We start from the raw sequence: 283,001 nt of genomic DNA on the forward strand, positions 1-283,001 counted from the left end.
CCCGCCTCCCCTCCATCAACGAGTGAGGACATGGACTCAGGTTAAGTCGCTTGGGCAGGCCTAACAGTATAAAGTGACGGAACCAGATTCGGGCCCAGGCCTGCGGGACTCCAAAGCTTGGTGTGCCCCCATCCTCACCCCGTGTCTATCCCCACTGGGGCCTGGGGCAGAGTTAGGGTGCCCACAGCCTTCTCACGGTGACCCCCTTGATCTAAGGAGGAGGTTGGAGGCTTCCATCCTTGCTTCCTACCATGCCCGGGGGCCGGTCCAGTGTCATTTCACGGGGTCCTAGTCTCTCCCTCTCTCAGTGCTACATTAAGAGACTTGTTTAAAGTCCACTCTGCTGGGCTCAAAGCGTGAGCATTTGAACATGGTGTCCTCTGGAAGGACCTATGTTCCTGAAGTCTCGCCGAGCCCTGGTCCCCAGGAAACGGCCCCCCTTCCTGTTCCCTCCCCCCACCTGCCGTTACCTGCTGTTGTTCTGTTCCAAGGCCAAATGCCCCTTGTCCGCAGCCCACTCTGGCTACCTTGCTGGAGGCCACTGTCCCCAGACACCGGGAGGCCCCTCCCATCCCCCCTGCTGACCTGCGTCCTGTCTTTTTTGCTCCATTGGGCATCCCCCTTGTGGGCTCTCCCCGCGCCCCTGCTCTGCCCCTGTGAGCACGGCCAGGACACAGCAGCCATGAGGACCTGACCAGGTTTGCCCGACCTTGTGTCACCCCCTGGGTATCCCCATCCCGTGAAGGTTAGTCAAGGGATGGCTGGAAGCCCAGGTGGGCTGCTCCTGGGCCTGACCTCACAGCCTCAACTGTGCCTCTGGATTGAATGGCTGGGTGACGCAAGGCACGGCCCTGAACTTTGCAAGCCTCTGAAACACCGTTTGTGACCCAGAAGCTTCTGAAATATTAAAATCTCGTTAGCTCCTGAGCTCCTCCAGGGTTGCAGAGTCTATGACTTCCTCTGGTCTCAAAAGTCAATTCTGGATCGTGGCCGTTCACTTCTCTTTGCAGGGTGAGACTGGGCTGGGAGCAGATACCCCTCCTGGTCGCCGCTACCTCCCCTCAGCCCTTGGCTACCGGGTGAGGGGTCTCCAGGCCCTCCCTGAGCCACCCCGGCTGCTCACTCGGCCACAGCACCCTGCACACCGTTCTGGAGCAGCAGGAACTCACACAGTGGGTGCAGCTCTGATCCCCCTGACCCAGGGGACCCTGGGGTCAGCGGACCCAGGCTCCGTGGGCCTTGTCTCTTGCCCAAAGTTCTCTGATTTGGGGGTTTTGCCAGCATTCCACAAATCACTCAAATGAGGTATTCCAGTTACATTCTGCTGTGTAAGAAATTGCCCTGGGGTGCCTGGGTGGCTCAGTGGTTGAGCATCTGCCTTCGGCTCAGGGCGTGATCCTGGGGTCCTGGGATTGAGTCCTATATCGGGCTCCCCGTGAGGAACCTGCTTCTCCCTCTGCCTGTGTCTCTGCCCCTCTCTCTGTGTCTCTCATGAATAAATAAATCTTAAAAAAAAAAAAAAAAAAGATAGGGGATCCCTGGGTGGCTCAGTGGTTTGGCACCTGCCTTTGGCCCAGGGCGTGATCCTGGAGTCCTGGGATCAAGTCCCACGTCGGGCTCCTGGTGCATGGAGCCTGCTTCTCCTTCCTCCTGTGTCTCTGCCTCTCTCTCTCTCTCTCTCTCTCTCTCTCTCTCTCTCACTCTATCTGTCTATCATAAATAAATAAATAAAAATAAATCTTAAAAAAAATATATCATTAACAGTAAATTAAACAAAAAAAGATAGAAAGAAATCACCCTAAATGTAGCAGCCCAGAAAATGTCACCAATCTTTTTATTGTCTCTCATGGCTTCTGTGGGGTCGGGGATTTGGGAAGGGTCCAGCTGAAAGATCCTAACTCAGGATCTCATGTGGCTGCCATCAGACACGCTTCGAGTCGGAGCAGCACGAGCTGAAGGCCTTGGGGACCAACCAGGCATCACTTTCTTGAAGTCTCAGGGGCTCTTCTTACAGTCTCTCTCTCTCTCTCTCTCTCTCTCTCTCTTTCAAGCTGATTTGGGCTTCCTTACAACATGGCAGCCCCACGGTAGTCCAGCTGCTTGTATGTATGGCGGCTGAAGGCTTCACAGCTAATATCCCAGTGACTGAAGTGGAAGCCAGTGAGGGGGATGGTTGGGGGGATAGGGGCTGAGGTAGGTATGCTCTGCAAGGTGAGCTTGAGCACAAGGTGGCCTCCTGGACAAGCCACTTGGCCTCTGGCCTGTCAGCAGCGTCCCGGGTTAGCCGTCACTGGCCGCTCCACTGGGGGTGCGATGGCGTGTGTCCCGTCAGCCCCACCAAGCTCTCTTTCTCCTACTCCCGGGCCCTGCAACACGGCTCCAGCTGTCACCATGGACCTTTTTGTCTTTACTTTTCATTGAAGTGAGCGAGAAAAGTACATACATCGTAAGCGCAGAAGTAAACACTATTCTGGTTTTCAATGCATTTGCTTCATTTTGCCTGTTTTTTAAACTTAAATGGACTCATAGTGTATATTCTTTCTACGCATGCACCCCTCTGTCTGGATTCTTCCACCAACATTACGTCTGTGGGCTTCAGCTGTACCGCTGCATAGGATTCTAGTCCCCACGTGCTCACGGCTGTGAAGTCCCTCGCACGATTGTGGTGCTGTTCATTTATCCATTCTACTCTTTTTTTCTTTTTAAAGATTTTATGTATTTATTCGTGAGAGACACACAGAGAGAGACAGAGAGAGAGAGAGAGAGACAGAGGCAGAAGGAGAGGCAGGCTACTTGTGAGGAGCCCATTGCGAGACTCGATCCCAGAACCCCGGGATTATGGCCTACCCCAAAAGTAGATGCTCAACCACTGAGCCACCCAGGCACCCCTCTACTCTTCTATTTTTGATGGCATCTGCGTCATTTTGCTTCTTGGTTAATACAAAGAGTGCTGCTAAGAACATTCCAGTGCATATTTTCGGTACACAAGTGTACACATCTGTGTTGGGTATAAACACAGGAGCCTGTTGGGAGCAGAGGTAGTCACGTATTTCAGAAAGGTCTCCAAGGATCTGTAAAGATGAATCTTTTCACCTAGAATCCCTCACACTAGCGAGAGAGTGAGCAGAGCTTGCTGGGTCATGCACCAAGGCCAGCCTTCACCTCAACCCTGAGAAGCTTTGGAGAAACCCCAGCTATTGGACTCTCTGCACCTGGGCAGCCTCTGGGCAGACAGGGCTGCCTGCTGCCAGAACCCTACACACTACTGCTTCCTGTGGGCCAAGTCACCCTTTGAGGTGATGGGGGAGTGGATGTTTTGATTACAGGTTAATAATTAACCGTTGTCACGGTGAGGACAGAAGCCACAAGAGAGCAGGACTGGGACGCTCAAAGCTCTGTTTCTCACATCTGCCTAGAGAAATGTGTGTTCATGTGTGTGTATGTTTAGAAGAATGCGTCATAGGGATTGGAGGGTGGGCAGCTTGCAACTGTGGAGGCTGGGTAAGCAGTCTCTGGAAGGCTGTTATCCTTGCAGCTGATGCTGGAGCCTGAAGTCCCCAAGACAGGCAGGGAGGGAGGGAATTGAAGTCCCCAGGACATAAAGGTGGGAGAGAAGTAGACATCAAGAAAGGAGAGGAAGAACAAGTGGAACCATCGAGCGGAGCTGGAGCCCACAAGGATGGATTCAGATGTGCATCAGTTCTGTTGCCTCTGACCTTGGGGTGTGGGTATCCCCCAGCAGTGGCACCCTCCTCATACAGCCAAGTACACACAGCTGCTTTCTTCATTTCCTTTCTTTTCTTAATTGGTTTCTTAATGTCCTTTCCAAATTGGCCATTGGTAGTGGATAGCAACATAACTGTTTTTATGTGTTGATTTTGTGTCCTGCTACTTTGTTGAACTCATTTATTAGTTCTGATAGTTCTGATAGGGTTGTGTGTGTGTGTGTGTGTTTGTGTGTGTGTGTGTGTGAAATCTTTAGGATATCATCTGCAAACAGAGATCATTTTACTTCTTCCTTTCTAATTTGGATGCCCTTTATTTCTTTCTCTTGCCCAAATTTTCTGGACAGAACTTCTAGTACATATGTTGCACAGACATGTAAAGGTGGACATCCTTGCGCTGTTCCTGATGTTAGAGAGAAAGCTTTCAGCCCTCCACCACTGAATATGGTATTTCTGGTGGGTTTTCCATCCGTGGCTTTTATTATGTTGAGGTACTTTCTTTATATTCCTACTTTACTGGGTGTTTTTTATCATGAATGGGTATTGTATTTTATCAAATGGTTTTTCTGCGTTGATTAAGAAGTCATGTGGCTCCCCCACTTTCTTCTGTTGATGTGGTTTATCTCAGTGATCAGTTTTTATATGTCAAACCATCCTTGCATTCTAGCAAGAAATCCCATTTGGCTATGCTTAATTTATTTATTTTTATTATTTTTAAAAATTTTATTTATTTATTCATGAGAGACACACAGAGAGATAGAGACACAGGCAGAGGGAGAAGCAGGTTCCCTGCAAGGGAGCCCTATGCAGGACTTGATCCCAGGACCCCAGGATCCTGAATCATGACCTAAACCAAAGGCAGATGCTCAACCGCTGAGCCACCCAGGCATCTCTGGCCAGGTTTAATTTAGTTTGCTAGTATTTTATTGAGGATTTTTGTATCAATAGTGATGCAGGGATACCTTTTCTTGTAATGTCTTCATCTGGCTTTGCCATCAGGGCAGTGCTAGCCTCATAGAGTGACTTAGGCAGCATTCCCTCTTCATTTTTTTTGGGAAAGGTTTGGGAAGGATTGGTATGCATTATTCTCTAAATATTTGATGGGATTTACCAGGGAAGCCATTAGATCCAGGGAATTTTTTTTTTTTTTTGTCAGATGTTGATTACTGATTCAATCTCCTTACTAGTTTTAGATCTACTCAGCTTTTCTCTTTCTTTGTGATTCAGTCTTGGTAGGCTCCATGTTTCTAGGGATTGCATCTAGGTTGTCTTCTTTGTTTCATTTACAAGTGTTCATAGTACTTTTTATAATCCTTTCTATTTCTATAGGATCAGTAGTAATGTCCCCAGTTTCCTTTCTGATTTTTGTAATTTGAGCTTTCTCTTTTCTGTTTAAGTCATCCTAACTAAAAGTGTGTCTGTTTTGTTGGCATTTTTCAAGAACTTACTTTTGATTTTTAAAAAAATTTCTGATTTTTTCTCTTCTCTATTTCACTTATCTCAGCTCTGATCTTTATTATTTCTTTCTTTCTGCTAGCTTTGGATTTAGTTTGTCCTTCTTCTAGTTCCTTAAGCTGTAAAGTTAGGTTGTTGATTTGAGATTTTCTTTTTTTTTTTTTTAAGGTAAGCATATATAGCTATAAAAGTCCCCCCGACTACTACTTTTGCTGCATCCCACAAATTTTGGTATGTTGCATTTTTTGTGTTCATTTGTCTCTAAGTATTTTCTGATTTCCCTTATTATTTATTCTTTGACTCATTGGTACCTTAAGGCTGTGGTATTTAATTTCCACTACTTCCCGAATTTTCTGGGTTTTCCTATTGTTCTTGATTTCTAAATTCATCCTGTTGTGGTCAGAGAAGATACTTTGTATGATACTTACCTTTTGAAGTCTGTTGACATTTCCTCTGCCATCTGGCATATGGCCCACTCTAGAGAATGTCCTGTGTGCACTTGAGAAGAATGTGGGTTCTGTTGCTGGGCACAATGTTCTGTGATGTTGTTAGATCTACTTGGTTTATTGTGCTGTTCAAGTTCTCTAGCTCCCTATTTATTTTCTTCTATCTATGAGAGTGGGATACTGAAGTCTCTATTAGGGTAGAATAAATATATGTTTTGGGGAGACACAATTCAACCCATAACCCCTCCCTCCAACTATAGCCATGTCAAAATGCTTAAGACCTGCAAATATCTTGTGTGACGTGGTACAAGGGACTTTGTAAGTGTGATTAAATTAAGGGTCTTGAGATTGGAAGATCATCCTGGGTTTATCGGGTACATCCAAAGCAATCACAACAATCCCTATAAATAAGAGAGAGACAGGAGGCTCAGAGTCAGAGAAAGAGATGAGAGGACAGAATTGGAGGTCAGGGGACACCTGGGTGGCTCAGTGATCGAGTGTCTGCCTTTGGCTCAGGTCATAATCCCAATGTCCTGGGATCAAGTCCCGCATTGGGGTCCCTGAAGGGAGTCTGCTTCTCCCTCTTCCTATGTCTCTGTCTCTCTTTGTGTGTCTATCATGAATGCATAATAAAATCTTTAAAAAAAAAATAATCAGAGGTCAGAGTGACACAGGGCACAAGCCAAGATCCAGGGCAAACACTAAAAGCTGGAAAGGCAAGGAAACAGACTCTCCCCTAGAACCTCCAGAAAGAACACAGCCCTGCTGACCCACTGCAGCCTGCTACCTTCCAGAACTCGATGAGAATAAACTTGTGTTGTTTTAAGCCACTACATTTGTGGTGATTTGTCACCACAGCCTGTGGAAGCTGGTACAGTGCCCATAGCACCAAGGGTCTCTTGGGTATGGAACAACCAGAGCCCTGAGGAGGCCCTCCATTCTTGAACCCCAAATGCAGACTCTGAGGGGTTCTCTATGACCTAGGGAAGGTTACTCCCTCTCCTCTGCCCCTCTGTCATCTGTCTGTAAATGAGGGTGTGGAACCACATCCATCATTTCTAGATTCTGTAACTCCCAGACCCTAACATCCTCTTCAGATGGGACCCACAGAGAGTCACCAATTTCCCGTGATAAGAAGGAGGGACATTTACAAAGATAAGCAACTGCCCTCCACTCTCCCATCATCTCATGAACGAGGGGACGTGATCACACACTGCAGCACGAAGGCCGGGACGTCACAGTGGACACTCTCAGCTTTAGGAAAACCTCAGCCCACAGACATAGTTCTCCCTTTGTTGCAGGCCACCGTCTCTCACAGACTGTAGAGCAGGACTTCTAGTCAGGCCTCCTGATGGCATCGCCCAACCAGAGCCAGCTCCTAACTGGCTTTCTCCCGGCTCCAGGAGAGACGTCAGCTTGTTACATCCCCTCGCCTCCATCAGATTCCATCACGCCCTCTGAACTGTGAGATCCAGTCAAGGCCACCAATCTTAAATGGAATCCCATCAAGACCCGTTACCTGGGACACCTGGGTGACTCAGTGGCTGAGCATCTGCCTTTGGCTCAGGTCATGATCTCAGAGTCCTGAGATCGAGTCCCACATCAGGCTCTCTGCAGGGAGTCTTCTTCTCTTTCTGCCTATGTCTCTACCTCTCTCTGTGTGTCTCTCATGAATAAATAAATAAAATGTTTAATAATAAAAAAAAGACCCATTCACCTGAGTGTTGGGGGAGGAAGGGGAGCTGAAGACACAGAGCCTGTATACTTGGCATGTGCTCCCACGCCCTCTGCTAGCCTGAGAATCTGGAAGCACTGCTGTCATCTTCCAGAGTGTAGACTTTTTGTCTCCCCAGGTTCTTTCTTTAAACTCACCTTAATGTGCCCCCTTGATGTCAGAGGCAGGACCTGGTAGCATCACTGGCTGTGCTAAGCCTTCCATCTGCCTTTCAGCTGGGCCCTTTCTGCCCCTATTCTTGATGACTCCATGCTATGTGGTGTCCTCTCAGCTTCCCTCGTGAGGAAAGCTTTTACTGTTTTTTGTCTTTAGTGGGACCCCAGTTTTAGGGCATAGGCTTTGCGACTCTGTTTTGACAACTAGGAAGCTTCCCTCCAGCTGTGTTGTGTGCCCACCAAGAGAAGGCATACAAGTGTCCTCCGGGCAAGGAGATGGTGTGGTGAGAGCCCATGGTGAGAGCCCAGGGTGAGGTGGGGGGAGTTTTGCAAGCTGCTTGTTCAAATGTGGTGACTTGGTGGGAGAATCTACACCACCGGAATTGGAACAACTACCCACCAGGCACCTGGCCCCATTTACAGTGATGGGGCTCCTGTAACCCTGGGCCTTCCTCATTTAGCTCAGCGGGTTTCAGTTCTGGCTCACAATGCAGTTGCCCGCACAATCCTTACCCCCACCCCAAATCAACTACATCTGGGACTAAGCTCTGTGCATGGGTCATTTTTTTTTTTTTTAGATTTTGTTTATTTATTCATGAGAGACACAGAGAGAGAGGCAGAGACACAGGCAGAGGGAGAAGCAGGCTCCACATGGAGAGTCTGATGTGGGGTTCGATCCCAGGAACCCGGGATCATGATCTGAGCCAAAAGCAGATGCTCAACCACTGAGCCACCCAGGTGTCCTGTGCACGGGTCATTTTAGTCCCCCGTGACTTTCATGTGCAAGCAAAGTTGAGAAGCCAGAGCAGAACCTCTCTTCAGAGAGGTTCACCTCCAGTAGACTAGCTGGCTGGGCCACCTCTGACGCTGTTGCTGGTTGCCCCTAGCAGGGCTGGGGTCAGTCTGAGGGGGCAGGGCGGGGCTGCTTCTTCATTAAGAAGGGCTGTTTGGGCAGCCCGGGGGGCTCAGGGGTTTAGCGCCACCTTCAGCCCGGGGCCTGATCCTGGAGACCTGGGATCGAGTCCCATGTCAGGCTCCCTGCATGGAGCCTGCTTCTCCCTCTGCCTGGGTCTCTGCCTCTGTCTCTCTCTCTCTCTCTGTGTGTGTGTGTGTGTGTGTTTGTGTGTGTGTGTGTGTGTGTGTCTTTCATGAATAAATAAATAAAATCTTTAAAAAAAAAAAAAAGAAGAAGAAGAAGAAGAAGGGCTGTTTGTGCTGTGGACCAGACCAGCCGCTGATTCCCAGGCTGGGTATTTACCCAACACTTAACTGGCTCTTTATCGCTTTCAACAGAAAGCACCTCGGGAACTCTGCCGTGGGGCCGAGCATATACCTTTCCAGGTTGCAAACACACCTGTCGATTACCCTCCCTGCTCAAGCGAGCCGCCACTCCCTGTGGGCCTCTGCCCTTGGGTGTGAATTGGGGCTCAGGAGGGGACAGGAAGCCCCTCCAGCTTTGCCCCTGGGGACTGCTCGGGCTGGAATCACCTGGTCTCTCTTCTCAGGAGACACAGTCTGAGAGGCAGAGCTGGGCCTGGAGCCAGGCCCCCTCGGGACACCACACTCCCTCTGAGGTGTGGGCCCCAGGGTCCCTGTCCCCAGGCTCCACCAGGAAGCCCATGGCTGTGACTGAAGTCCCCGAGGGGAAGTATGGACACAAGGAAAGGGTGGAGACCCTGGGGAGCTGGGGCCGGAGGGGGGAAGCTATCCACGTTGGAGGGTAGGGGGGTGCCTACCACGTTGGATATTTTCACCCCTCTTGTTAGCAGAGCCTCCAAGGTCTGAGTGGGGCCAGATCCATGTTCCTCTTTGAAATGACCTGTTTGCGGTGAGGACCTTGCCAAGGAAGTAGAGGCCTGCCCACCAACACGCCGTCAGCAATTCCGGCTCGTGGCTGGAAGAGCCGCAAGATGGAAGGAGCTGGAGTCACCTCGAGTGAGAAGTGAGGAGACCTCTGTTGTCGAGCTATCTTGTGTCCTGGACTGTTTGTTACAGCATCTGGAGCTGTCCTAACCAACACCGTCTCCCCGCACTGTTGGGAAGATGGAACAGATGCAGAAGAGCCTAGCATGGTGCCTGGAACACAGAGAGTGCGGGTACTTACTAGAAGTTACTTTGCTTCTTTCCTAATTAGTATTAACTTTTCCCCAGCACATGGGTAGACGTGGCCTCAGACTTTTCCTAGACTCTGGATTGATGGTTTAGCTCATTTTATAATTATGTTATTAATATGAATGATAATAAAAACGAGTAGAAACATTTTATTATTACTCTAAGCTTAGACTTTGTTACGAACCCGGTTTTTAAGGGGCCACTATTAGATACTTCGCATTCATGGAGCAGTGGCATCCAGAGAGCTTTGGGTTGCAGGTGACAGAAAACCATTTCAAACTGGCTTAAACAAATTAGGCAGTTGATTGATACGTAAATACACCAATAGGAATATAGATGCTTAGAATGTGTCATGCAGGTACGGCTGTATCCAGGCCCCTAGACGATGCTTCAGAGTTGTTTCCCCACCTCTCAGCTCACCTCCCTCCCCCCGCTTTTTTTTTTAAAGATTTTATTTATTTATTCATGAGAGACAGAGAGAGAGAGAGAGAGAGAGAGAGACAGGCAGAGGGAGAAACAGGCTCCATGCAGGGAGCCTGACATGGGACTCTATCCTGGATCTCCAGGATCACGCCCAGGGCTGAAGGCGGTGCTAACCTGCTGAGCCACCCAGGCTGCCCACCTTCCCCCTTTTTTTTGTTACTCTGGGGGAAGGTTCTCACATGAGTGGGCCAGTCCTCTGGCCACACCCCCTCAACTCAGCACCCAGTTCAAAACAAAACTTTTCTTTCCCCAATGCTACAGTTTTGGGGTGGATATTTAAAATTTACATGTCATACATTTGGCTGCAGGAACTGAGGCTCTGCAACTACCATCACGAAGCAGTTTTCCCAAAGTCTCCAGGCCCCTTTCTAAAAACCCAGACCAGAACCATCCTCTTATTTCTGCCCCTTGGGACTATGGGACAGAAAACTAGATCACAAAGGGCACAAGCTGAAGGGACAGGGAAAATTTTAGGCCAGAGAAGGGATGCTTGAGGAGGTCAGGAGAATCGTCTTCGCTCTCTGGAGAAGCAGTGTGTTTCTGTGCCATGTGGTTCTGGAAGGACACAGCTGGACGGACACAAGGAAGCTGGATTTTGCTCAACCCGAAGAAGCACTTTTTGCAAGACAGGGCCCCCCAGCACTGGAAGGGCGGTCACGGGGTAGTAGGTGGTCGTCCGCAGCTGTGAGGCTGCGCAGTTCGAGGGGAGGCTGCAGTCGGAGCCAGGGCCCCGGGGAGGAGTCTGCATCGTGGCTCTGCCATGGATTCCGGAGCTCAGGGTTTCTTTGGTCCCGAGGGGTAACGATAACGCCTTCGTGGAGATCCAATGATAGTAGTTGAGGTGGTGTTTTGCAAACAGGAGCATGTGAAACAAATACGACCACACTCAGTCCAGGAAGCTGCAAGGGCACAGGGCAGCGGGAGCTCAGGGGCAGGTGTGTGTGCATGCAGACTGTGTGTAGGCACACGTTTGGGGCAGAGTCAAGGCCTCAGAGGCCAAGGAGGGATGCTGATGCGGTGCCACTGGCCAGAGCTCTGCAGAGGCCTCAGACCACAGCCTTCAGTTTCCTATGAAATGCCAGGCCTGGCTCCCTGACATCTGGGAGCTCACCCTACAGGGAGTGGAGCCTGAGCAACAGACACAGGACATGAGCAAGCTTATTGATGAAAGAAGGTGTGATCAGTGCTTTGGGGGAAACGTGGAGCACGATCAAGGAGGCTAGTGTGTGCACCGGGTGCCCCATGTTCACAGGCCTCAACGAGAAGCTGGGGGCTTCCAGCAAGAACAGGAAGGATGTGAAAACTCTGAACCCATGCTCCTAAGTGGCGCTGGCACCGCCTGCCCCGCCAGCCTGGCAGCCCTGCTCCCGGCTCTGGGCCTCCCCCAGGTGGCCTGAGCCACTGGGAAGGGCCCCGTGGGGGTGGTGGTGAGGACTCCTCCTACAGGAGAGTCAGGGCTGAAGCTGTGCCAGGAGGAGAGATATCCTTCCCCTGATAGATCCAACTGAGCCATGCTCCTCCAGACAGCCACCGGGTCACTCGAGGTCACCAGGGAAGGGCTGGGTTCTCGGACACGCCAGCAGGCCTGCAGACATCATTTTATCAACGTCTCAGGAAACACAGATCCATGTGCGCGTCCCTCTGGCTACTTCCTGTCGGCTGGGCTCCAGGCCAGACCCTGTCCGCTTTCCTGGGAACATCCTAGAGGGAGGCTGTGGGCTGCAGGGTAGGCAGGAGAGGGTTCTAATCCCCATTTGGCCCTGGGGCTGGGGATTCATCTTTGGGGGCCTTCATTCCTTCACTGGAAATGAGGAAGATGGCAGCTCTTCTTAGGGGGAGGGTCAAACCGGTTGTGACCAAGGTGTGGAGTCGGTGACTGGCTTGTAGGAGCTGCTCAGGGATTCCCAGTGGAAAGGGGGGTGTGGGTTGGAGGCAATGGGCCTTGAGCGGCTCTAAGGGTCTGGAGCACAGCCCCAGGGCTGCCATCCTCCCAGCAGGACCGTTGGGAATGTCCCAGGAGATGATGATGGGACAGGGCTCCTCAGGGAAACAAGGCATTGCTGAACAGCCCTGTTTTGGGATTGAGAATCTTCTAAGGAGCTTCTCAGTAGCTCATTATCCCCAGATATGGCCTTCCTTGTCATCCCAGGATTGTTCCTGAAAGAGCAGGAAAATCATCCCATAACCACTTCCTGGCCTTCCCACCAGGAGCACTTCGTCATGAGGACATGAGTGTGACTTGTGACTTCGGGATCAGTGCTGAGGAGTTTACAGAGTGAAGCCACATCTGCTCTCTCGACTTGCTCTCAGACACCCCATGGGTTATGTCCTTCTGTACCCATTTCATAGATGAGAAGACTGAAGGCCAGAGAGGTCAGGTGCCATCCTCAGGGGTACACAGTCAGCAAATGCTGAGCCTGTGCTCACCCAGGTCTTCTGGAACAGGCTGAGTGCATAGCTGGTGCCCTGACTGTTCTGCTGGGTATCCGTCACTCAGGACCACAATTAAGAGGGCCTTCCCCACCCTCAAAACCACCTTGTTTGAATTCTAAATTATATGATCTGAAATGAAGGCCGTGATGGTTTCTACTATATCCCTGATGATTTCAAGGGGTTTAGTGTAATGGGAGGTCCCACAGCCCACGCTGTGGAACTGGGGGGTGAGAAAGGGGGAGAGGGAGGCTCTTCCCAGAGAGTCAGCTACCCCCTGCCCTCTGTCTAGCCTTTTCCAGCACCAGACGGGCACTTCCTGCCCACTGTCCACCTTTCCACTCTTCCCTCTCCTCCTCCATCCTTCCAGGGCTCCCTGCAGCTCTGGCCACCTGCTCCCCAGGCCATCCGCTCCCCGCGGCTCTCCAGGAGGCCACACTTGGGCACCTCTGCAGATCCCCACTGGGAATTCTCCAGGGATAGCTCTGTCTAAAGATGTGGGTATGGTTCAGTGGATCCTGACTTGTCCCCACCCCTCACCTCTGGGGACCCACCTTCATCCACCTCCATCCCTCACCACTTCATCCACCCCCACCCCTCACCACTGGGGACCCACCTTCATCCACCTTCATCCCTCACACAGGGGATCCATCTTCATCCAGAGGCAGAGCTCCAGGGCCTCCAACCAAGTCAGCCAGACACTGCCAGATGTCACTCCCCTGCTCCTTTCCAGCCACGTCTAACTCATGGTACCCATTGCACCGATGGACCATCAGATGCACGTTCTAGATCCAGGGGGAGCTGGGTAAAGGGGGACGGGAGCCCCTCCACTTGCAGGCCAAGCCTGTTTGGGGTGTAGTGGAGGCTGGGACCCTGTCTGTTGTAGCAGGTACACCCCAAATCTAAAGAGCAGACATGGGAAGGGACCCGTGGAATGCGTGGCTCCTGTCTGAGCGCAGGTAGAGGGCGGACGTGGGTGCGGGTGAGTCACGCGTGGCTCTGGGACGGATTCCCAGGAGTGCCCTGGAAAAGTACAAAGCCATTATTTACAGGGCAGTGTGACGCCAGCTTTTCCTTTGACATCGATTGTCGCCGGGCTGCTGCTGCATACATTTCCGAAATGCCTCCGGTGGGTGACATTTATCAAATCAAGTGCTTTCTAGTTTTATTCCCCAAATACATAGACAATTTTCTTTGTAGATAATGTTGCCAGCCTGCCCGGGCCTGCGCAGTGAATGATCCGATTGTGGGGGGGGGGCGGGGGGCGCGGTATCTCCTGGCAGCAGAGGGAAAGGAGAGCGAGGCCCGGGGTCCGCCGGGGGATATAAGGGCAGGTGCGGCTCGGGGTCCCCCTCCACTCTCTCCTTCCCCACAGCGGGGTGTGGGGGGGTGGGGGTGGGGGCTGCAGGCTCCTGCCCCCCTTGGCCTTGCGCATAGATCTTTGGAGATGGTCGGGCCGCCGCGGCCTTCCTGCAGCCCGAGCCCCGAGCTGCGCACCATGCCAGGCGGCGGCCGCCCTGGGGTAGGGTGTGGTCCATCCCCCACCGCCGAAGGGGCTCCACTGGGGGCCAGCACCGCCCCCCAAGTCCACAACAGCACGAGGAGTGGTCGGCCCTGTGACCCCACCCCAAACTCATGCTCTCCTGCCGCCTGTTCCAGGAAGAGCTGGCCAAAGGGGATGTGGGGAGCCGCTTGCTGCCCTCCTAGGCTCTGGGCACACTCCCTGGGGGCACCCCAGGAACGTGTCCTGCACCCTCCCTACGTGCCAGGCCCTGGGCCAGGCAATCTGTGGCCATCCCGTCTACCCCAAGGGGTAGATCTTGGTCCTCTCCCTTTTTATAGGCAAGAATATTTCCTTGCCCAAGGCCACCCCTCTGGTGTCGGGCACAGCTGGGGCTGCACCCCTTGTCCCCACCCCGTGCTGCGCCCATGACCTTGACGGCTCCATCCGCTCTTCCTCCCCGCATGCAGGGGCTGCCCCGCTGACTGCTCCCTGGGCTGCGCTGCTCGCGGGGCCAACCCTGAACCTCAGGACACGCTGAGGGGCCGTTGGCAGAAGGGCGGGATGGAGGAAGCCAAACTGACTGAGATCCAACCCCCCGACGTCTCCCCCCTGCCCTCCGGGAGGCACCCCTCTTCCCGGGGCCCCCTCTACAGGAAGGGCACAGAGGGGCCGACAGGGTCTCCGGGCCCTCTGGCTCCTGCTCCCGCAGCTGCAGTGTCCTGGGTCATTCTGGGAGAGGCACGAGGCCGGTCCCCAGATGGAAGACGGTTCCTTCAGAGCAGCCTGTAGGCGACAGCGGCAAAGCGCGCCCTCGGTCACGGTGGACGGAGCAGGTGAGGCGATGGAGGCCGGACACGACAGCTGTGCCCACTGCCACCTCCACGGAACGGAGGGCTCCTGCCTCCTGCCTCTGTGTGAGCACAGAGCGGTGACAGCTGCGGCATCTCATCTGTGCGGGTCACCTGCTCCCGCCCTCCTCTGAGGCTCTGGCGGGCTGTAACTTGCCCACTGTGTCCCAGAACTGGTGGGAGAGCATCCAGAAGTTTCACCATCTTGGACACCTGTGGCTGGGTCGGTAAGATGACCCTGTCCCCCCCCCCCCCCCCCCGGCCCTGACATCCTCCCGCTGTGGACGGCATTGACAGCATTGTTTTTTCTAAAGCTCCATCATGGGTCCCGAGCCCGAGAGGCTTGAGTGTCAGTCCCTGCTGTCCCCCCACCACGCGGAGAAGATCAGAGGGCCTGGAGCCCTGGACCAGCAGGAGGCCTGGTGCCAAGCAAGGCGGGAAGGAGCGTGGCTCCTCCGCAGACCCCACAGAGGCCTGGGGACCAGGTCTCTCTACAGCCCCCCACCGAGGAGGCAGTCTGCTGATCGGTAGAACTTGCCTGATGAGACATCTTGGTCCCCTAAAGGAGCTGTCGTCTCTGGGTGGCTCCCAGAAAGGCCCTCCAAGCCCCCCTCCTCTGCAGCCCAGCGCCATGCAGAGTCTTCACGGGAGACCCTTCAGAGGCTGTAAGCTGGGTGTTGGGCTCCCCGTGGCTTCCAGCACACCCCACCCCACCCCAAGGTGCCCAGCCTGCATTTTCAACATCTGTTTTCTCTTTCAAATGGAAGGGGTAAAAATAACAAAGGAAAGGTCCCAGAAGATCTAAAAGGTTTTCAGTGCTGTGAGCACTTAGGCGGCCGGCTGAGCAGTGAGCGCCTGGGAGGACACTTGGGCCCACGAAGTCACAGACAGAATTTTCCATCTCGTCCTCCTCCTGCCGTGGTGTGCATCCCTGTGAGGGGGGCCCTCGGGACAGGGGTGTCCGGGGGGTGATGGCAATGGCCTCCCCCGAGGGAAGAAGCGCTGGGCGAAGCTGTGTCTGGGAGTCTGTCCTCCGGTGCCTGCTTCCATCTTCTTCGGGGCCCTGTTTCCTGCCGGGGGAGCAAGGGGGGTCCCAGCCCAGAGGGGTGGGCACCCCCTGCCTCGACCGTCCCCAGAGTGACCGAAACCCTCCTGTGTGCCAGCTGCCGGAAGCTCGGGGGTCACGGGCAGCTGAACGCTTTTGCAGGGCGAGGTGGTTAAAAGAGGCACAGAGCCCACACTGAGGTGTAGCCCCCTTGGGGACCCCTCAACTCACTCGCAGGCCCTCACGGTGCCCCCTTCACACCCCAGCAGACCAAGAACGGTGCCCACAGCACATTCATTCACATGCACTGAACTTACGTGCTGCAGCAGGAGGTACCCGGGCAGGTGCGTGGGCAGGGCCTGGGGGCTGTGGCAGGTTCCCTGACCTCTCCTGAGCCCCAGGGTCCTCGTGTCACATAAAGCTGGCCACCTCACCCCTCCACCCCCCGGGAAGCCTGTCTGTTCAACCAGAGGTGCCGGGAAAGACAATTACTGCTGCACACACCCTCTTACACACGCATTCACCCACGTACACACACGTTCCCCGGTGCACGCACGCACACACACATTAGAGAATCTACAGCTGGGAAGCACGGGGCTGAGCAGAGGTTGTGCAGGTAAGAGCAAAGTGAGAAAGAAGCTGGGGACCCGGCTCAGCATCTCCCGGGCAGGGTGGGGGTGGCTGGAAGCCTGGAGGGAGAGGCTCGGAGCACCTGCCCTGCCCGGTGAGGCGCTGCCCGGGCCGAGCTGACACTCTGCAGCCACAGGCCTCCCTCTGCACCTGTTTCCCGCAGCGTGTCCCTGTCCCTGAGCCATCCTGGAGTCCCTACCCTCCCGCCGTGTCCAGGTGGAAGTCTCAGATCTGGAGGAAGCGATAGACAAGTTGCTCCCAGCCTCCGGGCCTCCCCACCCCTCAGCACCCCCCACCCCCTGTCTCAGACGAGGCAGTGTTTGAGACACCCGGGGCCTGGGGCGGCCCTTGTAGATGCGGGTCCCTTCCAGGGGGCGCTCAGCCTGACAGCCCCGCCTTCCTGCCCCTTAGATCTCTGAGCGCCATCGTCAAGGCGCGCTGGCAGGTTCCTGCCCCTGGGGGGACCCCGCAGGACCCCTGTACACCACAAATCTCGGGGGGAGGGGCAAAGGGTGTCCCGGGCCAGGAGTGTTTATCAAGAATGGCTGCCTCTTCCTTCTTCAGTGTCTCCCGTAATTAAAAGCCCAGCCCGGTATCTGCAGTTTTCATTTTCCAGAGCTGTGGCCTTGGAGATTAATCATTATTTGCAAACACTGCCTCCTCCTCATGGTCACGGCAGGGCACGAACCACTGCTGCTGGCAATTCGGAAGGAATGAGGTGGAGGCTGCGGGGGCCGGGGGGGTGGGTGGGGCGGGCTGCACGGTGGGCGGAAACCCTGGCCTCTGTCCCCCAGCAGGCTGCCGGCCACGAGCCATCGAGCCATCGAGCCATCGAGCCATCAGCCATCGGGATGGGAGTTGTTCCTCCTCAGGGCCCCTGGCGGTGGGGCGGGGGCGGGGATGGGGGCTAGATCGTAGGTGAGCAAATCCACATCCAAGCCCAAGAGACCAGTGCCCTCAGAGTTCTCCCCCATGGCCAGCCCCTGACCTCCCGGCCGCATGTCTTTGCATCATTCGGGTGGCCTGTTCTTGCGGCAGAGATTTTATAAACCAGGTCAACCCAGGGCACTTCTGACTCAACCTTGTATTTCTAAGAAACACTCATACTCATGTGTAGCGTTTACCAGCCGCAGATCGGCCCCACGCCTGGGCTGCTGAACACACCAACACGGGTCCCCCCCGCCCCCTGGCCCAGCTCAAGCCAGCCGGCATCTGGAGAGAATCAAGGGACTTGCTATTTCTCCCAATTATTAAATGGAGCATTTAGTTTGCTGTGGATGTTGGAGTGTGCGCAGTGACCCCACTCTGCTTTCACTCTTTTTGACGCTGAGTCGTAGGATCCACGGTCAGAGCGGGCTGGATCTTCGCCTGCTCATACAAGCCCCTCTCTGTGCCCGCAGCCCCTACTGTGAGTGCGGAGCTGGAAGCAGAGACGGCTCAGGCCTCTCGCAGCTCTGGGCCCTTCTGAAAAGCAGCCAGGCCAGCGTTCACCAGCCAGGACTCAGCCTGGCATCAGCTGGGCGACTCCTTGCCAGCCGAGAGGCCCCACCCCGTCCCTACCCTAAGTCCTGAGCACCCTCCCCACCATAGAGCCAGGCCACAGATGCCATCTGAAGCACCTGTTGCCTCCCTGCTCCGGCAAGGTGGGTGTTGAGAAAGGGGGAGGCCCCAAGAAGCTGCATCTGACCTTCGCTAAAATTAGGTCCCAAGTCCCAAGGGGCAACTGAAATGAGGATGAAAAATGAGAAATTGAGGGCACTGGAGGATGTTAAAAATATGCATCTATATTAATGGAAGCCATGAAACCAGGGTTCCCATAGGCCGGTGAAGCGCTCGTGTGACCGTCATTATTATAGTAGCAGTCAGAAGGTACAGGGCCAGGGGGGTCCCCGGGGAGCACCTGCTCCTCCATGTCTCTTGTTCTGCAGACAGGAAAGCTGCCCGTGGGGCGCAGGGACGTGCCCGAGGCCACGACCAGAGCCATACCGGGCCAGGCACACACGTGGACCCAGACACCCCTCCAGTGGGAAGGACCCTCGGGCCCTGGTGTGGGACGGAGGGTTGTCTCCTCAGCCCCTCCTGGCTACCCAGGGCTTATCACGGTGCCTGGGATATAAAGGTGCCTAATAAACTTCGCTTATTACTTTCATTATTAATATTGACCAGTGGAGTGGAGTGACGTGAGGACACTGTTTGCAGGAAATGACTTCTCCCCCAGCAGACTGAGTAGGCAGAGAAAAGCAGGGCTGGGCCAGCCGGGGGACTGGGTGGGGAGGTGAGGGAGGCCGAGGGAGTGACGCCGGGGGTCACAGACAGTGGCAGTGCAGCAGTGACAGTGACCTCTCAGTGAGCACCTCCTGGGTGCTGGCGCTGGGCTGGGCTGTCACTCCCGTCCTTCCCTCGGTGCTCACACCGCAGGGTAACCACCTCCAAGCCACAGACAAGAGCCCCCACATTCTCGAGCCCGCCCTGGAGCACCCACCCTGGCTGTCCCCTCCTCAGCCCAGTCCCTGATCTGCAGCCTTCAGAGGGAGCCCCACGTTTTTTGCTCCGGCCAGGCTCCTGCTGCAGCTTTTCACCTCCTGCTTGTCTGCTAAACCCACCCTGAGCAGAGCTCTCTCCCGGGATGTTGCATGGGGCAAAGGCCTTGGTGATCGACAGCCCCCCTGCTTCACCTGGCCCTCTCTGGGCCTCGGATTCTTCATCTACTCTATGAGCCCCAATAACCCTAGATGCCTCTGGCTGGACAACGAGCCCAGGATTGCCTCCCGGCAGATTCTACAGGTCTAGTGCACCCTCCATGCCCCCGTGATGTCCTCTTCTACAGGCTGGGGCCCTGTGGGTTGGAAAGGGGGAAACTTTCCTTGTCCCCAGGAACTAAACACAGAGGCCAGGAGGGGATGGGGTGGAGAAGACCCAAGTAAGCCCCCCACCCAGGACCCCAGCTCCTGTAGGCTCAGACCTCCCTGGAGAGCCTGGCTCTGGGCTGGGGCTTTGGGGAGCAGGGAGGCAGAGGGGAGAAGAATGGAAGATGGGGAGCTCTCTTGCCTCCCTGGGTTCCACCTGACTTGTCTGCACAATCTGGAGGTGTATTGGGGTGATTTTCACTGCAAGCAATAAAACTCAATGCTAACTGACTTACGTGATAAAGTCAATTTGCTATGCTGGTCTCTATTTGAAATATTTCATAATACAAGTACAAACACAAGAATGGATGCCAAAGGGATGAACTGCTTTGTGAATCCATCAAGGAGGTGAAATGGCTCACCTACAGAAAGCCCAGTGATAGTCATTTTCGGGCCTGGTTAGAGGGGTTCTGGCTGTTTCTCTGCAGGTCTCTGGGCTCTGCCCTCTGCATGTATGGGCCCAATGGGGATGCTCCCTGCCACTGGGGTGAATGGAGTTGCAAGCGCTTTCCCACAACCTGCTTTGGGGCCGGGCCCTCATAAGAGCTAGCCCGTGGGCCTCAGACAGTGCCCTGAGCCTGGATGAGGCTGCTTGGAGCTGGGCTGGGCTATAGAATAGGCTAGGAAGCCCAGAAATAACCTGTGCTTGGTGGTCAGGGACCGTACAACAGAGGAGGCAAGAATGTACAATGAAGAAAAGACAGTCTCTTCAATAAATGGTGTTAAAAAAAAAAAAAGAAAGAAAGAAAGACCAGACAGCTCCATGCAAAAGAATGAAACTGGACCGCTTTCCTACACTATACACAAAAATAAACTCAAAATGGATCAAAGACCTAAGTGTGAGACCTGAAACCATAAAGCTCCTAAAAGCAAACAAATGCAGTGATCTCTAGGACACCAACCTTAGCAACATATTTATGGATCTGTCTCCTCAGGCAAGGGAAGCAAAAGCAAAGTAAACTATTGAGACTATACCAAAATAAAAAGCTTTTCACAGGGGCCCCTGGGCGGCTCAGTTGGTTAAGCATCTGCCTTCAGCTCAGGTCATAATCCCGAGGTCCTGGGATCCAGCCCCGCGTCAGGCTCCCTGCTCAATGGGAAGTCTGCTTCTCCTTCTCCCTCTGCCCCTCCCCCCACTTGTGCTCCCACTCACTCTTTGCCAAATAAATAAATAAAATATTAAAAAAAAAAGAAGAAGGAAAAGCTTTTGCCTAGTGAAGGAATCCATCAGCAAAACAAAAAGGCAACCTAGCAAATGCGGGAAGATATTTGCAAATGATATGTCTGATAATAGGTTGATATCCAAAAAATATCAAGAACTTCTACAACTCAACACCAAAAAACCCAAATAATCCAATTAAAAATGGGAAGATGACCTGAATAGATGTTTTTTAAAAGATGTTTTATTTATTTGAGTGAGAGACAGAGCGAGTGAGCATGAGCAGAGGGAGAGGCAGAGGGAGAAGCAGACTACCCGTGAGCAGGGAGCCCGAAGCGGGACTGGATCCCAGGACCCTGAGATCATGACCTAAGCCGAAAGCAGACGCTTCACTGACTGAACCACCCAGGCGCCCTGAATAGAGATTTTTTTCAAAGAAAACACACAGATGGTCCACAGACACATGAAAAGATGCTCAACATCGCTAGTCATTAAGAAAATGAAAATCAAAACCACAATGAGACATCACCACACACCTGTCAGAATGGCTGGTACCAAAAAGATGAGAAGTAGCCAGTGTTGATTAAGAAGTGGAGAAAAAGGAGCCCCTGTACACCATTGATGGGAATGTAAATTGGTGTCTGTCCTCTGCCTAACACCCTCTGGAAGCTTCAGTCACAAAGCAAACCCAACCTCATAACATCCTGTGAGGTGTGGGCCTGGGATGACTCCGCCCCATCCGGCTTCCTCTCCTGTCATCTCAGACACCGGGAGCTGCCACTTCCTCATCCCTCTGCTCTAGCTCTTCCCTCTGACCTGTGAAAGCTGGGTTCTTCCTATCACTCAGGTCGCGATGGCATCTCCGTGAGGAGGCCCCCCTTGACAGGAGGCACAAAGCTAGATAAACAGAAGGTTTGGGGTGATGGGGAAAAATAACAAGGAATGTGTCTATTGGACAGAAATGAACCTGGAGGTCCCATGTACCCCCTCCAGTTATCCCTCCCAAGGTTAACTTCTGATGCAACCATCATGCTTGGCCAGAGCCAAGAAACTCTCATTGTGCAATTCATAGGGCTCGTTGTGAATTTACCATCCACTCACTCACTCACTCACACGTGTGGGCGTGTGTGTAGGTCTATGCAACGGTGTTCCATGCACAGGCTTGTATAGCCACGACTGACATCAAGATACTCAATGGCACCCTCCCAAAAGTCTCCCCACATCAGTCCTTTGTAGTCACACGCATCCTCTCCTCTCCCATCTCAAAAACACAAGTCTGTTTTCCACCTCTGCGAGTATGTTATTTCACGATGGCTGCAGAACCGGAATAATGGGGTATGTGTCCTTTTGAGATTGCCTTTTTTCACCGAGCATGACTTCCTTGAGTTCTGTCTGCATTGCTGTGTATTTCAGTAATTCATTTCTGTGTATTGCTGAAAGGGTATAGCATGGTTTGGTTAACCATAAGCCCTTTGAAGAACGCAAGTGGTGTCCAGCTGGGGGCTCACATGAATAAAGAAGAGTTTCTGAAACATCCCTCCAGGCTATGGTGTGGAGAACTGATTAGAATGGAGAGAAGGAGAAGCGGGGAGAACACTGTGTTCACTGTGGTCCAGGGAAAAGGTGAGGGTGGATTGAACCAGGCCGTTGGTGGCAGAGATGGAAATATAGTTAGATCTACATTGTGCTTGAGGTGGAGTCGATGAGATTTACTGACATGGGGCATCAAGAACAGAGAGGAATCTTATGTTTTTGGCTTAAGGAATAGAGTAGATGGTGGTGCCCAGGGGTTTTCCATTTGTCTGAGTTGGAGGGAGGCATGACAGCCACTTGGAACATTCCAGGCCTGGCCTCTGAGACTCCGATTCTGGAGTCTGTGTGGTGCAGTGAGCCTGAGCTGGATCTTCCAGAGTCTCCCTGCACAGCCTGGACTGGCTACAGACATCTGGGGGGAGTTTTGGGGGCATGGGCCCCAATATGAGAGCCCCAGTTGCAGAGAAGCCTCTGTGCTGGGGTGCTGGGGGCAGGGTTCTTGGAAGGAGATGAGGTCTGGCTGTTTATCCTTAGCAGAGAAGCACGTCACCCTTGATGGCCTGGAGACCTCAGCCCCTGGTGAGGGTGACAGCAGGGAGAGAGGTTATCAGGGACATTCCCCTAAAAGGAACTCAGCTCCAGCACGGCGTATGTTCAGCTTGAACTGAGACATCCCAGGCTTCAAGCCGTGACGATGCTGGCACAGCCTCAGGGCCGGCTTGGGGACATCAGCCCAGCAGGCAGTGAGGGAGGAAACTGTGATGACCCCAGGCCATGGAGAGAGCTGGCCCACTCAGCAGTGACTCCCAGCCCCCCCTCCAAGAAAGGATGCTGCTCTTCTTGAAATGTCAGATCTTCTTAGCACGCTGGGCCCCTGGCCCCTGGGTCACTGGGGACACGGAGGGAAAAGCAAGGAGGCAGAGGTCAGTGGAGGGTGGCATGGCTAGGGTGGCCAGATAAAACAGAAGATGCTCAGTTAAATTTGAATTTCAGATAAACCCCAAATAATTGTTTCATATAGATCCCAAACAATGCATGGACACCTTATATCTTTATTTGCTAAATCTGGCATCCTTATGCACAGGACACCAGCCAGGGCATCTACTGAGTGCCTTTAATGTACTATATACTCTGCTGAGTAGACACTTTCTTTTCTTTCTTTCTTTTTTTTTTTTTTAGATTTTATTTATTCATTAGAGACACACACAGAGAGAGAGAGAGAGAGAGAGAGGCAGAGACACAGGCAGAGGAGAAGCAGGCTCTCTGCGGGGAGCCCGATTCTCCACTCAGTGCCGATCAGGACTGATCCCAGGACCCCAGAATCATGACCTGAGCCGAAGGCAGATACTCAACCACTGAGCCATCCAAGTGCCCCTTAAATAGACACTTTTAACTATGCCCTTTGTTCTGCTACCAAATATTGATGGGGTGCCTATTGTGTCCTGGGACCATTCTAGGGAGAGGTAGGGATTCAGCAGTGAGCAAAGCAGGCATAAACTCTGCACCCTTGGTGCTTGCATTGGAGGGAGGGGGCGAGAAGTAAATAGGCAGATAAAAATAGAATGTCAGATGGCAAAAGGGCTAACTAGAAAAGAAAGCAGATGGTGGAAGAAGGGGGCTCTGCTGCTAACCTCTGTAGGGAAGAAGGACGTCTACTCTGAGCAGAGACAAGCAAGGGGCGAGCGTGCCTGAGGGAGGAGGCGGGAGGAGCAGCATGTGCAAAGGCCCTGAGGAGGGAGAAGTAAAGGCGCGGAGAGGCTGGAGCAGAGTGAGCAGGGGCTGGTGCTGGGAGCACGGGGGGAGCCACCCCCGGAGGGGTTTGGCTCTGAGCGAGATGGGGGCCATCAGAGGCTTTCAGGGGAAGCAGCAGAGCACGGCTGTGCCGTGGGAAGGCTCGCTCCCACCTTGATATTGGATCCCATCCAATCCTCACGGTGGCCCCACACACCCTTTGGGTGGCCAGATGAGGGCGAGTGCTCCCGGGCCCTCGCCTGTCCTCCCTGCCTGCTGAGCTCCCGAAGCCAGTGGGAGCCAGGACTCAGAGGCAGCACCAAGCAGAGGCTGGTCTGAAAGCTGCTTGCTGGGAGGGAGAAACGTCACTGTCCACTGTCGTCCACACCAAGTAGCAGGAGGGGAGGGGCCAGGCAGGCCTGCGGTCACTGCTGTTAAAGTCCTGGCGACAGTGCCCCGTGTAGTCACCAAGGGCCCCTCGGAGAGCAGGCTGGGGCTCCCGAGGCCAGTGTTTCTCCCACATTCGGGCCCAGGTGCAGGACCAGGAGCCCCTGTGGCTTCCAGCCCCAGGAGGGGCCTTGGCGGTTGCTCCTGTGTTCTCACGCAGATATACCCCCACGGATGTTTCCTGAGGGCCTGGCAGGTGCCGAGCACTCTGCTGGATGGCATACAAGAGCATTAAGGAAGGTGACAATCACTGCAAAGCCAAGGTCAGGGCAGGGTAGCTCTTCCCCCCGCCCTAAAGGTGGCATCTAGAACCAGGAAGGAGAGCGTGGATAGAGCTGCAGGGAGAGGCCGTACTGAGCCCTGTGGCGTCTGTCACCTGAGGCGGGGATGCAGGTGGGCATCAGGAGACCTCCATGCCCCGGGGGAGGCATCGGGTGGGTGCCAGGCTGGACGTGAACCTGGCCTCGGGGATGGCAGTCTTCACTCTCATGGGCCACCGGGCTATGAGTGCTCCCAGGAGGGGCAGGGTCACCTTGCAGTGGTCAGCAGAGCCCAGGTCTCCCGGGCTGCTTCCCGCTCCACGCCCAGCACTCCCTCTGTCCGCAGCTGCGTCCCTCTGTTTCCGGTCTTGCGTGGCCTGCCTGTGGTGCTGGCACCCCAGCTGACCCCAGGTGAGCCCCCTTCCCTCCTGTGATGCTGGCACCCCAGCCGACCCCAGGTGAACCCCATTCCCTCCTGTGATCCCGGCACCCCAGCCGACCCCAGGTGAGCCCCCTTACTGCCTATGGCACTCGCGCCCTTAATGGCCTTCAGGTGAACACTGTGGCCTGCTAGGAGCCTTCCTCCTCCCACCCAGGTGCCAGCCCTGAGTTTTGAACCAATTCAGAGAGGTCTACTTTCTGGGCTCTTTCCCGGTCAGCATCCCCAGCGCCTAGACAGCCTGATGACACTCGGCTGGGGGGGGGCCCTCAGTGCCCTCAGGTCGGGGGTGGGCTCCAAGTGGCCTCTTGACCACCCCCTGGCAGCGCTCTCCAAACTTGGCAAAGCCAGCTCTGTGGCTTCCAGGATGGCCTTCCCCTCCCTTATTAGGCAGGGCCGCTGCTACTGCGGTGAGAGGAGTCACAGCCCGGCGGGTGGAGAGCCCTGCAGCCGGGAGCCACCTACTAACAGTCTTAGTGCCGGAGGGGCTGGGGGCACGGAGCAGACCCAGAGAGATGTGGGGAACCACTTGTCTCCCTTGAAAAATTCTCCAGGAAGAAGCTGTTTGCTGGGCTCTGTGTGTGTGTGCGTGTGGGGGGTGTGCATACAGGTATGTGTGGGTGTGTGTGTGCATACGGGCATGTGTGTGTGTGTGTGTGTGTGCATACGGGCATGTGGGGGTGTGTGTGTGTGTGCATACGGGCATGTGGGGGTGTGTGCATATGGGCATGTGGGGGTGTGTGTGTACACAGGCATGTGTGTGTGTGTGCATACGGGCATGTGTGTGTGTGCATATGGGCATGTGTGTGTGTGCATACGGGCATGTGGAGGTATGTTTGTGCATACAGGCATGTGGGTGTATGTGTGCATACAGACATGTGGGGGGCTGTGTGGTTGCGTGCGGTGTGTATGTGCACACGGGCGTGTGTGTGTGTGTGTGTGTATGCACGCACATGTGAATGTTGACCTCCTGGTGGACACTTAGGCCGTGGGGCCCGCAAACACATAAACACAGCTGCAGTCCTGGGGAGCCGGGGCCCGGGCGAGGGGCTGCGCAGGTGGAGAGGTTGGGGCTGTGTGCCCCGCTCCGACTGCTGCCCCAACCCCTCCCCTTCAACATGACCGCCCTGGCAGGGGACACCCAAGTCACACTCTGTGTCTGCCGTGTCCCCGGGGCCCCCCACCTTGCAGCCATTTCTACGCCGCTGGATTTCCTCCCCTTCCTGAGGCAGCAAGAAAAACTGGCAGACAGTGGGCGGCCAAGTGGGACCCAGAGACTGAGCCCAGACTGGCCCTTCCCTCTGTCACTGCCGCAGAGCGTAGAGTCTACTCGGTGACTGTCACCTACTACTCTCCTGCCACGGGTGGGGGTCCTTCCGCCGACCGAGGCCTCTTACTATCAGCCCACTTGACCGATGAGCAAACGGAGGTTGAGCGAGCTAAGGAATCTCTTCAGTGGCGGAGAAGCAGGAGAACTGGGATTCAGTCCAGGGCCGTCTGGCTCTAACTCTGGCTCCCCTCACAGTCCTCCTGACCAGGGGCCCGGGGGAGGTTGGCTTGTGTGGCAGGGGAGGTGGAGGCAGAGCCCTCCACGGGGAGCATGGGCAGGGTTGCAGGAGGAGAGTGTGGGGAGGACAGCGTGGGGAGGACAGTGTGGGGGGCAGCAGGAGGACAGCGTGGGGAGGGCAGCGGGAGGACAGCGTGGGGAGGACAGTGTGGGGAGGGCAGTGGGAGGACAGCGTGGAGAGGACGCGTGGGGAGGACAGCATGGGGAAGAGAGTGTGAGGAGGACAATGTGGAGAGGAGAGCATGGGGAGGACAGTGTGGGGAGGACAGCAAGAGTGCCGTGGGAGGACTGTGAGGAGCTGCTCCGGGCTGGTAGGCCCAGAGGAGTGGGCCCCCCAGGGCACGGAGCCTGGTTGTTGGGTGCAGGGCCCGGTCAGGGCGGTTACGGGGAGGAACAGACCCTTCTGCACATGCGGCTGCATTGTCTTGCTCCTAAGGACAATAACGTACCCTCGTCCTCGCCAGCAGAACGTGTCCCCTGGTGCCTGTGGCTGAGCCAGCACAGCCCCAGCAGGAGGCCACGCTGCAGTCTGGAAGCACGGCCAGCACCCACATCGCGGGACCAGAGCCCACTTGTCCGAGGGAGAGCTGGCCTCCAAGGGCAGAGCCGGCTCCACCATCAGCCTCTGGCCAAAGTCCAAAGCCTCCAGTTTGCCCAGAAACAGGCTCCCCGTCTACAAGGAGGGACGGAGTCTGCCAGGGAAGGGCAGAGAGCACCAGACCTGGGTGGGTGCTGGAAAGGGGGCCTGGGAGGGGAGAGGCTCGCTGCGGGGAGGGCACCCCCAGGTGACCCCTACGGATGGCCTCCTTTCACATGCCTCCGGGGGCCTGGCAGGGCAGCCCCTCTGTGCCTGTGCTCCAGGACGAGGTCTGCAGGTCGTTGAACTTGGCCCACTCTGAGGCAGCCTGGGAAGGCTTGATGCAAGGAGCTCCCTTCATCCTGGGGAGCCCTGGCACAGAAGGGGCGCCCCTCCCAACCGGGGCCCGGGATCCAAGCTTGTCATGTATTCGCTCGGGCTGCCCCGAGGAGGCCGCCACACTCTCCTCCTGCAACCCTGCCCATGCTCCCCGTGGAGGGCTGAAATCTTCATTCAAAAGCTGTCTTCTCTGTGTGGCCCGTTGTGAGGCCCTGGGGGGTGGGTCAGAGCACCAGGAGGCCGGGGCTGAAAGGTGGGCACGGCTCAGTGTGGTCATGGGAGAAGACCGAGTGCTGGTGGAGCTGCTGCACCCCAAATGCAGCTGAGGGGTGGGAGAAGGCAGCTGGTAAGAGGCAATGGGAGGAAAGTTCTGGGCCTGGAGCTGAGGGGATGGAACAGACTCTGCGTCCCCTTGCAGGACATTCCAGAAGCAAGTTAGGACAAAAGAGCCAAGATCCAGCTAAGTCCTGGCAGGAGGACACCTATGGCTTTGCCACGATGGAGACAACTCTGGGCCCTGGGGTGCAGAGGTAAAGTGGGGGGCAGACACCTCAGTCTTCCTGCACCTGTGTCTTAGACCAATATTAGGTTCTCCAGAGAAACAGAAGCAATAGGGTGCATGCATGTGTGCTGCATTTGGGGAACACTCTGTATTCCAAGGTGAGGGTCCCCCCGCCCCCGACCTACTGGAGGGGCTACTTCCTGAATGAATGCAGGGCAGGTTCTGGTAGACGGTTTCTCTGAGAGGCCCGGCCGTGCACGCTGCTGGGCCCCATCTCCTTCCCCAGTGCCCTCCAGCCCCTACCTGGCCAAGGTGGTAAGCACCAGCGGTGGCGCTCCACACCTAGCCTTCCTCTCTCTGCCACTCCAAAGGCCCGAAAGGTAGTGCATTCCTCCTGGAGTTTTGCTTTTCTGATCCTGAGCAACACTTGACAGGGGATGGACTGAGCCAGGCCGTGGGATGGAGAGTGACTTGGGTTGCTGGGAGACATAAATGTCCTAGAGTCTTCCATGGACTTGTCCTCACAGGCCCGGACCTGCAAAACCAAGAACAGACTTGTCAGACTCTCTCAGCAGTGGCCCCAAGCAACAAACAGAAAAACCCCACAAACAGCAGTGACAAGATTAGGTCCAGTGGCACACAATGTAACTGGAGCCTTACTGGAGGCGCATCGCATGGAGACATCGTGGGCTGACACCACAGAGAGGGAAGGGGGGAGCCACAGGAGCTCCTGGGGCCTGAAGGAGGTGTCCCCAACTGTCTGTTGGACGTCGCCAGCCCAGTGGCCAGGTGGGAAGGTTCTAGTACCACCCCACACTGCATGAGCACAGGAAAAACAGGCCCCAACTGCTAAGCTGGTCAGTAATTCGTGCTTCTTAAACGACCTGTGTCGGACTGGACCCAGAGGAGGCGTCCAAGATCACACTCCAGGGAGCGCAGAGTAAGCCCAAAGGCGGGTCTGCTTCCAACTGTGAACTTGCAACAACTGCCTAACAAGGTGGGAACTCACCCCACATGATGACCCAATGTGCTGGAACCCCAGAACCTCTCCAATTGAGGGGAGGCTGAACCACCCGTGGCCTGGGTCTGGACGCAGGGCCAGACTTGGGGAGCCCAGGATGGACCCAGTCGCCACCTCTCTCTGCCCGTGGCCTGAAGGATGGGCCCCAGGCATCCCGCCGAGGTTCCTGCCTGTCTCCTTCGCCGCCCACGAACTCGTCCTGGGTGCCCGCTTGGAGCCCGGGGAGAGGCAGCTGTGGGGAGTCCAGGAGGCGAGTGGATTAAGGATAAGGATGGCCTCCCTGGGCTCAGGCACCCAGGGGACTGGAGGCCAGGGCGGCTGTGTCCCAGGGGCACGAGGGAGGGCCAGTGAGGTGCCTTACAGGGCTGTCTCCCTGGACCCTCACAATAGCATCCGGGAAGGAGGTGGCCTCAAAGCCATTTTACAGAGAAAACAGAATTCGAACCATCTTGCCTGAGGCTGGCATTAAATCTCGGAGCCTGGGCATGGCTGGAGAAATCCCAAGATGCCTTAAGGGCGACAGAGGAACAGGGCATTCCAGAATTCCACCCCGCCCCGTCTGAGTGTGGTGGACACTCTGCCTCAGTTTACTCAACCTCACCTAGGTGCATCTCCTCTGAAACGTCCTGGATAAATCAAAGTTCATTTCCGAGCTGCAGGGCACAGCCTCACCTGCAGAAGGAGGGTTAACGCCCATTTCTCAGGGTCCACCTTGACCACCTGGCACCCAGGGGCGGGGTGCACGGTGTTGGGAGGGGTGTCATTAAAACTTTATTGCTCTGTTAAATTTTCCTGGGAACGCAAAGAGCTTCCACCAGCCGAGAGGCTCGCAATTACAGCTGAATGAATCACCGCCTTTTGAACAGCCCCACATTTCTGCAGAGCTCCGCGCAGCTCTCCCTGTTGGTAAATCGCACCACGCCTCGCTTTCCATGGCTCCCCATCCCCTCTCCCCTTCGCCATCCTCCACCTCCCCTCAAAATTGCCCTTGGACATTTGTGTTGATTTTGTAGTAAAGCCTGGATGAACGACGCTATGCAGGGAACGCAGGCCTTGAATTTATTGATCAAGAGCCGTAGCATCCTAGAAAGCAAATTGGACTGGAATGAGAATCAGGAGACAAGGCTGAGGCCTCCGCCCACCTATTGTGTCCTGGATTTTTCTAGAAAATACCTTTCAACCATCAACTGTAGAATCCTGTGGCTTTTCTGGTTAAAGCAGACAACACTGGACAATTCTTTCTGATTGGACACTTATTATAGAAAACTTAGAAATACTGATTGAGCCCAAGCCTGGTGGCAGGCACAGTGTAGTGCTTTGGAGACAAGGGTGATTTTTAGGCCATGTCATTGTTCTCTGAGAAGCTAAGGACATAGGGAGACAAGAGGTGTCTTAAGAACCGGGAGTCTGGGGTGTCTGCCTTTGGCTCAGGGCATGACCCCGGGGTCCTGGGATCGAGTTCTGCATCGGGCTCCCTGCAGGGAGCCTGCTTCTCCTTCTGCTTGTGTCTCTGCTTCTCTCTGTGTCTCTCATGAATGAATCAATAAAATCTTAAAAAAAAAAAAGAACCAGGAGTCTTCTGGGGCATCTGGGCGGCTCAGCCAGTTAAGCATCCAACTCTTGGTTTGGGCTCAGGTCGTGATCTCAGAGTCATGAGATGGAGCCCCCTGTCTGGCTCTGCACTCAGCATGGACCCTGCTTGAGATTGTCTCTCTCTCTCCTCCTCTGCTCCTCCCTCCCTTCTCTCTCAAATAAATAAATAAATCTTAAAAAAAAAAAAAAAAAAAAAAGGAACCAGAAGGCTTTCAGTTGCCTATGGAAGAAATCTAGACCATTCCAAAAGGAATCATCTTTGGCTTGCATGGCTGGGGAGTGTAGGGGCTGATGCAGGCCTTAAATGATCCTGTCTGGACTCTCTCTGTCTCCTCCACTTCTCTGTTCTGCTTATCTCCACTGCCCTTGGTGCCTCAGCCTTGCACCCTCCTGCTTCAGACGTGGCCCAGACTTAGGAAGAAAGAAGGCTGCTCTCAGCCCTGAGCCAAACCAAAGAGAGGAAAGAACTCTCCCTTTCAGCAAGCATGTGGGCAATCTCCCAAGGAGGGTTGTTCAGTTAGTGTTGGTCCAGAGCAGACGTCTACAAAATTCGGCAGCTGATGTGTTGGCTGGGGGTTAGCCGATCCAGGCTGGGAGCTAGCTGGGGGTTAGCTGGGGGTTAGCTGACCAAGGCTGGGGGTTAGCTGGGGGTTAGCTGACCAAGGCTGGGGGTTAGCTGGGGGTTAGCTGATCCAGGCTGGGCTCTGCTGGGCTCTCTTAGGTTTTTGCATTCAGCTTGCCCCTGAGCTGTGGGCACAGGCCTGCTCCCTGTGTATCTATTCTGGCCTGGCTGAGGGGGCAGCAGGCACCCAGGAAAGCTCTTTTCATGCTGACGGGGAGGGGAAGTGCAAGAGCTTGAGTGGAAACACCTAGGCCTCAAGCCAAGGCTCAGAATTGGCACCTTATCTCTCCCACCCAGTCCCAGGGTGCAGTGGTCTGCATGTGGCCCCCCTTGCCACCCCTGTTCACACTGAAATCCTAACCCTCAAGGCAATGGCGTTAGGAGGTGGGGCCTCTGGGAGGTGCAGAGGTCTTGAAGGTGGAGTGGAAATAATGAGATCAGTGCCCTCATAAAGGAGACCCCGGAGAGCTCCCTTCCATAATCTCTGCGGAGGTACAGAGAAAAGATGACGGTCCAGGAACCAGGAAGCAGGCCCTCACCAGACACCCAAGTCTGCTGTGCCTTCATCTCGGATGTCCCAGCCTCCAGAACGGTGAGAAATAAATTTCTGTTGTTTATAAGCCACCCAGACAGTGGTATTTCTATCACAGCAGCTCAAATGGACCATGGCCAAACCCCAAAGATTAATGTGGGAGGAGAAACTTCAGTGTCATGTAGCTGAAGGTATGGCTATAGGCAAGGTGAAGGGTTGGGGCCAGTCACATCTGGACCACAGTTTTGATTGGCCTGACAGACACACAACATCCCACTGTGATGGGTCAGATCTGGGCCAGGTGCTTTGATAGATGGCACCCCAGGACCACAGCGAAGAGGGCGAGGGCCTTCTGCTCTCCAACTGGACAAGGGTGCTGGGCAGACGGAACCCCACAAACATGCCCTACACGCAGGAAGGCAGGTCATGGCCTCCCCGGGACACAGGGGGCGTGAAGCGGGGCTGCAGAAGCCCTTCTGGAGTGAGGCCCTCAAACTGAGCCTTGAGCATGGGAGGAGGGGTATACAGGCAGGGGACCCGAGCAGCGAGGGGACCTCCATCCAGGGACAGAGCACAGAGCCCAAGCTGGTGCAGGAGGGGCAGCGGTGGGGATGGGGACAGATGGGGAGGCAGGCAGTGCGCAGAGACCGCAGAGGGGCCAGTGCCAGGGGGAGCAGCTGGTAATGTGTCCCTGTGGGGGTTTAAGGAGGGACATGCACGATCCACCCCGGCCTGTGAGAGGTGACCCTGGCAGCAACAGGAGGGTAAATGGGGGTGAGAGGCACTGGGGTAAGGCCTGGAGACAGGAGACTAAAGATGCCGAGACTGGATGAGCAGCGAGGGAGTGAATCCAGAGACATCTGGCACCTGAATAGCCCTGAACCTGCTTCTCTCAATGGGAGATGAGGGAGATGGGGGGTCCAGAGTGATGCCCAGTGCCCCGGGCAGGGAAGTGCTGCTCCTCTAGCAGAGGACCTCACACATCTCAGGAGCTCAACACAGAAATCTTCTCTGTTGCTCAGACAATAGTACGATTGGGGTGGGGGGGGGGCGGGGGCAGCTCTGCTGGGCAGCTAGAGGTGAGCAGAGACCAGAGACCAAGGGGTCTCCCATCTTGCAGACCTACCCTCTTGCCATGTGGCTCCCCGAGGTCACCCTGCAGGCTGCCTCCCCTCCAGCCCACTGGGAGGGAAGAGGAGAGCAGAGGGTGAGTGCAAGAAGGTGGCTGGGCCGGGCCTGAGAGAGCTGAAAATCACATCTGCCCCACTTCCTGGAAGGCCTGACGGACGGACGGACATCTAGACGTGTGTCTAAGTGACCGCACTGGCAGGAGTTGCGCCATGGAAGTGCAAAGAGCACAGGTAGACAATCTGGGGGAGGAAGACCTCTCTGGGAGCTCTGAACGGAGGCTGGAGGAAGGAGCTCCCAAAGGAGCCTGAGTCCAGGGAACACCATCCTTATTCTGGGGGCACTGGGGAGTCACTGCAGATCTTTGAGCAGGAAAGTGACCGATGCAGCCAGCTTCCAAAGGAAGGCCACCCCTGCAGCCCTGCAGGGAAGGGAGGGAGAGGGTCTAGAGCCCTGGGGCCAGCCTCAGTGAGTGTTCTCTGAGCCCATGACACAGGGAGGGCTTTGGTTCTTGTTAATCTTGCATGGAAGCTTATTCCTTTTCTTGAAGCTATTTTTGTTTCCTGATTAAAGCCAAATCCACTGAGAAAATTTTTGTTGAGAGAAAGCTTCAGACATTAGAACTGGGAGAGAGGAGGGTTGGTCTGGACTCGAGCTAATGGACGTTTTCTGTTTTAGGTTCCTTTATAGTTTCTGCAAAATACGTGACTGCTAATGTTTTAGCTTTCAGTGAAAGCAAAGAATAAGGGATTTAAAAAAATCAGGAAATTAATCTGCTTTTTTCTCTAATTGAGACCTAACCTATTTTCCCTTTCATTTTCTTTCCCTCATTTGTCATACACTTCCTTTATTCTATTTTCAGAGTCTCTTGTTTGTGTGTTACAAATCCTTCCTGAAGCCAGGCTCTCCATCCCTACATTTGTGCTTCGTGTCCTCTCCCCTCTGCGTGCGACCTGATTCCGAAGCCTGATGGCTGTCAGGTGCTTCGGTTGGGGGGGGGGGTGCACAGCCTCCAAAGGAGCGTGGCCCCTGCCCTTCCCAGTCCACCAGCACCACCAGTTCCAAAGGCACATGACACCCTCGCGTTTGCCAAAGAGCCCTTGGCATCGTCCTCACCTGATCCCTATTTTGTTACATCTTCTGCCTGTCAACTTGGCCCCTACATTCTTTTTTTTTTTAATTTAAATTAAATGAATTAACATATAACGTTATTGGTTTCAGAGGTAGAGTTCAGTGATTCATCAGTGAATGAATTGCGTATAGCACCCAATGCTCATTACATCAGGTACCCATCACCCAGTTACTCCACCTCCCCTCCAGCGACCCTCAGTTTGTTTCCTAGAGTTTAGAGTCTCTTATGGTGTCTATATACATAGACCACATCTTCTTTATCCATTCATCTGTCGATGGACATCTGGACTCTGTCCATAGTTTGACTATTGTGGACATTGCTGCTATAAACATTGGGGTGCAGGAGCCCCTTCAAATCACTACATTTGTATCTTTGGGGTAAATACAAAGTAGTGCAATTGCTGGGTCATAGGGTAGCTCTATTTTCAACTTTTTGAGGAACCTCCATACTGTTTTCCAGACGGGCTGCACCAGTTCGCATTCCCACCAACAGTGTAAGAGGGCTCCCCTTTCTCCGCATCCTCGCCAACATCTGTGGTTTCCTGCCTTGTTAATTTTAGCCACTCTGACAGGGGTGAGGTGGTGCCTCATAGTGGTTTTGATTTGTATTTCCGTGATGATGAGTGATGTTGAGCATTTTTTCATGTGTCTGTTTGGCCCGTACATTCTTGAGCTCAGCGGTGTCCTGAGTGGGGCTCCCAGGCTCTGGTTTAGTCATGGCTTCTCAGGCTTGAGGATAACTTCACCATGGATAATGTATTCGTCTCCTACAGCTGCAGCGACAAACTACAACAAACTCGGCGGCTTAAAACAATGCATGTTCAAGAGTTATGAGAACACAAGCCACAGACTGGGAGAACATATTTGAGAAAGACATACCTGATAAAGGACTGTTATCCAAAATGTACAAAACCCCTTAAAACTCAACAATAAAGAAAAAGCAACCTGATTTTTAAAAATGGGCCAAAGACCTCATCAAAGACGACATACAGATGGCAAATAAGCAGATGAAAGGATGCTCCGTGTCATATGTCATTGGTGAATCACAAACGAAAACAGCAATGAGATGCCTCTGCACACCTACTAGAACGACCCAAGTCCAGAGCACGGACACCGCCACATGCTGGGGAGGACGGGGAGCAGCAGGGACAACACTCACTCACCGCTGGCGGGAATGCAGAACAGTGGGGCCACTTTGAAAGACAGATGGGTGGTTTCTTACAAAACTAAACATACTCTTATCATATGATCCAGCAGTCATACTCCTTGGTATTTTCCCAAAGGAGTTTAAAACCGATGTCTACACAAACACCTGCACATGGATGTGTATAGCAGCTTTACTCATACTTGCCAATGTTTGGAAGCACCCAAGATGTCCTTCAGTGGGTGATCGGATAGATAAAATGTGTGGTTCATCCAGACCATAGAATATTATTCAGGACTAAAAGGAAATGAGCTGTCAAACCACGACAAGACATGGAGGAAATTTAGATGCACGGTCCTAAGTGAAATATTGCAGTCTGGAAAAGCTATATACTGGTGATTCCAACTACGTGACATTCTGGAAAAGGGGAAACTCGATATAATGAGAAGACCAGTGGTTTGGGGGGGTGGGGTGGGGGGTGTTGTGGGGAGAGGGGAGGAATGAATAGGCAGTGCACAGAAGGTTTTTAGGGCCAGGAAACTACTCTGCATATTATGACAATGGTGGACACATGCCCTTATGCCTTTGTCCAAACTCACAGGACGTATAACACTAAGAATGGAGCTTGATGCCAACTGTGGACTTTGGCTGATACATCTAACGATGTGTCACTCTAGAGTCTTCAACCCTTGACAGATGTCCCACTCTGGTGGGAGATGTTGTTGACAGGGAGGCTCTACGTGTGTGAGGGGAGGAGGTATAGGGAATTTTTTCCTCCTCATTTTGCTATGAACCTAAAACTGCTCTAAAAAATAAAGTATATAAAAAACCAAACACTGTACATTTATTCTTTTACAGTTCTGGAGATCCGAAGTCTGAAGTCAGGCTCACGGAGCTAAAACCAAGGTGCTGGGGTGGGGGGATGACTCCTGGGAAGTCTCTCTCCTTGCCTTTCGGTTCCTGTCCCATGGTTCCTTCCTCCATTGTCAAGGGCAGCAGTGGGGCATCTTCAGATCTTCCTTGTCTGTCTTCGCACCACCTTCTCCTCTGAAAAAAACTTCCTCTGCCTCTGCTTCCTAAGGCCACTTGGCATTGTGTTTGGGGCCCACTCTGATAATCCAGGCTAGTATCCCCATCTTAAGATCTTAGGCACTCCTGCAAAGACCCTTTTTCATGTAAGGTAACATTCACAGGTTCCTGGGTTAGGACATGAATGTCTTTGGGGGCTGTTGCTCAGCTGACCACAGGCAGACAGGAGCCCTGAGCCACACAAAACCCTGACGGGAGGCCAGGCAGTCCAGAGTCCCTCCCTATGGCAAGAACACCCCTGCCCCTGCCCCTGGCCCCCATGCCCCATGCAGTTACTCCCTGGGGTCAGTTTAAGGCCGGACCACATGCAGGCAGGACCTCTCCCAAGGAGGCTGCCCCTGCTCCCCCGACCCAATGCCAGAGGTAGCCTCTGGATGGACCTTTGCTCCTGGGCTTGTCCCCCTGGGTCCCGCAGCCTTCCTGGTGTGCTCACCTCCTCTGGAGGAAGAATTCAGCTCACCGCCTCTGCAGGCATCCCACTCAGATTTGGCTCTTTCCTCCCCACCTCCCCTGAGCTCCTAGGGAGGGGGCCCTAGGGACTCCAGCATTCTGCAGTCTCCCAGGATGGGGGCTTTGCTCTTCAACACAAGCAACAGGCTGCTGGGCAGCCAGCTTGGACCTCACTCTCCAAGGAAAGGGTCCAGGGTAGGATACGCTGACTCCGGACCAAGCTCTGTTTCCCTGAGCAAGTTGCGGGGTCTCCTGGGGCTCAGGGCTCCTTCTGGTACCAGGAGGGGAGCTCTGAGTTCCTCCCAGGGCCACTTCCCAAAGCTCCATGACTGGCCAGCTCTAAACTTGACCAAACACAAGGCAGTGATGAGGTCTTGGCTGTTTTTTGTTTTTAATCCCCCCCCCTTTTTTTTAAGATTTAACTTATTTATTTGAGAGAGAGAAAGAGAGAGCATGCACAAGGGGAGGAGCTGAGGGAGAGGGAGAAGCAGGCTCTGTGCTGAGTGCTGAGTGCGGAGCCTGATGCGGGGCGCAATCCCACGACCTTGAGATCATTACCAGAGCCAAAATCAAGAGTTGAACATTCAACTAACTGAGCCACCCAGGCACTCTGAGGTCTTATTTTTTGTGGTCTTTTTTTAAAAAAAGATTTTATTTATTTATTTGAAAGAGAGAGTGCACAGACCACAGGAGGGGCAGAGGCAGAGGGAGAAGCAGGCACCCCCCTCAGCAGGGAGCCCATCCTGGGGCTCGATCCCAGGACCCTGGGATCATGACCTGAGCCAAAACCAGACTCTGAACTGACTGAGCCACCCAGGCACCGCATCCCCGCTTTGCCCCAAAGTCTTGGTTTTTTAATGACTTAATAAAGTGGCTCTCAAACTTTTCACTCAAGAGCCCCTGGTTGGCAGGGGTTTGGGAATGAGTGGTCTGGAGGGTAAACATCTTAGGGTATCCCAGGGGGCCAGAGATGTTCTTGAAGATTCCCGGTTCTAATCCAAAACATACACAGTCATTTTTCATTCACTTCCATAAAGCATCTATGTTTGTTTTAACATAAAAATTGGGCTTTCCTTCCCAGTCTGTGAGCACAGAATGCTGCGGGAGAACCCAGCTTCTAAGCCCGTGCCCTGTATACCCCCCAGACCCCAGAGCCCACCTTCTAATGCCTTCACACACCAATTTGAAAAGCCTCAGTTTCTCAGATACTGTGTTCTTTGTAAAAGCAAAAACAAACAAAGAACAGAAAAAAGAAAAAAAAAAAAAAGACCTTTATTGACTTAGCCTAAAAAAGTGAGTCATTTAATACGGGGCTTTCAGAAACTGTTCGAGGATTGCGGCCGAAAAATATGTGTCTATGGGGTTCTTTTCTGCATCTTTCACACCTCCTCCCTCCTTCACCCTCCGTACTCAGACCTGCCTGGAATGAGGATGAAGACCCAGACCCACAAGGCAGGCCGCCCCCCTTTCTTTGCTGGGTTCCCAGCAGTTGGGAATGACTGAGGAGGCCGCCCTAATCTCTGGCCTAGCTCCCTTTCAGCTTTCTGGAAGTCCTGTGAGCTTTCTAGAATTTTCTTACTCACAGCTGGCATCTCCACGAGGACACCCCTGAGGAGCTGCCCCAACCCCCCAATCCAATGCCACAGGTAGCCTTGGGATGGTGTTTTGTCCCTGGGGCTTGTTCCCCTGGATCCCGCAACCTCCCTGGTGTGCTCACCTCCTCTGGAGGAAGAATTCAGCTCACCTCCTCTGCAGGCATCCTGCTCCAATTTGGCGAGTATTCCAGAGCATTCCAGCTGCCTTAGCTAAGAGTGCCCAGTGGGCTCCATTTTAAGAAAACCGGAAAATGCACACGAGTCAGTGTGGGCACCACTGGTCTCAGTTCGGATTAAAACGCCACTTGGCAGCTGCATCGCCCTGCGGCTCTGTCCACTGCCCTCCTCCCGGTGTATTTAAAATAGTCCATCCTCAGCTCCTATAGATGCCAAGTGCTGGACGGGTACTGTCCTGGGGGTCCCCGGGGGCACCAGCACCAGCACCAGCACAACTCCCTGTGGCTGTAAGCAGGCAGGGAGCTGTGTCCAGGCTGGATCGGGGCGGCTAGAGCCATTGCCGACCAGAGGACGTCCCAGGGGGCTCCCCTGGGCCTGCATCTTCCCGAGCTGCCTGACTCATGAGGATTTCCAGATGACATGCCTAGTTTTGGGGCTCCCTGCCTGCTGGCACCGTACAGCTTATCTTGCCAGGTGCGGAGTCGCTGCCAAACAGAATTCCCCCCTGCGCAGGATGACACCAGCCTTGCCCCACAACAGCTGCCCTGCGTGCCCACCACCCCCTCGCTCCGCCCTCCATCTGCTCCCAGGAATGGGCCTTTGCGAGCTAGGGTTTCCTTAGCTGCCCGGGGAAAACCTGCCAGTGCCCTTTCTCCAACAGCTGAGGATTGGCTGCACGCCAGGTCTTGGGCTTGGAGGCTATACGCGTGGAAAAGATAGCCTCCCTCCCTCCTTCCCGGTGCCCACAGCCAGGTGGGGAGGCAGGCCCGTGCACAAACAGTGCAACAGCTTGTCCCCGGACCAGTCCACGGGTCCTGGAAGGAAGACCCGAGATCCACCTGGCCTCCCAGGGAGGCGGTGAGCCGAGGCTGGGCCCGACTGCTCCTCCTGCAGCCTGCAGGCTGGCCTCGTCGGGGCTCCGCCTCACCCCTGCCCCCAAGCCTGTCGCAGCTCTGGGCTGACAGGAGCTGGCCCTCGGAGCCGTCTGCAGAGTCCCCCATCAGCGATCATTATAATCCAGTGTCCCTGACTCTAAAAGGCCACCTACTGAAAGTTGCACCTGCGATTACAAAAGAGCGTGGGGGGAGGGACAACCCAAATGTAGCTGGATTAGGATCAGGATTTTAGAAATAGCACCACAGTGGGGGCAGGGGAATGAAGCTCAGAATCAAGGAGATGTGGCGAAGGAAGATGAGGCATGAAGCAAACCATACCACGGAGAATGTAGTACAGCGGTTCTCAAAGTCTGGCCGAGGGGCACCCCTGGGGGGCTCTAAACTGGCCTCAGGGACCTGCAAGTCAAAACTATTCCCGTAAAAAGAGCAAGACATTATTTGCTTTTATTGTTCTTGTTCTCTCCTGAATGTACAGTGGAGTTTAAATGCACAATCCTCTATCAAGCCGAACATTAAAGATTTGCCAAAATGTAAAAAATGACATTTTTCTCACTAAATTGTTTTGTTTTGAAAATATAGGTGCAGGAACCCTGGGTGGCGCAGCGGTTTAGCACCTGCCTTTGGCCCAGGGCGCGATCCTGGAGACCCGGGATCGAATCCCACGTCGGGCTCCCAGTGCATGGAGCCTGCTTCTCCCTCTGCCTGTGTCTCTGCCTCTCTCTCTCTCTCTCTCTGTGTGACTATCATAAATAAATAAAAATTAAAAAAAAAAGAAAATATAGGTGCTTTTTTCATTTAAGATGTTACTATGCTAGCATGTAATGGGCCCATTTTAAAGTGGATCAACAAGAAATTTCCTGAAATTGTTGTTCTAATTCCTAACATAATATCAATAAATATAACTCTACTTCACAAAGCATCTTTTGGGGTCCCCCAATAATTTTTAAGAGCATAGAGGGGCCCTGAGACCATACAGTTTGAGAATGCTAATCTCAAGCTAGCCCCAAAATACAAGCTATTGAGACATGACATGGGGAGGGGGGGGCGGGGCAGGGGAGCTGAGTGGGAACTTAGAGCAGGATACGAGGGCTTGTGGGCTCTGGGCACGTGGTTCATCTCTCTGCCCATCCTTCTCCTCTGCCCGGGATGGTAATTCCACTCTACACTCAGAGGATACGTGTGTGTGTGTGTGTGTGTGTCAGTGAGGGGGGGACATGGCTTCAAGCTGAAATTCTGTGCAAATGACAACTTTATCACCTTTCCCATTGCTCCTTCTGCCTTCCCTGGGGATCAGGAGTACGTATGGCCAACTAGAAGCCCAACTACGGAAGCGGCATAAGCGGTAGACAGGGAGTGGTTTCCTTTTTTCTGTTATACACACACACACACCTCTGTGGGAGGTTGCTCAGGTGCTAGCCTGTTTCTGGCCTCCAAGCTTTGGCAAAGCCAGGTGAGCCAGGTAGCTGGCTCTGAGAGGTGTGGAGGGCAGGTAACGGTACAAGGAGCAGCAGCTGGCCAGTGGAGTGACTTGGGGCATGTCTTTCTTCTTCCATGGCCTCAGTCGGCCAGCTGTGAAATGGGGGGGGGGGTTGAAATCTGCTCTGGGATCTGGAGACTCTATGGCGGGGGGGGGGGGCTTGCCAGGCTTCTACTGACTTGTCCAAGGGGAAGGTGCCCAGGGACCAAGCCCATAGGACTGCCTGGCTCCACCTGGCTGACCGGCCAAGGGTGTCAGCCAGGTCCTGTGAGCCATGCCAGCTGGCCTCTCTGGTGCCAATCCCCTTTCTTGGGCCAGTGCAGGAGCCTTATCAGGGTAGCCTTGCCCAAGACACCCAATCTAGAGCTTGTAGACCTGGCATCTCAGGCTGAGTGGAAAGCATGTGTGTGTGTATGTACACGTTTACTCTCATGCTCTGCCTCTGTTTACGCCAGAAGGATTTCTCTAATTGGCTCTTCCTAGACCTCAGGAAAAGGCAGCGCCAGAGGCCTCCCAACATATCAGCTCCTGCCCCAAAGGGAGGGCTTGTCCCTGAGATGCTGTTGAGGGTGGGGGAAGGGAGGTGCTTTCTTAGAGCCCTGAATGCCAGGCAGGGGGTGTGGGCTATAGGGGTTGTGACCACACTCCCCTACAAGAAAGAGGTTTTGAGGAGTGCCTGAGTGGCTCAGTTGGCTAAGTGCCCGACTCAGTTTCAACTCAGGTCATGATTTCAGGATTGTGAGATTAAATCCCGCATCAGGTTCCTCTGCTCAATGGGGAGTCTGCTTGAAGATTCTCTCCCTCTGTCCCTCTGTGTTCTCTCTCTCATATAAATAAATAAATCTTAAAAATAGAAGTCTGAACCCAAAGAAAACAAAAAACACTAATTCAAAGTGCCCCTAAGTTTATAGCAGCATTACCTACAATAGCCATGATATGGAAGTAGCCCAAGTGTCCATCGACCAATGAATGCATAAAGGAGATGTGGTGTGGAATATTATTCAGCCATAAAAAAAGACCGAAATCTTGTCATTCTTGGCAAGGTTGAGTGCAGCTAGAGAATACAATGCTAAGTGAAACATCAGGCACAGAAAGACAAATGCCATACGATTTCGCTCATATGTGGAATTCAAGAAGCAAAAAAGCAAAGGAAAAATGAGAGTCAAAGCAAGAAACAGACGTTTAGTTATAGAGAACAATCTGATGGTTGCCAGAGGGGAGGTGGGTGGAGGGATGGGGGGAACAGGTGATGGGGATGAAGGCGGGCACTTGCGATGAGGCACCAGGTGATGCGTGGAAGTGTCAGTCACTATCTGTACACCTGAAATTATATAACATTCTTCATTAACTAAGTGGAATTAAAATAAAAACTTGGGGAGAAAAGAGAGGTTTTGAGCATGCCCCTTGCTGTGTTCACCTTTATTCATTTGTGTATTATACACGAGTGTTCCTGTATTAACATATATTACATAAATTATAAAACATTCCCCAAAGAGAAATGTAAAGGGCGAATCAAATCATGCAGAGAAGCTATATTTTCTAACGTGGGTGGTTCCCTACCCCCACCTCAGGGGGGTCTACATTGCGCTTCGGAGACCTTTGGAAGGATCCGTCCTTTTAGGACCCAAGCCTATTCTACTTGTGGACTCAGGCTTTGCCTCCCCCGACCAGGCAGCGTAACCCTTTCCAGACCCATATCCTGGCTGTCCCCTGAGGTTGGCATTTTGCCAGGAACACCCGACCCCTGAAAGAGCCCCCAACCTGGGAGCATTTCAGCCTGTTTGAAGCCCAGAGTCCGGCCCTGATGGTCAGGCTCTGTCCTGCCCCACTTTAGAAGCAGAGGCTGACCAGCTCTGTAGGACTCTGAACCCATTCTGGGAGTGTGTGTACACTCTGTGTGTGTGCGTGCGCGTGTGTGAGCGTGTACCCTCCCTCTGCTTCCTGTAAGGGCTTCCGTTGTGAGGTTTAGCTCGTGAGAAGGATCGCTTATAACCCGCCTTTTCCTTCCCAGATGCTGAAGTCAAACACCCACAGCAGAGCTGGCAAGAGGAGACAAATCGAAGTTTCTTTGGAAGGGCGACGCTGTCACACAGGGCCAGACTCCATATATGCGGCCAGGCCAGGCCAGGCTGACAGCCTCCAGGGAGGCAGCTACACACACACACACACACACACACACACACACACACCCCTCCACCCACCCACCCACCCACCCACGCATGCACGCACACATCCCTCCCTGGGCTGGCAGGGGAGAGACTCACAGGGCCCTGCTTTACTCTTTTCTTCAGACTGTCTGGCCGATTCATATTTTCCTAAAGTCCTAGTGACCTCACCACCTCTTTATCGCGCCTGTGGTTGTGGCTGGGTTAAAATGTTTTTCCAACTTCCTTTTACTCTTTCCAGCTGACTTAACTTTCCACGCTCAAGGCCAAATTACACACCAGTTACTCCCAGTGAGGAGCAGCAGTATTGGTTCATGCCTCGATGCAAGGTGCCGGGTTCTGAGGGGGAACCCCCCCTCCCCAAGCCCTGTTCACAGAGGTGGGAGCTGAAGCCCTGAGAGGGGAGAGGCAGGGCTGGGTGGAGGGGACCCAGGGACCCAGGGACCCGTTCTAAATTAGGAGGGCTTCTGCTTGAGCCCACATTCCATGCTGATGGCCAGGATCCCTCCTTCCCCTCCTAGCCACACAGAGCTCAGCTCCACGCCCCGCCCTGCCCTTGCCCAGGACATATTCCATCTGTCAGGACCTGGTTGGGGCAGCGCCTGCTCTGAAGCCCACTCAGATCTCCCAGGTTGGATTTGCTGCCCTTCCCCCTCTGGTTAGGGTTGACTTCTGTCCCCTTCAAATTCATACCGTGAAGCCCTGAATACCCACCCCAACTATCTCAGAATATGGCTGCATTGGAGACAAGGTCTTTAAAGAGGTAATTAGGGTAAAATGAGGTCATATGAGTGGGCTCTGCTCCAACAAGACCAGTGTCCTTAGCAGAGGTGAGGACAAGAGAACACGCAGCGGGAAGACCGTGTGCGCACGGGGAGAAGGCGGCCCTCTGCAAGCCAAGGAGAGAGGCCTCGGGAGAAGCCTGCCCTGCTGGAGCCTTGACCTCAGACTTCCTGCCTCCTGGACCGTGAGAAAATAAATGTGTGTTGTTTAAGCACACCCCCTTCCCCCAACTGTGGTATTTTGTGGAGGCCCCAGACAAACTAATACCCTCCCTTGGGGTCTTGCACCTCCTGGCTTCCCTCCGCCCCACTCCCGGGAGCACCTGGCTGAAGTACTCCCTCTACCTTGATGTTCCCCTCCCCAGATGGCCACTTCCCTGGCGAATTCAGCTCCTGTGGTTACCTGGATCTTCAGGTGCTCAGGAAACACTTCTTGGAGTGAACTAACCTTTTTTGGGGCCCAAACACACAGCCTTCGTACCGCTCCCTGGTTCACCAAAGGAATAATGGGTGGACCTGGGATCAGAGACTTTCCAACCCTCTCAAGGGCTCCAGGGGCACCAGATGGTACATCTGGGTCTATTCATCTCTTTCTGACGAGGCCCAGAGCGCCTCCAGCTCTCCTTGGCCTGCCCGCGTCCCTGGGCGGCTACAGCTGGCTGTACCTGACCACCTGTCAGTTGATTATGGTCCCAAATCCATTTATGTTAGTTACGCTTATTATTATAATGACATCGTGTAATTCAATATACATAAAATGATAAAGTAGGAATTCAAATCGAGGGTTTTTTTATGAACACTAAATTAAATGCTTTGAAAAAGATTCATTAAGGGCGAGTTGCTTTAAAAAATATTGCTGCTGAATTAAGTTCTGTAGGACAGCCGGTCTCCATGCTGGGCCTCCCTTCTCCCCCTCCACCCGGGGCCGGTTGCCTCTGGGTATTTGCACCTTCTTGGAGCATCCCCCACACTGCGAGACCCCAAGGATACAGTGTCCACAGCACTGCGTGTCTCCCACGGTGGAGTGTAAGGCACTGCGGCGCCTGCCTGACTGTCCTAGGTCATGAGGTAATGAGGTCATGAGGCTGTCAATACCACGAGGACACTCCAGCCTCTTCGGAGAGACCCAGTGGGCCCAGGGCAGGGCCCACACCTACCTCCACCGTGGGAGGGAGCAGGTTTGCAAGCTGACCTGGTAGCCCCAGGCAATTCTTCTCTGGAGGGCAGCCCTGGGCACCAGCTGGGTGCAGCCCCTGGAGAAACCTTGAGCCAACCTGTTCAATTCACCCAGTACCGGGCCACTCAGTACCGGGGTAATTTGTTACGTGGCCAGAGGTAACTGGCACACATAGGGGAGGCCTCTGTGAAAGAATCATAGAAGAACAGTAAACATCTAACTGGAGGGACGCCCGGGTGGCTCAGCGGTTGAGCGTCTGCCTTTGGCCCAGGGAGTGATCCTGGAGTTGGAGGATCGAGTCCCACATCGGGCTCCCTGCATAGAGCCTGCTTCTCCCTCTGCCTGTGTTTCTGCCTCTCTCTGACTCTCTCACGAATAAATAAATAAAATCTTTAAAAAAAATCTAACTGGAGCCTGTATTTCAAAAAATGGTAAGTAGGAGTCAGGAGTATGGTGTGGAGTGCGCTGATGTTAAGAGGGTCTGCTCATGCTCCAACCATGGGACTTCCACTTAGAGAAGCCTTTGCCTCTATGTTGACTGGTGAATATACTTTTGTCAGATTTAAGTTAAAAATAAAAATCTTAGGGGCACCTGGGTGGTTTAGTGGTTGAGCGTCTGCCTTTGGCTCAGGGCATGATCTCAGGGGCCTGGGATCGAGTCCTGCATTGGGCTCCTTGCAGGGAGCCTGCTTCTCCCTCTGCCTGTGTCTCTGCCTCTCTCTCTGTGTCTCTCATGAATAAATAAACACGATCTAAAAAATAAATCAAAAAATAAAAAGATAAACATTTTAGAGGTGCCTGGGTGGCTCAGGCAGTTAAGTGTCCAACTCTTGGTTTCAACTTAGGTCATATCTCAGGGTCTCAAGATCCTGCCCCTAGTTGGCTCCACATGGACTCAGCAGGGAATCTGCTTGGCATTTTCTCTCCTTCTCCCCTTCCCAGGTCCTTTCTCTTTATCTCTCAAATGAATAAATACATCTTTAAAAAAATTTAAAAATACAAGTTTTAAGATATGTTTAAGTTTTTAAAAATCATTTTCCACTTCAGCCAACTTTTTGATGAATTAAAGCGACACCAGCCCCAGAAGCTTGGGACAAGCCCCTGTTTCTGTGGACTTCTGCAAATACAAGTAGCTATCTCTTTGTGCAGTGACCTGAAAGGCTACATGTCAATCAGCCTGGAAACACTTGAATTCTACTTCAAACATCCAATCAGATGCTTTGCACAGAAAGGCCCATAATTAATCCTTTGACCTAATTTGAGTGCAGGTCCCGAACACAAGTAGGCTTGGTGAGGAAGGAGGATTCCTACAGAAAGCTGTTTTCTGCTGGTTCCCTTGTCCCTCCTGCCCTGCTCGCTTGAAGAGTTTCTTCCTCTATGTTTTCATGAACTGAAAGAGGGTTGAGAAAGGGCCTGGCACCTCCGCCAACCACTGGCTTTCTGCTTTCTGCTGGCATCTGCCCCACGCTGCTCCTCCCACACTCAGCCACCTCCTCCTGGCTGCCACCCCCAGCTGTCCCTGCCCCAGGCCCGGGGCCCATGCATCCAGCCACAGGCAGGGCATCTTGTGTGCGCCCACAGCTCTTGCCATGACCTTCTCTCCCTTACCCAACGCTTCACCCCTCTAGAGCCCTCTCCTAGACTGCTGCCGTTGGCCCCGTTTCTGAGCCAGGAGCCTGGGCTTGTCGCCTCTTCTTTTTCCTGCTCACCTCCAGTCACCAACCTTTCTGCTCTCATGGCCCAACGACCCACCAAGAGTAGCTGCCATGGGGATCAGCACCACCGTGATGTGCCAGCCAGGAAGAGGGCCCCCACCAAGAGCTAAATCTGCCGACACCATGACCTTGGACTTCCCAGCCTCTGGTACTGTGAGAGGTAGTTGCCTAAGTGATACCCCCACCCTGCGCTGCGATATGTTGTTCTAGTGGCCCAAGCGGACTACTTCAGAGACCAACCCCAAGGTCTCAAGCTCCATCAGGAAAGAAGTTCAGAGACTGGCCATCCAGTGTGGGGATGAAGGTGATTCCCTCGTATCTGCCCTTCTGTGTGTCTCTCTCACACACAGTGTGGTAATACCACTGTCCCCTGACATCCGTCTCCTGGGTCTGCAGGATAGGGTCAGCATGTGTCTGAGCCCCAGCCCTGTAGAAAGGAAGCAAAGGTCAAAAAGCTGCTTCTTTCTTTGGAAAGCAGAAGCTCAGTGCTACAAGGGTGAGGACACACCAGAAGCAGGCAGTGAAAGGGGAATGCCAAGCCATGATGCAGGATGGACTGTGACCATGCCTGTGCCGACTGCTGCTTCCTCAGCGGGCAGCCAGGAGACACAGCAGGCTGCTCAGCGGGCATCCTGCACCCCCACATGGGAAGAAGGTCCGTGTCTGCCAATTCCAGCTGATCCGGGTCACCCCACGGGGAACACCCATGGTCCAGGGTATGACGGCCTCTGGGAAGTGGATGGCAGGTTCTGCAGGTGCTTCAGCCAAGGTGAGCGTGCACCCGGCAAGGATAGTTGCCCCGAAAGACAGGGAAGCAGCTGGAGGCCCCAGAGCCTCGGAGGACGCAGGTGTTCTGGGCTGAATGGCCCCCCCACTCAGCTCCTCTGTTGAAACCCAACTTCAGAATGGCTCCTCCCAGGAGAATGGGCCTTGATGGGGGTAATCACAGCTAAGTGAGATCATGAGGTTGGTGCCTTGATTGGAGAGGACCGGGTCCTTAAAAGAAGAGACACTGGAGAGCCCTCTGTCTCTCCTCCCTCCCTTTCCTCGAGGACACAGCGGGAAGGCTGTCTCCCTGGAATCCTGGGAGAGCTTCCTCACCCGAAACCAAATCTGCCACCAACTTGATCACGGACTTTCAAGCCCCAAATCTGTGAGAAATAAGTGTGGGCTGCTGAAATCACCCACTCTGTGGTATTTTGTTACGGCAGCCTGTGATATTGTGATTTTTAATAAGGAATAGATATATTTGGTCTTCATTTCTCCCACCCCTCCCCACCCTACTTCCTGGCACAGAGCTCCTAAACCCTAGGAATTTCCTAAGTGGTAAGAGAGATAAAGCCTCTTTCAACCACACCTGAGTTCATGTTGTTGAGGTGACTTTTAGAAAGCCCCTGAGGATGGGGGCTAGTTGCCAGGGAAACCAACCAAACCATTAGAGGCTTGGAACTCTGGGAGGGGATGGGGCTGGAGATTGAGTTCACTCACCAATGGCCAATGATCGAACCAATGATGCCTCTATAATGAAGCCTCCATAAACCCCCCAAAGGATGAGATTCAGAGAGTTCCAGGTTGGGGAACCTGTGGAGGTGCTGGGAGGGTGGTGCGTCTGGAGAGACCACGGGAGCTCCACACCCCTTCCCGCATCCTGGCCCTGGGCATCTCTTCCATCTCGCTGTTCTGAGTTGTATCCTTTTACAACGAACTGGTAATCTAGCAAGTGGACTATTTTTCTGAGTTCCATGAGCGGCTCTAGCAAATTCGTCAGCCATAAGAGAGGGTCATGGGAACTTCCAGCGGCTCGGTCAGAAGTGCAGGTGACAGCCTGAACCTGTGGCTGGTGTCTGAAGGGGGTGGGGGTGGTCTGGTGGAGCTGAGCCCTTAGCCGGGTGGGACCTGCCTCTGTCTCCAGGTAGATAATGCTGGGATTGACTTGTCGGTGCTGTAGAGGTGCTATAGAATTGCTTGATGCGGGGGAAACCCATAGGTCTGGGATTCTGGGATGCACAGTACTCTGTGAGCAGATGGAACCGAGGATTTTTTCTGAGACACAGCCAGGGTTGTGACCAATACCGTGAGCATGGGGTCAAATTCACCTCTGCTTCTTGCACAGTCCCTGACTGGGTGCAGGCCTGAAAGTGTCCAAAGGAGTAGATGAATGAGCTGTGTCCCCGCTCCTCCGTGGGGAGGAGCCCATCCATGTGCAATGAGGGCTCCAAGGCCTTCTCCCTGTGTGTTCTCACCCGGCACATCCCGGGGACAGGAGGGCCTCAGGCCATGACATCAGTTTGTCAGAGGAGCTAGGAAAGGTAGGGAAAAGGTGGGGGGGTTACAGCCCCATGAAGCCAACAGAGCCTTGGGCTGCCCTCCAAGGGCCCCCACATCGCCTCTCTTCATCAGCCGTCCCCCACTAACTCAGCTGTCAGGAGGTGTCACCAAGCATCACCCAGCTAGAAGCCTGTCATCAGCCCAGGCCTGGCTGGCTGATATTCTGGGCCCTTCAGCGAGGCTTCCGTAAGAGCCAGTCTGCGGGGAAAGGTTTGTTCCTCACGGCCAGCTGCTGGACCCCCAATCTCAAGGCCCACTCATGGTCTCTTCCCCCACAAGAAGCTCCTCATCCCCACTCACCCCTCCAAAATGGGCAGCTGGAGGTGTGGCGCCTGTCTTGTCTTTCACCCTTGTCTGTTTTCTCTTTCCACCTTGAAGCCCTATTCTCTCCTTTTTCTTTCACCTCAGACCCTGAGAGCCTAGATCCGCCTCTCTACAAAGGCCAGGATGGCTTAACTTCCAGACACTTCCTGGATATAAGGGAAAATATTTGCATTTTCTCCTGGGTGGTGCATTCAACCCCGAAATGGGTTGGATCCTTTTTATGCAACAAAGAAAATGAAGAGGAAAAAAAAAAATCATAGTTTCCATATCAAACTAGGTTGTACATTTATTTCCTGTCTCACGTCAGCCAGACATTTGTTGTCAGGGCCCTAACAATAAGCTGGGGCTACGAAGGAGAATAAGAGCAGTCCCTGCCCTCAGCTCTCCTTGGGCTGAGGCCGGCATCACAGCACAGGTAGTGCTGGCTGGAAGGTTCCTCTGGGCCCCAGCAGCTCTGGCTGGCCCAGCAGGGGAGGGGCGAGGGCTTCTCTGGCCCTGGGTGGGGGGTGGGGGGTGCCTCATGACCCCCGGCCTTGAAGCGCAGAGGCAGGAGGTGCTTCAGCCTTTCGGGAGGGGCAAGCAGGGCGAGCAGGGAGCCGAGGCCTGTGATGGGTTTGCTTTGTGAGAGCCTGGCACAGATGCCAGGGTGAGTACAAAGCCACATTGTGTCCTCTGGCAGGAGCTAATGGACCCCGTGCAGCCAGCCGAAAACAAGAATGGAGCTGAGGGGGGCTGGCACCGGTGGATGGATGCTTCCACCAGCTCCATTAGCAGCTAAGCAGCCTCCCTCCCCACCCCCCCCACCCGAGATCTGAGTACACCACCCCCCAACACACACACACACACACACACACACACACACACACACACATCCTGCCTGCACGCCTTGCAACCACCACCAGCCCCCCGCCGCCGCCGCAGCAGCCTCAGGACCCAGATCCAGATTGTCCAGGATGAGCACCTTTTCCCACCATCAGTCTGGGTGTCCTGATTCGGGGTTTGGAAAACACAACCACCATTGTGCCCCAAGACCTGGACAGGGAAGCAGGTCACATGGGACCTGTGCAACCTATTTATCTCAACTGCACTAACCTTTGCAAGCTTCCCTCTCACAGAGAACCTTCCAAAAGGTGGACTCCTTTGCTCCCCACAACGCCCATGAGAGGAGGCCTGTGCAGTCAAAGCCGCCTTCTGAAGCCAGAGATGGACGGAAGTGAGGGCTCTGCCTCAGGGCATATGGCAAAAGCAGGAATTTATGTTTGAGTTTGAACTTCAGTGAGGGACCTGCAGGCCGTTGCTTTTCTTTTGCCACCACTGAGCCTGCCCTCTTGTAAGAAGGAAAACTTGCAGGGCGCCTTCCCTGGGCCCTCCGTGGGGACACGGCAGGGCAGGCACCCAGAGGGGCACCAGGGGATACCTAGGGGCTATAGGGAGAGGGTGCACAGTGCTGGGGAGCCACACCTCTGCTCGTGGGGACACAGGGTGCTGGGGAGGAAGGTTCTCAGGGACTCTCGCCGGATGGGCTGCCTGGAGAGGCCACAGCAGGAGCACCTCTGCAGAGGTAAGAGAGCATGGCACCTGCAGACAAGGGACAGGACATCCAGGGCAGAGGTCATGGTCACTTAATTCCTGAATCAGCTCCAGGAGGAATGCTAAGACCCAGTCCCTACTTCCCAGAAATGAGCAAACCCAGACCCAGAGAGGTTGTGCAACATGCCCAAGGCTACCCAGCTGCAAATGGTATGTTGGAAGCTCAAGTCTGGCCCCTGGTTGGGGGCTGGCAGCCCCAGGCCCTAGAAGGCATGAGAGCTCCCTGCTGGCTTGGCAGGAGGAAGTGGCCGGGGTTCTCAGCAGGAAGCCTGCCTCCAGTGCTGAGTCACTCTGGCCCCTGGCTGGTACGGGGGCAGGAGGAAGGGAGCTGCCCAGCAGCCCTGTGGGGCCTGTGCTGCTGTGTACAAGCCAACCCACGCACCCCTGCAGGGCCTCGGGAGGCCCGACCCGGCCTCCACTGCTGCATTTTTACTGGGTGAGGGCTGCTGCATGCGGATGAGGGAGCCCCCACCCCAGCGTGCTCTCAGGATGATGGTGGGGGTATAGCCAAGTCACCGGGTATCACAAAGCCCAGGCCAGGCAGCGCCCTGGCTGCAGGAGAGGTGCCTAGGGACGTGGCATCCAGCTCTGAGACAAATTCTGCGGGGTGAAAGGTGCTCGATAAGTAGGGAATGTGGGGACGGCGTTTCGGGCAGGGAGGGGTGGGGAAGGCTGGCGTGGGCCAGCACAGAAGGAATTCCAGGGTGGGCCTGAGCAGAAGGGCCTGCGGGGGGGGCAAGGGAGAGACGAGGCCGATTCTCTGGCCGCCCGCGCCTGCCGTTGTGGTGGGCCCTGAACCCTCAGCCACTCCACTCTTACCAGGGCTGGGTGGGCTCTCGAGCAAGGAAGGCCGGCAGGGCTCTGGGCAGGATCCGGACTTGGAAACGTCTGCAAATAGTTTCCTGAGCTCAGAAAACAGTCTTGGGTGCGAATCCCCTAGGGGCAGAGGGTTCCTACCTTGTAGGATCTTTCCTGGATGTACAGCTCTGGTGGGGAGTCCCTTCTGGAGAGGCCTGGGACAGGGCCCGGGCCCGGGACAGGGCAGGGAGAGTGCCAGGCCTTCCTGCCTCCCCGCGGGCAGGCCCTGCCCTCCACTTGCCTCTGCTCTCAGCTGGGGCAGTGAGGCCCGGGGCTTCAGCCGGTCCGTGGGCACAGTCCCCTGCTCTCTCTGGGCAGGTGCATTCTCTGATAAACCAGGCCCGTGGGGGCGTCCTGGGAAGGCCGTTGAAGCAGGAACAGCCCCTCGAATGCAAACCGGCAGATCACCTGTCACCAGGGCATTCCGAGCAGAGCCTGGCACCCTTCCCGCTGACCCAGCACAGTCTGCAGCCCTGAAAAGAGAAACAAAATGAGGTGTTCTATTGCCTGCAAAGCTTTTGAGTTCCTTCTCTTGCTGGTGTCTTGTCCACACTCCTACTCGAAGACAGTGATGGGGAGACAGCATCTGCCCTGGGCTTTGGGGCAAAGCAACAGAAGGAGGGCACAGCATCGGGTGGGGAGGACCAGCCGTAGGCTGGGTGGGATCCAGAGCCCCAGTCTCTCAGCTACAACCGTCACTGGCACAGGGAGGGGCCTGGGTACACTCATCCTCTTCCACCTGTGACAGACGTAGGTGGAATATTCCAGACCCAGACTCCCTGGAGCCGCCTCCTGTGAGCCTCTCCACCACATGCCTGAGACGTTCACACTAATATCTCAAAGCTGGGGGTTCTGGTGGCACCTGCTCTGAATCCAGGGACACTGGGCATAGAAGGGGCTGTCTCCTCCCCGAGGCAAAACCCCCCGCTGCCCAGCCAGCCCAGGCCAGGCCGGAAGATATAGCCTGGCAGGGCCCACGATGCCTCTCAGCCTCCATGCAGCTTTCCCTGGGAGCTAAAAGGAACGTAGGTTACTTCTTTGTTTTACTTTCTAGGACGTGGGGAGGGCAGGCAGGGAGACTGGGTTCTCTGGCTCTGTTCTTTCAGCGTGGAAGGGAGGATTGGACAAGAGCGGGTTGGTCTGCGACAGCCTGCCGCTGGCACAGCCTGTATCCAGGCTCTAGGTATAGAAATGAACTTACAAGAAACGTCCTGCCCCCAGGGAGCTCACAGTTTGGTGGTGGAGACAGGCAGATGTTGAGCATGTGACAAAGCCGCGGGACAGACTCCCAGAGGAGCAGGGCAAGCGCAGAGGGAAGGCTTCCCACGGAGCCAGGGTCTGGGCAGGGAGAGGGAGACGCTCGGCTCACGCCCAAATGTGAACGGGCACCGAAGACTCACCAGGACAATTCCATTTTAACGTCATGTTTTGAAAACTCCAAATTGATGTAAAAAAAAAAAAAAAATCCATGGTGAATAAAATGTCAAAAATTTAAACAGAGACCGGCTGCTGCTTTTCGTACGAACCTACGCTATTGAACAATGGAATAAGTGTGTCCAATCCACCCAAGGTCACGGCCATGTCACCTTGTCCCCTGGACAGATTGACAGTGGCAGAAGGACTGAGCCACTCAAGGCTCTCCCCACAGCCATGGCTTCTGAGTGTAGAGCTTCTCTTCCCATAGGCATTCAGAAATGGGAGGAATCGTGATGAGTGTACAGGGGGACACACATCTTCCCTTCAGCCCGAGGCTGTGGTGTGGCTCAGGACTTCTGAGGAGCTTCTGGAGGCTAAATGGGTTTCTGGGTGGAGGGGGTACTGGGAGTGCCTCAGGCAGAGGGCACAGGGCCTGCAAAGGCCTGGGGGCAGGAATGCCATTGCAGGGGACCTGCCAAGAGAATACAGGAAACTGAAATCATTTTTTTTTTTTTTTTTTGGTAACAGCTTTATTGAGATATAATACACAGTATGCAATTCACCCATTTAGGTGCACAATTCAATGGTTTCTGTTGTTCACAGAGTTGTGTACCATCACCACGACCAATTTTAGAACATGGTCATCACCCCAAGAATGAAACCCATCCCCTTTAGCAGTTAGCCTGCATTTCACTCTGATCACTGCCTCCAGCTCTAGGAAGCCAGAAGTTTACTAAGAAAATAAAGTGATTTTTACTTTGGATGTTTGATCTTTGCAGATCCTAAACCTGTCTCAGTGGTATAGATACGGAGTTATGCTGACATTTTGATCTTGCACCTTCATTGGGAGAGCCCTGAGACCTTCCCATGGTCAATTTTCTGGTTTGAAGCTTTCCCTTTTAAGCATGCAACATATTCTTTTATTTAAAGCATTTTGTCATGGAAATCTTCTAAGATATTGTGAAAATGGGCCCAACAGTGATTCCTCTTGTCCCTTAACAACAGGATCCCAAATTTATTTGGAACTGCAAAGACCCCTTTAAGAGCTACACATTTTCCGGCTTCCTTGCTGAGGTGTATGACTGCGTTCTGGCCAATGAGATGTGAGCAGAAGCATTGGTGGCACTTGCCTTCTCTTTAGAAGGAAGGGCTGGCCCTTTTCCCTTTCTTCTTCATTCTGCCTAGACAAAGGATATAAATGCTGGAGCTTTTGCAGCTGTTCTGAGCCATGAGGTGACTTTAAGACCAAAGATCAGGGAAGATGGAGAAAACAAGAAAAGAAGAATGAATTCCTGTCATCTGGGACCATTTTAAGCCCAGACATCCTGTTTCTGGACTACTTAGAAACAAAAAAAAAAAATCAACTTTAAAGTTTTCTTGTACCTCTTTACATTCCATCTTTGCTCCCCCAGATCTCCATACACCCGTCCTGGGCACCACCTATCTGCATTTTGTCTTATGGAACAGTTTTGCCTTGGGTTGCTTCTTCTTCTTCTTCCTCTTTTTTATGATTTTATTTATTTATTTGAGATAGTGAGTGCATGGTGAGGGGGGTGGGTGTAGTAGGGGCAGAGGGAGAGAGAGAAACTGAGCAGGGAGCCCAGTGTGGGGCTTGAGCCCCAAACTCTGGGATCATGATCCGAGCCAAAGGCAGATGCTTAACCAACTGAGCCACTCAGGTGCCCCACCCTGGCTGCTTCTAAACAAGGAAGAACTAAATATCTATTTGCCGAAGCCAATATTTTTGGGATCTTTGTGATTTGCAGCTGATTCTAACATAGAAGTGAACATAGATATATTACACGCAGCCTCAAAAAGAGGCTCCTAAACACATTGTAATATTGTCTTGACCCTTGTTAGAGATCCCATGTCCTAGATTGTTCCCTAGGAAACAGATTTGGAGATGAGATCTTCGAACCAGAGGTTTATTAGGGAGTGCTCTTGGGCACACACCCCTGCAAGAAGGGCCACAGGGTGAGGGCCGCTGCATCAGAGCCTCAGCTGTCCCCACAGGGAGCTCTGAGGCTGAGGGAGACCTTCAGAGATGTCCTGGGCTAGGTCCCCAAGTTGCCAGTCACTGGGTGGGGGCTGACCCTGGGGAGCAAGGAACCTTAGGCCAGGCAGCTCTTTTCACTCAAGGGCAATTTCCAGAGAAGAATCAGCCAAGAGCCACGAGCAGCCATCACTCCCAGCAGCTGAGGGGTGCATGTCTCAGCCCTGATGGGGAATCTGGGAGGCATGTCACGGCAGCCGTGACACCGTGAGTTGTCCTCAGGGGTTCCTTAGCTGTGTGGGAGCAGCCTGTACCTGCCTGCAAGACCTCATGCCATTGATGGGGCAGATGCCTGGCTCTGTCCCTCTGCAGGGACAGCTCTGAGGCTGTCCCTCCTGGCTTCCCTCTGCACAGAGTCCCCTCACACCTGGGAAGCTGTGGTGTCAGATGATTTCTCTCCCTGTCTCTCCAGCTGCCCCCTTGCTGGGCTGTCTCTCCACACATTGACTTTGGCAGTGCCTCCCTGTGTCCTGGCCCTTCCTTATTTTGAGCTGCACATTGATTTCACTGGTCTCTAGTCCAGAGACATGAGGTTTAGCATCCTTCTGAGCTACTGGCATTTCTCCGCTCTGAGAATAGCTCACCGTGTTCCATGATTCTGCCTCATTTTACCTACTAAGGCTGAGAGGCATCTACAGAATTCAGGACCTGGGCTGCATAATGAACTTCCCCTCCATGGCAAGAGCTCTTCCCTTTACTTGGTTTTCAGTGCTGAGTTCCCAAAGTCGGGGTTCCTGGCACTTTGACTTTTAAATTCGCTGGGCACGATCGTAAATTAGAATCCAGACTTCGAGACAGACAAAATGAGGGACAAGAGATACTGTTCGTGTTACTTTTTTTTAAAATGAGAAATATTGTAAAACACAGATAAATATAGAGAATAATATCTCAGACACATACATATCTGCAACAGAGTTTCTATCTGAACAGATTGGCTTCATATTTTTAGAAATACTGCACGTCAGGTACCCTGGATTAGCACTGTACTGTACTGTACTCTCTTTCCCATCTTGCCCTGGGCCAGGGGCAATCACTAACAGGAATCAATGGGCTCCCTTTCAGTCCATTTTGATACTTTTGCTATGTTTGTACACATTTACACAAATGTACTTTGTATTGTTGTAGGTGAACATTAACAGTAACATGCCATTCTGTTTCCGTTCCTTATCTTTTTTTAAAAATCTGATTTTTTTTAAGATCTACCCATGTCGATTCAGACGTATTGAGCTGATTTTACTGCCATTTATAGTAAACCCTCGTATGAATATCCACCTGTTTTGTTCACTCCATCCCCCCCACAAGGCACATTGAGGCTGCTTCTCACTCCTCCTATGTTGTGATGTGTTCTTGCACATGGCTTTTTGGCTTACACACAGAAGTTTTCTTGGGGTGAGTAACCAGAGTGGCTGAAGGGTATTTGTCTCTCCACCTTCACCAGATATTGGCAAATCATTCTCCAAAGCAACCATTGCCACTTATCCTCTCCCCTAGAGCCTCTGAGGGCCCTTACCCCCTATCCTCTCCATTACTCTGTAGCTATTGTGAAGAGTGCTGCTATCAACATTCATGCCCAAGTTTTGGAGTGGAGATGTATTTTCCATCCTCTCCCGTATACACCTCGGGGTAGAACTGTCAGGTCACACTGTAAACTCTAAGTTTAACTTTTGGAAGAATTGCCAAGCTGTTCTTCACAGCCAGCACACTGTTTTATGTTACCACCAGCAATGGATGTGGGTGGGCTCCAGTTTCTCCAAATCTCTGCCGACATTTGTTATTGTTTGTCTTTTGGATTATGACAACTCTGGTGTATGTGAAGTCGTCTCCCGGAGTTTTTGCTTTGTATCTCCCTGGTAACTAATGATGTTGGCCATCTTTACACGTGCCTACTGGCCCTGTGTACATCTTCCTTAGAGAGACGTCTATCCAAATCCTTTTCCACTTTTAAATTGGGTCATTTGTCTTTTTATTGTTGAGTTGTAGGAGTTCATTATATATATGCAATAGAGGTTCCTTATTAGATAGTTTGCAAATATTTTTTCCCTTTCTGTGGATTGTCTTTCATTTTCTTGATGGTGCCCTTTGAAGCACCAAAGTTTTACATTTTGTCGACTTTTCCTTTGATTGCCTGTACACTTGCTGTCATAAGGAGCCGTTGCCTGATCCAAGGTCCCAAAGATTTATGCCTGTGTTTTCTTCTAAGACTTCATAGCTTTAGCTCTTACATTTAGGTCTTTGATCCATTTGGAGTTACTTTTTGTAAGTGGTGTGAGGTAGGGGCCCAACTTCATTCTTCTACAGGTGACCATCTGGGACCACCCAGTTGTTCCAAAATGACTTGTTCGAAAGCCTATGCTTTCTCTCACTGAATTGTTCTTGGCACACTTGTCAAAACGCCAGTTGATTATAAATGTGAGGGTTTATTTCTGGACTTTTAATTTATTCCATTCATCTATATATGTAACCTTATGCAAGTACCACACTCTCCTGATTACTATAGCTTTGTTGTAATGATATAGTTTTCCCAGATGTAAATTATAAAGCATGTTTCGTCTGCCTCAGAAGACTGCGGAGGCCAGTGGTTCTCAAAATGTGGATTCCTGACCAGCAACATGATCATCAGCTGGTAATTTGTTAGAAATGTAAATTCTCAGGCAACACCCCAGATTTTATGAATCATTAACTCTGGGGGTAGGACTTAGCAATCTGTTTTTTTGTGAGCTCTTCAGGGGATTCTGATTTACACTAAAGTTGGGGATCCATTGCTCTATATCTGCACCATCCAGATGACAGCCACTGGTCGCATATGGCTATTAAGCACTTGAATTGCGCTAGTTTGAATTGAGATGTGCTATAAATATAGAACACATACTGAATGTCAAAGACTTAACATGAAAAAAAAAAGAAGGCAAATATCTTATTCATAATTTTTAGAGTGACTACATGTTGAATGACATTTCCTATACATTGAGTTAAAAGAATGTATCATTAAAATTAATTTTGCCTGTGTCTTTTTATGTTTAAAAATGTGCCTGCATATGTGGGTCACATTTTCTTTCTGTTGGAACTTGGACAGTTGGCTAGAAGGTGAAATGAGAGACAAGCAGGGCTGTGGGGGTGTTACTTGCACTCCACATTAGCCGCTGAACTGTTTCAGAGCAGATGCTCACCTACTGCCCTGCTCAGGTCATGTACCGATTTCTCAGGCTCCAGGAGCTCTAGTTCTCAGAAGAGAAGCCATCGGGAGCAGAGCTGGAAAGGCAAGAAGCCTTTTCCGGTTCAGACTGGTTGGAAACAGCGGTCAAAGCCACTGTTTGTGTTTGGCTTTGGGTTTCTTGCTTTAGCAGGAGTGTCAAGCAGCCAAAAAGACTCTTGGCTGCTTCCCTCATGGTTCACCAACATGGAAAAGATGTCAGGCCTGGTGTGCAGCTCCCCAGGTGGGGGGCTTTGGCTTTACATGCGGGGGGCGGGGGGGCCTGGCAAGCTGCTGCTGGGGTGTGCTCCTTTTACACCAGGTAATCGTGCAGGGCACGGACACAGGCCCCCATCGATCCAGTTGCACAAACCAGCAAGGTACCCCTGTCCCAGGGGCTCCAGTCCAACGCACCATGACCACTCCTGGTGGAGCCATGACTTCAAGATCAGCATTCACGGAACCAGGCAGGCAGGCAGGCAGGTACTTCAGCAGGGTACCAGGCCACCATCTGACCTCCTCTTTGCTCTGGTCACCTGAGGCAGTGCTGTCCTGAGGAAACAAGCTCCCGGGATTTAGGTGTCTTATTCAGGTGACATAGCCTGAACGTGTCAGAACTGGGACTAGACCGGGGGTCTCCTGAGATTCACTGGGATGCTTTCCTCTATACATTTGTACTGAGTCAGTCCGTCTTTGATGATGATGCTGACGATGTAAAGGGAAGGTCCTTATCACTTACTGGGTACCGATCGTGCCTTGGGGTCCTTTACACTCATTGCCTCTTCTAGTCCAAGGGAGACACGAATACCCACATTTTATAAATGAGGAAATTGGAACCCTGGGTTAGGACTCAGTTGGGATTGCTGGAGAGAATGTTCTGGATTTGCTAAAGTTGAAGGAGGAAGGAGCAGGAAATGAAGGAGGAAGGAAGTTATTTCCAAGGTCCCGATGGCGGTGACTGCAGGAACAGACCTGCCTCTTGGTCTGCCTGACCCGGAAGCCCCCTCACTGCCCCTGGACCTCAGCAGCAGGTGTGCCTTTGGTGATGCTGAGAGACAGCCCAGCTCCTGAGCCCTTACAGGCAAGCCGGGCTCCCTCCCACCTCACCCCCTTCCCCAGGGAGCAGGGGCAAGTGGAAGAGGCACTGCTCTAGGTACAAAACAAGGTCCTGAAAGACCCTGGTCCTGAGGACTGGATCCGGGGGACCCACCCTTGCAGCTAGAGGCGGGGGCAGCTGGGCAGCTGGGCAGGAAACAGAGGATGAGAAGATATATTGGCATGTCTTAGCTTGTGCTGCCATAACAAAATCCCAAGGCTGAGGGGCTTACCGAAGACATTTATCTCTCACAGCTCCAGAGGCTGGAAGTCCAAGATCAAGGTGTTGGCAGATTCAGAATCCGGGGAGGGCTCCTTTCCCCGCTTGCATATGGCTGCCTTCTCTCTGTGTCCTCACAAGGCCTCTGTGGGCGGAGGGAGAGATCTCATTCCCTCTTCCTCTTCTTACAAAGGTCCCAATCCTATTGGATTAGGGTCCCACCCTTATGACCTCATTAACCTTAATTACTTCTTAAAAGCCTTCTCTCCAAATACAGGTGCTCGGAGTGTGTCAGGGCTTGGGGTATGACTTTTGGAGGGACATGCCTCAGTCCATAGCAGGGGAGTTGCTCACGGCCCACTCCAGTCCCAGCAGCCACACTTCTCCCCTCTGTAGTTGTAAGGACACAAAGGGACAGAATCAAAAAGAGGACCTGGAGACAATGGGCCTTTACTTCCCGAAGCATTCAGGAGCAGGGGTTTGTGAGCTAGAACCATGTTTATTGGAAAGAACCTCCTTAGTAGGATGTGCATTCAAGTTCATCAAAGGACTGTGAATGTTTTTTTTTTAAATAGTATTTTTTAACTATATTTTTAAATTATTTTTACTATTTTTATACTATTTTACCATTATTTTTAACTAGTATTTTTCCAAAGCCTGTATGGGCCCAGCCCAGTGACACTGAATCTGTCTTTTGGACTTGGCTGCCCCTGATGCTAATATGTGTCCTTGGACATTTCCTTTCTCCAAGAGTGTGATCTCATCTGTAAAATGTAGTAATAATCTCAAGAATGTTGGGAATAGCATATGTAAAAGTGCTTCGAGAACAGTAATGTCATAAAACTAAGTCAGATAGTATTAAGAATAGTCAGATTCACTCCTGACTTTTAGTGTTTACAGCCATATAACTGTAAATAGAAGGCACACTGTATATACAGCATGCCACCTGTTAGGTGTTGAACTGTTCCCCCATAAAGATGTTGAGGTCCTAATCTCCAGTACCTGTGAACCTGACCCTATTTGGAAACAGTGTCTTTGCACGTGACCAAGGCCATTAGAATGGGCTCTTGTCCAATAGGACTGGTGCCCTTATTGGGAAGAATTGGAAACAGAGGCAGACACACACAGAGGAAAGGTATTATGAAGGTATGGGGAGAAGACGGCCATCTCTAAGCCACGAAGCACCTGAGCCTACAGGAGCAGGGGACAGGCTCGGGAAAGATTCCCCACCAGGTCCCTCAGAAGGAATCAACCTTGCTGACACATTGATCTCGGATTTCCCAGCTTCCAGAACTCTGAGACAACACGTCTTGGTTTGAGCCAGCCAGCTTGTGGTACTCTGTCGTGGCAGCCCCAGGAACCTAACAGAACACCATACCCCGAATTTGTTTTTTGCTTTGCTCTAGTTCATGAAATTCAAAAGTACTTATCGAGTAACTACTATGTGCCCTTCCTCTGAAAGAATAAAAGGAAGAGGTCAGGTTGTATCTCACCTGAGGGAGACCCTGCTCCTTTAGAAGTTCAGGGAAGGGGGAAAAAAGTTCAGGGAAGGGAAATGCATAGGAGCTGAGAGGTCAGAGCCGGTGAAATCTGAGCGGAGCCCTGAGGGGTAGGTGGGTTCCAGATGGGTGGGAGAGAAGGGCCCAGGCAAAGGCCCCGAGGCCCACTGATAGGCGGGGTCCAGGATGTGCCTCTACCCACCTCTGTACTCCCTGAGATTCCTCTACCTGCCTCGCTCGGGATCTACTGAGCTTTCCCCTCCTCCTTATATTTCAAGACCCAGTGAAACCGTCACCTGCTCTGTGAACCATTCCTGACCCTCTCCCCCATGAGCTGATTTTGCGGCGGGGAGAGGGGGCACGGCGAGCTATAGCGCAGTCCTCGATGACGGTGTTATCATGCCCTATATGGATGTGTGTCTGTTGCCCTGTGACTGGGCTGGGGAGACCCGTGCTCTGAATCTGTGGCAGAGACACTGTGATGTGCTCACCCAAATGACCGTTTCCTCCTGGGCACAGAGGAAGGCTGTGATTGCCGGACCCCTTGCAGCCCGGTGGCACCAGTTCTGGTCATTGACTGCGGACCCATGTGATGTGTGCCTCCTCCAGGCCTGGCTCGCAGTGACCTCCCACCCCCACCCGGAGACCCCCAGCTCGCACTATCCCCTCCCTTGTGGCTGGCTGGGAGTCAAGGGGTTGGGGGAGACCTCAGAAGCCCTGAGGGAAGAATCTCTAGATGGGAGAGATTCTGGTGGAATCTCCAGATGGAAGCGGCTGGAGTTCCTGAACATCGGGAGTGTTCCCCGAGGAGTCTTCCCCGAGCCCTCTGACTTAGCCCTGAACCGCAGCCTGAGTGAGAAGTGGGTCTTACGCGTGACCCCAGCAGCACTAGCCTATGCCAATCAACCCAGTATCTGCAGTCCCCCTGCTGATGGGCCTGGGCTTGACACGTGGCTGGGGGCCTCTCACCTGTAACCCCACCCTCTGCACCGACATACTCAGGGAAACCTGCTCAATGACCCTGGCCCCTGGTCTGCTGAGAAAAAAGGGTGCTGCCCCTGGGTACCAGAGCTGCTCTGTGTGACATCACCACAGCCCCATACCGGTGACGGTGACGGGTGACGCGGGCGCTCACAGTCATTATTGTATTTAATCCCCACAGCAGGGCTGCCTAGGAGACTAACTCCCTCTGGGGTTGCCTTTGCCATTTGCTTGCTGAGAGAGGGGTCTGGGCTCAGACCACCTTGCCAGCCAGCAGAGCTCCCCCTCTCAAGCCACCCACCAGCATTGCTCCCTGCAGCCTCCTGTGTAGTGGGAGTTCACTCACCGTGTTTTTGTGGAGGAGGATTTGCAGGAGGATTTGAGTTTTCCCCTAGAGACGCCAGAAAGACAGTCTGTCTCAGCCTAACACTAACGCCCAGCTCCACATTCAGGGCTGTTTCTGTGGTTACCTTTCTTCGGGGATGTTTGGGGTGGGTGGGTGGTGGTAGTGGTGGGTGTGTGTATATATTTGCTTTTTCCAGGGCCCAGATTTTCAGGAGCTACTGGGGCGAGGGGTTCTGGGAAGCACAGTCCCTCATTCCTTCCCTCAGGGAGGTGCCTTCGGAGGGGGACAGAGGAAGTCTACAGGAAACACAGGTTTGTCTCTCCCTGCCACCCAGGCCGCCTGTGTCTGGGACCAGGATGTCAACCAAGGACCCGCAGCCCGTGAGGGAGGGAAGGGCCCCGGAAGAAGCCTGCTCCGCCGCCTGTGCATTTTATAGGTGGGGAAACCAAGGCCGCGGGAGCCTCAGGGACTTGCTGAAATCGCCCAGAATTGGCAAAGGCAAGCAGAACTGGAACTCAGGCGTCCCTCCTCCCGGTCCTCCGCTCCTTCCCCGAAAGAGGCAGGCGCGGTTGGTAGGGCGTGTCTGCGCAGGGGACTGGCGGTGAGGGTGCCAGAGGGCGCTGGGAGACAGCCTGGGGCGACTCCGGCCTCTTCCCTTTCTGGGCCACCCGGGCCGCACTTCCTGCAGAGGCCGGGGAGGGGGGGCGCGGAGCTGGCCCCTCCCGGTGCCGCCTCCCCGCCTCTCCCACGCCCGCAGGCCAGAGGCCAAGGGTTAGGGAGGCGGCACCGGTGCTCGGCTCCGCTCCGGCCCCGAGATCCGCCCGGGACCGGGACCGGGCTGGGGCCCGGGCGGGGCGGAGGGTGCAGCGGGGAGCAGGCTCGGAAGCCCGCACCCCGGGGCCGGGAGGGGCGTGGCCAGGGCCGGGGGCGCGACCCACGCAGGCAGGTGGGCGGGGCCGAGCCCGGGGGCGGGGCCTGGCGGGGCGGGGCCTGGCGGGGGCGGGGCCGCAGGGAACTCGAGCGCCGGCCCCGCCGCACGCCCCGCCCCCGGCCCCCGCCTCCGGGTCCCGCCTTCGAGTCCCTTCCTTCCCGGCGCTGGCAGGCGGGCCGCGGCGGCTGCAGGCGGCGGACGGGCGGGCCGGCGGACGGGCGGGCGCCTCCACCTCGCTCGCTCCCTCGCCGCCGGCTTCCTTTTGTCTTTCTGGGAGGCGATGAGCGCAGGGCCGGCGCGGAGGCTGCGGGCGCTCGGAGGCCCGCGCTCCTAGCCACCCCTCCCGGCCTCGGCGCGCTCGTCCCGGGCAGCGGCCCGCGCCCGCCCCAGCGCCAGCCGCGCCGAACTTGGGCTCGGGAAGCCGGCGGACCGCGTCCTGCGCCGGAGCAGGTAGGGCTGCGGGGAGTGCGGGCGTGTGCACCGGCGTGAGCTGCGACCCGGCTCTCTGCGTGTGCGCGCGCGCGTGTGTTGGGGTGCCTCTGTCTGCGTCGTGGAGTTGTGGATGACCGCGGACGGTGCTGTGTCCCCGGAATGGCGTGTCCTAGTGGGGATCCGTGTGTACAGTGGGTGTGCACATTTTGGGCTGCGTTTGTGGAATTGTGTGTCGGGGCGCAGTTGCTGGTGTGAGCGGCTGCGCGTGGGGCGCGGGTGGCGGGGTGGGCGTGGGCGGGCCAGCCCTGCCTGCGGAGCCCTCTGGCCCCCGCCGGCCGGCGCAGTGCGGAGCTTCAGGCCACCCCCCCCTCCCCGGATCCCGGGGAGCTAGCGCGGGCCTCTGGGCAGCCTGGGTTCGCCCCGCCGGGGGGCAGGTCCCGCAGCCCACGTGGGTGGCAGGTGCGCTCCCGCCAGGGTAGGGGGCGGCGGCCATCCTCTCCCTGCTCACTAGGCCCAGGGGCGACGGCCGAGCCCTGCTCCGCAGTTAGGAGCCCTGGCCTCGCCGTGACCCGCACTGCGACCTGAGCCAGGCACGCCACCTTCTCTGGTTGAGGTTTGCTTCTCTCCCTCGGGGTCTCTCATGACATTTAAAACGAGAACGCGCTAAAGATAGCGCTTGGCCCAGCGCTTGGCACACAGTAGGTGCGTAAGTTAATTGCATTAGTGTCAAAGAGTGTCTCTTTTTTAATCCTTTTTTCCCCTCTTTATCGTGGGTGGTGCTATTACAGCCCCCTCCCGCGAATGTTGTGTGCCTCCCTCACGGCCCTAACTTAACCGCGAAGCACCGAGATTCGAGAAAGTTTGGGCTGCCGGGTGCGCCGCCAGCTCTGCGCACCTCCCGGGCGGCGCCGCCTCGGGTCTGCAGGAGCGCGCAGCGCCCAGCCGCGAAGGCTCCGGCGCCCGAGCTGGGGGTCCCTCTCCTGGCCAACTGCGGCGGCGGCTGCTGGAATCGGGAGCCTTTTTGTTCAACAAGTGCCTAGTCCCTGGGGCTTGCAGCTCGCGGAGTCTGGCGGCAAGGGCGTGAAAGTGGCGCTCCCCGCAGAGACGGACCTTGGGCTCCCAGGGCATCCCGGCCGCCCGGTCAAGCAGAAGGCATCCCCTCCGCTCCCGGCCAACGCCGATTCCCCCTGGAGGGGGGTGTTTGCCAGAACCGCCAGTCCTGCATTGGGGCCTGGCGCTGGACACCCTCTGACCCTACCCCCACCCATCCAACTGCGGCTCTGTTGGATCAGCCTCGCGCAGAGGAGGCCAAGGGCCAGTGGGATCCTTCCTCCTAGTCAGTCCTACACCTTAATTTTTAAAATATTTAGTTTGAAGCCTACGGCCGTGTAACATTGAACTGCAGTGAATGTGCGCACCCTCTAAGCACGATTCACTCTCAGGGAGAGTCCTGCCAACCGCAGCATATCGCTTGCTCAGACCCAGCGGGGCCAGCTGGCCCTGGCTGCCCTGCTGCCTTCTGCCAAAGCTGGTGATTCCTTCCCTCCCTCGCTGTGGTTTTTTTCTTCCTCTCAGGACCCTTCCCAGTCGGAAACACAAATAACCTTTCACCAAGAGAGCTGTGGACCTCATGGTGCGTGCTGCTCTCAAAATGGAGCATCTGCATGGGATGGGGCTGGGGGCATGGAGATCATCAACTGGGCTGTGCGGAGGCGTGGGATGCATTTCCTGGGATCACCTGCTCCCGGTGGGTGTGCTCAGGGAGCTGGAATCCTTTGCAGGCTTTGATGACACAGGAGCAGAAACCTCTTGCTTGGTCTGTCTTTACCAGCACCTTCTGCTGAGGCCTCAGTGGTAATGGCAGGCCAGGGGATCAGGGGACCTGGATAAGCCAAATTTTCATCCGATTTGGTGTCAGGGCACACTTAGAATGCAAGCTGCTTTTTCTGTTTCATAAGATGATTTTATATCCAAGAGGAGAAAAGGGCTTTTCATCTGAATCCTACTCTCTTTCCCATAATCAGATTGAATAATATTGAAAAAAAAATCAGGCTGGCTTCGTCAGCTCAGAAGACAGATCAAAAGCTGGGGTATTTGTTGTTGTCGTTGTTGTTTTGTATTTTCCTGCTTAAAACCAGCCCTTTGTCTCAAGCAAAGCAGTGTTTTGGCCCTAGATCTATTTCTGTTTCACTTTTGAGAGCGCCTGTAATTACTGAGCTCTTGAGGTTTTATTGGATAATGTGCCAGAGGGAAGGCCCAGGGGCTCTGGCTCTCACTTGCCGTGGGATGTGGTGCGTTGTAGCCTTGCCTGCTCCCTTTGGGTTCCACTTTGATGCTTTTCATAAGGTGGAAAATAGATGTGAATGTGTGATAATAACTTGGGACACCTGGCATTGGGAATCAGATGCCTGGAAGCTCAGACTTGTGGAGACACAACAGGTCAAAACCCCAGAAGAACAGAGATTTGCCCAAACCCTAGCCAGTGATCCATTCATTTCCAATAAGCCTTCTAGAGGGAAACTCTGAGATATAAAGGAGCTTGGACTAATTCCTTCAGAATTTATCTTAATGCCCCTTTCTGGCCACTGGGTTGTGCAGAATTAGAAATACAAGCTGTTGAGTGACAGGAGTGGACTCACCTCTGCATACAGTCCCCATCCAGGCCTCCTCCTTACCGAGCTCTGTCTCTACCTGGAGCTGCTCTGGAGTTTCATCATGGTAAAGCAGTAGTGCTGTCTTTCTGGGCTCAGACCCACTGCCTTTGGGGCTCCACATGCATGGTTCCTAGGGTTGCCTTTTCGCAGAAAATACCCTATTGTGTATTTGTGTGTGAGGCAGTCTGTCTCCCCCTTATGCCTACCGTCCTTCCTTATACTTCTTCTAAGACCTAGTATTGCCACTCATAAGTGGTGAAGTGCCCAGGTCACTTAGGAACCAGTGTTAATCCCTGATACTACCAAGGAGCCCCAGAGTTTATTTGGCACCGGAGAGTAAGCTATTTGGCAGCTGAAATTTTATCTAGATCAGGATCAGGTTTGTGTTAGAATTTAGCATTCCAGCAAGCCTGAAACCAAGCTTGTTTGTTATGGGATAATGCTTCTAATTTGTGAGTCGCTGGCCCAGGCCTGATGGGGGATTATGTGTATTTTGCTAGTTTGTCAGCCCTGGATGTCATTGTATGTGGAGGGAGGGCACTTGTAAACTTTAATCATGCTCTGTCTACTTTGGGATTCACTATCCTCCCACAGTCTCAGTGGGTTTCTTTGGTGTTTTCATGCCCATGTGTAGGGCTGTGCATCTGTGCATCTCACGTGGCTTTTGTTCTCTTCCTTTGGGGTTGAGTTTCTAATCAGGGGACAACAGGTCGTGGTGTATGGAGATAGATGGCTTAGGGGCCATCTTGGTGATTCTTGCTCCATGGGGAAAAATGTTTCTTTCAAATCACTTGGTACCAAACAACAACAACAAAGAATGGAATCTGGTGACATGGGTTTTAATGTAACTTCTGGTAATCGATACAGTTTGACAGGTGAACAATTTCTTAGGCACTGATGAGCAAGGTGCAAGTCTAAAGAATTTTTTTTTTTTTCCATCATCAGGAAAGCACAGTAAATCCTTTAGGAGAGCCCTGCCTTGGCCATGTCCTTTCAAGTATAATTGAATTTCAGAGGCAAAGCTTCATATCTCTGCATTTATGAGGTATGACTAACTGAAGACACTTTCCGAGAGATCTCAGGCTCTCTTCCTGTGGCAGCCCTCCCCTGCCAGCAGCAGGTGGGCAAAGATGCCTTCTTGGGGCTCTTTTCATTTACCTTTATAAGCCAAGCGCACCCCCGACACCTGCTAATCCAGCAGCTGTGTTTTCCGGATATTTGTTGCTTTTCAGCTCTTGAGGTGCAGTTCAGGTTGGCAGGAAGCCAGGAGCCGGGTCGGGGTGCTGGCATCCATCCCACCTGCCTCACTAGATGAGAAGTTTCTGAGGAGCCAGTGATGGGTCTGTGACCCTTGGCTGAGAAACACTTGGGATTGTTAAATTCGTACTCCCTGGAGGAAGCCGCCGTGATTCTGAAGACAGGGAGAAGGCTTTTGGGGGTGCGTGGTTCTCCTCGTGGAAGTCTCCCGAGATTGCCTCAGTACCCGGTGGCCCAGCTGAAATCCGTCCTTGCTGCGTGCCTCTTTTGGCCATGAGGGTGTCCCTTAGGTGCTCTTCTAGTGTTTTCCTTTCAGCTGGGCTCACGCTGTGCGTTGGCGGCCGAGCAAACCTGAGCTCTCCCTACACCCAGACCCATGGCCCTCATCATGCAGGCTCCATGCTACTGCACATCAAAGCAGAGCCCAGAACTTCCTGCCACCCCCAAGCCGGTCCCTCTACCTGTTGTAGTGAATGACTTGCCTCCTCCATCATTACAGCTAGAAATCTCAGGAGTGTTTCTGGGCTCTTGCCCCCCTCTTCCTCTGTCCGTAAATCATGATGCGGTCAGTCCTCTGTTGTCCTGGTTCCTTCTCTCTGTCCCCAGGGCCCCCCTGCAGAGCAGAGCTGTCTCATCCCTTATCCTGGGTCCTGGAGACCCACTTCCAGTCCAGTCATTGCTGTCATCAGGTCCATGCTGAAGACAGATTTTGTCATCTCACTCAGCTCTCTGGCCAACCACCCACTCCGAGTTCATGCTCTTGCTCAGTAAGTGTTCTTCTGAACACCTGCTGTGTGCCTTGCACTGAGCAGAACTCTGAAAGCCCCATACAGGCTTCCTGCCAGAGCTCAGCTTGGGCTGGGGGTTGGGAAGACCTCCAGAGGAGTCCTTAGAGCTTGACAGGGGCTCCAGGGAAGCTCCACCCCCTGGGCAGAGGGGGCATGATGTGGGCTTGGGAGCTAACCTTCCAAGCTGTGCTGGGAGGGGTGCAGGTGTCTGGCGGGTGGGGAGACCGCGAGGGTGAGGGTAGCCGGGTTGCCACAGCACCTGCCTTCTCTCCCACCCAGACTTCTCTATGTGCTAAACTCTTACTCATCCTTGAAAAAAAATTTTTTAACAGCTTTATTGAGATATAATTCATATACTGTGAAGTGTACCCATTTCAAATGTACAATTCAGGAATTTTCAGTAAACTTACAGAATTGTGAAACCGTCACCACAATCCGGTTTTAGAACCTTTGCATTACCCCCAGAAAGCTCCCTCCTGCCCATTTACTGTCACTCTCTGTCCCCGCTCCTACCCCCAGGCCACCAGCCAATGGGCTTTGTGCTTCTAGATTTGCCTTTTCTTCCTGCCTCTCATTTTATAGATACGGCTCCAGGGCCTCTTCCCTGAGGCTTTCCTGGGGTTTTCCAGTAAGAGTTGATTGCTCCCTCAGGCTGATCAAATAGCCTGGGTGGTTGCCCACCTGTGGGATGGCCAGCTCTGTGACGCAGTGACTGTGTCCATCTGGCCCCCTTTCCTCCCCTAGCACAGCGCTGGGTGCCTGGGGTGCACACAGGGCCTGTTGGCTGCGCTCAGTGAAGTTGCTTCCCTCACATTTCTTTTGTCAGCTCCTGAGTATCCAGCAACGAGTTAAAATTTAAAGTACGAGGTGGGGGTGGGGGAGTAATGATGATGTGGGGCGAGAACATGTGAGGCAGAAGAGGTCAAACCCATTATTTTTTAAAAATATTTTATTTATTTATTCATAAGAGACACACAGAGACAGGCAGAGACACAGGCAGAGGGAGAAGCAGGCTCCATGCAGGGAGCCCGATGCGGGACTCGATCCCAGAACTCCCAGATCACAACCTGAGCCAAAGGCAGATGCTCAACCACTGAGGCACCCAGGTGCCCCCAAACCCATTTTTAAAATTTTATCTATTTATTTATTTGTTTATTTATTTATTTATTTAATTTATTTTTAAAGATTTTATTTATTTATGATAGACATAGAGAGAGGCAGAGACATGGGCAGGAGAAGCAGGCTCCATGCCGGGAGCCAGACGTGGGACTCGATCCCGGGTCTCCAGGATCACGCCCTGAGCCAAAGGCAGGCGCTAAACCGCTGAGCCACGCAGGGATCCCCCCAAACCCATTTTTTAAACAAAAAAATCCAGGATGCCCAGAGCACAACAGCTCACCCAAAGCCGTCGGCAAGAAGTAGAGGAACCAAGAATTAAGCCAGGTCACGTTCTCTCCCACCCCCGTTTGGTAGTAAGGATCTGCTCTTCTGGGGCTCTTCCTGGAGTGTTTAGTTTTTCTTGTCATAGCCTCCAAGCCACATAAATTCTGTGGAGGGCACGAGCGGTACGTAGCACATCTTCATTTGCCCCAGTGCTTGGCTCACAGCTGACCAGGTAGGAGTGACTTAAGTATGCGTGGGTGCAGGGTCTCCTGGGAGACAGACGGACAGAAGCCCTGGGAAGGGGGTGCACTTGCCCGGCTTGTACATTTCAGAAGACCTTCTCTTCTTGGGTTATTTTTGTAAAATAAATAGGAAAAAGCAGAGGAGGAGACCCCATTTTACAGATTGCAGATTGAGTCACAGAAATTGCCTATGCAGTGTAGACAGGTAGATCTGGGCCTGGTGTGTGGAGACCAGGTCACAAATGGTTGCTCTCCACTGTATGTTAACTAACAAAATTAAAAAGACAAGCCAAACAAAAAAGAAACACTCCTATAAGAGGCAAAACAAAACAAAACAAAACAGAAAACACAAATAGCCCCTCTCTCCTAGCGAGGCAGAGAACATTCACAGTGGGCAGCAAGAGTGTCTTGTTTCTTTCTGAAGATCAGGGGTGTTGGGGTCCAGCAGCCCTGGTTTGAGTCAGGCTCTGCTCTTGTCACTTATCAGCTGGGTGATGCTCTCTGGGCTCAAGTTTGCTCATGTGCAGGAAGGGGTTCCGGGGCCGCGTTAGACTATCACAGGGAACCTGGACGTAGCGAACCCATGGAGTCTTTGGCTGGTCACATGTGTGGTAAGTGGTGGTGGCCATTGTTGCTATTTAAACGTTCTTGGAGGGACCCCTGGGTGGCTCAGTGGTTTAGTGTCGGGCTCTCTGCAAGGAGCCTGCCTCTCCCTCAGCCTATGTGTGTCTCTCTCTCTGTCACTCATGAATAAATAAATAAATCTTAAGAAAAAATAACGTTCTTGGGTGGCAGTGCCTCCTCTGTCACTAAGGATTTCTTTTCATATTCAGGTTTATTAGGCATCTTTTTGACCCAGACTGTAGTAGCGAAGCGTTTGATGTGAGAGCCTGTGACTGTGTGAAGGCTCCCGGGGGGGAGCTGCTGTGGGCCGCGACTGGGGGCTAAGGAGCCGCCATTTTGGATTGCCCAGCTCATGCCTTCTGAGAAGCCTCTCTGAGGGTCGCCGACACAGCCGAGGTGACCCCAGTTCAGGGGGCTGCACGAAGACATAGAGGTGAAGTCATTCCTCAGACCCAGTGAGGTCCCGACCTCTTGACCCCCTGCCTTCTAGAACACTTGGAAGCATTTCTTGAGTTTGCTTGTGAGCGTGCTCATGTGCCTATGGCTGCCCGGGGACTCTTGGGAACCCCGGCAGAACCACGATTCTGTGCGGCCGTGTGTATGGATCACAGCACTTTTTCCCCCTCCGGCAGCAAAATGCTCAAGTCTCTGCTTCCTTCCTGTGCGTTTATTAGACACTTCCAGAAAACAGAATTGACGACAGCTCCCCACCCCTCCCTGTCACTCCCATCCTTTCTCTTTGCTGTGCTGTAATCCATTTTTGAAGGGAAGTGAGAACCTCTCAAGATCCATCACCTGGGTTTAAAAACAAATCATTCCCAACACCGTACAATTTTCCATATTTACGTGTGGGGCTGGGGGGTCAGTCCTGCCAGAGTGGTGTGCGATGTCTAGAAAAGCCTGTGCCCCAACCATGGGCCCGAGGCAGGGCTGTGGGTGGGCAGGACTGGTGGCTCTCTCTCTCTCTCTCTCTCTCTCTCTCAGCCCTCTCCAAAGCGTGGGGTGGCAGTGGCAGGAATAAGACTTTATTAAAAATCCTCAGTCATGCAGTGCCAATCCCATGCTTGGTGACGCAGCCTGGACAGTCTGGCTCAGCTTCCACGGGTGGGAGATGAAATGTGGTGGCTGCTTTGGCTTCTTTGGGTGTCTTTCTTTTCAGTGAGTGAAGGTAGAAAGAGGCCTCAGACAGATGTTGACGTTTGGCTTTCTTTCATGCTGGACCTTTGGCACTTATGATCCATTCTTATTCTCCGGGGAGTGTTTGTCCCTCTTCTTTCTCTCTGAAGATGGGATGAAAAATTGCTACTTTTATTAGCATATGTTCTTGATAATATGCTATTATCTGCCCTCAAAACAATATGGCCTCAGTGATTGTTTTCAGAGCTAGCTGTAAGGTGACAGCTTATGCATTTGGGAATGATTTTTACTATCACTGGAGGAAGTACGGGAGGCAAGTTGTAGTACAGGTGAAGTCCAGGTTTTCTCGGCCGGGGCCCCCCAAGCAGTGTGAAGATCTCACTGCGGCCCATTGCTCCTTCTCCCTGTGCTTTGTCCTGGGTCACATGCCGGCTTCTGAGTACATCCACATTATCATTTTCACCATCACCACCCCCATCATCACCACCATCACTATCATCCTCCTCCTCATCATAGCTATCCCCATCATCACCACCATTACCTCTATCACCATCTTTGTCCTCCTCCTCATCATCACCACTATCACTGTCATCCTCCTCATCATAGGCATCACCATTATTACCACCATCACCACCATTGCTGTCATCACCATTCTACTCCTCCTCACAATCAACACCATCACTATCATCCTCTTCCTCCTCACCATCATCACCATCACTGTCATCACCACCATCATCATCCTTCTCCTCATAGCCATCAGCATCATTACTACCATCACTATCATCACCATCCTCTTCACCATCACCACTATCACCATCACCACCATCACCATCATTTTCTTCCTCCTCCTCCTCCTCATCACCATCACTATTGTTACTATCACCATCCTCCTCCTTCTCCTCTTCATCACCATCATTACCACCATTACCATCATCACCATTACCATCACCACCACCATCACTGCCATCACCATTGTCATCTTCCTTATCATAATCATAACTATCAACCACCATCATCAGCATCACTGTAATCATCATCACCTTTACCACCACCATCACCACCACCATCCAGTCTCTACCTTTGGTTCACTGCTTCACATAGCCCATTTCTGTTGAATTAAGGGTTCTTTGCTGGCAGGTTGTGGGAGGACACCTACTGTGAGGAGGGTAATGAGGGGGAATTAGTACAAGATGATGGTAGGTATGGAGTGGATGATGGAATGTTACTCTAAAAGAGGCCTTATGAGACTCACTAATCTGGAGTAGTCTTGGAAAATCCCACCCGTGCTAGTTAATTTTATATGTCACTTTGACTTGGCTATGGGATGCCCAGATAACTGGTAAAACTTTATTTCTAGGTGTGTCTATGAGGGTGTTTCTAGAAGGGATTAGCATTTGAATTGATTGATTAAAGAAGACCCCCCACCCCTACCCCACTCCCAACAATGTGTGCAGGCATCATTCAATCCACTGAGGGCCTGAATGGAACAAAAAGGCAGTGGAAGGTGGGATTTACTTTGTCTGCTTGAGTTGGTGTGTCTGTCTTCCGTTGTCCTTGGATGTTAGTGCTCCTAGTTCTCAGGCCTTTAGACTCTAACTGGGACTTACACCATTGGCTGCCTTGATTCTCAGACCTTTGGACTTGGACTCAATAACACCAGCTTTCCTGGGTCTCTGGCTTGCAGATGACAGGTTGTGGGACTTCTCAGCCTCCAAAGTCACATGAGTTAATTCTGATAAGTATCCTCGTATATGAATCTCTTATTGGTTCTGTTTTTCTGGAGAACCTTGACTGATAAACCACCTATTCTGCAGGCCAAGGAGAGAGCCAGTGGTACCTATTCTGTTGAGCTCCCCATTGCCCTTCCAGGGAGGACAAATTTGGCTCCCTATTGTATTCTCCAGGCCCTTTGCTGCCCCTCTTCACCAGTGCTGGCTGGAGCCTGACCTTGCTCGCTGGACACTGTGCTTGTTTGCCTCTCCCAGGACGGTGGGCCTCTTTGCATGTAAGACCTTGTGATTTCTCCTCCGTGGCCCCCCCCATTCCTGGCGCAGAGCCTGGAACAATGGATGTCCAGATGTGTGGCTAAACCACCACTCCCTTCCCTTGACTGTAGGATGGTGGGAGAATTGAAGTATTTATCCTTAACACCTTCGCCAGAGGGACTTGCTTTTGCAGGCCTGAATGTGTGATTGGCAGGTCATTGTTGTTTCCCATGCTCATCACCGAGTGGTGAATGTTTTACCTGTTTGCTAAAATTGCAACATGGTGGTATAGAAGCCATCGAGGCTTTCTGGGCTGACAGAACGATCCCCATCTGATTATCCATGTCTGGCTCTAACTTGGTGTGTGTGTAGTTTTTCTTCTCCAGATCTCAGTTTCCTTATCAGTTGGAGCTCAGGACTGGGTAACCTCTACATTGTCTGTCAGCTCTGTGGGCCAGGAGAAATGTTTAAAAATGTATACTTGAGGGGCTCCTGACTGGCTCCGTCCCTCGAGCATGTAACTCTTGATCTCGGGGTCATGAGTTTGAGCCCCATGTTGGGTGTAGAGATGACTTAAAATAACATCTTAAAAAAAATGTAAACTTGAATTTTAGGACACATCCAACATGAAGCAAAGAGAATTTTCTTAGCTAAACCGACTGCAAAAAAAAAAAAAAAGAGAGAGAAACAGAACATTTTAGAACACACAGATACCTTAGCAACTGCCATCTCAATCTCAAGAGCCGGCACCATAATTCAGAAGAAGCTGAGCGTGTCAAGGAACAAATTTGTGGAGCACCAATGAGAAGGAAGGGGAAGGGTCAGAGATACTGAGGTTGAGGGGGTGAGCTCTGTGTGTTTCATCCACCCCTCCGTCCATTCAGCAGGTTCATATACATGTCCCAGGACCGGTGTTGTATGTGAAAGAAGCTGAGATGAAGAGGATGGGCTCGAGTACAGAGGAGGTGAGTGATGTCAAGGGGAGCACAGAAGGCTGGCAGCCGAGCTAAGTTCTTAGGCTCTGGATCTGGTGCCTGATTTAGAAGCTGTTCACTATCCCTTTGAGAGGACACGCCCAAGGAAAACCAGTGCAGAGGATGCAACCCTCCTCTTTGTCATGGTGCGACTCTCTTCTTTCTGGGAAGCCCACTGATTAGCAAGAAACTGGTGGACTGAACTTTTTATTGTTGTTTTTTAAAAGATTTTATTTATTTGAGAGAAAGAGAGAGAGAAAGAGAGAGCACAAGCAGGAGGGAGGGCAGAGGGAGAAGCAGACTCCCCGCTGAGCACGGAGCCTAATGCAGGATTCCATCCCAGAACCCTGGGATCCTGACCTGAGCCCAAGGCACATGCTTAACCGACTGAGCCACCCAGGCGCCCCTGAACTTTTTGTTTTGACTAACTGTGAGTTAGGGGGAATTAGGGAATATTATAGAAGACAGGGAATTGTGTTATAGACAAAAGTATGTATTAATGCAAACTCCTGAATTAATTGAGTTAATGAATTATTAAGAATTCTTTGAGGGGCGCCTGAGTGGCTCAATCGGTTAAGCATCCAACTCTTGGTTTTGGCTCAGGTCATGATCTCAGGTCGTGAGGTCGAGCCCTGTGTGGGGCTGTGAGTTCAGGGCAGAGTCTGCTTGAGATTCTCTTCTTCTTTCTCTGTCCCTCCCCTGCTCTATAAATAGATAGATAGATAGATAAACAAACAAACAATAAATAAAATCTTAAAAAAGAGTTCTTTGAAATGAACACATTTGTGGTTATAGGCTGGTAGGTTTTTGCTAAAGGGGTTGAAAATGAGCAATTTAAACATTTCTCCTAAATATGTGACTGGGAAGCCAGGTATAGAACTATTTAGACAGTTTCATTCCAGTTATGTTTGGGAGGGGAAAAAAAGTTAGAGAAAACAGATGAGAAGGGCATACACCAAACTTTTAACAGTGGTTGACTCTGATGGGATCATGAGCGGTTTTTCTTTCCTGGTTTCTCATATTTCTCTACATTCTGAATTTTTACCAATGGGTGTGTATTACTCTTGCACTGAGGAAAAAAAAAGGTTTTAAAAGGAACCCCAAGGACACATTCCTCTGATAACCTTGTTTACCTTATTATTTGCTTAGCAAACTTTCTTTTTAATATAGTCAGACTGGCTGGAACCCACAAATTCCATAGTTGTGATGGTTTGGATTAATGGAATTTATCATAATGCATCATTAGAATTTGCTAATTTCATCTAAATTCGATGCTGAGTAACTTTATTAACTAGAATATGAAAAAAAATATTCTGAGCCTTTCTAGAAACTTGCCATTTCAACATGGCAGAGGGTGGAGTTTGTTTATTGTCTAGAATATGTTTTTTCTTTTTTACTTGGCAGACCCTTCACCACTCCCTGTGCTGCTCCTGCCTTGGACCTTGCGTTGACTTGGGTTAATGTTGGGTTGGTGTTGGGTTGGTGTTGGGTTGACTCTTTATTTACTGGCTGAGAAGCAGGATCCTCTCAGTCCTTGTTAGGGCCATGCCTGACTTTTGGTGGTATCCTTCCAGAGGCTTCTTAGGCTGTTATTTTTTTGGAGGTTTGATCTGTCTGAGTCAGCAGTGGAAGAGTATGGAGTTGAGGCCAATCATCAGAGAACTTGGCTGATATGAATAATTAATTTCAGGGTGAATGAGGGAGAGACACTGGTGGCTGGGCTGGCTCTCCAGGCAAATAATACCGCTATATAATGTGAAAAACTAGAGGTTGCCTTTGCTCCTAGCTCAGTGTCTGCGTCTAGTTTCTTGGATTTGAAATTAAAAAAAAAAATCCCATCTTTATAGTCTGCTGTCCATATTTCTGATCTTGAGCAAGAAAATACTTGTCAGCAAAATTCCACACACATCTGGTAAACTATTTCAGGATCTGAACCATAAGGAAACCATGTTAAAAAAAAATTAGGATGGCTACAGTGTTCAGAAATTATTATTTTTGAAAGCTGGGTCCTCAGTTTATTGTAGGATTCGGCACAGAAGCAGGAAGGAAACCCTCCAGTCACTGGAAACAGGTAGGTTACCATGGAGACTGGGTGTGTCCCTGTGGTTTCCTGGGTATCCCAGTTGTCCTGGAGAAGGAATAAGCCTGACTTCTATTTCTGAAATTGTGCGCGTGAACGAAATTTTTCTAAACAAAGGTTGCGTTTTGTGGACTTACACTGGTGATTTCTGACATAATTTTGCCCTCCTTTCTGGTTGCCTAATTATTAATGCTGTGTACCCTACCTTTCCTGCCAGAAACTTGAAAATGCATCAAGAGAACACCTACCTGAAACAATAACCAGAACAAAATCTTTTAATAAAGCTAAGGACTCTCTCTTTAGTGTGAACGATGACTACTCAGTACAATTCGGCAAATTAGTTCAACCCTTTTATATTGTGCGCCAAGCTGGGCTCCAGGCCCTGGGGAATGACAGTGAGTGGGATGTTGGGGGTCCTGCCCCTTGAGCTTATGCTATGGTTTTGACCCATAATAGAACAACATGAAGCCAAGGAGGGGTCCTGGGCCCATCCACTCCTGGCTCACACTGGCAGCTAGTCCCCCATAGCATCAGCAGCTGGAGGCTCGTGGCCGGCATCCCTGGCCTGTCTCTGTCTCTCTTGCCAAATGTTTCTTTGTGGCCACTTCAGCAGAGGAAGTCACGTCCACTCTTTGTCCTCCCTTCTGCAGGTCTGTGTCCCTCCCTTCTGGCAGGGACCTCAAGTGGGCTCGTCACAGCCTGAAGAGGCTACATGTGGGCACGGGGAAGAGCTGGTGGCCACACAGGACATTGGTGATGTTGAGGGCACGGCAGGCTCCAGCCTCTTTGCGTGCCGTGATTTGATCAGTGAGCTTGGTCTTCATGGCCGCAGAGGATGCTGTCATCTGAACAAGAAAACAATCCTCAGGCCCCCAGTGGCCTGGGCTTCGAGGAGACTTCCTGTCTCACCGAGCCACAGAGGGTGACTCCAGACTAGAGATGTTTCTTCTTGTTTTTTGTCTTTTTTTTTTTTTTTTTTAAAGTAGGCTCCACGCCCAGCATGGAGCCCAACGCGGGGCTTGAACCCATAACCCTGAGATCAAGACCTGAGCCGAAATCAATAGTTAGATGCTTAACCGACTGAGCCACCGTAGAGATAGCTGAGCGGCCCTAGAGATGTCTCTTCTTGACACTGGACTGACTTCTGTTCTAATGGAAGTAAACAGACTGTTGTTTTCAAAAAGAAAAAAGGCACCTGTATGGATTTGGTCAGCAGCCACCATCGTCTTCCCCACGCAGGTCCCTTGGGTCTGCTGGAGCACTTCCCAGTTCTTCATCTGAAATGGGAATTATAAAACCTCTCTCCCAGGATTGTTGTAAGAAATAGCCATTAGACTTCTTGTAAACTCTAGAGTGCTGTATTTGTGGAAGGGCTATTGCCATCATCATCATCATCATCGTCGTCATCATTATCATCATTGATCTTTTTATATTCACATCCTGCAGCCCCTGAATACCTGATGGTCTAACAGGACAGGTCTCCTTGCTGGGTCTTTATCCCCACTCCACCCCCACCCCCCATGGAAACTGAATTCTGAGTCTTCTGATCTTTTCTTTTCTCCTAGTCTGGGGTCAACCTGTGGTTCTCCTTTCCCTCCTGTGAGGTGTCAGCCCACAGAAGAGGCCCAGAGAACAGATTGTCCAAGACTCACAAAAGACATGGAAATTTGTACTTGCTCGCTCATCCTCTGGGACTGTCCGATCAGCTCCATCTTTCTGCCTGCCAGGCAGGGGAGTCACCGGCTGAGTGTGTGTCGGGCAGCCTGGAAACTTACTGGTCAGATTAAAAACACTTGTTCAAATACAGACAGTCCAGCGTGGCTCGTATCAGGGTATGTATTTAGCAAGCAGCTCTCCCATAAACCTGCTCCCGGCTTACAGCCAGCTGTGTGGTCACCTTTGTTGGGGACCAAGGGTGAGGGTGGGGGTGAGTGGGGCAAGGACTGGGGGTATAAGACTCTCAGGGATTTTTTTCACTCTGACTTTTGCCTGCTAAGTGGAGCTGGTCCTGGGGTGCAGAGTGCTCCCCGTCTTGGATCTTGGGTCTTGGTTCATGGGGAAAGAAAACACGCACCTTGACTCTCATCGTTCGCATCATTTGAGAAGAGAAACTCTCCTCCCGCAACCTGGCGAGCACCCACACATCCTTCAAGAAGCTAGTGGGGCTTCATGTGCTGGTTGATGCCTTTTCCCTGGCCTGTGCCCTGTGCCCCTGTACTCGACTGTCATTTTATCAGTGTCTTTTAGAGGCAATGACATTAAAAAATAAGTCTGTTTTCCCAGCAGACAGAGTCCCCTGGAGAGTGGGGAGACCAAACACGACCCCATTCATCTCCATTCCCCCTTAAGCTTTGCATTGCGGCTGTAACTGGCCCTTGCCATGGAGGGACAGTCAGTGGAGTTGTCGGTAGTGAGCTCCAGGTGAAGGCCCCCAGGTGAGCCCCCCACACTTGCACCCCTTATTCTTACAGCCCCAGAAACATGCCACCCTCTCCAGCCTGGAACTGCAGCTCACTTAGAATGAAAATAGTAGAAGCCCAGGTAACTGGCACCCCCTAAATGGCCCTTTGCCGCAGGCAGTGAGAATGAGCCCTCATTCATTCATTCAACATGCAGTTACCACGGGTGCCCGCTATATGCCAGGGATGCGAGGCACCAGGGACGTGTCTGTCCACGGCAAAAAGAAATCTCTTGGAACTCACGTATGCTTCCATCGTCGCCACTCCCGCACACCCTGAACTAACACACAGAGCATCCTAATCAGATTTATTTCTTAATGTGACACGAGGATGATCTAAAGGATGAAATTCAACGTGCAAAAGGTCCTCCCGTCTTCTCAGAAAAAAAAGAGAGAGAGAGAGAGAGGATTAAGCCAAAAGGTACTTTCAGAAAGTCAGTGAAGGATTTTTCCAAACAGGAAAATACGAAATTACTAGCTTCCTTCATGCTGCTGTAAGGGTCCCCTGATTTAAAAAAACTCACTCACCCTGTTGTTATTAAGGGTGAAACCAAGACGTTTAGTTATGTAAAAGCCAATTAAAATAAATTAAATGCAAATACGGTGTCATTGTAATGTAAATTCTGAGAACCGGATCAATCAAAGGTTGTGGAAATGCCAAAGTTGTTAAGACTTTGGTTGCCATGACAACAGTGCTCTGTTACGAGTGGTCTGTTCCCCGGGAATTCTTCTGGGCCTGGGCCTGGCTCTGGCAGTGACTGCATCCCTGGGGGCCAGCGCCGAGCTCTCTGGAGGCCGGCCAGGCTACCTGTCTCATGATCTTGGGAAGAAAGCCACTTGCCCCAGGCCTCAGTATCCTCCCCTAGGGGCAGCCACTCGGTGGCTCCCAGTGTCACATAGTCCTGCAGCACCTCTCAGAAGTGACCGCGCTAGTTTTGGGGATTCCGAATTGGCATGCTGGTTTTCTGGCCGCCTTTTGGGGAGAGCCGAGGGAGGGTGGAGGAGCTGCATCCTGGTCCTGCTTTGTCTGTTTGCACTGACCTTGGCTGCGGGTGCCATGTGCCATCCTTTGTCATCTTGGCTACTGGTCAGCGAGAACCTACCTGCTCTGTTGCTCTGTTTTTGGGGTGTGTATGTGGGGGGGGCGGGAGTTGTTGGGATTTGACCCACCAGCCTCTGGGGCTATCATCATGTTTCAGGTGAGGGATTTACAGACATATTGGGGTTCAGAGGGCTCCCTGTTGAAGGTGTCAGGGCCCTAAGGCGGCCGTGTCAGGATTTCCATGGGCTCCTGAGGACCAGGCAGAGAGGGTGCTGTGTCCCAGGGAGGCCCGGAGGGGTCCACACTTCTGGGCCTTTCCCCGTACCTGCTTCTGCAGAGGCTTGCCCAGAGCTGGTCCCAGCCACCCCTCCTTCTCCAGATTCCCACTGACCAGCTCTCTTAATCCCTAACACGGGGCCCAGAGTCACCATGATGTGTTTTTTGGGGTGTCCCTGCAAAGAAGCTTCCTCACATGGTATGTGCTTTTAGGACATCGAGATCCAGAACTGTGAATGCAGATGAAGCCTCTGCTCTCTTTGCTGGGAGGAGGGCCCAGAAGCATCTGCTCGGTGCCACCTGGCCGACTCACCATCCCGGCCCCACGCTCCGGCTCTGCGGCTAATTAGTGCCTCTGTCCAGGTCCTTATGGAATGGGACTTGACGGGGGACAATGGTTGGGAAATGATGTAGCAGCTGGGGATTTTTAAACTCTGTAGGAACTAGGTTGCTGCCCTGACAGTATTTTACCCTCCACAGAACAGTGTGACTGTTCACACCCAAAACAGAGCGACAGTGTGACCGTCCGGTGGAACGGGAGACCCCGGAGAAGGCAGAGGGCGTGAGATCGAGGGCTGCGTGTGTGCCATGGGCCACGATGCGTCCCCTCTGTGCCCTGACCAGAATTCCCCTGGGGGTGACTGCCTGCCAGGTGCCCACGGACCACCTTGGGGGAGCATGACCCCAGAAGGCAGCAGGTGGTGCTGGAGGAGACAGGTGCACTCCTAGCCTGGGGGGGGACAGGGGGGCCTAAAGCTTAAGTAGCCACGTTTTCTTGGAGTTGCTTCTCAAAGTAAATACAGAGGGGATCTCTCTGCCTCACACGGCCACTAGCAGATGCTGCCCTGGCTCCCCTGTAGTCGATGGGGAGGTGGGAGGTTGGTTTTAGAGCACGTCGAAGGAGCCTGGCGTGTCCTCTTCATCATCCTCAGGCTCTGAAAGTAGGTGGTGGGAACCCTGTGGGTGATCCTGCTTTCGTGGACCCTTGACCTTTGAAACTCTTTTCCTTGACCTCCAGAACCTCAGGGAGGGGGTCAGGGGCTGTAGGTGGGACTCTTGGGCCAGGAGCCAGCGAGCTGGGGGTGCGCCGGCCCGTGTGCCTCCACCTCCACCCCAAGGCCCAGCGCTGTCGCCTGTGAGTTAGGCCCTGCCCGCTTTCTGTGACTCGGGGTGGGGGGGTGGGGGGTGAGGCTGGCTTCAAGCCCCTGGTGCCCCACGTGAGGGATCCTCTCTCCTTCTCAGCGGCGGCGCTGATAAATATATGAGACCAGTCGTTTCTCCCTTTGGGGAGAATTGGGGCAGTGTCACTTGACACATATTCCATCTTTTCGAGAACACTTGCCCCTCTTCCTCCTCCCGTGCATTTTGAAGTTGGCTGGTGCTTGCTAACAGATGCTCCGGGCTCTCAGCCTGGGCCGCTGGCCACCGTGTCCTCCCCCAGATCCACCCTGCGTTCCAGCTGGGTTGGACTGTCGCCATCCCGCAAACACACACATCGGTGTGTCCTTCTGGCCTCCAGCTCTTTTGTCTTCCCTTGTCCCTCCCCCACCAAGCTAGCGTGAGCTTTTTGTCCAGGTGGCCAGAGCACATGGGGCTGATCCCTACACTAGCCTGTGGGCCCCATACCTTAGAGGGTGATGGTGCCAGAGCCCCTCTGCTGCAGCGTCCCCAAGGACTGAGCCGAGCCCATCTGGGGCCCGAGCTGGGGCTCATCCTTGCCCCATCCAGCATGTGGAAGGAAGGGCTCCTGTCGCCCGAGTCTACCTGGAATCCCACTTCACTTTCCCATCACTCCTGTGATTTGCAGCCATGGCTAAGAGCTGGAGAGACACCTGGCAGCGTTCTAAATTATGTTAGGATTGCAGTATGAGTGTTTTGTGGATAAGGGTCCTGTCACCCCAAAAGGTATGAAGCAGCTCCCCAGGGGGTATTGTGGGCCTGCTATAGGAGGGACCGCGCCCCTTGCTTTTCTTGATCCCTTGCGATGGCCAGTAGAGGGTTTAGACCTTGGCTCCGTTTCTGGGCCCTGTGAGGGCCCTGAGGCCTCAGTTTCCACACTTGGTGTGTAAATGGTACTGACCTGGAAAGGCTGCCTTGAGGACCAAATGCCCAGGTTTATATTAGGGTGCTCCGTTCCTGCTAGTTTATTCACATCAGGGCTCCGTTGATTTTCTGAAGCACTTTTAAGGCCGGCCCAGAACCAACTTGCCAGTCGTCAGTGGGTGTAAGTACTCTCACCTTCAGACAAACCCTTGATTTTGGCCGAGAGCCTTGTCTGGTTCCGCTAGAGAATGGTTCAGAGCCCGGTTGTACGGGACTGAATTCTCTGGGTGGCATTCTCTGCAGGTGGCGTTAACTGAGCTAATGCCTTACTGTCTATGTATTCACAGGTGGGTAATTTATGGTTGACATCTGACCTGTAACTTCTCATTTCCTGACTGATGTATCAGAAGCTTTGTTCGTGGTGGCCTGTACGACTTAGTGAGTGTGAAAGACAGAAGTTGGGGCCATCTCTGTCCCCAGCTGTTCGTGTACTCCTGGAGCAGCCTGGCCCCCCCGCGCACTTGGCTGTGTGTGTGGGTTCAGGCACTCTCCACGGTAAGCAGGTGATGGCCAGGATCCCTCCTCACAGCGAGGACGCTCAGGCCCAGAGAGGTTAAACGATGCCTCCGAGGGTTCGTGGCTCGATAGTGACCGTATGCACTGGGGCTCGGGTACGTCCGACCCACTGCCTAGCTTGGACCAGGTGCTTGGTTAAATTTGTTGTCCACGATCTGGTTTACTGGCCCACCTGGACGCTCTGTACCCCAGACGTTTGTTCCTGTTGTGGGCTGCGGTGGGGGTGTTGGGGCAGATGATTGAAATGCAGCCTCCTGGCCCCAGCGCACCTCTCCAGCATCAGGGGTGATAGGAGTGAGCCTCCAAATGCCTCTGAGCTGCCCTGGGGCTTTCTGTGCCTCCAGAAGTGAAAAGCCACTGCTCTGGCTTTGGAGAATCCATCCCCTTAAGGGTCTCGTGGCAGGCAGGACCCCCCACCCCGGAAGGCTGACTGTACCCCCTTACATGGTAAAGGGCTTTGCAGTGTGATTAAGATTGGGGATCTTGGGACGCCTGGGTGGCTCATCAGTTGAGCATCTGCCTTTGGCTCAGAGCATGATCCCTGGATTCCAGGATCAAGCCCCACATCGGGCTCCCTGCATGGAGCCTGCTTCTCCCTCTGCCTATGTCTCTGCCTCTCTCTCTGTGTCTCTCATGAATAAATAAATAAAGTCTTTAAAAAAAAATTGGGGATCTTGGCTCAGGGACAGTAGCCCGGATAATCTGGGTGGGCCCAGTGGCGTCACCTGAGCCCTCGAGAGGGAGGAGCCTCCCCCAGCTGCAGTCAGAGTGACGGTGATGTGAGTAAGAACAGGCCACCACGACTGGCTTTGTGGAGGAGGACAGGGCCACCCGCCAAGGATGAGGGCGGCCCTTGGAGGCTGGGAAAGGCAGGGAAGCTGAGTCCCCTGGGAGCCTCCAGAGCAGAGGCAGCCCTGTGGTACCTCCGCCCCAGACCCGTCTCTTCCTCATCACTCCATACTTTCCCTCTGGTGTTAACCCTTCCCATCACCCCTGCCTGCTGGTTCCACCCCTGCCCCCTGGGTCTCACTTCTTGCCCACTGGGTCCTTCCCCTGCCCTCTCGGCCCCACCTCTGCCCCCTGGGTCCCACCCCTGCCCCCTGGGTCTCACCCCTGCCCCCTGGGTCCTATCTCTGCCCCCTGGGTCCCACCCCTACCCCTGGGGTCCCACACCTGCCCCCTGGGTCTCAACCCTGCCCCCAGGTCCCACCACTGCCCCCTTGGCCCCACCCCTGCCCCCTGGGTCCCACCCTGCCCCCTGGGTCCCACCCCTGCCCCCTGAGTCTCACTTCTGCCCCTCGGCCCCACCTCTGACCCCTGGGTCCCACCCCTGCCCCCTGGGTCCCACTCCTGCCCCCTTGGCCTCACCCCTGCCCCCCCCAGGTCCCACCCCAGCCCTCTGGGTCCCACCCCTGCCCATGCCGCCCAAATTCCAGCCACAGGAACTCGGAACTTAAAGATCTCACTGACAAAGTGCATTTGAAGTGGTGCTGGTCCCAACATCTTGGCCTCAGCCTGTCGCCTTTTTTCTGAACAAAGTGGTCCGACTGTGCGGGGGTGCGGCCCTGGCTGTGTCAGGCAGAGCAGGGTTCCAGGAGTCTGGCTCCTTCTCTGTAGCACACACTCTCCTTCTACCTGCACACATAGTCTGCAGCCCTTAGAACATTTCCTGTTATTTAAACCTTGGTCCTTTTGATTTTTTTTCCTTTTAAACTAAACACTTGACTACAATTTTTGTGGTAAGCCACACAGGTTTGCTTTTTCCAAGTGGCCTGGTGATCTCTGTGCGAGGAGGGCCTGCAGAAGGGGGGGGTGGGGGGGTGTCTGGTAGGCCCACTGGGTGGTCCCTGCGTAGACACCCCTGGTGAGGACAAAAGATGATCAGTCTTGAACTTTTGGGTGGATGTTAACTGGGTACAGAATATTCTCGCAGGATATAGTCTTAGTCCTTTGAGGACAGTGGTTGGGAGCATTAGCTTTGGAGAGGTTGGGAGGAGTGGGGTCTTGGGGTCCATGGTGTCCCTTCCTGCCTCTTACTGGTAAGTTCCTTGACCATGTCACTCGCTGGCCGGGGCTTCCACATCACAAAAGTCTTCTCATGGTCCTGGAGGCTCCAATCTGGAGGCCTCCTGAGCATTCTGAGCCCTCTGAGGCCTCTATCCTGGGCTTGTGGACAGCCGCCTCCTGACTGGGTCCTCACACGGTTTCCCTCTGTGTGTGGCTCTGCCCTGACTTCCTTTTTGGGTAAGGACACCTGTCAGATTGGATTAGGTCTTTTTTTTTTTTTTTTTTTTTAAAGATTTTATGTATTCATTCATGAGAGACAGGGAGAGAGAGAGGCAGAGACACAGGCAGAGGGAGAAGCAGGTTCCATGCAGGGAGCCCGATGCGGGACTTGATCCTGGGTCTCCAGGATCACGCCCTGGGCTGAAGGCGGCGCTAAACCGCTGAGCCACCCAGGCTGCCCGGGTTAGGTCATTTTAATCACTTCTGTACAGAACCGGTCTCCAAGCACAGTCACATTCTGAGGTCCCGGGCTTAGGGCGTCCCCATATGAATTTGGGGTGGGGGGATACATACACCTCAGCCCATAGCTGGGTTCCTATTCACATGGGAATTATGGTGCTCACCTAATACGCTTGGTAAGAGATTGGTTTAGATGCTGATGCATTTAAGTGCTTAGCACACTCAAGAGGTGGCAGCCAGCGCTAGCTGTGGAAGATTTGAGGGATTCTTCTGGAGTGCCTCTTGCATGCCAGGGCTGGGTTCTTGCTAGACATTAACTTGCTTAATGCGCCGGTGGTGGCCGTCTGTGCTGTGTGTCTCAAAATGTGGGTCATGACCATCTATCAGAGATTATAGATTCCTGGGGTCCCACTAGGCTTTTGGAGTCAGAAGCCGCTGGGCCAGGGCCTGGGAACCTGCGTTGTGAGCACTCCCGGTCCGCTAACTGCAGTCTGAGAACCGCACTCCGTCCTCGGCCCTCTGGCCTGCTGCCTTGTCATCGTTTTGGTCCAGGCTTGTCCCTCTCCTGTGGCCTCTCCCGTGGGCCGGGCTGTGTCACGTCCCTGGCTGGCTCCATTTCCATCTCACACGCCTGTCTGTTCTCCTGGCTGCAGGGGTGACTTCTCAGAGCCACACGCGGCCTCCCTGCCCTCCTGCCACACGCTTCGAGGACTTGCCAGTAGTCTGCAGAGGGCAGCTCAAGCCCAGGGGACCACCCGGGCTCCTGCCCACCTCCCAGGCTTCGAGAGCCAAGTGCCATCTGCTGAGCCCGGCACTTCTCCTGCCTCCTCGACATCGCGTGTGCCCTTCCTTGCACCCAGCACCCCTCCCTGGCACCCCTCCCCAGCACCACTCCTCCCGCGTTTCCTCCCGCCTGTGTTCTCAAGCTCCGGGCTGGGCCCTCCTTCGTGTCCTTTATGGTCCTGAGCACCATTTCCGAACCTGGAGACACTCAGGAAACGTCTGTTGGCCGAGTGGATACAAGAAGGGATTTGCCGGGTAGGAAATGAACTCCCATCACTTTTTTGAGGCTGCGTCATGGCCAGTGGCCAAGCCGAGACGGACAGCCTGTCTTTTTTTAGGCGTGTTCTTCAGGCCAGGCTGGGCTTGCCTTCCACCGACGTCCCCAGACTTTTGTGAGTTCACAGATTTTGTACCATTTCTGTCTCCTTTGCTCACGGCTCTCGTGTTACCTCCAGCTGCTCCTTCCTCCCCATCTGACGTGTTGCTTCCCATCTCCTGTGAACTTGGAAGTACGCTGCCATCGGTTGCTTAGCCACACTGGCCACATGGTGGTGGCCCCTGACTGAGCTGGCTGCCGGTGTTGGTGAAGCGCCCTTGACAGGACTTGGTGAGTGAGCCCGGTGTCACCTGTTGTCATTTCACCAGGGAGACTCCGTGTCACTTGTCATTTCACAAGGGAGATCTATGTCACTTGTTGTCAATTCACCAGGGAGCCCAGTGTCACCTGTTGTCATTTTAGGAGGGAGCTCTGTGTCACCTGTGTCATCTCAGGAGGTAGCCCTGTGACACCTGTCGTCATTTCACACCCTTGGCTTCTTGCTGTGCTATAACCCGGCGCACACATGGGCCACCGGCCCCGAGCCTCAGCGTGAGTGCTGCTCCAGGCAGGCGTGGGGTCTGGTTGAGCTGTAGGTCACTGCTCTGCACAGCAGCCCCTGGGGATGCAGGAGGGTGGGGGTAGCTGGGGCGGAGTGAGGGGCGAGCAGCTCTACCTGCCTTACTAGCTCAGCCCCCCCAACCCCCCATGCATACATTTTATTTTGAGGTTCTGGGTGAAGTTTCATTTAAAAATCCTTAGCAAAGTGTCTGAAAAAACTAACCCAGGAAGTCTCTAAGGCCTTCCAGTGCTAACCTTCTTTGGCTTATAGAACAAATCCCTTCATAACTGTGGGTGGATTCAGTAGAGGTCACTAAGGTCAGGTAGGCCTGTCCCAGCTGTCCCTAAGAGCTGTCATGGCTGCCCAGAAAGGGCGGGTGAGCATGGCTGAGCGTGGGGCATGGTGGGGGGGCTGGCATTTGTACCGGCCTTGGGCATCCACAGTGTTCCCCCACTGGTCACACTTGGCAGAGGGGGCAGGCAGGGAGCTTGCTCTTGGCCAATGGCTGAGCCTCGGGCCTCAGCCTGATGGGGCTACAGCTTTGGGGAGCAAGGTGACACGTGGGGGTCCACTCCCCAGCTGGTGGGCTGTGGCAGGTGCCGGAGGCTTAGCGCCCTGGGCGTCTGTGGCTGGTCAGCAAGGGCCCCTGGTCATCCTGCCGACCAAGCCTGAGACAGAAATCGCAGCCTGCCAGTGAGCTGCGACGGGCTTTCCAAAGTGTGTTAAGTCTCATAAAGCCTGCTGACCTCAAAAGTTTAGTTCTGAGTGTGGATTTGCCCGGCGGTCGGTGGAGACAGGCAGCCCTACGTGGATTTCCTGTGTCATGCGGTGAGCATCCTGAGTGTGTCCCCCTCCTGGGGCAGATGAGGCCCCTCTGCCGGATGGATGAACGGATGGATGGACAGGAGAGTGGAGGATGGGAGTTCCTTATCTGGTGTCCTTTCCCTTCCTACTTCTGTGGAGGTGACAGAGTGCCATTCTGTGATAGTGACTTGCCCAAGGTCAAAGTTGAGACCGCGCAGGGACTGGAGCCCTGTCCTGTCACCACTTTTCCCCACGCCTCCTCCAGCTGGAGGATTCTCATTGAGCTTGTTGCTCAAGACAGACTAAGGAGTAAGAAAGCATCAAAGGTCGGGGTGGGGAATGCGGTTAGGCCACGGGTGGTCACATGGGGGAGGGTGCAGGCCCCTAACCTGGCCTTCCTAACCTGGCCCAGCTGGGCAGGTGGCAGCCAGGGGGGGCTCTGCGGGAGGGGTTGCGCTGGGCTCCCTCTTACATCAGCCTCCTGGGCTTGTGGATGCAGACAATGGTATTTCTCTTTTTAAAGTCACTTGTTCCCCAGTGATGACAGCCATGTGTGTTCACCGTAGACTAAGGAAGTAGAGAGGGGCATAAACCAGGCGGTCATGGCTAATTGTCGCTGCCCGAGCCTGTGCTCAGGAAGGCGGTTTGGCGGTTCTCCTTTTGACTCCTTGCAAATCTGTGAGCCGTGGGCGTGGGGACAGGGATCCAGCCTGCGCTCGGGGCCCAGGAGCCAGCCCCCGGGTGTCAGCAGCCTCGGGTCTCCAGGCACCGGCAGCAGGGAGCCCTTCCCTCTGGGGTGGGAGGCGGGAGCTGGCCGGGGGCCTGACGTCAGGTGCCACGTCCCCGGGCCACCGCGGCGCAGGGCACCGCCGCCTAGGATGAGCTTCCCGGGCCCAGGGTCCTGTCTTCGCAGGAGGCAGGTGTTTTCTCCCCAAAGCCTCCCCTGCAAGCTGGAATTGCGTTACGCCCCCAGAACTCGTGGGCTCCGTATTCAGCTGTGTCCATTTTGCTTTTGTGCTTGACTTAATCTTTGAAGAAACGATTCATTTTCCTGCACAGAATTCTGCATCCGTTTTGGTAAGATGGGCAAACACAAAAAAACAAAGGGAAAAAAAAAATCCTGCATAAAATTGTAAACCTCCCCCCTCCCCACCCCCCAACCTTGTTAGGGTTCTGTGGTATACCCCCCAGGACGTGCTACTCTCTCCAGAAGGTGTCCATGGTGTCTGCAAACGTAGGCAGGTAGATACAGCGTCCTCTTCAGTCTGTAAAGGAATAGAAGAATGTCCTCTGTGTCCAGATGTTACAGATGTCCTATACAGACATATAATTAAAATTGTATGGATTTTATGTTTTACAGATTGTATTTGTTCATTTCAGAGGGAGAGAGAGAGAGAGCACTAGCAGGGGTTGGGGGGAGAAGCAGACTCCCCACCGAGCAGGGAGCCCGACGTGGGGCTCCACCCCAGGACGCTGGGATCAGGACCTGAGCTGAAGGCAGATGCTTAACCAACTTAACCCACCCCCAAATTGTATGTATTTTAGCAAAATGAGATCATAATTTCATTTCATTCTGACTACTTGTTGTATAAAGACCTGGAAGCATGACGGAGCAGCCAAAGCCCAACCTCTCCTCCTCTCTGCTCGCCCCCCCGCCAGGGCTCCCCTCTGCCCAGGGATTAGGGCTCTGTCCACCCGTGTTTTGTGTTCTTGCCACACGTGCGGTAAGAGCTTTAAACAAACATTCATTTTTAGGTGTTAGATATACTCATCCGTTCTAACTCTACTTATTATTCATACCGTTCCATAGCTTGGCCTTTGACAACATATCCAGCACTGTCTTTGGGGTTAATCATAGTGACACACAGATGTGGTTCGTGGTCTTCTTTTCCCTTTCGTTTGTGAATTGCAGCCTAGAGTTCCATTGTCTCAATAAAGCACACTTCCCCATTTCCCAGGTCATGTACAGTTAGGTTGTTTCTGGGGTTCTTTTTCTTACCATTCTGGAGAAGGCTGTAACGAGCTCTGTATTTTTCTCGAGTGCCTTGGAAGGCAGCGTTGGATGTGGCACCCAGTGACCCCTGCAATCCTCTGTGATCCCCTGCCTTCTGGTGTGGACTGGACTTAGGGATTTGATTCTAAGATGGAAAATAGCAGAGGGTTCCATATCACTTTATTAGGTTATAAAAGAGCTGTGGCTGCTTATGTGGTGGTTCTCTTGCCCTGGAGCAGACCAGCTGCCACACTGTGAGGGCTCCTTGTGGGGAGGCTGCCAACACCCATGTGAGTGGGCCTGGAGACAGAGCTCCACCCCAGCCAAACAGCCCTGGACAGAAACCCGGCTGGACCCACAGGGAAGACTTTCCACCAGAGGCCCCCAGCTATGCTGCAGCCAGATTCTTGCCCGAAGAACCTGTAAAGTAGGGATGTCTGTTTGGGCGCCTGGGTGGCTCAGTTGGTTAAGCATCTGCCTTGGGCTTGGGTCATGATCCCGGGGTCCTGGGATTGAGTCCCATGTGGGCTCCCTGCTCCGTGGGGGGCCTGCTTCTCTCTCTGCCTCTGCCTCCTTCTCTCTCTCTCTTTCTCTGTATCTCATGAATAAATAAAATCTTTAAAAAAAAAACAGGAAAGAAAAGAAATAGGAATGTTTGTTTTAAATATTGCAAAGTTTGGGGGATACTTTGTTACATAGCAGCAACTAGCAAAGTATACTGTGAGAATTCCTGAAGCTGTATAGACTCTAGCAGTGGAATCGCTGGAGCCTGTGTTGGGTTCCTGCTCACTGTTACTGTTTCTATTAAATCAATCTTCACAGTGTTTGTGGCAGTTTATTGTCCCCACTACAAGGATAAGCAAGTTCCTTTCCCCACACCTCTCCAGCACTTGTGTTCTCCGATGTTAGTGTGTTGACTCATTTTTCTGATGGATGTACAACAGTATCTCATGGGCTTTTAATTTGTACATCCCGAGTTCTAGCGAGGTTGAACACTGTTTCAACATATATATATTTTTAAGATTTTATTTATTCATGAGAGACACAGCAAGAGAGCAGAGACATAGGCAGAGGGAGAAGCAGACTCCCTGTAGGGAGCCCGATGTGGGACTTGGTCCCAGAATCCTAGGATCATGATGCTCTGAGCTGAAGGCAGACGCTCAACCACTGAGCCACTCAGTCATTCCTCAACATATTTATTGCCCTTTCTGGTTTCCTCCACTGTGCCTGGCATGTTTGTTTCCTTTGTCCAGTTTCTTTTTTGGGGGTAAATTATCTTTTTCCTATGGATTTGTAGATATTTTTATGTTTTGGAGACTAATCCTTGATCAGTTATACTATTTTATCCTCTGCCTTTTTAAGTTAACAGCATATTGAGAATGTTTTTCTATGCTGGTGAACACATTTTTGGCTATGAGCTATGAACATTTTATTGGCATCATATTGTAGAGATACATATGTATACACAGATACATAATAAGATAGAGTATATTTATATATAAACATATTGTATATAGCACGTATACAACATATATAAACATTGTATATATTGTACAACATATAGTGTGTTATTTGTTAGTACTTGTGTGTATTATGTTATTTAGCTGGTCATTTAGGTTCTTTTCAGTTTTGCATTAATGGGAACATGGGTGTGTATCAGCTAGATTATGCTCTGGTAACAAATGACCCCCTAAATCTTTTGGTTTGCAACAATGTAGGTTTTTTTCTTGCTCAAGTTACATGACCATTGACTCTTGGCTATGGCTCTGCTCTTTGCCCTCATCCCCCTGGGACCCAGACTGACAGAGCAGCCTGTGTGAGATGTTACTGGTCTCACGATGGAGAGAGAAAATGTGGTGGTACAAGGTGATGGTTAAACTTCTCAGAGTGGAAATTGCTTGTACTGCTTGTTGATCCCCCTCAACTAACTTACTTACTTACTTTCTTTCTTTCAAATTTCAGGGAGTTTCAGTGATTCATCACTTACATACAACCCCCGGTGCTCATAACAAGTGCCCTCCTCAATCCCCATCCCCTGTCTAGCCCCAACCCTTCTCCACATCCCTCCAGCAAATCTGTTTGTTCTCTGTTGTTGAGTCTCTTATGGATTGTTTCCCTCTTTCCTTTTTTTCCCCCCTCTTCCCATATATTCAGCTGTTTTCTTTCTTAAATTCCACATGTGAGTGAGATCATAGGTATTTGTCTTTCTCTAACTTATTTCACTTAGCATAATACACTCTAGCTCCATCTGTGTCGTTGCAAATGGTTAGATTTCATTTTTTTGATGGCTGAGTAATATTCCATTGTGTATAAATACACCACAACTTCTTTATCTATTCATCAATTGATGGACATTTGGGCTCTCTCCATAGTTTGGCTACTGTGGATAATGCTGCTCCAAACATACCCTTTTGAATCTGTATCTTTGTATCCTTTGGGTAAATACCTAGTAGTGCAGTTGCTGGATCATAGGATAGCTCTATTCCCTTTCATATTTCACTAGCTAAAGTAAGCCATATGGCAGGGCTTGATGTTAGTGGGCCAAAAAGTATCATCCCCCTGCCCCCCAATCGAGAGGGATGATGATGATTTTGAGTAATGAAGTTTTCCACATGCTGTGATGAACATTTCTATACCCTTTGCCCTCACTAGTTTGTGTAATTATGCCTCAGGATTAATTCTCAGAAGTAGAATTGCTAGGTTAGGAACATTCACATTTGTAAAGCTTTTGCTCTTTATTATGTTAGGTTTTAACTATTACTGCATTCCTGCTGTGAAATTAGAAATAATTATTAGTCCCGATGACTAATTTTTAAGGGAAAAAATACTATTGCTTGGAAATACTCCCCTGCACACACTCCCACCCCCATGACTGTAACAACTTACTTCTCATAGCTGCTTTGTGAGGTTTGGTGGTGCAGGTGTTTCTACAAGTGAGAAGCCTGAGGCTCAGAGAGGTTGAGAAATTTGCCCATGATTGCACAGTAGGTAATGATAAGAGGCTGTGACTTCTGCTCAGTCCTGGACTCTTTCTCTGTTACTCCAGTTTTTGGAGTCTGTAACTAAAATCCCCCAAACCCCATTGTTCCCACACCCCCAGCCCCTGCTCCTGTGTCCATTTCTAGATGTGCCTGGTGGCTGGTTGTGTGGTCCTCAGAGAAGCACCAGGCCCAGGCCCCGTGCTGAGGAAGCCCATCAGAGCCTGCTGTTTGAGGATGAGCCAACCACCACGGTATTGGCTTAATCTGCATTAAGGTATCACTGACCATCTTTGGACTTGGGGAGGGGATTTACTATTTTTAGAAAAATGTAAGGGAGCGTTGTAAATCCTGTTAGTCGGCGGAACTGAAGAGGCATGCTTGTTTATTGAGGAGGATGAGTCTTTCATAGGAATGGCACATTTTAGACTGGTGGGCTGGTTTCTGTGATGGGTGAGGGCTGAAATCTAGGTAATGCTCACAGCAGGGCCAATCTAAATGACAGGATTCCTTTCTTGGCCTCTTGTGGGACCTCAAGGGTCTGCTTGGTCTCTAGACCAGAGGAGAAGCTGATCTAGGAATAGTGCCTTGTGCTCTTGATTGCTTTGAGACTGATATGACATGCTGTTGTCTTTGAGTCAGGTTATTCATTGTCTTTGGGCCTGCAATTTGCTCATCTGTCAGATGTAAAATTTGGGGCACCTGGGTGGCTTGGATGGTTAAGCCTCTGCCTTCGGCTCAGGTCTTGATCCTGGGGATCTGGGATTGAGTCCTGTGTCAGGCTCCCTGTCAGCAGGGAGTCTGCTTCTCCCTCTCCCTCTGCCTCTCCCCCCTTCCCCACTCATACTCTCGCTTTCTCTCAAATGAATAAATAAAAATTCTTTTAAAAAAATGTAAAATTCTTTCCTGCCTCCTTTCCGTGCTTACTGTGGGAGCCTGTGAGATTTCACAGAAGTGCAGTGTGAGCTGTAAATGCCCAGACTATAAATGGATATACCCACTGGGATGGCCAGACCCAAAAGATGGACAATAACAAGTGTCGGTGAAGATGGGGAGAAATTAGAACTCTCATTGGTGGTGGGAGTGTACACTGGAGCACCACTTTGGGGAAACAATCTAGCAGCGTTCCTCAATTAAACATAGAGTTACCATATGACCCACAGCTCCATTCACAGATATGTGCCCAGGAGAATAGAAAGCACATGTCCACACAAAACGTGTACATGGCTGTTCACAGCAGCATTATTCATAACAGTTAATAGTGGAACAATCCAGATGTCCCTCAGCTGGTGAATGGATAAACAAAATGTAGTCTGTCCAGGCAATGGAATGTTAGTGAGCCATAAAAAGGAATGAAGTGCTGCTCATGCTTTGACATGGATGAGCCTGGAAGGCATGATGCGGTGTGGAAGATGCCAAAAGCAAAAGGCCTCATCTCGTATGACTTCATTTATATGAAACATCCAGAATAGGCAAGTCTAAAGCTTGGGAGTGGCTGGCACATGGTTTGGGGCGTTTTAGGCGTGGCGAGAACACTTCGAATTAGACAGTTGGTGATGCTGTGCAACCTTATAGATATGCGAGGAACCATGGAACTGTATCCTTTCAAAACAAAACAGGAAACAATAATGGACAATATTGTGATGAGTTATTGGAATCATACAAGCCTGGATATTAGTTGTGTGATTTTTGTCTTTTTGAGCCTCAGTCTTCCCACTTGTAAAGTGGGGGAGTTGCCACTTTGGGGTGGAGTACGGACTCGGCAGGGTGATGTTTGCATCGCTGGGCACTGGTGGGTGCTCAGTTCTGTGTGGGCAGCAGGTGCATGAAGACCATAAGGCACAGTCTCCACCTACGGAGCACACCCAGGCACTGAGTCAACTTGGTGAGACCTCTTGACACCATGTGCTCAGAGGGTACTGTTCAAAGAGCCCACCCCAGTATGATCTCTCTCCACCCACAATGAAGTTCTGTCCCTGATGAACCCATCTCAAGTTGAAAATGCTGTGAGTCGAAAATGCATTTAATACACCTAACCTACCAAACATCATCACTTAGCCTGGGCTCCCTGAAACACGCGCAGAACACTTCCATTAGTTTATAGTTGGCAAAGTCATTCCACACGGAGCCTATTTTAGTATAAAGGGTTAAACATCTCATGTAGTTATAGAGCCCTGTCCTGAAAGTGAAAAACAGAATGGTTGCGTGGGTGCAGCGTGGCTGTTAGCATTTGCCCTCGTGATCGTGGGCCTAAGTCAGGGTCTGGCTGTGTTCCATAGAGCTTTGATGCCTACCCATGAAGTGGCTGAGGCAGGTGACAGTGGCCGCCCTCCCTCCGTGGGAAAACCAGGGATGCATGGAGATCATAGTAGCCCAGACTGCCTGAAGTGTGGCCCGGATGGTGCAGTGCTCGTGTCGGCTCATTTATTTAATAATAGCAAGGAAGACGAGCTGCTGGTTCTTGAGTACTTACTAGGCAGGCTACTGGGGTCTGAGTGCATTATTTGTACCGTCTCTTTTAATTCTTAAAGCAGCCGGCTGAGACAGCTAGTGATGGATTGGGGATGTGCTTGCCGGGGAACGTGGGGTGTGGGCCTGGAGTGTTGCAGAAAGGGAGGGAACACCGTTCACCATGTGCTGGCATCTGAAGCCAGGTCATGGGTACCCGTCACTCATTATTCGAGTCTCTCTGTTTTGTATGTATTGGAAATTTTTTATAAGAAAAAGTTTAGGGACCCCTGGGTGGCTCAGCGGTTGAGCATCTGCCTTCAGCTCAGGGCGTGATCCTGGGGTCCTGGGATCGAGTCCCGCATCGGGCTCCCTGCAGGGAGCCTGCTTCTCCCTCTGCCTATGTCTCTGCCTCTCTTTCTGTGTCTCTCATGAATAAATAAAATCTTAAAGAAAAAAAAAAGTTTCAAAACCAACATGGTGAGGTAAGATGCCATGATCTTCCTTTTACAGAAGGGGAAATCGAGGTACAGGGTGTGCAACGTTGCACAGCGAGACTCCGCTCTTGTGGATGAAGTGAGGCTTAGCATCCAGGGGGGCGAAGCAGGTCCCCTGGGCCAGTGGTCCTCCTGGGGTTTACCTGAGACCGGTTCTTTCTCCTGCCAGATGCCTGGAGGGTTCCTGCATCCCCAGCCCGGCTGGTACTCTGCTCTCTTTTCCTGTCGTGAGAGATCTAGGCTGGGCACATGTGTGGGAGGGGCCGGAGAGCCCAAATGCCTGAATTCGGGGATTCTTGGTTGTTCTGGACTTCACGATGTCGGGGGTTCATTCACTAGATTATATCAATCTGGGGGAACCCGTGGGCACACGACATCGCTTGGCTTCTCATACTGTGATTTTTCAAAAATATGAGCACTGAAGAGGAGGTGGGTGCGTACCTGCCCTGCCCTCTCCCCCGCCGTTCTCTTCCCCGCAGAGCAGAAGCAAGACATATTCATACCTCGGTGTGAAATTTAGTCCCTCATCTGCTGTGCGGCTTTGGAGAAGTAGCTTAACCTCTCTGAGCCGTTTCTTCTCTTGAACAGAAAGGCTTTTAATGCTTCCTTTACTGATATCTGGAGCTCCTCCGTGTAGGCTTCGAGACTGTTCTGACCACATAAAGAATAGAGCTGTTCTGTCGTAGGGGCCCTGTTGCTAAAAACTGCACAGTCTCGGTAAAGGATAATGTCTTGCAGAAGTTGGCAGAGAAATGTTCTGGTTATTAGCGTCTTTGCTGTTGGATACACCAGAACGCCGCTTACGATAGAAGGGAGGTGAATTGGGAGAGACCAGCTGTAGGTGGGCACGGGATGCCCCTGAAGGGGTGGTGCCCCTTTGGTCCCAGGGAGGCTCCTCTGGGCCTTGGGCTGTTGGAGAAGACACCCTGCTTCCTACACGGCCCCGCACGGGTACGCCTTGCTGTGTCCCCGGCCACCCCGGTGCCTCCCTGTTGACTGTCCTCTGGGTAAGAAAGAGCTTTTATAATCCTGATGATTTTACTAAATTAACCCTCAGCCTTCTGTTCTCTGGGCTTAATCAGCCGTCCCACCCCAAACATCTGTTATAAATTCTAGATGCTGTATTGGAGTCGTAATAAACTGCAAATAAATTACATGTGATGGTCCGCTACACTGTAATGCATCCAGAGGCAGGATTTCAGCAGGGTCATCCTTTAAAAGGCCCGTCCTGGCAGTTTTTCTTACAGTCTCGGTTCACACCCGGGGGTCTAGCTCCATAACCGGAACCGTGGTGGAGACTGAACTACCCGCGTGCCGTCAGGCCCTCTCTGTCGGGCGTGGCTGGGACCGCGGGGTGAGGGCCTACAGGGCTGGGGTCCCGAAGCAGGAACTCCCCGGATACGCTGGCAGCTGCCCACAGGCCCAGAACCCTAAATGGGAGCCGTGAGCTTTGTTCGAATTGGGAAGTGATCCTGTGGCCGCCTGGTTGTGTTGTAACCCCCGAGGGAGGGTGGGGCCGGGTTGGGGCCCCCCTGCTTCCTGACAGATGCCACGGTTTTAGGGGCAGCACCCTCCGGATTGCCCTGGAGAGAATGCAGATATTTCAAAAAGATCCCGAGGTTTGGACTTTAAGGAAGGGGTCCTTCGTTTTTAAGTGGTGCTGTTTGATTTAGACAATGGTAAGATTCAAGATGGAATTTCATTGCCGGCGAGGAAAGCCTGACTCCACACGGATTGAGTGTGGTGGTGGTGGGGGTGTTGGTGGGGGCAGGGGCTGCGCTGCTTCTCCCCAGGGGGCCCACTGCATTCTCCCCAAGGTCAGGCTCCTGCATCCGAGTACAAGGCCGCACAGTTCTGGGCCCCAGGCTAGGGAGATAAAGAGCTACAGCCCCTGGCCTCCAGCCCTATGGGGGGGGGGGGGGGGACATAAATAATACAGCCCACAGGGACAAGTGCCCAGAGAGCTCCAGGAGGGAGTAATTAACCCAGCCTGGGAGGGGCTCGGGAGGCCTCCCAGGGAGACACGCTTGCTGGGTCTTTTAAGGATGCTGGATTTTGGCATAGGAAGAAATTGGGGCAAGTACATTCCAGGCATAAGGAACAGCATGTGCTAAGGCATCTGGGCTGTAAAGAGCCAGATATGTTGAAGCCACTCAGGAAGCTCCTTTCCGTGGCACTCGTTCTCTACTTGAGTTTTGTTTTGTCACTGGTCAAGGAGAAGCACAATCTGTTTCTGGGCTGGGCCGGCTGCCCTCCAGGGGCTGGGCCAGAACGTTCTGGCCCGGCCTGTGATGATTCTGTCTGTCTGTCCTGTGGCCTGAATCCAAGGCTGTGGCGTAAAAGTGGCCATGTTTCTCCCCTCGTCCCCCTTCATCCCCCTCATGGGTGGGCTGATGCTCAAGCCAGGGTGTGGCTGAGCCACACTGCAGAGACGCAGGCTATCTAGATGGCCCACTCCTGACCAGGGTCCCACATGGGAAAGGAGGGAGAAGGAGGAACTGTTTCCTTCTCCCTCCCTAAGGTCATGGTTGAGGATGGCAGGGTTTTAGGACCACAGAGACAGTCATTCCTTTTTATCCCTCTTTGCACCTCCTCCCCCCAATTTGTGCATCCCGCCAAAGACTCTTCTACTCCAAGATGCTCACTGCAGCAACCCACAGAGGCCTGTCACACTCCCTAAAACATAGCACACTCGTTACTTGTCCCCCTGTCCCCTGATCCTTCACTAAGAAGGCCCATCCTCAGAGAGTGGCTCTCTTCTGGAGCAAGACGAATGCAACTTGCTGGTAATTCTCACTAGCATGTGAAGGGCCGATGGCGCCATATCTCCCCCACACGAATGTTTGAATGGTGGGCCGCCAGGCAGGCAGGTGAGCCAGCCTGGCATCTGCCCACGGACTTCCACGTAAACTACTCCTGCTGTTCCCAGGGTGGTTCTTTCTTTTGCTTCTGGATTTGGAGGTTTCTTGAAGTCTGTACCCTTTTCAGGGTGAGAGGTAGCTTGGGCTAGGGGATCTGGTGAACAGGTTTGCAAGCTGCAGCTGCCTTTGAGCGTAGACCCTGGCTTGAGTGAGGCCACCACTGGCTCAGAGTGATCCAGCTGGAAGCATCTAAAACCTAGTTTGAAGGCCAGGACCAAAACACATCCTTAGAGAGGGGCATTCAGATCGGCCTCGGTGGCACATGAGGTCTTGGTGCTGTTCTCCCGTTGGGAGGCGGGGAGAGGAGAGACCAGAGAAGAGAGTAGAAGGGTCAGTCTGCAGTCTCTCGGCATGGCTGGTGCAGGCTGGACGAATGGCCCGTGGCCACACTCTTCCTAAGCAAGTAATTTGAGAGCCAGCCTCTGGCCAGAGAGGCCCGCTGCTCTCCGGCTTATTGAGAACATGAGCGCACCCGCTCTTTGAAGTGCAGAGCCAGCGAGCCCAGGGCCCCGGAGCCCATCTGCACCGAGCCCTGACCTGTTGTTGCTGGGTTTTGTTTTGTTTTTGTTTTTTTTTAAACTAGGTTATTGAGTTGTGAGGGACTGGGGATGAAGGGTCTCTTATTAAAAACTAAACAAGAAACAAAAAAGGCAAAACCAGCCGAGCGGGAGCCTGAGTGCTCCGGTGAACTCCTCGGCCCTGCGGCTTTGATCTTGGAGGGCGGGGAGGACGCGGGCTTTGATGTCGCCCCCTCCGAGGCCGTCACTGAGGCCGTCACCGTGCCGCCGGGAGTGTGCGCCTCCCAGCCGGGGATTAATTATGTAACGGAGCTCAGATCCTGGCCGGCAGCGCCGCGAAGGGGCCCTGGCAGGCTGGGCCCAAGTGCCCCGGGTGCCCCGGGATTAGCCCGCGGCCCGCTGACCTGGGCAGCAGGACGCACGCACATCTGTCAAGCAGGTGCACCGAACGGCCTTTCTTAAATTCTACGGTCATTGTCTTTGTGGAACTGCAGAATGGCTTCTTGGGTATCACCCTTCAGTCCCTGAAATGGAGCCCCGTGCAAAGACATTAAGAACAGGATTGGGGCATCCACGGCCGCTATTATACCATCTGGTGGCTCAGAAATATTTTATAATCAAATGAGTAAGATGGACAGGCATCTGGCTCGCCGTGCGTGCGTGGCTCCCCCCCTTCCCTCTCCTCCTGCGCACTCTCTGCTGGCTTTGGGAAACATTAGAGAAGCCTTTTCCCAGGCCTGAGGACACCGCTTTTTCCACTTTGGCCGTGGGCTGGCCGGTGAACTTGGGCCCCTCTGTGGGCTCTCTCATCCTTGATCTCAGTCCCCTTGTGACGTGGAGGCACTTGTGCCCAGGGCTGTTAAGGGACTCCAGTCAAGGTGAGGTTAATGCGTGTGTCCTACTATGAGGCTGTACGTACTACTTGTGTTAGAAAGGCTTGTAAAAATTGTACACTTGAACTTTTTCTGAATATAAATGTGATATATGCCTGTTCACTGTAGAATATTTAGAAAATAGGGGCGCCTGGTGGCTCAGTCAGTTAAGTGTCTGTCTTTGGCTTGGGTCAGGTCCTGGGATCGAGTCCTGCTTCGGGCTCGCTGCTCAGTGGGGAATCTGTTTCTCCCTCTGCCTCTGTTCTCTCTCTCCCTCGAATAAATAAATAAAATCTTTACAAAAAAGAATATTTAGAAAATAAAGTAGAAAATGAATTCTGTATAATACCCCCTCCCTCCAAAGGGGTGACCACTGAGAACATTTGGCCACATTTGGGATGGTTTCTGTTGTAGCTTGCACACACACACACACACACACACACACACGGTCTGTCTCCTAAACCACAAGGAGTAATTGTGGACACAAATGGAAGTGTGAGTCTGAGTGTATGTCTGAGTGTGTGTGTGTGTGTGCACGTGTAGGGTCCTCGGAGCTCCCTGGGCCAGAGCAGGGCACTGGTGCGGTTCCATTTGTGCCTTTCTCTGAGAGAAAGTGGGGATGCCGGTGGTGCAGAGGGGCGCAGGGGGGCCAAGGCTGGCCTCCCCTGTTCTTTCTCAGCAGTGCTGCGGACGACGTGGTCAGACTCAGCAGAGGCCAGACAGGGAAGGAACCCTCACCCCGGGATTGCCGGTGGGTAGAAGGGGACAGACCCACACGTGCCCATGTGTCTTGTTCAGGACCAGCCTTTGGAGGAAGAGTTCCCTCATCCCCAAATGCTAACTTTGTCTGCCTGGCCCCCCACCACACACCACCCTTTGTGACTTCTATTTTTTTTTTTTTTTTAAGATTTTATTTGTTCATCAGAGACACAGAGACACAGGTAGAGGGAGAAACAGGCTCCTTGCAGGGAGCTCGATGCAGGACTAGATCCCAGGACCCCAGGATCACGCCCTGGCCAAAGGCAGATGCTCAACCACTCAGCCACCCAGGTGCCCCTGACTTTTATTTTTGTGTCAAGAGGCAGATCTATCCTCTTGAGACAGTTAAACAAAACAAACTTCCTTATACCTGCTGAGGTTAAGTCCTGAGCCAGTTGTTGTGAATGATCCTCCTAGAAAGTCCCCCACATTGGGGTAACTGGGCACCTGACCTGTGGGGAGAGCGCTCAGGGTCATCATCAAGCAGAAGTTGGCCCTTGAACAGGACGGGTTTGCGCTGCACAGGAGCGAGTCCACTTGTAGGCGGGGGTTTTTCATAAATACAGCACTGTGTTGTCAAATGGATTTTCTCTTGTGATTTTCTTAATAACATTTTCTTCTCTCTAAGTGGCTTTATTGTAAGAATACGGGATCTAATACATACAGCATATGAAATATGTGTGAATCGACTGCTTATATTATCAGTAGGTTTTCCAGTCAACAGTAGGCAATTAGTAGTCAAGTTTTGGGGCAGGGGAGTCAAAGATTATACACAGATTTTTGACTCTTGTGAGGTGGAGGTCAGCCCTGCACACCCCTGCATTTTGCAAGGGTTGCCTACACTGTATTTCAACTGGATCATATAAAAGTGAGAAGATGACAGTGTATCACTTTCTCTCCTCCTCCCCTTTGTTAGAATATACCTATTAGGCTCCCACCCTTCCCCAATACACCCATAGGCACTGGCCCTGCTCCTCCCTCCACCTTGTCTCTCCTTCCCGTTGGAGACAGGACCACTCTGATATCATTCAATTTTAAGCATTTGTTTTTCTGGTGCTTGAGTGGCTCAGTCGGTTAAGCATCTGCCTTTGGCTCAGATCATGATCCCAGGGTACTGGGATCGAGTTCTGCATTGGGCTCCCTGCTCACAGGGAGTCTACTTCCTATGAGAAGTACCCTTCCTCCCTGCTCATGATCTCTCTCTCGCTCTCTTTCTTTCAAATAAATAAAATCTTTAAAAAAACAAAACAAAAAGCATTTGTTTCTCCCTCTCCGCCACCCCCACCCACCCACCCAGACCATTTTCTAAGACATTTATATCTGCTTGTAAAGTGGAGCAAAGTGTTTTCATCCTCATAGGAACAGAGCACTCCTAGAGAAACCCGAGTATTGCATTGCTGGAATTCACTCTCAGAAGTTTCTAGAACCCCTACCCCTGGGGCTGGCCAGCGGTGGAAGCTGTTTCCAGGAGTTCAGCCTGACACGCAAGCTAGCATCAACGAGAAGGAATGTGTCTGACCACCTGGCTCTGGGGGCTGAGTGGTGGGCCCTCCTCTTTAGGACCCCTTGCTTGGTGTTCTTTGGTTTGGTCTTGTTACTAGCAGCCTACCTCTCAGAGCAATGCCTCCGTGCCAGGCTCAGCTGCATCTGGACCGCAGCGGGCAGGACATCCAGAGAAAGCTTCCTCCCAAGCTGGTAGCTGGTTTGGATCACAATGATTTCATGTTTGGTATAAGATGTGCCTCTTGACACCTGAGAATGCTCCTTCCCCTGAAGCTCCAGCCGCAGGTGTGGATCGAGGGGAGACAGAGGTCGGGGAGGCACACCTTTTAAACGGCCACACCTACCACCCTCTTTTGGAAGCACCTCTTGCTACCTGGGGTTTCTGGATCTGATTTGGGGGTGTCATTCCCAAACTACATCTTTCCTTTCCTTCAAGCCCCGCTTAGACTCTCTGGGTCCTGCTGGTCCTCGTTTCCCTACAGGTTTCAACACAGCTTGGTTATCACCTCTTTCCATAGCACTGGGGCCATTTCTTCGTGTCTCAGGGAGGTTGCGAGTTCCCAGAGGCCCCCTTCCTACCCTTGGGATCCACTGTGTGCCTGGCACAGGACATTGGCCACATCGACTTGCTTTCTGCTACCTAGACCCTTCATTTCTGTGTCCTCGGGGTTCAAACATAAGAGCTGGTAATTATAAGAATGTGGGGCTGTGGGCATGGGGTGGGGTGTGTGTGTATGTGTGTGCAAGCTCCAGCAGCCTCTGCTGTTGGAGAAGCCCCGGGCTGCAAGAGAAGGCCCAGCGTCCTGATAAACAACTCTTAGGTGCACATTCAGTCCATTCCGTTAATAAATATACGGTCAACCTAGCACGGCTCTAGGTTGGTGGTGGTGGAAGTATTTAGGTCCAGGAGATGCACCTCTCGGGCCCCTTATCCTGTGCATAGTGAAGCAGAAACACTGCATTTCTTTCTTTTTCTTTTTCTTTTTCTTTTTCTTTTTCTTTTTCTTTTTCTTTCTTTTCTTTTCTTTTCTTTCCTTTCCTTTTCTTTTCTTTTCTTTTTTTCTTTTTCTTTCTTTCAGATTTTATTCATTCATTTGAGAGAGAGAGAGCGGCAGAGGGAGAGGGAGAAGGAGAATCCTGGAGCAGACTCCACGCTGAGCGAGGAGCCCAACACAGGGCTCAGTCCTGGGACCCCAGGATCATGACTTGAGCTAAAGGCAGTCGCTTCACTGACTGAGCCACCCAGGCACCCCAGAAATGCTGTGTTTCTGTAAAAAATACTCTGAATTCTCATCTCCCAGGAAACCGAGATTTGCCTGCTGTGGTGTTACTTGAACCTTCTTCTGAAAGCAAGCCTGCCTTTCAGCAGATGAACCAAAGGGCTCTGTGAAGGGGCCTGTCTCAGCTTTTGCCAAATTAAGGAGTCTGTTTCAGTGTTAACTAACTCTCAAAGAAAGTGGCAGTGCACTCAAGCCAAGGAGTCTTGATTAGTTTTGTGTTCTGTGTTGTTCCTTTTCCATATTTCTTGTTTACCTTCGTAGTGTAGGGATGCTTCATTGCCTCCAGGGATAATGCTGGCCAGGGCAGTGTGGGATTTCTAGATTCCTTCCCATCGTTAGCAGAAAGTAATAGAATCTGAATCTTAAAAAAGGTATTTTATTGTACATTTTCACTGCTGTAAAAGCAATACGTACTCATTAGAATGTCTTGAGAAGAAACCAAATGGTAAAAAGGAGGTAGGAAAAAAGTGACATCTTGTCACACCTGCCTGGGTAATCACCTTTGCATTTGTGTCCAGAAGAAGCCCTGTTCTGGTGCCATTGATCCCTGCAGTGAGTTGCTTGATTGAAAAAGATTAGTAAAGAGAGGATCATAAAAATAATGCAGACCTCCCTTGAACATTATATTTCAACATAAAACATGCATTCATTCCACCTGTCCCCTGATTTAAGACTGAAGCCTTTCTTGAATTATGGGTCTACTGGAGGATGTCCATATTATCTTTTTGGTATTATTCTTTAATGCCCCCCCACACTTTTTCTGATTCTCAGTTTCTGTTTCTATCAAGTGAAATAGGGACTGAGAACCCACTACTTGCAGATTTTCATACACTGCCTAATATCCAACAGTGATTTTATCCATGCCTAATTTAACAGTGATCTTCTCCAAATATTCAGCATTTGTTTCATAAAAACAATTCTTTTTAACTCCTATTCCAATGGTTTTCATAAAATTTAATTAAGTTATGTAATTACATAAGAACAGCCTATGCTGGCAGGTTTGAGAACAAGCACAGCTAAGTCTTGGTGAACTCAGAGAGCAGCCCACCCCAAGTATCCAGCAGGCCCTGTTTCTTACAGGGAATGCTGAGCATCCCTTAATCCAAGGGCAGTTTAGGGAAAACACCTATGCTCACTTTACACATAGAACATTTTGTGTGATACCTTCTCTTAACTGCTTAAGAGAAGTCTTATAATGTTATCAATTCCAGCCTGAAATTTTTACACTTAAACACATAACAGCTAATGTCATACTTAATGGTGAAATACTACAAGCTTTCTCCCTAAGATCAGGAATGAGATAAAATTGGCCACCATTCCCACTTTAATTCAACATTGTACTGGAAGTTCTAACCATAGATAGCAGTTAGGCAAACAAACAAAAACCAACCGCACAAAAAACCATAAATAAATAAAAGACATCTACATTGGGAAGTAAGAATTAAAACTATTTACAGACAAGGTGATTTTACAAATAGAAGATCCTAAGGAATCCACTAAAAACATTATCAGAGCTTATAAACAAGTTCAGTAAGGTTGTGTGGTAGAAGACCAGTATAAAAAATGAATTGCATTTTTATGCACTTGTAACGAACAACCTGAAAAATAAATGAAGAAAATAAATCCATTTGCATAGCATCAAAAAGAATAGAATACTTAGGCATACACTTAGCAAAAGAAGTGCAAGGCTCACTCTGAAACTGACAACATCCCTTGAAAGAAGTTAACAACCTAAGTAAATGGAAAGACATCCCATGTTCATGGATCAGAAGGCTTAGTATTGTGAAGATGGCATTGCTCCCAAATTAATTTACAGATTTAGCACAACTCCCTATGAAAATTCCAGCTGAATTCCTTGCAGAAATTGACAAGCTGATTCTAAAATTCATCTGGTAATTCAAGGAACCCAGAATAGCCAAAACCGTCTTGAAAAAGAGAAACTAAGTAGGAGGGCTTATACTTCCTGATTTCAAACCTTCTTACAAAGCAATAGTAATCAATACAGTTTGATGCTGGCACACAGAGAAACATACAAATCAATAGAATAGAATTCAGAGTCCAGAAATAAACCCTTATATTTTCGGTCAATTGATTTTCAAAGGTAGCAAATAATTCAATAGAGAAAGAATAGACTTTTCAACTGGTACAACTGAATAGTCCCATGTAAAAGAATGAAGTTGAACCCCTACCTCACACCACTTAGAAATATTAACTTGAAATGGATCAGAGACCTAAATGTAAGAGTGAAAACTATAAAACTCTTAGGAGATAAATAGGTGTAGATCTTCTTGACCTCTAATTAGGTAACTGTTTCTTGAATATGATACCAAGAGTGTAAATGACCAAAGGAAAAAATAGGTGAATTGGACTTCATCAAAATTAAAAACTTTTGGGACACCTGGGTGGCTCAGCGGTTGAGCGTCTGCCTTCAGCTCAGGGCATGATCCCGGAATCTGGGATCGAGTCCCACATTGGACTTCTTGCATGGAGCCTGCTTCTCCCTCTGCCTGTGTCTCTGCCTCTGTCTGTGTGTGTGTGTGTCTCTCATGAATAAATAAATAAAAATCTTTAAAAAAATTAAAAACTTTTGTGCTTCATAGGACACCACCAAAAAGTGAGAAGACAGCTTACAAAATGGAACACAATATTTGCAAGTCTTATGTATTCTACACTTGTATCTAGAATAGATAAAGAACTCTTAGAACTTAGTATTAAAAAAAAAAAAAACCCAACCAATTAAAAGTAAGGTAAAGACCTTGAATAGACATTCTCCAAAGGAGATATACAAGTCCATGAGAAGATGCTCAGCATCATTAGTCATCAGGGAGATGCAAATCAAAACCACAAGATACCAGTTCACACCCACAGAGATTTCTACAATCAACAAGTCAGATAAATCTAAGTGTTAGGGAGGATTTGGAGAAATTGGAACTCTTCAATACCCTTCGTGGGAATGTAAATGGTGCAGTTGCTTTGCACAATAGTCTGGTGGTTCCTCACAAGGTTGAACAGTGACGTAGCAATTCCACTCCCAGGTGTACGCCCCAAGGAAAGGAAAACTTACATCCACATGAAACGTGCACATACATGTGGAGACAACCCAAGTGTCCATGACCTGATGAATGAGTAAACAAAATGTGGTAGATCCATGCAGTGGAATATTATCTGGCAATGAAAAGGAAGTCCCGTCACATGCTATAACACAGAAGCTTGCATGCGATATGCTGAGTGAATGAAGTGAGCCACGAAAGAATCAGATTGTGTGATTTCATTTATATGCAGTGTCCAGAATGGCAAACCTGTAGAGACAGAAAGTAGGCTCATGGTCACCCAGGGCTGGGGCTGGCGGTTTGGAGGGAAATGGGAGTGACTATTAATAGGTGTGGGGTTTCTTTTGGGGGAGACGAAAATGTCCCTAAAATTGATTGTGGTGATGGTTGCACAACTCGCAACAACTTATTTATGTACTTTAGATTTGTGACTTGCGTGCCTTGTGAATTATGTCTCAATAAAGCTACTATTTTAAAAATGAACAAAAAACCAGGAGCCCTGCTGCCTGTCCACACTATGTCCCCCACCTCCCCTCTCCGACCGCCCCCTTCCCAAACATCTCAGATTTCTAGTAGAGGGAGGTTTTGCATCAAGTTCCACTTGCGGTGTTTGGGACCCTCCCTCTCCCCTTCCCTAATCCCTTAAGCCCCTGAGGTTGTAGAATATACCCTGATCCCCACCCATGTGTTCCTGAAACTTCCCTATTCTGGTTTTGAATCTCTTTCTTAATGGACTGATTTCCCAGTAGGTTTGTGTCTGATTCTAAATTAATTATCTTGGAAGCAATTGACATCATACCCTGTTGGCAGCTGGTTCCGTTGGCACAGGTCATACGTGCCGGGGCAAGACCCAGGCATGTCCCTTTCTCTCTGGTCTCCTGGGGATCTGGTTTCAATCCTGGGGGGTCACGAGAGCTCCGGGCCTCCACAAGGAGGTGGGGAAGGAGCTCAAGGCCTGGCACTCCCAGTAGGAGCTCCTCCTCACCCCTCGCTGCCAGGCCTTCTGCCCAGATGTGGAGCGTTCCACCTCTCTGCGCTCTCTGGAGCACAATTAAAAGAAACTTACAGTCTTTCTGGCCAGGTAGTAAGTTCTTTAAAGGCAGGTACCTTTCTTCACATTTAAAAAAAAAAAAATTGTGAGCAGGTTTGACTCTTTTCGATCCCAACTGGTCACTGAAAACACAGACTTCTCGAAGATTATGCTTTGTCAGTCTGCCAACAGAGGGGTCGTTGGGTGTGCGGTTGACCAGGTTACGATGAAAGCAGAGATACTCCCCACTGCCCTGGGCTGGTGGTCCCCTCACAACTACGCTTCTCTGCCTGCAGTAGGTTTTCTGGAGGACCAAGGAAAGGTCACTTGGCCTTTCTCTATTTCAGTTTTCTGCCTCACTAGCCTCAAAGGTTTATTTGAGAACCAACAAAGGCCTGTGTGCATGTTGGGTATGGGACCATGAGGTCGGGGTGGTATCCCATGGCAAGGCAGGTCCCCTACCCTCCCTTGCCTCCACCATGGGCGCCCACCATGGGGCTTCAGCCATCCTGAAGGCTAGCAGAGGACATAGGGGCATCACACAGGTGCTTCATGTGGGTGAGGGGTGAGGCTGGTGGGGTGGTGGTGAAGGGAAGACTGAAGAGAAGTTAATTTTTAAGACCCAAGGAGGGGGCAGGGGTTCCTGGGATTTAGGGTTCTGTGAATTGGCAACTCAGCCAATCAATCCATCAGTCAGGGCCAATATAGGGTTGCTACCTTTAACTTTTGTCAAATAAGGACATAGAACATTCTCACCATATTATTATTCTTTTGTGATAGAAGGGACATTTTCATAGCAACAATTATAAGGGGAAGCATGATCTCAGAAGGAAATATAGTCCTCTGAAAGGGTGCCCTCAATCGTAGTGGCATCATCATGCAAATCTTTTCCTTATTTTTCCTCAGCTCACAGGTCTTTGTTGGTAGCCCCTTGTGGGCCTCTGCAACCCCCTCCCCATGCACAGTCCTTCAGCCTACAGCTGTGCACTCATTCTCATTCTCCTCCGTTCCCTCCTTCATTCCACAGATGTTTTCTGAGTGCCTCCTACTGCCAGGCTGTTAAAAGGCATCTTGGGAGCCTTGTAATGCCTTTGTTCTCCCCTTCACTATAAGTGGCCACTCCACTGCACCTCTCACTTGAACAGGGCCTCAGATCTTCTCAGAAATTCCGAGGCTGACCTTGCCACGTTAAGGCGGGATCAGGGTCAGCTGCCTTACAGGTTCCATTGCCAAGGTGTTCTGGAGGCATCACTGTGCTCCTTGTGAGGAGGAGTAAACTGAGGCTCGCCAGCTCAGTGCACAGCCAGAGGCCGAGGCACCCCGGCTGCAAGCCAGGTCTTGGCTGCAAGCCTCACACGCTTTCCGTGGCTTCACAATGTCAGGGCGGGGATGGGCTTCTGACTACTCAGAACTCCTTTCTGCCTCTCTCTGGTTTCTTGGGTAGCTCCGGAGATGGAGATTGTGGATGGGGGCTTATTGTACAAGGGACCTAGATTTCCCAAGAGCTTCTGATACTATGTGCAGCACTGTGCATGGGCCCAGTGTAAGAACTTGTGATGTGACCTTTGTTTTGCAAACTCTCGTTGGCTCCTCCTAGCTCCTTTACCTGACAAACTCGCTGAGCCTCATCCGTGAACCAGGCACGGTGTTAAGTACTCCAGAGCACATGGTGGGACAGACGGTGTCCTTGTGGCCCAGGAGCTCACAGGCGAGGAAGGCCAGGAGGCAGACACACCTGTGCACTCAGCCTTCTGAAAGCCCCGGGGGCGGGGGTGGGGCGAGCCTCGGGACCTTCCTGGGGTGTGTGGTGGCAGCAAAGAGAGAGGCCTTTTGGATTGGGTGTTGAAGGGTGCGTAGGAATTTGTGGGACAGCCACACAGTGAACTGATCAGTAAAAAGTGGGGAGTGACAATGGGTGCTTGGTCATGACAACTTTTCATGGTGACTATTTGCAACTTTGTTAGTTTGTGCAGAAACATCCGCCGAATGCCTGGGAAAATCAGTAACGGTCTGACTTCCTTTATCTGCTTACCACCACCCAGGGCTCAAGGAGATGGAGAAGCTAGTTTCCCAAAAGCCTGGGAACATTAAGTTCCACGTTAGACATATGCATTTTTTCTAAGTAGATAAATGACCTTATGCAGGTTGCTTTTGGCTCCATGTGGAGGAGGGGCCTGCCGGCATCACTCAGAGGGGCTCGGACATGGGTACCTGTTTTCTCTTATTGGGAGAGGGGAGTTCCTGGTTGAGGTGCTGGGCCATCTCGGAGAGTGCGTTCTCTTCCCCAGGAACATTAGTCATGAAACAGTAATTTATCCCAGGAACTGCACAGACTGGGATGATAGTGATTTGTGGGCCTTTCGGCAAAACATACTTGTTCATAACTGGCAAGAGGAGCAGCCTGGAGACGTTCTGCACAAAGCCTGACTGCATGGTCGCAGAGGAGGTCCTGCGGGGCTCTCCAAATAGGGGGGAGGGAGGTGGGGAGAGGGATGCTATTGGGGGGTGCGTGTGGGAGCCACAGAGAGAGGGGTAAGCAGAGAGGGAGACAGAGAGAAAGAAGGTGGGGAGGGGAGCTGAGGAGACAGAGGGAGATTGGCCGGTGCCCTGAGTTTGCCCCCACCTGCCTTTTCTATCTCCATGGGAAGCACCCTTTGGGGTAGGGGGGCCCCCAGGCCCTAGATCCCCAGCGTCCCTGCCTCACATCTGGGACGGGATAGTGGTTTCCCAGCTTCAGGGGCTGGCTCTCCCTCTCTCTGAGGAGGGGTCACCCTCCACTCTCCACCCTCCACCCTCCACCCTCCACCCTCCACCCTCCATGGTGGGACTCCCTGGCCATCTGCAGTTGCCAGCTCCCATGTTCCAGGCTTCCGCCGGGCTGGGAAGTCTGCTTTCCACTCCCGGGAGGGGCAGTTAAATCATGTGCATGGAGAGCTCCCTCCTGCATCCACATCACCGAGCAGTTGCCCTGCACCAAACGCTGCGACAGGAGCACCCCGTGCCCGCTTTCCATGCATGGCCGCGTTGGTGTGCCCCCAGCCCATGAGGGGCTCAGCCCTGATAATTGCTGACACCTCCCACGTGCTCTCTCAGTGCCAGGCCCTTTCCTTGTTTGTTTGTCCTTATTCACTCATTTGCTCTTCTGATTCCAGAAACAACCCTCCGAGGCAGGTATTATGGTCTTTGTTTTATGCATAAATTGATGCCCAGCAAGGTTAGGTAACTTCCCTAAAGACGCACAGTGCCTAAGTTCATGGTGGGATGCCCCTTCTAGCTTAGGGGGTTGGAAAGGATGGCTTGAATTAGGCCTTGAATTCAGCCGAAAAGCTGGAGGTGAGGAGGAGCACGTAGGGCAGTGGGGGGCAGCAGGAGGGCTGCTCTGTGCTGGCGCCCGGATGGGGCATCACACGCACTGTCCCCTTCGTCCTGCAGCCAGCCAGAAAGACTAAGTAACTGGTCCAAGGTGTAAAGGTAGAATGGGGGCCCAGCACTGTTTGGTGCCATGGCATGTCCGTGCCCTAGATGCCACAACACCCTGGGGCTTGGCCAGCAGGCAAGGGCCCTTCAGTGTTGGTGGCACAAAGTGAGCAGCAGGTGTCCAGAAAAACCCACACCTTTGTTCTCTGAGGTCTCCCATGGGGTTCTGGCCCCAGCCCCGGCCTTCCCCCAGGTCCAGCTCCTGCTCTGCCCCCATGCGGACCTCCCCACTACACACACCTCAGGCTGGACCACATTTGGGGGTTGGCACCTGCAACCATCCTGCAAACCCGAGCTGCATGTCCTCATCTGCAAAACTGTGTAAAATAGTAGTGATCTCTGTACTTGGGTGATAGGCACCTCCTGCTCCCCTGAAGTACCCGTGCCGTGCAGTCAGGGACTGCGTCCTGAGGTCCAGGTGGCAGACGGGGCTGAAGGTGGTGTGCTGGGGACACGGGAGAGCCCAGGCAGCTGGGGGGCGGGGGAGGGGAGAGGAGGGAGAGCCGTGGCGGGTGAGGGCCCCGGATGACATTCACAGCTCCCCGTGTAGCCCAGCTCTAGCCCGGGCTCTGCACGGTCAGGCTTGGCTCCTTTGCGTTCATGCATTTTCCTTATTATGTTGCAGCATTTGCTTGTCTTACTTCTGCGGCTTGAGCTGTGCGCCGTGAGGCCGAGTCTCGTACCTTCTGTGGCGCTGCCGTGGCTGGGAAGCTGCCACTGGTGCCAGTTCGACCCCAGATGGAGGCGGGTGGGAGGCCCCGCGTGGCGTGGTCCTGCCCTGATTGGTTCACGCCGTGGCCCGCGATGCGTTTCCTCCAAGGAGTGTATTAGGAAGAGCAGAAGCGCCTCTCGCATCGTTATTAGATCACCCTAGATCGAGATCGACACAGAACCAGCAGGTTCTTTGAAACCTCACGACCTTCCCTCCCCATGAGGTGTCTGCAGAGCAATGGTATTTGCGTCTGCTCTTTCCCCGCCTGCAGTGGAGAGGAGAAAATCCAGAAACAGTGTTTTTCTCCACCACACAATCCCATCCCCACCAGTAATAACAGCGGGGCCGTCTTCCTGTTACCACATGGTGCATCGGCTTCAGGCAGAGAAGTGTGTGTTGTGTTTGCCGAGGAGGGAGCCAGCCTAAGGAGCAGCTGGAGGTGGAGGGGCACGGCCGGGCCTCCCCGGGCCTGCACCCCTCACCCCCAGAGCTTCTGCCCCTTGGGGGCGGGGTACGTGGCTATGATTCGGAGCCGTAGCACCTGCCCATCACCTTCCCCCGAACCCGCTTCCTTTCACGTTTCAAACACAGGACGCCTCTCCGGGGCTTGCCTGTGCGGTCCTGAGTAACGGAGGCCTTCTCCTAGGCCCCGGGGGTTTGCTGCAAGAAAGAAGAGTGTTTGGCTCCAGTTTCCTGCTTACTCGAGGCCCTGATTGCAATGACTCTGGTCCCCCTTTATACATGGGGGACAGATGTGATGTCAGGGTGTTGGGATCACTGAGATGAGCCCTCTTTTTTTTACATAGAGAGCGTGGGGAGAGAAACAGGATGAAGCAGTACGGTGACTATCTAAAGTGGCTTTGGAATTACGGTCTTTGGAAAATTCCAGGTGATGGACGGAGATGGTGGCCAGAGAGCAGCAGAGGTGCATACTGGCCACCAAGCGGGTTGGACCGGTGGCCCTTGGGATAGAGTCCAGCCTCCAGGCAATCTGGCGTCCCCGGCCTCGAACTTTTGAAGAGTCAGTGGGGCTGCTTCTTACCCGGCTTCTTCCACACCTGTTTTCCCTAGTAGATCCTGCAGGTGAGATACTGCAGAGCAGTGGCTGAGAAGCTGAAACCAGGCGGCTCTGTCCCCAGTGTCTCCTGTCCCCGTCCTGCAGCCTGCATGGCAGCCGCGAGTGCCCACATTGGCACAGGGGACTTTTCTTCTGCCCTCTGCTTCTTGGGAAGTCCCTAAGCCATGGGGCCGTGTCTCTCTGGCCCTCTCCCAAGGTCGAGGTGCCCTACAGCCCTGGGGCAGCGGAAAGAAGGTGTCAGACCATGAACCGCCGACCCCACCTCCCAGGCCCACTGGGTGGCTGGGGCCTCACTCTCCACCCAGACAAACTGCAGCCCTGGCTTCCTTGCCTCCCGTGACCCTGACTTGAATCTGGCGCTGCGGGGTGTGGGACACTAGCAAAGGCCCCCTGGGGCCCTGGGGGGCAGGAGGGGGCAGGCAGGGAGGGCGTTTGGCCTTGGGAAGCCTCACCCAGGAGACCGAGGTCCCCAGACGCCCAGCACCCGTGAGCTGGACTTGTGAGCCCAGGGCGTTGCCTGTCCTGTTTCAAGAGAGACTTTTTCGCCAAGTTACTGAGTGGCCAGCTCCGAAAGAGGAACAATGGAAAGCAAAACCAAAAATAAAACAATCCTCTCATCAAAATTTCCTTTGGAAAACAAATCCTGTGTGACAGGAGGCCAGCCATCTTCCCCGTACCAGAGCCAAGGCCTGTGCATATTCTAGGAGAGTTCTTTGGGATTTTTTCCCTCTCCTCTCCTCTCCCCTCCTTCCTCCTTCCCTCTCTCTATTTCCCTTTGAACTTTCTTAATTGCACCCTTCAGCCCTTGTCCATCAGCATCAGTAGAGACATCCGGGATCCTGGCGTGTGCCGCGCATGTGCCGAGTGCCAGGGATATGTGGGAACGAGGTGACCAGACGTGGGCCCTGCTCTCGAGGAGCTCACCATGCAGCCTGTTGGCCGGGGGCCTCTAGTTCTAGAATACGAACTGAGGATGGGTGAGACTCCCCTGGAAAACCCGGCATGTAGGGCCACCCCAGGGCGCCGTCGCATCCCTGAAATTTGAGTCCGTTACCCTACTTGCCTTCAGATTATCAGAAGATGGGATCTCTAACCAAAGTCTCAGCTATCTGGATGTTTGTCGTGCCTCGTTGTCCTTGGTGCTGTGAAACCGTCGTGTTTGGGGACTTGAGATGAGTGAGTCACAGATTATTTTAAACCGATTCCTTACGCTGTGTCCACCGTGCTGACCATTACGATTAAAGCTCTTTCCATCTGGCCACGATTGCTCTAGTACGTCAGACGGCCAGGATCTCCGTTATGGTGACTGTTATCTTTTCATAATAACATCGATGACATTTCTGTAGGTCTTGAAAGCTTGCCGATCGCTTTCCTGTACTTCAGCTAACTTGATTCCCGTGAGGGTCCCATGCCCTGGAGTTACCATCTCTCTCGTACCAGGGAAACCGAGGCTCAGAGAGGGTAAGGAATGTGCTCAAGGTCACACAGCCAGCGAGTGGTGGAGAAGGGCCCAAGGCCGGTTCCACTTGACTTTGCCTCGTTGAATTTGAGTTGCTCAACCAGTGGGTCTTTATTGAGCACTTGCTGTATGCTAGCATTACAGTGGAGAGCGGGCACATGAGTGGGTGAGGCAGGAGCCAGCAGTGCTTGGGTGTGGCAGCAACAGAGGGAGGGTGACAGCTGTGGGTGGGGGACCCAGACGGCTGGGAGGAGCCCTTGGTGGCAGGGACATCCTAGGGAGGGTGACATGGGTCCTGGGTCCTGCTTCCCTGCGAGGTCAGGCCGGAGTTCTCAGGGGTTCTGTCTGCAGAGAGATGCTCAGGGGGGTGTGCGGGACGGAGCCTCCGGTAGTGGAGAGAACCCGGGAGGACCATTTCTGCTTCTCCCTCTGTTCCCTTATTTCGATGCATCTTTGTTCCTTCTGGAAAGAGAAGCGGGCCCTGGGGATGGATGGAGGGCGGCTGAGGCCTCCGCTGTGTCCCGTCCTTTGGCCAGCTGGCAGCCCGACGAGGGACATAGCAGTCCCGGGTGCCTGTCTGCAGATACGAGGTCCCGTTTCTGCTGCTGTGGGAGTGAAGGGAGGGCAGCCCAGAGGCCGTGCAGACTGCGCCCTTGTGTACCGAGGGGCTCGCCGGCCTTTCCCCCGGCCGCGCTCTGAAGGGCGACACTGAGGTCCCTGGTGGTCCTGGGCCGGAGGGAAGTGCCCACTAATGGGACTGATTTGAACGGTGGCTTTTGCACAACCAGGGCCTGCATCAGGTCGGGTTATTCCTGAACAGAGAATCTCAGGCTCAGAGGGGGAAAGCGGTTTCCCCCGAGTCACACAGCCCCAGTCTTACTCCAGCCCATGCTGTGTCTATTTTTTTTTCCCCCTGAAGTAGACTTGAAGATGAGAAGGTTTTTTAATTTTTTATAAATTCAGTGAAGGATCAGGGCAGCAGAGAAACAGATTTCTCCTAGCGCTGTTCGGAGGTCGCCGTGACACCGTGGTGTCTGACTCTGGAGACCTCTGCCGTGTGGAGCAAGCAATGTGCCCTGGCGTGGGGGTGCCCCGAGGTCTGTGCCCCAGCAGCCCCATTCCTGCTGCCCTGAAACTTAGGTGGTGCGAGAGATACCTGGGAATTTTTTTGACTGTTCGTAGGAGCTGCTAGGAGGGACCTTTCTGGATGTGCCAGCGCACGGTCAGGTGTGTAACCTCTACTTGTGGCATTCCAGTTCAGTGACATGTGGGGGTGTCCTTACGTTTCTGAAAGGTGTGGCCCACCTTCTACTGGAACCACCAGGCCGCTGGCGGATCGTGATGCAGACTCCTGGGTCCTCTCAGGCCTCCTGATCAGAATCTCCAGGGCGGGACGAGGAATCTGCATTGTCAACAGGCTCTGAGGTCACTTAGAGTGAGCGGTTTCCCATCCCTGGGCCCTGGGCTTCTGGTCTGAAAGGTGGATATGCCACACCTACTGTTTGAGGTCACAGTCACCTAATGTGGAGACCGTGTTCAGTGCCCAGCGAGTGGTGGCCTTTAGGGTCTGCCAAGTGGGCAGGGTGTGGAGGGGGATGCAGGCACCTGGGCTGCGGGTCGTCCCTGCCGGGAGGGTGCCTGGCCAGGATTGGCAGGGGCCCTGCTGGGGGAGTGTGGGCCTGTGGGAGCGGGGAAGAGGCTGTAGTGATACGGGGAAATGGTATCTTCTTTGCCTCTGCCCCAGGGCATAGGCTTCAGAGCCCAGGTTCCAGGGGGCACCCAGAATGAGTGTCGTGTTTGGGGTGGCCGTGTCAAAGCTGGGCCCAGAGCCCACATGCTTGCCTTCCGGATGGAGTGACAGGGTGTTGCCAGGAAGACAGAGGCTGGGAGTGGGAGGATGTGTGAGCAAGGGCCAGGGGTGGGGGACACTGGGGAGACGGATCTGGTAAGTCCCATGGGAGGCACCCTCAGGGCCGTCCGCTGATTACTGGAAGGAGATGCTCCCTTTGCTGTTGGCTGGTTTTCGAGAAACTTTCCTTTCCTCCCCGGACTTCTTACCGAGGAATCTCCTCCTGCCAGGTCAGTTCTCCCTCTCCTCTGGCTGCTGCCCTCCCCTGCCCCCCAGCAGGTGCAGCTCCCCCTGTAAGGAGGGGCTGTTTGAAGGAGAGGAGGCCCTTCTCACTCCCTCACCTGTGCTCAATGCTTGTCTTTTTATGGCTGGGGCCCCAGGCACACGAAAGCCAGCCATAGCCCGAGCCACATGCTCCTATGTGAGGTCACCTGGGTGTCACCAGGTGTGTGCATCCTGCTCCTCTGACCCCTGGCCTGAAAATGACCCTGAGGCCTAGGGAGCTGGATGCAAGAGGTTTGTGGTTCCTTCCCGTACATGTGTGTGCACACACACACACGCCCAGCCCCCAGAGGCACTTGTGAGCAGGGCTGTCCCCACGCTCCAGAACTTGCTCATCCACATGGTTTCCAGGTGAGGAAACTGATGTCTTGAACCAGCACTCAGGTTCCCTAACCCTGCTCCTGCTCTTGTCAGATGATGCTCTAGGACAGTAGGATCCTGGTTATCTCAGTGGGTGGAGTGTGTGTGGGGGGAGGTATTTGCGAGGGACTGAGCTCCGACTCTGGGACATGCTTGGAAATAAACGTACCCTCCAGCACCGGGGTGCACAGGTGGGGTGTCTGCTATGTGAACAGACAGCTCATAGCCCATGAGGGAGACCGAGTGGAGCTGACGCTGGCCTGGGGAGGGACAGGCAGGTCTTCCTCAAGAGATGGCTATTTCTGGGGGTTGCTGCTGGGATCCATTCCTTCTCTTCCCACCCGATCTGGATGGTTCTTCATCCCTTCTATATTGACTACAGTGGATCCCACCTGGCCCCGTAGTCTTCACCTCCCTCCTCTGCCACCGTGTAAGTCGTCACAGCAGCTAACTGGCCCCAGGCTTTGCCGGGCATACCCGCCCTCACTCAGGCTCCCACTCATGTGAGTGACCTCTTGTCCTTGCCTCACAAACGGGCTCTCAGAAGGTAGAGAATGAGAACACTGAGCTGTTGGTCTGGACCAGCCCCAGGTCTTCTGCTTTCTGGAGAGGCGGCCTCACCTGCAGGATGTGAGTCTCCCTTGCTGTGTCCTGCAGGCCCTCCCCCTGGGCTCAAGCCAGACCCGAATGTGGACTGGGGAGGGGCGCTGCGTCTACCGCAGAAGCTCTCTGCACGGCTCCCATAAATAGCACAGCCTCCCAGTTCACTCTGAGATCTAGTTTTCCAAGAGCACATCTGCCCGGCACCAGGAAAAGCACCCATGCCGAGCTCGTGGCCTTGGCCCGTCCTGGCACGCTCTTCCCCAGCCCACCTGCAGCCCCATTCTGTCACATTAGGGCTCAGGTGTCCCCTCGGGAGGCCTCCGATGCCCACCCTGCCTGCTTCGGGCTCCCCACCTCGGCTGCTGTCCTGGTTTCCACTCCTAGATGTGGACACCGCTGCATCAGCCTCCAGCACCACAGGGAGCCCTCAGAGTGCCAAGAAAGCACCCCAGTTTGACTGTCAGAGGATGTTGGAGGCCATGGGAGCCCCGAGTACATCTCATATGGTGCCCTTGTTTGAGGGGCTGCATCGTCCTGGGACTTTCCAGGGGGGCAGCCAGCTGCAGGGCAGACACTGGGCCCCTCAGTGTGTGAGGATGGGGTGTTTGGCCGGACAAGGGGTGCTTGGAACCACACAGGGTGGCTTAGAGCCCCCCGAGTCGCAGTGGGGAGCCCAAAGGGCATGACTCTGTCTAGCTATTACCAGTTGTTTCTCTAGTTTATTGTCATCTGCTGGGGACCTAAGGAGAACTTCTTCCCGTTATATGAGATATTTAATCCACGGAGGGAGGGCAGATACGGGTATTGTTTTCAGGGGGCACTTTGTTGTCATAATTTAAACTAAAATTTTCATCTCTTTCCTATGGAAAATTCCTCAGCTTTAGAAAGAAACCAGTAAAGCAAAAAAATAATCACCATAATCTCACGTGTCAGTTCTGATGTAAATTGTAGGCTTCCTGGCATAAATGAGTCAAAGTGCCAGAAAAGCCCCTGTCCCCTCCCACAGCCCCCTGACTAAAGCTGCCACAGAAAACTGTGGAACTGTGGTCACAGTGAACCCTGTGCCGGGTGGGGCATGTCGACGCAGCCTCCCTGGAGCCGGCGCGGCCGTCTGCCACTCAGCCTGGGCCCTGTGCCGCGTGGGATCTTCATGCCTCATATGGTCCTTGCCCTCTGTACCGTGGGACCGTGTGTACGTGTGTGGTGTGTGCACATGTGTTTATGCGGGCATCTGTGTGCACAGGTGCGTGTGTGCATGTGTGTTTATGTGCATGCTTGTGTGTCTACAGGTCACACATTCATGTCAGCATGTGTACGTATGCAGCTGTGTACAGGAGGGCATGCATATGTGTGTGTGTGCCTCTGTGCATGTGTGTGCATGTGCACGCGTGTCTGTGTGCACATCTGTGTCAGCGTGCGCATGTGGGTGGATGACAGACAGATGTGCATCCACATTTACTAGAGCTCCCTGAGGACGGGGCGGTGGAGTTTTGGTGATACCTGTGGCCTCTCTTGGGAGCCTCCTGACTCCCCCAGATATCCGGGAGCCCCCTTTCCTAGAGCTCAGTGTGGTCCTCAGCGTTTCCCCAGCGGCACACCTCTTGTGGCGTTGTCAGTGCTTCCCTGTGGCCGGGCCTTCGTCCCTGGGGACCGCGGTCCCTCGGGCCCTGCCGGCCGTGGCTTCCTCGGGCGCGGGCTCCAGCACAAGGCCCGGCACCGGGGCTGCGGGTCAGCGGGGGTGTTTGGGCTTGAACGATGATGTGTTTACTGAGCTTCTCTGCCGCCTGCGCCAGCAGCTCCAAATGACATTTCAGGAATTGAATTACATTTCAGTGCTTGCAGAATCCAGGAATAGATCATTTGATTGTATCTGTTGGAAGTCATCGCCACAACCGGCTTCATTTTCTTAGCCAACATCTATCCCGAGTGGGGAGACGTGGCAGAGGAATGCCATCATGTCCGGATTTTCCCCAAAGCACGTCTCCCGGGCTGGCGGCGGGCCATGCTCCCCCCGCCAGACGGCACTGGGGCCGCCTCCAGGCAGGACCGAGACCGGCACTGCCCTGCGCACACGCTGCCCGGCCTGCCTCAGTGGCAGGACCTGCCCAACACACGCCAGCCCAGTCCCACTGAAGGTGTCACTTCGCTGTGGCTGGGCCAGGGAGCTCCGTGGGGCCGGCCGGGGAGGGACCGTCTCTTCCACCTGCCTGTGCCTGATTGCCCTGCCCCACCTGGCTTCTAGGGGTGTGTTTCTCGGGTCTCACACTTTGCCCAGGGCCCCCCGCAGCCATCGTGCCTCGCTGCTCTTCTCTCGACCCCTTGGAAATTCTCTCTGGGTTTTCCCAGCCTCACGGTATCGGGAGAATCTGTAGAAATCTCGGGATGCCCCTCCTGGCCCTGCAGGGCATCTGCCTTCCTGCGGCCCAGGTGCTTGGTGGCGGCAGAGCCAGGAGGCCGGGGGCTGGTGAGTGTAGCCACTTGCCCTGTGCTCCCATTCGGGTTCTCCGTGGAGCTGCGCACGGGTCCAGGGTACGAATCCAGAGCTGTGTGCCGCTGCAGAGAGGTGGGAGCAGTGGGCAGGAAGTGGGTTTCAGCTCCTCCCGTGTGCCTGCTACCCCTGCTGCTTCCAGAGAGAAGTGAGCTTTCCCAAGGAGCTTCAGAGGGGAGGGCCGCTCCTCCAGAAAGCCACTGCCAGCCCTGTGCCGGCTCCTCTGCCCCTTCCCTTGCTCCAGCGTGGGGCTTCTCTATTACCACCCTTGCTGTCGGCCTGAGGAAGCCGGGTGGGATTCTGGGGTAATTCGTGTGTAGGGTCAGACTCCAAGAGATCAAGGCCAATGGCCAGGCCTCTGATTTGTCTCCCACCGGGACCTCTGCCCGGTGTCACCCTAGGAAATGAGAATCAGGTCAGCAGTGAAGTCCGGTAGTTGATAAAAACATGCTTTTGTGTGTTGTGGTTTTAACAAGTAGATCTAGATACATGTGCTAATGGATAGTTCTAGATGCATGTGCCCGTGCATAGTTCTAGATGCGTGTGCCCATGCATAGTTCTGGATGTGTGTATATGTGGATAGTTCAATGCGTGTACGTGTGGATAGTTCTAGATGCATGTGCCTGTGGCTAGTTCTGGATACATGTATGTGTGGATAGTTCTGGATGCGTGTGCCTGTGGTTAGTTCTGGATATGTGTACATGTGGATAGTTCTGGATGTGTGTATGTGTGGGTAGTTCTAGATGCGTGTGCCCGTGGGCCTCCTGGTCCCTTCAGCTCCACCTGGTGCCAGAGCTAGTTCTAGAACTGCAGGCCCTGCCCTGCCCCCCGGGGTTGGGGGCCCCAGTGTGGCGGGAACCCTCGAAGGGCTCCCAGGGTGAGGTGGCAACTGGGCAAGCCCATTTTATCCGTGGGAAACAATTCTCTATGAATCAAACAGTAATGAATATGCTGTGCTTGGATCCACCAGGGAAAGCGGAAGGTGAGCTAAAAGGCAACGTGAACTCATGCAGGCCAGAATTACTCAGACTTTAAGACGCTCAGTTTATGGTTTTGAGAAAGGAGAAGGCTCTGGCCTCATTAGGCCATCCCCCGTGTGTCCTTGAAACCTTTTCCCTCCTTGAAATGTGCTTCTTGCCGTTCTGGAAAAAACAACTTTCTCCTTCTATATATAGTCCTTATCTGGACGTGCAGATGCATACCTGGTCCACTTATCTTCAGCAAACTACTGGGTTGGGCCCCGGGGGGCGGTGGGGACACGGGTATTGGATTTGGCATGCTGCCCGGGCAGAGCTAAACACTTGCCTTTGGGCCCTTGCTGGAGAGGGCGAGGAGCCCTCTACGACTTCCATGCCCGAGTTTCTCCTTCCCCTTCGAGGGGACGACTTTCCCGGCTCCCTGCAGCCCTAGGGCCTGGCGGGGTGGGCGATGGAGGAGAGAGGGCCAGCTCGTGTCATCCCCGTGTGCTCGCGGGTGCACGCATGGCAGTTGGATGGGGGACCGGTCTTGGGGGTTGGGGTTTCGGCCTGGCCGGCTTCTGGCCTGTTTTGTGTCTTTTCCCCCACCTGTGGCATCCTAGGTCCTTGCGCAGAACTGGACTGTCTCCTCGAGAAAGGTTAGTTTGTTGCTGACAGGAAGAGGCTCCAAGGAGCGGCGGACGTGCTGGCCTCAGGTTGGGTGGTTCTGTCTGACTCCAAGCAGGGTCCCTGGTGTAGGACGGAGGGGGTGGCTGTGAGCTGGCGCTTGGACAGGCTCCCCTGTGATGCTTGGACACTGAGGTCGGCCTCCGGACTTGAGGGGACCACTGGCACTGGCCCCTCGCAGGCCACAGGAGCCTGGCGGAGGATGTGATCCAGGGGTACCCAAGAGGCCCACCAGAGCCCCCTCAGCTGCTGAGAGGTCCCGAGGGTACATTCCCTTGTTCCTTTGCTTCTTGAAGGGCTTGCTGGTGGCGGCCATGTCCAGGGAGGACAGGGTTCCAATTCTGACCTCCATCCCTGTGGTCCTCAGTCTCCCCACCTGTAAGGCGAAGGGCCCATGTGAGGCCATTACCAAATTAGACATGTTATGGGGCTGAGCCCTTTGCCTGTGGGGGCCTGAGCTGGTGCCCCTGGGATACAGGAGCTGGTGGTGAGCGGGGCTGGTGGGCAGGGAGGGGTGTTACCCCGGGCCCTGGAGTGGCCCTTGTGTCATGCCGGAACCGGTAAGGCAGGTTTAGGCAACAGCACGGTGTGTGTGTGGCCCTGCTGTTTGCAGTTTGGGGGTTTGGGGGTGTGGCTGGCTACTGGGCTGGAAGGGAAAGCCAGTCTGAATATCCATCCGCCCCTGGAGCCGGGCAGACAGGTGGCACTGCCATCCGCATCTGCCTCCGGCGTGACCCGTTTCTTGGCTCTCCTCTGAGAAGAGCTTTTCTTAGCAAACTGTTCCCCTCGTTCGCTCTGTGGCTCTGTGTCCCCTGAACGCAGTTTCCCTGGGGCTTTGAGGCTCAGGCAGCTCGTCTGGTTCTGGGGCAGGCAGGGGTCATCTCGGACTGAATGGCCCGGCTGGGGAAGGCAGTCCCAGGGTGCTGGCCCACCTATGGCCCTCAAGCCATGGCCCTGGGGTCCCCATCAGGGAGAGGGGACCGGGGAGGGACCGCGTCCTTCTTCCCGGGGCCAGTGGGTACTAGCCTTTGTTTTTGGGCGGCCTTCTGCTCCATCTCCTCTCCCCATGCTCCCCATTTTCCCTGGATGGCTTCTCTGTTCATCTGGAGACCCACCTGAGTGACTCAGGTGGGAGTGACCACCCACCTGAGTGCCTCTGCCCGGCCAGGCCTGTCTGACCCCCAGGAGGCAGCGTGCCGTGCAGGACAGAGGCCGGGCTTCCTGCGATGCTCCTTGGCTGCCCCAGGGCTGCCCCTGGTCCTGTTCAAGAAACTGACACAAGTACTCCTGGGTGACATGGGGACCTCAAGGTACAGGCCAGCCGCCCCCTCCTCGGGTCACGACGGGGCCTGCTGGCACTTTGCACTTTCCTCTCTCCCTCAGAGGCCTGTTTCACCTTCTTTGCTTCTTCCTGCCGAGCTTCAAAGAAGAAGGAACACGCGGTGGTGGCCTTTCTCTTGGGGCAAAGCAGCGGCAGTGCGCTGCTGAGATGGTGGCAGCGCCCCGAGGTCTTGGCCCAGTGTCACGACTGGCTCTGATTTCACTTCTGCTTTGTCTCCACTTCTGGTCATTCCCCACCTGGGGCTACAAGCAGCAGCACTGCATGTCCCCGGCATGAGCCACACCAAGAGGGCCCAGTGGCCCCGAGGGTTGCACTGGCCGAGGAGAGGGGGAGAAATCGCGTGAGACGCACTCGATTGGGCGCGGTGTGACGCCACTTGAGTGTGTGGAGCACCCACTCTGTTCTGCGTCCATCACTAAGCACCTGTTGTGTTCCAGACACCGTGTTCCAAGTGGGGGAAACATAATGGGTGAGGCTCAATGCCTGGGAGCCTCCAGTTGGGTGGCGGGGAGACAGGTCACTAGGGCAGCAGTGCAACTCCCTGGCCCGGAAGCCAAGGCTGGTCCTGAGAGGGTAGCCAGCTTTGGGGTCCCCCCCACCCTGCTTCAGGAAGCCTGCTGGGGCCCCCACTCATTCCCTCCCTTGGTGCCCTCCCCAGTGAGCAGGGCAGTGACATGGGCCCCCGACGAAGGGAGTGCCGCCTTGCTCTCTCCTCCGGGTCAGAAGGTCTTGAACAGATGTGACACAGGGCGCCCCAGAGCAACAGCCACAGACCGGGCCTATGAGGACAGCAGGTCTGAGTGGCCGAGGATGCCCTGGGAAGAATGGCCCATGGCCAATGGGGCCGTGGACCCGAGGGGTCGGAGGGACAGGTGGGCAAGATTCCCTGATGAAGGGGAGGCAGGGACAGGAAACTGAGGCCCTGGCGGAGACGCTCGTCCAGGAAGGGGCAGAGTGGGGCCTGCGAGCAAGCTCACCCTTTTCCACTCTGTGCCCGCCTGTCCATGAATAAGACATGTGGTGGGCGGGGGCCTGGAAGTATCTTCGTTATCATCGGGCTGATAATAGGAAGATTAAAATTTAAAATGATCTACAGTGACAAGTGACAGGAGTGTTCCTAGAAACCGGAGATGAGATTGGGTGCCGGAGCGGATCTCAGTGTAGATGATCCCATCACAAAACCCCCTGCGGTCAGTGCGGTTTTAATGTTTTGGAATTTTTTTTTTTAAACCAAGAAAAATAAGGTCTCTTGATTTTGGAGGTGGTGGGAGTCCCTTAGTCTTCGCCACCTTGTGCCCTAGCTCAGGGATCAGAGTCACAGCACAGGGTTGCTTCTTGAGTGGAGTCTCTGCAGCCCTGGGCCCCTGGGCCCCTGGAGCTGGCACCCTGGGACCCCAGGCCCCTGGACCCCTGGAGCTGGCACCCTGGGACCCCGGGCCCCTGGACCCCTGGAGCTGGAGCCCTGGGACCCCAGACCCTGGACCCCTGGAGTTGGCACCCTGGGACCCCAGGCCCCTGGACCCCTGGAGCTGGAGCCCTGGGACCGTAAGCCCCTGGGCCCCTGGAGCTGGCACCCTAGGACCCCAGACCCTGGGCCCCTGAAGCTGGCACCCTGGGACCCCAGGCCCCTGGACCCCTGGAGCTGGACCCTGGGACCATAAGCCCCTGGGCCCCTGGAGCTGGCACCCTAGGACCCCAGACCCTGGGCCCCTGGAGCTGGCACCCTAGGACCCCAGACCCTGGGCCCCTGGAGCTGGCACCCTGGGACCCCAGGCCCCCGGACCCCTGGAGCTGGTATCCTAGGACCCCAGGCCCCTGGGCCCCTGGAGCTGGTACCCTAGGACCTCAGGCCCCTGGGCCCCTGGAGCTGGAGCCCTGGGACCGTAAGCCCCTGGGCCCCTGGTCTTCCTGCAGCTGGTGCCCTGGGACCCCCGACCCTGGACCCCTGAAGCTGGCACATAGGACCTGAGGCCCTTCTTGCCTGTATTCCCCACCAGTCTTGAGAAGCTGGCTCTCTTCCCACTGGCCCTCAGCCTTCTGGGACCAAAAAAGCCTCCCAGGCTGGGTGTGTCTGGGCCTTTGGGTGCGCTGGGAGCCCCGCTGGCCTGGCAGCAGAGCCTGGACAGGTCCTCAAGTCCCCAAGTCTCCTGACTGGCTATTCCAGGAGCTCGAGGCAACCGGGCCACCTGGTCAGCAAGGTTGCCTGCTCCCCATGATTCCAGGCTGGCCTGTCTGTCTTCTATCTGTCCTTCCTTCCCTCCCTCCTTCAGGTGTCCTAGTTCGTCCCCCTGACTCTGGGCCATGTGCTCAAGGCCAGTGGGCCAGAACACCAGAGCCCAGGGAACACTGGACTGCATATAACCCTTACTTTAATTAGAAAAGTTATGTAACAACGTATCAGAAAGTTAGCGAGATATAGGGCAAAAAAAATTCACCGATCGTGGCCTTCCAACACAGGTGCTCCCCTCTGTGTGGTCCCTTCTGGTCTTGTTTGTCATCATTATGATGGTGACCCCTGCCTTGTGGGGTTGCCCATTGACCCCTGACCTGACCGTTCTCGTGGTCCGAGGGGAGGTGGGCAGACCTTTCCGTCCGGTGGCATAGAGGTGGTGTCCTGGCCCCGTCTCCTCACCAGAGCAGAAGCTCCACAGGACAGGACTTTGTTGGTCTGTCCCTGGAACAAGGTACCTTGAAGTATTAAATGGAAAGGTGGGCAGATAGGCAGGTGCCCATGGGCTGGCCACACAAAGGTGGTGTTTGGGAGATCTGAGCCTACAGGGTCTTTGGGAGGGTTTGGGGGGCTCTGGGCCCAGAGGTCTTTGGGGGGCAGATCTTCCCTAATTAGCTGTCTTTAGAGAAGAAAATCCTACAAGAACAAAGAGGTAGTGGCAGAGGGTAGAGAACTCCTACCGGTAATCCCAGCACAAGAGGTAGCATTCTGGTGTATGTCCTCCCCCAGGTGCCCCTAGCAGGTACATGGTCCTATAGATGTAGTTTCGTACGTGAGATCGTTCCTCATGTACTGTTTGAAAACCTGTTTTTTTTTTTGTTTTGTTTTGTTTTTGTTTTTTAAAATTTATTCAGTGACACTTTGTTCTCTGTAGAAAGAACTCCCCAGGCTGGATGGGATCAACAAGGAGCATTTCTCTCCTGCCTGGACATTCCGCTGCTTGTCCTGGGGCGGGGGGGTGGGGGGCTCTCCAGGGCTTTTCTCATCCCCAGAGCTCTGTGTCGGAGACGTCAGGGTGAAGGAAGAAGTACAGAAGCAAATAGGGCAGAGGGCATGGGATCGACAGCCACCCTATTTCATGTGGTGCAGGAAACTCACGGCAAGGCAGTCTCATAAGATGCAGAAAGAACAGATTACAACCACCCCATCCGTTGTCGTTCATGGTTATAGCGGTGACTCCTTCCTTGTTTGCTGGAACGAACGTGACTTCTGAAGTCAGAATCCACCTGATGGGTGGAAGTCCCAGATTGTCCTCTTCACGGCTCTGCAACCTTGGGCAGGATAGACCACTTTCCGACCGTGGTTTCCTTACTTGTACCTGGACGTAGCACCTCCCTCAGAAGATTCCAGGAGAAAATGGGACCCAGGAAAAAGTCTCCATGACAGCAGCTTACACCTATGAGGCACTTAGCAAGCCTTGGCTTCCTTTCTTGCCCTTCTTTTGTATCCAGGGGAAAAAAAGAGAAGAATCAGTTGCAGAACTATCAATTAGTGAAATAATCAGGAGAGTAGTTGGAGAGAAGATAAATATTCCTATTAGCCGTGACTGCTTATGAATATAGAATTTTCAAGGATCCCATTCTTGTGCTGAAAATGTTAAGTTGGTGGTCACCCAACTATAGACATTTGTCAAAACTCACTGAACTGTGTACCTTAAAGGGATGAATTTTAGTATATGTAAATGATACCTTAAAGATCTTGCCTTTACGAAAAAAGATCCCGTTCTTAATGCCAACAAAGCATATGAAAAATACCCAGGTCTAGCATTAAGGGGAAACATGCTTGATCCAGATAAAGAAAAGAAAAAAACCCGATATTTAAATTTTTTTGACATTTAAATATTTTGCTATTATTGTTCTCTTATTACAAAAGATAGACACGCGACTTGAACAGGTGTCTGTTGAATGCCTACTACGTGCCAGGCACCGTTTTAGGTTCCGAGGATGTTCATGAAAAAAAAAATAACAAAGCTCTTGCCTCAAGGATGAGGCATCTAGTAGGCGGCCAACATGGTAATTGAGCAAATTCCATCATGTTGGGAGGGAGCTGAGCAAGGTAATGGGGAAATGGGGAGGGGGACTTTGGGGGTAGGGGTTGCAATTTGAGATAAGTCGGTAGTGGCCGACCTCGTTAAGAAGGTGATACTTGAGGGGTGTCTGGATGGTGCGGTTGGTTGAGCCTCTGACTCTTGATTTCAGCTCAGGTCTTGATCTCAGGGTCGTGGGATCGAGCCCCACGTGGGGCTCCACAGTCAGCTGGGAGTCTGCTTGTCCGTCTTCCCCTGCCCCTCCCTTCACTCATGCTCTTTCTCTGTCTCAAATAAATAAATAAAATCTTCAAGAAAAAAAAAAAAGAAGGTGATATTTGACCAAATGTGGGGACACCTGCCTGGGAGGATGGTCCAGGCAGAGCCAGTGAAAGACCCAGGCTGAGAGTGGGCCTCCCAGCCTGACCGGGTAGCCCCGGATCACACTGCCTTATACTAGTCTCACGAATGTCAGAAAATGCACGTCTCGTTAAAGTTCAGTATAATGAGACTGTGTTTTTTTACATACTGCATTGTAACCTGTTTAGCATAACTTACTGAAAACATTCTTCCATTTTATTAAAATCATCCTTTGTGGCCCGATTCTGTAGGCTTTAGCTGTATTTCATTCCTGGGCACGTGCTGTTTACTTAACTAACACCCTCCTGCCGTTCAGCGCTTGGTCCTTCTAGAAGGAACCATGGAGAGGTGGGGTGAGCTGTAGAGCATAGGCCACACCCGCCCATCCTGGATGGCCGGTGGGAGGTGGTTGAGCTGAACCACAGCTGAAGCATGGTACCCTGTATGTCCAGACCTGCTGGGCACTCGGGATTTTTTTTTTTTTTTTCCCGCTGCTTTAGTGCTTCACCCGGAGAGGTGTATGGATAGGACTTGAGAATGTCACTGCCTATGGCTCATGGGTGGGTGTGGACTCTGGCACCTGAGTCCCCAGCCATACCGGACTCCCCCCACACACACATCCTGTCCCCTTCTGGTCCTGACACGTGCGCTTCCCCCACCCTGAATGCTCTGCACTCCTCCTGGCTGGCCCACATGCAAGCCCACGTCCTGGAAGGTGCCCTTCGTCTCGGCTCACATCATCCCTCCGCCTACCTGAACGGTGTAGGCCAGGGCCAAGTTACCATCACACATGAACCAGGCCTGCCGGCCCCTCTCACTTCTTCCTTTCGGCCCAAGCATTGGGTTTGGCACCAAAATACAGTTATTAGGGTGTTTTCTTCTGCAGAACAGTCAGCCTGATGTGGAAGGTGAACAGATACATACATGAGCTCATCCACGGTCCTCCTGGGCACAGCAAGCTGCCCTGTGACGGGGCAGAGGAGGCCTGGTGTCTCAGAGGAGAGGACGTCTGAGCAGCATGCAGAGACGGGGCTGCAGGAGGGGAGGCACAGGCCTCGCTTTGGGCTGAAGGCCTTCGTTGAGCCAAGTGCTCACTTCCAGGCCCTTGGCCTCCTGTCAGTGTGGATGCTGGCGGCCAGGATGACACCGGCTCCTGTTTGGTTTTGGGGCTCTCAGTGGGATTTGTGACTTAGTGGGATCCTGAGGGTGGATTCAGCTGTCTGAATTCCCCGGCATCTGCCAGTGTCGCTCTGCACCTGCCTTGTCCACGCCAAAGATACAATTTCATATTTGGGTTTTTTGTTGTTGTTTTTAGAGGCTGCTTTGAAAGGAGGTGTGGGACGCATTTGTGTGAATAATCAGCATTTCCAAGGTGCTCAGGGCCGGGGAAATTTGGTTGCAGCTGTGTGTTAAGCCCCTGCCCCCAAAGTAGAGTGCTGCCTGCCAGGACCCAGCGGCTGGGGGGAGGTTGCGGTCTGTTAGGCACCTGTGGTGGAGAACCGTGTCCTTCAAAGTATTTTTGGTCTGGTTATATATGTTAGACGCTCATTGTGAAAAAGGTGAAAAATGCAGAAAAAAAAAAAAAAAGAAAGCCAATCTAGCCCGCAATCCTGCAATTCAGAGAAATCACAGCCAACATCTGGGCCGCTTCCTCTGGTCAGTATTTAGTCGCGTACAGGGCGGTGAAGGGACACAGAGGCACGTCGTGATTGATCCCATACTACTTATTCACTTCATATCCCACCGTTTCCAGTTGGCATCCTGTCCCATTTCCCCGTGTCAATAACAAGTATTTATAGACTTGACTTTTAATGGCAAATCACAGAAGGTTCTGGACATGGACATGATTCAGTTCAGCCTCTTGTTTCATGGGAGGCAAGCCTTGCGCCCGTGGCGGCCTCCTCGGGACATCAGGGGAGTGCGGGGTGTGGGCCTGGAGCCAAGGTTGGGAACTCCCCACCTGCCCACCTGTCACCTCCCGCTGGAGCACCTTCGAGTCTCCAGTACATAGGCCGTGACCGCAGGCCACCTGCACACGTCAGGCATTCCAGAGACCAGATTATCAGTCTAGCTGCTTCTCCCAAACCCTGCCTCCCGCTTTCTGTTTGCAAAATGTCCTTCACTGTGTGTTTCTCAGAAATACTGTGGAGGTGGGCGAGGTGTTAGTTCTGGAGGTTACTCTGATGGTGCGCGGCCCCAGAGGGGGTCTGAGGGTGGCCGCCCAGGAGGGCACACGGACCGGGCTCCGTTCTTGGCCGGCTGGGCTGTGACCTTGCCCTCTCTCTCTAGGGGGGTGCAGAGGGGCCCCTGGCAGTGGCGGCTGAGCAGTGGGCCTCAGGGACGGTGGCATGACCCGCCCCTTAGGCCTTGAGCCATGGGACCCCGGGTGGCCCTGGACGTCTCTCACAGGTGCTCTGTGGCTCTGCCGCAACTGTGTCAACATCATCACCCGCTGCTGTGCATGACGTGGTACCTACGTCATGGGGTCTGGGGGTAAAAACTGGGGGCATTACCCACCAGAACCTCTGCTGGGTTAAAGAGAGAGTGGCAAGTAAGATGAAATTTAACAGGGTCAAAGGCCAGCTTTGCACTTTGGTTTAAGTGTAGATTTGTTCATTCATGAGTGTACAGGTTTGAGAAGAAAATAAAAAGACGTGGGAGGCGAGTGCACGCCCCGGAGTCAGCGGCTCTTCCCCGTCAGGCTGCACAGGGTGCATCGCGGCCCCCACCCTGGAATCGGGAGTGGGCCCGGTGGCGTGTGTCCCTTGGGCAAGGTCTCTTTTATAATGTAAAATCTTTTAAGATTTTATTTATTTATTTGACTGAGAGAGAGAGCAGCAGGAGCCACAGAGGGAGGGGGAGAAACAGACTCCCTCGTGGAGCAGGGAGCCTGATGCAGAACTCAATCCTAGGACCCCAAGATCATGACCTGAACCACCCAGGGGCCCCTGGGCCAAGTCTCTTGTAAGGGAAGGTGGACTCCCTGCCCCGGGTCCACCTGGAGGTCCAGACAGGAATTGTAATCACCTCCGACAAGCTCTGCACAATGTTAGCTGCCCCGCAGCCCACCAGCCGAAGGGGTCTGTGGAAGCTGGGTGCGCTCCTCTGGCGCTGCTTTTCCCTGGGCCACAGTAAACTTGCAATAAAAAAGAAGCATCCAGCTCTCAGGACGTGCGTGAGGTGAGCTCCGGGTCTGGAGACACCAGGCTCCTTCGCTCCGGGGCTGGCAAGAAGGTGCGTGGGCAGGTGGGTGGAAAAGCCCCGGGTTTCAGCCTGCCCTCGTAGTGGGCGCAGCGGCCGTGAGAACCAGAGAGGATCTAGGCAGGGGTGCTGCTGCGGGCAGGGCGGGGGTGGAGGGCTGTTTGCGTCTTTAGCAGGCCAGCCCTGCTGGAACAAGCCTGCGGGCGCCTGGCTGTGAGCCTCCCTGACTGTGATCCACCCAGGTGCCTTTCACATGGGAGTTGGGGGCCCTGACCGCAGGGGCCCACTGGCCGTGGTCTGTCTGTGGAGTGCCTGGGCCTCTCGGGCCTGAGTTACCCCAGCCTGGGTGAGGGGCTTCCTACAGCCCACCCTTCTGCCTTTCCTCTCTCTGCATGGCTCTTTTTTTAGACAAGGTCTCTGTTTAGATGTCGCCACCTCCAAGAAGCCTTCCCAGATCCTTAGGTAGAGCTGCAGGCCTCTCAGTGCCCACGGCCGCCAGCGTCCTGCACGTCCCCTGCTCATGGCACAGGTCACATTGCCCTATAATCTCCTGGGGCACTTTCGTGAGCACCTTCAAAGCAGGAATTGTTCTTGGTCACTCTTTGTTGCATTTGTAACCCACAGGACAGTGCCTGGCCCCTGCTAGGATTTCCTTTAAATGTATTTCGAATAAGTGAACGAATGCTTAAAGGGGACTTCAGTTCCAGCTCAGAGACCAGCCCATCACCCTGACACCCTGGGCATCTTGTTTGGCCCAGGTCACCTGGGTCACTGCTTGTCCCTGACAGAGGCAGCCCCCGTCCTCTTGGGGGTTAATGGGCAGAACGAGAGGGCCAGGCAGGGGGGCTGCTGCCGTCTGTCTGAGGAGCCTGGGTGCTTCCAGCTGTGAAATTCCAGGTAGCCCTTGGCCCTAGCAAGAAGCCACGTGTGGCTCCTTAAAGACCAAATATTGCGCTTTGAACAACAGGGCAGGCCAGAGTCCTCTGAGCCCCAGGAGAAGTCTTGCGCAGGGACCTTGAATCTCCCCTCCCACTCAGACCTCTTCCAGCCGCCCACCTTCTCCGGCCCAGGCGTCCAGGTAGGGAGGGCCAAGTGACAGCGTGAACGTGACACTCTCTCTAGACTGCTGTGCATGCTGCATGGAGCGGATCGATCCGTCCATACTCGTGGTTCAATACCAGGTGTAGATTCTCTTGTTGGGCAGAACTAAGGTGTGGTGTCTAAATGGGGTGTCTCTCCCAATGACAGGACCTAATATCCCTAGAGCTCTCAAATAGAACATTTGAGACTTTGCAGAAAAGACCCCATCCTATATGATCTTTAACAAACAAACCGGGCTCAGAAAGAAATGACCACGTGCCAAGTCTTGCACTAAGGCTGAGCTTCCTCAAACGCGTCAGCTGGAGCAGAGGCCCCGGGCAGCATACAGACCCTGGCCCGCGGGGGATGAGCGTAAAGCGTGGGTACCTGCTGTTGCTGCTGAGCGTGGTCTGCGCCAACCGGCCGCAAAGGCTGCACACCTTCCTGTTCCTGCCCGGCTGCACAACGGGCCCTGCTGCAGCCGACGCCAGTCCTGAACGATCGAAACCCGGCTTCCGAGAGCATGGGGAGTGTGGGCTTGCTACTGCAAGACGTTCTAGAACAGTGGGCGTGTGGGGTGGCTCTGTGCCCTGCAGGGGAGTGTGTCTGCATCAGGGGCTCTGGCCCTCTGGTGCTGCTGAGGCTCTGGCTGCATCATTCTTTGTTGGGGCGGGAGAGCATTGTAGGGAGGTTCAGGGGCATCCTTGGCCCCCGCCTACTAGATGCCTGGAGATGACCCCCACACTCCAGCTGTAATAACCAAAAATGTCTGCAGACACTTCCGGATGCCCCAGGGGGGCAAAATCATGCATAGTTGAGAACCACTAAATTATGTATGTTGAGTGTGCAAGAGTGTGCACGTACACACACACAGACACACCCACACACGCCTCTTGGCAGGTAGCTGTGGATGGGCAAGCCTGCTCTATGGTCAAGTCAGCTTCCTGTTACTTGTCCACACTCTTTATTTATTATTATTATTTTTTAAGATTTTATTTATTTAGGGCAGCCCCGGTGGCTCAGTGGTTTAGCGCTGCCTGCAGCCTGGGGTGTGATCCTGGAGATCTGGGATCGAGTCCCACGTCAGGCTTTCCTGTATGGAGCCTGCTTCTCCCTCTGCCTGTGTCTCTGCCCCTCTCTCTCTCTCTCTCTGTCTCTATGAATAAATAAAATCTTTAAAAAATTTTTATTTATTTATTTATTTATTTATTTATTTATTTATTTATTTATTCATGACACACACACACACACACACACACACACACAGAGGCAGAGACACAGGCAGAGGGAGAAGCAGGCTCCATGCAGGGAGCCCGATGCGGGACTTGACCCCAGGACTCCAGGATCATGCCCTGGGCCTAAGGCAGGCGCTAAACCGCTGAGCCACCCAGGGATCCCCTTTGCCCATGCTCTTAAAAACGAATTTCCCTTTCATAGACAGCCGAGCAACTGCTGGCCTGCACCCTCTGGGGGCAGAGTAGAGGAGATGGGGACCCCAGGCTGGGATGTCATTTCTTCAGGCAGGTCAGAAAGCCACTTCTTCCCCCATGGAGGTGGGGGGCTAGAAACCTGCAAGGGTGGTTCTTGCACAGATCTGTTGGGAAGGGACAAAGCCCATCTGCTCACATCACACGTGTCAACTCTGCAAAGAGAAAGTGGTTGGTTTTCACGCTCTACACTGACTCTGGAGCTGTGAGCCCTGGGGTAAGACCTCAGTCCTCTGCTGTCCCTTCCCTCGTGGGGCTACAGACGCAGGTCAGCAATCCCAGCAGAGTGTGGTGCTGTGAAAGTGAGCACCTGCCCGGAGCTCCAGGGCCTCTCTGGGGAGGGGTCCAAAGGGTCGTGGGGTTCTCTGGGCACACAGGGGGCATTCTAGGCAAGCACAATAGCTCGTTTGGAAGGGGTGTTGGCACCCAGATAAACCTCACGGGCTCTTCCCGTCCCAGTTGTGACCCGACCTGAGGAGACGGGAATCACATAGAAAATTGGAAGCGTGAGGCTATGCAAAGACCCAGCTGGGAGTGGCCTCTGCGGAGCGCCAGTGCATGAAAGTGCTTTGCAAGTGTTCTTTCTTGCCATCCCCCCAAAAGCCATCAGAGCACCTGGGGCCCCAGAGGCAAGAACCCGACCCAGGGCTGCCTGGTGGTGCGAGGCTGGCTGGGCTGTGATTGATTGGGGTGATTCCTCCCGGGGGCCCCAGTTGGGAAATGCAGTGTCCCACCCAGCCAGAGCCCGGGAGGTGGTCTGGGCCCAGAAGTCTGCATGCGGGCCAGCAGGCCGCTCCAGGCTGGCGTCTCTGACCGGGACAGTGACTCGGCTCCCTGGGGCGTGGGAGCGGTCCTCAGGCTGTGCGTAACCGCCAGACACGCTCTGCACAGAAGCCCCGCATCTCCCAGGCCAGGCCGGGCAGGGCCAGGCTGTGATTTTCCATTTGACGCTGGACTGATGTCACTCGTGGCTGCAAAGTGGAAAGCGGTGTGGGCAGGTGTCGGGCAGGAGCTGTCTACATGCGGAATCCGGCGTCCGCCCCGCAGAGCGGTGTCACTAATAGGATTCGCTGAGCCTTTGGGGTGTTTGTGGTGCAGTGGCTGTTGCAGGAACCCAGGGGCTGCTCATTTGTGGGGAATGAATAATTTATTTGTGTTTTCAGATGACTTATTCCTTCATCACAGAGACGGCAGCCGAGCTCGGCATGCTCCGTCGGCTCCTGAGTAAGTGGCTTTCGCAGGAGAACTAGCCTTAATCCCAGGGCCCTGGGCGCCCATTTCCCGGCTGGCGGTCACCGCTGCGTTTCAGGGGAGTCAGTCTGCGCCCCTTCTGGGCACTTCCCTTCTGTCTGTGGGGCAGTTGTCCTTTCTCTGCTGGTCACCTGCTTCAGGAAGCACGGTCCCTGAGCACTGGCTGACCCCAGGGTCCTTGGAGTCCACCGGCAACTGGGACATTGAGACCAGCCATGCAGTGAGTTCTGTCTCGGTGGGGCTTTGTTTCCAGTTTGTGTGTGACCGGCTGCAAGCTGTGTGTGGTCACAGTCACCATTGAAAATGTCCATTTTTACAAATGCATGTGCCCCAGTGGCTCATCCCTACTTCCCCTGACAGTGGACTTTGTGCTGCCGTCCTTCCTGTCCAGCCTGCCAGGCTGCTCTTGCTCCAAATCCGTGCCCGCGAGCACCACCCCCGTGGCACCCTATTGCCAAAAGCGATGTGAAGCCCAGTATTCAAAGGCCTCCGTGTTCTGGCTTTTGTGGTTTCTCTGCAGCCCCATCTCACTTTTTCTCGGGGCTGCCAGCCTCCTGACCATTGGTTAGTTGATGGAGAGCCCCCCACGCCCCAGGTGCCATGCAGGGGGCTTGCTGGAAGACGTGGAAGCACAACCCTGCCCTCTGAGCAGGGACCAGAAGTCCAGCGGGGCCAGGAGCCCCAGCAGATGGGTCACAGGCAGGCCTCCCAGACCCCTGGGGCCCTGGAATGGTGGGGACCAAGCAGGCTTTGTGGGAGGGAGTCTCAAAATTTTTGGCATCTTTAATCTGCCACACATGGCAGAACTGGAGCCTCCAGTGCTAAACTGCAGAGGCTGGGGGGCATCTTGTGCCCCCCAGTGGCTTCTGTGGGACCCAGAGTCTGGCTCCTAGAGCTTGGCCTGAGGAGACCACCCTGCAGGCGGTGTGGCCCAGAACCCCTCCATCCACCCACCTCTGCACAGACCCCACCGCAGGCCTGCCCTTTGCACTGGCTTCCACTCTCATTGCTTAATTACACGTAGATACTGAATTGGGCTGCTTTCCTCATTCCTTTGTCGATCCCTGAGGGCAGAGTTTGGTCTCTGGCATCCCTGTGGCCTGTGGGGGAAGCATGGCCTGCAGGCCAGGTGGTCTCAGTTGGCGCAGTCTCCTGCCTGGCTGTGTGACCTTGGAGAAGTGGCTTCCTGTTTCTGAGCCTTGATTTCCCCATCCGTAGTTGGGGGCGGTGACCCCAAGAGTGAGACAAGGTACGGTTTTGCCCAGAGGTCCTGAGCTTTAAACGCCACATTTAGACTCCAGTGTTAGGCGCAGGGACTGGTAGTGTCCATGTGATTCATTGCTTCCCGAGGGCCGCAGGCTCTCAAAAGCAGGAAGCAGCCCCAGAAGGAGAGGTCACTTGCCCTGGGCCACAGGGCAGTACATCAGAGTCCAAATCTGACATGCTTTGGGCCACTTGCACGTGAAGGGGTGCTTGGTGTCCCTCCACCCCCAGCACTCCTGGTGCTCTGAGCATCTGCTGTCCCAGAGGCATCCAGGCGGGCCCAGGGACAACCTGTCAGGGAGTAGGTTTCCCAACCTCTGCCACCTGGCCGTGGCCACCGTGGTTATGGGAGCATGGGACTTTGGCAGGTGCCCCTCATGCCCCCTCTGCACACCTGGGCCTCCATCTAGAGAGCAGAGATGCCCCCGTACTACAAGGCTTGGCTCACTGTCACCTGGTGACCTCTTCCTTGGATCCTGCTTAGAGTGACATACCCCCCTTTTTTTCCCCCCACAGCACCTGCAATATGTGGTATGAGCCACGCAGGAGGGCAGGGCACTGGGTCTGGGGCTGTCTGCACCTGGATGGCCACTGGCTCGTGGGCCATTGGGTGAGGGATGGAGGAATGCATGGCGGAGAGGGGCAGAGAGGCAGATGGACTGGCCGGAGGCAGCTCCCACCTCAAGTCTGGGACCAGACTCCGTCCTGGCAGGAGCAGCGCCTGGTGTGGGCAACCCCGGTTGGCCACCAGGTTGCCTCCTCTGGGGGTGGCAGCGCCTCATCACAGTTCCCTGGGTTGGAGTCGGGAGCCCACACTCTCCTCCTCTTCCTGGCCCTGTGGCCCCAGGCAGGACCTTGAACTTCTCTGGGCCTCAGCATCCTCAGGCATGATGCCGGGTCCCCGGGCTGTCACAGAGGCCACCTGGGGTCATGTGTGTGGACCCTTGGCTGCCACTCGCCCGTAGTGCACTTCCCGTGCTCTCCTGTGCCATGGGCTTTCACGGGCAGTACCGACAGCTTGTCCCCAACCCTTTCTCTCTCTCGTCCAACATCCTGATTAACGAAACTCTCAGGATGCTTAAGGGAGAGGCCCGTGGCCTGGCTCATGGGACGCATGACTGGCAGGAGACAGGTGACCCACAGCCTGCCCAGCAAACCAAAGTGCATGCATCCCTCCAGGAGTTTGGGGCAGCTCGTCCCTGGCTCTGTGCTCTGGGCCGAGACCCCTCTTGCTCAACTGCAGAATGAAGGGGATGGACAAGAAGCGTGGCTTTGCTCTTCTTTTTCTTCTTTGCCGCTGAACCTTTTCTCCCCCAAGCAGAATCATGGACGAGGTCAATGGGCAGGGCACGTGAGGTGGCTCTGCAGGGTGGAGGGACGGTTGGGTGCTGGCCTGGGTCCCTGCACCCCAGACTTTCTGAAGAGTGAGGCCTGTTTTCCAGCTGAGCCGGCGAGACACAGGCCCCCAAATAGAAACCAGGGATCAGGTTGGGGTTTCTTGCTCTCCCCTCCCCGGGGCCCACTCGTGTTTCCCCTGTGGCTGCCTCATTGTTGTGATGTTGGCAAAGGCCCACTTTTTCTTCCTCTGTCCGGAACAGGACGCGCCATAGACGCCGCCTGAGAAGAACACCAGGGCAGGGGTTCTTGGCCTCTGGTCCAGGGGTCAGTGGCATCGGGAGGCGCGGGAATGGGGGTGGCGGCGGCTGGAACTCAGGAGGCTCCAAGAATTCTGTTAGTGGGCATTGAGCCATTTTATTTTCTTCCCTGGAGAGTTGAGAGTGAACAAACTTGAATTTTCCGTCTCAAGGAAATGCAGCTGGCGAAGGGACCTCACTTCCTTGCTGCCCTCGGTCCAGGGGCTCTTACAGTCCCTTCCCCAGTGCCTGGTATTTTAGCAGCACTCTCTGCTTTTCAAAAATTCTTCTGCCACAACTGTGCTTAAAATCAAATATTTAAAAAAAAATTTTTTTTTTTTAACTGAAAGGCTCAGGTGGGAACATCAAGAGACCCCTAAATGCTAAGCAGTTTGGAATTGAAAAAGTCTGGAATTCCAGCTGGATCCATTTTCTGAAATGTAGTTCATATCCTCTTGTCCCGTAGTTACTCCATGAAAGTAAGATTTCTACAGCTAAACACACGGCGGGAGGAGTCAGGCGTGCCGTTACACCCCCAGAAAGATTTAGCACAGAAATCTTAGTCACACAGACCACGAGAGACTCCTAACTCTGGGAAACGAACAAGGGGTGGTGGAAAAGGAGGTGGGCGGGGGGGTGGGGGTGACTGGGTGACGGGAGCTGATGGGGGCACTTGACAGGATGAGCACTGGGTGTTATGCTATACGTTGGCAAATTGAACTTCAGTAAAAAAAAAAGAAAGAAATCTTAGTCACAGAGATTGAAATGAAATAAATCGGCTGTACGTTAAAGGGTCTGAGAGGTCCTGCAGCATAGACACCAACGTAACTGCGGCAGGAAGTAATTTGCACGTTTCTGTGACCGTGGAGCATCTCTTACCTTCTGCGTCCTGTAGGGCACAACAGCCCAATCTCATTTTCCTTGGAAGATGTTTTTGGGGATACCGTGTGTAAACGGGAGCAGGGAGAGGAAGACATCTCAGCCTTCACAGGTCCTTCTGCAGAACAGCGAGCCTGGCGGAGACGAGGTGCGGTCGTACTTACCTTCTGAAGAGTGACAGGCATCTTACAGCGGCTCCGACGCTGTTGGAAGAGGTGGACAGACGGTCTCCCAGTGGGTTAAAGCCAACACGGGGGATTTAATACCGCACAGCGCTGAGGGGCCGGGGTCGATGGGTTCGGCCGCACCGCACTGCTCCCGTGTGCAGAGCCCCTGTGCGCTGGCGCGGGCCCACCCTCCGTGTTGTGGGGACAGAGCCCCCTCTGTGGTGCAAAAGGCAGGGGTCCCCATCAGGTGCAGTGAGTTGGGAATGCGGGCAGTGTGGACTCCTAAGAGGAACTGAGGATTGTGCTTTAGGAGGGAACGGGGCGGAAGGGTGGCGGGTGGCGGGGAGCACTGTCACAATGCCAGAACCATCATCTAGGGCATTTCCCTGGTTCCTTTTGGTGCCGTGCTGGCAGGGCTGGAGGGGGGCAGCTGGAGGAGCAGCTCTCAGAACTGCGCCAACCAACGCTCAGGACGCCGGCCTGAGCGGGAGGCAGGAGGAGTGGGCTGTGCACTGGCCCAGTTCCCCTGTTGCACTGGGCGAACTGGAGAGAGGCCCGTCGTCGCTGGGGGGACCAGAAGGCAGACGCTCTTGGAAGAAAGAGCGAGTAGTTTGCACTCGCAGGAGCGCCCCGAGGGTTACCCCAGCCCTCCTGGTCTTTGCTGGTCCTCCTTTTCCTTCCAGATCTCCGAGAATCCCAGTCTTTACGAATGATCGCACAGGACCCCTGGCCTCCGTGCCTTGGTTCTAAGACGCCCCTTATTTCTGGTGCCTGCTGAGAGGTGGCACACGAATTATGATTTATTATAAAGGGGGGAGATACTTGCCTTGCAATCCGAGGTGGTAGTCAGTGTAATTTCCCTCCTCTCCGCCGTGACAGTCATGGCAGTACGTATGTGTGTGCGCAGGTGCAGTCTATGTGTGTAACTTTTTTTTTTTTTTTTACCTTTTGACCCCCTTTACACATTTTTCCTGCCCCCTCTCCATTTGCGTCTTGTTACTGGAAGGCAAGCCCTTTGAAGGCAGGGTGCTTGCCAATACTCAGGGATCCCCGGTGGCACAGAGTTGCTGTTCATGCATGGGCTGACAGTGCGGGGAGGGCAGGCTGGGTGCTGGTCCCACAGGGTCCTTACTTTGTGAAAATTCACATCCCCTAGAGCCTCCCCGGACAGATGTGGTGAGGAAGATGGGGTTTTACAAGTGACCCAAAGACACCCTCGGGCTTCCAGAAGTTACCACTGGGCATCAGCCAGGCTGGGGAGTGCTGGGACCTGCCCCAGGTGGGCAGGGGATGGATGCAGGAGTGACAGTGGCTGCTTCGCTATCTTTGCTTAGCTTTTCACTGAAGTTTCACCTGTCTGCATTAAAGTGTGCATTTTCACAAGAGGAGCAGACCTGAGTCCCCTCACGACTCTTTCTTCCTTTTTTTCTTTTTAATTTAAATTCATTTTTTTTTATTTTTTTTTAATTTATTAATGATAGTCTCACAGAGAGAGAGAGAGAGAGGCAGAGACACAGGCAGAGGGAGAAGCAGGCTCCATGCACCGGGAGCCCGACGTGGGATTCGATCCCGGGTCTCCAGGATCGCGCCCTGGGCCAAAGGCAGGCGCCAAACCACTGCGCCACCCAGGGATCCCTAAATTCAATTTGCCAACATATAGTATAACACCCAGTGCTCATCCCATCACGTGCCCTCCTCAGAGCCTGTCACCGTTACCCCACCCCCACCCCATCTCCCCTTTCACAACCCTTTGTTTGTTCCCCAGAGTTAGGAGTCTCTCATGGTTTGTTTCCCTCTCTAATTTTTCCCCACTCAGTTTCCCCTCCTTCCCTTATGGTTTCTTACATCCCACATATGAGTGAGACCATAGGATAATTGTCTTTCTCCAGTTGACTTATTTCTAATCAACACCCCCACCAAGACTAGCTGGTCTTGATTTCCACCACCGTGCATTCATTTTGTCTGTATTTATTCTTTTTTGTAAATGGAATCATACAGCGTGAAGTGTTTTGTGCTTGGCCGCTTCACGCAATGTTATGTTTGGAGATTCATCTGTGTTGTGTCACTGAGGTTCCTTCTGTTCCCTCTGTGGCCTTCCGTTGAATGGACACACTGTAGTTCATTAATCGATCTGCTGCAGATGGACGTGGGGAGTTTCCAGTGGAGGCTGTTACCAATCCTGCAGTTACGAGCACCCCTGCATGTTTTTTTGGTGGACATGTTCCAATCTTTCCGTCGGGGGTATAGCAAGAAGTTGAAATCTTAGTTTAATGGGATGTGTGTGGTCATCTTTAGCATGTAGGATGAACAGTTTTTTAGAGGGGTCAGAGATAGGCCCCTTTGGTTTTGTGGCACAATCACAAACACCTGGTCATGGGGACGGCCACGGGAGCTACAATCAAACATGGCACACACTCACCGGAAGTCAGGGATGGGGTGGGCCACCACCGGGTGGCCCAGGTAGCCAGGGAGGGTGCTGGGCAGCGGTCATGGTTGTGAGGGGCTCAGGGTTCACTTAGATGTTCCACTGGTATCTCCTCCAGCCCTGTTCCCTGTTGCGAAATTTGCAGCCTGGGCGACCTCACATCTGTAGGACATGCAGCCCCTTAGTACTTGAACTGAGCCGTGGAGGAACGTGCCTCTACGAAGTGGTGGTTGTGCGAAATATCTCATGAAAGTATTCTGTGAGCATCTGCCCTGAGACCTGGGGACCGTGGTGGGATTAGTCACCTCCGAAATAGTCATAATCTGCAGTCATCTCCGAAATAGTCATAATCCAAAACCCATCCGTCTTGACTTCAGACCCCACTCTATTTTTCTCCCTCGAGGACTTTGCTCTCTAATTAAGTTAGATTTCAGGATATATTAAAATAATTTGTCAGCTCTGGAGCACACATCCGCCCCTGGTGGGAGCCGGCAGGAGAGGCGCAGAGCACAGTCAGGGCGGGGGAAGCCTGCGCCTGGGTGTGAGGAGGCATCGGGCATGGAAGGAAGATGCTTTTCTAGCTGTTTTCCCCAGGACTGGCCAGTGAGGACAGTGGGTGCTGAGTCCCTCAGTGCCTGGGTCCAGGAACTGGCCCCCGAGAGGCCCCAGAACTGTAATCCCTTCGGTGGTGCCCACAGTGCTCTGGGGTGGCCGCCTGGGCCATTTCAGGAGCTGAGTTGAGCAGCCAATGGAACCTCCATCCCTGAGTGTGTGTCCTAGGGACTCCCCCCACCCCGCCCCTCCCTGTGCTGGGCTGGATCACCCCCTTGGCTGCAGAGATAGCACTTGTGTCTGTGTGCCCAGCCCTGACATCTGGCGCATACCTGGGTGTACCCCACTGGCCGTGGGCTCCTCAAGAGAGGGGCTGTGGTCCCCACACCTGACACACGTGTTGGGTTCACAGCAAGCATCTGGAGCACATACTGTGTCAGTGGGTGGGGGGGGGGGTGTCTCCATGGTGGTTTTGCACCTCCGCCTGCAGCGCGTTCCTAGGGGCCACATCCCCAGATCAGAGGCCACTGGGTTCTGGTGGCAAGCTGGGGTGACGAGAACTGAAGCACCAGCCCTGGGAAGCCCTACAGTTTGCCAGCCTGCTCTTTACCCTTCTGTCCAAAGACCCTGACTTAGATTCCTTTTTTGTCCCCCCAACAGCTTTTTTGAGATGTAACTCACACGCCGTGTAATTCATCCATTTAAAGTACACAAGGCAGTGGGTTTTAGTACATTTACACATATGTGCCACCATCACTACAATTTTAAAATTTTTCTATCACCCTGAAAGGAAACCCCATACCTTTTAGCTCTCATCTTCTATCTCCCCACCCCCCAGCCTAAACAACCATGAATCTACCTACTGTCTCTATAGATTGCTTATTCTGGATATTTTATATTTAATGAGATCATGTCGTATTTATCCTTTGGTGTCTGGTTTCTTTTTCTTTTTAAAGATTTTATTTATTTATTTTGAGAGAGAGAGTGAGTGAGAGAGAGAGCACGAGCAGAGGCAGAAGAAGAAGAAGCAGACTCCCCTGCTGAGCAGAGAACCTGACGTGGGGCTCGATCCCAGGACCCGAAGATCATGATCTGAGCCAAAGGCAGATGCTTAAACGACTGAGCCACCCAGGCGCCCCTGTGTATCTGGTTTCTTCACTTAGTGTAGTCTTTTCAAGGTTCATCTATGTTGGAACAGGTGTCAATACTTCATTTCTTTTTTATGGCTGAATAATACTCCACCATACAAATATACCACATTTTGTTCTCATTCATCTGTCGATGGACATTTCGGTTGTTTCCACCTTTTCATTGTTATGAACAATGCTGCTGTGAACATTGTGTATGAGTCTTTGTGTGGCCATATGTTTTCATATCTTGGGAATATACCAAGACATGAGTTTCTGGGTTACATGACAACTATATGTTTAATCACTTGAGGAACTCCCAGACTGTTTTCCACAGCAGCTCCACCATTAAATTCCCAACAGCAGTGTAGGAGGGTTGTGATTTTTCCAAATCATTGTCAACGCTTGTATCGCTCTTTTTGATTCTAGAAATCTTCGTGGGTGTAAAGTGGTATCTCATTGTGCTTTTGATTTGTGTCTCTCTAATAACTAATGATGTGGAGCATATTTTCATGGGTTTTATTGGTCTTTGCATATCTTCTTGAGAGGAATGTCTCTTCACATCCTTTGCCCATACTTAATTGGATTATAAGTCTTTCTATTGAATTGTAAGGGTTCCTTATGTATTCTAGATACAAGTCCTTTATCAGTTATAAGATATGCAAATATTTTCACCCATTTTGTGGGTGGTCTTCTCATTGTCTTGTCTGCATCCTCTGAAGCACAAGTCTTAAATTTTGATGAATCCCAATTTATTTATCTTATCTAGTTATTTGGGCTTTTGGTGTCATATCTAAGAATTCTTTGCCAAATCCAAAATTATGAAGATTTAGCCTATGTTTTTTTCTTCTTTTCTCATCTTGTACTTTTTTTCTTGCCTTTTTGGCCTGGTTAGAACTTCTAGTAGATTGTTGAATAGAAGTGGTGAGAGCAGGCGTCCTTGTCTCATTCCTGATCTGAGGTAGAAAGCATCTATCTCGGCTTTCACTATTAAGTGTGATGTTAGCTCTGAGTTTTTCACAGATACTCTCTGTCAGGTTGAAGAAGTTCCCTTCTACTCCGAGATTATGTAGTGTTTTTGTTATGAAACTGTTGGATTTTGTCAAGTACTGTTTCTGCATCAGTTGAGATAAGCATGTGACTTTTGCTTTTTATTTTTGTTGTTATGATGTACTACGTGCATTGATTTTCAGATGGTAAACCAATCTTGCATTCCTGAGATAAATTTCACCGGGTCAGGGTGTATAATTCTTTCTATTCTTTATGTTGCTGGATTTGGTATGCTAGTATTTTGTTGATTAATTTGTTTGCTTTTGCATCCATGTCCATTAGGGACACTGGTCTATGCCTTTCTTCTCTTGTGAAGTCCTTCTGATTTTGATATCAGGGTAGTACTGACAAGTTGGGAAGTGTTCCCTCCTCTATTTTCTTTTTTTTTTTTTTTGGAAGAATTTATGAAAATTGGTATTGATTCTTTAAATGTTTGTAGGATTCAGCAGTGAAGCCGTCTGGTTCTGGGCTTTTTTGTATGTAATATATTGATTACTAATTCAATCTGTTGCCTTGTTATAGGCATTTCAGATTGTCTCTTTATTTCAGATTGTCTATTTTTCTTGAGTAAGGACTGGTAGTTTGTGTCTTTCTACTGGCTTAGATTTATTTGTTATTTATTTATTTATTTATTTATTTATTTATTTATTTATTTATTTTTGAGATTTTAAAAAATTTATTCATGAGAGACATACAGAGAGAGGCAGAGACATAGGTAGAGGGAGGAACAGGTTCCCTGTGGGAAGCCCAATGTGGGATTTGATCCCAGGACTCCGGGATCATGACCTGAGCCGAAGGCAGACGCTCAACCACTGAGCCACCCAGGAATCCCATAGTGGCTTAGATTCTTATAAGTCTGTTCCTTCTGCTCTTTCAGTCATTGTTGACATGTGAGTTCTTCCTATGTGCCAAGCATTTTGTGCATTAGCCCATTTAGATGTTACAAGAACTTGATGAACTAGGTAGGGCGATTATCATCTCCATTTTACATACCTAGGAACTGAGACAGAGAGAAGTTAAACCATGGGTCAGGGGCCCACAGCCAGGCAGTACTATTGCCTTCTACTATTGCCAATACTACTACTACTGCCAATACTGTTGCCTAATCTACTATTGTAGAGCTAGGGTTGGAGCCCCGGCAGTCTGGCCACACAGCCCTCTGTGCTGTCCTTCTCTCTGCTCTCCTGAGGCCTTGCTTTGTGCTCGGAGCTGGGAGAGTACAAGAACGGGTCAGACCTACTCTGACCTGTGCAGGTCACTCTCTGGAGGCCCCCAAACCTAAGAGAAGGAGCTGTCTTATGTCTAACATGAGCAAGGGGCTGGGGAAGTTGGGGTGTCAGAAAGGGCCCCATGGAGCAAGCGATGTGTGAAGCAGGCTTTGAAGGAGGGTCCTGTGCAGGGGTGCATGAGGCTGAGGTGTGAGTGTGCCCCCTCCCGGGCTTCTGTCTCTCACATCTCTCTCCCAAGGGCTCGGCCAAAGGGCCTCACAGACAACATTACCCTGGATGCTTATGCGCTCTCCCCGCCCTCAGGAGTTCGGAGCAGTGGGATTGTGTCCACTATGTCTATTGGAATCACCCAGGCCTCGGCAGTCAGCTCTTCTGGAGAGGAAGAAGCAGACCATTTGCAAGACAATTGCTAGACAGAAATCAGGAGCAACCAGACATAACTCAACATAATTATTTCTGCATAATGACTTCTGCTACTTGATTCAGTCTTGAGCAATGACTGTAATCTTTATCTGTCACAGGAAAGCTGGTGGCCGGGAAGCCCCTGTGGCTTAGCGATAGAACCAGAAGGAAATTTGCAATTTGAGTTAATGGAGTGTTCCCGAGCAGCCAGGGAGCCAGAGCCTTCAAGGCCTCTGCAATGATGGACCTCCTTCTGCTAGGAAGCCTGATGTCGGAGCTCATCCCCGAGGGGGGATGCAGCCCACGGGCTTTGTCCAAGAGGGGGAAACAGAATGGCAGAGATGACAGGGCATGCCCAAGTCACAGGGCCACTCAGCAGCAGACACACACCCAGAACCAGAGCTTCTCCTCCTCTGCTCTACTGCCACCCAGTACTTTCCCCGGAAGAGCTGATGTGTGTCTCAGTGAGACAGGAAGGGCTGTGGCCTCCCCAGAAGGTGTCTGTGTGGACTAGCAGTATTCTCACCTGGCACTCCTGACACTGAGCTGGTCACTGAGCATGTTGATTGTTGAGGACTGCCCCCAGGAGGCTGGAAATGGTAGGGCCTTAGAGCAGATAGCCGGCTCACCTGCACCCGAGCGAGGTCCGGTGGCACTAGTCACGCAGTGTGGCGTGTCTGGGAGGGCAGGGTCCTGCTGATAGGGCTGAGGGCTGGGGGAGCACCTGCTCTGGCTCCAGAGCCCCCCTGGCCCGAGGGGGTGCTTGCTCACTGCGTTCCCACCGTCTCCTATAAGCTCCTGTAACTAATGGAAAGAACAAGAATAGGTTTAGGAGTTGGCATTTTTGGCATCCCTCTTAGCCACGTGTGACCATGGCAGGTGTCCCCAAGTATGTTTGCTCCTCTGGGAACTGGGCGTCAGAATAGGCCCTCTGTGCCAGGACCATGAAAAAGGTAGGATGATAACATTGTGCCCTGACACAAAACTTCCTGTACATTCTGCTGCTGGCTGCTACTGGGTTTGGCAAAGGCAACCCCGGGGACGACCCTTGACCCTATCTGGGCCTGATTTCCCCGAAAAAGCAGGGCTTACAGAGCTGCGGGATGGCTTAGCCAAGATCATTGACTTGAAAGTGCCTAAAAAAAATACAGGATGAGGGGAGCACGGAGCACTTTTAGGGCAGTAAAATGTCTTTCTGTGATACTGTAATGGTGGATACACATCATCATACCCTTGTCCAGACCCACAGAAGGTACGCCGCCAAGAGTGAACCATGTGAACTATGGATTTGGGGTGATAATGTGTGTGAGCATAGGTTCATCAACTGTGGTAAATGTGCCCTGGTCTCTAGTGGGGTGAGTTGATAATGGGGAAGGCTGGGCATGAGGGGGCAGGGGGGCAGGAGCTCTGTGCTTTCTGCCCAAGTTTGCTGTGAACATTAAACTGCTCTAAAAAGAAAGTCTATTTTTTAACATATACATTATATGATGAAATAAAATGTATACATAAAATATTTTATATATACACATATATATATGTGTGTGTGTATATGTACGTGTGTGTGTTTGTGTGTGTGTGTGGTGCTGTCTAAAAGTGCAGTGACCTTCCAGTGAGAATTTCTGGTGGGAAGATGTATGGCTTTTCTACTCGAGGTCTTAGATCCCAGCAGTGAGTCTAAATAATGTAGTTGGCTTATAAGTTCTATATTGGTGGAAAAGGACAGAATTTTCTAGTAATGTCCATGTGATGCATCTGGGGGCCTTCATTGGTCAAACATCGATTACTTATCGAGTGCCACTTGCGTACCTGCGGCACAGAGGCAGAGACGGTGCTGCCCCGCCGTCCTGGAGCTCAGAGGCCACTGGAGGAGATGCAGCACCTCGTTTTGCAGGAACAAAGGAGCGAGGGGAGCCCTGCTGGCATTTGCACCCTACCCTACAGAAAATCACCCTGTCAGATTTTTCTGGGTCAAATGAGCCACTCCAGCGAGTGGGTATAAATCATGATCATTGCAGGAGATCACCATGTGTTATAATAAAAGAGCTGGGACATACGTTTAGGAGGAAGAGTGGGCTCTCAGGTGAAGAGACCTGACAGGGGCCTGGGGGGTTGAGAAGGACCCAGCCAGAGGGGAAGGTGGGTAACCCTTCCGAGGTGTGAGAGCCCACACCGGCACTGTCCAGGCTCCATTCTGGCTCTGTCACTTGGAAGATGCATGCCCTTGAGCAAGTAGTTAGCTTCTCTAAGCCTCAGTCTCCACATGTGGCAAATGGGGTTCATCATTATGCCTGCCTCATAGGGCTGTTGGGAGGATTGAATTGGATAGTGACGTAAATGTATAGGAAGCTTTTGGGGGGCACCCGGCGGTGTAGGGACGGTGACCATGAGACTATTATAATTACACACCACATACACGGTACAGCTCGTTCACAGAAGGGAGTGAAAGAGGCGGTCAGCCATCCATCAAGCATGCAGGCAGGGTGTGTGGAATGTGCGGAGCTGGCGGTGATGGTTGAAGATGGGGAAGGGGAGTGGTCGGGGCACCCGGGATGCCCACTGTGTGTGGGTTTCTCTTCTCATAGTGACCATGTGACTCTGTGAGCCGCTGCCTAGAGGTCGGTGATGCCTTCTGACCGTTTTTGCATGCAGGGCTGGGAACTTGGCTGGGGGAGCTCCCATGAGCCCGCCCTGGGCTGGGTTGTGGTGTGCACAATCCCCTGGGCCCTTACAGTGACCCTGTGGGGTCACTGTCACCAGCAGCCTGGTGACAGGCCACAGTGACTCAGTGATGCTGCCAGTGCTCAGGCTCTGGGTGTGAAGACCACAGAGGCCATGGGCTCCCGGCCAGGCCTGGCTTTTGCTCCGGCTCGTGATGGCTGGTGACCTCACACGGGGTGGCCAGGGTCTCCCTGGGAGATGTCCCCTATTGGTACTGTGGTAAGCTTTCCTTCCTCCCACTGCAGGGGGTACATGTGCTCATGGCCCCTGCCCTCGATGGCTGGCCGGGGGCCCAGGAGCCAGGGCTCTCCTGTACTTATTGTGGGGCTTGCAAAAGCCGTAGTCCCCACCGATAGGCACACAGAAGACACCAGAAAGGCAGTGAGCTCTGGTCCCAGAGAGTCCACATCCTAGGTGACCTGTTGTTTCTCTCTTCCAGAGCATGGTCTAGCAGCCCAGACAGGGACGTGGAACCAGCCCCCAGAGCTTCTGGTCCCAACTGTCTCCACCTCCACTCGGCCTTGGGTAAGTCGCTGTGGGAGGCCACCTGGGCCTGGAAGCAGGTGAGGGCCAGAGGGTGGGGGTGGGGTAGGGGACCTGGCTGTGGCTGGTGAGGATTTCACGCAGCTCAGTGGGAAAAGCAGGGAAATCCGGGAGTCGAGGGCCAGCCTACCCAGCACACCCAAGAGGTATCAGGAAACTGAGACTCTGGGATGTAAAGCACCCACCAACGTCCTGTGATCCTCTCGGTTCTCGGTTCTCTGTTCCCTGTTCTGGCCTGAAGCTGGCCAGGCCTTCCTGTAGGTCATTTGTCCTTGGGTGCTTTGATTTGGGAATTAGAACTTTCCTGAAAGCTCCTATCTCCCACCCCCGTAGAGGCAAAAGAGCTGTCTTCCCAGGGCCCCGGGGCTGAACCTCCCCCCACACCTCTTGCTCCCCTCTCCTTTCCTCCCTCTTCCCCCAACCATCCCCCATGGCCTCACTAAGCTTGGGTTCAAACACCCCCCCACACACCTCTCTGGCCGCACCCCTGTCCTCCCAGACTTTTCTCTGGCCTCTCCACTTGTCCAGCCTGTCTACTTTGCTTCCCTTCCTGCCTCCCAAGCAGACTGGCCATGGGACCCGCTTCCTCGCTCACAACCTCAGGCCCCTCCTGCCTTCCCTGACAAGGCCTGGCCCCCAAACCTGGAACCAGCTGCTGTCGTCTCAGACAAGGGTTCAAGTCCACAGTAATTAGCATGATCCACAAGCCCTTGGTCTGGACCCACCACCCTCCTGACCCCGTCTCAAGCCCCACTGCCGGCTTTGGGTTCCAGGGAGGCTGTAGTGACAGCAATGTGCCTATGATGTTCGAATGCGCCGTCCATCCCCCAGGCCTTTGCTCCCCAGTGGCCTCTGCTCAGAACACTTTCCTCTTTCTTAGCCTGGCCCATTCCTGGCCATCCCATCCAGCCAAGCTCAGGGGGTTTCATCCTTTCTCAAAGCCTTCCTGACCCTGGGGCTGAGCCCAGTGCCTGTCCTCTGTCCCCGAGAGGCACTCCGTAGGGCTCCCTTGCCAGCAGATGGCTCTCCCACCAGGAAGTGCTGGCTGCGCACTGAACAAGCGCTCCTGGGGGCCCAGGACCTGGCTGCCTCTGCTGTGCGGCTGTTCCTCTTGCTGAGTTCAGTGCTGGGTTCTGTTCCCAAGTGAGGAAGTAGGTGGTGGTGGGAGAAAACCTCTGACCTCGGGTTTGTGCACACAGGATCCCGCTGGGCCCACTTCACAGCCTCCCCGTCTCGCCTGTAAGAGGGTCAGTCACACCTCCATCTTGGGGTGGTTGCAAGAGCTGAGGTGTGGGGAGGCCTCAGCTGCCCGATGGCCCTTCCTCTTCCTCCTCCTGCCCAATTTCTGGTAATCATCACAGTGGCTGTCATTAGTCATTGGCTCTGCCCTGCTTGGCCGGCCCACCCCAGAACTGCGAGCCCTGTTTGAGGCCGGGAGTGTGGGTCCTGTTGCCCACGACAGGAGGGAGCAGTGTGGGGTGGGGGCGCTTGGGGCTCAGCCCTGTGGGGCCAGGCCCAGCCCTGGAGAGCCCACCTCCGAGCCCTCACAGGAAGTCTGGGCGTTTCTAGGCCTTCGAGGCACATAATTCTCACCTTCCCACCCAGGAATCACCTTTAGGGCTCAGCTGTGGGGCTAAGATTTGGACCCAAAACCTACTGAAGTGTCACCACCTTAATTACCACCTTAATAAATGATCTTAAGGTTCCTGGGTGCCCAGCATAATAGCCCTCAGGGAGTCTGAAGGGGCTTGAAGGGTCTGAGGGGGTCAGAGTGGTTTGGGGGGTCTGAGGGGTTTGGGGAGGGGTCTGAGGGGGTCTTAGAGGCCTGAGGGGTCTCAGGGAGTCTCAGGGACCTGAGGGGTCTCAGGGGTTTAGAGGGGGTCTTGGTTCTGACAGGTTCTGAAGAACCTGAGGGGGTCTCTCGGGTCTTGGGGGGGTCTGAGGGGGTTTGAGGGGCCTGTGGGGTCTGAGGGAGTCTCAGGAGTCTGGAGGTTCTGAGGGGTCTGAGGGGGCAGCAGGCGAGGAGGGCAGGTGCCGAGCTGCTGATTCCACGATCCCGCCAGCAGATGCAGGAGTCGGCAGGTGGGTCAGACCATCAGACCCCCAGCGGCAGCCCCCAAAGAGAATTGCTTTCAGGCCAGGCCCGGGCACTGTGGCACTCCTCCCTGCTGCCCGTCCCCCCAGGAAGTCTCCCTCACATGTAGGACCCACCCCCCCTTCATGTGGTTGTTGGGGGTGTGCCCTCTGCCTCGCCCTGCCATCTCTCGTGTGACCTGTTCACCTTTGTGAAAGTCCCCCCCCTCGGGTTGGGACACGAGCCTCAGGCAGGGCCTCTGCCTCGGGATAGTGGAGCGGGGAGGCCGCTGCTTTCACCAGGTCCATCTGCTTCCACCCGCCCCGTGGGGGCTGGGAATGGCAGAGAATCGGCTGTGTCGCGTGGACATCGCGGGCAGGCACACCTCGGCCCACACCATAGTTTCGGTTCCAGACCGCAGCAATAAAGCGAGTCGATGTATGCCCGGTTTCCCAGCACGTGTGTGCTATACTGTTTTTTTTTTTTTTTATTGGTGTTCAATTTACTAACATACAGAATAACCCCCAGTGCCCGTCGGGGCGAGTGTCCCCAGGACAGGAGAGCCCCGTCCCGGAGACGCAGGAGCTGCACCGACCTTCCCCGGGCGGAAAGGGGCTCGTGGGGAGTTGGAGCAGGACCCAGAAGGGCGAGGATGCCCTCGGGCTCCCGGGGACACTAACAGACACCTGCTCGCCCAGGAGAGTGCGCCGAGCTCCCTAAGGGCTGCAGCGCGCACCGCGGGACCCAGCGGGACCCGGAGCAGCTCGGAGGGGTTCGGGCGGCGGCTCCGCGGAGGGGGCTGCACGGCCCCGGGAGCAGCTCGGAGGGGCTCGGGCAGAGGAAGAGGCTCCGTGCGGAGGGGGCTGCGCGGTTCCAGGAGCAGCTCGGAGGGGCTCGGGCGGCAGCTCCGCGGAGGGGGCTGCGCGGCCCGGGAGCGCGAATCCACCAGTGCTATACTGTTAAGTGTGAAATAGCATCACGTCTAAAAAAACAACGTAGGTGCCTTATTTTAAAAATATTCTGTTGTGGGCAGCCTGGGTGGCTCAGTGGTTGAGCGCCGCCTTCAGCCCAGGGCGTGACCCTGGAGACCCGGGATCGAGTCCCACTCGGGCTCCCTGCACGGAGCCTGCTTCTCCCTCTGCCTGTGTCTCTGGTTCTGTGTGTGTGTGTGTGTCTCATGAATAAATAAATAAAATCTTTAAAAAAAAACAAAACAAAACTCCGTGGCTAAAAGAGGCTGATCACCATCCGAGCTTCCAGCGAGTCGTAATCGCTGATCAGAGATCACTGCCACAAATATGATCGTAATGAAGCAGTTTGAAATCTTGCAAGAATTACCAAAATGTGACACAGAGACACGAGGTGAACAAATGCTCTTGGGAAATGCCACCGATAGACTTAATTGATGCCGGGTTGCCACAAACCTTCAGCGTGTGAAAAATGGGTTATCCAGGAGGTGCAAGAAAGCAAAGCACAACCGAGGTATACCTGTACAGGTATCCCAGCTGAGGCTCGGGGGTTGGCACAGGTACACTGGGTTGGGGTTGGCAGGGATGCTCCTGGCCAGGTCAGGTCTTGCGGAGGCTAGGAGCCAGATGTCAGGATGCTGGAGCAGACACAGGGGCCCAGATGGGGTAGAGGAGTGCTGGGGGGAGAGAGACACTGAACTCAACAAAACATAGAGAAAAAAAATCAAGTAGGACAGGAGGATAAAGAATACGTGTTGGGGTTTGGGCTTGGACATGGTCCGAGGGAAGTCCTTGGCGGGAAGCGTGTTGGAAAAGACCTGAGGATTGTAAGGGAGCAGTTTGATATCTGGGGAACAGCCGGTGCAAAGGGCCTGTGGCAGAAATGCACCCAAGTCATTAAGGAGCAGCGAGATTAGCGTCGCATTGTGGGGATGGGCAAGTGCAGGATAGGAGTCGGGCCAGGCAGGTGGGAGCAGGTGTAGGTCAGACACGAGGGGCCGGACACTTGCAGCACTGACCCAATGAGGAATCGGGGTGATAAGCAGCATCTCAGTGCTTCCAACATGGGGCCAGAGAATGGACCTCCTCGTCCTTTACATAGTGACCCCCTCCTCAAAAATTTCATAATTGTTGCCCGCAGAGATCTATGTAGCCACAATTCTGCTGGAAGATGTTCTGGGACCAGGGGCACGGAGCTTTGGGGTCCTGCAGAGCTGGACAGGAAAGCATGATGCCGGGTTAGCCTCTCCTCTGGGCGCTGGGCTTGCAGCCCATTGAAGTGTCGCTGGCGTGCAGGTCCCGGGTGGGTCTCAGAGAGCCGTCCTCAGGCCCTTGTGAGGCGGCCGCAAAGCAGAAAGGGCTACGGTTCTGAGGCAGGACATTGGAAGGGGGAAATCCTTCCTGTGTTGTAAGGGGAGGGTTATTTTTATAGTGACTTGCGATGACTTTGCAATATAGCTTCCTGTGGGCGTCCCCTTTGGGCCTCAGCCACAGGGGCGGATCCTGCACGGCAGGCCTTGTGGGCAGATGCCTGCACAGTGTGCACCTGTGTGCGCGCGTGCACACACACACACACACACACACACTGTGGGCATGCATGACTTGGCTTGACATTCTCAGCCACTGGGGAATTGGTGGAGGGACTGCCAGCACCGGGCAAGGGAATCACTGCCCCTCAGCACCCCGGGGCGGAGGTTTCTGTGTTGTGTTGGGAAGATGAAAGGTGGAAATAAAAAGAAGGGTGTCTTAGCTTCCAAGTCCGCCCTTGCTCGGCAACGAAAGAGCAGGACACATCGAACAAATGAATGAATGATTGAAGACCCCAAGATCTCGTTGCTTCCTGGCTCCCTCCAGGCTGGCAGTCCGCGTCCACGCAGGCCCTCCCGCTCCATGATGCAGGCCTCTCAGGCCCTCCTGCACTGATCTTCTCACTTCCCAAAGCCCAGATTGCCGGGTCAACCCGGATTGCATGTTTTCTGTGCTGTGGACCCCTTGACTATATTCTTGGACCCGTCAGGCCGTATGTGCACATTTGTAGCTGAGAAGTCTGGGAACATAGTCAGCAAAGGTTTGCTCTGGCGCCTGCGCCTGGGATCTCCGGGGGGTCTCTGGGAGACTGGCTCTTTCTCTGAAGTTCTAGACTCTCTGGGTCGGAAAGTCTCGGATGGGAAATCCGGAGACCTAGAGTCCCAGGAAGATGGGCTCCATGGGGCCAGCCCTGCTGAGGTGCTGGGGGTCCTCAGCGCCCCCTCCCTTGGCTCCCTCGCTCCCTGACTTCCTTCTTCTTACCAAGGGCCACGCACTGGGGCCACCCTGGGTACCAGGCGCTGTGCTCACTGGCTACAGGCGTATTCCCAGCCGCGCTCTGCGTGAGTGCACCTCAGCTCCGCGTCCTTGGGGAAGGGCTCAGGAAAGGACATGGGCCTCCACCTGAAAGCCAGAATCTGGGGTCCCTCCTGGAGCCCTGCCCCTCCTTCCACCCAGGCCCAGAGCTCCCACAGCCAAGAAAGAACTCGTGCCTTGCCTCCCCGGTAGACCGTAAGCTGCCCGCGAGCACCCTGTCCTGGTACTCGCAGCACCTGGCACCGCGTCTCTCACTCGCTCCTGGCTCTCTCTGCACAATCTCTGGCTTCTGATGTTGGGATTTAAAGAGGAAGAATGGCAAAGGGCCGCTTTTATGAGCCGCACGCGCTCCTGATTCTAAACACTGCCCCCGTCACGGCAGGCCAAGGCTGGGTCAGGAAGGGTGGCTGGCCCGTCACCGTTCGAGCGCCTTCGTGTTTTAGCCGGGCTGATGCCATTTATGTAGAGAAGGACCTACCGTTTTTGTTTCTTCCCAAAGACATTAAACATTAATCAAATAGCATATGATATGCTTCACTGGAAGTTTCCTTCCAAGTTTAAAAAAAAAAAAATGAAAAAAATTTCTGGATTAGTGAGCTGAGCCATAAGTAAGCGGCACCAAACCGGCCTTTGGCGGCGGCTGGCCCCCCGGGAGCTCTGCTGCGGGCAGCACCCCCTTGGGTGGACTTTCCTGCGGACAGAGCCACTTGTCGGCGCCCACAGAGCCCCCGGGGCCCACATGTGTCTTGAAAACGTGGAAATCTAACATCTATGATGACATTTCTTAACGACAGTTTCTATCCGAGATGTCTTAGAAGGTGGCGAGAACTCCTTCATTTGGGGCACGTGAATTCAAAATTTGGGAGCCGTTCGTTTGGGGCCCATGAAAAGTGAATTCTGGTGTCACTCAAGCGGGAACCTGGCAGGAATTAGCTTTCCAACATCTACTAGGGAGGGAGCTAAGCCGATGGATCTGCCAACCAAGATCCTGGGGAGAAGGACATACATTCCAGCCAAGCGAGTGGACTTGCCAGGTCCTATAGAAGCTTCCACGGGGCTCAAACGTGCCTCGGGGCCATGTAGTCCAAAGTCATCATCCACAGACGAAGAAAGCAGTGCTTCGAGGCACAGGGCCTCCCAGGCCTCTGATCTGAGGTTGGGAATGACAGCTGTGCTCATAGCAACTAACTTCTCTCCTTGCTACACGTGCCCACTCATCTACCTCGCAGAGCTGTCGGGTCCAGCCCTTGCCCGTTACCTGAGGAAGAACTCAGAGACACTTTTTTGGTATTTTTTGACTCGAACATGACAAATGTGAGCTACCCTTTGACTAATTAGTCTGAATTCCTAGGATTTGATGGTATTTTTTCTTCTGTCCCCTAGCTGCCCCTCCTCCCCATTCCCTACATTTGTTCATCTAACCATTTGTCCCATACTGTCCTATACCGTTCAGTACCATTACATGCTGGGCCAGTCGTTGCTCATGAAGGTGCCTCAAGAGGTAACAGCCCCAGGCCTGGGAGGTAGGGCCCAGGTGCTTGCTGGTGGTTCTCCCTGCACCCCCAGGATAAAGTCGCAAGGCTGGCCCTGCCCAGCTCTCGGCCACGTGCCCTGAGCCAGCCTTTCTCCAGCTGCAATGTGCTATTTCACGCTCTCACCCACACCTCTTCGAACACTGTGGGCTCCTCCTCGGACGCCGCCTTCAACCCTTCCCCATTGGGAGAATGTCTCCCCAGATGGCAGCTCCGAGGCCTGTCCCCCACCTGCCGCGGCATATGCTCCGGCCTGCTCTTCATGTTGGGCCCACAGCGGCTCCCTTTTTACAGCCTCGGGTCCTGGTGCGTAACGATTCTGTGCAAGTTCAGCGAGGGTCAGATGGCCATGGAGTGAATGAGTGAATGGTGAACGTGGCCCATCCTATTTTCTTTTCTTTTTAATTGTGTTTTTAAAAATTTTTATGTATTTATTTATTTGAGAGAGAGAGATACCGAGAGAGCACAGGCTTGGGGAGGGACAGAGGGAGAGGGAGAAGCAGAGTCCCCACTGGGCAGGGAGCCCCACACGGGGCTCGATCCCAGGACCCCAGGATCATGACCTGAGCCAAAGGCAGACACATAACCGACTGAGCCACCCAGGTGCCCCTACTATTTTCTCTAAGCTAAGAACATTCCCAGGAGTGAAATCCCACTGATTGTTGGAAAGGCCCTCGTCCTGGCAACAGCCTCCACCCGTGCCCACCCAGGCCTGGGTTCTCTTCCACTGGGAGCCAGTGAACAGACTGAGGCATTTGGACAGTCAGTAGTGGGGTACCACACCCAGTATGGACGGAGGGGGGGGGCATGTTGTGTGTGCTGTGTGCATTCATGATTATATATATGCGGGGTGTGTGTTGTGTGTATGTGTATATGTGTGTGTGGTGTATGTGCTGTGTGGCGTGGTGTGGTATGTGGTGTGGTTCGCGTGGTGTGCATGCATCAAAGATATGATCAGTGTGTGGGGGGGTGCCTGCGGTATGGCAGGGTGTGGTGTGTGCGTGTGTGTGTGTGTGTGTGTGTGTGTGTGTGTGGTATCTGGTGAGGGGCGTGTGCTGTGTGCGACCTGTGTGTGCACACCCCGTCCTCACAGATCGGAGCAGCTCAGCCTTCTCGGAATGCTGGGTTTTGCTCTGGGCGAGTTCCAGACCTGTGCCTCAGTATCTGCAAAGCTCCCTGACCCTCAGGACATTTGTCTTGTGAAGAAACAGGCCCCTCCGTGTACCTGCTTAAACGGGCCCAAACCACGGAGAAGCCACAGACTCCCCAGGAGACGTCTTGCCCTTAGAGAAGGGCCCATCCGCTCCCTGAGGGGCTCCCCCTGCCTCTCTCTCCCCCGGGGTGGGGTGGTTCACAGGGCCCCGAGGCCAGCTAGGGCAGAGAGCCCACCGGTCCTCAGGCGGCTTTGCCAGACTTGCACCTCGGGCAGCACGAGCTGGTTGGAGGCTCTGCTGTGCCATCAGAGGACGTCCCCTTCTTCTGTCCTTTCCCCTCACTTTCTCTGAAGAACAGGAATTAGATTTCACTGACCCTCACCCGCACTGGATGTGTCTGTGCCTCTGGGATCCCAGGTTTTCATGCTTGGTGCTGGTCATGCGGGCAAGAAGTGTCTGCGAGAAATGCAGGCGACCCACGAGCTCCAAGCTCTGGCCAGCCTCAGCCTCAGCCTCAGCCTCCAACCTCAGCCTCAGCCTCCAGCCTCAGCCTCAGCCTCAGCCTCCAGCCTCAGTCTCAGCCTCAGCCTCAGCCTCAGCCTCTAGCCTCAGTCTCAGCCTCCAGCCTCAGTCTCAGCCTCAGCCTCAGCCTCCAGCCTGGCTCTTCTCAGTACTGCAATTAAACTCATTAAGTGCCTCACACATTTCTTGTTTCCTAAAAGCTGTGACGTAACCTCCAGATATTTGTGTGATGCTTTAAATTGGTCAGTCCCTTTACGCCCATCGTTTCCCTTTATCCTCACGGCTACATGGTGACACCAGCAGGCATGGGCTGTTCTTCCCATTTACAGTTCAGGAAACTGAGGCCCAGAGAAGTTAGGAGACAGCCAAGACTGTAAGGCCAGTTAGGGGAGCCTGGGAAGGGTTGGCTGTGCTCTTTGCACCTGCTGCCCTGTGTGGCCCCTTATGTGCAGCTGCCACCCGAGCAGGCATTCTGGTCCCATGACAGAAGAGCAAGCAGACGCTTGATCTGAGGTCCCTGAGGCTGGGAACCCCCGCACCCCAGGGTCTGGCCCAGTGCACCCTCTGCCCCCAAAGAGCTGCACCCCTGGCCAAGGTGTGTAAGCGCAGCCTACTAGGGTGCGTTTCCCTCCTGCAGGGGTGGAAGGACTGGGGTTCACATCCTGGCCGGGAGTGTCAGCGTAGAATCGCAGACTCGCTCTGCCACAGGCCACATGGGTCTGTCGCACGCAGGCTTGGTCACTGCTGGAGACCTTCTGCAGCTGGACACGAGGAACCTGGGGGATGTGTGGGGGCTGGTGTCTCAAATCCCCACGCGTGAGAAGCTCAGCTGAGCGGGGTGGGGACCCCTCCACCAGCTCCGTGCCCCCAGGCCTGGCTGAAGCGGGGTCAGATCTATGGAGGGGATGGTCAGGGGGCTTCTGAAATCTCAGACCAGCTCGGGCCTTCAGCCTGCTAGGGCAGCTTCCGTTGAAAGAGCAGTTAGCCCTGCTGGGCTCCGATCCCTGTAAGGGGCATTTTGGGGGGTTCGCTCGATCGTGTGGACGATCGAATAGTCATAGTCTCTGAGTCCTCGGCTGCTTGTCTCATCCTGAGCGCCTCATGGGGCTTGGGTATTCACTGGGGATGGTGAGGGGCGCTGCAAGCCTTGCCTGCCGGCGCTCTCCCGGCTCCCCCCCCACACACACACCCTGTCCTCAGGGCTGCCCTGTTCTACAGTCCTGCTCACCAAGCACGTCGCTGTGTGGCCTCGGCTGGGCTCTCTCCCGGCCTCTGCGCCCTGGCACACGCTGTTCCCTTCGTCCGCCCACCTGGAGAGCCCCTGGAGGCCTGGCTCAGACCTTGCCTATCAGACCTCCCAGCCGATGCTTGGGGACAGGCTGGCTCTGCTCCCGCCCTGCACTCCGGGTCCCCCCTAAGTCAGCCTCATTGCACACGTTGCCCCCAGGGCTCATGGAGGGTAGGGGGCCAGAGGGGCTTCGGGCACTGAGAAGGGTCTTTGTTGTTCATCCAGGTGATCCCACACCTGGCACAGAAGGGAGATTCAGAGACTTCACTCCCACCCCAGCCTGGCAGTGGGGCTCTGCCCCCGGGAGCCTCAAACTCTGGATCTCACATACGGATGGTCGTATGTGGTGGTTTGGGTGTTAAGAAAAATCCCATGGTCTTGTTTTGGATCCTGCCTAGAGTTCTTTTCCTGTTGTGTTAACAGATTCTACAAGGAGAAGATCATTCTCCTGAGCATTTCCTCTTTCTCTCTCCTCCTCCTTTTCTCCCCAGAGGCTCATTTATGTCTATTCCACTAACCTATCTTCCTCCACTGGGCAAGCAGCTCGAAGAGCTCCTTCCCTGGAGACTCAAGTAGCAGTGATGTTGTTCTGGGTGAAAGATCCCAGCTGGAGGGGGCGGAGAGGACCCTGGCCAGGCCACGTAGCTGGGGGCGTGTTCATGGGGCCGGGAGGAGATGGCACCGGTTTGGTGAATGGACGCCCGGGTCTGACCTGCCCCAGGCAGGCCCTCTCCTCTGCTATGGCTGCTCTCGTGCCAGTAAATGGAGCTTTTCTTTCTTTTCTTTTCTTTTTTTTAAGATTTTATTTATTCATTAATGAGAGAGAGAAAGAGAGAGAGGCAGAGACACAGGCAGAAGGAGAAGCAGGCTCCATGCAGGAGTCCCGATGTGGGACTCGATCCCGGGTCTCTAGGATCACACCCCGGGCCGAAGGCGGTACAAAGCCGGTGCAAAGCCGCTGAGCCACCCGGGCTGCCCTAAATGGAGCTTTTCAAAATAGCCAAGTCTGAATTACAGAACATTCCTTCTTGGAGCTTCAAAGCTGAGCAAGAGAGCGCTTTGCCATCCTGAGCCATGATGTTCCTTCCTGTATCCCTAATACTGGAGAAGTCACAAAATGTTAGAGCAAGAGGGTCCTGGAAGAAACGCATTCACTCATTCATCCACTCGTCCATCCAGGCCCAGTGCTAGGCCCCTGGAGCAGACAACCATTGCTTCAGATATATTAACCGAGCACTCATTGTGTGCCAGGCCTCGTTCTGGGCAATGTGGGGATACAGTGGTGAACAAAAGGAGGCAGGGTCAATAATTGTGTCGGTACAGTGCCAGGTAGTAGGAAATGCTATGACCAGGGGGCAGGGGGAGGGACTAGGGTGTGAGGGCTGATGCTATTTGAGATGAGTTCCTTGGATGAGGCAACCCCCAAGAGGATTCCAACAAAGATATAAACGTTGAGGGAATGTACCTTGAGACCAGGCAGAGGGAACAGCAGATGCAAAGGCCCTGAGGCTAGAACATGCTGTGGCATGAATGAGGCATTCTCTTTCCTCAATAAGCTGAGGCTTATTGAGGAAAGAGAGGGGGGAGAAAACACAAGTAAAAAATGTTACAAAAGTTGAGATCATGATAGAAATAGGTAAAAAAAAAAAAAAAAGTGGCATTAGATGCGGAGGAGAGCAATTGCTGGGGGCTGGGATGTACATCCTGAATAGATTGCATGTGAATTGGGCTTTGGTGGTTGAGTAGAAGTTTGCTGGACAGCTGAGGCGAGCAGCCGTATGGATGAGCCTGTGTTTTCAGAGGCACGAGGTGTATGGGGAGAGGCACGCACAGTTCCTCTTCCTGTTGTATTAGCTTCTGCGAGGGAAAGAACATTCTCTTGGGGGTTTTCTCTCCTTTTCTCCACCTTTTCCTTTCACCCAGGCTCATGTAGAGCATTTCAACCTCTGCTAAGTAGGAAGGAAGGGTCTAGGCGGGAAGGGGAGTTCTAGGTCTTGGCCAGCTTCCTCCCCTCCCTCCCTCCTTCTCTCCCTCCCTTCTTTTATGTATTATTTTTTTAAGCTTTGGGGAGCCCTGAGGATTTAAGCTGCTGGGATGGGTACAGAAGTCAAGAGGGTTTTCAGTTAGATTTCTCAACCAGAGGTCACTGGCCTGGAGCCCATCTGGCTGATAAAACTGGATGCAGCAGGTATTCAGGAAGCCGCCTGAAAACAGGCTCCTGGAAGTCAGTGGGCTGAATTTGGATCTGGGCGCACCCTATAACTGTCACTGACCTCCTGCCTCTTGGCCCAGATCTTGCTCGGGGTGGCGGGGGGTGGGGGGCTTCAGCTGTCCTCCCTCAGGGGACACTTTTTGCCACTCCTGACCGTCCACCGTACACCTTAGGGACCTGCACCATCATTGCAGCCGGCCTCCAGGAAAGTTCTTGAAGCTGCTGAAAATAGAAACTGGGAAATTGGGAAATGCAAATGCCGTGATCCTTCATTCATGGGCACCTCCCCCCGCAGGGCTGCCGTTAGCCAGGAGGGCCTGAAAACAGAGTGCTAATGAGCTTCCAGAGTCCGTGTTGGTGGCCCCAGATCCAGTGTCCCAAGGATCTACCCAGGGCTGAGCAGTCAGTAGAAATAGAGTACGGGCCACATTCATATGTAATTTTAACTTTTCTAGTAGCCACAAGAAGAAAGTTAAAAAAAAAAAAAAGAGAGAGAGAGAGAGAGAGAGATTAATGTTACCCACATGATCCACTTCCCTCACGATATCTCAAACGGTGTCACTTATCATTCCCCATGTAAGCAGGATAGGAAAATTACCATGAGATATTTTACATTATTTTTATGTACTAAGCTGTCGAAAGCCAGCATGTATTTTTACTCGTAGGGCACATACATGAAGTCAGATGGGCCACATTTTACGAGCTCCATGGCCACGTGGGGCTGGTGATTATGTATTGGACAAATCTGGTTTATGGACAGAGAAACTGAGGCACCTGTGGGGTGGAGGAGGCGTGGCGGGGCTGGGAAGCCTGGTATCTGCGCCCCTATTGTCCGCCCCAAGCATGCGGCTCCCTCTGGGGGGGCCCTGGCCTCGTCCCAGACCCCATGGCATGGGACTGGCCCCTCCTCAAAGCAGCTGCACTAGAAGCCAAGGCTGCATGCCGCTTGCCTCTCACCCACTTACTTGCAGAAAATTCTCAGCATTTGCCCATTTGTTAATGGGTCACCAGGAGAAAGAACCGTGGGTCTTGTGACGCATGAGGAACAGCCCTAAAGGCCTGTTTCCCTCTTGTCCTTCCAGCCTCTACTCTGCTGTCCTACCCCGGGCAGGATAAGTGCTCGTCTCAGGAGAGCCCTCTGGTTCCCTGAAGGTCAGATTCCCCAGGGATGCGCCTCCAGCCTCATCCTGAGCTTTGGCCTTTATCTAAGGACTTGGTTCCTTCCATCTTTTCCATCACTTTCACTCCAAGTGTTTGGAAGTCGGCTTGGCCTGGTGAGCTCTGGAGATCGAACCTGATGGAAGCATTTTAAAGCAATGGATGAAATGTCGACCCACGCCAGCAGCCGGTGTGGAGCGGTGATTAATGACACATTCAAGTATTGGGTTCCCAGGAGCCTCACCGAGTGGTTGGGAGAATTACGCCATTAAACAAGCTTTAATTTGCAGGCAATACCTACTTCGGGTTAAATATTTTCATAAGGCTCCCCAGCTACACGTCCGCACTTTTTTTCCTTCTTTACAATTTAGCACATTAAGAACAAATAACCGAGTAACCAAGAGCCAGAGAGATGGATGGATGTAAGCGCTACATTAACTCTCTCCCCATTCTTTCATTACTGGGAATTAAAATGTTATCTTTGACATGCTCAGAAGGCTGTTGCCTGTCTCATCCAAGCCCTGCGTGGTCACGAGGCTTTTCAAGCCAAGTGAGAGGTGGCTCTGATCCTGAATTGATCGCCCTTCCTGGCACGCCCCATTCTTCACTCCATCCATCAGTGGAGATGAAAGCAAGATTTTCTGGTCTACAGATGAAGGATGAGCCCTGACCACCAGGGCTGGGGGTGGGGGGTGCATTTCTGCTGAGAAACGGGGTGGTTGCTTTGTTTTTGCAGAAAGGCTGGCTTTTTATCATCCATCTTCCCAGCCAGCCAGTCGTCAATAACGGCTCCTTGACTTAATTAGTAAAGATAGGGGTCACCGTGCATGTAGCGTCCCACCATCCTGGGTCCCTGCGAGGCTGCGTGCTTTGGGCCGAGAGCCTCCAGGAGAGAGATAAAATGAGGCTCTTTGTATTAACTATTTCATCTGAGTCTTTGGTAAGCACATGTGAGCTGGCTCAGTTAGGGACTGGCAGTGTACATGGGGCTTTATTTCATATTCATGGGCTCCGCTTCATGATGGGGTAGATACCAGCTGGGAGCACCATAGTGGCCTCATCACTGCGCACTGACCTGGGCAATGAAGGGGGCCACAGGGAAGGTCACAGACCAGCATGTGTCCCCCCTGGAAACCTCACTTGTCACTAAGACAAGATAACTTGTCTCTAAGATGGAGATAATGTTGCACCCTCCTACCCTGGCCAAGCATGGCCCCCACCTTCCCAGTGCCTGGAACCTGCCTAGAGGTGGCCTTTGAGGGTTGACCTCCATGGCTTTTTGGTTTGGGTTTTGGGCTTGTTGTTGTTGTTTTGGTAGGCTCCGTTCCCAGCGTGGAGCCCACTGTGGGGCTTGAGCTCACAACCTTGTGATCAAGACCTGAGCTGAGGTCAAGAGTTGGACTTTTAGCCGACTGAGCCACCCAGCTGCCTCAACCTCCAGTGCCTTTTAAAGTCCTCCTTGGGACAGCCCGGGTGGCTCAGCAGTTTGGCGCCGCCTTTAGTCCAGGGGGTGATCCTGGAGACCCAGGATCGAGTCCCACATCGGGCTCCCTGCATGGAGCCTGCTTCTCCCTCTGCCTGTGTCTCTGCCTCTCTCTCTCTCTCTGTCTCTCATGAGTAAATAAATAAAATCTTAAAAAAATAAAAATAAAAAAAATAAAGTCCTTGTTGTTCAGCTTTGATTCCTCATGCTGTCTTCCTAGGCAAACTACCTACACACCCCACGGGAATGAGGAATCACTCATTCCTCCCTGGAGCACCCCCCACCATGAGTCACTGTTTTGTGCCCCATTCATAGGCACCTGTGTCATAAGCAGCCCAGAGCACTGAGAACCAGGAGGTGCGTCCCTGGGCATTCAGATGACCCAGTGGGACTAGAGTAGACTGCACACCCACTATGCACCCAGCCTGGCGCCAGGCCCTGAGAACATGCTGAGGGCAAGGATGGCTTGCACTCCTGGGCTTGGGCTTTGCAGGAGCAGACCACTGGCAGGGGGACACATGTGGGCAAGCATTCCCATGGTTAAATGACTCAGGACACGGTACAGGACGTGGTGAGGCACACAGATTTGCACACCACATGTTTCCAAGTTTCTTCCAGGGAACGCTGTACCACCGTCCTGGACTCCTTTGACGTCATCACCTCTTGTATGAGATGCTCCCCCACCTCAAATGCAGATGCAGGAATCTTCAGCCTGGGGCCTCCAGACCCAGGGATCTTAGGCTATCAGCCCAGGAAGGAACACAGGAGGCGACATTCTCAGTCTCGTGTATCACCTTCCAGGGACACACCACGTGGAAAGGAGTTGGGAAAGTGTGAAGCAGCTTCCCGGGCACACCCTCTGCCTGCTGTGACCTTCTAGCTTCAGGTTGACCTCGCTTGTCCCTCTTCCCAACCTGGTACTTTCCTTTCCATAAACATTTGCCATCTTGGGCAGAGGAGGCGTGAGGAGTTTGGCATTTCTATGGAATCTGGAAGAACCTAGGACACAGATATCAGTAGTTCTGAGGCTACTGATACATCATTCTGAGCTGTGATTTGGTCGCAGTCAGGTGAGTGGATTCTAAGGGGACCGGTCCTGAACTTCACAGAAGGCCGCTTGTCTCCATGGTGAAAAGGGCAGGACGCTAACCAGGCAAAGGATGTGCCGTTAAGGATCCAAGGTGGCCTGTTGGCGAGCACGCTGGCCTCCCCTGGACCGGCCTCCCCATGGGCCAGACAGACCTGGGCGGGGTGCTGGCCTGGCCTCCAGAGCCCCCGGGGCTGTTTCTTCTTCGCTGCTGAGGATGAACTGATCTATGTGGCATGTCTGACAAGAGGCCGAAGTGTCCCCCAGTCCACAGACCTTCTGGCTGTCCCTGCTGCTGGCGGGTCACATCGGGGCCTTGGGAACCTCCTCGGAGCCTGGCCGCCTGGCCCTGTCGTGACAAAGTAACGCAGCCCTGGCAGCTTCCAAAACAGGAATTGGTTTTTTCACTATTCCAAAGGCCAGAAATCTGAGATCAAGGTGTCGGCAGGTCTGGTTCCTTCGGAGGCCTCTCCTTGGCTCGCAGACGGCCGTCGTCTTGCTGTGACTTCACGGGGCCCTTCCCTCTGTGTCTGTGTCCCAGGCCACCAGTCAGGTTGGATGAGGACCCACCCCCATGACTTCGTTTTACCTCAGTTACCTCTTAAAGGCCCCTTCTCCACATCCAGCCACATTCCGAGGTGAATTTGGGGGGCCCGGTTCAGTGCAGAGCAGAGGAGAGGCAGCCCGCCCTGCTCACGCCGGTCCCCTCTGGCCGTGTGCCAGCAGCAGATGCGCCCCCTTGGAGGACACGGGGCCACACGCTGCTGTGCGCCTGGCTCTGGCGCCCTCGAAGCCTTGGATAGGAGGTCCAACGGGAGGCCTCAGGCCAGCTGTTCGTGTGCCCCCCGCCCCCCTAGATGCTGACTAGCACCCATCCACAGTTTTCGGGAGCAGTGTGGAAAATATGCAGCTTTGAGAACAACTGAACTGATTAAAGGATTGGAAGCACAGGCAACACTGGCCTGGAAGCGTGCGATGTTTTCAGGGTGTCCCAGGTCACATCCGGGAGCCCCGGGGCGGGTGCTGCTCGGGGCTCTGCAGACCATCACCCACCTGATTGCTCTGCAGACACAGAGACGTGGGGCTGCCCGCAAGAAGCCGCACAGCAAGTCGCCCCGTGTAGGGGGGTCTCAGGCCCTAGTTTGACAGTCCGGACTGTTGTTCAAAAGTCCTAGGTGGCAGGACCCAGAGGAGGCCGGGAGGCTGTTGAAACAGAAGCGACAGGAGCAGGGGTGCAATTAGCAGGTTGATAAAGGGATCGTGGACTCTGAGGTTCCCCTGCTGTGTAGACGTGTGTGCGTGAGAACATGCCCCTGAGAGGCTGGCGTGGGCACAGGTGTCTCAGTGATGGGCCCAGCCTCCAGGAGCGGGTCTCGGGGTCTCGCCCAAAGCTGCCTGAATCTGGGTGGCACCTTGGAGTGTGGGTAGAGAGCCTGTGGATGGACAGATGGACGGGCAGAGGAGGATGGCACCTGGCCTCAAGCCCCAGCAGCACCCAGCTGGCTTCCTCCGGTGCCCTCGGCTCCGGTCCTCGGGGTTCGGCGGGCAAGGGGCTTCGGCTGTGGGCTGAGAGGCACCTGACCCAGCGAAGCCATGCACCTCCCTGCTGGCTGCTGTCGTACTTGGCTGCCCCGATGATGCCACAGACCTGGCGGCTTAAACGGCAGGAATGTTTTCCCTCGAAGCACCAGAGGCTGGAAGTGAGGAACGAAGGTGTGGGCAGGGTCCTTGAGGGCTGCGGGGAAGCATCTGTTCTAGCTCCTGAAGGCCCCTGGCCTTCCTTGGCTTGTACCTGGCTGTGTGTCTCTTCTCCCTGTCTCTTCGCATGTCTTCCTTCTGTGCGTGTCCAAATGTCCTCTTTCGATAAGGACACCCCAATAACCTCATCCTAATTTGATCATCTGCAGCCTCCATTTACAACTAATGTCCCGTTCACAGGTATTAGGGGTTAAACCTCAACATCTTTTTTTTTGTTTTTTTGGTTGTGGGGGCCACAGTTCAACCATAAGCTGACTGTGCCTGAGGAGACACACCTCCACACGGGGTCGTCCTGGACACCCTGCACTGCAGGGTCCTGGGACACATGGCCCTGTCCACCCAGAGGGGCTCTCTGGGCACAGAGCCATCCTGGAGTGCCGTCATCAGGTCCTCCATGGTGACACCTGGAAGGACCCGGGAGCTCATCTGGGTGGGCCCCTAAGAGCGATTGCAGAAAATGCAGGAGCTCCAACCTGGCCTAGAACTTTTCTTCCAATAGGACAGAGATCTTACCGCATCTTGGTGGTTTCAGCTCAGGTCATGATCTCAGGATCCTGAGATTGAGGCGACATTGAGTTTGGTGCTCAGTGGGGAGTCTGCTTGAGAGTCTCTCTCCCTAGCCCTCTGTCTCTCCCCCACCCCTGCTCGTGCACCCATGCGCTCACTCTCTCTCAAATAAATAAATAAAATCTTAAAAAAAGTAAAGCCATAAAGATAAGTACAAACAGGGGTATGTATTATAAAGTTAATAAAACCCAGGAGGGGCCAATGGAGGAAGCGCCAGGGACAATAGACGAACCGCATCTGTTCCCTTTCCTAATGGGGGTGCGGTGGGGGAGAGCTTATAAGTAACAGAAGCGGTTCAAAGTGGACACCTCTGGGACGGGGGCAGGAGACACTTTACATTTATTGTCTGTTCTATACACTTGAAAAATGATGACTGTCCTGTGTTACTGTCGGAGCCAGAACGTGAAATGAGGCGGTGAAGTGAGATCCGCGTTAGCGTCTAGAGGTGCTGCCTCTCCAGGGTCAGTCCTCTGTCCAGCGGTGTGGGAAGCTGCTGTGGGGGGGCAGGTTCTGCGCTCCCAGGGGCACCTGGCCTTCCACTGCCAACATGCGAGACATCCTGGGCTGCCTGGTGCTAATTCTAGAGCCACCCCTCGGCCCTGGGGAGTCTCTCCGAGGCAAAATAGGAGGCTCCTTAAACGGTTCTGGACACCTGTTCTGGACACCGGTTCTGGACACCGGTTCTAAAAACAGAATGTGGTGCCTAAGAAAGGATTGTTCAGAACCCAGGGCTCTGGGGGTGCCCTCAGCTCAGCAGGCGCTGTGCCCGGAGCTGATGAGGCTCAGGAGAGTGAGGATTGGATCCTCCAATCTTGTACAGCCCCAGATAAAGCCCTCATTCCACCGATTTTAAGTTGCCCCCCCCCCCCACATCTTGCCCCGGTGCCGCACGATGGGCCCCTCTTCCTGCAGGGCGGCCCGGGCGGGCTGAGATACCCCGCGCACGGCTGGGGGGCTCTGGGCCCGGGTGCGGGACACCCAGGGCCCACCGCTCGGCCCCCCGCTGACGCCCCCCCCCCCCCCGCCGTCCCGCAGGTGTAGCCGGCCGCCGCCATGGGCAAGCAGAACAGCAAGCTGCGGCCCGAGGTGCTGCAGGACCTGCGTGAGAACACGGAGTTCACGGACCACGAGCTGCAGGAGTGGTACAAGGGCTTCCTCAAGGACTGCCCCACCGGCCACCTGACCGTGGACGAGTTCAAGAAGATCTACGCCAACTTCTTCCCCTACGGCGACGCCTCCAAGTTCGCCGAGCACGTCTTCCGCACGTTCGACACCAACGGGGATGGCACCATCGACTTCCGGGAGTTCATCATCGCGCTGAGCGTCACGTCCCGGGGCAAGCTGGAGCAGAAGCTCAAGTGGGCCTTCAGCATGTACGACCTGGACGGCAACGGCTACATCAGCCGCAGCGAGATGCTGGAGATCGTGCAGGTAGGGCCCCGGGAGGGCTGGCGGCCTGGGGTCCCCCCACCCCGTCCCCTGGGTCCCCCCGCCCCCACCCTAGTCTTGAACCTTCACTGCCATATGGGCTCACTCCCCGCCCGGTGCCACCTGCTGCGCCTCATGCAGGTTTTTTTTTTTAAGATTTTATTTTTATTTATTTATTCATGAGAGACAGAGAGAGAGGCAGAGACACAGGCAGAGGGAGAAGCAGGCTCCATGCAGGGAGCCCGACGTGGGACTCGATCCCGGGTCTCTAGGATCAGGCCCCGGGCTGAAGGAGGTGCTGAACCACTGAGCCACTTGGGCCCAGGTTTTCTTATTTTTAAAGATTTTATTTACCTGTTAGAGAGCACCTGAGCAGGGCTGGGGAGAGGGAGAAGTACACACACCCCCGGCCCCAGCTGAGCAGAGAGCTTGATGTGGGGCTCCATCCCAGGACCCCGGGGTCATGACCTGAGCCAAAGGCAAATGCTTAACCAACTGAGCCACCCAGGGGTCCCCTCCCCATGTACCTTTGAAAGTGACCACCAGTCACCTGACCAGGAAGGTCCTTGCCATTGGAATGATAAGAGCCAGTGTTTCTGGATCAGGCCTGGCCTAAGGGCTTTGATCCGTCTTCTTCACACCCCTGGGGTGGGGGGCGGTCCCTCTCTGCATTTCACAAAGTCTGAGGCTCAGAGAGGTGCTGGAAAAAATTTTCAGCTAGAGCTGAAAATTATAACGGCAAGGTCCTTCGATACTTGCAGAAGGCACCTACTAGACCTTCTCGAATCCCCGTGTTTGAGAATGCAACACTCAGCTTGTCACGTCCCCAGGAACGTGCCCTTGTGAAGGAAGCCTGACACGCTAGCGCCCCAGAATAAGCTCTGACACTGGAGGAGCACCTCTTTGTGAGACCTTTTGTCCTCACCTTCACACCTGTCAGCAGCTCTGGTGGGTGAGGCTGTTCTTCGGAGAGAAACCAAGTTTTGTTCACTCCATCGGGTGCCTAGGCATGTGTTAGAGTGGAGGACCCCAGAGCTGCTGCCCTGGTGTCCCCCTTGCGCCCCCACTCCTGGAGTACATTCTCTACACGTAAGGGACTTAGCTCAGGGCTAAGTCTTGAGCAAAGAGCGTCAAACCCGTGAACTAAACCAGCCTCCGCTGGCCTGAACAGTGACCAACCCGTTGCCCTAATAGGTGGTTTTCATGCAGAATAAATCAACACAGGTTTGGGGAACTCTGCGGTTCAATGGTCACTTTGGTTCTTAGCTATAAGGGGATAGAAGTAAGAAATCTTTCTCCCTAGAACCCTAGCCTGCCCAGCAAACGGGCATGCCTGTCTGGCTGAGCAGACCGGCCTGGGCAAAACCGAACACACAAGTGGGATTGTTCAAAACAGCACGTACGGGGTGGGGCCAGGCACCATGCCTGTCCAAATAGAATCTGGCTGCTAGGCCCCGAAAGCCTGAGACCCTTCCGCTGGCCCCTTGCATGGCGCCTCAGCCTGCTGGCTGGGACACCCACCTCCTATACCTTTCTCAGCATGGACTGTGTTTTAAGTACTTGAGAAGCCCACCAAGACCTTGGAGGGGCTTGGTGCTGCCTCTGGCTCTGCACTTGGGCATGCTGCATGGCCCGGTCCCAGGGGGATGTCCTGTCCCAGGGAGATGCACCTGGGTGCCACCAGGCCCGGAGACGCATGCTGCCTGTGCTTGAGGTTCTCTAAACAGGTTTTCCATCCTTCTGGAGACACCTGGTCACCCTGCTGCCTGGCCTTTCTGGGGCTCGTGATGTGGTTCTCCCTATGGGTCTCAGGGGTGAAATCTTTCTTGTTTTAAACGGAGGTACAACTCTGTGTACACCTGGGTGGCTCAGTGGTCGAGTGTCTGCCTTCGGCCCAGGGCGTGATCCTGAGGTCCTGGGGTCGAGTCCCGTATCGGGCTCCCCGCAGGGAGCCTGCTTCTCCCTCTGCCTGTGTCTCTGCCTTTCTCTGTGTCTCTGAGGAATAAATTAAATAAAATCTTTAAAAGGAGGTATAACAGAGTAAAATGCTCACAGCTAAGTGTGGAGTGGGTCATGTGCATATACGCCTGTATGACCGCCACCCTCGTGAGTTACAGACGTTCCCAGCCCCTCCCCACCAAAGGCTCCCTCAGGAACCTTCCTCTGCACTATCCCCTCCCACCTCCCCGCCCCCCGCCCCAGACAGCCCCCAGTCTCAGGGCCATCACTGTGGTGGTGTTTTCCTTGCTCTCAAATTTCACATAAATGGGTCTGGCTTCCTTTGCCCAGCAGGCCATCTGTGATAGTCACCATGGAACATTCTAGAAATGTTCCTCTAGAAAGCTGAGGAAGGGTCCTGAAGGCCTCTCGCATCCCCATCTCTTCGTGCCTTGCTGTGGGCTGGGCAGAAGCTCACCCCTGCCCCATCGGCCCAGGAACATTCCAGAATCTTAGAGCACATGCTTCTGTGTGTCTCTTTGCAGGCTATATACAAAATGGTGTCCTCCGTGATGAAAATGCCCGAGGACGAGTCCACTCCGGAGAAACGAACGGACAAGATCTTCAGACAGATGGACACCAACAATGACGGTAAGGAGGGGCGGGGGCGGGCAGCCCGGGTGGCTCAGCGGTTTGGCGCCGCCTTCAGCCCAGGATGTGATCCTGGAGACCCAGGATCGAGTCCCGTGTCGGGCTCCCTGCATGGAGCCTGCTTCTCCCTCTGCCTGTGTCTCTGCCTCTCTTTCTCTCTGTGTCTCTCATGAATAAATAAATAAAATCTTAAAAAAAAAAAAATAAAGTTTAAAAAAAAAAAAAGGAGGAGCGGGGGCCGCTGAGAGCCGCAGTGTGTTGGGGACCCTTCCCTCCCCATCAGCACTTCCCAGGCCTCCCCCGGTCACCCTGGCCTTGCGCAGCCAGGGCAGCTGGACGGCGGGAAGAGCTGGGATTCAGGGTCAGGGAGGGAGACACGGGCCTGCATCCTGGCTCTGTCCTCAAGCCATGGTCTGTCCACCCTGAGCCGGAGTGTCCCCGCTTCTAAAACGGGGGAGACTGTCACATATATCAGATCATTATATGCTCATGAAAATGATTTCTGTGTATCCCAGCAAGCTTTCCTGAGTTAATTAACTACTACTAAATTGGCTACGTTCTCTGGAAGTGGAGAAGTTGTTAAGAAGTTGCTAAGAAAATTTAAAGAAAGATTGAGTAACATGGAATTCATACCCCTTATAGGAAGGAAACAGGTCACTTCTTGATCCTCTCTGTTAAAGAAAGGAGTTGAAAAGTTTTATTTTCAGTCTTTGGCTTGATATTTAGGGAGTGTTGTGTATATCATTGCATATATTGACTTTTTGTTCTTTGAAAGGGGCATCCCTGAAAACCAAAGGCTTTGTTGATCTAATAAATAACTTTCTGCAGGAAACTGACGCACCGTACGGGTGTGTCTCTGTCTCAGGGGAGGGAGGCAGGGGTCCCGGGGCACCTGGGCCCTGTTCAGGTCAGGGGGATGGTGAAGGATCAAAGGTCGGATGGTGGGACCCTTGCTGTCATCCTGAGACTGCAGGCTCCCCGCTGGCCCCCGGGGGCTCTGCTGGGACACAGTGGCCTTCAGCAGTTGTGCCAGGACCCCCGGGGCCGCGCTGCCGCAGGACCGGCAGGTGCGGGACAGGCCGCGGTGGCCGCTGCTGGCGCAGGGATCACATGCCCCCATTTCTCCCTCTGCCGTAGCGGGGAGCTTCCGTGGGACCTGGGTAAGGGCAGGTGGCCGCGACACGACACGGCGGGTCCGTGCCTCGTGGGGCTCTGTCAAGTGCAGTCCCGGAGACAGGTCTGATTTGCTTTCAAACAATAAAGAAGGGGGACATTTAGAGAAGAAAAGGAAATGCCCCCCGGCTGGTGCTGGAGATGCAAAGTAAGCTAATGCAGGAGGAAGTGCTCTGTAAACTCTCAAGTGCTTTCAGCAAACAGCTCAAGGACTGAGCCAGCCCGGGGATGGGTTCACTGTGTGACCACAGGCGACAGAAAGTACACTGGACGCGGCACATGGCTTTACAAACGTGCTCACGTGTAAAACAAGACAGCCTTGTGCCCGGCATCGCTCTTGGGCGGATTTAAAACCTGTCCCCCCCCCTCCAGGGTAGCAAGGCACGGGCCCGGGTGCCCACAGGCCTGCCCCGAGCCTTGGCTCTCCTGAGCCTTGCTTTGCTCCTCTGTGAAAGGGGGTGACAAAGCCAGGCTCATGCGGTTGTGAGGATGCAGTGAGGTGCTGCCCAGAAAGTGTGAGCCCAGGGCCCTGGGCACTGCTCTCCGGCCCCCCCTTCCCCGGCCCGCTCCCCCGCCTGAGACCGCCCGCCCGCCCCTCCGAGAGCCAGCTGGGCCTGCACCTTCCCAGCTCCTTGTGAACCTGAGTCTGACGTAGGGAGTCGGGGCACCTGTGTGGGCCCCAGTGTCCGTCTGTCCCGCAGCTTGGGGACGGAAGGGAGACTCAATGGAGAGACAAGGGTGAAGGCAGGGGTGCGGGTGGGGCCCTGTGCTTTGTCTCACCTTCCCTGCCTCCCCCAGGGGTCGGGGCACCTGGCAGGTGTTCTCCAGCACAACCCTCTCCTGTTCACACCCGTCCTGGCCGTACCCGTGAGCTGAGACCAGCGAGCGCCGGGAACACCCTGACAGCCGCCGAACAGCCCCAGACCGTGCTCAGGAACCCCCAGAGCCGTTCGGGGCCCCCCTCGGTCCCTCACCCGCCCCTGCTGTCTGCCAGGAGGCGGGGGCTGTGCTTTCAGGAGCTCCTCGCCCTGAGTGGTCAGAGGGTGGGGGAGTAAATGTCCCCACCAACCATAGGAAAGCAGCAAAGCCCAATAGCCCCCACTGCCCCCCAGCCGTGTAAGTAAGCAGAGGGTCCTGGAGAATTTCCCTGTTGAAGGGGGTGCTTCCCAGCCCATCCTTCAGCCTGGGTGTTGTTTCATCTCCCCTGGAGCCAGCCTGCCGGCCCCCTGCTGCTCGCCCCCCAACCTAGGAGGAGGGGGTGTACCTCTCGGGCAGTGGGCTGCTGGGAGGTCTCTGCCTGGGAGCCTGGATCCCCCTTCCAGATCCTGGATCCCTCACCTGGCTCCCTGGCAGTGGCTCGCTGAGTGCGTCCTCCGGGCCAGGTCGGGGCTGAAGATCCTGAGACGGGAGAGGGTGGTAGCTGGCCCCGGGGCGGCGTGGTGGGGGCCACGAGCTCCTTATTCCCTTTACTGCTGTCCTGTGGGATCCACGTCAGCACAGCTCACAGCCCCCAGAACAGAGCCAGCTTCAAGCCTAGGTCCTTCCCCGTGTATGTCCTGGGAAAGGGGCCACCGAGGGGGACACCCATGTGTCCCCAGCATCGGCTCCTCCGGAACGCGCTTCAGTTTTAAAACCCGCTTTCCTGATCTTGGTTCCAGCAGTCACGGGGTCGGTGGTGCAGGAAGGAGAGCAGGGAGGGAGCCCCAGCTGGACCCATAGCGCGCCAGCCTGCCCTAGTCCCTCACCCCAAAGGGCGATAGTACGCAGCACAGAGCGATCCTGCCAGCGAGCAGCCAGGGCCTGCTGCCTCCAGGGGAGACCAGGCGCTGGGCAGTGAGGGAGGGGGACCCCAGCTGTCCCCCCGTACCCGCCCTCCTTGAGCCATGGTCCCCTCAGCTGAATCAGTTATGGATGAGATACAGGCCTCTCATGTTCTTTCCGGGTAAGCCACGGCTTTCTTTTTCTTTTCAAGATTTTATTTATTTATTCATGAGAAACAGAGAGAGGCAAAGACACAGCAGAGGGAGAAGCAGGCTCCCTGCAGGGAGCCCAATGCAGGACTCGATCCCGGAACCCCGGGATCATGCCCTGAGCCGAAGGCAGACGCTCAACCTCTGAGCCCTCCAGGCTCCCCAAGCCACAGCTCTCTTGAGTAAAGCCTGGGGTGGCTTCTAACAGGATCGAAATTGTCCCACAAGCCACAGCCCCGGTCCAGCTAGGTGGGGTGTCCTTTAAGCCATCCAGTGCTTTGCTGTGAGCCGTGGGAGCCAAAAGGGATTTTCCAGAAACGCGTGCCAAGTGAGTGGAGGCTCACTGCCGTCCAGCTCCCGGAAGGTGCGAGACTTAGACCAGACGGGGCGCCCCCGCCATGGGAGCAGCGTCCCTGACCTCGGGAAGCGAGAAGACCCCCGAGCACCGGCTCACCCCATCTCTCCTCTCTCCCCTGCCACAGGCAAGCTGTCCCTGGAAGAGTTCATTAAAGGTGCCAAGAGCGACCCGTCCATCGTCCGGTTGTTGCAGTGCGACCCCAGCAGCGCCAGTCAGTTCTGAGGGGCCGGGCGTCCGGACAGTGGCGGAGAAACACAGGCTTGTCTCGCCGTTTCAGCTTTGCTTGCAGAAGTGGATGCCTCCTCCACCATTCCTGCTCTCCGGCCGGGCCCGGGTGACACGGCACCTGCCCTGGCCTGGTGGCTGCGCCTCCCTCCTCCCCACTCGGGCCTCCTCCTGCCCCCCTGCCCCCCCCAGGGCGCCCCCCGGGGATGTGTTTACACGCAGGGCTCACAGATCTGGCTCCTGGGGCACCTCTCCTCCCCGGGAGCCCAGACGCCGCTGGGGACACTGATGGGACTTCCTAAGATCGAGACAAGGCCAGCTATTCTGTTTTGTGATCTCGCAGGTGACCGTGGGAAAGGTGGGGACAAGGATGGAGCGAGAGCAGACGGGCAAGCCCTCCCCGTGCATGGCTCCACCTCGCTCGTCCGTTTCCTCTGACCAAAGCTGCTTGCACGTACATATACTGTGGCCTCCTTTCTTCTCATGTGTAAATTATGCCTCTGGTGAAGTGAGATGTGCCCGTGTAGGTCCCGTATTTCATGCCTCCGTTGCCCGTGAAAGCGTGGTTCCCTCGTGGCCTGTGATCGCCCCCGAGCCTGGTTATGTTGTGGTATTTATGCGCTCTCAATCTGCCCGTTTCCAAGGAAATGCATGCGTGCCCAGTGCCGTGGAGACCGTCCCGTCCACGTAGTGAGCGCAGGCATCTGTGTAGGGTCTGTCCTCCCTGTTGATTGGTCTGGCATTTCCCATATTAAAAATGATCAAATAAACGGAATTCTCTGAGTTTTGTGTTGGCCCGTGAGAGCCCCCGTTGCCGCCCGTGGTGCTCAGGACTCTGGGGTCAAGGTAGATGCAGCGGGTCAGGTTGCCGTTGGTAAACTCCGCTCCTCTCTCGTGTCCCTGTAGCTCTCCCTCTGTCTGTAAATCTCGGGCAGCCTGTTCTCCAGGATCCGCCCCATTCATGCCAAGAAATATTTGTGGAAATAACAGATGACCGTCCCTGGCAGGTTGGACAGTCAGGCTTCTGCGTGCCTCCCTCCCCAACTGTCCCACCCTGTGCCCATGTCATCAGCAAGGTCACAGGACAGCACATGCCCTCTGAGGACAGAGCGGGCACCAGGGGCTTCAGCGCGGGCCGGGAGGGAGACCTGGTGACTGGAAGGACACCTCTGGTCCCAGCAGCAGAAAACCTAGCAGGAGGTGCTTCCATCACAGGAATGTTTGATTCCTACGTCGAGAGGTCCAAAGGCAGCGCTCTGTAGGCTTGGCCAGTTCAGCAGCTGGCGAGAGCATCCCCGGGGCTCCCAGGTTCCCTCCACCTTCCCCACCGCCCTGCCTCCCCCCGCGCTGCCTCCCCCCGCCCCCCAGTCTCACATTTAGCTTTGGTCGTCACGCTTAGCTCCTGTGGGTCCCCACAGTACGGCTGACACAGCATTCCACAGGCTGGAAGAGGAGCAGCCCTCTTTTCTCTTCTTCCTGGAGAGGGAGAACTTTCCAGAATTCTCTCCCCCGCCCCGTCCTCACCAGCTTCACCTCTCAGTGGCTGAAACCCACATCAGTGCCTTAGGTGGGGGTGTGAGGTGACCGTGATGGGCCAGTCAAGATGCACCCTTGGCTGAGGAGGGCCTACCTTCTCCAAAGGGTGTGGCGGGGGGGAGGGGGAGGAGGATTGGCATTCCGTGTGTCTGTCACCCCTGCTGTGGGCTGCGGGACCTCTCAGAGCCTCAGGATCTTCACTAGTGGAAGGGGGTGCAACTCAGAGGCAGGTGGTCTAGGTACGTGGGCCGCGCACGCAGCTCAGAGCCTGCCTCACAGGCTGTCAGGGACTGTGGCTATTTTGTTGAATTTAGTGATCTTTCAAGGCCCGCGCCCCCGAGCACAAACAACGAGCCATCTGTAAGTGCCCTCTGAGCCGGTGGCACTGCCAGGGCCTAGTTGGCGGTGCAGCTCCCCATGCAGCCACAGCTGTGGGCCTTGGTGGGCAGCACCCTCCGTTGCTACAAAATGGCAAGAGGGTGCCTTGGCAACTCCGCCTGGCCCAGGGGAATCTCCCCCCACTCAGGGAGGGACTTGAATTTTACAAAAATAGGTTAAATGCATATACTGCTTGTGGGGGAGGGCTTCCATGCTAGGCATGCGGAGGCATGAATGGAGGCGACTGGCCTCGCAGGATTCTCCAGAGACACAGAACCGATAGGAAATCAATAAGCTTTACACACACACACACAGAGTTATTCTAAGGAATTGGCTCCCGTGATTCTGGAGGCTGCACAGTCCCAAGATCTGTAAGCTGGAGCTCTGCCCCGGAGAGCCGAAGGCACAATTCCAGAACGAGCCTGAAGGCAAGAGGTCAACATCCCTGTTCAAGACCCTCAGAGCAGAATTTCCCTCCCTGACTCTTGTTCTATTCAACAGGCTGGATGAGGCCCACCCACACTGGGAAGGGCCACGCGCTTTACTGGACCCCCTGAAATGTTAATGTCATCCAGAAACACCCACGTGGACACACCCAGAATCATGTTTAACCCAATATCTGGGCACCCATGACCCAGTCAAAATGGCACATAAAGCTATGGAGGGGGGAGCCTGGGTGGCCCCGTCGGTTAAGTGACTCTTGCTTTCGGCTCAGGTCTTGATCTCAGGGTCATGAGATCGAGCCTCACATCAGGCTCCACACTCAGCACAGGGTCTTCTTAAGTTTCTCTCTCCGTCTCCCGCTGCCCCTACCCCCTGCATGCCCTTTCCGTCTCTAAAATGAATAAACAAATCTTTAAAAAACAAAACAAAAACTGAGTATCACAAGTGCTTCTGCCGAAACTTGGTAGATGTGGATCTGGGGGTCCTAGTCGACCCTGCCCCTGCGGGAGCTCACAGAGGTCAGTGTGGCCTAGGGAGTCCTGCTGCCTGAGAGGGAGACGAAGCAGCCCCAAAGGTGGTATCCATGTGCCAGGAAAGCTCAGCTCATCAGAGGAGGAAAGAACCCAGAACTGAACTCAAAACCGCCTGGTCCAAGCCAGCTTCCCAGCGGGAGTCCTCTTCTTGGAGCAGAGCTGCCCGGAGTCTCCTGCCCCTCCCTGGTCATTCGCAGTACAGGCCTGGGCCTGCCCCTTCCTCCCCGCTCCCCATCCTCCTACAAGGGTCTCATCCTGCCTTCTCCCTGCCCTGGGGAGCCCAGACCCTCTCCATCCTGCATGGGTGCCTCAAGTTGGCTAACGTTCTTAGGGGTTTCTTATGTATCCCTTAGACTCTAGACTGCACACCTAGTGACGTTTGTGTCTCAAGCAAATCTTCAAAAAAGTGACCCTGGGCTGGTCTGCATTTCCTAGGACTCTGCCCAGAAAATAGGATCCGAATGCACCCCTGGGTGGCGGGCCAGCAGTGAACAGAGCCCAGGTTGGCTTCGAGGAGCCCACTGGCCCGAGGGGAGACCCAGGCATCTAGAAGAGGCCTCGGCTCCGAACCGGGCTGACTGCCCCTCGGGCCAAGGGGAAGGGGGCCGCCGGGAGGGGCAGCGGCAGGCCTCGGCCTGTGAGGCGGACGGCCCCCCGAGATCACAACTGGGCCTCCCACCCGCCACCAGCCTCGGGCGGCCTGACCGTGCTGGTGCTGGGCTCGGACTTCAGTGGGCCCCGCGCGGGCAGGTGGAGGCGGGGTCCTGGATCCCTGGGGCTGCGGGCAGAGCAGGCCTGGCGCCTCGGGCTGGGTGCAGTGGGGGTTCAAAGTCCGAGTCCCGTGGCACGGCCTTCTCCTTGGCCTGGGAGGTATCCAGAAGGCCTCTCAGAGGAGAAGGGGTGAAGGTAGACTCAGTGGTGCAGGAGCCCTGTGAGCCTGGCCCTGGAGGGAGGCGTGTTTATGGAGCAGACAGTCCCAAGGGCGCGAGCCTGGGCCATGGCCCAGCAGGACACCACCCAGGACCAGGGGCCAGAGGAGCCACGGGGGGAGTGTGGGGCCGGGGTGGGGGCCGCCTGACCAGCGCGGGGTCCAGGGGAGGAAAGGCAGCTGCCCCTGGAGGGCAAAGAGTGGGCCTCTCCTCCTCCATCGGCTTTAGGCTCTTTCTAGCAGCTTCCAAGGCTGGGCTGGGGGTGGGCGTCCCTGGGCTCAGGCCCAAAGAGGAGCCATCTCTGAGGACCTGTGGGCCACCTGACCCTTGCAGTCCACGAAAGGGCTCCCTTGGGCCCATCCTGGCTGGTCTCCCCTGCTTGTGGCTGCGTGTGCCCACAGCCCGTGCAAACACTCTCCAAGCTCGCACGCTCCGGGCATCGCTCATACAGGACTGTTCTGTCTACAAGGGCCTTTGGGCTGATTCTGCTCCACCTGCAGGCTCAAGAGGCCCGGGAGAGGGAGGGGACCGGCCCCGCAGACCCCCCACCTCCCAGTTCTCCACTAGCCATCGGCCAGGCCCCTCAGGCTCGCTCGGGTCCCAGGAAGTCAGTAGCAGAATCACAACTGGCCAGATCAAGACCCCCAGACGGTGCCCCTTGCACTGTGTGTGCATGTGTGTGCATGTGTGCATGTGCGCACATTGTGTGTTTGTATGTGGTGGGGGGATGGGTCTGGGTGTGCTTGGGGACCACAGACCCAGCCTGGGTCTCCACAGATGAGGATTTGGACACGGACACACATCCAGGCCCGTTCCACGCAGAGACGTGGCATCCAGAGTCTGATGCATCTGGGCCCGTGTTGGCGACGGGTGGCTCCTGAAGACGTGGGAGAGGCTGTGTTGAGTGGCGCCCCTGGCAGCCCCTGCTGGGTGGGTGCGGTGGAGACCACCCTGCCCCTGGCCCTCAGCCGGCCCAGCTCTGCTGCCGGCAGCAGGGCATCCACCGTTTCCATCCCCAATTTGAGCGACAGTGGCCTTCCGGCCTCCGCCCTGAACTTCATACTCACCCACACTCCAGGGCCTTTCTGAGACGACGTGCCAACGTCCCTTCCTCCAGAGAGCCACCCCCGCCTCTCCCCAGAGAGTGGCTATAGCCCCCACGCTCCCCTCACTCAAGCGCCGCTGCCCTCATATTGACCTTATATTGTCAGCTCATCTCTTTGCGGTCGCCTTTGCCCCTGGATCCAGTGCCAAGCCCCGCACAGGCCCAGCTGCTGGGGGGATGATGACTGAGAGTCAGCAGGGGGCCCATCCGTACCCACAACAGCCCTGGACACGGGGGCAGAGGTACGAGTCCTAGCTCGGCCACTCGTGAGCCCTGTGGCCCCGGACAAGGCCCTCCCTGTCCTCCCGGAGAACTGTGATGTTGGCCCTGCATGTCGGTTGCAGAGAGAAGGGCTGCAGGGCCTTAGGGTAGGGTGAACCCCCCTGGGTCGACACCTGCCCCATAGGCTCTCCAGCTCAGGGTGAGGGCTACTCAGTGGCTCCTCAATCCCCCAGATGTGGGGGCACGGGGGCCAGAGCCAGGGTTAGGACCCGATGCCCCCAGGGGGCAGCTCTGGTGGGGGAAGAGCATGGGCCTGGGGCCATGCCAGGATGGGGCAGGGCAACACTGGTGCCATAGGTGCCGATGCATGGAGACCAGTGGGACCCGGACCCCGGCTCCAAGGATAGCCAGTGGGTGGCGTGGGGGTGGGTTCCACGGGAGCAGCGCCCCCTGCTGCCCAGAGCCACCCACATTCAGGGGAGCCTGCCGGCACTGCCAGGGCAGGGTGCAGGCTGTGGACGGCGTCCAGGGCGAGAGGGACAAGCGGGCAGGGTCACCGGGTCCCCTCCGGAGGTGGCTGGGGTGCTACCCCCTCCGGACAGGCAAGGGCCACAAGGCTGTTCACTGGCTGGCACAGCAGGTGTGAGGCAGGAGGGGCTCCACCTGCTGGGGCTCAGGAAGTTTTGGGGAGCAGGGGCCTGGTGGTGGCCGCAGCTGCCTGGAGCCCCTGTGGCCGGCCCTGGATCTCCGTCTGAGCCAGAGCATGCTCCTGTTCCCACGGCCCTCCTGGCACAGTCAGGGCTCTTGGCCACGCGTTTGCTGAGTGACCCTGTGACCTGGCAGTTTGGTCACAGCGCCCAACCTGGCCGAGGAGCCCGGCGCGCGGGGTGCTGCTGCCCCCTGGTGGCCGCGGCCGGGAGGGCGCTCCGGCTCGGGCGGCCCAGCGGTGGGGCCGCTTCCCAGAGCCGCCGGTCCCTGCTGCCCTGGAGCCGTAAGGAGGCCGAGGGTCCGGGCAGCCCCGCGGCGTCCAGGCGGGGCTGGGCCTGCAGCCAGGGCTCGGAGGCCCTTCCATGGTTGCCCAAATATAAAGCTCAGATGCACAGCAAGTATACGGCCCTGCAGCATCTTCTATTTTTATCTGCCGAGCCTGGCACCTCCGCCTGTCAAGCCAGGGAGCTGAGTGCGCACAGTCCCCGCACAGTCCCTGCACAGTCCCCGGGCAGGTCAGAGCTGCAGGCGCCAGGCCGCCCCCGGGGCACGTCGGTCACGACCCTTCCCATTGAGAGTCAGCAGTGAGGATGGAAAAAAAGCCTCCACTTCCAGAAATGGAGGCAGCAAGGATTTCTCAGATGTTTTCACTCGGCACTAAATCCTGAGCTTCTCCGACCCTCCCTCGCGACCGGTGAGGGAGTCCAAGGCCTCGCTTCTTGCTTCTCAGGCTGGAGGCCCACCAGCGGGTGCCCCCCTGTGCGGGGCTTGGGAGCCCCGTCCCCGCCCCTGCTGGGAGAGGAGGCTCATTCCCGCGGTGGCTCTTCCTTCAGGGGCACAGACGGGCCGGGAAGCAGAGACCTACGTACTCTTAGGTCCTCCTGACTCGCCCGCCTCCCTCAGTCGAGCCTCTTGGCCTCTCTGGGCTTCAAGTTCAGGAGAAGCACGGAGCAGGTGCGGGAGCCCCTGGCCTTCCGCTGCCCTCCGCCGCGGGATGAGACGTGAGCCATTTAGTTCTGAGCCTCTCTCCTCCCTTGGGAGGCTTGTAATTTCTTTACAATCAGTAATGCGGACACGTGGAGACGTGTCTATGCAGTCTCCACTCCCCTCGTGCCCCCAGTTTGTCAGTCTTCCAGAAAGGCTCTGTGCACACGGGCGTATGTGCCTGCACACACGCGCTTCCCCAGCTCCTCTCCCCGCAGCTCGGAGCCGGGCCGTGGGTTCCTGCAGGTGTGTGTTCAAGCGGCCACAGTCCGGCCCAGGGATCATCTCGCCAGTCCCCTCGATGGACGCGAGGGGCATCTCTGTGTGCCCTTACGTGCACAGTGCGAAGCCCGTAAGGGGGTTTGGGTCAGAAAATTCTTAGAATTGCTGGGTCGGAGTTTGGATGATCTGGAATGTTGCCAAGCTGCCTCCAGAGATTATTCCCACCGTCCCGTCGGCGTCTGGGGTGTGAGCACGCCTGCTTAGCCGTCAACCTCGGAACCCCTTCATCTGCCTCCCTGACATGCGACACGGTGCCTTTCTCGAGTTTGAAAATCTCATGCCCAAAGAGCCTTTCTGGGAACCGTGTTCATGTCTTGCCTACTTTCTACCACGTCGTCCTTTTATTGACCGGAGCTCTTCTAACATGAACGGTCAGCCCTGTTCCTGTGGTTCCCCGTTACTTTTTTTTTTTTTTCTTTTTGAAGACTTTATTTACTCACGAGACAGACACAGGCAGAGGGAGAACCAGGCTCCCTGCAGGGAGCTCGATGCAGTACTCGATCTGGGGACTCTGGGATCACGCCCTGGGCCGAAGGCAGACAACCGCTGAGCCACCGGGGTGTCCCACCCTGTTACCTTTTTACATCACATTTTATTATTTAATTTTATTTATTTTTTTAAAATTTATTCAGAGGCAGAGAGAGAGAGAGAGAGAGAGAGGCAGGCAGAGAGGCAGAGACACAGGCAGAGAGAGAAGCAGGCTCCATGCAGGGAGCCCGACATGGGACTCGGTCCCGGGACTCCAGGATCACACCCCGGGCTGCAGGCGGCGCTAAGCCGCTGTGCCACTGGGGCTGCCCTAACGTCACATTTTAGTTTTGCAGTCTGCTCTGTCCCAACGTTCACCTCCAATGCATCACATCAGGAGTTGGGGAGCTTCGGCTCTTTCCAGGTTTGCCCGCCTTCCCCACATCACCCCATCTCTGGAGCAGGGGGTGCGCCTGCCATCTCGGCTCGAGATGCTCCCTGAGTGCACTGAGGCAGAGCCTGCCAGGCTGAGACCGCTGCCTTCATCCTGGACCGATAGCTTGGGATCCCCAGGTTCCTCCCCACCAGGGGCCCTGTCTGGAGTCTCCAGCACCTTCAGGAGGGAAAATTCACCGCCTGCCAAGGTTCCTTGGTGGAGGCCATAGTTGCTCACTTCACACAGTAAGCCTGGAAGTGTCAGGTTTCTGTGAATGACTAGACTATGCCCTTTTTTTTTTTTTTTTTTTTTTGAGAGCACAAGTGACGCAGCAGGAGGAGCAGCAGAGGGAGAGGGAGCAGACTCTTCGATGGAGCAGGGAACCCAACATGGGGCTTGATCTCCACCCCAAGATCATAATCTGAGCCAGGTCAACTGAGGTACCCAGGCGCCCCTAGGCAGTGCCAACCTTATCAGTGGCAACAGGTAACCGCACACGGCAAACTAGGACTTAAGAGGGTGTTGGAGGAGCGTCGACACACACCCAGCATCTGAGCTCTCCATCCTCTTGGACTAACTCACTCCCAGGTGTAAGGACCAGAGGCCATTTGGCCTGGGCCAGCCTACCTGCCCCTCCAGGCCCGAGCGTGGCCTTGGCAAAGCCCAGACACTGGGGACTCACAGGCGCTGCAGGAGGCTCTCGAGGGGACAGGACCCTGGCACGGCCAGCTGGGCAGGCTGCATTTCACCCAACTGGCGGAGGGAAGAGCTCTTTCCAAGTCCTTGGCATTCAGAGTGGAAAGGACCTCCCCCCATCTTCTTCTCCATCTAAGCTCCCTGCCTCTACTCCAAGCTCCCCTTCCCTTCCTGCTCAAGTAGGCCTCATTCGCCAACATGCAGCGTGGTGACTAGCTCCCGTCTCTCACCAATTCCTTTATTCTGAACATCCTGAGTAATGATAAAAGGACATGCTCAGAGAAGTGAGACAAACCGTCAGTTGCAGAGGTTTGTCCCTCCCCTTGGCCCCTGCTCCAGTCAAACCTGTTTTGTTTATAGCTCCTGAGAAACTGCGTTCACCTACGGCAAGGAAAACCGTATTCTCAGGTCTAGGAGGGGAGAGCGGACCTGGTGACGTGCCAGGCCCGAGTCTGGCTGAGCAGCCAAGGACGAGCTAATTCCGTGATCACAGCAATGCAGTCAGTCGTGCAATTCAGGTGTTGGGAGGGAAAGGTGGCTTAAGAAACGGCAGTCATTCCCCTCAGATTGTTTGGGAGTGAATACAGCACCAGCTGCAGGACTTGGCTCCATTTACTCCCCGAGGTGAAAGGAGCCACAGCATTCCCTCCCAGCTGGACTGTGTACAGGCTTCCCTGGCCCTGTACTGTAGCTGGTGACGCTTGGTGCCGCGCAGCAACAGGTGAGTAACCAGTGGCTTCCTAGAACCACATCCGGCTCTTGCATGGCCAGCCTTCCCCACATACAGCTACTGCAGGGATTTGACATTCTCATCTTCGGGGTTACACACAGTATGAGAGCCTGATGTCCTATTTTGGGGAGTGGGGTTAGGAGTTGAGTAAGGGAACGTAAAAGGCCAGTGGTCAAAGTCAAAGAAGGTAGAGAGCTACAACACAGGATAATTATTGTTGAATTTATTAAAATAAGTTGACTGCCAAATGTTGTACCACATTCCTAACTTGCAGCTATGCAACTTGTCCAGGAGAGAAGACAAGTGGGAAGGAACATCTGTCCTGCAGGCAGCGCTCAGGGGGGCTCCATGGGCCTTCCCTGGGCCCCAGCCCTGACACAAGGCAGTTAACAAATGGCCCTGAGCACTCCATCACAGCCACTTCTGTGTACACCCGGGGCGGGCTGAGCTGGGACAGCAGCACAGGGGTATGGCCTGTCTCCTCCTCGCTTTTCCTTCTACCTACATGTGGGCTAAATTCACTGTGCTCTGTGAGAATCCAAAGCAAACGCTGTACAAGACTCATGTACTTGAAATAAAAATGTTGACTAGGATGATGGCATTTTGATGGATTTTCAAAATATTGAAAACCACCAACTCCTAAGTCCTCTGGGATAATTTTCTCAGCCGGTGGGACAATCTCCACTTACAAAACACATTCAAGGTGAGCCGTTTGGAATGGACACACTAAAAATTCCCCAATGCCTAATTATTTCAAGATACTTTATTTTCAAAACAGGTCACAACACTAAGCTTTTGGCCCATTCTGCCAACATACAAGCTACAAACGCTTGCTCAGCAGCTGAGGGGCACTCCTTAGTAGCATGTTTGAAAATTGAATAAAAATCCATATAAAACAAATATTCAAATAGTTTCCATAGGAACACAGATAAGTGACCCCATCTCCTAGTCTTCCATACTGTTGCATTCATGCCAACCCTACTTACAGACATCTCAAAACTAGCAGTAATTAAGTTAAACGGTCCCCCCAAATCCCACAATTCAAGCTAAACTCGAAGTTAACAGCTACAGGAGTGGCACCTACACGTTAATGCTAGCTGAAGCACAGGCAGCGGGGGGACGTTTCATCCCGCTCTCCCAAGCACAGGACACTGGCAGAGTGCTGACGTCTTGCTCCTCTACTTCGGGCGGGAAGTCGTGGTTCTGGATCTGCTGCATCAGTTGCCTGAAGGACAGAAGTAGCATATTCAGAAACCCTGAGTCACCCCGTAACTGGGCAGCTTCACACAAGAATCACTTATTCATGAGCCTATTTACTTCCTTGGTTACTAGGTCATCAGGAAGCAACTCAATGTTTCTAAAGCAAGCCTTTCTTCAGGACCATCATTTCCGTCACAGGGAAACCACAAGTCACGTGCATTCATTAAACTATTCTACTTATATATAAATACACTAATTTTTTTTGAAATAATTATACCTTTGCAAAAATCTGAAACCAAATACAGATCAGTATTCCCAGAAGGATTTTCTTTCCATTTGTATTTTCTGAATTTGACAGCATATATTCTTTTTTTTTTTTTTTTGACAGCATATATTCTTAAGGCAGAAAGGAAACTATTTTTAAAAACGTGGTTAGTGTTTAAATCTATTTTTTTAAAATATTTTATTTATTTATTCATGAGAGACGCAGAGAGAGAAAGAGGTAAAGACACAGGAGGAAGGAGAAGCAGGCTACATGCAGGCAGCCCGATGTGGGACTCGATCCCGGGACTCCAGGACCACACCCTGGGCCAAAGGCAGGTGCCAAACCGTTGAGCCACCCAGGGATCCCCTAGTGTTTAAATCTAAACGAGACAATTTCCTTTTAAACCAGACAACAAAATAAATAAATAAATAAATAAATAAATAAATAAATAAATAAATAAACAAACAAACAAACAAACAAACAAACCAGACAACAGCCAGCAGAAACCTGAGGAAATCTGTTCTTATTAAACCATAAACATGTGTTGCCATCACTAACCATGTTGGCCCCGACATCACATAGTAGATAGTTGGCCTCTGGAATCCATTGAAAGTAGAAGCAGCAGCAACAGTGTAAGCACCCATGTTTTCAAAGAGCATCCAATCGCCCACGTGTATCTCCGGCAAGTCGCAGCGCTCAACAATGCGATCCAGACCATCACACGTGGGTCCCCATATGCTAGTGGAATAGTACTTCTCATCTGGTTTAGGTCTCTACATTCGAAGAGAGAGAAACATAACTAGTTACCCTTGTTATTATGACCACACATCTTAACTGCTGCATATGCTATGTTCAGAAGGTACCTTCTGCAGAAGGGGCTTCACGTGGGCATGATCATAGAGGATGCAATTAAATGATCCATACACTCCATCGTTCACGTAATACATAAAGGTTTGTTCACTCGACTCATCTTCATCTAGAAAGGCAGAGTAGTCTCTATTACCACTTTCTGTACCAACTTACAACTATGTGTGCAGTGATTCATCCTTTATACGTACCATCGGAACCTGTCTGTTCCTTTAAGACGAGTTTTTTGGCAATGATGTTAACTGCGAGCGTGAAGGCTGACGCAACGTAGTATCTGCCGGGCTCGGCTATGACCCTTACCCCCGAGTCAGCCGGGAAGTACTTGTCCAGGGCTGGGTTGATAACACTGGTGATCTACAAGAGTGAGACAGACAAGGACAGTCATTATCAGGGGGAACTAACAGCAAAGAGCAGAAACCAGTGCTGTGACAGGACAGGATAAAAAAACGTTGAAAGCAGCCACCAGCAGGGAGGTTTATTATCAAGCAACCACAGAAGAAAAACAAACCAGCATCTCCCTAAAAAAAACCCTGTGGTTTCACTTAGATTCCCCTCTGGATACCTCCCCTCCTTTGTAAGATGTTATGGGTAGGATTCTCCCCAACAATAAATCACCTCTTACTGAGATATCAAGGTACCAAGTACTTTAACCTATCAAACTCACACCAACAGGATAAAACTCTTAATTCTTGTCTATCTCACAAAATCTCAGTAAGAAGGTGATCTGTTTCATAAATTCAACCACCACATAAGGGTCCACTTCATGAGATATGAAGTATTTAACTTCGTAATTAAAATGTTTAAAGGAAAATACAGTATCTAGAAGAGCACACTTGGGGTAACGACATATGGTCCACACACTTTGCACAGCAACATTTCCTAAAGTAATCAACTGTTTTACACGATTGGGTGGGGGCAAGAGACTCATTTCAGTTTGGAATGCCAAAGCACACTAAAATACATAAAAAAAAAAAAAAAAAAAAGACTATTTATTCATGAGAGACACAGAGAGAGGCAGAGGGAGAAGCAGGCTCCCCGTGGGGAGCTCGACTTGGGACTCAATTGCCGGACCCTAGGATCACACCCTGAGTCAAAGGCAGACGCTCAAGCACTGAGCCACCCAGACATCCCAAAATACAATTTTAAATAACACAGAACTCACTGAAAATATCCTACCAAGACACTATTTCTAGGTTTGTACGATTTCTTTTGAAATTAGTTAAAACACTTAAGTTCTGAAATACTCCAAAATGGAACGTGCTAAAATAGCTGTTACAGTTTTTTGTTATAAATTACCTCTTCAAATTTAAGCTTTACATCCTCAGATCCAGGAAAGCCACCACCGATATCAAGCAGATACATGTTGAAACCGACCTCAGCCTAGAGTCAAGAAAATGAAGTCAATCGGGTACAGGCAGACTGATAACAAGTCATGAAAATGTATGCAACAAATGGGTTTAATCCTCTGGCATAAGGGATGACTTTTGCAAAAGGTTAATTCTAGAGCCGAGCCTAGTTACTGTCAGCCCTGGGCCTCCTCCCCAGCATGCTTGAGTTTATATACTCACTCCCATGTCAAAGACACAACGGGCATCAGAGATGGCTTGCACAAAGGTCTCAGGATCGGTACAGCCACTTCCCACGTGGAAGCTGGGGCAAAGAAAGGAGAATATGCTATTTTTGAAAATTACTACTTACAGCAGGAGAAAACTTGTAAAACATGCATTGTCTAGTATCTTAGCCTCTACGCCACCACCAAGATCTCACCTGACACCAATGACGTCAATATTTAGCTCTCTTGCCCGTTCCAAAAGAAGCCTACTGGTTTTGAGTGTGGCACCAAATTTAACACTGAGGCGACAGACTGCTTTGGAATCATCAGTGGCAATCCGCAAAACCAACCTAGAATCAGAAAAATGGTATTAAACTTCCCATGACAGAAGACCACTTAGAGCCATGGTTAAGATAAAAATCCGTGGCTCTGATACCCCATGGTTGGAATCCCACACAGTTTTATTTATCAAGAGGATTTAAGATTTTCTACTCTGCCCCTGACCCAGGACATTTTTACATTTTACTTAAAGCATAGGAATCTCAAAACTGAAAATCTGAATTTGACAATATGCAGGTCCCATATGTGACCCTGCCCTTAAATGGAGGAGTAACTCACTTTGCCTTTGGATGTGCCCTGGCAACTTTCATCAATTCAACTTCACTATCAAAAGTCATCATCTGGACTCCATTATTTGAAGCGTACTTAATCTGAGACACTTGTTTACAAGGATTTGCATAGATAATCCTCTCTGGAGGCACCCCGAGACTCTGTACCAATTGTATTTCAGTCTGAAAAAGATGAGAGTATATTATATATACATAGTTCATCAATGAAGGAAACCGAGTAACACTGGAGTTCACAGTCCCCCCCCCACCCTCAACTTTCATTACTATCTATTGCCGAAGAAACACAATTTTGATCTGCCCTGTTGGGAGCACCAGGGCCATTTCAGATCATTTTGGAGTCCTGCTGTTTTTGCTTACCTTGCTGGCACAGTCAAATCCTGTTCCGATGGCAGCAAGGGTCTTCACTATGGTTCTGCTATCATTGCATTTGACTGCATAAAAGGGGGTGACCCGAGGAAGAGCTTTTAACCATCTCAGATGTTTCTTTAGAATGTCTCCCAGGTCAGCAACATAGAAGGCATCCTTATCATCCTACAGCAAAAGTGGGTACAGGGAACTTGTTGGCTGCCTAATCTCACATCCCACAGGCAGCCTCAACTCTCATTCCCACCAGTCTCAACGGATCCTCAAGTTTTTAGCCTGGGCACGGACACAATGTCACTATCATATGGAATGATCCACAGCGAATAAATTCTGAATTCCCTAACCGTGTGAGTTCCATTACATTTCCTGAGGACCCCAATGAAGTTTCTCAGTCATCTGCCCAGCATTTTCAAAGCTGCATGGCCAGCATGGACTTAAGATACTTACAGAGGATGAAACTTCATTAATTTTTTGGTCCAGAATATCCTTGGCAGTAAAGCCTTCATCGAGGAAATGGCAGTCGAACTCTGCATTATTAAAGTTGTTCATGGTTTCTCGATGCTCCCCCAAAACTTAACAAACTGCAAATAGGATGGAGATATTTAGAAGCCATAGCCATACCCAGTACTTCGTAACAAAAACCTGCAAACTACCACGAATACTTACACAGAAAACTAGGAGATGGAATTTAAAGAAATTATTGCCAGTTTCTCACAAAAGCCAATTCTCTGGAATTCCAAGTCCCACTGAAAACACGTGTGTCCCTGGGGCCGCCGTGAAAATGTCCTGATCGGCAGAGAATTTGCTGTCCACCTTAGGAACATATCAAATTGAAAGATCAGGCACTGACTGCACATACACAGGAAGCAAGGCCACTTACACACACTCTGTAGATAGCTCACTCACTGGATTTGGGAATCCCATTATTCCAGGGATAGGTCACAGGATTCCATAAAGCTCTGCACTATCTAAAGACACCACAGGTTCAACGCTAAACTTTCTCAAGGTGACAGGCTAAAATCCCATTGTAGTACTTAAACACCGCAAAATAAGCATTTTAAATATTCATGCTAAAAAACCTATAGGAAGCATGTTTCAGGGGCACCTCGGTGGCTCAGTGGTTGAGCATCTGCCTTTCTGTCTTTGGCTCAGGTCGTAATCCCAGGTGCCTGGGATCAAGTCCCACAACAGGCTCCCCAAAGGCAGCCTGCTTCTCCCTCTGCCTCTTTCATAAACAAATAAAATCTTTAAAAAAAAAGAAAAGAAAAGAAAAAGAAAGCACATTTCAGAATCTTCACTTAGTTCTTTAAAACAGGAAATTTTTTTAATGGTCAGTTTGATTTCAGAGAAGCTTTAGCTCTTTAGAACCTTAAAGTATCATTTCAGTAATTCTGAAAGATGCCTTATAAACACCTTGCTATCTCCTGTTGTCACTAAGTCTTAAACGGAACAATCTTTAATGACTGATGGAAATGTCATGGAAATGTCTTAAGGCTAACCTTACTGAGCGCTCCTCAGTTCCTTAAGAATTTCACGAGCTAATTTTTATGCTATTTTATTTTCATGCCACGCATGTATTTTTCCAGAGAGTAATCACCACATCAACAAAATGTATACAGTTGTGGGATCTGATCAGAAATCAGCGTTCTTAAACCAGCGTGGCTGGGCGTCAAGTCAGTGATTCTGCAAATCTCATCTGTCCTTACCGGCACCCTGATCCTTGCTTAGCTAGGACAATAATCACATGGAAATGATTTTTGGCTAACTTTATGAATAACAAAAATAAAAAAGCAAACAGGAATTATGAATAAGCAAAAATAAAGCTTGTAACATTCTGAGCCACTGTCCTCGGTCTTTGTTACACGTGACGTTGGTAAATGAGTTATCTTAAAATTATTGATTTTATAACCTTTTTAATTTCTGTTAGGCAGGACTTTCTTTCCACTGTGCGACCCACTTCAGTGCCTGCAGCCTACGGCAGAGGCCAGGCAATGGTTCGGGGCCATGGTTTGCTCTGGCATGGGACACTATGAGAGGCCCAGGGGGACGAGCCTGCCATAAATCCAAACCCATGCGTGGTAGAATTGGTCTTTTGATGTTGTGTGACTTTTAAGACTTTAAAACTTTCTTTTAAATCTCTACACCCATCGCGGGGCTCGAACTTAGAGCCTCCTGATCAAGAGCCGCCTGCTCTCCCGCCTGAGCCAGCAGGGCGCCCCTAGTAGAACTTGTTTTAAGACTTGATCTAGTGTGACTTTCTGGCGCAGTTAACCTCCTGCGTTGCCTGAAGCACCTCTAGGGGAAGTCGAGAGACTAAAGGGACAGCAAACCCATCCTGTCTATATAATGAACACTTATCACAGGCTTGTGCAGTGACAGACCGGGATCGTTAGTTAGGGTCTTGTCAAATAGCTTTCAGGGCAGTGTTCAAGCTTAAACTTGGGCAGTTGTCACCACTTTGAAATAAATTGCTCTTAAGTACCTCTTAAAGCTTCATTTGAATAACTTGCAACACAGAGCCATTCCACTTTGTAGTGCCCTGTACAGCGAAGTTGACTTAAAAGTCAGGGCGGGTTAACCCAAGACAGCGCTCCTCTGCTACCAAATCCCTTCCTGCCAATTGCGAAGTATTTTGCCAGAGACAGGGACCAGCTTAAAAAAAAGTCACGAGGCAGCGAAATGATGCCCACTTTTAGCTTTAAATAAAGTCAACACATTCTGTCCTCCCCAAACATTTCTGAGAGGTTCTGCTTCCCACACTTACACCAATTATTGGGGGATCTCAAACGACCACAATACATTGTTTTTTTTTTTTGTTTTTTTTTGTTTTTTTTTTTTTGCAAACCCTTAAGGGCTGCCTCCTACGTGTAGGTCTGTTCTCCCGAACTGGGCTCTCAATAGTCTAGGCCTTTCTTAAACCTCTGAGTCCTGCAAAGATCCCTTCCCGGACCGTTCCGGGCCGCGGCTAGTGGAGAAGGCATTGCCACGGCTCCTGGACGGCCGTCATATAGCTCCGCTCGGGCGAACTTCTAGGTCGGGTCACGTCCTCTGCACGAGAACTGAGAGGGGCGAAGGTCCGCCTCACCGCAGCCCAAGTGGGCCGAGCGACGGGAGCCCGAGACCCGCACGGGCCCGCTCCCACCTCTCCTGCACCTGCTGCCGCGCGAGTCTTAAAGAAGAAGAATAGCGGTTGAGGAAACCGCGGGCCTGCCCGGCAGCTTCCGGCTCCGAGCACCCCTGACGTGGTTCGGAAGCGGGAGCCGCGGTCCCCTCCGGCCGCCGGGCGCTCGCGGGGCCGGGGCTCGGCTCCCCGCTTCCGGGGGGACAGCAGGCCCCGCAGGGTCGGCAGCCGCGGCCGGCGCCGGGACCACGTGTCCCCCGCGGCCCCGGGGTCCTCCCGGCCTGCGGCGCGGCGCGGCGCGCGGGGACACGTGGCCGGCCCCGTCCCTGCCTCCCCCGCCCGGACGCGCCCCCTCACCTCAGAGCGCGCGGGCGCCGCGGGCCAGTCCCATGGAGATGCCGCCGCCGAGCGCGCAGGACCGCCGGCCGCCCCGCCGCCCCCGTCCCCCGTCCGCCGGCCGCCCGCCGCCTCGCTCCCTCCCGCGGAGGACCGCCGGCCCGAGGTGGCGCCGGAGCTCTGGCTGAGGGGCGGCGGCGGCGGACGCTGAGGGACTGACAAAGCCGCCGGGCCGGCGCTCCGCTACTTATAGCGCCGCGCGTGTCGTCATGGAGACGCACCAGCTCAAACCAGCCGCGATCGGTTCCGTCCGGGCGTCCTCCGAGGAAGGGGGCGGAGCGCGGCGGCGGCGGCCAACCCGCGGCCGGACGGAGGGGCGGGGGGGCGCGGGCGACCCGACGTCAGCGCCTCCCGGCGCCCCTCGGCCCGGCCCCCGCCGCGGCCTTGCGCACGCGCACGACGCCGCAGGGCTCCCCGGCGGCCTCGCGCCCTTCCCGGCCCCGCGGCGGGCCGCGCACGCGCACGCGCACGACGCCGCAGGTCCCCGGCCCTCGGCGCCATCCGCCGGCCGCGCGCGCGGAGGACCTCGGCCTCGGGGCGGGAGCGGCCGCCGCACGACCGCGGAGCCCGCGGCGGACCGATGCCCGGCGTCCGCGCCCGCGCCGGGCAGCACTGTGCCCCCGCCCGGCTGTAAATGCCTCGTGCCCGGGGGCAGGGGCAGGGGACCGCGGGGCCCCGAGGTCCACGTGGACCCCGCCAGGTGGACTCCGGCCCCGCCGTCCCCGGGACGGGACCTGCCCCATCCGGCCCCGCCCCCCCCGCCCGGGCGCAGACCCACGGAGGGGCAGGTGCGCGCGTGCTGAGGGTCACCTGGCAGGTGGTGGGCGCCTGGCCCGGTCAGCTGTGCCCCGACCCCGACCCGTGGCAGGCGGCCACGCGAGGCCGCGCGCGGCGTTAAGCCGGAGACTTGTCTCAGGGCCTCGGGGAAGGACGTGGAGGGGCTGCAAGCCAGCGAACCCCTCCGCTGCCCCTACCCACGGGTCGCCAGTGCAGCCGTCTCCGAGGGCGGCTGCCATTGCCTCGCTTTGAGGGCACAATGAATACATAAAAAACCCCAAACCCTGGGAAATCTGCTGTCCCTTAGAGCGTGAACCCTCTGGTGCAGGGGGGAACCTCTTTGGGGAGCGGGCACCCGCCGCTGGCCCCAGGGAGGGGAGAAGGAATGTGGGGGGCTTCCCTGTCTTTCATTTTACCATTCTTCCCCTTGAAGGCGAAATGCAACACTCAACGTCCCACCCTAGAGTGTGGGGTGTGACCTACCTGAGGGCCACCTGTGAGGATGTAAAGGACGGGTAAAGCTGGCCCAGGTGGGGCGGTTGGTGCAGAGGGGCTGCGGAGGAGCTCGGCGCTCTCCCCTGTCCCTGGTGCCCACTTGCTGTGTGATCTTGGGTCAATGACCTCCCTTTTCTGGGCCTCGGAAGAGGTTTGACTAGATGACCCAAGGATCTTTGCAGAGGCAAAAAGCCTGTGAGGTTTGAAAAGTTTCCCTTGCAGTGTCCCCCCAGGCCTAGGGCATACCTTGTTCAACTTTATTTTTACGTAGTCCTTGAGCAGCTACTGGGTGGGTGCCAGGCACCACTGGACTAGGGACAAGAGAAAGGGAGTTATCTCCACCCTATGGAGGATGAGATTAAGAACCCATCACAGGGATCCCTGGGTGGCGCAGTGGTTTAGCGCCTGCCTTTGGCCCAGGGCGTGATCCTGGAGACCCGGGATCGAATCCCACGTCGGGCTCCCGGTGCATGGAGCCTGCTTCTCCCTCTGCCTGTGTCTCTGCCTCTCTCTCTCTGTGACTATCATAAATGAATAAAAATTAAGAAAAAGAGAACCCATCAGAGAATGTTACAGCCCAGACACTAAATGGGACAAGCTCTAGAATCATGGTGAACACAAGGATTTGTCCCCCCCTCTCTGTGAAGAAACATTTTGTCCCAATGACAGAGTTTTTCCCACATTCCAGAAGTCTCCCCTGTCCAGCACTACGGCCAAACAGGGATCAGTGCCCACACCCCCAGTTCTCCTTGGCATGTCAATCAGCCAGTCACTGCGAGACGAACACTGTCCCGGCTCTGCAGCCTCCTCCAGGCAGTGGGGATGGGATGTCTCCACACATGGGATCCTGGTAGCAGCCTGGCATGGGGGGGTGGGGAGGACAGTCAGCCCCCATCTTGCCAGCAGCTTACTGCCATGTGAGTGTGACCTGGCCGCCTCCCTGACTCTCTGGGCTTCTCTTTCTCCAACCATTAAGGGAAAGTTTAGGGCCAGATCTAGGATCCCGTTTCAGCTCAGTTGTGTGATTATATTTTAGATTTAGAGGTATTAACTGAAATTAGAAGCAATGTCTTGATGGAGGAAGCCAGATAGTCTGTCCCTCTGTTGTACCTACGTGCTGCTCACACCCAGGTCACCCATATATGCTGCCTCTCCTGCTAGCCCACACTAAACATGCAAACTCCTGCCCACATGCCGTACTTTCCTCTGGGGAGGCCACGTCTTGCCCCGATGATCCATCTGACCCAGTTAGAGAAACAGAAGCAAGAGAAGGAGGCAGTGCTGCTTCCTTGAGTACTGGCCCAGCTGGCTACAGGGAAGCTCTTGGACAGAGGCCCTTGGCCTTGGGTCTGGGAGTTAGCAGGGCCTGAGTCATTAAACCCAGCTCCTAACCTGGATTTGAGAAGATAAATCGGTGATGACTAAACCTGGCCTTATTCATATGCATGGCACTAATGTCTTTCTGCATGTTTTCGGTAGACTCTGTCGTCTCTGGTACTATTTCTTTCCTTGGAGAGAAGCAACAGATCCTTGTAAACTACGTGGTGGCTCCACCTAACGCGGAGGTGAGATTTTTGTGTTTGGTGCAGAAAAGGTAATGGCAGCAAACAAATACGTCAAAAGCCACATTGGATGTGCCAGTAAGAGCTGTACCCTTAGTCATCCCACCTAAGTTCGGGGACCAACTCCCGTTTTTTTTTAGCTACCCTCACCACCAAGCTCATTCTGGAGCCCTGGGCTTCCCTTCCCCTCACTGGGTCTCAGCTCTTTGTGTAAAGCGCTCTCTGGCTAGATCAGAATCCAGAAACATGCAAGCTCTTGCTCTCTGATCTTCTGAGAATCTCTAACTCCCCCTTTACAATGAGGCTTATGGATAAATCTGTTGTATATGTTTTTTGAACCAAAAATGAGAACACGTCTGAAGAAGGAGCTGCTCACACGAAAGGGTTTATAAAGGTATATATAAAGACAAATTTAAGGAGGCATCTTTATGGGAAATAATTAAATAACATCAAGGAGAACACTCAGCAAACATTTACATATCCATGTAGTGATTGCTGGAACGTTAGGCATTGAGGGCTTCCTGGAAAATGAGTCTGTGTTCTGTCCGCATGTGCAGGGTCATCTGCTACTGCGCCGAGTTTCTTCCCAGAAACACAGAGTTGACTATGGAGTGAGGCTCACAGCATCCAGTTCCATGAGGACTTGGGAGACGGTAAGGCCTGTCCTTACAGGGCGCCATAACTCAGGCCACCTGGGAAGCAGCCATGGGACACTCTAGTCACATGTGGATGTTGGACCAGAAATAGTGCTCTGAAGCTCCATCACTCACCAGCAGGCTAGCCTTGCCCTTGAATTGCTTGAGGTGTTTCCAAAAATCCAATCCGCCCTCCAAGGTGGAACGTGTGCCATCTTTGCCAATATCCAAATGATGTGCCCCGGGCACAGACAGCTTCCGGGAGGCCCTCCTTGCTCTGAGCAACACAGGCATCATCAGAGAAAGGGAGCACCTCCAAATGCCTCTGTTGGAAGCTAAAGACACCCATGTGGAAGTCCCAGGACGTTTGTTTTATAAAGTGTTGTATCACTGCCCCACCTTGCCCCCGCCCTGGTGTGGCTCCCTGGGAAGTTGCTGGCACAAAGGCCATCTGGCCGGAAGTGGGCTAGCCCTCCCCGCCCCCAGAGCCCAACAGCGCCCCCTATGGCAGGTCGGTGGCCACACGGTACATTGCGGAGAAAAGGTGGCTCCTGTCCAGATGTTAGGAGCAGGAGTTCATCTGACTGGCAAATTGAGGTCAGCAATGCTTTGCCCCTCACAGTCTGCCTTCTGAGCAGCCTGAAGACAGAGTCCCGGGATGCGTGTGCTGAGCCCGCATTCCCATAGGCCCCCTCCCACCCATGTGGGCTGACAGCAGGACACAAGTTTTCAGATCTGACCATTTCACTCGTTTATTTAAAACTCTTCACTGGTGGCCTTTGGCCCAGAAGGGAAAGTCTGAATGCCTCAGCCTGGCACGCAGGACCTTCGGAGGTTTGCTCACTTTCCCAGTCTCCTCTCCTGCGCTGGGCTGTGCTCCAGCTGTCCTCAACTGCTTGGTTCTGTGGACTCTGCCCGCCTGTCATCACAGCATGCATCACACAGTATGGGCACCTTGGGTCTTGTCCCCTCCCCCTTCCCACTCCCTTTGAAGTCAGGACCACAATTTACTTATCTCCATACGTCCAGGTTCTAGTACCTGGCATGCGGAAGTCACTCAACATTGTTAGGTTGGAATGAGGGCTGCCCTGAGAAATCTGTGACTTGTGGTTACACGACAGATTAGCTCATTAGAATTTCTCCCTATGTGCCGTCAAAAATTGGAGGAAGAGAAGATTCTGAATATTCTTCCTTCGGGCATTCATTCATTCATTCATTATGTGTTGTTGTTGTTTTTAAAGATTTTATTTATTCATGAGAGACACAGACACAGACAGAGGGAGAAGCAGGCTCCATGCAGGAAGCCTGATGCGGGACTCGATCCTGGAACTCCAGGATCATGCCCTGGACGGAAGGCAGATGCTAAACCACTGAGCCACCCAGGGATCCCCAGCCACCCAGGGATCCCCTCAATATGTGTTTTTCTGGAGTGTCTCCTACATGCAGTTGATGTGCTGGGTGAGGGAGGATCCACGAGCTGCAGCTCTGGGCTGGGTTCTTGGTCACCTTGGCACACTTGCTAAGGGCCTGGCCTTACCCACTGCCTTTTTTGATTTTTTCCTAGGCTTCAGGTGACTGCCTCTGACCGCACATGTTGTAGAACCTGTGCTGGGTTTTGCCACTGGCCTACTTCTTGCTGGAGTTCCACCATAGAGGGGCCCCACCTCTGGGAAGCCCCAGAGCCCACAGAGTTCTTCCTCTCATGCCAGGAAATAGCATGTGGAGGGGCCTTAAAAGCATGTACTCTGCCTGGCGTTGGTGTGAGCTCCACATTCCGGCCAAGTCAGACTCAGGACTGAAGGGCCAACAGTATCGTGCTGGGCTGAGCCATTGGGTCCGTAGGCATAAAGCAATGGGTGTCTGGGCTTATCAGGAGAACCTATAGGAGCATCTCAAGGGGTTTCATGTTCTCTCCTTTCAAACAATCTGTGAAACCTTATTCTAGGCCAGGCCCCCTCTAGCTGCCAAAGAGGAGATGGGTCAAGGAGGTCTCTGTCCTCAAGGAGCATGCAGTCAGAGAGGGAGGCCAGCTCCCAGGCTTGCGCTATGTATGTCTGGCCACCAGGACAGTGACCACACAGGGTACCACCAGGGGGGCCCAAGGACAAAGGCATAGGAAGGCTCTGGGTAATAGAAACAGAAACATGGGCTTGGAAAGTCTCACCCAGGGCTGGGCTGAGCTGGGGAGGGGCCGAGGGCACCCATGATAAGGGCTCGTAGAGAGGTAACCATCCATGTAGCTGGCTTCACTCGGGTAGAGAGAGAACTGAGGGCTACATGAAGGGACTCACTCTGGGGGCAGCCTCTGACCCCCAGGGGCCCTCTCCTTTGTTGTGTAGACAGATCAGCACTGACCTCCATCTGCATTTCCCATCAGCCCAATCAGATCCTTGCTGACAACAGGACCCAGGGATCTCGAAGGGCGAAGGGCGGGCAGAGGGGCTAGCCACCATAGGCAGGTATTAAACACTCCCCTGTGACGGGCCATGCCCTGTAGCAGGGCCCCAGCCCGCAGTTCAGCAGGGTGCATTCAACATGGGAACTAGTTACAGAAATAACAGAATATCTAACAGCTGCACAAAGCTCCTCCCACCCATAGGGCTCGACATAAAAGGGAGGAAGGGCCCCCAGCAGAGCTGTGGCCACCTGGGGGCTGTTCAGAGACACAGTGACCAGAGGGGCCTGGAACCACCGAGAGAAAGCAGCCAATGCCAGGGACGCTGCTCAAAGCAGAGAGACAGGAAGAAAAGGACCCAGCTTCTCCCTTCCTCCATTCTCTTACTAGGGCCTCCTAGTTGGCAAGAGAGCTGGCAAGCGATTTTTGGAGCTCAGCCCCCCATCTCCATCCACCCAAGAAACAGAGCCTGGCCCTGATGGGATCGGGCGACGGGTGTGAGACCAAGCAGGCTAATGACAGGCATAGTTCCTTTTCCAAAGGGTATCTTCCTTTGGAAGGATAAATAAAATCTTCCTGCCTACTTGAAGGATGCTTCCTAAGAAGAGTTCCAGTAAGCCCAGTATCACGCTTCCTATTGGCTTCAGCAACGGGAAAGTAATCCTGTCACATACCAAGAAGTCTCAAGGAAGGGAGGCTCCAGCTTCATTCATTGAGAAATTTAGGAACAACACCAAAGACCCAAGTCCTGTTTGGTTTCTCACTTCCATGCTCAGAGTGAGGACCCAGCTCCCTTCATGGTTCTCAACAGCTGCCCTGGTTCCAGGCATCAGACACAGATAAAGCAAAGGCTCGTGGAAAGAGGGAAAGGGCATCGCTTCCTCCATCTCTCTTCTGCCAAGAAACAACTCTCCCCAGTATACTTCCCTTCCTGTCTTGTTGGGTGGAATGGTCATCATATCCTCTTACCTTCTCAATCTCTAGGAGGGAGGGAGGGTGGGATCTCCCTGGTTGACTTAAACTGATTTCTATTCACCCACTAGCACTAGAAATGCGTCTCTTATCTGCTGCCTCTTGCAGGGCACACCCGAAAATGCTGTCTGGGTTGGAGCCACCTGAAGGACCTGGGTCTGGAGGAAGCCAGAAGTCCCAGGAAGAGCCCAGCTGGGAGCTGAGCTGGGAAGAGTTAGAACCAGCTGGACAAGAAAAAAGAGAAGCGACACAGATTGTATTTTTTTACAAAGGCAGCGGCTCCAATGTGTCAGCCCCCTCTTCAAGAGTGAAGTGGAATCTGGGCTGCCTTGCGGCTTGTTTAAACCTACAGAATGTGGCAAAGGCAGGGCAGCTGGAAGCTTCCACCTCGCGAGCTGGGATGCTAGCCTTTGGAGCCCTGGGTCACCTTGAAAGGTGGGAAGCTGTCTGGAGGCCACCACGCTGGGGGAACCCCAGGCCAGGTGAAGGGCCCACGTATAGGTGCTCTGCTCACAGCCAAGCTGAGCTCCCAGTGAGCGGATAGCCGATGCCAACACATACAATCCAGCCCCAAGCCAGGGAGTCACTCGGCCGCCACCTCTTCCCCACTGAGGACCCAGACATCGTAGAGCAAAGACAAACCTGGCCCTACCGTCCATGACCCACCAAATCTGCACATGTAATAGATGGTTGTGTTACCCCCAGCAAAGTTTGGGGGTAAAGCCCCCATAGCCATATAAAACTGAAACAGACAGCTATAATATTCTTACAAAAAAATTCTGAGTGGGGTGCCTGGGTGGTTCCATTGGTTAAGTGTCTGACTCTTGGTTTTGGCTCAGGTAATGATCTCAGGGGTCATGGGATCGAGCCCCGTGTCAGGCTCTGGGCTCAGCAAGGAATCTACTTGAGATTCTCTCTCTCCCTCTGCCCTTCCCTCAACTGATCCACTCTCCGCCCTGCCCTCCATCTAAAATAAATAAATCTTTTTAAAAAAATATTTGGAGCTGGGTGGGCCTGCATACCCTGGTGAGCAGCTCTCTCTGGAAGGACCCAGCTGGAGGTCTAGCACAGGAGGCACAGAGTGCGCCCTGGTGACAGTGCACGCATGAGAATCCCAGCCCTCTCTGGCAAGTCAGTTCATTACCTTGAATCTCAGTCTTTTCATCTCTAAATGGGGAAAATAATAGAAGTCGTGTCTTGGGGTTGCCACGGAGATTAAATGAGATGATTTATGCACAACACCTATCTACTGAGTTTGACACCTGAAATGGAAAACTTTTTAACACCCTCCTCCTTGATACAACAAAGTTGTTTTCTGCTAATAATGTCTGTAAAAACCAGCAGCAATTATTACTTTCTTTATTTGTTCTCTAGGTTTAAAACAACAAAAAAATCGTTTTAAAAAAATCGTTTTAAAAGAAGAAACTTCAATTCTACAGGTATTATTCAAATGAAATTAAATGTTTCACGTATGAACTAAAATCCGTACCCACAGGACACAAGTATCACATCGTGCAGTTGGCACCTCCACCGCTTACACTTTCCACAAGGAAAATACAAGTAGAATGATAGAATTGAAATAATTCAAGCTCTGTTCCTTTGCATTCACAACGTTGTGACATTGTTATTTCAAATCTGTCAGGGGAGCTGGAGACATGAATTGTTCCGGAGCTGAGCTCAAAGGCAGGGATGTTCACTGTCAAAAGCAGCAAAGTCCTGGGCGATCGGGGACCGGCTGGTTAGCCTCCAGGAGGATTGCAAACCACGAGAAACTGAACAAACACAATGCAGTCACGTCTGTGTGCATCAGGGGCCAACTATAGAACAGAGAATTTTCCAAATGAACCTAGGTGCAGAATAGGACGTTTACGATCGGGCAAGCAATGAAAATGTGAACGTATTCTTAAAACTCAATTGTAACCGTGGTGATTGTTTAGAACAAAGGAGTTTTTTCAAGGAGGAGTATTTCATCTGTGACTTCGGATAGAATTGATGGGCCCAGGGACAACGACAAACAAGGCAGCTTTTGGTCCATTTCATTATTATTTTCAAATTGCCTACAGACATTGCAGGTCCCTACTGCCTGTACCGGGGAGGAGGGGGAGCGGGCAGGTGCTCGGTTGTCCGTCCCGTCTGAAACCACAGCTCCCGGTGAGCAGACACTTTAGTTCACATTACAGCTGCCCCTGGGCTCTTGGGGAAAGTCTTTCCTGCATCTGTGAGTGGGGGCATCTAGCTGTTATTTGGTAGGGTGGTTGGACGTAGGAATCTGTGAGGTTGTTGGTTACTGAATTATTCCATAGATCATAAGGTGCCTGCCTGGCTCTGGCCCTGACATTTGAGAGGGGCTCAACCACCAGCAGTTGAGAACTCTCATATCTGCTTCCATGTCTACCCCAGCCAGTTCCCGTCCCAGAATGCCTTACTCTTAGATCTTTCCTGATTGCAATTTGCCTCATCTCAAATCAGTGCAACCCCAGGAACTACATTCCTGCAGGTCTGTTTACCTCTGCCCTTCTCCCGGGTCCCTTGGCCGTATCCGGTCTTGTCTGGTCTTTGCTGCTTTGACAAGGCAGGGTATTAGCATTCAGGTGCATTTGCTGGCCTGTCACCCCACGGAATCGCATGTTTCCTGGACGATGAGGCCATGTTTTCCCTTTGCTGCCTCCCTTTAGAAACCAAACACCCACAGTCCCTGATAAGGTCCTCGCTTCTGATGTTTGAGGTCACATTCCATACAGACTCTTGGTGCTGATTTTAGGGTAGATATGTGGTCCCAGATGACGTGTCAGGTGGATGTAAATCCTGGTTTGCCTGGGACAGTCAGCTCTGGTTTATGCTGTTGTTCCCACATAATGAGTGATTGTGTTCCCTTCTCTCGTGTCCTGGTTTGGCTGAGAAGTCTCATTGTCCCCTCCCTCTAGGTGATCCTCGCCTTGTCTCCCTAGTCTTCTCATGACCTCATGGGCACTCACCTCCTCCTTCACTGTCTCTCTCCAGAATGCACCTGCCATTTCTGGGATTCTGGGAGTTCGACTGCCAATGACCTTTCAGACGGGTCTGAGCCAGCGGCCTGGGCACTGTTACTGCTTTAAGCCAAAAGCAGTGCTTGGAGATTGAAAGCAAGATGAGAGCAGGAGGAGGGGAGAGCCATGGGCAGATTCCCTCTGCCTGGGACGCTCACAAATGAACCTGTTTGGGCTGCGGGTGTGACCGTGGCTCTCTCGTACAGCCAGGAGTAAAATCGGTATCACACTTACTAAGCACAATCCCATAGTAAGGATGAGAAGCCTTAAACATGTTGCACCTTTCATCTAGCAAACCCACTTGTAGGGCTTTATCTAGCCACAGATATACTCTAAAAAGCAGGTGACGTTTTAGTCACAAAGGTATTCATGAAAAATGTCATTTATAATTTTAAAAATTGGAAACACTTCAATTATCCAACATGAGGGGCACCTGGGTGGCTCAGTGGTTGAGCATCTGCGTTCGGCCCAGGTCATGATCCCGGGGTCCTGGGATCGAGTCCCACATCGGGCTCCCCGCAGGGAGCCTGCTTCTCCCTCTGCCTGTGTCTCTGCCTCTCCTTCTGTGTCTCTCATGATTAAATAAATAAAATCTTAAAAAATATATATCCAACATTAGTGGAAGGGTGATAAAATTATGCTGTGGCTGTAGATAAAACAGTACTCAGTCTTTATGAATGTTTTTAATGACTTGGAGAAATGTGCTATGTGATAAAGTGAGAACAGCTCCATAAAACTGTGTATCTGGTATGAATTATTTTTCATTTTTCATTGTGGCACAAAATGTAGCTCCTAAAGCCTACTATTGTAACCATTGTTAAGTGCGCAATCCAGCGGCATTAAGTACATTCACAAGGTTGTGTGACCATCACTATTCTCCATTTCCAGAACTTTTTCGCCATCTACCATTCACCAAAACAATCACTGTATATAAATACATATGAATAGATGGAATTTTTATTCTTTTTTTATGCTATTCTATATTATCTTTTTTTTTTTTTTTTAAGAAAGAGGAAGTGTGTGCAAGGAGGGGAGGAGGAGAGACAGAGACTCCCAAGCAGGCTCCATGCCCAGGGAGAACCCCACTCGAGGCTTAATCTCACCGCCCGGAATTCACGCCCTGAGCCAGAATCAAGAGTCAGACGCTTCACCGACTGAGCCACCCAGGCGCCCCTATATTATCAAACTTTTAATTAACAGGCTAATTACTTTGTTGATTTAAAACATATTTCAAATGCTTTCTAATGGGAGCAATGCCATCTTCATCTTCAAAATAGCATGTGAGCGCTGCCTACAGTACTCTGGAACCATTTTTGCCACAGTGAAATTTATCAAGAGAGTAAAGAATTGTGAGTTTAGATTTCCTTCGTCATGTTTGGGACATGTGCACATATGTTAGCATGGTTGCCTGTTTAACTTGTGTTTTCCCCACCAGACTGAGCCCAGAGAGGGGGCTTGGGGTCTGTCTCATTGCCAGGTTCCAGTGTGGTACGCAGGGTAGGGTTTTAGTGGATGCCCCTTAAAAGAAGGATACTGGAAATTTTATGTCCATTTTAGGCATGGAAGTAAGGGGGTATTTTTCCTTTTTAAATCAGAAGTCCTCTACTGTGTGACCCTCTTATAGTTCAGTGGATCCATTCAGTGTACAAATATTCATTGAGCGCTTTGTGTAGCACGGCCCATTCTCAACACCTGGACACTATAAATTTAGGCTCATGTCTTGAATTTCCAGCTGAATTCGATCACTTAAAAGATCATAGAGATGTTCGCCGTTTTGTTTTCTCTTTTCTGACGATGCTGAGGATTTCTGAGTTATCTCATGCCAATTTGTACCAGAGAGACAGCTATTTCCTCTATCTCCACCCTCTCCAGAGCACCTGTGCCTTCCATACAGCCTTGGAAGAAATCTACCCTCGGGCTCAAGCGATTGATACCTGACCCAAACCTGCCGGGCCAGATTCCCTCTGCCCAGAGTGTTGACACGAGTGCTGGTGCAACGGAGCTAGAAGGCCTGGAGTCTGATCAGCCAGGATCAACTGTGCACAGGCTGCTGAGGAAACTGCAGGAGTCTCTGTGCACAGAGCAACAACCCTGTGGGGGGAAGGCAGGGCAAAGGGAACTCAGGAGGGAGACAGGGTTGTCTCGGGCTAGCAGGGGGCCACTGCCAGCCCTGTGGGGCAGAGCTGCCTCCCTCAGATCTCATGTGATTTCCCGGACTCCTTAGAATAAATTTCCCTTTGCTTCATCAAGGTCGATTTGGCTTCTTGAAAGTGACCATGTCCTAGGGATAAACAGGAACATTTTCTTGGAAGATCATGATTTGATTTATAACCATCTCTCCATAGTTACATTTCTAGGACCAAAAATGCAGGCGAAGTGCAAAGTAAGAGACTGCCTGTAATTCGTTTGTGTCCCCACCACGTGAGGTCTACACAAGAATTCATTCTGGGCAGAACTGATCCAGCACCATGATGTAGCTGGTGGATTTCTCCCCGGAGGATGATGTCATTGTCCCCGGGTCTAGATTTCCTGACCACATCTTGACTTACAGACTTTCTCACGTGCTCCTATGATATGGGCCTTCCTGAGTGGCTCCCGGGGTCTATAATGATACGCTCTTTGCACTCCCTCCTGCCAATGGCACTCACTTTCTACGTCTGTACCATCCATTGTGTGATGATGGCTGTGTTGGCTATTTCTGCTGTCCAGTATGGCGAGCCGCTAGCCACGTGCGGCTCTTGAAATGTGGCTGGAGTGACTGTGAAATCAAATTTATTTATTTATTTAAAGTTTTTATTTATTTATTCATGAGAGACACACAGAGAGAGGCAGAGAGACAGGCAGAGGGAGAAGCAGGCTCCCTGCAGGGAGCCCGATGTGAGAATTGATCCCAGGACCCCGGGATCATGCCCTCAGCCAAAGGCAGATGCTCAAGCACTGAGCCCCCCAGGCATCCCAAGAAATCAAATTTATAATTATATTTCATTTTAATTAGTTTAGACTTTTAAATAGCCATGCCTGGCTGGTGGATAGCACGTTGGACCCTGAAGCTTAGGCGAAAGCTATAAATGTTGATTTCAGACATACAAATAGCAAAATACCCAATGGCATTTGCATTTTGAAGACCACCTGAACCTACTGGGCCCATGCTGCCCTTTCAACCTGGCCCTCCAGGAACTGTGTTCTCAGGATGAGACTCTGGCCCAGGACCGGATATTCCTTGGAAAGTCTGTTGACTCAGCGCTTTAGAAGCAAGTGGGAACGGCTCCCTGAGCCACAGGCTGGGCATCCTCAGCCCTGACCTCCCTTTGGAAGAAAGCACCCCTGTAACTCTCTCCTGAGGTGTCATACATGCCGGAGTCTGAGAGCCACCCCATGACATAATTTTAACTTTAAAACCACTTTTTTCATGCTGCTGGACAAAGGCAAGTCTTCCTGCTTATAAAACCAAACCCCTTATTACACTAAATGGACTCTCATCTAACCATTACTTTTGTGAAGCACACACTGGCCTGGATGAAGGATCCGGAAGGATGCTGAGTTGCAGATTTGAAGCACAGGGGAAGTGTTCGCATCACTGTCACACCCTTGTGAAGTCACACGTGGACAACTCCCAGTGACATCACTGAACGCAGCTCACAGAGCGGCCTTGTGGCCTGAAGACTGCAGAGGGGGGAATTACAGTGCTCTGACCTGTACCCTGCCTCACTTTTCCGGCCTATAAAATGGGAGGGAGGGACCACTGACCAATGAGCCCTAGGGTCTTTACAATGCTGACTTTGTCCAGGTCTGAAGCGAAGCAGAAGGAGGGGAAAGACCTGCCCCGCAAAGTGAGTGGCCCATCTGGGCAGGAGCTCCAGCCTCCCGTGCACAAACAGAGCTGTACTTTTGGTACTTGGCAAACACCAGCATCATGATCCACCTTCACAGAGAAGTAAACCAGTCGGTAAAGCTTAGATTATGTCCACCAAACGCCAGGGACCTTAGCTGGAGAAGAGCTTAGGTTTTGAGGCAGACAAGCTTGGGTTCAGCTCCCAGGCTTGCCATAGAATAGTTGTGTGACCTTGGACGAGTCACGAATTCTGTGTGCCTCTGCTTCCTCGTGTATAAAATGAGGATAACAATATCCATTGTATAGGCTTATCGCTTCTTGGTGCCCTTTGTTCTGCCTTTGATTCATATATAATAACTGATAATATTTAGCATTAGTCAGAGTTGATATTTTGGTGCTGAGACCACACCAGTTGTTTACGTATTGAAGTAATCCTGCAGTCCTGAGCCTTCTGGCCCCTCAGCCCCAATCATGGGACCCTCTTCCCCCCCCCAACCCCCCCATGATTCAGCAAAGAAAGAGCTGCTGCCTAACCCCCTACCCCATCTGATTGGTCTGTGTCTGCATAAAAACCGTTGTTAATTAAAAAAAAATTAATAGGTTTTGTTTTTCAGAACAGTTTTAGGTTTACAGAAAAATCCAGCATAAAACACAGAGTTCTCATATACCTGCACCTCTGCCCACCCACATTCCTTATTATTATTCCCTGTTATTAACATCTGGCATTCATGCGGTCTGTTTGTCACAACTGATGACCCAATATTGAGATATCAGTACATTATCATTAACTAAAAGTCCGTTGTCTACATTAGGGCTCACTTTTTGTGTTGTATGGTTGTTAACTATTTGTAATGCCATCCCGAGTATTAACAGTGGGCCAAGCTTTGTGAACAGCTCTGTGCCGGATGCTCACTCTTGTAGGTGTTTCCCAAACAACTTCAGTGAATGTTTTATCTTAATCAAAAAGAGAATATAAAAATTGTGTTTGTTTGAGAAGTCTGCTGGCCTAAAATGAAATGTCCTTAGTTGATTATTAGGATTAACCAGTGGGAGCTTTCAAGATACACCAATGCCCAGACTCCCACCTCCACCATGAGAGCAGGAAATTTTGAGGGGAGTGGTACCCATGCATGACCTGTAAAGCCCTGAGGTGGTCCTACCGTGTTGCCAGGGACAAGTCCACAGCTCCACAGCCCTGCCCTTCAGATGGAGGCCTATGGTCTCACCGTAACACTGGGGGTCTGGTAGAAATATAGACTCTCAGGTCCCTCCCCAGCCTTTCTGAATCAGAATCTGTGTTTTAAGAAGACCCAGGTGATCTGTGGGCGCATAGGTGTTTGGGAAGCAAAGATCTAGAGCAGGATCCTGAGTGAATATGATGTGTGATGTCATGTGAACCCTTCCATGGGTCAGGGCCTCCCCTGGGAACCCACCCAAATAATGGGCAGTGGGCCTCTGCAATAGGTCTTCATATTTGAACCAGAATTAAGAATCATCCAGGATCTACAGGAAAGAAATCACCCATGCTGTGATGTCATCTCTGTAGGCCACGACATGGATACCTGTGCAGGGGGGGAGGAGGGGATTTTCTTTGTACACTTTATATTTCTGAATTTAAAAAAAAAATTATGAGAAACCTGTCTTTTGTTTGTTTATTTTTGGTTCTTCTTTTTGAGTTCACCTTGTGTTGGTTGGGGAGAGGCACCATTTGGAGGCGGCAGTGGATCTACACATTTGGGTGATTACTAATTTTTGCCATCAAGAAACCAACAATGAGACCCCGGAAATCTGGCTACACTCTTCCTGTTTACTTATCACTTGACCTGTACCTAGCGCCTTCCAGTTCACAGAGAGCTTTCATGCTCTTGGTCTTCTTTAACTCTTGCCACGGCCCCGTTAACAATGAGGAGGTGAAAGCCGGGAAAAACCTGCGCTCCTAGTCAAACAGCAGGGTGTGAATCCAGGTCTTCTGTTCTAAGATAACTGCCAACAAATATGCTTCTCCAGATCTATAGCTGAAGAACAAGCACACGGTTGATACCCAGTAAATAGCTATAGGCTGAACAAACAAATTAAGGGTAGGGAGAGGTACTCTCTGGTTCCCCAATCCTGAGTTCTGGAAAGTTCTTGTGATGGCATCAGCAGAAATGACCAGGCACCAAGGCATCTTTTGCCCCCAGTGAGACCCTAGCTTTATCCACCCCTGTGAATGAATGTGGGCCAACTTTCAGATCTGACTGGAGTCTGCTAGGGTGAGCTGTAAAGGGACCTCACTGTACTGCCTGCCCCACTCAGCTTCCCTAGAGGCCACGGGTGAGGGTGGGCCCAGTGGGCTAAGGGGTCGCAAGGTTCAAGATGATGGTGCCAAGGCAAGGCTGCCCAAGGCTCCCCCAGGCAGTAGGCTTATGGCTCAGCAGCCCCAGCCATCTTGCATGAAAGCACCCACAGTGTGGGTCCGTCTGCTAGAGAGAGATACGGGGAAAGGGACACTCTTAGGGGGCTGGAGGTCCCGTGTGAGCAGGTGGGGTAAGAGCTACTGAGAAGGCACTTGTTATTCTGCACCTGCCTATACCTCTAGGAGGTTAGGACCATCGCTGTTCTAGGGCCATTATAGTCTAATTTTTTTTTTTTTTAGTCTAATTTTTTTTAACTGATGTGTAACATTGCAAACATTTGAGCTGACTCAATTTTGGGGGCGATTTTGGGCAACAGGGTACCCTTCACAGGAGTGTTTCTAGTAAAATACACCTTACATTCCAAATAACTAACTTCCAAATAAAATCTTAGAACACAGCTCCCTCTTCTAAATTCTAGAAGGCAGGGTTGGTGGAGGAGATGCTACAAAGGAGGGAAAAGCAGCAGATGGGCTGCCCACGCTGCAAAAAACACCATCCATCCTCTGAAAATGGTGACGTGGACCCCACTTCCACCAACCTGTGTGAATGACACGTCTCCTTAGCACTGATCGCTTGGCCACTCCTGTCCTTGGGCTCACACTCTCACTCTGAAGGTCTGTGCATGTCTAATTGGAAGGAAGCCTCTTCGTGGGGAAGACAGGGTCCCCCACTGTGGCCTTGGTGCCCGGCTAACTATCCCCTCACCATGTGATGAAGAAATGAGTCCTGCGTGGCTGGGGGCACTGGGGGCGGCCTGGGACAGATGCCATGCTTCTGCTCCACAACTGCTGCCATCTAGCAGGGGAGGTCAGCTCTGCAGAGAGCATTGCAGCCCAGGGTGGAAAGGGACAAGGACAGAGACGCAAGGACAGAGGGCTTTGGCTCCAGCAGCAAGTGTGGAGAAAAGATTTACTAAGAGGAGCACCTGGGCCGGGTTGGGTACAAAAGTCCCTCCACTGCAACAACCATAAACATCGCACCTTATCAGGTGCCGTGACATCACCACTGACCTGGCAACAGAACTTGTGGCTGCAGAAAACCCTGGTGACTAGTGGGCAATGCCCAGCGGCTTGGGGATGTCAGGTGGGCAGACTTTCTGCTGAGGGGACACAGCCATCCCTGGGAGGCTTTGAATCAGCTGATGCCTGACCCCAAAGACAGTATCTGAGACCCTTCGGTGATGCACCAAGCCTTCCTTCTATTCTGCCGCTGATGAGAATGAGGCCGCCTGAGCAACTGCAGGGGCGTGTGTGTGCAGGGGCCAGGAACCAGACCTGGTGCCACGGTGACTGTTCCAGTTGGACAGTTCAAAACATTTGTTTTTGGTAACATACACATAACATTTACCATCTTCAAGTTGCAATTCAGCTGCATTCAGGACATTTGCAGTGTTGTGTTACCAGCACTGCTATTCTCCTTCCAGAACCTTCTTGTCTCCCCAAGAGGAAACCTCACAACCACTAGGTAGCCTGGCAGTTTTAATGAGGAGAATGACCTGTGACAACAAGGGATGGGGGTGTCCCCAGAGCCCCTCCCAGCCACCTGCGGCCACCGCTCCGGCTCCCCAGCCAGTGGAGGCAAACTGGCTAAGGCCCCATGAGGGGTGTCTCGTGAGGGCACCAAGTTTCCATGGTCTGCCCCCAGGCAGAAGTCCCACAGGCAGGATGGTTAAATACATGGCGGGGGAGGTTTGCAGAGGCTGGAATCCTGCACAGTGACTGAAAGGATGGCTTCAAAGAATGCTTCATGACCAGGGAAAAAAGTTTAATATAGTGTTTAAACACAGAAAGTCGGATACAAATGAATGCCACTTGGGCCCAATTTTGTTGAAAAGGTGGAGGTGGAGAAGAAGATTACATTGGAAGGAAAAGCATAGAATATAAATTGTTTTGGAGGGGGCTCCGGGCCTGCCTGCAGCCCGCCACCCAGCCTCACTTGTCCCCAAGGACCAGGCACCCACCCAGGCCGGAGAGCTCAGGAAATGTTACGGTCATTATCACCCCCAGATGGAGGGATTCCAGATTATCTGAATTTTTCTCTTCATATTTATCTGTATTTTCCAAATTTTCTATTACAATCAAGTTTTAACTTTTACGATCGTAAGTACTAAATGTGAGGGGTTGTTTTTCTTTTTTTTAGATTTTATTTATTTATTCATGAGAAACACAGAGAGAGGGGCAGAGGGAGAAGCAAGCTCCCTGTGGGGAGCCCGATGAGGGAATCGATCCCAGGACCCCAGGGTCATAACCTGAGCCGAAGGCAGACGCTCAACCACTGAGCCACCCAGGTGCCCCTAAATGTGAGTTTTTTCAGAAGTAATCTTCCTGCCCAACGTGGGGCTCAGACTCACCACTGGGAGAACAAGAGTGGGATGCTCTAAACACTGAGCCCACCAGGGGCCGATATTTAAGGATGAAACACTGTTGCTTTTGGAGCTGAGCACTTCCAAGCCAGACCAAGGATGAGCCCATCTCCCTTCTCACTCCCTCACTCCCTTCATCTGAGAGGAGAGGCCTGGCCCTTGGGCTGGGCTGGGCTTTGCTGTCTCAGGGTCATATTTGTAATCTGGTTTGAATGAGATACTTCACATGGGATCCCAGGAGCCACATACAGGTGTGTATGTACACAAAAACACACACACATGTGCACACATGAGCACCATCCTCGCTCTTCATGATTGTCCAGAAACTTCTAGAAGGACACATTGTGGTAAAGAAGTCTGATTCCCTGGACACCTGGGGAATCAGACTGGAAGGATTGGTTACATGATATCAGCATGGGAGTTCAGGAGGCCAGTCTAGGCACAAGGGCTTTGCAAATATTTATTTAATTCTGCTACTATTTAATAAGAAAGGCCTTCACAGAGTGCAGATGGCCCAGAGAATGGGCGGGGAGGACCCTGGGGGGTGGACTTGGGTGGGGTTGGCCAGGGCCAGGTCTTTGATTTTGCACCCCAGAAGCTCCCCACTAGTCAAGGCTCAAGGGTCTGGTTCAGGTCAACCCATGCTGGAAGGGGGTGGGAGTGGGCAGACCCACCAGGGAGCAGAGGACCAGAGGCAGCTGTGGGTACGCTGGGTGCTGGGCGGGTGGCTCTCCTCGGCGGGGGGCATCTCTCTGTCAGAAGCTGCCTGGGGATCCCACAGGCAAACATGGGGGTCAGCATGATAACTGTATTCACTTTTTTCCTCTGAGGGGCAGGTTGTCTGGAGCCCAGCTCCTTCTGTCACTGGATAGGCCACCCTGGGCAAGGTTGGGTGCACAAGGACACACCCTCCAAGCCTTGACCTTCTTGTGCCCACTGTCTAGTGAGGGGGACCGCAGGGTGGTGGCCCAGGATACCAGCCTAGGAAGCCTGGTGGCCCCGGGCCACCCTGAGGCTCCAGCACCCCTGCCTAATGTTGTTTCAAGGCAGTGTTTTGTGGCCTGCACTCCAGCCTCAGCATTGGGGGGCACTCTTCGGGTGCCTCTGGCAATGCTGACCCCGGACCCCCCTCTGGCAAGGAGGAAGTACTCATCCCTCTCCTCACGGGCCTCCCTACTCTTGCTGCCAGACCCTTGTCCCCGACCCACCTGGCCCCTCCACCTCCTCAAGGCACCTTAGAGCCTCAAAGCTGCCCTGCCCCTGCCAGCTCCCGTGGGGACCCTGACCAAAGGCTCTGGGCGCAGGTTGGCTTTGCTCCGTGTGGTGGAGGACAGGACAGGCCACCCAGCCTGCTTGCGGCTGGGCCAGAGCAAGGGCAAGTCCAGGACGACGTCTGAGTATCAAGCTGACCAAGACCTTGATGTGTCGGGGGAAGAGTCTCTTGTGATAAATTAAGACTCAACAGTTAAGCCTAAAAGAACTAAGAGGAGCCCACAGGTAAAGAAGAGAGAGAAGGTAGGGCAGGTATTCTAGAACTTGTTCAAACCTTAAATGTTGTGTGACGATTCTTATTTTTCAGAGATAATCTGATAGGAAACTGTGTTTGGCTTTCTCAGATTTGCCACCCCTGAGAGAAGTCTGAGCGTTCAGGCTGTGGGACTGGACCCAAGTGTCCACCCCTCACCCAGGGGCATTGGCCTTAGCTTGCAGCTCGAACACGGCCGGGGCAGAAGGGATCCTGGGACGTAGGGATACATCTTAATTGCCCTGGCCCATTAAGCTCACTGAGCTCATTGAGTCCAACACTCCAATTTAGGGAGGAGGGTCTGAGTCTCAGGAGCTGCAAGAGGCAAAAGCAGCATCCATCTCAGATGAGAGGCAGCGGGTGCTCACAGGGGGCTGCAGCGAGGGCTCTTGTGACCACTGGTGGGTGTGCCAATGACCTGGGTGAGGTACACCAGGGCCTCAAGAGTCTGAGCCAGGATGTTGGCAAAGCCAACAAGGAAAAAGAATTGGGTGGCACTGATGTGAGTCATTCAGTTCCACGATGGTAGAATGTAGGCAACGACCCAGCAAGAAGAGGAGGGGAGAGAGGACATTAATGAGCACCTACTATATGCCAGACCCTGTGCCGTGGGCTTTTGTGTTCATCAACTCATTTAATCCTGGCAACACGTCCTCTTACTGATGAGGAGACTGAGGTGTGCAGAGGTTGGGACTTGCCCAAGATTAACCATAAGTGAGCACAAAACCAGAATTCAAATCCAGGCTTGTCCAACTTCAAGAGTGATGGTGGAGGAGAGTGAAGTATGGTGAGCCATCCCAGTGTCTCCAGCCCAAGGGAAGGAGTTTTGCTGCTGGTGCTGAGAGGTCACTGAATGAGGAAGGAGGGGGTGGTGGGGGCAGGCAATAAAAGCCTTGTGCTGGCATCCTCTGGGAAGGGCCTCTGGAGGAACCATGTCCCTTCCTGAAATCTTGTTTTGTTTTGTTTTTTGTTTTAAAGATTTTATTTATTTATTCATGAGAGACAGAGAGAGAGAGAGGCAGAGACACAGGCAGAGGGAGAAGCAGGCTCCCCATGGGGACCCTGATGAGGAACTTAATCCCAGGACCCTGGGATCATGCCCTGAGCTGAAGGCACCGCTCAACCACTGAGCCCGCCCACCCAGGTGCCCCCCTTCCTGAAATCTTGCATGTAGTGAGACCTCCCTAAGAGAGTTCCCTGATAATTCACGCATCCAAGAAGAGAAGCTATTAGCTTGACCAGGCTTACAATAACAATAGAAACTCTTTACTCACCCACTCAGAAAGGGAGACAGAACATGAAAGCCTCCTAACTCTGGGAAAGGAACTAGGGGTGGTGGAAGGGGAGGTGGGCGGGGGGTGGGGGTGACTGGGTGGTGGGCACTGAGGTGGGCACTTGACAGGATGAGCACTGGGTGTTATTCTGTATTTTGGCAAATTGAACACCAATAAAAAATAAATTTATTTAAAAAAAATAAATAAAATGAAAAATTTTTTAAAAAAAAGAGAAGCTCTTTACTCACCCACTGATGCCCCTTGGAAAAGCCACAGCCTTTCCTCTGTGACACAGCTGGATGCCAGTTGTCAGCTGCTTGAGCAACAAGATCACTCATCTTTGAGCCAGAACCCGGTTGGGGCTCTGGTCCTTCTGTGTGATCTTGGATATACCCCTCCACCTTCTGAGCCTCTGGTGTCCTCATCTGTAAAAGGGGGTGGGGATCACAACATCATCATAGGATGGCCATAAGAATTCATTTAGAGGACATGCCACAGGTCAAGTAGCCTCCATCCCAGCGCCGGGCACACAGCAGATGCTTAGATGAGTCCAAATAGGGGGGACATAGGGAGTCTACTGGCTGAGACGGTTTGGTAGCAGAGGAGCATTCTGATCTGAGAAGTGGGTTTGCAGGCTTTGCCCAGCTCACCTGAAGATAGGCCAGGACCCAGGGGCGAAACATGAGTCAGCTCCATTAATTCCCCATAACGCCTGTAAGCCCAGCAACATGTATTTAACATGGGCCCTGCAATCAATTGAGGCCTCCTCATCAATCACGCCCGGGGGCCTCTGGGGAGACCGGCGGGGTAGCCCCAGCCGGCCAAGGAAGGCCTGAGACGGGCGTTTTGCGGTCTTGTTCAGACTTAGCTACTAAATGCTTTGGGGCCTTCGGCAAATTACTTAACTTCTCAATGTCTCGCTCTCCTTATCTGTAAAATGGGGTTAATAATGCTTACCTACCTCACGGGGCTTGCTGCAAGAATTAATTAAAGTTTATGAAGTGCTTTGAGATTCCCGGATAAAAGGCCCTACAAAAGTACAAAGTATTATTATCATAATCTAGTAGGCTATAAAAGATAATTTTGCAGGAAAAGGCAAAATTTTAATTTCCATACAAGCAGAAACAAAGGCAGATATAGTCATAGAAAGTTAAAAAAAAAAAAGCCTAGAAGATAATTTATATAATTTTTAAAAATTATACCATGTTTGCTCCCTGCCAATAATCAATGCAGCATGATAATTATAGATTACAGTCCGAGGCCAGCACATCGTAACAGTAAGTGTCTCTACTATGTGTGCCGGGCCTTGGGTGAGGGATTCTCTCCGAGTCATCTCTGGAAATCCCACGAGGGGAGTATCATCGTCCCGGGAGAGGACTCCAGGACAAACTCTAGAATCCTCTCCTGGCCTGGGCCACTGCTCTTGCTGCTCGAGCTGGGAGGAGGCCTTGGTGACATTCTGATTCCCCTTGGCAGGTGGTCTTTAAGCAGATCTGAGATACCGCCACAAAGAGAAACAGAGACAGGCGGGGGTCAGGTTCCTGCCGGGAACACAGAGCTGTTGCCACTCTGCTTCCCAGCTCATGTTCAAACGCCCCTCCTGGGAGAAAGCTGCCCAGCCCGCACCTCTAGGCTACTTGCTTCATGAGCAAAAAAAGGAAATACCGTCTCCTCTTGCCTCTCAGCTGTGTTGGGAGAGTCAATTACCTTCTTTTAAAAACATTAATAGACGATAAATAGATAGGGCTTTCAAATGAGAGGCCTGTGTGTGGAAAGTTCTATATTGTTGGTTCTTTCATCTCCACTTGAAGACTTTGCATGTGTGCAATTAAGCCCCAGGCTGGGGAGCCCCGGAGCAGGTGGGCAGGCAAATCCAGGCCCTTGGGCTGGTTCTCTCTTGGGGGAAGCGGAGGCAGAGTGGGGTAGCCTCAGGCTTGGGGGTCTGAGGACACCTAGATAGATTCCAGCACTGCCCCCATCGGCTGTGAGATTTGAGGGTGAAGGCTAAGCCCCTGGTTCTAATAGTCAGTGCTTGTAAAGCACCTGATCTTGAAAAAGAAAGTATTATTCTTTTGTATATTTAAAAACATTTTTTAAAGATTTTATTTATTTATTCATAAGAGACACACAGAGAGAGAGGCAGAGACATAGGCAGAGGGAGAAGCAGGCTCCCTGCCCGTTGCGGGACTCGATCCCAGGACCCCCGGATCATACCCTGGCCAAAGGCAGATGCTCAACCACTGAGCCACCCAGGTGCCCTATTCTTTTGTGTATTAGATACACAGAGAAATGGGAGAATCAAGGTAAGCAGAGTAGTCATACGATTTCACAGCTTCTCTGGCAAATTAAAAAAAAAGAAACACAGAGACTTGAAAATTGTAAAATGAATGAGAATCCACAGAACAGAAAAGAGTGTAGACGCTTCGCTCATTCCAGGACCCTGTATGTCTGGGGAGAGGTCTCTGCAGGGCAGGGGGAAGCTGAGAAAGGACAAGGTGGGGGGCACGTAGAGGCGAACCTGACAGCGGGGTCCTGGGAGGGCAGACCTCTGAGGCCGGCGGCCGGGTCACGGCCACCCACGCTGCTTGCTCTGGGCAACAAGCGATGAAGGGCCAGTCGTTCCTCATCCCTTTTTTCAAACGTCAGCTTTACCACCCGTTCTCTGTGATTTCAGGAGTATTTTAATTTCTCTGGGTGTTTCCTTCTCTGGAGAACGGGGACACCCCGCACCGCCCACCCCATAGCGCTGCGACGACTCCAAGGGTCAGCGCTTGGGGACGTGCCCACGTACAGGTGCCCGCCCCGCAAGGACCCGCCGCGCCCTGGTCCGGGCCAGCCCCTGGCCAGATGTGCTTGTACAAACCTTACTTCATCGGTTCCCTTCAAGGAATCTATGATGAGGTCAAGTGTTAGCCCCTTAATTTTACCTTCAAGAAATAATCTCCTTCTTCATAAAGAAAGAGAGCAAGATAAAGCTGAGACGTCCCGGGACAGGCGTGAATCCCTGTCTGATGTCCAGAGCGCACGCAGCAGCCTCCTGGCCAGGACGTGGGCAGGAAGCTTGCGTTTGGAGAGCACCTGGCAGGCAGAGGCGCAGAGACGCCCTGTCATCTCCCACAAGTGCCGGCATTCCCGGGCAGGTGACTAAGAGCCAGGGAGCGAGAGCACCTGGAGACCAGGCCAATGGGGCTGCGATCCCACCATATATGGGCACCCAGACGCGGCTCAGACCCCCAAGGCGGGGTTGGCACAGATAAGCCAGAAGGAGGAAATCCTTTTTTCCCCAATTCTTGGAATTTGAGGAGTTAACTAAGCATCGAGGGACTTTCAAGAGAGTCTAATTTATAGTTAAGGAAGCTGGGCCTCAGAGAGGCCTGGGGACTTTCCTAAGGTACCAAAGTAGGGGACGTGCCCTTCCTGGACAGGGAAGGTCAGGGTGCCCTGGTTGCATTTCCCACAGACTCTATAATTTGGGGGACCTCTCAGGCCCTGGTTTCCCCATCTGCAAAGTTGGGGTAACGACAGCTCCCCTGCCTGCCCCACAGGGTGGTGGAGAGGCCACCTGGGGGCTGCAAGGGCCGCGGGGATCATCTATGACGGAGAGGGGGCTCTGGTACTCCTGGGCCTGCTCCTGGAGAAATGGCCACTGAGGGGCTGCTGGGACCTCGTCAGGACTTTGTCACCTTCTCTCGCCTCCTCTGCTGATGGCTCTCTGTTCATTCCCAGCACCTGGCCCTGAGCCGACGCAGTCCTGTTCCTGATGAGGAAGCAGGTCGGGGCCTTCACCCCGCTCCCTGGCCTGCATCCACTCCCCCTACCCTTCGCACCCACTTTCCATCGGCTGGCGTTCCACCTTTGGGTGGCTGCACCCAAAAGGCCACGTTGATAGACGTAGTGCTGCTGCTCGAGGCGGGCCCGCCCATCGTGTGCAGGAAATACTCGCCTCGATTCTCAGCAACCTTGCCCCATCCTGCAGGGGAACGTGCAGGGGGATTCCCACTTGACAGTGAGGGAGGGCACTGAAGCTCAGCGCTGTCAGGTGAGTCACCTGAGGCACACAGCTTGGGATGGCAGAGCCATGACCTCAGCCAGGTCCCCACTGCCCCTGCCCCCTGCCCCCTGAAGGCAGAGCCCGATAGTCCATCCCTGTCTGTGGGGGACCAGGATGATGGGCCACAACCGGACACTTACCCCTCCCAGCCTCAGGCTGCTTGTCTGTGCAGGGGGCTGAGGGTACCCTAAGCCTTTTCTAGCCACCATTCTGGGGCCTGTGGTCTGGACGATGAGGCCTGGATGAGGTCCCCAGGGGGCTCTGGCCCTCCTCCTGTCCTAAGGCAGAGGGTGGCACCCATATGCCCCAGCCTGTAGCCTTGGGAAGACCTGTGTTCACCTCAGTGGACTCTGCAAACTCCATCCATCTGTGAATAATGGAAAAAGTCCTGGGCTGGACCTGTGGTCTCTCCGGCCCCCACATACTGGGCTCAGTGGACAGGCAGGAATCTCTGGCCTCAGCATCCTTACCTGTCAGAACAGAAGCGTTGTAGGTGCTGGTTGTAGGACTGAAAAAAACCTTTTCATATTCTGCTAAGGAAGAGATTTTTAAGATGTTCCAAGAAAGAGAGGTATGGTGCATATGTACCATGCTAATTTAACAATTATAAAAAAACAAAAGATGTATAGGTATGATATAATATGTATATATACATAGTATGATATAGATGCACATTCAATATATAGACTCAAGAGATACATTTGCTCATGTTTCACAAAGAATTGATACAAGAGTGAACCAAACACTCATTTTAAAGGGTGGCCTGTCAGCGGAGGGAGACAGAGGGGGGTGTAGAGGGGGCACGGGCATGGCAGCCAGACCTCTCCAGATGTGCCTTGCTTTTCTGTATTAATTTTGGAAACTGCACAAACTTACGATATTAAGAAGAAAAAAAAAACAAAGGTAAGCAAAAAAGAACCACAAAGCAATCCATAAAAAATAAAACACTAATTAAATAAATGTTTGCATATGAACTTGGTCGCACAAACTCCCAGAGAAGAATGGTTTCCATTGACACTGCTATGCTGGTGTTAACAATCACGCCAAGGGCGCCCCAAGGGGTCCAGACTGCATCCAGTGGCCATCCTCGAGGTGCTAAGGTGGACTCTGTTATTCCAGAATGACTGTATACATGAACACATGGGGTAGGATCCATGTTGATGCTGTTGAGAACCAAGGTTCTCAGCGTCAGAAAAAAAGGGAAGCAAATTGCAGGCCAAATCCAAAACCATGAAGTAAGTGCTTCTAGACCTGTGTGTCTCCGAACCTGACGGTTCCCTGGGGAGACTCTAGAGGTTTTGACCAAACCCTGCCATCCGCCTGCCTCTAGCTCTCAACACTGCCTTTGCTGGTTTTATAGTCTCAGGGGAGCTAATGGCTTAGTTTGGAAGAATGTTTTCTTAAAGAAGAGCCATAGTCTGGAACCCTATGCCGACGTCTCCTGGTTCTGTCTCCCCACTCCCTCCTCCTCAAGACCTTGTAAAGTAGAGATTATGGGCTCTGTTTTCTCAGGGGAGGTGGGGGAGTGTGAGAAGGCTAAATGACCCAGCCCTGGCCCCAGCTGGGCAATGATGCGGCCAGAGACGGAGCTTGGCCTGACTGACCCCAAGGCCCATGCTCCTCCCCTGAGCCCTTAGTCCCTGTCACAGAGGGCATAGCCTCCTGGCTCCTTCTAAACGTGTAAGACAGGCTGTGAACTAGTTAAGCCAATGTCAAGAGGACTTCGTAGCACGTTGGATTCTCTTGTCCTGGGATTGGCCCCATCCTCCCTCGGCTGAAGAGGGAAGGGTAGACACGGCGAGATAAGCTACCATTTATTAAGCTCTGCTCTGTGCTGGAAGCCACCTATGTTAGCTCACTGAATCTCCACCATACACATGGGATAGGCATTCTCTGTACACAGATGGTAAAACCAAGGCTCTGAGAGACGAAGCAGTTTGCCTAAGGTCCCAGGATGAGGAGACATAACTGCAAATTAGGCACAACATTGCAATTGAGCCACAGAGACTTAGAATTTCAATCTCTCTTTTTCTTTTTAAAGATTTTATTTATTCGAGAGAGAGAGAGAGAGAGAGAGAATGAGATCGAGCATGGTCAAAGCAGGGGGAGAGGAAGAAGCAGACCCCCCTCTGAGCAGGGAGCCCCATATGGGGCTTGATCCCAGGACGCGGAGATCATGACCTGAACTGAAGGCAGAAGTTTAACCAACTGAACCACCCAGGCAGCCTTGTAATTTCAATCTCTGTCTTCCCACTACAGGCTAGGAGGAGGCCAGCAACTAGCTAGAGGAGGGATCACTCTCTGACCAAGGAAGTCTCCAGAGTTGAGGCTACAGGTACCAAACTTTGTTTAGAGCCAAAGAATAGACTACGGGTCTAGCCCAGAATTCTCCACTGAGGGTGATTTTGGCCTCCCAGGGGACATTCAGCAGTGTCTGGTGACACTTGGTTGTCACAACAGGGGGGTAGGGTGTGCCCCTGCCGTCTCCCTGGGGAGAGGCCAGGGATGCTGTCATATGTGTCACAAAGCACAGAGCAGCCCTCACAATGAAGAATGACTGGGCCTTGATGTCAACAGCACCGCTACAGTTCAGTGAGAAACCCACTGCGGTCCAGACGCTACAGGAGGCCCTCCCTCTGTTTCTCTTTTTGCTTGTTAGTGTTCCAGAACACTTCGTTTTCAAGGGCAGGTAAGCCACTTGCTCTTCAAAGTTTTCCAGAGCATCTCCATTGGCATCGGAGCCAGGTCAGGTATAGGGGAAGTGCCTCTTTCATCTCTCCAGGAGGGTTGGATGCTGGAAGACTGTGTTTGTGAGCACCACGTGATGCCAATTATTCAAATGGGCTTCTCCTCTGAGAATCCGCTCTCCTCTGAACTTCAAACATCTTGACCAATACTAATTTAGCAGCAGAGCACCTCAGGAAGATTCTATCAGCTTCCAAACCAATTAGTTTAACTCTGGGCAAGTTTACCAAACATTCTTCTTTGATCAAGGAATTAATTTTTTTCAAAGGGTATGATCTTCTACCCATATGTCTTTCTTTGACATTAATTGATAGACCAAAAAGGAGGAAGAAAAAAAAATCCCAGTTTTAGAGATGGCATTAGCATTCGGAGTCAGGTTTAAAAATGCTGTAATATTTTTTGTTGTTTTGTACTGTTATTTCTATCAATGGGTACAGAGAGAGGAAGAATCGTGGAGTTTTGAGGGACCCATGAAGCTCTCAGATCTGAATGCCAAGTCTCAGGCTCTGCCAAAGCAGAAGGGATGCTAAGTCCCTTCTGGGCCAGGACAAAATGGATCCAGGCAGGACCAGCTGGATGAAGGTCTTTGTTTGAATCACTCTCTATTCACTGAGTGGCCCTGCCTGTATCAAGCCATCGTGGGGACCTGGAGCTGCCACAGAGGAAGGAAGTGGCCATCTGTGCGCTAAAGTTCGCAGTCCAGTGGGCAAGACACATAGCCTAACAAACAACGAGGGTTCTTCTGTGTGTCTATGTGCTGCTGGCCCACCCCACTGCTGGAGGAGTCTGAGCCCACTGCCTTCCCCCTCTTCTCAACATCTGTACCTGCTGGTTCTTCTCCTGATGAGGTCTACCCATCCTTCCAGACCCAATGGCAGTGTCAACTCACCTGAGGAAGCCTCCTTCTGTCCCAAGTTGAGTCAGTGGCCTACCTGTCCATCAAACTGGCCAGGCTCCCTGAGCTCCTCTCTTCCAAGACACCGGGCACTGGTCCTTTGTTTCCCCCCAGTGCGAGCTCCTCAAGGTGGGGCCCTAGGTTCGTTGTGTATCCTCAATGCGTGGAAGATATTGGGTACGTACGGAATGAATGAGCGAGTGAATCCAGTTGGGGTATGCAGGGTAATAAGAAGTAATGGTGAAGAAACGCTAAGGTAAATAAAGGGAAGCTGTTCAGCTGATGCTTTGTCATGACTTTGTTTGCTGGTGCAGTTCTGGCATTTTCTGTCTAGAACAATGCTGACAGGCATCCAATCAAATAAATTAATATTCCCTTCCCACCATGAAAGACTCATTTGGTGGGAACAAGTCCACACAGCAGTGTGTGGGTGTGTGCCCCACACATCAACCCCACCAGAAACCATAATGTGTTTGCCTGTGTCTTCCTGTTAGCAAGAGATGAGGAGGGTTCTGCTTACCTTTCTCATGATGGCTGTTGACCCTGGCCTGACCTTGCCACTCTGTAATGGCGGGAAAATGAAGAAGAGGTGGGAAATCAGAGACGAGAGATGAAAGGGAAATGTTGCCACTGTGTGAAGTTCATAAACTTTGTGCCTGTGGAATGTTCTCCTGGAAGTTTCCATTAAAAAAAATCACTAATTTTTTTTTGTGAACAGAAAAATGGAGATTCTCTTCAAGATAGTAGAAATAAATTTCTCTGGTTACATGCGAGTTGGATTTAGAGCTAACAGTGATGGTCACATGAATTCCTTCATACAGAGGTTAAGCCTCCTCTTGATTAAAGGTGATATTTGAATTGTTTTATTTTATTTCGTTTTTAAAGATTTTATTTTTATTTATTCATGAAAGACACACACACAGAGAGGCAGGGACATAGGCAGAGGGAGAAGCAGGCTCCCCTGTGGGAGACCCCAATGAGGGACTTGATCCCAGGCCCCCAGGACCACAACCTGAGCCAAAGGCAGATGCTCAACCACTGAGCCACCCACGTGTCCCAATATTTGATTTTTTGAAGAAGAACAACCAATATTAAGTAGTTTTGGGGCCTGTAACTCCACTCAATTTGGCATCAGTTATACTCACTTGAAAGCATTTATCAGCATTTTCAAGATGGTGAAATGACCTACAAATTTTTAAAAATTTTATTTTATTTAAATTTAATTAATTAACATGTAGTGTATTATTAGGTTCAGAGGTAGAGGTCAGTGATTCATCAGTTGCTTATAACACTCAGTGCTCATCCCATAACATGCCCTCCTTAATGTCCATCACCCACTTCCTCCCCTACCCCATTCCCTCCAGTGACCCTCAGTTTGCTTCCTATGATTAAGCACCTCTTATGGTTTGCCTCCCTCTCTGATTTCGTCTTGTTCTATTTTTCCCTCTCTTCCCCTATGTTCATCTGTTTTGTTTCTTAAATTCCACATGAGTGAGATCATATGATAATTGTCTTTTTCTGACATTTCATTTAGCTTAATATCCTTTAGTTCCATCCACGTTGTTGCAAATGGCAAGATTTCATTTTTATGATGACTGAGTAATACTCCGTTGTGTATATACACCACCTCTTCTTTATCGATGAACATCTGGGCTCTTTCCATAGTTTGGCTATTGTGGACATGGCTGCTATGGAACCCCGGGTGCAGGAGCCCCTTGGGATCACTACATTTGTATCTTTGGGGTAAATACCTAGCAGTGCAATTGCTGACTGACCCACAAGTCTGCCTGTAGCAAATCATGATACCCTTTAGTAGCATAACGTGATCTAAAGTCTATTAGTTCCTCTGAAGGTTATTGGTGAGCGGAGAAAGACAGATAAACACAAATGTGCAGTGTCGTGGAAACCAATTCATCACTTCGTTTGGTCAACAAACAAGCACTGACTTGACTTCTGATAACCAGAATGTTCACAGAGCACTTGCTAAGTGCTTGCTACTCACAGACCGTGTGCTAAGTACCCGAGACATGTCCCCTCAGCAGAGCCCATGGAGTGGAGGGGCGGGGGGGTCATGATCACCACCTAACAGATGAGAAAGTCAAATGAAGCACCACCTGGGGTACAGAGCTCGTAAGCACAAGGCTAGATGGGAGCCTCGCGGCCCGTATCCATGAATGTCACATTCCAGGGAAAGGGTGACAGCAGTGCCCGGGACACAGGCTGTTGCCGTATCCAGCACCAGCAGGAGTCTGTTCTGTACCAATATTCTTCGAGGAAGGAGACATCAGAGGCACATGGCCCTTGCTCTTCCAGAACCCATGGGAGGCTGGAGTCAGGTGCCATCGCTCTTGGCAATCCTGCCTCCTCAGCCATATGGTCACTCCAACCCCAGCTCAACATGACCTCTCAGTGCTAAAGCTTGCAAACACCAAATGCCTGGTCCTAGTGTCTCCTCAGTTTCCACCCTCGCCCTGATTCCAGTTGGCCTGGCTCAGCTGCCAGTGGATAAGCTACCCAAGTCAGGTGGTCCTTGTGGGCAGCAGGCATTGTGGAGAACGAGGTTATCCAAGAAAGGATTCACGGTGTCGCTCACTCTTAGGAGGGAGGGACAAGGTGAGATTTTCCATTACCTGTCTACTGCTAAGGTAGCTACAGTGGGAATGTACTGACCAGTCTGAGTCATACTAGCATAAGCCGATAAGCTTATGTCTCCCAGTTTCCACTTGCTAAATCTGAGAGGAAAAGCCTCCATGCTGGGTCTTTATTGTGAGATATGGCAAATCTCACTGGACTTCCCCTGGGCCCAGGCCAAGGGCAAAGGCCCAGAACATACCATCCCCACCCTTTGGTTTATTTTTCTTTTGGGGTGCTAATTTTTTTCCTTTCCTTTTTTTTCTGCCAGCCCTCCATGCCCCTTCTAACTCTACCCATAGCAACTTTCCAGAATGTCTATGCTAACAACCTAAATACATATTCTCCTTGCTCATATAGTAATGTAAAAGCACATACAAGATTTTAATCATACTGTTTACAAAAACAAGGTCCTACTTTATACAGATTTTAGCACCTCCTTAGTTTTCTCAAAGATGTCAACAGTTATAGCCCTAATTGATCCCTATTAATGGTTATATTATATTCTAAGGTGAGAAATACTCTGCTTTATTCAACCTCTCTTATTGACAGATTTGTATTCATTTTGTTCCCACATTTTTCCAGGATTTTTTCCTTTAAGATTAATTTTTTTAAAAATTTATTCATGAGAGGCACACACAGAGAGGCAGAGACACAGACAGAGGAAGAAGCAGGCTCCCTGCAGGGAGTCCCATGCAGGACTGGATCCCAGGACCCCAGGATCACACCCTGAGCCGAAGGCAGACGGTCAACCACTGAGCCACCCAGGTGTCCCCAGGGCTGCGGTCTTGAATATAAAGCCTAATATGCTGATGCTTTTATTTCTATGCATTGGATTCTGAGACATGGGATTGTTGCTGGGCTGAAAGGATATATATGTATTATTTTAACAGAAGTTATGACATTGCCTCTCAATTAAGCTGTAACTAGTCACTGAGTATTCATTTTTCCATATCCCCAAGAGTAAAAGGCATGATTGCTGTTTTTAGATTTTGCTAGTTTTACCATTTTGGAGAATTATCTCAGTTAATATAAATTGCATTTCCTATACTATGAGAGTTTTGAGAATCTTTATTAACAATTGTTAGTCACTTGGATTTGCTCTTCTATGAATTGTTTCTCCATATTCTTGATCCATTTTTCACTGGGTAATCGTCTCTCATCAATTTCTATGTAATAGATACTAAGCCCCTGTTCTCTGAATTGCAAATATATATAATTGGCAACTTGTTTAAGCTATCTTGTGGCATAAATAATTTTAAGTGGCTTAATATTAACAAATGAGCCTCTTTTTGTCCTTTTAATAGCTTCTGAGTTTCTTGGAAAAAATTTTCTTATTGCTAAATTATTATGTAGCTTCCTAAAAAAAGAAAAGAAATAAAATATTTTTCTGAGATTTTTATTACCTTTCTTTTTATATTTGTCTTTATCTGAAATAGGTCATTGTAAAGTTGTAAAGTAGAAGACCAGTTTATCTTTTTCCATTAGTAAAAGACCATTTTTTCATGTATTATATTTTTATATTGCTTTTAGCTTTCTATTTCTACTTTCTCATTTTGTTCTAGATATGTTTTCTTCCTATACCAATACCATATTTATTTGAATAGAGTGGCTTTCTAGTATGTCGTCAAATACAAATTCCTGGGCAGCCCCGGTGGCTCAGTGGTTTAGCGCCTACCTTCAGTCCAGGGTGTGATCCTGGAGACCCAGGATCAAGTCCCACGGCAGGCTCCTTGCATTGAGCCTGCTTCATCCTCTGCCTGTGTCTCTGCCTCTCTCTCTCTCTCTGTCTTTCATGAATAAATAAATAAAATTTTAAAAAACCCCAAAAAACAAATTCCTCTATTCTTTTTCAAAAAGTTGGTATTCTGTTTTTCCTTTTCTTTAAAGAGAGAGTGCACTCACACACACACATATGTGTGGGGGGGGGCAGGGGAGGGGCTGAGGGAGAGAATCTTTAACAGGCTCCACGCCGAGCACGGAGCCTGACATGGGGCTGGAGCTCACAACCCTGAGATCATGACCTGACCCCAAGCTGAGCTGAATGCTTAACCAACTGAGCCACCCAGGCACCTCTCAAAAAGTTGGTATTTTTAAGAATTTATTTTCTCAGATACATTTTTTAAACCATTTTATTTATTTATTCATGAGAGACAGAGAGAGGCAGAGACATAGGCAGAGGGAGAAGCAGGCTCCCTGCAGGGAGCCCGATGTGAGAATTGATCCCAGGACCCCAGGATCATGCCCTCAGCCAAAGGCAGATGCTCAAGCACTGAGCCCCCCAGGCATCCCAAGAAATCAAATTTATAATTATATTTCATTTTAATTAGCTTAAACTTTTAAATAGCCATGCCTGGCTGGTGATATTGTCTTTGAATTGCTCAAACTTTGTTTTTCAAGAACAGACTTTGATGCTTAGAAATTTACCCAGGCATATATCCTGTTTCTCATTCTTTGTTTTAATTCATTTGTATGGTTTAACAGAGACAAAAGTCAAGCAAAAGATATTTTCAGAGACTAATGTCATGGGGAGAGAATTGTGAAATAAGTTACAGTGGGGAAAAAAAACCCTAGGATGCAAAACCTTACACAACATGATCCCAATTCCTTAAAAAAGACATACTCATCTATATAAGAAAAATTTCAGGAAGGAAATACATAATTTTAGTAGAAATACGGATGATTTCTATATTGTCCCTTATAGTTATCTGGATTTTCAAGATCTTCTACAATAAACTTGTCTTGACATTATAATCAAAAGGAAAACCATATTTTAATTTTGAGATGACAATGGCAAGACTTTGATGTCTCCTTCAGGTGCAAACAGCACCTAGGGTTTTCATGATACAGCCTGGTTGTAGCTCAGTGAAGGATTGAGGCTCACAGATCTGCAGGGCTCAGGGGCATGCCATCTCTCACTACCACACAATGGTTTCATTATAGAGACCCAAATTACAGTATTTTACTTAATCCAGAGTTCCTGCTCATTCCAGCACTTGCTGACTCTCCAACCCAAAACAGTGCCACCTGGTAAGAGGCTCTCTACGACCTAGCTTGAAATGGTAGAGCTAAGTCTGAGATTCAGTCAAGGAGACCAGCCCAGTCTTGGCTCTGTCCTTTTCCTGGTGTGACCTTGGGAAAGTCACCTGGCATCTCTGAGTCAAAAAATAACTCCTTGCTCATAAAACAGAGGGGAAATCATACCTGGTCTTCTTTGTACAGTTGGTTGTATGGATCAAAATCTAGAAGAGACCGTACAGCTGGGGCTGTCTTATTCACCACCCAGGGTAGTACAAACCCAAGGGATTGTTCTTGCCTCCACAGAGAGAGCTCTTTACCATAATCTGAACAATTGATTGCAAAATAATTCTATTTAATTGGATTTATCTGAGTAGGTCAAATAATAATAATAATTACTGAGAGTGGTAATCATATCAAGAACAGCTCACCATGCTTCTATTACATAACCTGAGATTCTCTCCAACGCCCCGATTTGAAAGCCTCTCCCATTCACCCACTTGTGACTCAGGGATCACAGATCAATCCTGTGCTTGGAGAAAGGCCTTCAGCCTTCTCATCCTTGCCTTGGTGTCTCTTCACACCCAACCACAAAGTAAGTATGGGTGGATTGCTCAACCTGCTCTGAAACACATATTCTCACTGCTTCACATACAGGTGTGACAACAGATGAAAGGTTTTAAGGAGGCCAAGGGGGGGGCGGGGATGATGCCATGGTATCTTCCGTTCTTTCAGCCAAAATGCATTTAAAGCACCCCTCCCCCACCCATCACAGATTGACCGTGGAGTCTTCAAAGGTCCCTTTCCACCATAGTTCCTGATGCCCCTGTTCCAGAATCTGGTTCTTTTCTCCAGGTCCCCAGGGAGTTAGCAAGTGTTGGGGGGTGGGTGGGTTTTGAGGGGGCCTGGACCTCTATTGGAGTTCCTGTGCCCAGGCTGGACTTCACTTCTCTTTAGTAAACTTCTCCACTGATTAGATCCCGTTCCAATCCAACATTTCCTCCCGTGACATTTGGTTTCAAAGAAAATCTCAGGTGGTTCCTAGGGGGGTTCAAGGAGGGAGCATGCTTCAAGAACTGTTAGGGGACCCCCAGAGCACAGGCTCTGGTGCTGTGCCTGAGTGGCAGGCATGCAAAGCCTCCCTTTTAATTCCATCTGCAAAGCCTTCTCACTCACCAAAACTCTCTTCTCTTACATTTCAAGGGCAAAATGACTATTTACAACTTGTCAGAGAAATAAAATTAAGCCATTTTCCCAGGAAAGCCTTGGTCATCGATCCATTTGCATTTATTGTACTGTACTTCTGTGCCATTCTGGACACTCGGGCCTTTAGTTTGGGAAACTTTTCTTGAATTATTTTTGTCGGTTACCTCCTCTCCTCTTTTCTTGGCTTTTCTTTCTGGAATGTATTTTATTCTATTCTATTGTAACTGGCTTCCTCTACTAGGCTGTTAGTTTAGTTTAGTTTAGTTTTGTTTCTTTTCTCCTGTACCTTCACTTATCTTTTTGTTTTACTTCCTAGTAGAGTTCCCAAACTTAAATTTCTCATCCTTCTATCAAGCGTTCTGTCATTGCTTCTTTTTGAGTGGGATGAATATTTCTGTATCAGGATTTTAATAAGAATGACTTTTTTTTTTCTTTTCCATGCAAAGACTACTTCTTCTGCCTTATTTGCTTGGGTCTCTACATTTCCAGGTCCTGGGTCCTTGGTTGTTTGAGGTGCTGAAATGGTAAGGAGAAGCCCTTGGCATGTAGACAGGGCTATAGGGTCATCGTCCTAGGCTTTTTCTTGATGAGGGGCAACCATGTGCATATCCTTAGGTCTTTACTTTGGCGCTGGTGGAAATTCCAAAAGGCAATGAGGTATGAAGATACAATTGGGGGTTTTTCGCCATCTTTTTCCATTTTAGAGCATGGCCACAGGGCCACAGTGTGATCCCCAGCCAATCTGTCAATAAACATATGAGAGCAGATTCACACAAAACATGATGTTTGTAAATCCAGATTTCTGGGGTGCTCTAAGAAAGGAAGATACCTCCATAATGTAGGACCAGACCAAGTAGTGCCAGTGACACCTAACTTGGAATTTCCATTGGGTGAGTAAAATCACCCCAGCAACATAAAGTGAGGATCCAGACTCTTCTGTTAGTCAAAAGAGAACATGCTGTACCCACTTGGTATCTGGAGACCAACAGGGCATCAGTGACCTGGCCAGTGGGATTTGTCTAGGTAGCCTAACTCAGTGAGAACCTCTCAGGTGAGGAACATGGACAGAATCTCAAGACGATTCACAGCTTGATTCCCCAAGGAGTCTCTCATTCATTCAGTCTCTGGATCTAGTTTACAACATATCCAGTGTCTTCTGTTCTGACTGGTCTTATTTCTGCTCTACTGGGGATACTTCCGATTATTTCTGTCCCCTGAGACATTGTATCTCAGAAACAGCACTCTTAATATTCTCCTGAGTCTCTCCTGTGACTGAGTCATGGTTCTCACTATTTGCAATTCCAATCTGAAGGTGTTGCATGTTGCCTGCAGGCGTTGGAAGGCGCCACCCAAACCAAACATTTAATTTAAAGACTTAGCCCCCAGGAGAAAAGAGTATTATTATTATTATTATTATTATTATTATTATTATTATTTATCACATTTAAAGTGTTCCATCTCTGAGCCTCTGGGTACTCATAAAGTGAACAATGGTCCTATTTAAGAACCCAAGTTAGAGCTAAATGTCCTGAGTCTTCAGTTTGAAGCAGGCTACAGAATGAGAGAAGAGGGATGGGAATCTCCAATAGTGCTCAGATTGCTTGGTTTCCCAAGAGAGAGAGGGATTTTAACTCACAGACATGCCATAGGATCAGCAGTGTCCTGGAGCATCTCCAAGTGTACTCTTTGGTGGAATCCATGGCTCTCTAGATCCAGAACAAGGGAGCTGCCTTGTTCTGTAAACATTAACGGAAGCCCTGGAGTCAGACCCTGGAGACACAGAGGTGACTGAGCCTGGGTTACTGTCTCTAACTAGTTCACAGTGTCCTCGGAGAGGCAGATGAGTCAACCTTGAGGATCAGCATGCCGGCGCCTGGGAGCAGGTGCGTTACTGGAGGTCAGCATGGCATCCTAGGGTGCCAAGGGGCTCCCAGAGGAGCAGTCCTCTTCCCCTGCCATGCAGGCCAGACTGAGAGCACTGTGCTCAGGGATTCTCTGCTCCACACCATCAGAGGGACTTGGACAGACAGGAACACGTTCAGAGGACCAGCCAGGAGGCTGAGGGGCTTATACATACCCACGTTGTATGTGTAACCTGGAGGAACTGCAGTTTTTTGGCTGGAAGAAAAGTTTCAGTGGGGCCAGAAAGATGGACAGAACATTGTTGAAAGAAATTAAAGCAAATCTAGGTAAATAAATAGAAAAACATCCTAGTAGATGGATGTTTTTAGTAGTAGGATTAGAAGATTTCATATTGTTAAGAAGGCAATACTTCCCAAATTGATCTATAGATTCAATGCAATCCCTATCAAAATGCCAGGTGCAGATTTTTGTTTTTGGTTTTGGGTTTTTTTTTTTTTTTTTTGGTAGAAAGTGACAAGCTAATCTTCAAATTCATATGGAAATACAAGGGTTGCTGAATGGCCAAAGCAATATTGATAAGGAGGAACAGAGCTGGAGGACTCACACTCCCCACTTTCAAAGCTTACTACAAAGCTATTAGTAAGGGACAGACATATCAATGGGATAAATTTAAGAATATAGAAAGAAACTCGTACACATATGAATAATTGATTTTCAACGATGGTTTAAGACAATTAAATGGGGAAAGAATAGTCTTCTCAACAAACGCACTCAGACAAATGCATAGCTACATGCGAAGGCATGAAGGTGGACCCCTACCTCACACCATATACAGAAAATCACTCAACATGGATCAAAGATTTTTAAATGTAAGAGCTAAAACTATAAAACTCTTAGGAAAAAAACCCTTATCTATAAATTTTTGTGAGCTTAATTAGGCAATGGTTTCTTAAGTGTAATGCCAAAAACACAAAAGACAAAAAACTAGATAAATTTGGGACACCTGGGTGGCTCAGCAGTTGAGCATCTACCTTCAGCTCAGGGCATGATCCCGGGATCAAGGATCAAGTCCCACATGGGGCTCCTTGCAGGAAGCCTGCTTCTCTCTCTGCCTGTGTCTCTGCTCCTTTCTCTCTCTCTCTCTCTCTCTCTCTCATGAATAAATACAATCTTTTAAAAGATAAAAAAATAAAGCCTTAAAAAATTAAAAATTTTTCAAATCATCATGTTGTACACTTTAAATATCTTACAATTTATTGTCATACATCAATAGAGCTGGAAAAATAAAATAAAATCTTTGTGTGTCAGAGGATACTATCAAGAAAGTTAAAAAAAAACTCACAGAAAAAAAAAACTCACAGAAGGACAGAAACTATTTGCAATCATATATTTTATAAGGGTTTAGTATCCAGAATATATAAAGAGCTCTTACCACTCAACAACAACAACAACAAGACAAATAATCCAATTTTTAAAATTGGCCAAGGCTTTGAATAGATATTACTCTCAGGAAGATATATGAATGGCCAGTAAGCACGTGAAAAGATGCTCAACATCATGAGCCGTTAGGTAAGTGGAAATCAAAACCACAATGAGATACCACTTCACACCAACTAGGATGGCTATAATTTTAAAAATAGACAATACCAAATATTGGAGAGAAATCATGAGAAGGAGAAGCAGCAGCCAAAGGGTTTGTGTTTAAATACCTGGAGGGCTAGCAGATGGATGAGGGCCCCGTGGCTCCACAGAGTCAGTGCAGGACCAAACAGACCTTCTGGGGTGATTTACTTTATCCGGGGTGATTTACTAAAATTCACATAATAAGAAAATCTATCAGTGTAAGCTGCTATAAGACAGTTCTGACCTCTTCGTAAGGTAGTGAGTTCCTTGGCACTGAAGGGTTTATTTATTTATTTATTTTTAAGATTTTATTTATTCATTCATGAGAGACACAGAGAGAGTGAGAGAGAGAGAGAGAGAGAGAGAGAGAGAGGCAGAGACACAGGCAGGAGAAGAAGCCAGGTCCATGTAGGGAGCCCGACGTGGGACTCAATCCCAGGACTCCAGGATCATACCCTGGGCTGAAGGCAGGCGCTAAACCGCTGAGCCACCCAGGGATCCCTGGCACTCAAGGATTTAACAAGGCAGGGGTCAATCCACTTTCTGGCTGAGCCACTAGAGAGAAAATTCACGCACAGGTTTGGAAGGCAGGGTTGGACCAGACGACCATACAAGTCCTTTCTGACCACAAAACACTACAATTTGATGACAGGGTAAGAGAAACTCTCATGAGCATATAGCAGGTGTTTCGTGCAGTGTTTGCTGCGTCCAGCTGCTCGTGAATTTCCCCCTCTAGGCCCTAAAGCTTGTGCTGTCTTCAAGGTACTGAACCCTTGAACTGCAAGGAACAGATGTCTCATCCTGGAAATGACTCGACTTTGTAGGTTCAGAGGCAGTGTCTGTCTTTCCCTTGGGCTGGCTCTTTGAGACCCAGATAACCATAAACACGGGAGCACACGGGCCAGAACCACCAGTGGCAGTTTCAGGAACTTGTGTCCTACCTGGGCTGGGCCCTACGTAACCTTTCACTGGAAGTGCCTACCTCAGCAGCTGGCCTTTGTTTGCACTCCTCACGGGCTATTTGCGCAACCCAGGCAATGACGCTGGGATGGGGCACATGCAGAGGGAGCAGAGACATCCTGGAAATAGGGGAACCCCCAGGAGAGAGGATGATTACTTAACAGGATGTGTACACTGTCTCATTGATTCACCTGGAAACCATTTAGGGAGCCATCGGGGCTAAGCAGTGTTTACTTTCTGCAGAATGTGGGACAGTGTTGTGGACTCGGGTGAGTCCTGGAGAAGCCCGTGTGGCAGCTGAGGTCCCTGAAGCTGGTGGCTCACCACAGCCCAAAGAAGACCACTGTAGCCCTTCACAGTGGGATCATGGAGACTGACCCTTGACACACTGAGATTTATTCAAGGGAGGGAGCCCTGCAGAGCACCCCATGGAAATGAGGCCAGCACGGCCTAGCGAGACTCAGGCTTCCCTTACGCACAAATGGACTTTACCACACGTGGAGAATGTCTACCTGTGAGACCTTGCCCAAGCCTGGTAATGACCCAATGCGCTTACTGCCCATTTCACTGTTGAGAAAATTGAGGCTTGGTGGAGCTGTGACAAGGATCTAGGTCTCTAGACACTTTCTGTGACCTCCTTGGATGACTTGTTGCTCCTCCTTTGAGTCACTGGGCGTCCATGGTGTGAACAGCCCAATGTTGTGATTGGGTCCAGGCTGGCGTTGGCCTCGTGGGTGTGCCTGTGGTTAGGACAAGAGGCTTAGAGTCCCCTGCAGAAGGGTGAGGCTGTCTCTGAGAAACTTAGCCCACCCCAAATAAACCCTGCTGTGGCCCCACTGCTCCACCTCCCTCTCCCCTTCCTCCTTCTTTGCAGGATTCACCTACACCACCATGAGGTCCATGACCTGGCCTCCTGTGTGCTACAACCCATGGTGTTTCAGCTGTAGTGCCTTCTCCATCCAGGCAGAAGTCTCCAGCAATGGTGGTGTTGTCAATCCGATGAGCAAATTTCACGTCTTGCCAGCCCCCATCTGACGTAGAGACTGCTCCCAGACCCTCTTTCCATCTTAGTTTCCACGACATCCTTTCCACTACCTGCCCCACTCACACTTTATGTTCTGGAGCCCTTGACTTGACCCCCACTCTTCTCACTTTGGAGGTTCCACTTGAGTGACCCATCAGCTTTGGCTATCACCTCTCCACTCACATTGCCAACACTGAGCTTGATGCATCCATCTCCTGGAAAGTTTCAATAGCAGGTCCTTTGGGAGCCAAACTTGGCCTTGGGGTCCATCCCACATGCCCTCCTCCCCGCTATTCAGATTCCACAAATCATCCCAGGCAAGAATCAAGGTTGGGGTGCCCAGAGCCCGGCCCCCACCTCCATCTGATCCAAGCCTTGCCCTGCTGATTTTTCTCCCAAATGTTACCTTCCCAGCTGGTCTTTGGCTCCCTCGAATCTTCTGGCCATGGCTGTGAAATGAACTTTCTGAAAAACATCTCACTGCAAGTCCTTCTCCTAGATGATGGGAGCCCCGGGGCTCCTCCTGTATCCAGATAAATGCCCAGCGACACAGGCAGCCACAGCTGTCGCCCGCTGCCTGCCACCTGCCCGGCTTTGTCATCTGCCACACATGGTGTCACAGGTCACCCTCGTCCAGAACTCCTTGGGGCCCACTGTGCACCCTGCATATTCGTACAGGCTGTGCTCACTGCTGAAATGCTCTTCCCTGCCTTGAGCGTGGCTTCAGACCTAGAGCAGACCTCATCTCCTTAGGAAGGCCCCCCTTTTGTGCTCATCCCTAATAAATGGCCTGTGGACGTGTCTCTCTTCTATTACACTGGAAACGCTCATCTCCATCTCCGCAGCCTGCCACAGCATCAGTCCTCAGAAAATCTGTCCCACGTCGGTCAGCGTGAGCATCCTGAACCAACCCCAGTGTCGGCCTGACTCACACGCTATGATTTTCATTCATTTAACCATTTTGTAATGAAAAATATCATACATACACAGAGTAGATGGAATGGTGAGAGGACCCTGTGTGCCCCTCGCCTCGCTCGCACAGGTATCATCTTTGTTCCCTCCTTCCACTTCCCTCCTTCTGCTACCCATGGCCCCCCAACCTGAGGACTTTTTAATAATTCAAAATGAAGCTGACTTTTTTCTTTCTCTTCCCCACATGACTATAGGTCACTGAAAAGAACATTTGCATTTGGCCATCTGACCGATCACAAAGGGAAAGAATGGTCGAGAGTCACGACGGCAATTGGTGCTAGCCGTCTCATGAATGAGCTCTGGCTCTGCATCGGGCACGTGGTGCGAGGGCTCCCTAGCAGTGTCTCATTTAACTTGAGATGCTGCGTGAAGTAGTTGCCATCATCCTCCCAGTTCTACAGCTGATGGAACAGCTCAGAGATGCTAGAAACACGCCCAGAGTTACAGGTCATCAGTGGCGACGCTAACTCCCAAGCTGGCATGCACCCCCTACCCGGTCCCTTTGCATCAGTTAAGCCAAAGACCATCCGAAGCTGTCTCCTGGGCCGCCGGTGGCTGGTCCCAGAGGCCTGCTGGGAGAACCCCGGATCCCACGGAGCCTGTGCAAGCATTCTGAGCCACCTCACCCCAGGAGACAGAGAGGCTGCTCACGCCACACTCCCCATAATGATCTGGGTAAGAACAGGAGCCAATGGTGCCAAGGCAAGACGGGGCCCGCCAGCTGTTTAGGGAGGCAGCAGGGAGTTACCGTCATGATGCATCACTGGCCGGGACCGGGGCTGGGGCGTTGGCCAGCGTGCTGGGTGGGTGACAGGCGGCCGGGCGTGCGGGCTGTGATGTAACAGGCTGCTGCCGCTGCCGACTGGCAGGGCCACTGACTAACTTGCCTCCTCTGTCAACGGCCTGTAATCGCCTCCACTGAGAGACGGGGTGGGTGTGGCGGGGCCCGCCGCCAAGACAGCCAGCCGGGCACGGAACACCAGCCTCCGTGAGCAGCCGTGGCTCGGCTCAGCCCTGGACCAGGTGCCCCGCTGGTCGGCCCTGGCTCAGAGCACTGTGTAGAAAGAGGAAGAAATGCGAGGCCGACCCCCAAAGCGGGGCATCTGTGCGTAAAGGAGTGGGTCTGCAGCAGGGCTTTCTGCTTCTGACCTCGAGAAGGAGGTGCAGTAAGGAAATGATCATATGTCGGGTACCTCCTGGGTGCCAAGTGTGGTGTCAGCACCCGTGTTAGCCCGCCAAGGCTTCACTGGTGCCCAGTGAGCTGGTTTCCTTCGGTTGGTTCATTATTTACTCAAATATTTCTGAGCACCTCCTAGGTATCACCACTCACGTGGTTTTACGGGTAAGGAAACTGAGGCTCAGAAACACTCTGACTCCCCAGGCAGGGCTGGAGCTGGTGCTGAGAGCCGAATGCCTGTGCTCTAGAAGGGAGCACCCCCAGGCACGGGGCTTGGCGAGTAGACTCCTTAGCCAGGAGCCTCCAGCTCTGCCCCCAATACCCTTTGGCCAGTGGGCTCTACAGCCCGGGCCCTCAACATCCTGCCGCCAAAGGACTCGTGATGGCAGTCACCTTCAAGGACTCTCTGGCAGACTCTACCAACTGAGACAGATGTCTCTGGACTTAAAAAGGAGACAGAAGTGCTCTTGGGGGACAGCGAGCGGTCCATGAGCCCAGGAGGCCTGGAGGCTGGAGGGAGGGGCTGGGCCCGCTCGGTGGAAGGGACAGGAGTAAATGCTGGGTCCCGTGCCCATGCGGGTGGCGGGGCATGAGCGATATCCCATGTAGACGTGACTGCAGCTTTGGTAGGTCCATGTGCGTCTTGTTCTCTAGCAGCTGAAATGTTCCGTGGAAAAACCTAAAGGTTGGTGTGGGTTGCGCTAAGGATGTATGTGTGTAAACCGCTATGGGGAAAATTGAACATGTTTCTGATAAGAGCCATTGAGAACTGGAAGGGGCTTCCTTAAACGTAGTGAGCTCCCCGTCATGGGAGGTGTTCAAGCAAGGCCAGGCTAGCCACCTGTTGAGACCACATTTGTGTCGCTTGCATCAAGGGGACTTTCTGATGGCACAACTCAAGGATTCTGATGTGCCTGATGAACCCATTTAGGGGACTGCATCGAGTCCTTGTGTCAGAATTCCCTACTATGCCAGTGGGAACCCTGGAGGTCAGGCCCCTGAAGAAGGAAGTGAAGGAGGGCTGGAGGAGGCATGTGCAGCTGTCCCCCCGAGCTGGCGGGTTTGCGCATTTCTCTGGGGGCTCGGGCAGGCCCTTGGCACTGCCACTGCCAGAGCATCTCCCAGTGGCTACTCCCAAGCCTCGGCCCGGCAAGTGGGGGCAGAAGCAGAGATCAGGGGCCCCCCAGCGAGGCTCAAGCGCCCCAGCATGTCTACACTGGCCATTACAGTAGGGATGCTCTTCTATATCAGAGGTGTCCCCAACCTAGCCCCCAAGATCCTGAGCACCCAACACAGCGGAGCAGAGAGTGCCCGGTGTATGTGGATTGAATTCATATGCATAAATTACACGAATGAACGGAAAAACACGCACAGCACCGCTGTGCCCTTTCGGGATCCCACCGCTCCTGGATCCCGAAAGCCTTCAGAACGGCCAGGCCCACCCCGCCAGGCCCACCCCGGAGTGGCTTGCGGCAGCGGGCTGGGAGCTGGGCGCCGGGGACGTGACGGAGACAGCCGCGATCCGTAGCTGTCAACTCCGCTGCCGGTGGGTTTTTTCTCTATAAACTAGCTTCGGTTTCAGGTCACATGCTGGGAGAGGCTGCAAAATGATAAGTTCAAAAATTGCAGTGGCGTGATTATGCGACGTGTGTATCTCCATGTCGCAACACAGTTCGTCTTGGTGCTGGGACTGGTCCTATTGCCTGTGTCGTGCGTGTGCAGGTTGCTCTGCGCAGCGTCTTGTCCGGGTGGGCAGGTGGTCCGTGCTCCGGGCGGTCGGACGCGGCCAGGGGCGCCCCGAGGCCCTCGGCGGGAGCCGGCCCCAGATGGTGGGCTGGCGGTTGTGGGGGGCCGCGGGGTGGCTGGGGCAGCGGGGGCCAGGGCAGAAATCCCCACAGCTGTGGTGCCTCCTGGGAGCTTGCTCTCTCCCCCTCCCTCTCCCCCTCCCTCTCCCTCCCCCTCCCTCCCCCTCCTCCTCCCTCCCTCCCCCTACTCCTCCCCCTCCCCTCTCTCCCTCCCCCCCCCCTTCCTCCCTCTCCCTCTCTCCCCCTCCCTCTTCCTCCCTCTCCCTCTCTCCCTCCCTCTCCCTCCGTCTCCCCCTCCCCACCATGTGTCTTCCATCCTGAGGATCTCAGGTACATCGCTGTGGAGGAAGACTCTGTGGTCACCGAGGAGGGGCTGTTCGGGTGCGGGGCGCTCACTCCGCCATGAGCGGGCCACGACTGCGGGAGGAGGCGGCTGTCCCGCACCGTGCACACCCCCACCGTGCACACACACTTCTCACACCCGTGCTCCTCCCACACACGCACCACACGTCTCACATACACCATCTCCCACACCACACACACTCCCACACACCCCCACCACACCCCTGCCACACACACATGCTGCGCACCCACCATGCACTCATCGTGCCCGCACACCACACACGTCGCGCACACGCCACACGCCGCACACACAGCATATCCCCCGGGCATCCCAGCCTTGGTGCCTGTGTGCATCGGGGGACCACAGGCTCTGCGCAGCCCAAAGCTCGGTGCCAGCTTGGGTCCTGCTGCTGTGGCCTCACACGCTGCTGCCCTACAGGCTGCCTCAGTTTCCCCATCTGTCAAGCGGGGACCCCACTGGTGACACCTCTCTCCCGGGGCTGCGGCGAACCTTACTGCGGTGCTTCGTGTGAAGAGCTACGGGGAGCACCAAGCACAGGCTCAGTAAAAGCTAATTATTATTATTTGGCACGGGGCCTATTAGCTGTTCAATTAACTTTCCTCGCCTTCCCAGCCCCGAGGACTTGCGAACCCAGGCGGCCGCCGGGCCAGGCGCTGAGCACCCCCTTAGTCAGAAGCCCGAGTGGAGACGGAGAAGTGGCGTGCTCCTCCCTCCCCCCGAGGCAGCAACGTCTCGGCACACACCTGGCGGAGCCCCAGCCCCGGTTGTTGTCGGTGAAGATGATCAGAGGCTCAGAGGAGACACCAGCGGCCCTGCCTTGGCCCCCTCCTCTCCTTCCCCCCCACTCCCGTCCCCGTGCTCCCACTGCCCCACTCCCCGTCCCTGGTGGGGCTGGATGGCTGCTGCTCTGCCCCGGGGGACCCCCCCCAGACCTTGCCTCTGGCTCCTGGGCCCTGCCTCTGGGCCGCCCTCCCGGGCCTCCTCGGGTTAGAGGACTGCACCTGCTTCAGGTGGGGCTGCATCCAGCCGTCGGGGTGTGGCGGCCCGTGGGAAGCGGCTCCGAGGCTCGGCAGGCCTCTGGGCCCCCCGCTTTGGACTTCAAGCCTCGTCTCTGCCCCTCGTGCTGGAGGCTGGATGGGGAATTGGGGTAAGGGCAGGCCACCTGACCCTGGCGCTCGCCACGCCCAAAGGGTTGACAGGAAGTGAGCCCACTTCCCTCCGAGGCTCCTGATGGAGCAGGCCCTGGCACTGGGCCAGGCGGGGACGGAGCATGAGCATGGGCCCCGTCCTTGTGGGAGCCTCTGGGGGCAGGGAGCCACAGGGGGACTGTCGGGGCACCCCGGGAGGAACACCGGAGACCTCCCTGGGCACAGCCTGTTCCTAAGATGTAGACCACGAGCCCCCCATGGGCCAAACCTGCCGCCATCCTGGTAGCCCCTGGGTGCCAACCAGCTCTGCAGGTCCTGGCCCCAGGGCGCAGCTGCAGACTCGGTCCTTCTGCCAACGGAAAGGTCTGTCTCCTCCTCCACTGACACAAGCAGCCTGCACAGGCAGGAAACCCCCTCGGCTCCTGCCAGCCCACCCCGTGTGCGTCCCCACGCACCCCACCGAGGTCAAGACAGATGCCCCTCTGGGCTCTCTCCCCACCTCAGCCAGTCTCCTGCCTCTTTGCTGGACACACTCATAAGTTTCTCCTCTGCCCCTTCTCCCATCGGCCCCTGCCTGGCCACCCTTCCCCTGCTCCCCCAGTGCACATGCCGGCCCCCCTCCCTCACCTGCACCCTGCCCCCCTGGCACAGTGCTGCTCCGGCTCCCCAGGCCTTCTTTCCTGGCCTTGCCACAGCACCGCTGTCCCGAACTGCTCCCCTCGTGGCTTCGGTGGCATCGCTCTGTGAGGCTGACATGGCCCCACTCTGCCCACCTCGCCTTGGTGGCCTACGCCTGCCCCTGTCCTCCACCCACCCCCGAAAGCCCAGAGAGCCCCGACACTCTCAGGTCTCAAATGCCACCTGCACCCCAGTGACTTCCAAGTCTGGCTTCTTCCAGACCTCTCTCCAAATCTCCTCTGAGCCCTAGAGCCACGGATTCACCCACAGCCAGTCTCACCATAGCTATGCTGGAGGAAGTCTGCAGGCACCACGTTCCTGGACCCCTCCTGGATGACCTGGGGACCTCAGCCCGCCCCACTGCCACGTACCCCTCCACTCCCACCTGACTGGTCACCTGTCCTGTTCATCTTCCCCTATATCACTCTTGGGTCTGTCCTTTCCATCTCCCCGGTTCAGGCCTCTCCATTTTGCTCCTGTCCTTGACTCAGCCTCATTGCTACCTACCGGCTGAATAACCTGGAAACAGCAGAGCCACGCTGACAGCCCCCGTGGTCTGTGCATAAGGCCTCAGCCTCTCTGCAGGCCCTTTAGCCCCTGCAGCCTGGCCCCAGGCCTCCGTACCCATGTGCCCCTCCCCTCCTGCATCAATGCTAAAGCTAAACCCCTGCTCCTCAACACCACCTCTTTGCATGGGCTATTCCCTCTGACTCGGATGCCCTTCCTGCCCCGCCCCACCCCCCTTGCAGGGAGATCTCCTTGTCATTCCTCAAATCTCCATCCTTCCCGGAGCCCCACTCTGGGCCCCCTCCATGGGTCTCTCGGCTCTCTCCCCTTTGGCGTGCACCCCAACACTAGGGTCACCTGCACACAGCCTGTTTCCTCCTGTGCTCAGGGGCAGGGGGCTCCCAGAGGTGGCAGGCTGTGACCCAGCACACAGGGGCCGAGCTGGGAGCAATGGCCCAGGATCTTGGCTGTGGATGGCATTGGGGGTCCGCGGGGGGGAAAGCGGGGGTCGGGCGGCAGGAGGAACTACACCCCTCACAATTAGGAGCCCCAGAACTTGGTCAAACCTGCCCAGGGCGGCAGTTAGCGTTCTGATTAATTAGTGAACTCTGTAAAGCACTTTGAACATGAAACACACTATATAAATGCTAAGTATTATTATTAAAAAGTAAGAAGTTCTCTAATACGCCAGGCGGGAGAGCCCCAGGCTAGTCTAAATAAATGAACGAATGCAGAAAATTAAGCAATTAGAAGGTGATATTTCAGGATTTGCAAAAAGCTGCAAGTACCAAAGGTCTGCGTGCTGTGCCGGGCTCTGCGGATGCCTCCCTGCCGCGTCTGTCCCTGCCCAGTCCCCAGCTGGGCTGGCAGGCAGACCCTGGACGGCCTGGGAAGAGCCGGGGACAGTTGGCCATGAGATCGGAAACGGGGTCCCAGGTCTGGGAAAGACCGCTGGGGCTGGCTGCAGCCTCCTACAAGTCAGCGTGCCCCTCCCAGCCTCAGTTTCCCTGCCTGTAAAGTGGAAGGGCACAGGCAGCTCCGGCACGGGCACTACCCTTATCTCTATTTACTCCCTGGAAGGTTCTGGATGGAGGCAATAGAGGTGGGGTCAGACAGCCCCAGCTTCAGCTCTGCCCCCGACCTCGCTAGCTACATGACCCCAGGCAGGACACATGCTCTCCTGTGCCTCAGTGTCCTTGTCTGCCACACGGGGAGAGTCACGTCCCCCTCCTAGGACCATCGCAGCCCAGAAATGAAAATCAGATACAGAGTGCTTGCAGGGACGCCCGGGTGGCTTAGTGGCTGAACGTCTGCCTTCGGCCCAGGGCGTGATCAGGGGGTCCTGGGATGGAGTCCCACATCGGGCTCCCCGCAGGAAGCCTGCCTCTCCCTCTGCCTGTGTCTCTGCCTCTCTATAAATAAATAAATAAATAAATATTTATTTATTTATTTATTCTCTCTAAATAAATAAAATCTTAAAAAAAAAAGAGAAGTGCTTGCAAAGCTGGGGGTGCAGTGCGATCACCAGGGTCCACTCACTATGTCATCCTTTGACCGGGAAATCGTGACACCATTAGATAGTGTGCTCTTGTCTTTCTAGGGCTGGGAGGGCTCACCTCCCAGGCCCGCATGGACGGCTCTGAGACTCAGCTCTTCTCACCTTTGTGAGGAGGAGATAACATTCCTAGCCTCCCCTGTCCCTGAGCCAGGGGCCCCACGGGAGATAAACGCAGGTTTATCTTGCTTGTTTTCCTTCCCTCAAGGCCAGCAAAGGCCAGCAAAGGTCGGCGGCCGAGCCGGGGCCAAGAGAGACAAGAAAAGCTCCTTTCAGGTCCTGTCGCAGCCGAGGCTCCTTCAGGGGGGTCAGGACTCACCCTGCACTCCTGGAGGACAACACCCAGGAGGATCCAGTCCTGTGCCAGCCCAGGGAGGCATGAAAGGGAGCAGATGACAGCTGAGCAGAAACGGTTCTCTGGCTGGGGCACCTGAAGGCCTTGTTCAGCTGATTTGCCTTAGTTTGCTTAGCTGTAAAATGGACACGTTGGACTAGGTGAGGCTCCGACCTCATTTGTAGTTTGCATGAACCTGCAGCTGAGACAGACGAAGCTGGCCGGAGTCTTGGGCTGCTCTGGCCCACTTTGACTCCCCTTTCTGGCCAGTGGGGGTTTTCTGAGGTGCGGCATTCCCAGATGGGTCCCTAGATTGTCCATGGCTACAGAAGATGGAGGAAGCCCAGCCTCAAGGAACAGCCGCCCTGGATGGGCCCTGGGCCTCCAACCTCCATGGGGCAGGCAGCGTCACTCAGGGCCGGGCATCAGGGCCGGGCACCCAAGGCTGCTGCTACCTGCCCCATTCTTGCACACCTGCCGCTCGGCCTGGCTCCTGGCTCAGGCCTTGCCTGATGACTGTCTGGCAGTCCAGCCTCTACTTGCCCCCACCTGAGTCCTGCCTTTCTCCCTGCAGGCTCAGCACCAGGGCTGATGTGGAGCGTTGCTTCCCCCCGCCCCCGGGGGGGCCTCAGGCCATTTCATTAGGTCCCCCTATGAGACAGGCTGGCAGGGGCCCCCATGGAACCCAAGAGGAAGCTGAGGCTCAGTGAGTGGCTGATGCTCCTGCACGCCAGGTGTGGTGACTCCCCATCACCCACCCCTGCAAGCTAGGAGATGCCTGTGGTTGGGAGACCTGCTCAGAGGACAGAGGGGCCACTGCAATAGGGATTCCCAGGCTGAGACTCTGGGCACAGCAGGACTCTGAGGAACAGTCGTCACACATGGCCACTCAGTCTCGTGGAAGCTGAGGGCTGCACACACAGCTTCCAGCTGGCCTGGCTCCCCCATACCTGGGCAAGCCTGTCACCTGCCCAGCCCAGCAGTGGGCCCTGTCTTCAAAGGAAGAAAAACAGCAGATTTTTCTAAGGAGCAGATTTAGTTAGAGACTCTCACAGAACTTCCAGTCTGAGTTACCTGAATTTAGATCCAAGGGACTCAGGAAGCTGTGGAGACCTCACAGTTCACCTTGTCCAGTCTTTCCGCAGCCAAGGATGGCTGGTCATCGAAAACACAGATTCCTGGGCCCTGCCCAGGAATCAGAGCCTCCAGGGCTAGGACCCAAAATCTGACCTGTAACAAAATTCCCAGAGGAGGGACTGTTCGGGTCACTACTTTCTGGGGACTCCCCATCTAGCCAAACCCTTTGTCTTCCAGAGCAGCACCCCAACGCCCCAAGAGGATGCATGGCCTGCCAGAGGCACACAGCTGGTGTCCAGTGAGGCTTCTCCCATCGCGTACTAGCTCCCATGACCTACCCACCCGTACCCCTCCCGCCGGGCACCCTCAGACAGCGAGGAGGCCCCAAGGACCCGGGACGGATCAAAGCAGCCCTGCATTCAGGAGCTCCACGGCATTGCTGGGAGCTGGCCCACAGCCCAGGGCTCTTGAACTCAATAAACATTCCTAATGGCCTAGTATAAGCAAAGGATCGGGCCCAGATGGAGCCAGGGAAGGCTGGTCTTAAGGAGGTAACTTGAAGGGCCTTGTTGTGTGGCCAGAGCTTTATGACCAGGCGGCCCCGAATATTCTAGCAAGACAGGCAGAACTGTGGCAAGAGAATGCTTCCTGGTGTTCTGTATGAGCAGGAGGCTGGTGTGGTTACATGTAGGGGTGTGGGGGGGAGAGCTGGGTGCCCGGGGGGGGGGGGGGGGGCGGGGCAAGGGTGCTGGAAGCTCCCCGAAGGCAGGCTTTCTGTTATCACCACTGCTGTGTTCCAGTACTTAGAAAAGTGCCAGGCCGAGAGGAGGTACTCCCATTTGTTGCATAAATGAACGAAAAAAATGAACAAAGCCAGGAAATGAAGTTGGGCCAGTCTGTGGAAAGTTGTGGAACTCAGGCTAAAGAGCTTGCACTTCATTCCCTGCAGACCAGTGGCAAGTTTTTGGGTGTGGGGTGAGCCAACCTCATTGTTGCTCAAATTGTTCTGGTCAGTAATGTATGGAGCTGAGCTGAGTGGCTGACACAGGCCCCTTGAGCCTGAGGGAACCACGTGGCTCTTAGGGGACCTTGAACCAGCCTCTAGGTTCCCCCTGCAGAGGCTGAGGTAGATAATCTCTGGCCTTGAAGTGTTGAATCACCATCACCAGCCAGCACCGGTCTGTGGGCCCTGACACCAGACCTGAGAGAGGACATCTTTCACTTTCCCTCCACTCACCCCCAACCTCACGCAGCTCAAGGAGCCTATGCTCAGATTCGGCCCTGCTGCAGCCCTCGGGGTCCTCACTGTCACCGAGCCCCAGAAAACCTGGGCCAGGATTCTTCCTTTAACATTTGTAAAATTGAAGTACTGTCAAGTAAATGTTCTCATCCCAGCCAAGAGAGCATCACTTGGTGAAGACCTTCCAGAACGGAATTAGTATTCACCTGCTCTGACCCGATAACTTGCCTCTGAGAAACTATTCTCAAGAAGTAATTAGATGTAAGTAGAAAGATGTTCTTGTAGGCATTGTTCATAATCTTGAGAAACTAGAAAGCCATTCAACCGTCCAATGATAGGACAATCCCTAGCAAGCACAATGTAATATGAAGCATCCACAAAAACTGAGTGTCAAGGGATGTTTGATGATGGGAAAAGATTTATGACAATTTTAAGAAAAACCAGAATATAAAACTTTATGAATCGAATTTCATTGAAAAATATATACATCAAGGGCACCTGGGTGGCTCAGCCAGTTAAGCATCCGACTCTTGATCTTGACTCAGGTCTTGATCTCAGGGTCAGAGATTTGGGACCTGTACTCGGCTCCATGCTGTGCATGCAGCCTACTTAAAAAATAAAAAAAAACAAAAATAAAAATGAATAAACATTTATATATGTATATATATTTCATTTTTTGTTTTTTTAAGGTTTTATTTATTTATTCATGAGAGACACAGAGATAGAGAGAGAGGCAGAGACACAGGCAGAGGGAGAAGCAGGCTCCATGCAGGGAGCCCGATGTGGGACTCGATCCCGGGTCTCCAGGATCATGCCCTGGGCCAAAGGCAACGCTAAACCACTGAGCAACCCAGGCTGCTCATATACATATATAAATCTTAAAGATGAAAGTGGACTCTATAAAATAAAAACAAAAAGGAAAGCAATGAAACCAACTCTTGATCTTTGAAATAATCAGCAACGGTGACCAACCTTTTTCTGGACTGACCTAGAAAAAAGGAAAGATACCTCAACTTACCAAAATCAGGAATGAATGAGGGCATATCACTGCAGACTTGACCAAATTGAAAGGATCGTAAGGGAATACTATGGAAAACTTTATGCCAACAGACAACTAAGATGAAAAAGACAAATTTCTAGAAACATAAATGACCAAAACTGACTTGAAAAGAAAGAGCTCATCTAAATAGACTTTTAGCATGTAAAAAAAAATGAATTTATAAGTTAAAAACTTCCCATGAAGAGAAGTCCAGGCCCAGATGACTTCACATTTAAAGAAGAAATAATACTGATCTGCCACAAACTCTTCCAGAAAATAGAAGAGGAGGGAACACTTAACAACTCACTCTGTGAGACCAGAATCCTCTGTGCCAAAACCAAACAAGGATATCACAAGAAGATAAAACTAAGTATCGATATTTCTTATGAGTACAGATACAAATATCCTCAAAAAAAAAAAAAAACTAGTGAACTGAACTGAACAGTGTATAAATGGAATTCTACACAACGACCACTGGGGATTTATTGCAGAGATGTAAGCAAAATCCATTAATGTAATACATCATATCAATAGAATAAAAAACAAAACTGCATGGTCAGTTGGCACAAAATATATATTTGAAAAAATCTAATATTCATAATAAAAACTCTCAACATATTAGTAATAGAAGGAAATTTTCTCACCTGCTTTACCAAAAACCTATAGCTAACATGATAACTCATGCTTAAATGTTTTCTCCGTAAGATTGGTAACAAGGCAAGAATGATCCCTCTTACCATGGCTATTCATCTTTCTACTGGAGGTTCTGGCCAATGCAATCAATCAAGAAAAAGAAACAAAAGTCATCTAGATTAGAAAAGAGTAAAGCAAAACTGTCTTTATTAAGAGGCAAAACATGATCCTGTACATAGAGAATCCTAAGGAAGACACACACACACTCACATACTCACACACTGCTAGAAGTAATGAACAAGCTCAGCAAGGACACAACTTAAAGTTCAGTTACAAAAATCGAATAACAATCCAACAATGATATTATGAAAGCAATTTCACTCATGATGGCATCTAAAAGTGTAAAATACTTGGGAATAAGTTAAACAAAAAGAAGTACAAGTCTTGTGTGTCAAAAAACATCCCTAAAAGAAACTAAAGTTTAAAAAAAATGGGAAGATGTTATATGTTCATAGATGGTAGGACCCCATACCAATAAGATGGCAATTCTCTTGAAAGGAACTCTAGATGCAATGAAGCCCCTATCAAAAACCCAACAGGCATTTTTGCAGAAATTGATCAGCTAATCCTAAAATTTATATGGAAACGCAAAGAGCTCACACTAGTCAAAATAATTTTGAAAAAGAAAAATAGAGTTGGAGCATTCATGCTCCCTGATTTTAAAACTTATTACAAATATGTTACAATAATTAAGACAGTATGGTACGGACATAAGACACACACACACACAAACACACACACACATATGTAGATCATTGGAACAGAATCAAGAGCCCAGAAATCAACTCTTACAGTGTGGTCAATTGAATTTCTTTTTTTTTTAATTTTTATTTATGATAGTCACAGAGAGAGAGAGGGAGGCAGAGACATAGGCAGAGGGAGAAGCAGGCTCCATGCACCGGGAGCCCGATGTGGGATTCGATCCCAGGTCTCCAGGATCATGCCCTGGGCCAAAGGCAGGCGCCAAACCCCTGCGCCACCCAGGGATCCCTGGTCAATTGATTTTCAACAAAGATGCCAAAAGAATTCAAGAGTGGGAAAGAATGGTTTTTCAACAAATGGCACTGGAATAATTATATACCCACATGCCAAAAAGATGAATTTAGACCCTTAAATCACAATGTACACAGATATGAACTCAAAATAAATCTTAGATATAAGTATAAAAGTTTAAATTATAAAAATTTTAGGAATTAACATAGGATAAAACCTTTGTGATCTTGGACTAGGCAAATAGTTCTTAGATACGATACCAAAAAAGGCAAGTAGTAAAAGAAGAAAAAAGGATAAATTGACTTCATCAAAATTAAAAACATTTGTGCTTTGGGATCCCTGGGTGGCGCAGCGGTTTGGCGCCTGCCTTTGGCCCAGGGCGCGATCCTGGAGACCCGGGATCGAATCCCACATCGGGCTCCCGGTGCATGGAGCCTGCTTCTCCTTCTGCCTGTGTCTCTGCCTCTCTCTCTCTCTCTCTGTGACTATCATAAATAAATAAAAATTTAAAAAAAATTAAAAAAAAAACATTTGTGCTTTAGTAAACACCATTAGGAAAATGAAAAGACGTGCTATGGACTGGGAGAAAATATTTGTCAATCATATACCTGATAAAGGACATGTACCCAGAGAATATAAAGAACTCTTACATCTCAATAGAAAGACAAACAATCCAATTTTAAAATAGGCAAAATGTCTGAAAAGACAGGGATGCCAGAGTGGCTCAGTGGTTGAGCAAGTGCCTTTGGCTCAGGGTGTGATTCCAGGGTCCTGGGATCAAGTCCCGCATCTGGCTCCCTGCAGAGAGCCTGCTTTTCCCTCTGCCTGTGTCTCTGCCTCTCTCTCTCTCTGTGTCTCTCATGAATAAATAAATAAAATCTTAAAAAATATATATTTGAAAAGGCATTTCGCCAAAAAGGTACACAAATGGCTCATTAGTCATTAGGGAAAAGCAAATTAAAACCACTTCACACCGACTAGAATGGTTATAATCTTAACAACTTGCAGGAACACGAGACTACACGGCTGCTGAAAATGTAAATTGGCACAGCCACCTCAAAAGAACAGTTTGTCAGTTTCTTAAAAGTTACACATAAGTTTACCATATGCCCCGGGATTTCCCCCATGAGCACGTACCCAAGAGAAATGAAAAGAGATGATCGGACAAAAAGTTATACACAAGTATAACAGCAGCATTATTCATAATGGCCAAAATAGAGAAAATCCAAATGTTCTCCAACTGATAGATGGATAAGCAAAATGTAATCTCCCCACACAGAGGGGGTGATACTCAACAATAAAAAAGAACAAACTGCTGATTCCTGCTACAGCATGGATGCAACTCAAAAAAATTGTGGTAAGTGTAATAAACCAGATGCATTAAATTGCATAGCGTATGATTTCTTTTATATGAAATGTCCAGAAAGGACAAATTTACAGCAAGCAGATCTCGGCTCCTGGCAGGGGAGGGAGATGGGGAGGAGTACAAATGGGCACGAGACATCCTTTGAGGGTGATGGAAATGTCCTACAACTGGGTCGTCATGGTGGTTGCACAACTCTGAAAATTTACTGAGAAGTATTGTAAAGAAGTAAAGTCACTTAAAGCAGGTGACTTTTGTTGTGTACAAATTATTCCTCAAGGGAGCTGTTAAAAAATGTAGTCACGAAATATACGTGTATAGAAAGATGGAAGAAAACATGCCAAGATGAGAAGTTCTTTTGTGTTTGGGCAGTAGGATCACGGATGACTTTTCTACTTTTCTTATTCTTTTCTGTATTTTCTACGTGTTCTACAATGGGCCTGCAGCTTGCATAAACAGAAAAACAGCAAGAGTGAGTGTGTGCGTGTGTGTGTGTGTGTGTGTAGCAGGGTGTCAGGCAAAGCTTACCTGTTTGCTTTGGTGAGAGAAGCTGTCATTTTACTGTTGCCAGATGCTTCTCCAGCAGGAAAAGCAAAGTTCATGCCCTGTATTCTGAGCAGGGGCCCCAGGTCCACCTGCCCAGTTATACACATGCCCATTCCTGGATATAATCCTTAAAACACAGAGTTCAAGGTTGTAGCGGAGGCGAAAGGGTGGGCAAATTCATAAACAGTGGAAGACACTTGCTGGGAGAAAAGAGGTAGACACCTTGACCCCTTCCCTTTCACATTTTTAAAGAAAAATTTTCATCAACTACAACCTGCATTAGAAAAGCACACAAATTCTAAGAGAACAACTTGGTGCCCGGAACAAGACATGGAATATTCCAGAAAGCACCTTGTACCTCTCCCAGGCACTAACTCCTCCAAGGGTAACCTCTCCTCTGACTTCTTCCATTGCAGACCTCTCTTCACTGCTTTGGAACTTGGTGTGCAAGAAAGCACACGGTGTGCTCTCCGCTGCTCAGCTGCACGCTTGCATCTCGAGTGTGCTGCTCGGAGAATCAACACTTCGGCCTTGTGGCCATGTCCTATTCCATTATGTGAGTACACCTTGGTGCTGGGGGAGACATTTGCATTTCTTTGCACTTGATTCCTGCGAGTATTCTTTCACACGCTCTGTGCACACGTGCATACGTGCCGTGGACGTGTCCTAGGACTTGCGGTGTCCTAGGACTAGCTACTCTTTAGCTTCAGTCGAGGGGGCCTAGCAGTTTCCCAAAGTGATTGCACGCATCTTCACCTCCCACCAGCAGTGATGACAGTTCCAGGCGCCCAGCATTGTTGCCACCACCAGCCACCGTGTGTCTTTTCCAAGGAGCCACTAGGGCAGGGGTGCAGCTGTTGTGGTTTCCTGCACGTCCCCGGCGGCTGATGAAGGAGAATGCAATTTTGTTTGTTTACTGGCCATTGGATGGATTTAGTCTTCAGTGAAGAGCCTGTTCAGATCCTTCGCCAATTTTTTTTACTGGCTTCTCTGATTATTAGTGGTTTGTGAGAATTTTAAAAAATATATTCCCCAGATACGTCCCATTCCCAATACGTATGGCCAGGGACTTCCACTCTGTGGCTGGCTTTTACACTCTGTGGTGATGGCATCTTAATTGATGATCGGCAGCTTTTTTTTTTTTTTTAAAGATTTTATTTATTTATTTAACAGAGAGAGAGAGCACAAGCAGGGGGAGCAGCAGGCAGAGGCAGAAGGAAAAGTAGACTTCCCACAGAGGAGAGCCCCATGAGGGGCTGGATCCCAGGACCCCAAGATCATGACCTGAGCCCAAGGCAGATGCTTAACTGACTGAGCCAACCAGGTTCCCCCAAACGGCAGCTCTTAATTTTCATCAAGTCTGATTACTAGGCTCTTCCCTTTACAGTTAGCCCTTTTTGTGTTTTAAGAATTCTTTGCTAATCCTAAGGCCATGAGGATGCTCTCCTATTTTCTCTTCTGGAGGCTTCGTTTTTTTCTCCTTCTGTAGTTAGGTCTCCAGCACACTTGGAATCGACTTCTGTAAGAGTGTGGAGTGAGGTCAGTAAGGTTCAGCATCATCAGAACCTACGAGGGTGGGAGAGACAAGGCCCCACCAGGAGGGAGGGCACTTGGCCGAGTGTGGCCGGGCAGGGGCTGGTTTAGGCCTCCGACCTGAGCACACACACTGCTGGCCTGGCCACCGCCCGCTGGGACAGAGGTTCTGAGGCCCTGAGGACAGGGACCCGGAGACCCCAGTGAGCAAGGGCACCAGCACCCTTGGCCCCACACACAGCGGAGGGTTGGTGCAGGGGTGCAGTCACAGCTGAGCCGAGGCCACCAGAGACCACTCCTCCTCATTGGAACCCTGAGGAGTCACCTCCAGGCCAACTGGACTGTCCTTGGGACAGAAGTGGGGAAAAGCACTGAGAAGGACCCGTGCGTGGCAACGATCTGTCAAGTCCCGATGAAACTGCTGTAGAGGGAAACCGAGTCAGCTTCTCTACAGCTGGAGACAGAGGGTCTGGCCCTTTTGAACTGAGTCCTTGAGGCCCTGGGACAACTACCCCGCTGACTAATTTGAATACCAAAAGCAGAAGTGGCTGGGGAAGTGGGTCACACCAGTAACGTATATAAACAAATGAATTGCTCGTCAGGCCACCAGCATAGTGTGTTTTCGTGTGCTCAGCTGGAACTTCCTGCGGAAGAGGCATTCTCCACGCCCAGCCTACCACGTGAACAGCTGCTTTGGAAAATGTTATTCTGGGTGAGTTTCCACTACGCAGTATAGGCCAGTGCTCCTCATCAGTGTTGAGTAAAAGGTTGCCTTCCAGAACTTTCCACGTGGTTTACCAAGGGAATAGCCCTCCACTGAACAAAAAGTCCTCTTCCAAGAGCTGTCCTTGCCTTTTTGTCCCATTTCAGTTCTTACAATCTACTACAAAGGGGAGGATCGTGCCTACTGTACAGTCACTGCGGGCACCAGGAGCGTGGGGCTCTCTCCATTCACGGTCTCCTCTCCCGTTAATGACAACCACCACCTGGGTGTCTGCCTTTCCCTTAGGTCACAAAAGCCATTCTGGTAGAAAGCAGGTGGGCCTTCAGATGGATTTTCCTGGGATGATTCTTGCCTCTGTCATTTCCTGCTAACTATGAGACTTCAGGCATGTTCTTAATCCTTCTTAGCCTCAGCTGTCTCATCTGTGAAATGGGGACAATGCCTAGCTCATAGAGTTGTAATGAGGTTGAATCAGTATAACGAATTTCAAGAGTCCGAGGGTCTTTTTGGAACACAGTAGACACTCAACAATATTAGCTATTATTCCACGTTAAGCTGTCATCTCTGCTGGGTGTAGGTGCAGAGCCCACCCATTAGAACAGTCCAGAGACAACGTGCGGGGCTTTGGCCCAGCCTTCTTTAGAAATTCACATCACTTGCAAAGCTCCATTGTGAAATATCGAAACATTGATGTGGAAGAAAGGAAGACAAAGGCCAGACTCTGAATCAACCGGTAGGTGTAGTGTTTCGGAGACTCAACGTGAGGGTGGGCCCAGTGACTCACCGCAGTGATCCTTTTACTTTTCCTAGTGACCAATCTGATTTTTCCATTACACGGCAATGATTCACCATTTGCTGTCGCGGTTATGTAACTGGGCTGTTTGGATTTGGGGTGCCCATATCTGTATTTCCATGTCCCCGCAGGGAAGCTTTAGGAAGCTTCTTTTTCACACACTCTGTTACATGCTGTCATGACCAGTTGTTGAATGCATCCCAGAAGATGAACTAGTCAGCCCTCATGTTCCCTGAGAAGTGGGCATGCAAATAGTAGAGAGTACCCTGAACAGGGCATCAGGAGACCCTGGCCCAGGTTGACCTTACCTCAGACCTTCCTCTGCGTTCCTGACCTTCTCTGGCCTCAGTTTTTGCGCCTGAAAATGAGATGTAAGCTTTGATATTCCAAAATTAACAAGACTGAATTTTTCTCTTGGCTACACAAGAGATCCCAGAGTGTTTGCTATCAAATGCTAAGTGCATGGCACTACAAAGCTGGGCATGGAGACTGAGCTATAGGGCTGAGTGGGGTCAACAAGGAATTTATGCTAGACTTCCCAATAATAAATGAATCCAGTCTTGGAGGAATGGAATTTCCATCCTTTCCTCCATCTGTCTTGTGCTATACATAATAAATTGGGGGGTCAGGATGGATTGGCACCTCAGCTGTCATTCTGATCATAGCCCTCAGCAGACCTAGGCCAGGAAAGAAGGAATGGACTTTGCAGAGGCAATTATTGCACTTCTATTTGCTTTGTTCATGCCCCTGCAGGAGCTCCACGTTCCAGGATGGGTTGAGTAACATCTGCCCGTGGGACATGTCACTGGTCTACTCTGCTTGTAAGAGAACAGGTTGTGAGCATTCAGAGTCTGAACATCCTTTTCACTTTTTATTTTTCATCCTTGGCATTGTGGGGCTTCTTAAATCTATGGATTGATATCTTTCAACAGTTCTGAAAAATTCTGAGATATTATCTCTTTCAATAATAGTCTGGCCCCATTCTCTCTTGCCTTTCTTTCTGGAATTACAACAGAATGTTTTTGGACAGTCTCACTCTCTCCTGCCCATCCCTGAACCTCTTTTTCATCTTTTAGTTTCTCTGTGCCATCATTTGATGATTTCTTCTGACCCATATTCCAGTTCACTGATTCTCTCTTTGTCTATATTTAATCTATTAAATCCATTTACTGAATTTTAAATTTCAGTTTTTATTGTTTTCATTTCTATTTTTTTAAAAAAGATCTATTTGATTCTTTTTTAAAAATCTGCTAGGTCAGTTTTTTTTTTTTTAATAGTTCTGTTTCCTGCAGATATTTTTTGGTATATTTTTTTATTGGAATTTGATTTGCCAACATATAGCATAACCCCCAGTGCTATCCAGTCAAGTGCCCCCCTCAGTGCCTATCACCCTGTCACCCTATCCTCCTGCAGATATTTTTAAGCTTGTATTTTATTTCTCTTAACAGAAAGAATGGCTTTATGATTTATTTCCCATGATTTCAATATATGAAGCATTTGGGGGTTGGCTTAGCTATTTTTTTCTCCTTATTCTGATCCTGTTGCCTTATTTCCCTTTGTGCTTTTTTCTAGTTCACTGAGTGTACTTACTGTTCTTGAAAAATTACTTTGTGAGAATTTTTTGAGGATGGGATGGGATGAATGTGACTTTTTTCCAGAAAGGATCTGCACCTGCTGATGCCATGCAGTAGAACTTTCACTCCAGAATTGCCTTCATGTACACCTACCTGCTTCTTGAAGATTTTTTGAACCCTTCAGGTCATGTGAATTTGGGCTAGTATGCACAAGGATTAGTATGTGGTCACAACTTCCCAGGGCTGAGATTTTCCCCCTAATCTCCTCCGTGCCAAAAAACTGTTCTTAGTCATCTCTATAGTAGGCGAAGAAGTGAAGATTGATTTCTGGTTCATGCTAATCCTGGGTGTGTGGCCCTTTAGAGTTCTAGCATAGTGGGTTCAAGATCTTCTAGTAGAGTTTGCACCTCATGTGGGTTCTAGGTTTGGAATTTTGAATTCTAGATTAATTTTCTTCTTCTAAGCATAGTGATAAATCTACCGGTGGTGTGCTAAATCTCAGGAAGTTAAGAAAGGAGACAAGGCTCCTTGAAATGAAACTGATGGCATTCTTTCTGCTGCACCAGACACGATCTGGTCTGATTAAAGGTCCTGGAACTATAAATGCTACAGAACCAACTTTTGAGAATTTTAGGGGTGTTAGACATGCAAGGTGAATCAGTTAGGAATGTTTTCAACTACAAAAAGAAGAGATCTAAGAGATAGGGGCTTAGTTTTCTTATATAATAGAAGTGTAGGGGTAGACATTTGGGAACATCGAATTGTCTACTCAAGAATGCCTTTGGGGGATCCCTGGGTGGTGCAGCGGTTTGGCGCCTGCCTTTGGCCCGGGGCGCGATCCTGGAGACCCGGGATCGAATCCCACGTCGGGCTCCCAGTGCATGGAGCCTGCTTCTCCCTCTGCCTATGTCTCTGCCTCTCTCTTTCTCTCTCTGTGATTATCATAAATTTATTTTTTTTTATCATAAATTTAAAAAATAAAATCTTTAAAAAAAAAAAAAAGAATGCCTTTGGAATGGGGTGGACAGTCCAGGTCCTTTCTATATGTCCCCTCATGTGTGTTGACTTTTTTTCATGTTGATCATATCATTGGTAAAAAAAAAATGGCTGCTATAACTCTAGATATCATACCCATGTTTAAGACAAAAAAAGAGGAAAGAGATAGAGTCACATCTGTCTGTTTTATCAGGGAGACCAAAGTTTCTCCAGCACACCCCTCCCTGTGCATGGCATTGTCCAAGATGTTGTCACAGGACTAACCCTAGCTACAAGGAACCCTAAGAAACAAAGTATCCAGCAAATGGAGTCAGATTGTCATGATTGCATAAATCACTCTTGGTTCTCCCCTTGGACTGAGCACACTTCTCCTCTAAAGACGGTGTTAGAGAGGAAAAAGGAGACTGAGGTGGGGAGCAGTGCTTGTCATGCTTGGAGCTCACTATGCTCACTGCCCATCTTCCAGCAAAGCAGCACAAAGGCAATCCACCGAGACTAGAGCCTGCTGTGTGGGACCCTCCAGAAGTGGGCTTCTCAGCTGGGAGACCACTTTCCTGATCCAATCAAAATGTTGTCATTTTTAAAAAGTCCCCAAAATGTCTGGGAGAGATGACAACCCTTGAAAAAGTTTCTTCTTGGATGTAGATGAAGGTGGGGGAGTCCAGTTGCCAAGGTAGAGAGGGAAAGCATGGAGTTTCCAGGCCAGGCCTCTGGATGATGAAACCCATCAGGGTTTGCCCTTTCAGTGCCAGAAAGAGGTGTAGACAGTGATACTGGAACCAGAGGAGCTTCCTCCCCATTCACAATCCCTCTGGCAAGTTACACCCAGGCATTTTCTCTCCTCACATAAACATCAGATAGGGCAAGGATCCAAGAAGGCATACCTGCTGCACTTGGAATAGGCATGGGTGGCTGTCTTCCTCTTCATGGGAGATAAAGGACCTTGCCTGTCTTTTACAAGATTTTTCTTGTGACTACAAGTGATCTGGGTATTTTCGTATCTTTCTTTAATTCTCAAATTCTCTGAAATGTTCATGTTTGCCTCCCCCCCACCCCCCTACCCCAAAAAGATGTTAGTTCTTCAACATACAGAATATAAGAAGACACGAGTTAACCTTAGTGGGCATTTGCTCAAGGTCAAAGCTGCTCCAGCAGGGGGAGCATCGGTCAGTGAGGGTGTGGAGAAGAGCAAGTAGCCTGCAGGATGGCCACGGTGACCCCTCTGGTCCCTAGGTCACAGGGATTCTTCTCTGCAGCAGGCCTCACCCAGTCACTTTTGGCCGAGGCCTAGAGCCCTGGGCTCCACCATGAGCACATTTCCCAGGCCTGCCTTGGAGCGTGATGTGCACCCGAGGCGGGGACACTTCACATGAGGCCCTCTGTCAGTTAGCAAGACAGTTCACTGCAAGTGTGATTTTGGTGTTTCATGTGTGTGTTAGTCTGTGAGAGCTGTTGTAACAAAACACCACAGATTAGGCTGCAAGGTCCAGATGAAGGTCCCAGTGGATACAGCTCCCAGTGAGAAAGGGCTCCCTGGTTGGCAGACAGTCCGCCGCCTTCTTGCTGACCTCATGTGACCTCACATGGTGGAGAGACAACTATGGTCTGTCTTCCTCTTCTTCTAAAGGCACTCGTCCCATCATGGGGCCCCCCATCATGCCTTCCCTAAACCTAATTACTCCCGAAGGACCTGCCTCCCACTACCATCACACTGGGGTCTGGGGCTGAATATGGGGGGCAGAGGTAAGGGGTACACAACATTCAGTCCATGACAACCTACACTCACCCCTCCCTCTAGGAGAAATCACATAGTCGTTCCCCTCCTTCTCCCCCAGACAGGAATGCCTCCAAGTACATCACTTACAGACTCATCGATGCCTTCTTGTCTGGGGTCTCAGCCATCTGCTTACTGCATCCATCACCTTGCTCATTTATTCATTGAACAACAGACAAGATAAGGGGAAATGCTGTGGTCCTAGATCGCGAGCCCCATGCCCAGGGCAGGGCTACGCCTTGGTCATCATTTTACCCCCACTGCCAATCTCAGGGCCTGGCTCTGCACTGTGCATTAGGACCCCTCTGGTGGATGGTGGAGTGAGGCAGAGAAACAGCCTGGCATGAGAGACAGCCCACACATCAAGGGGCGTGAAGAGGCGAGACTGGAACACAGGACCAGAACCAGATAATGAGGACCCCGAAATGTCAAGCCTCTGGCTTTGTATCTGGAGACCAATGGACTGTTCCTTTGAGCAGGGAAGTCACAGTCTCCAAATGACTTTGGAAAGAGCCATCCGGGAGCCCAGAGAAGGAAGGGCTGGAAGGGGAGGCTGGAGACTAGGACAACCAGGAGGAGTCTTGGGGTTGCTGGGGTTACCCAGCATTTTGGGTTGTTCTGCACATCTGTCTCCTGGTGAGCATTTGAACCCAGCACCACACAATGCCTGGCCCGTGGCCGGTGCTCCACGGAGCTGAGGAGAGGGCAAGGTCCACCCGGGCCCTTCCTGCAGAGAGCCACAGGTGCCTGCCCCGGTCAAGACCCTTGATCAAGGCTGCCCACACCCTGCTTTCTGTCCAAAGGGCACATCCCAGCAGCACCTGCAAGGCCCCAGTGGAGGGCCACTCCCGGTCCAAGTCTTCAAGGCTATTGGGACACCTGGTGGCTCAGGGGTTGAGTGTCTGCCTTCGGCTCAGGTTGTGATCCCGAGATCCGGATTGAGTCCCACATCGGGCTCCCTGCATGGAGCCTGCTACTCCCTCTGCCTCTCTCTCTTCCTCTCTCTCTCTCTCTCTCTCTGTCTCTCATGAATAAATAAATAAAATCTTAAAAAAAAAAAAAAAGAAAAAAAGCTGTGTCAGCATTAGCTGAGCAAAGGGAGGAGGTGAAAGACCTGGCACCGACGGGCTGCTCGAACCAAGGTCAGGGTGCAAGGACGATGTGACGGAGACATACAGCCAGGAACAAGTGCTCGTGTTGGAGGGAGGCCAGGGCCCCATCAGGCAGCTGTGCACCCCCTGAGGAGGAGCAGGGGCTTCATCTCGCGGTGCTGGGGTGCTGGGGCTGAGGGGCCATTCCAGAAGGGTCCATGTTGATGGATTTGGATGTGGACAGGCCACCCGGGCAGCGGTGTGGAGGTGGGATAGAGGCAAGAAGCTTGAGTGTGAGCTGTTGCAATTACCTGGGTAAGAGGAGCCTGAGGTGAGGAAGGAGGAGGAAAAGACCCCCCACCACCACCCCAAATTTAGGAGCCAAACCAGGAGGAGCAGGTGATGACACAAGAGGGAACATGGGGAGCTGGTTGGCCCCTGCTCTTCCCCGCTGGGCTCTGGTGATGCTGGGGGGACCCTGCACACCCCCTTGCCCACGCTCGTTGAGGCTGGTCTGCTGTTGGGGCCTGGGGTCCACGGGGTCCATGATGCCCCAGCGGGGGCCGGCCTGCAGCCAGGGACCCAAGAGCCGGGCCTGGAACCCGGCAGCACCCTGGAGCCCCCCGATTCTGCTGACTGCACCCCTTGCCCTCGGGTGGGTCCTCCGTCTCCTACGTTCTCCATTCCCCAAAATGCCCCGGGGGGTGTGCGGGGGGCTCTTCTCTAATCGGCCCTGACTGCTGGCGGGAGGGGCCCCTCGGTGCACAGGCTCCGAGCGGGAGGGTGGGCGGTGAGGACCCAGAACCCAGATGGGTCCTGTGAGAAGTTAGGAGGAGAGAGGAAAGGGAGAGAGCGGGTGCGGTGGGGTGGAGTAGGATCAAGGAAGATTTTGCTTGTTTTTTTTTTTTTTTTCTTTTCATCTTCTGTGGGTTTTGAGGTAGGGAGAGCCAGAGCAGGCTGACATGGGGGGGCCGGGGGGCTCAGCCTGGGTCCAGGGGCACCCTGCCCTCTGGCCACACAGCCCCTCCCCTGCAGCAGCCCCCAGCACCCCTGCCCTGCTGTGCCCTCTCCCCGCTGCTGCACTTAGTATTTTATGGGGGGTTGTCCCCTGGAATGGAACCCACCAAGGCAAGGATTTTTCTTTTCTTTTTTTAGATTTTATGTATTTATTCATGAGAGACACACAGAGAGGCAGAGACACAGGCAGAGGGAGAAGCAGGCTCCATGCAGGGAGCCCGATGCGGGACTCGATCCCAGGACCCCGGGATCATGACCTGAGCCCAAGGCGGACGCTCAACCCCTGAGCACCCCCAGGCGCCTGGATTTCTCTGGCTTGTTCGTGCTGTATCCCCAGCCCCCAGCTGCGGCCTGGCACCTGTCGGGGTTTGACTGCAGTCTGTTGAATGAAGAACCGGTGAAGAAGCGAGTCCTGCGCGAGCTAGTGGGCCTCTGACTGAGCAGCGGGGAGTCAGGGCCCCGGAGGGGAGGAGGGATGAGGAGGAAGGGGTGTGGGAAGCGGGCAGCGAGGCCGGGCGGAGGCTGCAGGTGAACTGGGAAGGGGGCTTCGGGACCACAGGCCGGCAGGGGGAGGGCAGGGGTGTGCGGGCAGAGGGGAGGGGCACCCACATGCAGGGGAGGTGAGGGGTCTGGCCTCGGGAGGAGGTGCCCGGTGTGAGGCCAGCAGGGGAAGGAGGCCCGAGCGGCAGCTGGAGTTGCTGACCCCGGGGCCAGAGGCGCCAGGCTGGAAGGGGCCGACCCCGTGGACGTGGCCAGGACTACCTCGCAGCGGCCCGGCCCGTCAAGTCCGGCCCACCCAGGAGGCCAGGCACAACTCTGGCCCGTTGTGGCCCCTTGGCCTTGTGGTGCAGGTGGCAGACGGCAAGTCCCCGGAACCCAGGGGACCCAGGGGCGCACGGACCAGAGTCGGGGGGTGGCTCAGTCAGTGAAGCGTCTGCCTTCGGCTCAGGTTGTGATCCCAGATCCTGGGATCCAGCCCCTGGATTCGGGCTCCCTGCTCCTCAGAGAGTCTGCTTCTCCCTCTCCCTCCCACTCAGGTCTCTCTTTCTCTCTCAAATAAATAAATAAAATCTTTTTTAAAAAAAAAAAACACTGCAAATTGAATGACTCATAACCCAATTTATTCTTTTTTTTTCTTTTTTCAATTTTTTTAAACTTAAATTCACTTAATGAACATACAATGCATTATTAGTTTCCGAGGCAGAGGCCAGGGATTCCTCCTCTTATGTCACATCCCGTGCCTTCCTTCATGCCCGTCACCCAGTGAACCCGTCCCCCCACGCCCCTCCCCTGCAGCGACCCTCAGTTTGTTTCCCATGATATGTGGGATTTAAGAAACAAAACAGAGGAGCTTAGGGGCAGGGAGGGAAAAATAAAACTCAGTTTATTGTTATAGCTCTGGAGGCTAGGGATGGGGAGCACGTCTCTCGGGGCTGAAGCCAGGGTGACCCCGGGGCTGGCTCCTTCTTCGGGAGAACCTGCTCCCTGCCTGTCTCTCTTCTGCAGTCAGCGCCCCCCTGCTCCCACTATTCAGCTGACGGCGCTCCCGTCTGAACCAAGGGGGAACTAGATCTCCTGGGTCGGCGTGAGGGACATTTAGAACTAGTGACACAGCTGCCCCACCACACGGGAGGAGGGACCCCGGGTCTTCCTGCCCCTGGGTCTCCAGCTGGGAGCACCCTAGAGGACACGGGACCCCAGGCCTCCCTGCGGTGCCTCTCAGCACCCCAAAACCAAGCCCATCACTGCACCTGGGAGCCCGAGGGAGGCCGATCCACTCAGACCAGCTCTAGGAGCGGCGGGGTGGGCATGAGGACCCCCACAGCCGGGGGGTGCCCAGTGCATCTCCATCGGGGTCCCGGGCTGAGTTACATTGGTTCTGACCCCACACAGGCTGACCTCTGGCCCGAAGGTGGATCCGGGGCCCAGGGTGCTGGGGATGCAAGACTGACCCGGCACTGCGGGGGTGTTTAGGTCGGGAGGTGGGAGACTGGGGTGGAGGCCAAGTCCATCCCTAGAGGGCCTCGGGGTCCAATGGAGAGGTTGAAATCGAGAGGTTTAGAACAATTGAGGCTTTTTTAAAAAAGAGTAATAGTAGTTGTGTTTGGTTTTTTTTTGAGTGATCTTAGTGTGCAGAAAAGAGTGCAAAAAGCACACAGTTCCCGTGTCCCCCTCGCTCCCACCACTCTCTCCAGTTGCTAACAGAGGGCCCTGCCGTGGTGCAGCTGTTACAACCGACGGACCAATGTTCGTGCGTTGCTGACGAGAACACGTGGTTTACTTCAGGGTCCCTCCCGGTGTCCCGCATCCTAGAGGCCTGGACGACCGTCGGATGTCGTGTGTCTACCGTGACCGCATCCCGCAGCGTGCTCACGGCCTGCAGCTCCTCCGCCTGTCGGCACCCACCGAACTGCCACTGCCTTTCCCGGAGGGCCGGGTACTTGGAGTCACAAGGTCGCAGCCCGGAGGACTTCCGAAAGGAGAGATTTTAGGAGGACGGTGGAGGCGGTGGCCACAGAAGGGACTGGGACGGAGGGGCTGGAGGCCAAGAGACGGACGAGGAGCTTGTGGGACAAAGCAGGTGACAAGAGCCCTGGTGGGGGAGGCGCTGGAGCAGGGGTGAGTGGAGCCGGCTCGGTGGGAGGGGTGCGGGGGGGCAGCTGTGGGTTCGGCCTTCACCCCAGACGCCCAGGCCATGGGTCCATCAGATGATGGGGTGGGGCCGGGTGGTCACCAGGGTCCTGGGGGCTCCAGACCTGCTGCTTCCGGCCTGTCTGCTGAAAGCCCACTGCACGGAGCCCAGTGCAGCCCCCGGAGCACACGGCCTCATTGAAACCTGACCACAGGGGATCCCTGGGTGGCTCAGTGGTTTAGCGCCTGCCTTTGGCCCAGGGCGCGATCCTGGAGTCCCGGGATCGAGTCCCACTTCGGGCTCCCTGCATGGACCCTGCTTCTCTCTCCTCCTGTGTCTCTGCCTCTTTCTCTCTCTCTCTCTTTCTCTATCGTAAATAAATAAATAAATCTTAAAAAAAAAAAAAGAAAAAAAAAGATACCTGACCACAGCCCCGCCCGGTAGGCACTGCTACCCCATTTCACAGACTAGGAAACTGAGGCCCAGGAAGTTGCTCCAGCCGGCAGGTGGGTGAAGCCAGCCAGGGTGGGCTGCTGAGCCCAGGGCCACGCTCCGCGTGCTCCAGTGCAGTCTCCTCGTGGTCGGGCCTGAGCCTGCGGGGGAGACGGTCACACAAGGAGGTGCCCCAGGGCGGGGCTGTGGGGCCAAAGGAGGAGCCGAGGGCGAGGTCAAGCCTCCCTGTTCCCACAGCCGCCCTGCATCTGGGCCGCGGGAAGAAGCCCTTCCCCCTGTGCTGAGCGCCCCTTGACTCAGGCTGGCTCTGTCGCTGCTGGTGTGGACGAGCAGCAGGAAAGCAGCAGGGGGGTGGCAGATGGGAGAGCTGAGGGTCCCGTGGGGAATCCCTAGACTGAGGTCTCCAGGTGAGCTCCCCAAAAGCCACCCTCAGACAGGCCTGGTCCCGCTGGGCGGGACAGTTTTTATTTTCCCTCTCGAGCAGTCGCCGGGTCTGGGCAGCTCCCCTCCATTCTCCAGGTTCTCTGAATCCTGCAAGTCTACCCGCTGCTAATAACAGTAGGTCTGCTGTGTGGACGGCCGACCTGTGCTGGCCTGTACCTCGCACAATTATGACCTGCACTTTATGCTGGTGAAAACCGGGGCTCAGAGAAGCTGAGTGACCTGCCCAGAGTCACCTGGAGAGTAAGTGGAGCGGGCAGGATTGGAACCCGGGGCCGTCCGACCAAAGCACCCTTCCCCTCAGCCACCCCGTCCTCCTGAGGGGGCACGCCGCCACTCTTGCTGGCCTGACACACTCACGCAGAACTGACTTGAGTCTGGGTCTCCACCAGTCTTGAAAACCAGCCTGTCCAAGCGTCCTACTTAAGAGAGAAGTCAACTGCTGTTGACTTATGTAGGCAGCATAACAGAGATTCACATCTTTCTAGCACTTTCCATAACTGCTTTCCATGCTTGATCTCATTTGAGCCTCATGAAAACTATTCAAAAGGATTCAAAAGGCCAAGCACCTTGCCCAAGACCACAGGACAGCAAGGAGGACCACGACCCAGGTCTGACTTCTCATTCTGGCCTCCTTCCACCGTACCCCACAGCTCCGGGGGGTCCCCTGGGGAGTTGTTTCCCAGTGAAATGAGCTGCCAGCATCCCAGCTGGAGCCCAGTCTTGGCCAGGCTATGGCCCCACTGCCACCTGACAAGCGCAGGGGCCCGTCCCAACAAGACTCAGGTCCTTGTGGAGACAACCGTGCAGTGACGAGCTGCCCAGACGAACCTGCCAGCACCATCCGAGGCACAGAGGGTTGGCTCCGGGGCTGGGGGCTGGGCTTTCTTCCTTCCTGTGGCGCCTGGGCTCCCCATCTGGCTGTTAAGGCCAAATTTCAGCTCCAAGTAAAGATGCGTCTGAGGTATAAACCTTTGAAGATGCAGGTTCTTAATGAAAATGCCGAGAGAAGCCAATTAGAGTGGCATGAACAGTCATCACTCTAATAAGGGTAATTGAGTTGGATTTAATATAGCTGACGACGGGCTTCCCCCCCCTTAAGTGAAGAAAATAATTTACTGATATTAAAACATGGTTTAAATTTTCCTTCACATCCCTGGGAAATGGCGTGGTTTCTGGAACTTCAGCTCAAATGTGTGGCTGGCAGAAAACAAGACAAAGCCACCTTTAGCAACTTCATTTTCTCAGGTGGGAGCTCTTCTCGGTGGAAGCACAAGCAAGCAAGTGAACCAGAAGGGTTTGGGAGGCAGAGAGGCTAAGTGAGAAGAGTCCCACAGAGATTGGGTAGTGGCACTCTATCATTTACTGGCTGTGTGACTTAACACGTTCCTCAGCCTCTTTGAGCCTTAGTTTCTTCATCTGTAGGATGGGATAATATTACTAACACTGCAGGGTTGTTGGGGAAATTAAATTAAGCTAAATTACATTAAATTTAATTAAATAAGGTATATAATATGTCTGGCAAGTGGTAGGCACTCAATAAATGTTAACAATCTTCCCTAATAGTAGGGAGCTATCTGTGGAAAGAGCCCAGGGCTCTAAAAGGCCTGCCATAGCCTTTTTATTTATTTTTTTTTTAACAAGATAAAAGTTTATTTTTCTGTCACGTGAAGTTCTACTGGCAAGCAGTCCTGGGCTGACAGGGTGATTTCATAATCTGCAGGAATATCATCCCCCTTTTTCTTGCTGTTCTGCTATCCTTGCAGGAAGCTCTCACCTCCTGGCTCAATGTGGCTGCCAAGCTCCAGCCACCATGTCTTATTTCCAGGTAGCGAAAATGAGTAAGGAGCACTGTGGGGTTCTCTGCCTCTCTTTAAAGAGCACTTCTTGGAGTCACACACAACACTTTAGCTCACCGACCTTTAGACAGAATTTGTCACATGGCCCCACTCAGCAACCAGGAATTCTGAAGGAACACCGGGGTGTGTGGGGGGGAATAGGCCATCTCTGCCCAATTTTGCCATCTGACACATTGTCATGTAGGTTGATAGAATAATACACATAAAACTTTTTCTTTTTTTAAAAAAACTATTTTATTTATTTATTCATGAGAGACACAGAGAGAGAGGCAGAGACACAGGCAGAGGGAGACACAGGCTCCATGCAGGGAGCCCGATGTGGGACTTGATCCCCGGTTTCCAGGATCACGACCTGAGCCTAAGGCAGATGCTCAACCACTGAGCCACCCGGGCGCCCCACTGAGTGGCATTTTTTATTTGGATATTTATTTGCCAGCGGGGATTTACCAGGCTGGGCACCATGGATAACTTAACCTCTCTAAAAATATGGGCTTAAATTAAGGGAATTCATAATTTTGCTCTTGGATGATGTATACCAATGTGGGAGATTCCACAGAATATTATATTCAGTTAAAAAACAAAAACAAAAACGGGATCCCTGGGTGGCTCAGCGGTTGAGCGTCTGCCTTTGGCCCAGGGTGTGATCCTGGAGTCCCGAGATCGAATCCCACGTCGGGCTCCCTGTGTGGAGCCTGCTTCTCCATCTGCCTGTGTCTCTGCCTCTCTCTCTCTCTCTCTCTCTCTCTCTGTCTCATTAATAAATAAATAAAATCTTAAAAAAAAAACCCTAGTATATGAAAGAGCAGGTGGTGTGACCCAGTTACACCCACTTTCGAAAGTTACGTTTATACACTGAGAAAAGCCTAGAACAAAACAGGCCGCCAAGCAGCTCCTAGGATTGCTCAGATGCGTGCTTATGAGAGATTTCTGTCTTCTTCATGGACTTTGCTCTATTTCCCCAGCTTCTCACGTTACAGACACGTACTAGTTAGTGTTCAGCGCACGGGATCCAGGCCACGGCCAGGCAGGAGGAGGCGGCCTGTACCTCCGCGCCCTGGGCTGACTTTCAGGCCTGGGACAAGCCCCAGGGGCCCCCGCTGCCTTGTGCCAGCCGGACCAGGAGCACAGCGGCACCGGGTCAAGGGAGGCCACACGCGTGGCCAGCGTCCCTCTGCCAGGTTCGCAGGAAGGAGCCCTATACCTGGGCTGCGCGCCTGGAGGCCGACTGACATCTCAGACACGGCAGGTTAGCAAGCAGGACCTTGTGCTAAGTGGTTTCTCCATTTTCCCAGACCCCGGGCAGGAGCATCCCCTCCTGAGAGCTGTGCTCTGTTCTGTCCCCGAGCCGGCCGTATGGGTTCTCACGGACTCGCACAGGGCCCGGGGCTGGGACACAGGGGGCCCCACTGGGCAGCCCGACACCGGGTGGGGATGGTGCCAGAGGGCTGGGCTCTGGATCCAGCTCCGGGCCTCAGTCTCCCCACCTGTACAGCGGCAGGATGAGGCTACGCTTCCCTGACTCTTCCTGCTGAGACGGCGCAGGCCTGTCCCTGGGGTCAGAGTCACTAGATTCAGAGCCAGAGCCCCTGGCCGCTCCGGGGTGGCCACTCGCCTTCGTTTAGCTGGAAGAGCTACTTGGTCACCCTTCTGAGCCCCTTCTCTTTTTTTTTAAGATTTTATTTATTTATTCATGATAAACATAGAGAGAGAGAGAGGCAGAGACACAGGCAGAGGGAGAAGCAGGCTCCATGCAGGGAGCCCGACACGAGACTTGATCCTGGGACTCCAGGATCGTGCCCTGGGCCAAAGGCAGGCACTAAACCACTGAGCCACAGATCCCCTTCTGAGCCCCTTCTTAACTGACGTTTCTCCAACTGTGAAGGACACACTTCCATTCCCCTCAGCCAATTCTCGTGGCCTGCGTCTCTGCACACCCTGCGCCCAGGGGTGCGGTGGGTCCGGTGCTCTGGAGAAAGTGGACAGATCACAGAGGACCAGGGTGCGGCCGAGGTAGCGCCACCCAATCTGTGAAGCAGGTGCTTCTGCACCTGCTGGGCAGTGAACGCCCCCTGACCGGCTCAGTGAGTAGAGGAGCCCTTGGCACCCAGGGGCAGAGGCGTCCTTCCCCAGCAGGCGTGCAGCAGAGGCGTCCTTCCCCAGCAGGCGTGCAGCTGGGGCGGGTGCGGGCAGCCCTGCTCCTGGGGCCACTGGGCCCAGGCCTCAGGAACCAGCCTCCACGCTCTGGCTATAACCTCTGATGCACAGATGAGGACGGGGGTAATAGAGACAACCCTGCTCGTGCTTTCACTGTCTCTCAAATAAATAAATAAATCTTAAAAACAAAAAAAAAGGACAAAACACACTTTGGGAAAAAAACAAGCCAAGGGACATGAGCCTTCAAGTAGGGTATGGGGGGCGGCATTTGGGGAGGCCCCATGATGGCTTCAAGGTCTAAGAAGCTCCTAAGGCTCTGTGATGTGCACTGTGGTGTAGAGCTAACCCTCAGGTCCTCGGGGGCTTGTGGGTAATGGGTGGAGGGCAGGGTGGGCCCAGGGGCTCTCCCCCTCCCCTTCCCCATCCCCTCTCTCTCCTCTCCTCTCCTCTCCAGCAGATTCCCTGATCCTACCAGTCCACTCAGGCCAAATTCCCTTCTTCTCTCCGTCTTTCCAGCCCAGAACCCCTGGCCACTGCCAGGCTCAGGGACAGACTGCCTACCTCTATCCTCGGGGACAGAATACCTGCCTTACCTGCCCTCACCTCCTCCCTGTTGTGCTGCCAGGAGTGTGTCCTTCCCGGCCTCCCCACATCTGTTCCTTTAATTTACTCAAGGTATTCCTGCCAGACTCAGTTTCTCCTGTGCTCACCGGCCAGCTGGCTCCTGCAGACGCAGGTCCCCAGGTCCGGGCTCTCCTCCTGGCAGTGCAGCCCTGCACCCTGGGCCCCACCCCACCCTCTCTGTGGCCCCCAGTCCTGCTCCTTTTACAGAAACCCCCCCCCATCCCGGGTCACACTGGTCTCCGGCTGCCCAGAGCCCTACTGCGGGGTGTCCTGCATTTGCCTCTGGGTCTCATCCCCACTGTGCTTCCCGGGTGCTTCTCTGCTTTCCAGAACATGTGGTTAGTGAAGATGAGGCCATGTTGGGGTATGTAGGCCCATAATCCAATGTGATTGGTGTCCTTATAAGAGAGACAAACACACAGGGTGCAAACAGCATGGGACGACAGGGGCAGAGATTGGAGGGATGCATCCAGAAGCCAAGGAATGCCAAGGATTGCCAGCAACCACCAGAAGCTGGTAGAGGCAAGGGAGCTGGACTTCTCCAGGTTTCAGAGCGAACGCGGCTCGGCCGGCACTGTGATTTCGGCCCTCTGCCCTCCAGAAGCATGAGACAATAAATTAGGTTGGTTTGAGTCAGCAGCCCCAGGAAACTAAAGCAACTGGCCACAGGGCTTCCCTGGAAGGACACGGCGTCAGCCTGGTGGCAGGAGCTCGAGCACCGGGAGCGGGAGCCATCTGCTCATTCACCTTACCTGTGCCATCGGGACCTTCCGAAGGCCGTACCTGCCGCCTCCCCTGGTCATTAGCTGCGCTGGACACACCAGCCCGTGGCTTGATGGCTCACCCCACACTCAGTCCGGGATGTCTAACTCAAGTTCACAGTCACTTGGTATCTTCCACGGCCGACGTTCAGCCCGGGAGCTGTTTCTCAGTGAAGGACCATTACTCGCTGTTGGGAGTGTGGCTCTGCTGTGCAGCTGGGCGTCTGTGCTGCCAACCCTTCCTCGGGGCTGGCCTGGGTCCTCTGGTCCATCACCTTCTGGTCTGGCATAGACACTCAGGGCACCCTGGGCCTCGGGGTAGAGGAAGGGCTGCATAGGACACTGTTTACTCTCCAGACGAGTGTTGTGGATTCTTTTTTTTTTTAAGATTTTTTTTTAAGATTTATTTATTTATTTATGACAGACACAGGGAGAGAGAAAGAGAGGCAGAGACACCGGCAGAGGGAGAAGCAGGCTCCATGCCGGGAGCCCGATGTGGGACTCGATCCCGGGACCCCAGGACCGCACCCTGGGCCAAAGGCAGGCGCAAAACGGATGAGCCACCCAGGGATCCCCACTTTTTAAAAGATTTTATTTATTTATTCACGAGAGACGCACAGAGAGAGGCAGAGACACAGGCAGAGAGAGAAGCAGGCTCCATGCCGGGAGCCCGATGTGGGACTCGATCCCAGGACCCCGGGATCACGACCTGGGCTGAAGGCAGGTGCTCAACCGCTGAGCCACCCAGGCGTCCCGGGAGTTGTGGATTCTTTGCTCCACATCAGGGGCCCAGCTCCCTGCACCGAGGCCGGAATCAGCTAGAAAGACTTCACTTGCTCTCGCCACAAAGGAGATGTAATACCTGTTGTCTCCAGAATCCACAGGGGCTCACCATGCTTTGCGCCCCTTTCTCAGTGAAGACTCCAGGGTTCATTTTGCAGGGGAGATGCCAGGCAGTCCCAGGAACTCTGCTCAGGCAGGAGGGGTTTATCATCCCCTCGGGCGCACAGGTGTCTTGCTGACCTGTTTGGACGATCCCGGTACTTTCTGCTTGGCAGGTGCCTGCTGCGCGCTGTTATCCGTGTCACGGTCCAGCCTGAGGTCTTCTGCGACGATGAGGGGTTCGAGTCCCGGTGGATGATGTTGTATAGCAGGGAGCCAGAGGGCAACCCTGCAGCGCCAGAACTCTGCAGGCCCGGCCAGGTAACGAGCCACCTGGTGCCAGCTGCCTGTGGGGCTGCAGCGCGCCTTTCCCGCATCCATCGCTGCCCAGAGGTGTGATCACTGCCCATTTTTGCTCCAGCAAAGAGGCCCCGGGAGAGCGTGGCTGCAGGTGGAGACCCCACCCAATTAAGCTTCGGCAAATCCCCTGCAGTGCCCTGGGACCCTTAGGTCGCTTCGAAGCCCAAACCAGATAGAATTTCAATCACTGTCTCTGTCTTTTTGAGGCTCGACGTTAAAGACGGTATCTCTGATTTCCACAGGGATGTGGCAATGCTTTGACACTTTTTGCAAGGAGAGGGAGCTTCGGAGACATCCGCTTTGCTGGGTTTTACTGTGAGCTGGGAAGCCAGAGCCAAACCAGCCAAATAGCCCAGAAATTCCCCCAAGGCCCAGAATCCTGAATCCACAAGGCCCATGTATGATGGAAGCTTTCAAAAATATGTTTTATCCTGACTCCTGTAAACCAGGGTCCAGACTGGTGGGCCGTAGCCACTAGACCCTACTAACGGGTCCTTGGTCATTAGAGCTCAGGATTAGTGTCAGATAATCCCCCCAAAGTGTTGGCGCTTCGTTGCCCACTCCATGGTTCCCCGTTAGGGCCACAGGTCGCTCGGGAGGCAGTTGGGCAGGTTTACAACGTTAACCTGTAGTGTCACTGACCTGCAGTGTTATCTCTGGGAACTTCCTCAAGAATTCCAGGAACTCTGAGGCCTTCGGGGTGGAGGAAGCACCGTGACTCTCCACCCTGAGGAGTCAGGCCGGGTCTCTGCTTGTGGGGCTGGAAGTTTCTTCGGTCATATGGATCAAGGAGGCTGGACTTTAGCACCAGTTTGTGTACTTAGGTCCTGGGACTCCTGTGATCAGTGGAAGACTTCTGCAGGCCGGCCCCGTGATCGCCACTTGGTCCTGCTGCACATCTCAGGAAGACGTCCCCTGGCCCCTCAGGGTTCCCATCACCCCCTCTGAAATCAGAGAGCCCTTCTCAGGGCAGCAAACCTTAGGCTGTCCCAGCAGCCCCTGGGGATGGAGAGGGTGGATATTCACTTCATCTCTCTTCAAGGACACTGATGATAACCTTGACAACTCCTCTCAAGCAGGTAAAGGGACTGTGTCCACCTGGGGGTGAGGGGGGGGCGAGGGGTGGAGGAGGGGACGGGTGTTGTGGATTCTTTTTTTTTTTTAAAGATTTTATTTATTTATTCATGAGAGACACACAGAGAGAGGCAGAGAGAGGAAGAGGAAGAAGCAGGCTCCATGCAGGGAGCCCGATGTGGTACTCGATCCCGGAACCCCGGGATCACGCCCTGGGCCGAAGGCAGGTGCTCAACCGCTGAGCCACCCAGGCATCCCCGGAGCTGTGGATTCTTTGCTCCACATCAGTGCAAGGAACCTCGGAAAGCTTCCTTTCCTTTATCTTGGGCTCGCACCAAGTCCACGTTCCGGTCCGTGGCTGAGCCAACAGCCCCACTCTCAGCTCACTCCCTGCGGGTCTCCCGAGTTTCGCTAAGTGCAGCTGTACTAATAAAATAAGCGCTAATATTCTCAAATCCATTCTCACATAGATTCCCTGAGTTTGGGATTAAATAAACAGGCAAATACTGGGGGTTTGGGTAGGGGAAGGTACATACCCTCCTGTTTCCTGAGGATTGGGCTCCTCTCTGTCATCTTGCATGGTGACAGGTGGACAGGCGACAAGGGCTGCCGAGTGAGGAGGAGATGAGAGGTCCAGCTTTATCAGCTGGGAGGGGGCTTTGTGGGCTCCGGGGCTTTGGGAATCTCAGCAACATTCCCAAGGTGCCCAAACTATGCCCAAGGTTCTGGCACTTTCCTTTAAGAGGCCTGGAGGGGCTAGGAGTTTGCTCTGTGTTAAAGTCAGACTCTGTTTTGTTTTGTTAAAAATGAAATGTCAAGTGAATCCTTTTTTTTTTTTTTTAAGATTTATTTATTCATTTTAGGGGAAGGATGGGCAGAGGGAGAGACAGAGGTACAGAAGCAGACTCCCTGCTGAGTGCAGAGCCCCGGGCGGGGCTCGATCCCACCACCCTGAGATCATGACCTGAGCCGAAATCAAGAGTCCGGCACTCAATCAGCGGAGTCCCCCAGGCGCCCCTCTGCTCAGTTTTGAGTGACGTTAGCCACGGCTGCAAAGACAAGCTCTCTGATTCTGTTAACATGCCGTAAGCCTCACTGCTTTCTCCAAACTCTGCTCATAATTAAGAGCGGCAGCCCCCACGGCTCACGCCCTTCACACTGGTTCACCCCTGCGGCCACTCGGGCGACCGCCGCTGGGCTCCGAGCCCTTCATTCCAGGTGACCACAGGCTGTGACCTCGGTCACTGTGGCTCCACTGTGGGCCACACTCCCGCCTGTAATGCCGGCGGGGCTGCTCGGCCTGCAGCCCTAGCCAATGCCAGATCCCTCTTCCCGAGGGTCTGCTCTCAGGGCGCAGACAGCAGAGGCCACCGTCGCTAGGAGACGGAGGCTTGGAGCTTCTGAGGGAACAGGGGCCAGGTTGGATGTCACCACCCAGGAGTAGCACCCATGGGGGAGACACTTAAGGGCTTCCCGAAGAAACCTGTCAGCAGGCAGGCTTGTCCCCCCATTGGGGCATAGCCCCAACCTGGCGTCGGAGTCCCGGGCCCAGCTCATGGCCTCTCTCTCTCTCTCTCTCTCTCTCTCCTCTCTCTATCTCATTCTTCATGCGGCCTCTCCAGTCTGGGCAGGGGGACAGCCAAGCCGCAGGCACGGACAGGCCGACACGGAGGGACGTGGGTGGGCAGATCGGCTGCGAGGCTGGAGGGCAGAGCCCGGTCCCCCGGGGATCACAGACCCAGCGTGGGGAGGGAGGACCCCCGGCGGGGGATCCAGGCCTGCAGAGGCCCCCGGGGCAGGATGAGCCCCGTGTGCCCTTGGGGCCTGTCCAGGGAGGCAAGCACCCTCCTGTCTGCTGCGACCCTTCTTGCCCTTCCAGGGACTGGACGCAGGGCCTGCTCGTTCTCTCGTCGGTCACCCATCAGAGATGATCTCGGGGACAGCCCCGCGGAGCGTGAGGAGCCACGAGTCAGCAGGGCCTCATCCCCTGCGGCGGCTTCTCTGGGCCTCCCCGCTCCCCCTGCCTCCTGCACCCCCACTGATGTGCCCTGTGCTCCTCTCTGGGGGGCCCGGGGGCTCCCGTCAGACAAGCAGCCACCTGCCTCTCCCCCAGCTGCCCGGGGCCCCCCCTCTCCTTCCCATCTTCAAGCGGCTCTAAAGCACGGCCTGTTCGGACGAGGCCAGGCGCCCGAGGACAGCAGTCTCCGCCGTTAGGCAGACGTGGGTTCAAATTCTGGCTCTGCCTCTGCTCACGGGCTCTATCACCCCAGGCGAGTGACTCAGCCTGAGTCCCAGGTGTCTGACCGAGAAAAGCGGGGAGCAAGGGACGAGCGGCAGGACTGCTGTCGACAAGAAAGGAGCCGCACCCGTGCAGTGGCTGCCACCGTCCCACCCACGGGGCAGGTGGTAATCCTGACGACACGTCTGGATAGTCTCTTCAGCCCTCAGGGTGGCTCTAGGCCCCCTGCTCTGATGGAGAGGCTGAGGCTCAGGCACCTTCTCCAGGGTGGAGGCCGGAAGCTCACATAGGCCGTCTGGCCCAGGATCTGCGTCCACTCCTGCCTGGAGCTTCTCTGTCCCCACCCAGGTGGGGCCTCCAGAGACACTGTGGTCCCTCCTGGCCTTAGGCCACTGACATCTGCGCATCTTCCCTGGTCCCTGCTGGGTCCCACCTGGCCCAGCCCTTGCCTGCTGCAGAAGCCCTTGGAAAGAACACCCCTGCCACCTCCTGACAGATGCTCAGCGAGGTCACAGAACCCACGGGAGGGCAGATCCACCTGGCTTCACGCCGCACTTGGTGTCTCCAGCCCACGTGCTTGGTGCCCTTCGCAAGGTGTCAAGCTCACGGCCCCGACGCACCACCTTGAAGAAGCAGAGCATCCCCAGGTTGCTGGCCTGTAGCTGGCCCGTCCTGGGAGACCTAGGAGGCGGGGGTGCTGTCCCGACTCACGCGTGGGGAACCCAAGGTCGAGGGAGCTCTGAGCCTTTGCCAAAGTCACACAGCTGGTGCCGACCGAGGGCCTTCCTGCCTCTTGCTGGTCGGCTGGCATCTGTGCTGTGCTGCAGAGCCGTCTTCCTGCCCAGGCCCTGCGCTGGAATCACGGGGGCGGGGTGGGGGGTGGGGACCAGATTCTCATCCCACTAAGTCAGGGTCTCTGGGGCGGGGCCCATGCATTGGTGTCGCCTTTTCAATCCCCGGGGGATTCCAGCGTGCAGCCTTGGTTCCTGGCCCTGCCATTCCCACGGGGAGCGGGATTACCCCGAATCACGCACCGGCTTGAAGGCTTGAGAACAAATCGTGCGTGTGGAGGACGTCTCTGGAAAGACTGGGGATAGATCGGGGCCAGAGATCTTTTTGAAATCCTGAGTTCATCTGGGGACACGGGCCTCTGTCTAACCAGCTCAGAAACGGCCGAGCAAGACAAGACACATAAGCACGTAGGGCTTTGATGAGGACAAAAGAACTGGAATATTAACACAAGAAAGAACAACCCCCCCCCCCCCCCCCCCCCCGCCCAGAAAAAAGAAAGAAAAGAACAAAGCCTCCTGGATTAAGCCTGCAGAGTGCACATTTGCTCCAAAGGCAGCCCCGGGAGGTTTCCATCTCTGGGGCGTTTCTCCTTGCCATGCTCTGTCGCCACATTTCAGCAGGAATGTTCTGGATGCAGGTCTCCTGTCCCCCTTGCTCTGGTCTGTGTGCTGAGACGATGCTGGGGCCTCCCTTTGACGCAGTTACGGAACGTCAAGCCCGCGGAGGCTCACTGGGTCCTTGCTGCCTGCCCAGGCCCTCGCCCAGCTGGCGGGGTCCAAGCGCTTGGTCACCACCGGACTCTCTTCCTGGGGTCTGCAGAGTGACAACCGCTGAGCAGAGCCCTGCAGGCCCCCAGGCCACTGCCACTTTCATGGAGGAAACCCGCGGCCCTGTTGGTGGTTTGTGCAGCGCCCGGAGCTGCCCCCTGTGCTGGGGTCACTCCCTGAATCCCCTCGTGCCACCCTTGCCCCCTCTGCTGTGGGAAGGAGAAGTCCCTGACCTGGCCCAGTCAGAGGATGGGGGTTGAAATGCCGGGTGTAGACGCCTGGGACCTGAAACCTGCACATCCCCTTCACAGAGGGCACAGACCTCTTGGCTTGGTCCCCGGGGCCGTTTCCTTCCTGGGGAAAACCTCTGTCCCCAAAGGTTTGCTCTGTAACTGTGCACAGGGTACCCTCCTAACAGTTGTCCCAGAATGTGGGTGTGGCCTGCTCCTGCCGCATAGACGCTTTACCACCTGCTGTGCGAAGACTCAGTTTCTGCTCCTGAAAACCAGAAACCATGTACCGTAGACGGAGGGGCGCAATGACGTCGGACTGTGAAAGGATCCCCCAAAGGTGGGAATGGTGGTGGGGAGGCCACCAGCCTCCTTTCCCAAACGTTCCCAGAGAGGCAGTGGGGGCCAGAACCTGAGACACACGAGGCCCCTCGCTCACCTCTGACTCTGGGTTTGGCCCCAGACAGACCTCAGTTCAACGCTGAGCTGGGGCTCTGACCTGCTGGAGGCCCCAGGAGGCCCCCTCGTGCCCTGAGCTGAGCTGCTGATGCCAGAAGGAAAGCTGGTCTGGGGACTGAGAAGGAAAACCAGGATGGGAGGCCCAGAAAAGAGAAGGGCCGGCAGGAAGGCCACAGATCCGGCCACGGGGCACGGTCCCCCGGGGAACTCCCTGAGCTTCGAGGCTGTGGCTGCTAACAGGTGTCCCGTGTTTTGTCCCCTCCCTCCAGGGTACGTGCTGACGTCCACACTCCTTCCCAGCTGCCTGCACCCTGGTGGCCCTGCTCCTTCGGCTGGCCTCCTGGGCACGCGGCAGGACCTGAACGGGCCCCGGGCCCCTCCGTCTTCCACCTGGGGCACCTGGACAGCGTTCAGGCCCGCCTCGTCTGCTTCCCTCCCGGCAGTGATGATGTCAGGTCAGGCCTGCTCTTGCAAGGAGAAGGTCAGAAGGAGCATGCTCACACCAAGGATGGGCCGATGGGGCTGACCAACAGCCCTTGGGAAAATAAGGAGGCATTTAGTTCACTGTCAAGTCCAGGGACGGCCCAGCCTCCTCCCCCAGAGGCTGCAGAACGAGCCCCAGGCACCCCCCAACCCCCTGATTCTCAGCTTGCCCTCCTGCAGCTCCTCCTGCCGAGGACCAGGTTTAGAAGGCAGAGGCCCCTGCTCACACCCGAGATGCTGACCCAAGAGGTCGGGGGGCGGTGCTGAGGGGGCCTAGAATCTGCATTCCTGGCCAGCCCTGCAGGGGTGCAGAGGACAGTGGCTCATCTATGAACACAGGCTGCAACGCCAAGTAAGGGAGTAAGACCTGACCGGGTCGGATGCCCGCTCTGACCAGGCCCAGAGAGCCTGAGCCCTGCCCTTGAAGGAGGACCTGGCAGGCCAGGGGGTCCCCAGGGGGCAGTGACCATGGTGGGGCTGTCTTCCTGGGTGTGCGGCCTGGGCCCTGAGCTGGTTCGAAGCGCCATTGCTGCCATTTTGCAACGTGTAATAATTTCTGAACAAGGGCCTTACATTTTTATTCTGCACTAAAGGTAGAGGACAGAAAATACCGAGATTGGTCTCTGGGCCTGGTTTTTGGCAGGGCTCCTAAAACCCTTGTCATGTCCTAAGTGGTAAGAGCACTAGCACATCTTTTGTTCTAATACTTGGGCTTTGACCACAGTCTGACGCAGAGCTCCTAAACCCCTTGGGATTTTCTGGGTGAATGCAATGTCCTTGCTCGAAGGTGAGTCTCGGTGGGCTGCCGGATGGGACCGGTCACCAGACACCGGGCCATGATTCAAAGGTTGGAATTGTCCTGCCTCACCCTCTCTTTTCCATAAAGGGGAGAGGGGTGGGGATGGAGTTTATGATCAATCGTCCTTATGTGATGAAGCCTCCATGCAAATCCCATGATTGCAGGGTTCTCAGAGTTTCTGGGCTGGTGGCACTTGGAGGGGCTGGGGGTACACCGTGTACCGAGGGAAGCCCCTTCCCACCACCCTCACCCCACATGCCTCTTCCAGCTGGACGTGCACCTGTATCCTTGGTCGTATCCGCTTAGGAGAAAGTGGTATGTGGCACCTAGGCTGTTTTCGTGACTTCTGAGAGCCGTTCCAGCAAATTCATCGAAGGAGGAGGTTGCGGGAACCTGCCGTTTGCCGCCAGGCGGTCAGAAGCACAGGTGCCCATCTGAACTTGCCATTGGTGGCTGACATTGGTGGCCTGGTCCTGTGGGACCGAGCCGCTGACTTGTGGGACCTGATGCTCTCGGCAGGTGGATGGTGTCAGAATGGAGTTCAGCCCCGGGGCCTCCAGCTGGGCTCAGATGTGTTGAGCGGAGCAGCACTGTGCAAGTGGAGGGACCCAGGAGGAACAAGGTGGGGCTTTCCTGAATTACTGAATGTGTCTGCAAATTCCACAGCTGGTTCCAGCCGGGTTGATGAGGGGCCTCGTCTACCCTGCAACCCTCTGCAGGGCCGGGTGTGTTACCTCGGGGAACGGGGAGAGACTCAGAGAGAAGGGAGTGGCGATCCAACAGCTGGAGGCCTGGCAGAGCAAAGAAGGGCCTGGCTTGTCTAGGGCAACCCTGAGTGGGAAACCGAGGCTGGTGGCTGGTTGCAGGGGTGCGGGGAGGCTGTCTGAACATCAGAGCAGCTGCGGGCTGCAAGGAGCTTTGCCTCCTGACACCCGCTCCACACACAGGGGGATGTGCCCTGGCCTGGAGACGCCTGGCAGAGAGACACGGGGACCTGGATTTGCCACTGGACCATCCTGCCCAGCACCCTGAACCTCCGTCGAAGGACATGAGTTGTGTCCGGTGAGGGCGCCGAGAGAGCACCACCGGGCATCCGGGGGAGTGATGACACCCAGGTCCCCGGCGCACACAGTGGCCCCTTGCCCGGGCTCAGGCTCGAGGAAAGCGGATCACCTGACTCTGTCTTCACAGTCGGCATCTGGTGCATGTGGTCTCCCCAACGTGGGAGGGAGGCCCCAGAGTGGGCGCTGGCTGGGCTGGGCCGAGCAGCAGCAGGCAGGCCTCCCAGCGCACCCTCGGGTGCAGGCACCTCCCGGCTGGCCTGGCTGCACCCTGGGACTCAGAGGGAGAGGCGCCTCCTGTCCGGCTCCTCCTCGCCTGTTAAAGGCAGAGCCGCTCCCCCCACCTCCCCAGTCCTGTCCCGGCCATGCCCTGTTGACAAACCCATGTTCGCTGGCTACTCCATGTGGCTGCTGGCTTGGCTCCGTTTCCACTGGAGGTCCAGAAAAGAAAGAAAGAAAGAAAGAAAGAAAGAAAGAAAGAAAGAAAGAAAGAAAGAAAGAAAGAAAGAAAGAAAAGGGCCTTGCCTGCCCCAGCCTTTGCAGACACACTAACAGTGGAGCCTGCTTGTTTGGCAATTCCTTGCCCTAGAACCTAATACTCTTCTGGCTTTGAGCTTTAATCTTGTGTCTGGAAAACCTTTATTTCTGAAACTGGTGACAGTGATTGTGGCTCAGGCAGGGTATTTGAGAAGAGAGGCCATGCAGGCAGGTCAGATCTTGGGGAAGGGATTTGTAGAACGAGAGGGGCCTCGTCGCTTCATTTCTGGATTGAGTCGGTGCTGGTTTGCCCAGGATTGGTTTAGCACCAAAGTCCCCGGGTCACGCCAGCCCTGTGGCCTACAGAGCGGGGCTCAGGGACCTCAGCGTGGGTGGGTGGGTCACCCCAAGGACAGGGCTCCGAGGCCCCTCATCCTCTCCCCCACCCCAAGCCCTCATGGGCAAAGCCGGCTCGGAGGCCCCAGCCCCACCGCCAGCGCGAGTTCAGAATAGCAGATTCTCTTAGTCCATTGGTAGAAAGTCAGAAATAAAATCAGTCTGGTGCTAGGTCAGGAATAGACGAGTAAACCAACGAACGGAGTACACAGCTCATAGATGCGAGTGGGTTGAGAACCCTGGCTCCTCGTTTGTGCAAAGTTGGGCTGGACTCCTCGGTCTTGTAGCACAGCTTAAACAGAAGACTCCGGATGAAATAATAACTTCAATCACAGGCCTAATACAGGCGTACCCCGTTCTATCGTGCTTCGCAGATCCCGTATTCCTTACACATTGGAGGTTTGTGCCAGCCTTGCATCCAGCAAGTCGACCGGCGTCATTTTCCCAACAGTGACTCACTTTGTATCTTTGTTTCACATTTTGGTCAGGAAAGATTTGGTAAGTACTTCAAACTTTTTCATTGTTATCATATGTGTTACGGTGATCCGTGATCCGTGATTCAGTGATTATGACCTACTGAGCGCTCGTGTGATGGCTAGCAACTTTTGGCAAGGAAGTACTTTTTAATTAAGGTTCGTACGTTTATAGACACAGCCCTGTTGCACACTCAAGAGACTACAGTCTAGTGTAAACATAACTTTTACATGAACTGGGAAGCCAAACATTTCATTTGACTCGTTTTATTGCAATATGCGCTTCATTGCAATAGTCTGGCACGGAACCCACAATATTTCTGAGATATGCCGATAGAAGAAAAATATAATAGGGAATATGGTTAACCTAGAGATTGGAAAATGCTTTCTAAACAAGACCCCAGGGATGCCTGTGTGGCTCAGTGGTTGAGCGTCTGCCTTTGGCTCAGGCTATGATCCCAGGGTCCTGGGATCGAGTCCCACATTGGGCTCCCTGTAGTGAGCCTGCTTCTCCCTCTGCCTGTGTCTCGGCCTCTCTCTCTCTGTCTCTCATGAATAAATAAATAAAATCTTTAAAAAAAATAATAAAAAAAACAAGACCCCCAAAGCACACACCATGGGTAATAAAAAGATGAACAGACTCTGCTTACCAAGCCCACCCCCTGTTGGGACCCCAGTTGTCCTTCCCCCACCGCAGCTCAAACACCTTCCTTCTCTGGCAGGTCCCAGCTCCAGAGGAAAGCGGATCACCACACATTCCTACAGAGCCCTGTGCCTCGATGGTTGTATCCCCACTTCCTGGGACAAGCCTCTCAGCCCTGGGGATTCCGAGTGATTGTGTCTTGTTTCCCACAGTGATGAGGGAGTCCTGAGAGTTTATGATAGGAGATGACTCAGGACGGGGTCTGGCCACACCAGAATGACCAACCGTGTGAGTAGAGGCTTGGGGCTTAAGCCACACGGTATCAGACCTGCCCTGGGAGGCAGGTTGAGGAATCGGAGGTCGAGGTCAATCCCACAACCAATGGTTCAATAAGTTGTGCCTACGTAATTAAATCCCAATAGAAGTGCTGGACACTGAAGCTCGAGTGAGCGTCCCTGGGGGGCAGGACTGTTGGAGTGTTGTCACACTGGATGCGAGAGGGATGGTGACCCCAGCGATGGTGGGAGCTCTGCACTCAGAGCCCTCCTGACTTCTCCCCATGTGCCTCATCCTCTGGCCAGTTCTAATTTGTATTTTTGGCTATAATATGGCTGTAACCATCGAGTATGGCACTTTCCTAGTTCTTTGAGTTATTCCAGGGAATTATCAAACCTGAGAGAGTTCATGGGGACCTCTAAATTCGTAGCCAGCGGCTCTAAAATGGTGATCCCGGGGACCCCTGAACCTGTGGTTGGTGCCTAAGGTGAGGTGTATCTAACCTTGAGTTTGACTGGCCCCAGGGAGCTCACCCCCCAGCTGGCTCCCTGCCTCCCGTGTCTCCCTCTCTCTGGACCATCCTCCAACCTGCTGTCAGAGAGATCTTCCCAAACCTCAGATATTCCCTGGCACCTCCCTTGAGCCCGTCATTGACTCCCGTTTTCTTGGGAGGCGAGTCAAAAGTGTGTGGTCCCACATGCAAAGGCCTATGACCTGGCCTCTTGCCAACCTCTCTTCTGCCCAGCTCGACCTTGGGAGATTTCTTTCGGGTTCTCACCCCACTCCTTCTAGTTTCTGGAGCCTTATTGTCCTAACATCAGTCATCTCTACTGTGACCTTCAAACTTCAGCCTGCATTTCACCTCCTTTGACCCTTTTCCCTGTGACTCACAACTGCTTTCAGTGCCTCTCTTCTGCTCCCAGCACCTGCCACCACGTGTGACACTGACACCTGATAGGGGAGTCGTCTGTTTGCCCTTCTGGGCTGATGACTGAACTGTAGGCTTCACAGAGCAACCGCATCTTCCCAGTCCCTGCAGCATCTGAAACCCAGGCAGCTCCCTGTACATGTCTGTGGGGTGAATGGGTGAATGAATCACTCAGCCTCAAGAATCCTCACTGACTCAGTTTTCCTAAGAGAGTAAGATTTACAAACATTTATTTCTCAAACTGACACCATCAGAAGGTTACTCCTGCATGCAGTATACAGGGAGCCTGCACTCGCATTTTGCCTGACATTTTGTCTTTTTTTAGCCTTCTGGGACATTTGCAGATTACTCGCGCCCAGAACAGTCATTATGGACATATGAATTGTACGGCATCTGAGTTTAATTAAAGTAACTGTCTCCAAATGGAGAAATGGCTTCAAAATGGTTCAGGGAAAAAAAAAAAAGATCCTAAAATTGAAAATAATCCTAATATAAAACCCAAGTGGACAATGGATATGGTATTTGTCCTCAGTCCCTGACACAGAGTTCCTAAAACCCCGGGAATCTCCTGGATAAGAGTGTGTTTTGTGGGACACCTGGGTGGCTCAGTGGTTGAGCATCTGCCTTCATCTCAGGGTGTGATCCCAGGGTCCTGGGATCGAGTTCCGCATCGGGCTCCCCGTGAGGAGCCTGCTTCTTCCACTGCCTGTGTCTCTGCCTGTCTTTCTGTATCTCTCATGAATAAATAAATAAAATCTTAAAAAAAAAAGAGTGTGTTTTGTGTATATGCTAATGACATGACCCAAAGGGCGCTAGAAAGTTCCAGGGTGGGTGCTGATCAATAGAAAGACCCCGCCATAATTAGAGGGTTTGAACTTGCAGTCCCTCCAGGGAGGGGTGAGGCGCTGGAGTCCCTTCCCCAGCAGCCAGCGAATCGGTCAACCACAGCTGTGTAATGAAGCCTCCAGCAGAACCTCTGAAATGACGGGGTTTGATGAGCGCATGCACGTTCCGGGAGGGTCGCACACCCCAGTTTCCCGGGGTCAGGGCTCCCATGCTTCAGGCCCTTCCAGACCTGGCCCTGGGCTGCTCCTTTCTACCTGTTGTGATAACAAACCGTGATGGTAAGGAAGGCAGCGCCCTGGGTTCTGGGAGGCATTTTTGTGAGTTGTCAGCACGGTGGGAACCCCGGCATTGGAAGCAGCTGGACAGAAGTGTGGGGGCCCCGTGTGGCTAAAGAGAGACTCCGGGGTGGCTAAAGTCTGAAGCGGAGGTAGTCTTAGGGGGCCGGGCCTCTCGTTTGGGGGTGTCTGACGCTAGCTCCAGGTGAACAGCATGAGAAGGGAATTGAATTGAGGCACCTGGGTGGCTCAGAGGTTGAGCATCTGCCTTCAGCTCAGGGTGTGATCCCGGGGTCCCAAGATCAAGCCCCGCATCGGGCTCCCCACATGGAGCCTGCTTCTCCCTGTGCCTGTGTCTCTGCCTCTCTGTGTGTGCTCTCATGAATAAATAAAATCTTAAAAAAAAAAAAAAAAAAAGAATGGAATTGAATTGCTGGTCACGAGCTGGTGTCAAGGACACGGGGAATTGGCTGTTGGTGTGCAAAAGCAACGCGCAATTCGCGTCCGCAGTGAGGTCAGGATGCAGCGCACAATAGGGTGCAGAGCTGATAAACACCCAGTGAAAACAATGCAGATCGAGCCTGCCACGGCAGCAAATCAGCCGGTTTTGAAAACCGACCCGGGCTCTTTGGGCAGGTAGATGGGTATCTGCGGCCCTTGCCCACGAGAGACCTTCCTCCAAGGCTCTGAGGCCCTGGACTGCGTGACGCGTCTCCTGGGCAGCCAAGCGTCCCGAGCCCCGGGGCACCTCCGCACCCCCAGACGTGTGTGTGCAGCGCTGCTCCATCCGGGTCCATCCAACCTCTCGCAAACCTAAGGAAACATGTTTAGAAGCTTCTTTCGAGTTCGACTTTAATAGAAAAAGCCTGGGAGGGATCCCTGGGTGGCTCAGCGGTTTAGCGCCTGCCTTTGGCCCAGGGCGTGATCCTGGAGTCACCGGATCGAGTCCCGCATCGGGCTCCCTGCATGGAGCCTGCTTCTCCCTCCTCCTGTGTCTCTGCCTCTCTCTCTCTCTCTCTCTCTCTCTGTCTATCATGAATAAATAAATAAATCTTAAAAAAAAAAAAGAAAGAAAGAAAAAGCCTGGGGGGCAAACAGCTTAACTGGGCTAAATAATGGAAGAGCAGGTGACAACGAACACAAATGCATCCCTTCCCCGACAAACACTGCTGGAAACGCCTAGAGAGCCCTAGGGAACATCCGAACACTCATTCAAAGGCTTATTCTTTGGGAAGTTTGCTGTACAATTGGATCAAACTACAGGTAACTGTGACTGTATCTGGAAAAGATTATGTTCCCATAAACGAAGTACACAAAGAACTACTTTTTTTTTTTTTAATGAGCCACTAAAGGAACGTATTTTCTCAACTGTAAATGACCTCTTTAAAACAATGTGTTATTGAAATGCTCTGCAAGTTAGCAG

General features: G+C 52.9%; 2 protein-coding genes, 5 long non-coding RNA genes and 1 other non-coding gene across 11 annotated transcripts; 5 read left to right on the forward strand and 3 right to left on the reverse strand.

Annotated features, from left to right (window-relative positions):
• The first annotated feature begins 50,130 nt into the window (after window positions 1–50,130).
• Window positions 50,131–53,318, forward strand: LOC119869740. Of its 2 annotated transcripts, none has more exons than XR_005372070.1 (2): window positions 50,131–51,114; window positions 53,044–53,318. It is a non-coding gene; the product is annotated as an uncharacterized LOC119869740 (long non-coding RNA). The 2 variants fall into 2 exon arrangements; XR_005372069.1 differs by lacking the exon at window positions 50,131–51,114 and adding an exon at window positions 51,652–52,847.
• Window positions 53,319–63,711: 10,393 nt separating this feature from the next.
• HPCAL1 (hippocalcin like 1) lies at window positions 63,712–175,873 on the forward strand. Its single transcript, XM_038560767.1, has 5 exons — window positions 63,712–64,003; window positions 149,098–149,183; window positions 168,383–168,778; window positions 171,259–171,364; window positions 174,990–175,873. The coding sequence occupies exons 3-5, from the start codon at window positions 168,401–168,403 to the stop codon at window positions 175,085–175,087; spliced, it is 582 nt and encodes a 193-aa protein (XP_038416695.1). The 5' UTR covers window positions 63,712–64,003; window positions 149,098–149,183; window positions 168,383–168,400; the 3' UTR covers window positions 175,088–175,873.
• Window positions 175,874–185,284: 9,411 nt separating this feature from the next.
• Window positions 185,285–193,054, reverse strand: ODC1 (ornithine decarboxylase 1). The gene is made up of 12 exons (XM_038560768.1): window positions 192,896–193,054; window positions 190,084–190,230; window positions 189,865–189,998; window positions 189,412–189,585; window positions 189,044–189,216; window positions 188,641–188,775; window positions 188,442–188,523; window positions 188,170–188,253; window positions 187,065–187,227; window positions 186,870–186,982; window positions 186,565–186,779; window positions 185,285–185,766 (listed from the first exon to the last, which is right to left on the reverse strand). Exons 3-12 carry the CDS (start codon window positions 189,964–189,966, stop codon window positions 185,622–185,624), a joined length of 1,386 nt encoding a protein of 461 aa, XP_038416696.1. The 5' UTR covers window positions 189,967–189,998; window positions 190,084–190,230; window positions 192,896–193,054; the 3' UTR covers window positions 185,285–185,621.
• LOC119864027 lies at window positions 191,360–191,492 on the reverse strand. Its single transcript, XR_005372827.1, has one exon. It is a non-coding gene; the product is annotated as a small nucleolar RNA SNORA42/SNORA80 family (small nucleolar RNA).
• A 792-nt stretch (window positions 193,055–193,846) lies between the features above and the next one.
• On the forward strand, window positions 193,847–203,248 carry LOC111090485. The gene is made up of 3 exons (XR_005372071.1): window positions 193,847–195,771; window positions 196,326–196,421; window positions 199,879–203,248. It is a non-coding gene; the product is annotated as an uncharacterized LOC111090485 (long non-coding RNA).
• Window positions 203,249–220,829: 17,581 nt separating this feature from the next.
• Window positions 220,830–222,005, forward strand: LOC111090486. Its single transcript, XR_005371790.1, has 2 exons — window positions 220,830–220,925; window positions 221,419–222,005. It is a non-coding gene; the product is annotated as an uncharacterized LOC111090486 (long non-coding RNA).
• Window positions 222,006–241,425: 19,420 nt separating this feature from the next.
• LOC111090414 lies at window positions 241,426–244,315 on the reverse strand. 3 transcript variants are annotated; one of them, XR_005371792.1, is made up of 4 exons: window positions 244,183–244,315; window positions 243,816–243,971; window positions 242,727–242,877; window positions 241,429–241,738 (listed from the first exon to the last, which is right to left on the reverse strand). It is a non-coding gene; the product is annotated as an uncharacterized LOC111090414 (long non-coding RNA). The 3 variants fall into 3 exon arrangements; XR_005371793.1 differs by having other exon boundaries at window positions 244,167–244,283; XR_005371791.1 differs by having other exon boundaries at window positions 241,426–241,738; window positions 243,816–244,295.
• A 21,272-nt stretch (window positions 244,316–265,587) lies between these two features.
• On the forward strand, window positions 265,588–270,433 carry LOC119869697. The gene is made up of 3 exons (XR_005371794.1): window positions 265,588–265,825; window positions 269,177–269,321; window positions 270,185–270,433. It is a non-coding gene; the product is annotated as an uncharacterized LOC119869697 (long non-coding RNA).
• Window positions 270,434–283,001: the final 12,568 nt, after the last annotated feature.

The sequence above is a fragment of the Canis lupus genome, chromosome 17 (genome assembly GCF_011100685.1).
Source record: "Canis lupus familiaris isolate Mischka breed German Shepherd chromosome 17, alternate assembly UU_Cfam_GSD_1.0, whole genome shotgun sequence".
Taxonomy (NCBI): Eukaryota; Metazoa; Chordata; class Mammalia; order Carnivora; family Canidae; genus Canis; species Canis lupus.

Excerpts from the sequence above, each read along its gene's own strand:
- ODC1 (XM_038560768.1), bottom strand. The coding sequence starts at position 189,966 with ATGAACAACTTTAATAATGCAGAGTTCGACTGCCATTTCCTCGATGAA. Across the intron at positions 188,776-189,043 it reads AGGGCACATCCAAAGGCAAA|GTTGGTTTTGCGGATTGCCA; the intron begins GTGAGTTACTCC and ends TTCTGATTCTAG. Across the intron at positions 187,228-188,169 it reads TAAAGCTTAAATTTGAAGAG|ATCACCAGTGTTATCAACCC; the intron begins GTAATTTATAAC and ends TCACTCTTGTAG.
- HPCAL1 (XM_038560767.1), top strand. The coding sequence starts at position 168,401 with ATGGGCAAGCAGAACAGCAAGCTGCGGCCCGAGGTGCTGCAGGACCTG. Across the intron at positions 168,779-171,258 it reads AGATGCTGGAGATCGTGCAG|GCTATATACAAAATGGTGTC; the intron begins GTAGGGCCCCGG and ends GTCTCTTTGCAG. Across the intron at positions 171,365-174,989 it reads GATGGACACCAACAATGACG|GCAAGCTGTCCCTGGAAGAG; the intron begins GTAAGGAGGGGC and ends CCCCTGCCACAG.